Here is a 288358-nt window from a genome sequence, read left to right as displayed (position 1 = left end):
GATTTCAAAAGGAAAGTTTTCTCCATTTCACAGTTAAGATTAATATTCGCTGTAGAATTTTTGTGGATTCTCATTATCATATTAAGAAAATTCCCTTTTAGTTTTCTAAGAGTTTTTAAATGAATGGATGTTAAGTTTTATTAAGTGCTTTTATTTTTGTGAGTCTTTTGAGATGATTGCATGATTTTCTCCTTTAATCCATCAATGTGGCTATTTATATTATTGATCTTCTAGTGTAAATCAACCTTCAGTTTTTGGAATAAATCAACTTGGTTATTCGTTATTATCCTTTTCATATATTACTGAATGAGATTTGTTAATATTTTATTTTTAAGATTTTTCCACCTATAGTTCTTGAGTAGGATTAGGCTGCAATTTTTCTTTTAAAAAAAGTCCTCATGGGATTTTCAGCCTTCTTTCCTTTTTTTTTTTTTTTTTTAAATTTTTTTTTTTCAACGTTTATTTATTTTTGGGACAGAGAGAGACAGAGCATGAACGGGGGAGGGGCAGAGAGAGAGGGAGACACAGAATCGGAAACAGGCTCCAGGCTCCGAGCCATCAGCCCAGAGCCCGACGCGGGGCTCGGAACTCACAGACCGCGAGATCGTGACCTGGCTGAAGTCGGACGCTTAACCGACTGCGCCACCCAGGCGCCCCGCCTTCTTTCCTTTTAATATATGCATTTAAGGCTACAAATTTATCTCTGAATATTGTTTTAGGCACATTTCTCAGGCTTTGAAATGTAATATTTTTGTATCCTTGAGCTCAAAATATATTCTTATTTCCATTCTGATTTGTTCTTTGACTCATGGGTTATCCAAAATGTGTTTCTTTCTCTAAAGAAGGTCTCTCTGTCCCTTTGCCAAGCCCTGGGAGCACTTCTCAGAAATTCAGGACTTAACAAATTTTCGGCTTGAGGCTCAACCCAGGAATGCATGACCAGGCTGCAAATTTCTCACAAAACTGAGCCTGCTGGCACATTACTCAAAGATAGGCAATTTTAACATTATTGTCTCTGTGCTCTTGCTCAGTGCCGAGGCAACCTTCTCCAAGGTCTCACCGGAGTAGTTATGGGGAGCTGGATTTACTTCTCATTTACTGTCAGCATCAGGGTATTGCACTTTGGAGGGTGCCAGCTTAATGGAGGAAGGTCTAGTAGACCCCTCAGCTTGGGCAGACCCCAAGCATGCCTACTGTCATCCTCACCATGAAATCACAGTCTATGCTCTTTTGTGTCTGGCTTTTTTCACTCAACACGATGCTTGTGAAAGTCTTGTATGTTGTTGCATATATCAGTAGTTCATTCTGTTCTATTACAAGGTAGTATTGCACTGTGGGAATTGACCACAGTTTGTTTACCCCTTCACCTACTGATTTACATTGTTTCTAGGTGTTTTTTGTTTTAGTTTGGTTTCGAGTTTTTGCTGTGAAGAATAAAGATTCTATAAACGTTCTTCTACAAGTTTTCTTGTGGACAGGTTTTCATCTGTTTTCAGTAAATACCTAGGAGTACAAGTGCTAGGTCACAGGATGAGTGTATGTTTAATTTTATAAGAAACCAAGAAGTTTTTCAAAGTGCTTGTACCATTTATGCTTCTACCAGCAACGTACTACCAACGTGTGAGAGTTCCAGTTGCTCTACATCCTCACTAACATTTGATATTATCAGTCATTTGAATTTTAGTCATTCTCATGGTCATGAAATAGGATTTCACCATATTTTTAAAAATCAACATTGTTGAGATAAAATTTACATAAATAGACTGCACTCATTTTAAGGGTACAGTTTTATGGGGCGCCTGGGTGGCTCAGTCCGTTGTGTCCAATTCTTGATTTTGGGTCAGGTCATGATCCCAGGGTCATGGGATTGAGCCCTGCATCAGGAACCCGCTTAAAATTCTCTCCCCACTCTCCCCTGCGTGCTCTCTCTCAAAACAAAAAAACAAAACAGGACAGTTTGATGTTTTTATAAATATATACACCTGTGTAATCATCTCCTCAATCAATATATACACCATGTTGCTATTGATATCCCCCCAAATCCCTAATATTCTGTCACCATTAGTAATCCCCACCTCTCTGCCCCAGATAGCCACTGATATAATTTCTATCACTAAAGATTCGTTTTGCCTGGTTTAGAATTTCACATAATTGGAATCATACAGTATATACTCTTTTGTGTCTGGCTTCTCTTTTATTCAGCATATGTTCCTGAGACTTATTTATCTTGTTGTATATATTGGCAGTTTATTTTTTTACTGAGTAGAATTGCATTGTGTGACTAAACCAAATTTTGTTTTTCCATTCATCTCTTGATGGGCATTTGGGGTATTTCCAGTTTAGGGCTATTATGAATAAATCTGCTATAACCATTTGCACACAAGTCATTTTGTGGACGTGTTGTAGACATTTTTTCATTTCTCTTGGGTAAATTTCTTAGGAATGGCATCAATGGGTCATGGGGCAAGGGTATGTTTCACTTTTTAAGAAAATTGCCAAATGATTTTCCAAAATGTTTGTACCATTTCATACTCTTATAAGCAATACATGAGAGTACCAATTGTTCCTTGTCTTCTAACGCTTAGTATTGTCAGTCTTTTTTTTTTATTTTCAGTCATTCTATCAGGAATGTAGTGGTATTTCACTGCCATTTTATTTTGCATGTCCCTGTGCATGTATCATGTGTTTTTTTGACTATTCACGTATGTATTTTTGTGAAGTATTCTTTTATACCTTTTCCCCATTTAAAAACTGGGGTGTTTTGTCTTAGTATTGAATTGTAATAATTCTTCATATATTCTGTATATAAGTCCAGTTCAGATATTTATGTATTGAAATATTTTCTCTCAGTCTGTGGCTTGTGTTTTTACTTTCCTAAAGGTATCTTTTGACAAGCAGATGTTTTAAAATTTTGATGAAGTCCAATTTATATATACATATATTTTTAAATAACTAGTGTTGTTTGTGTTCTCCCAAAAAATCTTTGCCCCAAAGTCATGAAGGTATTCTTCTATGTTTTCTTGTTAAAGTTTTATTCTTTATTCTATTCTTTTATTCTTTCTTATTAAAGTTTTAGCTTTTACATCAAGGTCTGTGATCCACCTTGAATTAATTTTTGCCTGTGGTGTAAGGTAGAAGCCAAAGTTCATTTTTTCTCTTTTGTTTAATCACATTTTGACAGGATCATTTGTGACCTTCACATTAATCTTTAATGCCTTTTTTTAAAGGTCTCTGAGATTCTTCTTTGCAATGCCTCACTCTACCAACCAGTCACTCACTAAGCAGCTCCCAATGTATCCCTTACTTATTTCTGAAAATTCCTCAAAGAGTTCCTTAAATGGGCTACAATCTGTTCTGTCTGCTGCAGTCATCACGTTGTGCCTGCAGGGCTCTACTATCCTCGCATAGTGAAGGCCAATCAAAGCTCAGGAGCCTCCTTAAAGAAGTCTGACTGCTGGCACTGCTCATGGTATCCATGGTGCAAACATCAAAGTCTGTGCTGTGAGTGCTGTCCACAGTTCTCCTTAAGGTGTTCCTTAAGCTGCCCATCCACAGGGGCCAGAGCAGAGCTGGGGAATATGGCCTCCTCTCCAACTCAGTGATGCTGGGTCTTCTAGCTCCCAAAGAAGCACCATTTATGCCCAGAACATTCAGTTTCTCACAGTTTGCTCATCTTCTGGTCTTCACCCTCCTCACCATAAGGTTTCAAATGCAGTTTGATTGGCAAGAAAGAAACAGATGTCATGGTATATCCTCCACGTTCTCTTCTGTCTTCCATTAACAATCCATGTCTCCTGGGGTGCCTGGGTTGCTCAGTCGGTTGAGCTTCCAACTTCGGCTCAGGTCATGATCTCACAGTCCATGAGTTCGAGCCCCACGTCAGGCTCTGTGCTGACCACTCAGAGCCTGGAGCCTGTTTCAGATTCTGTGTCTCCCTCTCTCTCTGAACCACCTCCATTCATGCTCTCTCTCTGTCTCAAAAATCAATAAAGGTTAAAAAAATTAAAAAAAAAAAAACAATCCATGTCTCCCAAAAGCAAGTTAGTCTTACTTCCCAGTGGCAATTCTCCACTGTTCTAGGTGATCATCTTATTTTCAACCTGAGAAAAAGAAGTATCTTTTTTCTTTATGGAAGTTTGTCTAAATACCTTCCTATCAGCAGAAAGTCTTCACCAAGACTTTCCATACCTAAAGACCTACCCAGGTGATTTTTTTTAATGTTTATTTATTTTGAGAGAAAGAGCACAAGCAGAGGAGGGGCAGAGAAAGAGAATCCTAAGCAGGCTCTGCACTGTCAGCACAGAATTCGATGCAGGGCTTGATCCCATGAACTACGAGATCATGACTTAAGCCAAAATCAAGAGTCGAACACTTAACCAACTGAGCCACCCAGGCACCCCTAGTCAGACCCCTAGTCTTTTTACAAAAGAACCAGAATGCTCCAAATGTGAACCTTAGGAGAAAAGAGTTAAGTCTGTACTTTAAGCCTGCCTGATTGGTTTTATTCATGGATTCCATTCAAGTACATTCCTAGTGTCTACTACATGTCAGGCATGGGGCCTGGCCCTGAGTGTGCAAGGTGAAAAACTCTATCTTATAATGGAAGCACAAACAGGATGCAAAGAGACATGTAAATGGGCAATTATAATGCTATGAGGTATCCATTATAATAGATAGACAAGGTGTCAAAGGGCACCAAAGCATATGGCAAAGAGCATCAAAGCAATCTGGAGGGTCAAGGCAGGTTAACAGGACTTATTTAAACTGAAGAGTAAATAGTAACCCAGATATAGCAAAAGGCTAGAAGGAAACCCTAAGGTGAGGAAGATACATAGGTGTGAAAACATGATGAATATCTTTAGTGTTTTTACCATTAAACATAACAATGGTTGCTAGTTTGTGGCAAAAAAAAAAATCTTTTTAAGGAGGCATATTTCTCTATTTTATTGGAAGTTTTTTTAATCAGGTATTAAATTAGAATTTTGCCTATGTTACTTCAAATTTCACTTTAGAAGATTAAGAGACCTGCTTTCTCCATTAATTTAATAATAGCTAGTACTGGCTAATGCAGTTCAAAAAGAAAACAAAATAATAGATAAACATATTGAAAAGAGACAAGAGTATTGTTCTGACATTAATTCTCTGACACCAACTGGGTGTCCTGTAATTCTTTTTACTTTATTTTATTTTATTTTAAATGTTTATTTACTTTTGAGAGAGACAGAGCATGAGTTGGGGAGGGGCAGACAGAGAGGGAGAAAATCAGATGCAGGCTCCAGGCTCTGAACTGTCAGCACAGAGCCTGATGCGGGGTTCGAACCCACAGACTGTAAGATCATGACCTGAGACATCGGATGCTTAACAAACTGAGCCACCCAGGCACGCCAGGTGTTCTGTAATTCAATTCAATTCTGACAACCATTAACCAGGTTAGTATCAGACACCACAGGCTAAGGGAAAGTTCTCCACAAGACTGCCCTCACTTCAGACACCACCATCAATCTGAGGAGCTGCACTCCTGACCAACTGAATACAAATCTGAGGGTTCCCATGATCCCCTCAGTTTTGGTAAATCACTAGAACAAATCACAGAACTCAGCAAAAGCACTCTACATGATTACAGTTTGTTGGTAAAGGATATACATAATGCAACGTCTGGAGGGCACCAGATGCAGAGCTTCCATGCCCTCTCCTACAGGGACAGGGCTCATCACACTCCCTGCCCATCAGTATGTTCACCAACCAAGAAATTCAACTGGGCCTTTGTGTCCAAAGTTTTTACTGGAGTTTCATTATGTAGGCATTATTGACTGAATCCCTAGACACGTGATTGAAAATCTCCAATGTCCTCCTTCGCAGGTCAGTCTGAAGGTCTAATTATGTGTTTGGCCTTTCTGGTGACCAGCCACATTCCTGAAGCTATGTAGGAACCCATCAGAGGCAACTTCAATGGCACAATAAAGACTCCCCTGTCATTCAGGAGATTCCAAGCATTTTTGAAGCTCTCTATCAGGAACTAGGGACAAAGTTCAGATATATCATTTTTACATTATATCCATAGAAAAATCACTTAAAACTAATAAAAGGGATTCAAAAAAGGCCAAATATGAAATGAATTAATAAAACTCAATGCATTTCTTTTATACCAATAAGACCAGTCAGAAAATAGAACAATCCAAAGGCCTTATTACAATATCAGGAAAATGTATACAATTTATCAGAATAAATTTAATAAAAGATGCGGCATACATTCCAGAGGATATGGGGGAATGTCAAGAAAAGAAAGGAGCATGAGGTTGGGTTAAGGGAGAGGAATCACAAAGCAGGAAGAACAGATAACCATAAGGCTCACTTCTAGGATGGTGAGTAAAGGTGTCAGGGATGTTTCACGGTGGGATTAACGGGATTCGGAATGTCCAATGTACCTTGGGTATGAATATGAGGAGGCAAGATGAGGAAGTTCAATAATACTTGTGGCTGCTGAATAGAGGGCTTATTTGATGGGAATACATCATTCCCATACTGACTCTGGAGAAGGGGGACAGGGAAGATGGTTACACTGCTCAAAGTAGACTGACAAGGCCAGTTGAAAACAATAAAGTTAAGCAGTGGGTTATTAAAAGAGAAAATTTAAGCCTGGCTTTTATTGCTTTACAATGTTCTCATTTCCTGCAACCTTATAATACAGTTCAAATTTATCTGTATCTATGCTGATTTTAAAAGAAAGTTTAAATTTGGTTAGAAAAGTTGGTATGGTAGATTCATTTTATTTTTCTACCATCACCATCTAGTGGAGAAAACTTTGAACTTCAGACAGAATGAGCTAGGGTTCAGGAAAAGAAAGAATAGAGGCATTGTGTGTCAGGTACTACACTACACACTTTATATTTATAAAGTCATCTAATTCTCAACTGCAGGTCATGTAGTGCGTCATGGAGGTAGGCATTGTTCCTCTTTTAGATTTGGAAACTCAGTCTGAGAAGTTGAGTACCTTGCCCAAGGTCACACTGTGGCCAGCTCAAACCCACATTCCTGAAGTCCAAGTCAAGTGCCATTTTCACCTCACAGTACATCCAAATAGCTCAGTTTTATTCATGGAAGTAAAATATACAAACACATATGGAGAATTTTGTCTTTTCTTTATGTTTTTCCCTCTTTCTTATTATTTCTTATATACATATGTCAATATATAATATATATGAGCAAAGTATATATGTTAAAAGAAAATAAAATTATACTATAGAGTTTTGTAGCTTCTAATTTTTACTCCATATTACATATTTTCCCATTACAATAAATACTTTAGATTTACTCATATATACATACTAGGTAACAATAAAGACAGACCATATGTAATCATATGTAATGTAAATATACAGTGTAATCTTGAAATGCATTTCAAAAGACTGGTAGAAGCTGCTAAAATAGTAATAAATCTGATCTATGAGTAGATATTTCTATAATATGTATTATTTCTAAAAACAAAAACAAAAAGAAACATTTTAAGCCTTACAGTTACCAAAAGGAAAGAGAGTCAAGAAAGAAATTTCACAGTTGTCTAGTTTATTGTCATTATTTAAAAATAATTTGCCTGTGTTAGGGGTGACCATATATGCCTATCTTTCTATAATTGTTTAAAATTAAGATACCATATTACATTTCCATCTTTAGTAATACTTTTCTCACAATCTGTTTTGAAAGCAGCCCTACAACCTGAAGGGTAGCAGGATTTGCCACACAAAAATATACCACTTTGGCAGAAGGATTACAGCTGACCCTTGAACAACAAGGGCCTGGACGGGGTGAGTTCATTTACATACGACTGGTATGTGGAATTTAAGAAACAAAACAAACAAGGGGGGGAGAGAAGCAAACCAAGAAACAGACCCTTAACTCTAGAGAACAACTGATAGTTATCAGAGGGGAGGTGGGTGGAAGATGGGTTAAATAGGTGATGGGGATTAACAAGGGTACTTATGACAAGCACAGGGTGTTGTATGGAAGTGTTGAAATCACAATACTGTACTATACTGTAAATGGATTTTCTCTTCCTTATGATTTTCTCAATATCATTTTTTCTCTAGCTTACTTTATTGCAAGAATACAGTATATAATAAATACAACATATAAAATGTGTGCTAATCCATTGTTTGTGTTACTGATAAGGCTTCCCATCAACAGTAGGCTATTAGTAGTTAAGTTCTGGAGGAGTCAAATGTTATGCATGGATTTTTGACTGGAGTGGGAGTGGGGGGGCTCCACTGCCCCTAACAGTGCAATTGTTCGAGGGTCAACTAAGTGTATTTTGAGGTGAAGGCAACTAAGAAGCAGCAGATACAAGAAAACTCTCTACTCTCCCTGCTATTTGCCTAAAAGCAGAACAAAAATTTGTAAAGGTGCTCCCCGCTTCCCCCTTTACCAGAAAGGACACACAGTATATTAGTTACCATAGATAACTCTAGACCCTTATCAGCCCACAGATGGCATGAGAGGATCTACATAACAAACTTTACTTACTGGTCCTTATCTTCAATTAGTTTCCCATATATTGACCTCCCCACAATTTGCCACTCTTGAAACAGTCCTTTTCCTTTGTCTTGTCACTCGTCTACAAATTTATTATTCTTTTAAGATGCTATATAAGCCCAAGTTCATCACTAAGTTCTTCATGTGTATGAGTGCTGTACATGTTAATACATTTGTTTTTCTCTTTCTTTTTTAAACTGGAATATGAATGTATTTCTTTATTAGGATGCTCACAAGAATGGCACACTAGCACTGTCCTTCTGATGTGATAAAGAATACATACATCTGACCCATATTGTGGCAGGGAAGGGTAAAGGCTCTCAGAACTGGTACCAACTATCCACTGAAGACATCTCCATTCACCAGAGAGGATGCTTCTTGAATCCGAACATATCTGCTGTAGCTTCCACTCAGGTCTCCATGACTTGCCCAGACTGCATTCCAGCATCAGTTGACTCTCTTTACTCTTGCCACTTTGGAATCCTTCAAGACCTAGGTCAACTTCCCCATGTCTAACTGGCCCAGGTGCAGCCTCTGGAATTCTGCAGCACATCTTTGGTAGGCTGCTGCCCTGGCACCCTCAGGGGCATGTTTAGGAGTTGGAAGGAGAGGTGGAGGAAACACATTACCGAAGCAAATGGGGCAGATTAGCAAATGACACTTGGACATACACCTAACAATCTCACAGGATACATGCTTTGTCCCCAAATGATACATAATCCCCATAGAGAGCAAACGTGTATGGAATGATTTTGCACACCAGGCACAGAGGATAGAAGTGAATGGTGTTTACATCCATCATGTCCTACACACAAAAGGAAGTTAGTGCCTGAAAACTGGAACCAGATCTCTATCCTGGCTCTTTCCTGCCTTTGAATGGTGTCACCACTATGTTTCTGCCTGTGCTCAGCATTAGTTCATTTTTCAAAGGAAGGATAAGATGGCACACAGAGTAGAATGGAGATTGGGCTGGGGTTAATACATGCATAACAACCTATAAAACAAAAATAATACAAAAAAGCAAAAACCATCTTTAGTACTATAATGCAACAAGAGAAGGTAGCTGGAGATACTACATGCTAACATAGACACTATGACACATGTCCCCAAGGGAAGAACTCAGTGTGGAAGGAGCAGAGGCCACCGTTTTAGACTGAGTCTTTCAATGGACAGCTGAACGGACTGGATTTGCTGCTTCAGCTGTGACCCTTCTTTGATGGTAACAGAAGAGGTGATGATAGTCCTGGAGAGCCCACAGGCCCACCCCAGGGCCCGCTTGGAGCGCACAAACATGTAGGGCACGTTCTTATCCTCATATAGCAGTGGAAGGTGCAGGATCATCTCCAGCGGCTCAGCATCTGCAGCCATTACGATGAACTCAGAGTTGCCTCTGCTGAGGGTTCTGGTGGCTTCATTAGCTCCTTTCCAAAGCTGTTTGTAGTTACATGACTGCTGAACAAGGTCCAGTAGTTTTCTTGGTGAGGTGGGTGTCTGTGAGGGAGTAGGCCTTTGGATTTATCTCAGCCTCAGTCACTGCAACTCCCAGGTCCTGCCACCCATCTGGGAGAGCAGACACATCAGAGCAGCAGCATGTGCCTAGGCGCTGTTTTTCTCTTTTTAATCTGCCTTTTTTAAATTTAATTTACAGGGGCCAATAAACGTAAGATGGATAGAGGGAAAAGACGTTTTCTCTCCTTCAGAACCTTCTTTTCTAAGTACTTGGCTTCTGTGATGTTCCTGTGATGGTTGCTCTGGGGATAGGTAAATTTCAGATTATGATCACCAAAGAATAAAGATTCTTAACTCATTTTAGCATACCTTTTCTATTAATCTTATTTTTCCTTTGGGACTAATCTAGTTTGAAAAACCATGAAAAATCAGATCTCACACCTTTGCACAATTACCAGGAAGTTGGGCCACTACACACTTTACAGCCAGAATCAACTGAAACAATGCTTCCTTTACTCTCTCTTTTGATTACCACCTTTTATCTAATTCTGGTTCTTTGTGAGTCATTCCTCTTTTTGTAAAATCATCTTATATAAAAGACTTATAAAATCCTTAGGTGTTTGCTTTGGGACAAGTTTCATGGAGATGTTCTTGTGCAGATTAAATAAAAATCCCATACTTGTCAACTTTTAGAAAAGTGCATCCTTTCCTACAATTCATTATTTTTTCATTCATTCCCCCTCAACTTATTCTCTTCCAAATTATAAAAAAAAAAAAGAAAAATGCATGCTTCTGATACATTTTTGAAGGAGAGCTTTACAGAAAATAGAAAATCACAAAAAATGGTAACCCTATCATTCGAAGATACACAATACCACACTTGGATGTTTTAATCTCATTTTTTTCCATTTATGGTGGGCATTTTCTATCACTGCCTATAATGTAACTTTAACTGGCAATAAAATAACATTTTATTGCTATGGGGGTAAATATGCCTAACTTGACTAACTCACCCCATTTAGAACTAAGCTAATTTTTAACTATTAAATATAGAAGACAGGAGACAAGCATCTAAGTTTGTGCTTCAGGTAAAAGGCTCGTGGATAAAAAGGTCAAAAATCTAAAAGAGGGTGAGGTGGAGGATGTTCTCCTTATTTGCATTTCTCTGAGGTAAACATTTTTTTTTTCATACGTGTAGTTGTTGCATTGTTTTCTTTTGTTCCGGTCCTTTGTCCAGTTTTCTTCTGGAGCGGTTTGGTATTTCCCAATTTCCCTTTAATTACCAACAACCTGAGGGGCCTCCTCTCCCCGCCCGGCCGGCCCCACACGCCCGCTGGGTGTGAAAAGCCGCTTTCCCAAGAGCAATCTCGGCGCGTTTTCACCGACTCCTTTCCGGTGTCACCGGCCTCGAAGGGCGCGGAGGGAAGCCGTTATCGCCACCGCGCACTTCTGCGCACGCGCAACCCGCCACCCTCACGGCCCCTCACAAAGGTGGCTCTGGCGGCCGGCCGGAAGTGGACGCTCAGCGGTCAGGGCGGGGTACTGTGTACTACACTTCCCGAAAGGCTGCGGCAATACGATGCCAGCGGCGGCTTGGTTGAACTGCCGCGGACTACACTTCCCGACGCGCCGCGCGAGACGTTTCCAGCGGCGGCTGAGGTAAACGGCTGCGGACTACTCTTCCCGACGCGCCGCGCGAGATACCGCCGGCGGCCGGCCGAGGGCGGGCCGACGCGGGAAGCTCCGGACGTGAGGCATGAGCGGCGCCCTCCCTCGGCCCGCGCGCGTTCTGCTACCTCCCCGAGCGAGGGTCGCGCGGCGCGGGGCCTAGCGGCGGGCATCTCAAGCCCTCGGCGTGAGCAGGGGCTGCTGCGACCGCGCCGGGAGCCGGCGAGGGCGGCGGCCACCATGGAGGTGAGCGGGCCGGAAGACGACCCCTTCCTGTCGCAGCTGCACCAGGTGCAGTGTCCCGTGTGCCAGCAGATGATGCCCGCCGCGCACATCAACTCGCACCTGGACCGCTGTCTGCTGCTCAACCCCGCCGGGCACGCGGAGCCCACGGCCGGGCCACACCGCGCCGGGGAGCGGGCCAAGGGGCTCTCGCCGCCCAGCGCCAAGAGGCGGCGGCTCTCCGAGAGCTCGGCTCTGAAGCAGCCGGCCACCCCGACGGCGGCCGAGAGCAGCGAGGGCGAGGGCGAGGAGGGCGACGACGGAGGCGAGACCGAGAGCCGGGAGAGCTACGACGCGCCGCCCACGCCCAGCGGCGCCCGCCTCATCCCCGACTTCCCGGTGGCCCGCTCCAGCAGTCCCGGGAGGAAGGGCTCGGGAAAGAGGCCGGCGGCAGCGGCCGCCGCGGCGGGCAGCGCATCTCCGCGGAGCTGGGACGAGGCGGAGGCGCAGGAGGAGGAAGAGGCGGTGGGCGATGGCGACGGGGACGCCGATGCGGACGGCGAGGACGACCCGGGCCACTGGGATGCCGACGCCTCCGACGCCGCTGCCTTCGGGGCCAGCGGTGGGGGCCGCCCGCACGCCCGGTCGCTGGCGGCCGAGGAGATTCGGCAGATGCTGGAGGGCAAGCCGCTGGCCGACAAGATGCGTCCCGACACGCTGCAGGACTACATCGGGCAGAGCAGAGCCGTGGGGCAGGAGACCCTGCTCCGGTCCCTCCTGGAGACAAACGAAATCCCCTCTCTTATCCTGTGGGGACCGCCGGGCTGCGGCAAGGTGAGTGCCGCCTTGACTGAAGGGTTCCGAGTATTGATCTCTACGGGGTCGGGCGTGCATCTAACGGTCAGAGAGCCCTGGCAGAGGCCGTCCCCGAAGAATCCGCCCGTCCACCCTGGATATTGAGATTGAGGCCTGAGTGCAGGGCCTCAGGTACCATCTGAGCCCGGGCAGTGCCTGGCCCACAGGTGGAATCAGTGATGGGTGTAGAAAAGACACACCCCGCCAGATTTGTAAGACACGTTTTCTGGTCATTTTCAAAATGAAGATGTCTGAATTCATAGGTTTACAAAAATATTTGGACTCTTAGATTTGATCTTTGTGTTCCAACGTGCGCCCCCACCCTCCCATTAATGACCCAGTTCTCAAGGAAAGGACATGTTATAAATTGCAGAACATTTGTATATTCTATTTGTAGGTATATGGGTTCAGCTTTGGGGTGGGGGTGGGGAATCAAAATTTGTTTTTGTTTGTTTCAGTTGTGTTTCCTTCCCCTCCCTGTAGCTGTTGGTTTATTTTAACTGATTTTTTTTTATCTTTGAGAATCTATTTATTTAACAAGACTAATAGAAAACTCTTTTCCTTTTGCAAATTGTTTTGACCTAGCATTTCCATAACTCTCCTCATAATGCCTTCTACTTTAGAGAAGAAACATCAATGCATTTGATGTCCATCTTGTTAGGAACTAGCACATGTCCAGAGGAAGGCAGTTAGGATACTGGGGTCTGTAAGACATGTCATTAGAAGAATACTTAAGAAACAGTGGCAGAGTTAAGCAAGGTAGAGAAGGCTAAGAGGTGTTTAAATACTTTTTTCTATCCACAGAAAGAGAGAGGAGGATGAGCACCAGTGAGTGAAAGGCAAAATTCAGGATCAGAGTGTAAAGAGGCTCTCAATAGCTTTGTGACTCAGACTCCTTAGTTAGTATACAAGGGCTTTAATGATTTTTTTCCCAGTTTTTCTTTCCAGCTTCATCTGCATCTTAATCACACCTTCCTTTGCTCCAGTTCCTAGAATGCATCTTGCTCATTTTGTGTTTTCTTCACACTGATACTTTCCCTTTGGCCAGGAATAAATCAGGTCTATCCCAGATAATATTTTACCATGGTGGTAGATTTAGTAGTTACCCCATTTAGGAGACTGAGCAGGAGTATTATTAGTAGTTGTTCATGAACTCTGCATAAGATCATGAGCATGGCTAATCAGCTGTTGGTGAACCAGATGGCAAGAAAAACTCCCTAGGAAAATGAGTAGGGTGAACTAATAGAAGATGCCAGGCAAGAGATGTAATGGGCTGCTCAGTGTAGTGATTGGTGATCAAGCACAAGCCTAGGCTTATGTGGTATGGGAGCCTATAGGCTGGGGTTTGATGAAGAAGCAGCCACAGTATCTAATGGTACCATACAAATTTTAGAAAATAAAGTGCCACCTTTCCATTCATTCAGGACCAAATTTGTTCTTCTCTTTAAACATAGTTTTTCTTTATTCCTATTCTTACTATTATACTTTACTGCTAACAATAATAATGATGTTAATAACAGCGTGTGCACATAAGCACATTTATGGGGCACCTGGTTAAGTGACAGTCACTGATCTCGCCATCATTTTCTCATGACTGCTAACATGATCCGAGTGCTATTGTTTCATCTACTTCCAAAGTAGACATTCAGAGGTGGCAACTTGCAGTGCTCTTAAATGCTAGGGGATTGTCATTGGTCTTACAGTGCAAAGGCACATTCCTTTTCTAGGCTTCACTGATAAGTTTCCAGTTGTAGAATTGATTGATTCTGTGGTTCTGACTCACATTTCTACACCTAGTCCTTCAGCAATAATGCTTTCTTGGCTGGAAGAGGTCACAGCTGTCACTCAGGCTCTGCTAAATCAAGACAGCCACCCTTTATGGGGATTCCAAAGATCTTAGAGTCCCCAAAAATGGAATCAAACAGGGTTAGGTGTAAAGGAGAAAAGGTCAGGATTAGCCTAAGTTTTAGCTACTTTCCTGGGTTTTTTTTAACATTTTTTTTTAATTTTTAAAATTGTGGTATGGTATTTTGGATTGTATCTTTGCTGCTGAGCATTCTTAAGAGTTCAAGTTGCTTGGTAAATAGTGCTGATGCTGCTTGTGTTAGTACCCATGGGTGTCTGATCAGCTTTCCAAACTCTGTCATATTTTCTAGACCACTCTGGCTCACATCATAGCCAACAACAGCAAGAAACATAGCATAAGATTTGTGACATTGTCTGCAACAAATGCCAAGACAAATGATGTGCGAGATGTCATAAAACAAGCTCAAAATGAAAAGAGCTTTTTCAAAAGGAAAACCATCCTTTTTATTGATGAGATTCATCGGTTCAATAAATCTCAGCAGGTATATTAACTTCTTTCTACGTTTTGGTCATTATGAACATAAACTATGTGAGGTCACTTTGAAAAGCGTAAAAAACGCAAATGATAAGGACTGTTGTTATTGTTAATTTTCTGTCTATAGAGAGGTTTAGACTATCAGTCCATCTCCTTTGAGCCTGTTTCCCCACTTCGTCTTATTGGGTTTTTTGTGTTTTTTTTGATGACAAGAAAATGCTTTCTCTATATGATAAATGAAAGTATTAGTATGGCCCTGAGCTATACATATCAGAAAAGCAGCTTGGGAATCAAGTTTATCGTTTTTACAGATTTTGAATCTAAATATTAGGAGTCATAGTAAGCAGTTTACCTTGATTGTAAGATCATTATTTCAACATTTTTAAACTTCTCTCCTACACAGTGTTACTTTTTCATTTTCAAAATTAAAGAGTGTTTTCTGTGACCTCAGGTTCTCAGCAGGGTAAATGTTACAAGATCTAATCATTACTATTATTTAAATGGCTTTCTGAAATAAAAGTACAAGGACAATTTATTTTTATAAACAAAGCCAAGCCATTTTTGCATTCTTTCTAAATAAGCATTAACTTTTTTTCAAGTATACTTCTTTCTTTGATTTATTGCAGCTTTTTAATCAGAGAAAGAAATATTTTACAAAACCCTACTAAGCTTTTGTTCCTGATCTGAATCTCTTTTTAAGTGGACCCTTCAGAGTTCTGACAGGATGTTATTGCTCTAGGTTTCATTAGACCATTGACTCATCTTAGTATTTCTTCCCTGTAAGGCAACATCCAGTGTTTATATAGTCACCAATATGTATTTACCAGCTTTGTTAGGAAGAATAACTATTATGATTGAGTACTCACAAAGGAAGAAAGTTTTAGAAATCCTAATGTTTTTGTGTTTTATTAGACTTCTACAAATAAATAGCTGCTATATTTAAGCTATCTGGCAGGATAGAAGATACTTTTCTAAGTAAAAAAAATCATTTACGTCGAAACTACATTAGAATTCTACTTTGGGCTGTTAGTGTACCAGCAAATGGCCAGGCTTAGACATTCATATTCTAAAAGATGTGTTTTCAGCTTAAAAAGCCTGAGTTGCACTCTCCCAACAGTGCATCCATATCCAATGAATATAAAGCTGTTCCAGAATTCAAAATTAGAAGGAAAGAATAACCAACTTACATAGGATTCTGCAGGTTGTTGACTGGAATCAATTTCTTCTGTTTTCCTCCCATGATTAGGACACTTTCCTTCCTCACGTGGAATGTGGGACGATCACTCTGATTGGGGCAACCACGGAAAACCCTTCCTTCCAGGTCAATGCTGCTCTCCTAAGTCGCTGTCGGGTTATTGTTCTTGAGAAGCTTCCTGTAGAGGCAATGGTGACTATTCTAATGCGAGCAATCAACTCCCTGGGAATCCACGTCCTAGACTCCAGTCGTCCTACTGACCCTCTGAGCCACAGCAGCAATAGCAGTTCAGAGTAAGTTGACTGTGGGCAGTATCTTGGGGGCATACACCTCCCAGAGAATCCCCTGGCAGAGGGCCAGAAACGGCTGGATGGCAGTAAGGAGAGGGTGGGGACAAAGAAGAAATGTTGATCTAGTAATGAAAACAGAAGTAGAGGGAAGTGGTCAATTATACCAACAAGTGTATCTTTGCAAGCACTTCTTTTAAGATGGATTTTATAGCCCTATACAGGGTGCATCTAATTTTTCAAGCTTTAACATCATTTTGCCTGTTGTTTTAGTTTTTGGGTATTTGCTTTTGTGCTTAAGGATTTTGTTCTTTTCTAACACTTTTTTTAAAAAGGCTTGGAAGACTATGAGAAGGCTTATTAATTATTTTCTTTCATGAAATAGACCTACAGATCTTTCGAGATTTGTATTCAGATTCCAATTTCTTTTTTCCTGCACTTCTCTTTTAGAAATACTAAGTAAAAATTAATGTGTTATCAAACATTTTTAAAATTTTTTTAGAATTATTTTTGCACACTTTAAAAGTCAAACTCAATTCTATGAAAGTAAAGAAATTTTAACTGAAAATAATACATTAAAAGCTCTCTCTTCCTTTTGGCAATCTATTCCTGTATCATGAGTGCCACATGAGTTCATTAATACATAGAGTATATATGGTGTATAATCAATTAGATTACTTGGGTCAGAGGTTTTCTTTATACTCAAATATATTCTTCAGATGTCATTTATTCATGTGTCAACTGAAATAACACAGTGGAACATAATCTGGTCTGATGAGAGACTAATGCCTGCCTCTTCATGCTCTGGACCCCACAGCTGCTGGTGCCTGCCCTGAGGCCAAGTTCTGGAGCCACTCTTCTGTGAGGATTAAAGTACAAGACATAGTTTTAGATTCAGGGTTTAGGTTTCAAAAGTCTCTCCCGGTGTGTTTGGCCTCTCCCATTTGCCTCTGTCTCTTGGAGGAGGAATTATGCTGTGCCTCATGAAAGCCTTGAAATATGGCCAAGGCCCCCAGGCACAAAAAGTCACATCATTTTAGGGTGGAATTGTGATGGCATAGCCATCAAAATTATGGCTAAAAAGACATATGGAACCTGCTAGTGTCAGTTAATGTACTCACATCTAGTATAGCTTTCCTTTAAACAACATTTTTACTATAAAAATACATATAACCAAGTGATAAACATGATAAGAAAGGGGGGGAAATATCCCAACATATTTCTGTGTATTTTTTTTCTGTGTACTGATTATCGTAATATATCTACAACTTTATATCCTGCATTTTTATTAACTTAGGGTAATTTTATTGATTTCGTTCAGGTCATGATTTCATGGAATTGTTGTTCAGATACCCTCAGGCTTTTTTCTCCAATCACTGCCATGCCATAATTAGGTGAAATGAGAAGGACAGTGGAAGAACCATGGAGCTCATTTTAAAAAGGGTTTTTGCATCTTAACAGGATCTCTGAGTCATTTGCATGCACATTAAAATTTGAGAGGATCAAGTGAAAGAATTAAGATTTCTCTTATTGAAACTGGGAGCCTGATACAAAAGTGAGCCAGTGATCCTTAATCTGCTAAAATTGAATTTCAGTCAGAGAAAACCTACCATGTCTAATAGGTTGTTTACTTTTTCTACTATCCCTCATTTGAAATTGATGCTAATTATTACTTATTTTCATTCACTTGTTTATTTTGTTATTCCCATCCCTCCCCTTCCTGGGGAGGGCTAAGAAGATAAGAATTTGTCCTTCTTATTCAGATTCCCAGCACAGTGTCTAGTGTATATGTGTTTAATAAATGCTTTGTCAATGAGTAAATTCTGACTTTCGATATGAGAGAAGTAGTTTAATTTTGATTTTGGAGTGTGTAGCATAAGGGTTGATTGCTCCATTGCTCAGGTATCAAGAACCTTTTTCTTTAATATTATTGTCTAAGCAAACAGTGAAATCAAAGTTTATTAAACTTGAATAATTGGTCTACTTGTTAGCAATTCTGACAGGAAAGTTAAGTTGGGAAATGGCATAGGCCACAGAGAGAACTCTTGTAAATGACTTCCTAACAGAAGCACCTGACCACCCCAGTTGCTGTGGAGAATTAAAAATGGATTTTATTTTCTTTCAATTTTAGGTAAAATTAAACTTTCACATCTATTGACTGGTTTCAAATATATATACATTCTTGTGGGTGTAAGTTAAATTTGGTTACACTAATCCAGCTGGAAGGATAGGAAAGACTTTTAACCCCAATTACTTTCTCTGGGAAGCCATGAGTGCATTTGTAGTCTTATATTTTGGTGTCCTAGTTTACAGAGAAGTCTAGACTGTTTCAGGTTGTAGATGAGATGAGCTGAGCAGGTACTGGTCTGAAAATGAATCAAGCTGATGCTTACCACCATTCTTGATTTTTCTTGAGGAATTGTGAATTCTTATGTAGTATATACATTTGTACATGACATATTCCCATTAGAGTGAGATAAAGGGTTCTTTTTAAGCTTTTCCCTCTGTGTTTATTTATTTAACATAAATTGAAGGCCCTGCATATGCTAGGCCTTGGCTGAGTATTGAAAAGCGCATTCCTGTGCCTTTAAAAAGCTTAGTGTGTGATAAGGAAATAGAAGAGTAAATTGGCTTCCCGGGGACATATGATTGCAATATGACCAAGGAGCAGTGGGGGATAGAGAAGACGCATCTAGAATATGTGAAATCAAATATTTCACCTGCTGGATGAGGGAGATGCTGAGTTAAAATTCGGAGGGTAAGCAGAACTTAACTAGATGAAATGGAAAGCTCATTTTGGCAAGGGGATACAGCATGTGAAAGGCAAGGTGGTAATAAATAGTATGATCCATTCATTATGGCTGAGTAGAAGAGTAGATGTGAGGAAGTGATGGTCAGTGAAGCCAGAGAGGGAGGCAGAGCCAGATTATGAAAGACTTGTGCTCTAAAAGTAAGGTGAGTGATGTGGAGAGCTATGGGAAACCAAAGAAAGTTTTTGAGCAAGAGAGTAAGTGACATGCTCAGCTCTGTATTTTAGGAAGAGGAGTATAGCATTGGAGAGGATGGGATGAATGGAGTCAAGTCCCATCTTCCCCACCCCTCACCAGGCAGCAGGAAAACCAGTTAGGAAGCTATTGTAGTGATGCCGAAGACAAATGACAAATGCAGGTGACTTGAACAACAAAGCCAGGATCTGCTCTGAAAAATTGCAAAATCAGGTCTGTAGGCTTGGGTGTGAGGAGGGAGGAAAAAGGAGTGTCCAAGATGACTTTGATACCCAGTGACTGGGCAAGTAGCTGTATGCTTGAAAAGAAAGATACAAGGAGATGTGGAGTTCAGTTTAGGACTTGTTCAGTTTGTGGGGCCTCTGGATGATTCATATGGAAAGGTTTTCTAGGCAGTTAGATAAAGAAGTCAGGAGAGCAGTAGAGATGTTTGAGCCCAGAGATTTGGGAGCCACCGGCATTTCAGGGATCGTATATCCCATGTGTTTGAATAGGAGAGCTAAAGAGGGCCAGGAAATAAGGGCAGTGAGTTGAGGACTTACCAGCATTTATTTTGTAAGAGAGGAGACAAAGTCCAGAAAGATAGAAAAACCATAAGGATGCTTCAGCAAGGAGGGAGTACTCAACATTATGGAACCACTTAGGATTAGGTTGGGTTGCATATAACAGGGAAAAGAATCAAATTAACTGGCATAACCAAGATAGAACTTTCCTTTTCATCTAAGAGTCTGAAGATAGACAAGTGTAAAAAATGCAGTTGCTAGTCAGCCTCATGGCATCCTCAGGGACCTGGGCCCTTATCTTTCTGCTCTACCACCTTTAGCACATGACTTCAACCTCATGCCCCAAGGAGCTCTAGCTATCATACCTGCATTCCAGGCAACGAGATGGAAGAAAGGCATCTTCCCTATACTCTCCCATGTTTACCACCTCACAGCTTTAGTGAAACATCTGCAAAATAGTACTCTATTCAATTGTGAGTTGATTGTGAAGAGAAAGATAGAGATAAGTTGGTAAGTTATGTTGAATTATCTGTACCATGACTCTTTTGGTTTGTATGGGTAATCAGTAGTGTTCATGTATTTTGCTAAGCATTTTGGTCACATGGTACAAACAGTGAAGCATGTTATCTGTGCACTGGGTTAATTTTGGAGACCAGGAGAAAAAAAAAAAATCCATGGTCTATTATCCATTGAGCTTGTAATGCTGGAAATGAGGAAGTGAACTAGTGTTTAGTCACTCCAAGAACTTGCAGCTTTGAAGGATTATAGATTCCACATAATAGGACACATGCATATCCAAAAACCCCCTAAAGAATCCGTTGTTTGTGGGCCAGATAACATGCATTCATTTCTGGATATGAAGAGAGAGAAGTGAGGAGCCATGATTGCCTTGTCACTAACTAGGCAGAGTTCCAACAGTTGGTTGGAAGAGTTAACATGGCTCTGTCCTTCTGACGTGAGGGTGCTGTGGCTTAACTCAGACTGGGGCTTTTCTCTGATCACAAAGAGGAGGACCAAGACAAAACAGCTGTAGGATCATTTGGTTTGTTTTTATTAATATTATTATTAATATTATTACCTGCCTTTCAAAAATAACCTTTTCTAACACTGAATGGAAAGAAAGGTAGTGGAACACTAGAATAGGAAGTACCAATCAGGAGTTACAGGTTTAGTTAGAGTGGATTTTAACAACTCTCCTTAAAAATAATTTGATACAAAGAAAGAAAGGTACATTAGCATACATTATAAAAATTACAACAAAAATAATGGCAACCAGAAACATCAATCAGTTAACAGACCTTGTATCTGTTTCCTGTTCCTGCCATCACAAATTTTGGATATCCCCTGCCTTTTGAAAGTTCACATTACACCACTTCACATTCACAAAAGACCTACATTAATACCTATTGTCATTAAAGGAAGAAATTTGAAGAGGATCTTCACTCTTCCCCCAAAAAAAGGCAAAAAGCAAAAACAGCATTCAACACTTGTTTTACAGTGAGTCATAGAGACAATGCCCACCTAGCAGGGAGAGTGGCGCCACCAGGCCCCTTCCCCGGCAGCTACACTCAGCATCTCGGCATCCTGCCACTATAGTTTTGGATTATGTCTGTGAGCATGTGCTTTATCTCAGTCTGTTTTGTACATCTGTTGGTAAGATGTTTCCTAAGATACCAGAAAAGCTTACGAGAGGTCACTTTTTGGGTTTGAGAACACTAAAAAATTTTCATTATAAATTAATGGTAATTGCCTCTTCAATGCCATTTTGCCTTGTGAAAGGTTTCAAGGGTGAAACCTTTTGGGTGGGGGGAAAACCTGTACCACAAACTGGGTGGCCTACAACAATATTTTTATTGTTTTATTCTCTCACAGTTATAAAGACTCTGAAATCCAGCTGTTGGCAGGCCACATTCCCTCTGAAGGCTCTAGGATAGTCTTTCCTTCTAGCTTCTGGTGGTTCCTGGCATTCCTTGGCTTGTGGCAGGATCAATCCAGTATCTGCCTCCATCTTCACATGGCAGTCTTTGTCCCTCTGCCTTCTCTTTTATTGTCTCCTGTGAGGACATTTGCGATTTAGGGCCCATACTAAATCCAGGATGATCTCATCTTGAAATCCTTAATATAGTTAAATTCACAGGTTCAGGGATTAGGATTTAGGCACATCTTTGGAGGCCACTATTCACCTCACTATTCCCTAGCAGGTGTAAGGTATAATGTAATAAGGAAAAATGTGTGCCTCCATGGGATTAAACACAAAGGGGATTTATGTCTGTGAAGTTTAGGTTCTCTCTTTTTGAAGAAAGTAGTTTTGTTTTGTCTTATTTTTAGTCTTGTTATCCTGGAAGCAGCAGAGTTGACTCTGCCTTGAAGATTTGCAATTCTAGAGAGAATGCTACTGACTAGGCTAGTTAAAATGATTCTTACAAGAAAAATGGCTGTTTATTGAATGTTCATGATGTTAGGCACTGCCCTAAGATTTTATGTCTTATTTAATTCTCTTTGATGTAGGTATTGTTATCTCCTTTTATTAGGTGAGGAAACTGAGGCACATTGCTTGAATGCAATGGAGCCAGCTTCTGAAGGCATGTTTCTAACTACAGTCATCCTTCAAGACATAATTTGAGTTTGGTTCCAGAGCACTGCAGTTAAGCTAGTGAGATGAATTTTTGGCTCTCCATTGAATACAAAAGTTATGTTTATACTACTCTAGAGTGAGTTAAATGTGTAACAGCATTATGTCTAAAAAAACAACATACCTACCTTAATTTAAAAATTATTGCTGAAAAATGTTGTCCATCATTTGAACTTTCAGCAAGTCTTAATCTTTTTGCTGGTGGAAGGTTTTCCTTGATGTTGATGGCTGATAACTGATCAGGGTGGTGGTTGCTTAAGGTGGGGTTACTGTGGCAATTTAGTAAAATAAAACAACAATGAAGTTTGTTTCATTTGCATCAATTGACTCTTCCTTTCACAAACAGTTTCTCTGTAGCTTGTGATGTGTTTGATAGCATTTTACCCACAGTAGAACTTCTGAAATTGGAGTCCATCCTCTCAAACTTGTCACTGCTTTACCAACAAAATTATCTAATATTCTAAATCTGTCATTTCAACAGTCTTCGCAGCATCATCAGCAGGAGTAGGTGCCATCTCAGGAAACTATTTTCTTTGCTCATCTGTAGGAAGCAGTTCCTCAACCATTCAAGTTTTGTCATCAGATGGCAGCAATTCAGTCACATCTTCAGGTTCTACTTCTAGTTCTAGTTCTCTGGCTGTTTCTACACCATCTGCAATTCCTTCCCCCTCTGTAGTCCTGAACCCCTCAAAGTCATCTGTGAGAACTGGAATCAGCTTTTTCCAAACTCCTGCTCATGTTGATATTTTGACCCATTCCCATGAATCACAAATGTTCTTAAGGACATGTGGAATGGTGAATCCTTTCCCGAAAGTTTTCAGTTGACTCTGCCTGATCCATCGGACGAATCACTATGGCAGTTCTAGCCTTACAAAATATTTTCTGAATAATAAGACTTAAAAAGTTGAAATGACTCCTTGATCCATTAGTCACAGAGTGGGTGTCGTGTTAGTGGGCATGAAAACAACATTCTTCTCCTTGTACATCTCCATTAGAGCTTTAGGATGACTAGGTACAGTGTCAACGAGCAAGAATATTTTGAAAGGAACCCATTTTTTCTGAGCAGTATGTCTCCACAGTGAGCTTAAAATATTCAGTAAGCCATGTTGTCAGTAGATGTGCTGTCATCTAGGCTTTGTTGTTCCGTGTATAAAGCACAAGCAGACTAGATTTAGTATAATTCTTAAGGGCCTAGGATTTTCAGAATAATAAATGAACATTGGCTTCAACTTCAAGTCAGCAGCAGCATTAGCCCCTACCAGGAGAGTCATACTGTCCTTTTAGGCTTTGAAGGCAGGCTTTGGCTTCTCCTCTCTAGCTATGAAAGTCCCTAGATAGCATCTTCTAATAGAAGACTGTTTTGTCTACATTGAAAATCTGTTATTTAGTGCAGCCACCTTCATTAGTTAGGTCTTTTGGATAACTTGCTACAGTTTTTACATCAGCACTTGTTACTTCACCCTGAACTTATGAAGATGGCTTCTTGCCTTAAACCTCATGAATCAACCTCCACTAGCTTCAGACTTTTCTCCTGCAACTTCCTTACCTCTCTTAGCTGTCACAGAACTGAAGAGAGGGTCTGGCTCTATTAATTTCCTTCAAGAACTTCTCCTTTGAGTTGATAATTTGGCTAACTCTTTAGGGTAAGAGGCCTAGCTTTTGGCCTGTCTTGGCTTTCAACATGTCTTCCTCACTAAGCTCAATCATTTCTAGTTTTTAAAGTGAGAGACATGCAACTCTTCCTTTCAGCTGAACACTGAAAGGCTACTATAGGGTTATTAATTGGCCTGATTTCAGTATTGTTGTGTCTCAGGGAATAGGGCATCCTGAGGACGAGAGATACAGGAATGGCTGGTAGGTGGAGCAGTCAGAACTCAAATATTTATCAGCCAATAAATTCTCTGTCTTATGTGGGTGTGGTTTGTGGCACCCCAAAACAATTATAGAGTAGTAACATCAGAGATCACTAATCATATAGATAACAAATAATAATGAAAAAGTTTTAATATTGCAAGGATTATCAAAATCTGACCTAGAGACATGAAGTGAGCAATTGCTGTTGGAAAATGACACCAATAGATTTACTCCATGTAGGCTGGCCACAGACCTTCCAATTTGTTAAAAAAAAAAAAAAGTGTAGAGTCTGTGAAGTGCAGTCAGAAGCACTGTAAGGGAAATGTGCCTGTACTCAGTTTAGAAGGGATCTAGGAGCAAGTGAAGCGAGTTACTTTCACTTAGTACCAGGTTAAAATGCTACTGGTGAGGGGCACCTGGGTGACTCAGTCAGTTAAGCATTTGACTTCGGCTCAGGTATGATCCCTTGGTTCGTGAGTTCGAGCCCCGCATCAGTCTCTGTGCTGACAGCTCAGAGCCTGGAGCCTGCTTCAGATTCTCTCTCTCTCTCTCTCTCTCTCTCTCTCTCTCAGTCTCTCTGCCCCTCCTCTGCTCATGCTCTCTCACTCTCAAGAATAAACATTAAGAACAATTTTTTTAATGCTACTGGTGAGTATTAACATTCTAATCTTTCTCTGTGTTCCTTTGTATGAGAACAACACTTTTAATTTGTAAAGGATTAGGAAAAAAAGATTCTCATCTAAAACTTAGCAGTAGTGCCCTTTTTTTAAAAAATTTTTTCTTGTTTGTTTATTTTTGAGAGGAAGAGAGCACAGGCTGAGCTGTCAGCACAGACCCTGACGTGGGGCTTAAACTCACGAGCCATGACATTATGACCTGAACCAAAGTCGGATGTTTACCGGACTGAGCCACCCAGGCACCCCAGCAGTAGTGCCTTTTAACCAGATCTATACACTGCATTTATCAGGAATACATTTTGAAAATATAATTGACCCCTGAACAACATGAGTTGGAACTACGTGGGTCCACTTATACACAGATTTCTTACAGTAGAGTACTGTAAGTGGATTTTCTAAATAACCTTTCTCTAGCTTTATTGTAACAATACAGTATGTAATAAGGATGACATAAAATATGTGTTAATTGACTTTTTGTTATTGGTAAGGCTTCTGTCAACAGTAAACTATAGGTAGTTATGTTTTGGGAGAGTCCAAAGTTTTATGCAAATGTTTTTTGTGTTGGGGGTCATTGCCCCCTAACCCCCACATTGTTGAAGGATCAGCTGTTCCTGTGCCCCAGGGATGGGGGGGGGGGTCTGTCCCTGGAGATTTTAGAATCACTAAATCTGTGGTTAGATACATACATCTGTATTTTAGGATAGTTCTCTGTAATCTGATGGACATCCCTGGTTGAGGACCACTGTTAGGCAATTGTTACCCTGACCATGGAATGTTCCCTTTTCTTTAGTGAAAGATTCACAGAGTATTGTTTTATAACTTAGGGAGAGAGTTTAACTGAACCATACATATTTTTTTTTGTTCTGCCATGAAATAACAGGTACATTTTCACTTATTTCACTCCTCCTCCAACTTAAACATCCCACCATCTAAAAAGAATTCTCCAAATCTCAGTATCAACCACCAGGGAAACAGTGTACAGAAAGATTCAGGCCCTTGGAGAAAAAAGGAAAGGAGGAAGTTGTCTTTGCAGCTTGCTTCCCATTCCTGCTAAGACCAAAGTATTTTTCTTCATTTAGAGAAATGAGGCTAAATCTTTTATTTCTACATCTGTAAACTGGAAATATCTTTTCCAATGCACTTATTTTAACCATTTTTTAAATTATGGAACAGTGTTTTACAATATAATTTATTATCTATTTCTTAGGAGGATACTGTGAAAGTTCAGACACTCTATCCCCAAAGTAGATTTTGCCTTATTTAATTCCGTTCTAACTTGGAAAGTTACTTCCAAATGGAAAACATTTTATAGGTTTATGCTTAAATTTTAAAATAACATCTTTGGACTAGGAGCATTCTTTCAAGATAATTTGTACAATAGTTACTATCTGCTAAGGAGTTTTGCAAATCTCAGTATAAATATTCCTTATTTCATTGTTCTTGGCATGAGCACTCTCATGTGTTCCCTCTTCTAAGATCACAAGATATTTTAACACATTTTATTACTCTTCAGAACCAAGGTAGTGTAAATTGGGGTTCAAGATATATTGGAGGATAGATAGAACTTTTTGAACATCTGTACAGTGTTCTTAATGGCAAATTTCCATTAGGTAATTTGCTTGTGTGACCATTGTGAGTGCCTTCAGCAGTCGCCTTTTATTACTTGAACAGAGTTGCTGACAGATTCATTTGTGTTTAAAAATACTCATCATTTTGGACAGGGGTGAAATTTGGAATGTGGAACATACCAAGGGGGAGAAAGAATGGAGCAGTGGGAGCCTGGGTGAAAGCTCTCAGCTCTGGTTTTACTGTAGTAGCTCTCTCACTCCCTGTGATGCCAAACGTAATTTAAAAGGATACCAATAGAATAACTCGGACTTTAAATAAGAGTTTAAAAATTAAAGGAAGGATCCTATTTTCTAACCACATAAAATACCCATTTAAAGGCCCATTTACATTATGCTGTTTATATATCTATGGAGCAGTTTGCTAGTTGGCTTCTTTCATAATTAATAAGGCCTGCTTGCTGACTGTATGAGGACCAATGGAAATGGGGCAGGATAGTCAATGCTGGGGTATATAAGGACACCCATCTTTTTTCTGTCCCCAAAGCACTTCATGCCACTAAATATATGTAGTGGACAAATTCATAGCAAGAGGATATGTACCAAAATACTAATATTAAGGTAGGTAGGTAGGCAGTAGGTAACTTTCATTCCTTTCTCTCTTTTTCAAGTTTTATGTACTATACATTTTGTAAAAAAAAAAAATATTCAGAGTTCTGAATAGCTTGTTTTTCAAAATATTATATAATTGTTAAAGATGCAAACTATAGTATGATCTCAGTTTTGTTTTAAAATTTAGATACAAAGTTGATGGTTGCATGGGTAGATGGATCATAAAGGAAATTCAGCATAATACCTAGTAGCTATTATCTCTAGGTGGCGCAGAAAAGGGTTTTGTTGTTGTTTTAATGTTTTTTCATATGTTACAATTTTTAAAAAATAAACATTTCACTTTGAGATTGTGGGAAGAAATTGAAATTAGTCCATTCATTGTGCAGATATTGAATGTCTATTCTCCATCAAGCACTAGGGATGTAAGAAAAGAATAAAACATAATTCCTGTCCTTGAGGCCTCAACATTTAGTGGAGATAGATGACAAATGTGATCAACAAATGGCCCAACTCCATTGGACTGATGGCTCAGTCAGTTAGGATTGATTAGGGCTCCTGCTTTACTCTTTTTCCTTCCTGTAAATGATCTTGTGGGCTCTTTGTTGCTAGGAAGCTTTCCAAAGAGGTAGAAGGCTTTGCTTTTGTTAGTTCTGAGGCTGAAATTAGATGTTCAGGCAATTTTGTTGCCTCTACCCCCTCCCCCCAATACACACACATGTGTGCACACACACAAAGACAATGTGCTGTAACCAGGCCCCAGGAGTGCCCTTCCCTCTACCACACTCACTCTGTTAGTCCCTCCTAACACATTTTCTTTAGTATGTGTTGTCTGTCGTTTTCTTCCAGACCATCTAGAATCTGCTAAACAGTGTATGTTTGAGAAATGCTTCCTTGGCTTTACAAAGTGCCAGTGATGTGGGCCTTGTGTATGTTTTGAGTATCTGTCTGGTGAGGAAAGGAGGAGGTTGGATTTCTAAACTGTAACCATGACTCTGGGGCCCAGGCAGCTAGCTGTCAGGAGTCTGATGAGAGAGTCATTTCATTATCAAGCTAAGACAAAACAGGTGCCTTATGTGTGGTGAGAGATGAGAAAGTGGAAGTCTTGGCTTTGATAAAGATGGGGTGAGATGAGGCAGTCTTTAAGATGTTAGAAACATCTTTTAGTGAATGAAATGCAACTTGGTGTTATTCAAGCTATTCAACTACTTGGTGTTATTCAAGTAGTAGGTGATGGGTGTATGATAAGGAATTATGCATGGGCCTTCATAGACAAGCTGGGTCCCCTTTCATGGACTGAACCCCCCTCCCCACCATCCCTCCTTGACCCAGCCCAGTAGGTGCCTGTGCACGGTTTTCCAAGTAGCTGATTTGGACAGTCCTAATCAGCTTATTAATTACTAGAGACATTTTCAGCTGAAAGTTGGCAGTGACATGGGGGAGCTGTAACTTTGAAAAATTATTTTTTGTTTTGCAAATGTGCAGCTAACAGCTATCCAAGAATTAGGACCCTTCTAGGTAACTAAATATGTGAGATATTTTGTCTAACTAGAAATAGAAAAGTTTACTGAATTAGACTTGACAATAAATCCTAATTAGACCTGTATGCAGGTCCACATTTAGAAATGTGATGGTAGGTGCCTGACCTAAGGTCTTACAGCCAAGTTCTGTCAGAGTCTTCTGTTAGATACCCAGGCTAGTGACCTCTCTGCTACTCTGTGTAGGCTTTATGTAATTAATACCTAACCTCTTGGAAGCACGCCCCAGGCCAGAATCCCAGAGGCCTGCTTCTAGTGCCTGTGTCCAAAGTAGCTGGGAACCTGATGTGTTTGTAAAATGAGGGAATTGAACTGCATGATTTGATGCTGGCCCTGCCCTGTTTGGAAAGTGATCTGAGCACACCTGTCTCGTCAGGTTGGGGACTGTGTTTGAAGTATGTTTTCTGTACACTATAGTGAAGTCCTAGTGTTCCTGTGTTTTTCACTTTTCTGTAGGATAGAACCAGAGAGACCACATATCTTTCCATGTCTCTGTCATACATGGCTTATATGTGTGTGCTTACACAGTAAAATAATCATGACTCAAGGTCAGTTCTCCGTCTAGGTATGCTTAACATTGTTGACAACATGAGTTAGGGAGAGAGGGCAGAAGCCTTGAACCTAACGAAGGTAGCTTTTTAGTGGCCTTGCTAAGACACAGCAGTTCTGTAAGAAGTACTACAGAATAAGTGCAGAACATGAAAGTGGTAGTAACTAACCATGCTTGTGTTGCAGGCCATCCGTGTTCATAGAGGATAAAGCAGTAGACACTCTGGCTTATCTTAGCGATGGGGATGCCCGAGCTGGATTGAACGGACTGCAGCTGGCAGTGCTGGCCAGGTTAAGCTCTAGGAAGATGTTTTGTAAGAAGAGTGGGCAAACCTATTCTCCTAGTAGAGTTCTGATCACTGAAAATGATGTGAAGGAAGGCCTCCAACAATCTCATATTTTATATGACCGAGCAGGTAAGTAACCGAAATGTGAAAAGAGGGAAACTTTAATGAAATAAGTTGTGTCCATATACTCACATCCCAGGCTTCTGACTTTCAGCTGAGTTCAAAACATGAACTTGATTCTCAGTTGGATCTCCATATTGGTAATTGAATTAAACCTCCAACTCAGAGCCTGATTTCAAAGACCTAGCTTCCTGACCTTTCTTGTGAGAGGCACAGAACAGAAGCTGTCCTGATAAGAATTGAGAGCTTTCATGTTTGAAATTGCAGGCTTCAAACTTTCCTTATAAGGTAGGTTGGTATTTTTCCATTACTCTCTGATATAGTGCCTTTTAGAATACCAAGTATTTTTGAAAGCCCCTACATTCACAGTTGATAGTAATTTTTGTGATCATTTATAATGGCAGTAAATAACAAGAGGACTTTTGCAATAAGTGACTTATTTCTATTAGTTTAATGAGAATTAAAATGGTTAATTTCTAGAGTCTCAACTAAAAATGAAGTTAAATGGATCTTGATGTGATGCTTTTAGTTTAATAGCTTTTTTAAAATACTAATTTTGCTGTGTACACTTTTCTGTTTTTATAGCACTGCATTTACAGTTACCAGATTTGAAAAAAGTATTAAATGTCATAAGCACAGCACAGTCATATCTTTTGGTAAAAGAAATGGATGGTGAAGATAGCATACAGTAGATTAGGCTGGACTCTGGGGCTTGTGTATTTGTGTGATTCTGGATAGAATCATATTGTAATAACTGGAATAATTTCCATACCTTTAAAAGCTATGCCAGAAAAAGAAGCTGAGAATTGAACATTCTAGATATCATGTAGGCAGTAGTACCTTGTCTAAAATATTTCCAAATGCTTTTTGATGATGGAGAATACTTCTTACTGGTTAGAGAAGGGAGGTGGAAGAGCTTAAATGACTTTTGGTTCCAGGCACTGCCTCCTGTTGAGTTGAACAGAAAACTGTGTGACTTTGGGGAAATGACAGAAGCTCTTCAGACTTAGTGTGCCTCAAGTGATTGGGGGTGGGGATGGGGGGTGCTAATAAGCACTATGGACATATTAGTAAGGACTCCTTAGAGGCATTTCACAAATAACCCTGTCTACTTTCTGATGTGAACGTGCCTCTTGGCAGGACCTCTCCTAGCAGAGCTCAGAGATCCCAGGTGGCCAGCTATCTGTGCTCCTGAATGTCATATGAATGCTTTCTAGTCTTGGAACTTTGCTTTACTTTTGACCAAATACAAGAATTGGGGACACGAACAAAAGTTTAAATTTTAAGAGGCAAAAATATTCTCACGTACTGGACTCTCCATTGTTGGTGTTCCAACAACAGGAGTTCTCTCCCTGCTTGTACATGTCCTAAAGGAGATTCTTCATTTTGACTGGATGGATTGGAACTATTTTTTCACATTTTATCAGACTGTCATTTAAAAACCAAAAAGCTACCATTAAACATAACATTAACTAGCATTGAATATTTAAGTATCTTGTACACATTGTCTTTTTTTTTTAATTCTCACAGTTACCATAGGAGGTAGTTATTATATTCCCCATTTTACAGATAACAAAGCTTGCCTTAGTTCACAAAACAAGCGGTAAAACTCATTCTTAACTCCAGGTGCCAGACTGGTTCCTAGGACTGTGTCCTTCCCCACTCCAGCCCCACCCTGAGGTCACCAGTTTCCCACTAGAGTACACTCACACAGTAACACACACTCACGTGAGTACACTCACACTCATACACACACAGTGGATGTCAGACATGTCATAGGGTTTCTACTTCTTAGGGCTCATATTCCATTCAAGGGAGCCATGCACAATGGGGACCACTTTCTCTGTGGCTCTTGTGCTGCCCCAGGAAGGACTGGGGACAGTAGGAGGCTGCCTGGGGTCGGGCCTTGAGAAACCACACATTCTACAAGTCAATCCTTAATGTGACCATCCCTCCCCTCCCCCCCACCTCCAGCATACTCCACTGTAGCGTAACATCACAACCATGGATCTGTAGACGCTCATACAGTTCATATCCTAGAGAATTGTTCTCTTCCAAGCTGTGTTCCATAAATAGGGATGATCGAAGCATTGCCCTGGAAACCTGCTAGCTTATACTCTTGGCCCTTTTTATAACTCTGGTGAGACAAAAATCCCCACCCCCACGATTTTAATTATTTCTTTTAATGTCATCTAGTGTATAGCTAGCTACTCACATGTAGGATCCAGTAACTAGCTCAGATATTTCTGCATCAGAGTAAAGAAACTTCCAAATGAGAACAAATTCTCTGCCTTGCATTAAGGTCAGGATTCTACATAAATAACTTGAAATTTTAGGTTAAAAAGTGGTATATGATAAAAGCAAAAATGAAAGCTAGCCTAGAGCGGTATCTAATGCTTACATGTTTCTGGAGTGCTTACTGCATACTAGGCATACATTAAGACTCAATCCTATGAACCACGTAATCTTCTAATCCCCACATTACAACTGAGAAGCCTGAGGTGTAGAGAGGATCAGTAACTTGCCCGTGGTCATGGCTAGTAAGTATGGCACTCAAACCCAGGCTGCCTGACTTTAGAGCTCATGCTCTTAACCGTATTTACCTTTCAGCGTTGACCTGCAGTAAAGGCATGAGAAAGTAATGTTTGTGTCAGGGAGATTCATTGCCGTCTTCTCATTTACATTTGACAGAAAGTGAAGCAGAAGTGGCTTCTTTCATCTCCCATATATCCATGAAACCGTCAGGTCTATGAATGAGGGGTGTGCCAGAACCTTTTGGAGTTCACCCAGAACATTCTCACAGCCAGTCTCCGTGACATTGTGACTTAGCTGAGGAAGCCGTGAGCTAGAGGACAACTCTGCTTGTCCACAGAAATCTGGTGGCTGAGCTGAAACCATTGATCTGCCTTCTTCCTGAACAGGAGGTGCTCAGGTCCCTGCAGTTAGCCTCTTGGGTCTTTCCTCCTTGACAGGCCAGCATCTTGTCCCATGAAAGCCATAAAGGCCAAGTATTGTCTTACCAGCATGGTCAGATGCTGGGACTTGTTCCCGGGGCTCAAATGCTATGCAGAGCAGGTCATGATCTCACTGTCCACATTGGTGCTTGCTTGGAAGGGCTAATACTAATAAGAATAACCCCCCTGCTCTCTCTCAGGAAGAGGCTGCCCTCTCCTCGAACATAAGAGATGATGGTCAGAAAATCGTGAAATGTGTGCAAATACAAATATTTAGATAAAATTTTCTCTTCTTAAATATGTTTTTTAAAACCACATTTCACTGATTTGTTTACGTGTGAATCCTGGGTGAAAAGTGGGAGGAGACCAAGTGATGAGGGCAAGGGACTACAGTGCTTTCCCGGTGAAAGCTGTCATTCCATGTGTCTGCCCTTCTGGGATCCTACCACATGGGTGTCCCAAACCAGATTTAAATGACCACAGCCTTCAGATACCAGAAAGGCAGCTGAAAAGGACACTGAGGGACAAAAGGGCTGTAACAGCTGTCCTTGCCACTTGACTCTCCATCCTAATGGCTACAACCAGACCCAGGGTCAGTTTTCCTCAAAATGACAGGGGGGCACATGGTAGAACTGGAACATCAGAATCCCTCTCCTTCCTCGCTTGGCTGTGGCAGTCCAGTGGGGCCCCGGAGAACCACCTCTCCTCGCCTGGTCTGTACTCCCTCGCCGCATGGACAGCACAGGTTCTGCGGCAGCCTCCTTCTCTGAGTGGACCAGGTTACCAGACAGCCCCACGGGCCATACGGGAACTGCATGGGTCTGCTCCATCCCCATGGCATTGCACCCTCCCGCCAAGCAGCTTGAGGATGGCTGTCAGATCTCACTCTCCCCAGGCTTTCCTGGGTCCCTCCTTATCCAGGCTTCCTTAAAATCAACCCAGTGAAGGGGCGCCTGGGTGGCTTGGTCGGTTAAGCGTCCGACTTCGGCTCAGGTCATGATCTTGCGGTCCGTGAGTTCGAGCCCCGCGTCGGGCTCTGTGCTGACAGCCCAGAGCCTGGAACCTGCTTCAGATTCTGTGTCTCCCTCTCTCTCTGCCCCTCCCCCATTCATGCTCTGTCTCTCTCTGTCTCAAAAATAAATAAACGTTAAAAAAATTAAAAAAAAAAAAATCAACCCAGTGAAGCAAACCTATGGCTCAGATGACCCTCCTGTGAGCTTTGTGTGTTCCCACTTCTGGCCCACAGTTGAGCAAGTACTTTTTGTGGTGTCTAGGAGAAGAGCATTACAACTGCATCTCTGCACTTCATAAGTCAATGAGGGGCTCAGACCAGAGTGCCTCCCTCTACTGGCTCGCACGCATGCTTGAAGGAGGAGAGGATCCGCTGTATGTGGCAAGGAGGCTTGTGAGGTTTGCCAGTGAGGACATAGGTGAGTGTTCTGGGAAGGACCCGGACCCTGGTGTTCACAAAGGATGGGGTTGCATGGTGTTGGGGGCAGGAATGCTGCTGCTTTTTGGCCTAAGAATTTCTTGGTATGATGTGGACAGGTAAGGAGAAGATAGAAGACAAGTGTGGACTCACTGGTTTATTTCTTGGCATTGAGTGTGTACTTTTGAGTATCTATGTTCCTAAAGTCATCAGTTTCCTCTTCAGTAGTGATTTTCCTAACATGAGTATTGAAATAAAATATTTTAAATGCTGTGCAGTCACGTGTTCAGGTTTTCAGTGGACACCTCCTGAAACAGAAATGGAAGGTTCTAGACACTAAAGAAAAAGATTAGAAAAGCTTTACTTTTCTTTGATGTTAGTAGATGTTTTGGTTTTCATGTGTCTGTCCTTGTGACTGTGTCTGCATGGCCTTTGCTCCTCATGTTTGTTGTATATACTTCCTTTTCCTACTAGATGTAGTTTTTATCCATGAGGAAACACTTTACCACTCAGTAAATATTTCTCGAATAAGCTAATGAGATCAGAGAAAAGTCTGTCCATTTTGCTAAATGGGATTTTTTGGTCAACAAAGTCCACAGGCAGTGGTGGTCTCTAGTCGCAGCAGCTCGCTGACTGGCCTGGGTGGGAGTGTGCACTGTGACTTAAACTTTCCTCTGTCTTTCTGTGTGTGTGACAGGTCTGGCAGACCCATCTGCGTTAACACAAGCAGTTGCTGCCTACCAAGGCTGTCATTTTATAGGCATGCCCGAATGTGAGGTAAAGTCATCAGCCAGTTCTTTGTAAATCAGTTCCTTTCTCTTGTGCTGTGTCCCTTTGTGGATTTGAACATCCATTCTACCGTCACCTTTAATGTGTGAGCCCACTGAGGAAGCTGCTTGGCTTTTTAACTCTCATTTTAGAAGCTTAGACACTAGAGAGAGAGGAGACCTTAGGTGTCAACAGCAGAAACTTTTTAGTAGTCCTGGTTTTGGAGGAAGTGCTCAGGCTTTCCTGGGGGCAGAAGTGTTGAAACAGCTGAACAGGAAGTTTCTGTAAGTTCACCCACAAACAGAGCAGCTTCATATTTATCTGTTTTCTACATTGGGGTTTTAACAACAAAAAAATCATTTAGTAGAAAGTTCTGTTTAACAAAAAAAAAGGATATCATTGGTCTAGTTCACCTCGCGCCTCCTGTAGGAATTTCTTCCCATCACAGGTGGTTATCTGGGCTGTAGGCAAAAAAGGGGGTAATAAAAGCATGGTGGGAATCTTTTCAGAGTTAACTAGAGATGTCATAAAATATCCCACAAGACAAACTTTCTGGCACCTTCATAATAAATGTTTCCTTCTTGCCGTAGGTGCTTCTGGCCCAGTGTGTAGTCTATTTTGCCAGAGCCCCAAAGTCCATTGAGGTGTACAGCGCGTACAACAACGTCAAAGCCTGCCTGCGAAACCACCAGGGGCCTCTGCCCCCCGTCCCACTGCACCTGAGGAACGCGCCCACCAGGCTGATGAAGGATTTGGGCTACGGCAAGGGCTACAAGTACAACCCCATGTACAGTGAGCCTGTGGATCAAGAGTACCTGCCAGAAGAATTGAGAGGAGTTGATTTCTTTAAGCAGAGGCGATGCTGACTCTTGTAGGCTTTGATGGCAGAAGGATGTGTCTGTTTTTTAGGGAGAGAAAGAGTAACTGGATTGTGAAGTTGGTTGCCTGGTGGAAGTTCAGAGAGACCAACATTTTGTGCCAGAAATGTCAGAGTTCTTAGGTGGAGGCACATGTACTTCAACTAAATGTGTAACATTGAAATTGTGTTCATTTGCACTCTGTGCAATGGTTATGCTTATGAAAATATCTGGCAGCTTTGTGCAATGAATTAATGTTATAAGGAATTATCTATTTTGTCATAGTATTTAAGTCATAATGTCATTTCAGAATTCAGTTCTGTAGGATTTTTTTCCTTTAAAAGATGTATATTCAGGGTAGTTTGAATTGGTAAAAAAAAAAAATGTAATTGTGATTTAATACTGCATAGTGTTTTGGGTATTTTTTTTATATGCAAAGGTCTTATGAGCCAATAAAACTATTTCAAAGTACTCTTCAATTCTTTCATGTCTTTGCCACCTGGGATCCTAGCTACCAACATCGGTTACCATCACATTTTGGTAGGTAAATACTGTGAAAGAAAAATTCCCAGAGGTGAGAAGTTTGAAAAGCTTAGTGAGAAATCAGTGTATCTTTTTGAAAATCAATTTTAATTTTTAAAGGAATACATAGAATTTTAAATGGCTTATAAAAGAATCCAGTAGTCTGTTCATGCCTCCAGTTTCTTCTTGCAGCTCCATGTTTATAAATGATACATTCCTGTTTTACTTTTGTGTTTCCTAAACTTAAATTTACCACACACACACACAGCTTAGTTGCTTTTGTACCTACTGCTAATTCTTTCCAAACTACTTCATAGCCATCCACAAGGATGAGCCCATCAATCAGTTTGTCAGTTCTGTTTACCGCCTTGGTGTGATCCCTCCAGGGCAATGCTACTGCTCTCTGGAATGCTGCATAGCTCATGTCCTCGGACTTCCTCTGCCTTTCTCCTAAATGAGAATTCCTGTTTTCTCCATGGTATTCCCTACCTTCTTGGTTTGTTCCATCATTTCTGCACAACACATCCTTTGCTAGTTTTACCAGGCTACAGAGATCGTGAGATTGCATTGTGTGAAATCCCTCAGACTGGACTGGTTGTGCTTTAGTGCACAGTTGTCATCCCAGAATCTCCCTTTCTTGTGACCCTGAACATCTTTGTGCATGCCTCACATGTTCTGGTTTGCAGGATTCTATGCTTTCCTTTTTCTGCTTAGGTGATCCACATGCTTTAGTCGCTTTATGGAGCAAGGATGCATAGGAGGCAAATTATCCTTAGATCTTAAGAGTCTGAAAATGCTCTTATTCCACCTTCAGACTTGTCTAACAGGTGGGGAATAAATTTTAGGCTGGGAATTGTCCATTGTCTTGCTCTTTACCATGTTACTATCGAGAAATTTGAAATTCTGATTTATGTCCTCAGCAAGTGGACAGAATCTTTTCTCTTTATTCCTAGTGCTTGGAAAGTTTGCAGTGGTTTTACTGGGTGTTTGGTGGACACTTTCAATCTGGAAACTCATTTTGAGTTCAGTTCTGGGAAAGTTTATTTAATAAATATTGAGTGCCCCATGCTAAGCACTCTTTTTGGGAACACATTAGTGAAGAAAGTCAAAATTCCATGTTCATCAAAAAGTATGAAAAATGGCATTGTAAAATGTCACAATGATAAGGGCTATGGAGAAAATAGGGAATAGGTGGGGATAGGTGCTCATGGTTTTATTTGGAGTAGCCAAGGTAGACCTCATCAAGAAGGAAATGTTTGAGTCAAAAATGAGAGGAAGTGAGGGGCATCTGGGTGGCTCAGGTAAGTGTCTGACTTTAGCTCAGGTCGTGATCTCATGGGTTCAGGAGTTTGAGCCCCGCGTCGGGCTCTGTGCTGACAGCTCCAGAGCCTGGAGCCTGCTTTGAATTCTGTGTCTCCCTCTCTCTGCCTGTCCCCCTGCTCCCTCTCTCTCTCTCTCTCTCTCTCTCTCTCTCTGTCTCTGTCTCTCTCAAAGTAAAAAATAAAGAAGGAGAGGAAGTGATTATGCCATTCATGTATGTGGGAGATCATTCCAGGCAAAGGGAACAGCAAGTACAAAGGCCCTGAGGAAGAAAGATGTCTAGGAGGCTCAGTGCCAGTAAGAAGGTCAGTCTGATTAGAGGAGAGGAAAGGAAGTAGTTGAAGTTGAGAAAAGAAAGACAATGTGGGTTTGGACAGGTGGAACCTTTTTGGTCATGGGAAAGACTGGCTTTTACTCAAGGTTTCTAGCAAAGGAGTGTTACAATGGGACTTAAATTTTGTAAGGATCACCTCTGCTGCATTGATGAGGAAAGGCAGGGCAAAGCGAGGAGAGTGGAAATCAGAATTTGCAGTAATCTAGTGGAGATGATGGTGGATGATTGCTGGTGGTGAACATGGTAAGTGGTTTGATAAGGAATATATGTGAAGGGAGAGTCTGCATTTTTCTCACCTCCATTTTCTCTGGTGTGTCGGGAACTTCACCCTCTTGAACTGGTCCCTGTCTCTGTCTTCCCTCATTCCCCATCCTTTTGTCTTTTTGCTCTACCTTCTGGGAAATTCCTCTATTTTCATCCCTTCATTTTTACCATCATCATGTTTTAAATTTCCAAGAGCTCACTTTTAATGTTCCCTTTTTGTTTGGAGTAGCCTGTGTTTACTTGCTGACTCATTTGTTTGATGACTGCTTTCTCTCTAAAGGATATTAAATTTGTTTTTAATTTTCTCCCTATGTATTCTCTCCTTCCATATATTTTTTTTTCTGCTTGTTTTGTCTCGATATTTCAGACTGGAAGCTCTGAGCCTGTGGTGGGAGTGGACTCTGATCCCTGCTGAGCCATGGAAATTCTGAAAGTCTGTGTACTTAAGCTCTTCTTGGACTGTTTAGCGCCCCCGAGAAACTCTTCTTTTTTCCTGCTGAGTAGGTAAAGGTCTGGCTCCCCGTGTTCTCAGTGCCGTGTAGGCAGTCCTTGCACAGCAATCTGTGTGCCTATGTCCCCTTGATCTCTGAATATGAAACGGTAGCCAGGGCTCCAACTCAATCCGGGTCTAGTTCAGAATTCTCCAGTCGCCTGGAATAGGAGAGCATACCCACCACTGCCCAAGCCTTTGAGACACCTGCCACATAGATCAGGTGGGTTTTTGGCTTTCCCTACTGAGATCTGCCAAGTCAGTTACCACTTGCCTGCCATCTTCCCAACCTCTAATGTTATGGCGCCATTATCACTTGTTCTCTCCATATCAAGGGTTGATGGCTTTTAAAGATTCCTTTCCATGGTTCTTTGTGGGGTGAGGGTGCTTGAGAGAAAAAAATTAGGTGTGGGTTCAGTCCATCATCTTTATGGATATTTAGGATATTTAATTTAAAATTAATGAAAATATTTACAGCTCCCAGCCACAGGAAACAATTCCAACTCAAGACCTGAGGAGGCAAGGGGAGGGAGCTGAGAGGAAACCCTGAGACTGCCTTCTGATGAGGATTGTGACTGTAAATAGAAGTGGAAGAGCTCAGGAGCTACTGTACCTCTTGGCAGATACAGGGGAGCAAAGGGTCGCCTGGGTAGTTCAGTCAGTTAAGCATCCAACTTAACTTCAGGCCATGATCTCACAGTTTGCAGATTTGAGCCCAGCATCAAGCTCTGTGCTGACAGCTCGGAGCCTGGAACCTGCTTCAGATTTTGTGTCTCCCTCTTTCTCTGTCCCTCCCCTGCTCACACACACACACTCTCTCTCTCTCTCTCAAAAATAAATAAACATTAAAAAAAATTTAAGGGGCGCCTGGGTGGCTCCGTGAAATGTCCGACTTTGGCTCAGGTCATGATCTCATGGTTCATGGTTTCAAGCCCCGCATCCGGCTCTGTGCTGACGGCTCAGAGCCTGGAGCCTCCTTTGGATTCTGTGTCTCCCTCTCTCTGCCCCTTCCCTGTTCATGCTCTGTCTCTCTCTCAAAAATAAAACATTTTTTAAAGAATTTTTTTAAAAAATGAAATAGGGGAGCAAAATTTCGGGAAAGGAAATGAATAGCCTGACCTGTCCCTGCCGTCTGATCTCTTGCTGTTGCCTCCCATTGACAGAACCTACCCAAAGCTTCCCTGATTGAAAAGGAGCATAAGAAGGGTGGAAAGTGGATTTAAAGGAACAAGTGGTGAATACCTAGAATAGACAGGTCTCTGAGGCAGAGGTACAACTACTGTATTTTAGAAGAAAATTCTGCATTACTGTATACATTGAGAACCAGAGAGAATAGTCTGAAAAACTAATAGTCCAAGAAAATGGTTGGATGTTAATACATGAAAATTAATAGGTTCAGGACTACTAATTATGGACAGAAAATATACCAAGAAAAATATCCCATTCTCAGTAACAGCCGGGGAATAGACCATAGTCTCTGAGGAGCAGGACCAGCGTGAAGAAACTGCCATACTATCGCGACATAAAACTCCAACTAAAGGAAAGGCAAGTCATATTCCTTAACATAATTTTATTATAAACATAACTTGTAAACATTACTTAAACTTGTTTTTATATTCCCATCGTGCTTCATGTTTAGAATGTGATCAGTACATACTTGTTGAATAATAAAATGAGTGAATAAGTAAACTTCAACAAGCTATTTACATAGATGTCTTCAAACAGAAGTCTGTCTTTGATACTTCTGTCCACCAGGAGTCAGGCTTCAGCCATGACCGATGAGGCAATGCTTAAGTATCTCATCAGAGCGCCCACCTGACACAGGTGGCCACACTCAGCCAAGACTGGGTTCACTATTTGAGATTAGCCTCATACAAGAATAAACAGTTTTTAAAAGAATTTACTTGATTACAAAAGCATGTGATCATTGCCAAAAAACTTACAGGAGAGGGTACAGCAAACAAACATGCACACACAGAAAAATAATAAAAATCAACTTTGATATTTCTTCTCAATGATGTCTACTGTTAACATTTTAGTATATGTCCTTCGGGTATTTTTCCAATGGGTGTGCGCACACGAGCGTGTGTGTGTGTGTGTGTGTGTGTATGTGTGAAAATTGGAAGCATATGTCATCTGCTTTATAGCTTGCTTTTTCTCACCTCACCACATGATTTTTCACATCCTGAAATTAGTCTGTTAGCCATATGACATTTAATGGCTGCATACAGAGCCACCAGGGGGCCACACATTTTGTGTGTTGCACGACACCAGCTGGGCCATCCACACAAGGTATGACACGGTGGGCACTGAAGAACTGGATTTGGTAACCATCAGAGAAACAGAGAAGAAATATTCTATGGGTCTTGAGCCACTTCCTTCTCCTTTGCCTGCCGTCTGGACTTGCTGCCCTCTTTTCTTTCCTGACCTTGGCACACTCCTTCCCCCCACCCTCCAGTCTGCACAGTACAGCCGGGGAAGAAGGAGACCTGTCTGATCTCCTACCATCAGCCCTTTCTACCTGCTGCTTAAAATCCTTACACGGTGTTTCTCTGCTCTCGGTATAAAAACAAGCCCACGATCTGACTCCTACCACCTCCCCAGCCTCACTTCACCCCACACTCCTGCCCTCTAGCACCCCAGCCCCTGGGTCTTTCAGCTCCTCCACCAATTTATGTAGAGTGAAGAGCATGGGCCCAGGGATCTGTCTGCTTGGGTTCAAATTCTATCTGTGCCACATCTGTACTATGTGACCTTGGTCAAGGTTATCACCTTTTTCACTTTCTTCATCTGTAGGATAGGGATCAAAATAGTGTCTAATCAGAATGGGGATTACCTGATTTAAAATACATATCGATGAAAGTAATGCCGGGCACATAGTAAGTGTTCATCAAGAGTTAGGTATGACTGTCACTCATTCTGACCTCAGCTGAAACATCACTTTCTTAGGAAAGCCTTCTCAGACCCATCAGGCCAACGGTGCTTTTGCTCGCAGCTCTGTGAGCACCTGTGGTTTTCCAGGGCCGCAGCGTGTTGGCTGGATATTGCTCTGTTCCTCTAGACTGTGCAATATGAGAGGCTAGTGCCTGACCACATCCTCTTTCATTTCCTTCCCTGAGTGGCCACACTGAACCGGGGAGGCCAGCCGGGGGAGGCGGAGGGTTGCAGTCTTCCCAGGGACACTTGACACTTAATTTTGGCTGGTGTCAATAGTTGCAAACATGTGTACTGACTGCTACGTGTTGGGCACTATTCAAAGTGTTTTACATTTCTGATCTCAATTTCCAAAACAACTATCTGAGCTAGTATTGTTATTACGTCTATTTTAAATATAGAAGAGGGCTTTGGGTCTTAGGGAGGTTTAAGTGACTGTCCCAGGATGACAGAACCAGGCTTGAAACCCATGTGGTCTGGCCTGCTCGGCCATTTTCCCAGGGATTCTCAACTGTCATGTGCCTCAGAAGCACCTGAAGTTCTTGTATAAACCCCAGAATTTCTGTCAGTCTGTGATGGGCCCTAAGAATTTGTGTTTCTAGTAAGTTCCCAGGTGATGCTGTTACTGCTGGTCCATGCGGATCACACTTTGAGAATCACTGCACTATGCTATGCTACCCGACATCAGTGCTCTAGAAAGAGGTTTCTCAGTGGCAAACAGACTCTTTTCAGACCAAGGGTAAAAATGCTAACCCGTATACTCATTTATCTTTTCTTTATTGCTATAGTCAGGGACTTATGAAGCCATGAGGAGGCCTGTCCAAAGTCTTCATGCCAAGTGGGCCTGTCTCCCTTCTCTCCCCACTTTTCCCTCAGCTCCTTCAAATAGTTGCTGCTAGTTTTACCCAAGTGCAACTGGTTTAAGCCATCCGCACTTGAAATTGGTACGTGAGTGGGGACACAGAACTGCCAAGCATGTACCAGCCAGGTGGGCCCAGGGGCAGGCCAGCTGAAACCCAGAGGAAAGGGCCTCTGTTTCCCATTCTCATGGAGGCACCGCATGGGCTGGTGGGCCCTGAGGGAAGATAGTTTTGGGGGCAAGATGATGTCTGTGTGTCTTGACTATCCTGATGAACTTTTAGCTTCTACTGAACACACAGCTTTTCCCTGACTTGGCTCCTTACTGAGGAATGAGATATATGGACATTATCTTGCAGCCAGTGAATTCTCTGTCTGACTGGTCACCTCCTCACTATTACAATGAGAAGAAACAGGTATCATGATCACAGAGAGTCTCTCTCAGTGGGCCGAGAGCATGGATATGGGACCTGACCATGGATATGGGAAGCTTGAATCACAAGTGCACACACAAGGAAGGTTCCTTGTTCCTCAGGAGGAGCTGTGCCCCGGTTAAAACCAGCTTTGAGGAAGCCAGAGTCCACACAGCGATCTCCTTGGGCAATCTGCAGAATTATAGGTCTGGTATTTCTTTACCATGAGTGGGAGTTACATAACCGTCAGCCTTATGACACACACATATTTTCTGAAGCAGAAAGTATTTCTTCCATTATCAATTTTTTGAAATCTTGCCTCAAAATCCAACAAAAATGTGAAGTCTTCCCTAAACCAACCAGTTGGAATTAATTGATTCCTTCCTCTGCTTACATCACACTGAGCAGCCAGCATTGAATACAATTGTGTCTTTTGGGATACGGATGATACCAATAATCCGAAGGCAGTGATAGCAATAATCATATTAACTTCACAAGTCCTGTCTCTTACTAGGTTTTCAGCAAGCATGTGTTTAGTTGACATTAGTTGCTAGAGAAGATAGTGATATTCAAGAGTAGATATCTTCCTTATCTCAGTTGGTGCAAGTGTGAGACTTCCCTGACTCAGGTCAATGGGCCAGTCACATCCTGAGCTGGTTTTCCCTGTCTGGCTTGCTGGACTCATGTAGAATGACTGAGAATAATAGTGTGGTTTAGAATAAGGCCATGAATTTTCTACTTCTGCACTAAAATAAATAAATAAATAATCAATCAATCACAGGATCCACCTCCTTTTTGCGATATATATATTTAAGAAATAACCTGATTGTAATGTCAGTGTTTCTTTACCTTTCCATGCTGTTTTAATGGAGTACAATAAAAACTATATAATTAACATGATTAAGGTGGTAAGTCATAAAACAGATTCAGACAACTTCTGGGATCACAGAATACTAATTAGTCTCCTCTAAACCTCCGCCTCCTTATCTCTTAAAGGAGGGTAGATTATAATCATCCCTAAAAACTCATGCAGTTTGAAGATGCATGCTTGTTATTCACATCATAAAACCTCTTAAAGGAAAGTCCCCCTTTCGATGATGAGTCATTCAATTAAAGTGCACATTGTAGATCCTTCTAGCATTCTTCAGTGTTGGGAAAATAAGATTTTGAGACAAAGCCATTATCCAATCTCTGGAAAGTCACATAAATTCCTTGGGCCTCAGTCCTCTCAGCTTTACAGCAAGGATAACAGTGGCTGCTGGGCTCACTTTCACTTTGGAAGTTTCTTATGAAAGTCTAAGGTAACACAGGTAGCAGGTACTTTATCAACTGTCAGCATAATCTAAAAATAAGGGACTGTTAAATTTTTTTTGGCCCTTTATAGGTGAGGGTGTTAAGAAATATTAGCAAGTATCAGAGTTCTAACACCATGGAAGTCAGATTTTTCTCATCAGCCTGCTTGATGGTCACACAGGGATGGAAGGCACTCCAGAACACTGATAAATACGGCCTCCACTCCTGTCTCCCTGTCTCTGCATCACCCTGCGGTCTTAACCACTTCCTCCACTAATGGCCATGAGCAGCTACAGACTGGAATGAATTTCTGCTCTTTGCCCTCCTTGGTGCTGTTAGCCGAAACTTTCATTGCCTATTTGCCTCCACCTTACCATTCTCAGAATAGGAACTTGGTGATGGTGTGGAAATCATGAAAGATCAAAGGAGAGGAGACCTCAGGCCAGTTCACATCAGGAACTTCTTTTCTAGTTTCTATTGTCATATGGGTGTCACAGCGGCACAGAGGACAGAACGGGGAAGACACCAGAGAAGATGTTACAACACTGAGGTTTAGGAAGTCTTTGCAAATGTTTTCCCAAGTCATGCTTGAACTGGGAGTGTCATTTGACTCCAGTGTGGACAATAAATCTTGTGGGATTCTGCAGCACAGCCAGCTCTGTCTTCTCGGTCAACATTACTCAAAGTGGGGCTGCCTGCCCAGCAGTAGCCTTGAAGCCTGTGAGGAACGCAGGGTGTGAGGCTAAGGGCTAGGGTCCAGGAGTCTGTTTTAACGAAGTCTCAAGTGATTTCTGTGCCTGCTAAATTTTAAGAAACAATGTTCTAAGTTCTTCTAGGACATAGTGGTCCCATAATACTAGGGAAAGGAATTGTGGCTCCGTAACAGTCACATAATATCAAATAGCCAATCAGGTTCTCCAGATTCTTCTTGATCGTCTCAGGAGTCTCACTGGGACTTCCCTTTCCATCTACCTAGAATGCAGAGATCTTGCTCATCTTCCCACAGTCCCAGGAAGTTTGCAGGGAAGCTCTGGAGGTCCTAAAGTACAGGGAGGAGGAGAGAACAGACGGCTCCATCACCCACCCAATCACCCAACTCCAATCACCAGCTAGAAACCTGGTGCCCATCTCCTCTCTTCTTTTCCTCAACTCCAAATCTCCTCCTAGAAAGAAATGTCCAGGTCACACCAAGGCTGGATGTCCCTCAGTAGTGAAAACTCTTACTCAGATGTTGGTATGTCCACAGCCCACGCTATTACTTACTATAATAAACCATTCCTTCTGGATTTGGGGGAAAGATACTAGGGGGCCCTGGGAATGGGAGGAACTATGCGGGACAGCCCCCATGCTGGGCCCCACAGCACTGACATGGAGCTGGTTGTGTCTGTAGGACCCAGCACACAGGGCGGAGTCTGAGCCATTAGTGGTATTTGCAAGTTGGCAAAGCAGACCCTCAGAAGAAAATAAAGGAGATGAAAGGAAGTGAGCCAAGTTGGACTCTGAGGCTCTAAGGCCTAGAAGCCCAAAGTTAAACCCATTCCTGCAGCTCTGCAGAATTCACCCTGGTTTCACCCTGGCCCCCTCATCCATGAGTTCAGACTCTAGGTGACAGAAGCCTCTGAGACTCTCCATGCTGATTAGGGTGGGAGAGAGGGAATGGCCCCCAGTGACAGGAATGAACCAAAACGTGTCCCTGCAAGCTTATGCTAGGTCCAAAATGGAATGTGTCCTCGGTTCTTCCCTTCCATCCTCTGCACTCTGCCCACCCCACCCCAAGCAGCCCACAGGCCAGGGCAGAGCAGGGTTCCCAGGAGCAACCCCTCTGCCCTCAGTCCCCAGTGTGCATGGGAGGTCTCCAGGGGACAATACACCTGCTGGAGGGAGCAGGGGTGGATTCACTCAGATTTATACAAAGAAGCCATCAACCTGAAGGCAGGGCACATGTTTCAGTCATCACCTGGATTCATCAAAGGTGGGATGTTGTCTTCTAGTCCTTCCCCAAGTTGCTTTAGGCGATTCTGGGAGCAGATGGAGAGGGAGCCATTTTCCACTTTAAAATCAGATTCCACTGTGACTGCAAGCTTGTGAGTTCCACTTTCTTTAAATGCTTCCCTCCTCTGCACCCGAATTTGTTTAAAGGCCACAGTCAACTTCCTTCAGCATCAAAATACTTTTAAGTAAAATATTTATTAAGATTTAAAGATACATTTATGAGACAGTGAATAAGTAAATATTATTTTCAACATAAAATTCATGTAAAATCCTCTGTTGGATTTTAATCCTTGAGTATAACGTGTCACAATATGGATAGCTACTGGCTGAATTTCCATGTGTCCCCCTCCCTGGCAGTGGCCCAGAACGCACTTACAGAGATTTTCTTGGGCAGTGATGGTGGACACCTAGAATTTTGTGAACACAGGCCAACCATTCCTCTCTTCAAGGACATTATGCTCCTCTGCTCTGAGCATGTAATTTGAAGGGAAATTGTGCCTTCTGTATGCCCAGCAAGCCCCGGCCCCAGCCCAGGGAGCCAAGTTCCATGCACTGGGCTTTGCTGGGCGCCTGATCTTCAGGCCCTGATCCCTTGGCCCCAGTTCTTCCCAGATCAGAGAGGCAAGCCCCAGATCTTCCTTGGTCATGATACTTAGATGCGAAAATGGGTTTCCTGCTTTATGAAGAAAGCTCATATGAGGAAATAAGGCTGACCCAGGGAAAGACATAAGCAGAGAGAAGCCTGGGAGCATTGGAGGCCTCAGTGAAGATACTCTGAGGGCAGGCACACCCCTGCCATTTCTGTGGTAGCTTTAAGTTTCCAGTAATCTCCCCCTTTGTTTTTAATCCAGTTCATCATATTGGGCTTCTGTAACCTGTTGACTAATGAACAGCATGAGCTCAAGAGCTGGGATGGGGAGGATGTAGCAAGAAGTGGAGGCCATTACTCAGCTGTGACTCAGGCACTGTCAGAATGCAGTGGATAACCGACAGGTTGAGGGCGGCTCTCAAAACCTCACACCCAGTTTTATTGGTAACTTGGTATTTCAAATTTCCTATTTAAAAAGCTCCAATTTTGTTTTGAAATGGGGACAAAAGAGAAGGTCTTTGTCTCCGAGAACTACAAAAGTCTAGTAGAAGCATCTTTCTCCCCTATAATTTTTTGAGTTCAAAAGCAGCCAGGGTCGTCTGTTGCTCCTCTCTCCCTCTTACACCTGTCCCTCTTCTCTCCAGGCCTATCCATCTGTCCCTAGCACATTCCCTGATACCACAGTTGCTCGCCAAGAGGTGCAGAGGAGTGGTGAGGAGAGCATGGGGTTTGGAGTCAAATGTGGATCAATTCATGGCTCATTAGAGCTACACTCTGGACCTCGGTCTCTTCACTGGTGTAATTGAGTTAATGACACCTACTTACAGGGACAGAGAGAAGTGGAAATAATGACTATAAAATGCTTAGCATATAGAAGGTGTTCTGTTATCAATCTTGAAAGACCCCTATGTAATAACCTTTTCTGAAAGTAAAGATTTGTTTTCTGATTCTGGGTATTTTCAAAAATGGGCAATATTGTTTCCGTGTGCTGGGACTGTCCAGATATGATTTTCCCTTCAACTTGTGAAGCCAGGTGTGCTAGACATTCCTTCTGTGATTTACTTCTGAGGATCCTTTCCCTTGTGTTGTTAAAACAAACAGAGCTGGCTGGTGGTTTTTGTTTTAGCCTTAAGAATAAATTCCTTATAGATAATCAATGCTGCCTCAAATAGCATCATAGGACTGTAAAGGAACTTCTGAGTCATTTAATCCAGGCCCTACAGTATCACCCACTGCCCATGTGACAGACATTTGACTATGGTAGTAAAAGAAAAGATCAAAATCACAGTTACTTTGACAGATCATTTGTTCAGTCATAACTTTTCCATTAGTAGACCTAGTGAACACCATTCCATAGTTAATCATCTTGATAACAGTCGTGCCTGCAAAGAAAATATAGCACATTAAAAAAAATAATAAGAGTAGGCTTTTACTAGAGACCTTTTACTTGAGAGGGTTTTACTTGAGACCTGATTCCTCTCAGTGAGTATGTGATTAACAAGCAAAGTTAACTCCCCTACTGGCTCTGTGCACTTAAACAAATGCCCATGACTTAATGTAGTTCATTCAGTGGCTGGGGATATTCCAGGTGTGCTGGAGAATGGTCTAGAAAGGTTTCCTTTAAAATGAATGTAAAAGCAAGAAGTAGGAGATCAGCATGCCATTTCAGAATCATCTCCACCTGACATGACAGCACAGCATCTCAATTTATTTTATTTTGTTTTTTGAGAGAGAGACGGAGCATGTGCATGTGAGCTGGGGAGAGGGACAGAGGTGGGGAGCGAGAGAGAAAGAGAGAGAGAGAGAGAGAGAGAGAGAGAGAGAGAGAGAGAATTCCAAGCAGGCTCTATGCTCATGCTCAATGCGGAGCCCAATGCTGGACTTGATCCCATGACCCTGGGATTACAACCTGAGTTGAAATCAAGTGTCAGACACTCAACCTACTGAGCCACCCAGGTGCCCCTCAATTTAAATCCCTATCTGGTCATTGGACATGGTTACCCAATTGTATTCATGCATTCATTCATTCATTCACTCATTCATTTCCTTCCTTGCTCCTTTGATGAAGATTCCATGTTGGGAATATAAAAATCAGCAAGAGAACTTCCAAGGTAAGATGGCAGAATAAATATACACACAACTAAATTACTTTCAAATATCATTGTAAAACAGTTGGTACTTTGTGTCAGATAATAAATTTGCTAGTAACAGGAAGGTTTGGTTTGATGCCATCTCCTGAAAGCCTCTCAATCAGAATTCATCTTTCTCTTCTTTACACTCGAACAAGACTGGTACAGCATCTTTGATACAATAATACTTTCCATGGTCTGTTTCCTCTTTTAAATTACTATGATATGAAGAAGGTATAAAAAATAAATAAGATGTGGGTCTTTGCTCTCAAGGAGTTTACAGTCTATTAGCAGCATTAAGACAGGCACCAGTGATCATTTAAAGAAGTATTTGGTAAGTGTTAAAGGAGGTCACACAAAGAGCAACAGAAGGCCAAGGATGCAAGCAAGAATACTGCCACACCAGGAAGAGATTCAGGTGGAAGAGGTGGAGGTGACAGGGGTCTTGAAGGTTAAGCAGTATTTTGACAGTTACAGAGGGTAGAAATCAGCATCCCACAAAGAGGAAAGGGCACACCCAGTTCTGCTTTAGTGTAGAAAAGGATTTCTCAACCACACTGCTATTGACATTTGGGATCAGATAACTCTTCATTGTGGGGAGTGTCCTGGGCATTATGGGATGTTTAGCAGCCTCCCTGGCCTCCACCTACTAGATGCCAGAAGCACCTCCCCCCAGTCACCACAACCAAGAATGTGTCCAGATATTACCACACATCCCTGGGATTGGGGGGCAAAATTGCCTCAGTTGAGAACCCTGGTATAGAATATATACACACACACAAATGCATACATACATACATACAGTTTTTGTCCTGTGCTGCTGTTTGAACTAGGTCATGTCCTTCAACTTGTCTGAAAGTGGGAATGAAGGTAATAATGCTTAAAAGATTATAGTAGACATTAAATAATGTATGTAAAGTCTTTGGCACATAGAGTTATTATTGTTCCTTTGGTTGGTGGATCTTGGGACTTCTTGAAGATTTTGGAGCAGGGATTGGTGTGTTCTTAGCTGGATTCTTTTTAATCTTTTGGCATCAAAGAATGGGTTGATTGGGGACTATTAAGCAGGGAAAACTCTAAAGGTGTAAAGGTGTAACTGTAGAGCAGACAACATATAAAAAGGGCCTGAACATAGATGGTGTCAGTGGGGATGGAAAAGAAGGAATGGCTGTGGGAGAGGGATTTTAAGCAGCTTTATTGAACTATATTGACATACAATAAACTGCACATGTTTAAAGCATATAATTTGCTGAGTTTGACATACATATAAACCCGGAAATCCCTATCACCATCCAGATAGTGAATGTATTCACTAGCCCCCCAAATTTCCTCATTCTCTTTTGCAATCTCTCTCTCCCTACCCCCAGTCCCATCCTTGTGTCCCCACACAACCACTGATCTGCTTTCTGTCACCTTAGATCAGTTTACAATTACTAGAATGCTATATAAATGGAATCATGCAGTATGTACTTTTATTTTGGTCTGGCTACTTTAATTCAATGTAATCATTTTGAGACTCATCCATGTTTTGAGTATATCAATAATTTGGTATTTTTTTGCTGAGTAATATTCCACCATACGCCACAACTTGTTTATTCCTTCACCTATTGATTTACATTTGGGCTGTTTTCAGTTATTACAAACAAAACTGTTATGAACTTTTGCATATAAGTCTTTGTGGGGACATGTGCTCTCTTTTCTGGTAAATACCTAGAAGTGGAGTGGCTGGGTCTTATGTTAGGTGCGCATTTAGCCATAAAAGAAATTGTTTTCCAAAATGGTGTTGTAGTTTACATAACCCTTCTAGTGAGCAAGCATCTCACTGTGGCTTTAATTTGCATTTCCCTAATGACCAATGATGTTGAGCATCTTTTCAGGTGCTTATTTACCATCCACAGATCTTCTTGGCACAGTAACTATATAAATCTTTTGCTTATTTTTAAAAATTCAGTTTTTTGTCTTGTTATTATATCTTAAGTATTCTTTTTTTTAATGTTTATTTAGTTATTTTTGAGAGAGAGAGAGAGCACGAGGGAGGGGCAGAGAGAGAGGGAGAGAGAGAGTCCAAACAGGCTCTGCCCTGTCAGTGCAGAGCCCAACATTGGGCTTGCTATCAAAAACTGTGACGTCATGACCTGGACTGAAACCAGAGTTAGACGCTCAGCTGACTGAGCCACCCAGGTGCCCTGTAAGTATTCTTTATATATTCTATATAATGCCTTTTGTCAAGCATGTGTCTTACAAATATTTTCTCCTGATCTATGGTTTGCTTTTAAAAGGCAAAGTTTCCTGTTTTGTTTTGATTAGATCCAATATACAGTGTTTTTTTTTTTATAGTTTGATCTTTTTACGTTTTTTTTTTTTTAAGGTACCTTTACCAAACCCAATGTCACTAAGATTTTCTTTTATGTTTTATTCTAAATGTTATGTTATTTTAAGTTCTTACATTTGGATCTGTGTTTTTGTAGTTAATTTTTGCATATTAAAATTATATATGAGAAGAATGACATCAGCATCATGGCAGCATAGGCCAACCCTCATTTTGTCCCACTCTCAACAACAAAAAAGTCAGCATTTATACACAAATAAAAGTGGCTTTGGAATCCAGGGCCACACTCAAGGGACCCAGGAACAGTCCCACCCACCTGTTAGTTAAGTAACAGGCAGCAAGACCTTGGTCTCTATTGTGGACCCTGAAGTGGCCCATGAACCAGCTCCAGCCCCTCTTGGCCATGGTCCAGGAGCCCCTGGAAAACACTATCTTAGACAATCACCCACAGATGAGACCAGATGTTTTCACTGGTGAATTCTACCAAATATTTAAAAAATTAATGTCTATCCATCTCAAACTCTTCCAAAAAATTGAAGAGGAGGGAAACACTCCCAAACTGATTTTATGAAGCAAGTATTACCTTAATACCAAAGCCCAATAAGAACACTATAAAAAAAACTACAGACCAATATCTCTGGTGAACATAGATGTGAATATTCCCAACAAAATATTTAATAGCATATTTAAAGGATTTTACACTATGATCAAGAGGGTTTTATCTCTGGGATAAAAGGAGGGATCAATATATGCAAATCAACAAATATGATACACCACATTAATAGAATTAAAGGTAAAAGTCATATAATTATCTCAATAGATGCAGAAAAGCATTTGACAAACTACAACATCCTTTCAAGATAAGGACACTCAATAAATTGGGTATAGAAGAAACATACTTCAGCATAATAAAGACCACATATGACAAGCCCACAGCTAACATCACACTCAATGGTGAAAGGTGGAAATATCTTCCTCTAAGATCAGTAACAAGACAAGGGTGCCCACTCTCAGTATTCCTATTCAACATATTACTGGAAGTCCTAGACAGAGCAATCAGACAAGAAAAGAAAAGTCATCCATATCAGAAAGGAAAAAGTAAAATTGCAAACAAAATGACTTTGTTTTCAAGTGATATGATCTTACACAAAAACTATTAGAACTAATCAATGAATTCAGTAAAGTTACAGGATAAAAAAATCAACATACAGAAACCAGTTATGTTTCTGTACACTAACAACAAAATATTGAAAAAGAAATAAAGAAAATAAAGTGATTCAATGAAACATAATAAATTAATGTAATAAGAAATAAAGAAATAAACATAATAAGAAATAAAGAAAATAAAGAAATAAATGTAATAAGAAATATAGAAAACAATCCCATTCACAATAGCATCAAGAACAATAAAATACTTAGGAATAAATTTAACCAAGTAGGTGAAAGATCTATACACTGAAAACTACAGGACTTTGATGCAAAAAAACTGAAGAAGACAAAACCAAATGGAAAGATATCCATGTTCATGGGTAAGAAGAATTTATATTGGCAAATGGTCACATTAACCAACGCCATTGATAGATCAATCAAAATTCAAAATTCCAACGGCATATTTCACAAAAATTGAAAAAACAAAAATTTGTATGGAACCACAAAAGACTCTGAATAGCAAAAGCAATCCTGGCAAATAAGAACAAAGCTGGAGACATCACACTTCCTGAGTTGAAAATATACTACAAAGCTGTAATAATCAAAACAGTGTGGTATTGGCATAAAAATAGAAACATAGACCAAGCAGAATCAAGGGCCCAGAAACAAACTGTCACATATACAGTAAACTAAATTTGATAAGAATACTCAATAGGGAAAAGATCATCTCTTCAATAAAGGATGTTGAGAAAACTGGATAACCACATGCAGAAGAATGGAACTGGACCATTATCTTAACACCACTCACAAAAATTAACTCAAAATGGATTAAACACTTAAACATAAAACCTGAAACCATAAAACCCCTAGAAGAAAACATAGGAGGAAACCTCCTTGACATTGGACTTTGCAGAAATTTCCTGAGTATAGTATCAAAAGCACAAGTAACAAAAGGAAAAATAAAAGTGGGACTACACTCAAGTAGAAAGCTTCTGCCCAGCAGAAGAAACAATAAATGAAAAGACAATCTAGAGAATGGGAGAAAATGTTTGAAAAATCATATATATCTGATAAGCAGTTAATACCCAAAAATATAGAGTAGATCCAACATGCCGGAGAAGTAGGGGGACCTGAAGTTCCCTCATCCCTCAAACACAGCAGTGTTGAGGCCAAAGGACTTTGAATTCCAAGAGTCCAGGCTGCAGAGTGACAAAGACATCTCCAGGGACCCACGGGGACAACCTGGCAAGCCATGGGTGCATGACTGCAAACTGGGAGAGATAAAATGGGCCATGTAGGCATGGAAGGGAGGGATCCCCTTCTGTGGAGAGACAAAGGGAAGAGAAAGAGAGGCTTGGAAAGCATAGGACTGTATCTGGAGGAAAGAAAAACCACGGACTGGGATGGACAAAGATCCGATCTCTAACTGTGGGGCTTTCTCCAGACTGGAGCCGGCTGCCAGGATCGCTCACCTGGCGAGGAGGGGAGCCAGCCCCAGGCTCGGTAACTACTTCAGAGGCACAGTCTGCAGTGGGAGAAAGCAATCCCCTCCCTGGAGTACTGTGGGAAGAAGGTATATAGCCATTCAAAGGACAAAGACTGCCTATGCCTGCTAGCCAGAGGCCATATATCTGTGGCACAGAGTGGCACTTCCCCGGGCACTCGGGCGCACAGAATGCACCTGTTAAGATATTGGGGTTTAAGTGCCAGCCAAGCACCAGGGAGGCTCGGGAGTCAGCAGAGCGGGACAAACCACCTTGTTCACACCTGCGGCACTGTGAGGACGGCCTGAACAGAGTGGTTTGGGACACCAAGTCCAGAGAGTAGAGACTGGGGTATCGCCATTTTTCTCCCCATCACCAACAAGGTGGGGATTCGTGGAACAGACAGCGGGGCCCACAGTGGAGGTGGGACCCGCCCACACCAAGCCACACCCTCTGTGCCTGGTAACTGCATTATCTACTGGAGCGGGATTGATGCTGCTGAACCTGAGGGCCCGTCCTCAAGACCAGCGTTGTTGCATTGCCTGGTTTAATTACTGGACAATTCTTATGATATGGATATATTCTTCCTTCCTTCTTTCCTTCTTATCTCTTCCTTCCTCTATTCTGGTTACTCTGGCTGTTGGTTTGTTTAAGCAGACATATTTAATCTATTCTCTTGATACATGTTCTATATCTCCTTCTTTATTCCCCTCCCCCCCCCCCATCTCTGGATTAAGCCATGGAGTTTCTCGGCCTGGTCAATTTTCTTTTCTTTTCTTTTTACCCTGCCCTTGTCATATATCACCTTGTATGGGATAAGGCCTCTTCCATCAACAATGCCACCACCTCATTGTTTTGCTGTAGCTGGCATTTTTTTTCTGTTTTGTTTGTTTGTTTGTTTGCTTGCTTGCTTTCCCAGGACTACTTCAGTGAACAAATCAAAGCACACCTGGTGGAGGATCCAAAACATCACTACAGGTAAGGAGATAAAGCAACCAGGGTCACAATAACAGAGAACAAGTAACACAACCCAAAAAAAACTCCTAAAGGGCCAGGCCCTGGACAGTGTATGACCCTCTTTAATAGTGCTCACAGGTACAGGACACATAACAACCTTTAAAACACATAAGGGACAGAAAACTAGCCAAAATGATGAAACAGAAGAATTCTCCTCAAAAGGAATTCCAGGAAGAAATTATAGCTAAAGAATAGCTCAAAACAGATGTAAACAATATAACTGAACAAGAATTTACGATAATAAACATAATATTAATCACTAGGTTTGAAAAAAGCATAGAAGACAGCAGAGAATCAATTGCTGCAGAGATCAAGGAACTAAAAAATAGTCATGATGAATTTAAAAATTCCGTAAATGAGGTGAAAAATAAACTAGAGGCAATGACAGCCAGGATTGAAGAGGCAGAAGGGAGAATAGGTGAAAAAGAAGATGAAATTATGAAGCAGAGAAAAAGAAAAATAAAAAAATCTGGACCACAAAGGGAGAATTAGAGAACTAAGTGATTCAATGAAATGTAAATAATATCCATACCATAGGAGTTCCAGAAGAAGAGAGAAAGGTACAGAAAGGTACTTGAACAAATCATAGCTGAGAACTTCTCCAACCTGGGGAAGGAAACAGACATTGAAATCCAGGAGACACAGAGAGCTCCCTTCAGATGTAACAGGAATCGATCTTCTGCATGACATAGCACAATGAAACTGGCAAAATACAAGGGTAAAGAGAGAATTCTGAAAGCAGCTAGGAATAAACGGGCCTTAACATACAAGGGTAGATACATAAGGATAGTAGCAGACCTATCGACTGAAACTTGGCAGGCCAGAAAGGAGTGTCAGGAAATTTTCAATGTGCGGAATAGGAAAAATATGCAGCCAGGAATCCTTTATCCAGCACGGCTGTCATTCAGAATAGAAGGAGAGATAAAGGTTTCTCCAGACAAGCAGAAACTGAAGGAGTTCATCACCATTAAACCAGATCTGCAAGAGATCCTAAGGGAGACTCTATGAGTGGAATGTTGCAAAGACCACAAAGGACCAAAGACATCACTATAAGTATGATACCTACAAAGAACACAATGACACTAAATCCATATCTTTCAATAATAACACTGAATGTAAATGGACTAAATGCTCCAATCAAAAGACATAGGGTATCAGAATGGATAAAAAGAAAAAAGAAAAACAAGACCCATCAAATTGCTGTCTACAAGAGACCCATTTAGAGGACACCTTCAGATTGAAAGTAGGGGATGGAGAACCATCTATCATGCCACTAGGAGTCAAAAGAAAGCTGGAGCAGCCATACTTATATACGACAAACTAGATTTTAAACTAAAGGTTGTAACAAGAGATGAAGAAGAGCATTATATCATAATTATGGGGTCTATCTATCAAGAAGAGCTAATAATTATAAATGTTTATGCACCAAATTCAGAGGAACTCAACTATATAAAACAATTAATCACAAACATAAGCAATCTTATTGGTAAGAATGTGGTAATTGCAGGGGGCTTTAACACTCCACTTACAACAATGGACAGATCATCCAGACAGAAAATCAATAAAGAAACAATGGCCCTGAATATGATACACTGGACCAGATGGACTTGACAGATATATTCAGATCTTTTCATCCTAAAGCAGCAGAATACACATTCTTTTTGAATGCACATGGAACATTCTCCAAGATAGACATACTGGGTCACAAAACAGCCCTCAATAAATATAAAAGAATTGAGATCATTCCATGCACACTTTCAGATCACAATGCTATGAAACTTGAAATTATGGGAAAAATTCTACCAGACATTTAAAACAGAGTTAATACCTATCATTCTCAAGGTGTTCCAAAAGACAGAAATGGAAGGAAAGCTTCTGGACTCATTCTATGAAGCCAGCATTACCTTGATTCAGACAGAGATCTCACAAAAAAGGAGAATTACAGATAAATATCCCTGATATTGATCCCTTGATCATGGATGCAAAAATTCTCAACAAGATACTAAAAAGAATTATTCACCATGATCAAATGGGATTCTTTCCTGAGCTGCAGGGCTGGTTCAATATTCACAAATCAATGTGATACATCACATTAATAAAAGAAAAGATAAGAACCATATGATCCTGTCAAAAGATGCAGAAAAAGCATTTGACAAAATACAGCATCCTTTCTTTTTTTTTTTTTTTTTTTTTAACATTTTTTTTTTTCAACGTTTATTTATTTTTGGGACAGAGAGAGACAGAGCATGAACGGGGGAGGGGCAGAGAGAGAGGGAGACACAGAATCGGAAACAGGCTCCAGGCTCCGAGCCATCAGCCCAGAGCCTGACGCGGGGCTCGAACTCACGGACCGCGAGATCATGACCTGGCTGAAGTCGGACGCTTAACCGACTGCGCCACCCAGGCGCCCCTAGCATCCTTTCTTAATAAAAACCCTCAAGAAAGTCAGGATAGAAGAAGTATACCTAAACATCATAAGCCAAATATGAAAAGACCACAGCTAATATCATTCTCAATGGGGAAAAACTGAGACCTTTCCCCCTGAGATCAGGAACACGACAGGGATGTCCACTCTCACCACTGTTGTTTAACATAGGGCTGGAAGTCCTAGCCTCAGCAATCAGACAACAAAATTAAATAAAATACATCCAAATTGGCAAAGAAGAAGTCAAACTTTCACTGTTTGCAGACAACATGACACTCTACATGGAAGCTTGAAAGACTCCACCAAAAGGCTGCTAGAACTGATACATGAATTCAGCAAGGTCACAGGGTACAGAATCAATGTACATAAATTGGTTGCATTTCTATACACCAATAATGAAGCAACAGAAAGAAAAATCAAGAAACTTATCCCATTTACAATTGCACTGAGAACCATAAAATACCTAGCAATAAACCTAACCAAAGATATAAAAGATCTATATGTTAAAAAAAATATATAGAAAACTTATGAAGGAAATTGAAGAAGACACAAAGAAATGGAAAAACATTCCATGCTCATGGATTGGAAGAACAAATATTGTTAAAATGTCAATATTATCCAAAGCAATCTACACATTCAGTGCAATCCCAATCAAAATTGCACCAGCATTCTTTTCAAAGCTAGAACAAACAATCCTAAAATTTGTATGGAACCACAAAAGACCCTGAATAGCCAAAGTAATATTGAAAAAGAAAGCCAAAGCTGGAGGCATCACAATCCAAGACTTTAGCCTCTACTACAAAGCTGTAATCATCAAGACAGCATGGTTGGCACAAAAACAGACACATAGACAATGGAATATAATAAAGAACCCAGAATTGGACCCATAAATGTATGGCCAACTAATCTTTGACAAAGCAGGAGAGTATCCAATGGAAAAAAGACAGTCTCTTTAGCAAATGGTGCTGGGATAGTGGGACAGCAACATGCAGAAGAATGAAAATAGACCACTTTTTTACATCATATACATAAATAAATTCAAAATGGATAAAAGACCTAAATGTGAGACAGGAAACCATCAAAATCCTAGAGGAGAAAGCAGTCAACAACCTCTTTGACCTCAGCCACAGAAATTTCTTGCTCGACACATTTCCAAAAGCAAGGGAATTAAAAGCAAAAATGAACTATTGGGACCTCATCAAGATAAAAAGCTTCTGTACTGCAAAAGAAACAATCAACAAAACTAAAAGGCAACCACGAACGTGAAAAGATATTTGCAAATGACATATTAGATAAAGGGTTAGTATCCAAAATCTATAAAGAACTTAACAAACTCAACACCTGAAAAACAAATAATCCAGTGAAGAAATGGACAGAAGACATCAATACACACTTTTCCAAAGAAGACATCCAGAAGGCTAACAGACACATGAAAAGATGGTCAACATCACTCATCATCAGGGAAATACAAATCAAAACCACACTGAGATATCACCTCACACTGGTCAGAATGGCTAAAATTAACAACTCGGGAAACAAGAGATGCTGGCAAGGATGTGGCGAAATGGGAACCCTCTTGCACTGTTGATGGGAATACAAATTGGTGCAGCCACTCTGGAAAGCAGTGTGGCGGTTCCTCAAAAAATTAAAAATAGATCTACCTTATGACCCAGCAATATCACTACTAGGAAGTTATCAAAGGATACAGGAGTGCTGATTCATAGGAGCACATGTACCCCAATGTTTATAGCAGCACTTTCAACAATAGCCAAATTATGGAAAGAGCCTAAATGTCCATCAACTGATGAATGGATAAAGAAGATGCAGTTTATATATAAATGGAATACTACTTGGCAATTAGAAAGAATATAATCATGCCATTTGCGGCAACATGGATGGAACTGGAAAGTATTATGCTGCATGAAATAAGTCAGTCAGAGAAAGACAGATATCGTATGTTTTCAGTCATATGTGGATCTTGAGAGACTTAACAGAAGACCATGGGGGAAGGGAAGGGGGAAAAAGAGTTACAAACAGAGAGGGAGGGAGGCAAGCCATAAGAGACTCTTAAATACAGAGAACAATCTGAGGGTTGATGGGTGGGGGAAGAGGAGAATATGGGTGATGGGCATTGAGGACAGCACTTATTGGGATGAGCACTGGGTGTTGTATGTAAGCGATGAACTACAGGAATCTACCCTCAAAACCAAGAGCACACTTTACACACTGTATGTTAGCCAACTTGACAATAAATTATCTTTTTTAAAAAATAAAAAAATAAAGAGATGATGACCCCATTTAAGATCATTCTAACAAAAAAAAATCCAAAAATTAAAAAAAAATTCAATAGCAAAAAACAATCTGATTTAAAAATGGGCAGAGGAACTAAATAGACATTTTTACAAAGAAGACATATAAATGGCCAATAGATACATGAAAAGATACTCTACATCTCTTAATCATCAGAGAAACGCAAATCAAAACCACAATGAGATAATCACCTCACACCTGTTAGAGTGGCTGTCATCAAAAAGACAAAAGATAACAAGTGTTGGCAAGGAGGTGGAGAAAAAGGAACCCTTGTGCATAGTTAGTGGGAAAGTAAACTGGTGCCACTATGAAAAACAGAATGGAGTTTCCTTTAAAAAGTTAAAAATAGAACTGCCTTACAATCCAGCAATCCCACTTCTGGTTATATATCCAAAGGAAGTGAAAGCAGGATCTCAAAGAGATATCTGCACTCCAATGTTTTTTTAGATTATTCATAAAAGCTAAGATAAGGAAACAACCTAAGTGTCAGTCAAAAGATGAGTGGATAAAGAAAATGTGATGTGTGTGTGTGTGTGTGTGTGCGCATGCACACGCGTGTATACACACACATACAATGGGATATTACTCAGCCATGAGAAAGAAGGACATCCTGCCATTTGAGACAACATGGTTTGAACTTGAAGGCATTAGGCTAAGTGAAATAAGTCAAACAGACAAATACTGTATATCACTTGTATGTAGAATCTAAAAAAGCTCAACTCATAGAAACAGAGAGTAGAGTGGTTGTTACCAGGGCCTGGGAGAGGGGGGCAGGATGGAAGATGTTGGTTAAAGGGTACACACTTCTAGTTATAAATAATTTCTGGGGATCAAATGAACAGCATGGTGAATAAGTTAAAATACCGTATGAGATACTTGAAAATCGCTAAGACAGTAGAGCTTAAATGTTTTCACCTCAAAAAAGAAATGTAAATTATGTGATGTGATGGAGATGGTAACTAACCCTCCTATGGTAATCATTTTACAATATGATCATCTCAATAGATCCTAAGTGTATCAGATCAACACACTGTATACTTTAAACTTACAAAATGTTATGTTCAATTACATCTTAATAAAGCTGAAAGAGTATATATAAGAAATAAGTGTTGAAATTAATATTTTTGAATATGGCTCTCAAATTGTTCCAGCACAATTTGTTGAAGAGATTGTACTTTTCCCATGGCCTGTCTTGGCACATCCATTGAAAATCAATTGATCATATATGTATGTGTGTCTATTTTTGGACTCTATTCTATTTCATATTTTCCTATGATATAGAGATATGATATAGCATATATCATCAGATATTTATTTAGATGTATTAGATATATACATACATACATGAATGCATGATATATGTGATGTATCATATATATATATATATATATATATATATATATATTTTTTTTTTTTTTTTCCTCCTTGACCTTAATACCACACTCTCTGGAACTTATAACATGCCTTAAAATAAGGTAGTTTAAATTCTCCAACTTTGTACTTCCTTTTCAAAGTTGTTTTGGCTATTTTAGGTCCTTTGAATCTCAACATAAATTTTTGCTAGCCTTTCAATTTCTACAAAGTAACCTGCTGGGTTGTGTTGAATCAATAGATCAATATGGGGAGATTGACATGTTAACAACATTGAATCTTCAATCTATAAGTGTGGTAGGTCTCCCCATTTATTTTGGTTTTCTTTAATTTCTTTGAACCATGTTTTATAGTTTTCATGGCTTACACATATTTTGTCCAATTTACCCATAAGTAATTTATATTGGTTATTATAAGTGGTATCTAAAAATATTTTCAACTTCTGATTGTTTAGTGTGAGTATATAGAAATACAATTGGGGTGTCTGGGTGGCTCAGTCAGTTGAGCATCCTACTCTTGATTTTCACTCAGGTCATGATCCCAGGGAGTCTACGCTTAGCATGGAGCCTGCTTAAGGTTCTTTCTCTCTCCCTCTGCCCCTCTCCACCACTCACACTCTCTCTCTCTAAAAGAAAAAAAAAAGATATAGCATTGATTTTTCCATATTGCCCTGTACCCTAAAACTTTGCTAAGTATTAGTTCCAAGTAGCTTTTGCATACTCCTTTGGATTTTCTATATAGATGGTTATATTGTCTATAAAGACAATTTTAATCCTTTATGCCCAATTTGGATGACTTTATTTCTTTTTCTTGTTTTATCAAATAGGATAAAACCTTCAGTAAAATGTTGAATAGAAGTGATTAAAATTAGGCATCCTTGTCTTATTCCCAACGTTAGAGTGAAAGAATTCAGTTTTTCACCATTAAGTATATTAGATGTACAGTTTTGTTTTTATCAGATTGAAATTTTCTTCTACGTCTAGGTTTCTGAGAGTTGCAGGTTATTAAGAATAAATGCTTCATTATTTAATGCTTTTTCTGTATATATTGAGATGATCATATGGAGATGATCATGAACATAACATTTTGTTTTTAATCTGATAATATGGTGAATTACATTGACTTTTTTTATTGTGCATTGATCAATTTTTGAATGTTAAACCAACCTTACATTTTTGGGACAAACACTATTTGATTATGATGTATTATCTTTTTTTTTAATGGTCATTTATTTATTTTGAGAGAGTGTGCATGCAACAAGGGAGAGTCAGAGAGAGAAAGTGAGAGAGAAAATCCCATACAAGCTCCACGCTGCCAGTACAGAACCAGACGCAGAGTTTGAAGTCATGAACCATGACACCATGATCTGAGTCAAAACCAAGAGTCAGACATACAACCAACTGAGCCACCCAGGTGCCCTATGATGTATTATCTTTTTAATATATTGCTAGATTTGGTTTGCTAAAATTTGATGAATAATTTTGCATCTATTCCATGAGGGATCTTTTTATCTAGTTTTCTTTTCTTGCAATGTTTTTTTCTAGTTTTGGTATCAGGGTAATTCTAGTCCCATATAATTAGTGGGAAATGTTTTATTCTTTTTAATTTTCTGAGAGAGTTTGTATAGAATTAGTATTATTTATTCTATAAATGTTTGATGGAATTCAACAATGAAAGCCATCTGGGGCTAGAGATTTCTTAGTGACAAGGTATTTAACTACAAATTCCTTTCATCAGCAAAGTGTAGTCAAGTTGTCAGTTTTTGGTGAGCTTTGATAGTTTTAAAATGAATTCTTCATCTCCTCAAATTTTTTGAACCTTTTAATATAATATTTTTCGAATTTATTTATTGCTTGTAGAGTTTGAGATGTCTTCTGCTTATTATTGTTATTTATAATTTGCATCTTTTCTCTTTTTTTCTAATCAGCCTGGCTAAAGGTTTGCCAATTTTATTTATATTCTCAGAGAATTAGTTTTTGGCTGTATAGATTTTCTCTATTTTTATTTCGATTTTCTATTTGATTGATTTCAGGTCTTAGATTTCTTTTCTTCTACTTACTTTGGGCTTATTTTGTTTTTCCTTTCCTTGTTTCTTAGGATAAAAGCTTAGGTCATCAATTTGATATCTTTCTTTTCTAATATAGGCATTTGATGTTATTAATTTCCCTCTAAGCACCACGTTAGTTGCATATTGTAAATTTTAAAAATCGTTTTTTCATTTTCAAAATGAAACTCAGTTCAACATACTTTTTGATTTCTCTTTTAATTTCTGCTCTAACCCATGGATTATTTTCAAGTGCATTGTTTAGTTTCTAAATATTTAGATATTTTTCCACATATCTTTTTGTTATTGATTTCTAATTTAATTCTATTGTGGTCAGGAAAAAAAACTTTGTAAAATTTATATCATCTTAAACATACTGAGCCTTGCTTCATGGTCCCAAATATAGCCTGTCTTGATCAATGTTTCCTGTGTCTTAAAAAGAATGTATATTCTGCTGTTGCTGAATTGAGTGTTCTATAAATGTCAACTAGGTCAATCTGGTTCATAGTGCTATTCAAGTCTTCTATATCTTTACTGATTCTCTGTGTACTTGTTCTATCATTTATGGAACAATATATGTTACAACCTCTATAATAGTTTGCTATTGCTCAATGTATTTTGATACTCTGTTATGTGCACAAACAGAAATGGGTTTTGAGGGGAAATCTATAATTCTTTACAACTCTGTGGCTATTCAGGATAGGAATGCTGCTGAGTAGAAGGAAGAATCCAAATAAGCCAGTATACTTGTCTGGTATCTGTACATACAGGTGTTTATGTATGTTGCTGGACAAGGGCACGCTAGTCAGGACCAACCCCAGGCCAATGTTTTTTGACTGTAATCCAGGCCTATTACCTTTTCATTTTACTCAGAGCCCAGTTTTCCCATGATCTCTCTCCAACTCCTATCTTGTTTTCAGTTCCTCAGTCCAACAAAGATGTAAATGACTGATCTTCACTAAGATGTAAATGGTAGCTAAAGACTATTATTCCTGTAGTAAGCATTTTTATTTTAAAGAGGGCTTAAATTTTCAAGGCAGCAGGATGTAGCTTAGCCGTGGAATTTCAGGCATAAATCAGAGGATAAGCAAAATCTCTGGAGGCAGAGCAGCTGGAAGCCTCGAGGAACAGCTGTAGACTATTGCATTTCTACTTGGCTTACACCAGCCTGTTTCAGGTACAGCAAGTGCTTAGTGTTTTCCAAGTTTGAATTATAGCTCTTCCACCATTCTTACCACTAAAAAAAGGAAACATGCCTTGTTGCTTTGTGTTCGAAGTATCACACTTTTCCTGCTCTCTAGGAAAATCCAGTTCTGACCAAATTCTGTACAGCATATGAACCTGAATCTGAAGTTTTTCACCTTTGCTTTCTCCCAATGTAACTGTATGGTCTGCCACAGGCCTCACAGTTTGTATTTTTAAAATTCAACAGGAATTTGTCCCATAAAGCTTAAAATGTAAACCAAAGTTGAGATGCAATGATAGCAATGAAACATCCAGCCTCTTATAATAAACCCTGATGGATCTATCACTCTGTTTTTGCTGTCTGGTAATTCAGGAACATAAAGAGACTTTATTCTGTGTTGGAGGGAACAAAATAGGGATAGATTTGCTGAAGTTATAGAAACAATGATAAGAGGGGGGAAAAAAGGAAACAATGATAAGAGGATAAGAAATCAACAAGGAAATTGTTGCCAGGCAACATGTTTGGTTGTCAAAGAGATAGAGCATTCTTCAATAATAACCCATGAGCAATCTTCTGTAATAGCTCATAAATCTCTGAGCTAGAAAATGTCTGTGTCGTAAGTGGGTGAAGACAAATCCTTTTCCAAAGAACCAAAGCATCAAGCTATCCCGTTCCATTCCATAGTATGAAGCGTGCTGTAAATACAAGGCCCTGGGGTTCTGCCCATTTGAGGAGTATAGTGTACTTGCTAGTGGAGCTTTTTGTGGCTTTTTCCTATGGTTGTATTCACAGCTGCATATAATGTTTTTACTTAGCACATTTAACCGAGGTCACAGGATGCACCCAAACTGTGCCCAATATCTTGTTTTGCAAGCCTGGCAAAGTCTTTGCTGGTTTGATCACCAACATGTGGCCACTGAGTCCCACTGATTAAAAAGACCATGCATGACCACGCATGAGGACTGCAGGATGTTAGGGTTTAAAGGAAACTTATAAGACATTGGGCCCACACTCTTCATTTTTCCCAGATGAGGAATGCGGCTTCTAAGACTAATATACTGATGCCCATCTCCTTTTGCTTTTTGAGTCTACCATTCCAAATAGAACCTGCTCTTTATGTTTGGAGTCCTCTGTAGCTGAGCTTATCCTGTCATTCTCCTCCATTAAAGGACTCCATGACAGAGGACTCTGCTATACTCTTTCCTGGTCACTGGCACTGGCGTTGCACATTAGCACACCATTTCACAGGAGTATTAATACATCAACCTGAACAATGATCTTCAAGACAAGGAGTTAATCATTGTCAGCCAGAGGGCTTCTTGAACACATGCCCATCCCTATATTCTACTGAATGCAATACTGTGGCTAACAGCACAGACTCTGGAGCTAGTCTGTCTAGGTTGAACCTCGGCTCTTTGTGACCCTTGACAACTTGCCTAGTATCTCTGTGTCTCAGTTTGGCCATCTGTTAGACAAGGTATTGGTTATACCTAAACTCATCAGATTGTTGAGAGGATTAAACAAGCTATAGTAAGCTTAGAAAAGTTCCTGTCACATAAGCATTATGTAGTATAAGATATTATCTTCCTTTTAGAGTTGCATTTATGTCAATATCATCATTGACCATTGCAAAGCAAATTTTCCCAGGGTGATGGATTGGAACTCAGAAGGGCTGTGCTCAAAACGATTGCCAATGGGCAGGGTGCAGGGCTGAGAGAGGTGGTGGTGGGAAGGCAAACACCTTTTCTTTTCTTTGGGGTTTTTAGTTTTTCACATGAGCCATTTGATTGCTGGGTTGGTGATTCTTAGCAATACACGTTGAGCAATCATCTGGCTTTTTCTTGCTGGATTTTCCATGTCAGTACTGATTTTGATTTACTTTTATTTCTTCTAAACAATAACCAGCAAAGATGTTTACTAAGACTTTTATTCATTGTTGCAACAGAACTGGTTGAACTGCTCTAAAAGAGAAAGATTTCCTACTTCACTGGTGACAAGATTGCTCATGCTTAGAAGGCTTTCTTAACATCTAGGAGAAAAGAGCAGACTAGAGAAAGAAAACCCAAATAGGTTGAGAATTCTTTATCACATAGACACATAAAGCCAAACGCAGGGCTTTGGTCCTAAGGGATGTTTTTTTCTTCCCAAGATTAGTTGGTCATTCAAAATAGATTTATCCACACATACGTACATGCAAACTATAACATTAATAAAGTTCAGACAATATATATATAAAACTCCTCTAAGAAAACAGAGGACAGGTTACCTGGAAGGGGTATTGGGGGTACTATATAAAATACTAGTTAGTTCTTAGCAAATGTCATTTATCAAAATATAGACTTTTCAAAGAGTTTTATAAGTTTTATAAAGTCAAATAAAGGTGATCCCTAGGTAGGAAATTTGATGGTTGCAATGATTACACATACAGAAAAATGTTATCAAAAAGAGAACTGAATGGTAATGTATGCATAAGTCACCCAGTTCCAGGATTAACTGGCCTCCCCTCACCCTCTCACCACTGCCCTGGGGCAAAATGAGTCGCTTCTTTCTTTGAAAATGCCATGCCCCTCCCTCTCTCTCCTGCACCTCTCATGCTTTATTGTGGTAATTGGGTTCTGGTACTTGTCCTCTGAAATAGACAGTCACCTTCCAAAAGAAGCATTTTGTCTTACTTATCTTTTTATCTTACATATCTAATAAAAGGCACATACTTGGTGCTCATTTTTCACCTGCTGAATGGTCATGAGGACAGAGGACTTTCCATTTGAGTCCTGGTCAGGGAGCTTTCTAGTCCCTATAGAATCATAAGACAACAGGGCCAATGGTACCTGACAGGTCATCCACCCAGCCTCTGTCCCTGATGCCCGGACACAGTAACTACCTCTCATGGTACACATCTTAGAGATATTATGCCTATGTTGCAAATATTTTCTACAGGAAGAAAAAAAATTATGAAATCAAATTTGTAAATTCCTATTTTATGGCTTCTGGATCTTTTGTCTTAAGAAGTCTTTTCTCACTCAAGGATTTTAAATATGTTCTCTCATGTTTTATTCCAGCACTTCTATAACTTTGTCTTCTTATTTTATAGCTTTATTTTTTAATTTTAGCCCTTAAATCTATCTTAAATTCATTCAGCATATGAAGTGGAGATGTATTTTTTCCCAAAGGTCAGCCAATTGCCCCAACACCCATTTAGTTCATCCTTTCTCTTGATTCTCTGTTCTCTGTTAATCATAGAACAAACTCCCACATATTCTCACAGATTTATTATTAGACACTGTTTCATTCTGTTGGTTTATTTGTCTATTTCTGAGCCAGAGCCTCACTGTTTTCATTACTGTAGGTCTGGTTTTTTTCTTGCTTTTCCCTCTTTTCAAAAATATTTTTCTTGTTTTACTCATTTACTCCTCCAGATAACACTTAAAATTAGTTCACCAAATTGGGGTTTTGATTGGAATTACCTAAGAATTATGGATTAATTGGGGGGAATTAGTGCATTTCCCATATTGATTCTGTCTCATAATATAGTTGCTATAAGTCATCATTTTCCCATCTTTCACTCAAGTTTCCTTTCTACTCTTGCACCTCTATGAATTTCTAGATATTTTGTAATTTTGTTGATATGGTAAATAAGATTTTTATTACAATTTCTAACGTGCTATTGTGGTTAAAAAGAAATGTATTAATTTTTGTAAATTTACCCAGAATCTTGCTACCCTGTCAACCTCATTATAACTAATAAGTTACAATGGTTTGCTATTGAGTCTCTAGTTTTCTAGATATTTTTTCTCTTTTTCTAATATTCATATTTTAGTTCTCCTTCTTGACCCATTGCACCATCTGGAATATTTAGGAAATGGGTGATAACGTTGGTAATGATAGGTATCCTTGCTTTGGTCTTGAATTTAATGGAACTCCTTATAATATTTTACCACTAAGCATGACGTTGAAGGTTTCTGGTATAAATTTCTTATCAAGTTAGGATGTTAAATGTTACTAAATGCTTTTTTGCTATTTACAAAATAAGTATATATTTTTTCTTCTTGGGATTCCTGTAGGTTTTCTCATATTGTTTATTCTTATTTTCATTTCATTTTTCATTATATTGTTTTTCTTCTTGTGATAAATAGTTGAGTCATTATGACATGTATTACTGGGTTATCTGATGCTGAATTGTTCTTGCTTTCAGGGCATAGATGCAACTTAATTATGTCCATTAAGAAAAAATGGATGGCAATTAAATTGTGGTATATCTATACAATGAAATACTGGTTGGCATTAAAAGGGAATGAAGTGATACATGTAACAACATGGCTAAATCCCAAAAGCATGCCAGGTGGAAAGTCAAACACACAAAACACCTCCTGTATGATTCCATTTATATTAAATTCTAGAACAGACAAAAGTAATCTATAGTGACATAAAAAAAAATCAGTGGATGCCTGGGGTGACAGAGTGTTCTATCTATTCATAGGGATGGTGGTTTCATGTGTATATACAGTTGTCAAAATTCCTTGAATCTTATGCTTTAATGGGTAATTGTATATAAATTATCCTTCAGTAAGATTGATTAACAAGAAAAAAATCTATGTTGTAGCCACAGTCTTGCAGCCAAAATTGTGCTGCTTGGTCCTTGACCTACTTCCATTTGACTTCCATTGTCACCACTGTGTAAGGTCATCCCATGCTAAGGTCCCCGGTGACTTCCATGTTGCTAATCAAAAGGGCAGTTGAGTCCTTACCTCACCTGACCTACCCTGAATTTGATGCCGTTTGCCCACTTCCCCCTCCTTGAAACTCTCCCATCCTGTGGGTCTGCTGACCACTCCCTCTCCTGTTCTTTCCAATCTCATAAGCTCCTTCTCTTAAGGCATCCTTTGTTAGTCTTCACTTGCTGGCTGGACCTGAACGTCAGTATCTCTGGATTTTCCCCCCTGGACCCTCTCCTCTCCATTCACTTCACACCAGGCAGCCTCATCTATGGCAAATGTGGATTGGACATCCATGACTAGTCTCCCAGCTTTCTCACCAGACCTCCTCTTCCTCTGTCTTCCCACCTCTGTTCGTTCACCCAGTTGCTAGAAAGCTGGGAGAAAACTTTAATAATTCATTTTCTTTCACCCTCCACAATTTGCCTCTGGCTAAGTGCTGCTTCCAATTTGTTTCCTCAAATCCATCTCTTGATATCCATCCTCACTGGCCCCTAGTTGAAGCCACTCTCATCCCTCACTACTGGAAGAGACCCTAAGTAACTCTCAGACTCCCACTCCTGGCTACCTCCCAATGTGTCCTCAACATGCCAGACAGAGTAAATGTTTTTCATGGCCTATCTGCTTTAAAATACCTCAGTGACAAGGATGCCTGGGTGGCTCAGTTGGTTAAGCATCCAACTCTTGGTTTCAGCTCAGGTCATGATCTCACAGCTTTGTGGGTTCAAGCCCCACACTAGGGTCTGCACTTCAGTGCCTAAAACAGGGTATGTGACATAGTAGGGAGAATGGAGTAAGTGTCCTTAAGATAAAAATCCCCAGGGGGCACCTGGGTAACTTAGTCGGTTAAGCATCCAACTTCAGTTCAGGTCATGATCTCATGGTTCGCTTGGTGAGTTCAAGCCCTGCATCAGGCTCTGTGCTGACAGCTCAGAGCCTGGAGCCTGCTTCAGATTCTGTGTCTCCCTCTTTCTCTGTCCCTCCCCCATTTGTGTTCTGTCTCTGTCTCTCTCTCTCAAAAAAAAATAAACATTTTTTAATAAAACGAAAGACAAAAATCCCCAGGTCCCCTTGCCTTCAGTGCTTTGCATGACCCAGGTCCTCCACTCTCTAGCCACAACCTCCCTGCTCTTCCTTTTATTGATTAATCTCCAATCACACCATCCTTATTTTGCTTTCTTACCCTTATGCCTTTGTTCATATTCTTCCCTTTGCAAGGGAAACACCTAATCCTGCTTCTGGATTAGCTGTGCCTTAGGGACTCCCAACTCAACAGTACACCCAGGGGTGAGTATATCCAGAAGGGGGAGTAGGTACCAGAATACACACACTGATAACAAGATAAGCACAGGCCAGCTAATTGACAGTTTACTAAATAATGTAGAAGAAAAAGCTTCCCAGAATGTTGGCACTCGATACTGAAGACAACCCCTTGCGTTACAATAAAAGGGAAGATATGAACAAAAGCACAGGATTAAGGTGCCAGCAACCAATTTGGTACCATTGCTATCCAATGGGTCAGTTAACCAAATTAGTTACTGGAGAACGATTTTATGAACTAGACACAAACTACCTTAGGGCAGGGATCACTGTCCATTGTTGCAATCTTAGAGCCGAGTCCAGAGCTTAGCACATAATATAGGGAGAAAGAAACTTAATTAGAAAAATAAGTGAATTTGAAATTGAATAAAGAGAATTGATTTGAACACTCTTAAGAGATATTTCATGCTATTGTCATGGTTCAGTGGAAGATTGTGAGCCTTGAATATGAAGAACCTTACCTGTTCTAGACTAACAATTTTTCTAGAATTAATATATTTTTACTTTAAAAAAACCACAATGATCAAAAAACATTAATTTTTTTCAAAGCAGTTCAGCAAGTAATGTAGGACATGACTTACAGCAAGAAATTAATGAGTTTTAAAAACACATAAGTCCTTACCATAATATATTATGCCATGTGAAAGCAATTGAAAATTTTAAATATCTCTTATTTTGCCTTGATAGAAAACATCTGGGATGGGGTACCTGGGTGGCTCAGTCGATTGAGCCTCCAACTCTTGATTTGGGCTCAAGTCATGATCCCAGGGTCATGGGATTGAGCCCTGTGTCAGGCTCTGCACTGAGTGTGGAGCTTAAGATTCTCTCTCTCTCTCTCTCTCTCTCTCTCTCTCTCTCTCTCTCTCTCCCACCTCTTAAAAGGAAAAGAAAGGAAAGGAAAGGAAAGGAAAGGAAAGGAAAGGAAAGGAAAGGAAAGGAAAGGAAAGGAAAAGGTTTCTGGATTAACCAGAAAACCAGGTGAAAAATCTTATCAATTTCCTAAATATTTCAGCTAATGTACCAAATTTTGCATAGAATCTATGCAGTGCATGTTCAGTCTTTGAAACTGACGTTTTAAAATATTTTACAATGCTAACAATTTAAATTGTTAATTTACAGGGAAACCTTACTTATCTGCAGGAAGCAAAATGTCTTATTATCAAGATTTGTTACAACATAGTTACAAAATGAAGGAAGAACTGGTGCAAGAACTCTTTGAAAACCTCTTTCAGTAACATCCTCTCGTTCTTGCTAGGCATTGCTTTTTTTTTTTTTTTTTTTTTTTTTTTAATTGTCCCTCCAGTGTACGAGAAAATCACCTTTGTTCCGGGGCACACGTGTGCTTTCGCACTACAAATTATTCTTCGGCTGTATAATTTTGAACTGATTCATTCATTCCACACCACTCTACTCACACTCTATGGATGGGGCCCCTGTCACAGCAGCCACTGAGCATCTGGTGTCGAATTCTCTATATGTAATTAGAAGCCTGAGCATTTGGATGAAGGAATGCTTTTATACTTTATCATCTGTGCATGTTTCTGAACCATCCACCTCTCCAAGGTTGAAATGTAACAGATCCTTCTTTAGTCCTCTCAAATTCTTCCTCCAGTGTATTTCTTATCCCCAAACTGATGTATCATTTTCTGCAGCGACCTCAGCTCTTGGCGGTGACATTGGAGGGGAACAGGGAGCTGAATTTGCGCAACTCTTCAGGAAAAATGGCAACTCTTCAGGACCTACTGAAATGCTCTTTACCTCCTATTTCCAAGCAATTCTGGGTTATATTCTGCCTTTTCCAGGGCAAGTTTATGTGAGATTGTAAAATTATTGAAGATTTCATTTTCAGTGGCTGAGATTGGCAGCTGAGAGTGGAAGTGTAACATTAATATTGAAGGGCAGAGTCTCTAAGACTCACTTACAATGCATTTGTCATTCCTCTGGATGGGACTCAATGGTAACGCTCAGGGACTTTTCAGCTCATGATGAATCAGGGTGATCTCTGCACTGCAGAGCTTTGAGCCATGATAACTATTCCTCTTCTTTTCTGTAGAATAAAGACAGTAACATCCTCCTCACGAGGTTGGTGTTAGTACAAATGTCATGTATGAAGCACCAGGGTGTCCCGGTGTCATTCCTCATGAACTTTGAGTGAGTCTCTCCTTGATCTAAACTGGAAGAATAGTTATGGTCAGAGAATTCTAGGTAACAATCTTATGATTTATTTCTGAGTGAGCAAGTATTTAGCATGGCAAGAACATGGCAGTATTCTTTTTAAAGAAACAGACCAATGCAGAAATAACATAAGCGATTTGACTTTTGATGACGTTAAAACCCCTCTTGATTTTGTAATGCCCAACAGATTCCCCTTCTTTTTCTCTTTGGGATGGGCTGCCACTTTCTTTGGATAATCTCAGACAGGGTTTCTGATACATAAAAGCTCTGAAGAGGGGTGCCTGAGTGGCTCAGTAGGTTAAGCATCCGAATTCGCCTCAGGTCATGATCTCATAGCTCTTGAGTTCCAGCCACACGTTGGCTTCTGTGTTGACAGCTTGGAGCCTGGACCCTGCTTTGGATTCTGTGCCTCCCTCTCTCTGTGCCCCTCCCCTGCTCACTCTCTCTCTCTCTTTCTCTCTCTCAAAAATAAACAACAAAAATTAAAAAAAAAAAACTCTGAAGATATTTGGGAGCCAGTTCTCCAAAGCTGTACCTTCACAGAGTCTGGCTGCCTTAATCATATATATTTTTTTTAGTTCTAGCCTGGGAGATAAGGAGGGAAAGCCTTCAGACTTGGAAACCCTGCCTTTGGGGACATTCTCTCAGACCAATACTCAGATGTTACCCTCCTAGGGCACTGGCCTATATTGACTATCCCGAGGCTTACCTTCTCTTTCTCTTAATGGTGTGTGTTACAGAACTGAAGTTCTTAATTTTCACTTGGCTCAATTTATCATAAAAAAAAAAAGTCCAAATGCCTAGAAATAAATTTAACAAAAAAGTGTGTGTGTCCTATAAAGAAATCACAAGTTCATGAAAATATATTTGTATATTACCTTCTAAAAAGCTTTATTGTTGGGGTGCCTGGGTGGCTCAGTCAGTTGAGCGTCCGACTTCAGCTCAAGTCATGATCTCACAGTTTGTGGGTTTAAGCCCCACATCGGGCTCTGTGCTGTTAGCTCAGAGCCTGGAGCCTGCTTTGGATTCTGTGTCTCCCTCTCTCTCTTCCCATCACCTGCTTGCACTCTCTCTCTCTCAAAAATAAATAAGACATTTTTAAAAATTAAAAGCTTTATTATTTTGCTTTCATAGTGAAGTCCCGCTGGTGTTAATTTTTGAATCAATTTGAATTGTTTTCCATTTTTTCCTACTATTCCGGAACAATTTTTTGAAAATTTTCTCCCTTCACTCCCAACTTTGAGGTGCTACATTTGTCATAAATATAATGACCATATGACTTAGTATCCAAATTGATTAAATTTTGAGAATAAAAGAGGGAATTGATAGTGATTAGAATAAGTCTTGATTCAATTAAGTATATCCTCTCTCCTGGTTTTCAAGAATGTGTTGGATATTCTTGGCCTCTTACATTGTCAGGTAAATATGAGAACCACTCGCCATATTTCACCAAAAATATTTATAGCTATATCTACTTCTATGGTATTTGTACCGTATATATCTTTTCCATTCATTTTATTTCAAACTCAATTTTTTTGAGAGAGAGAGCATGATGGGGGTGGGGAGAGAAAGAAAGAGAGAGAGAGAGAGAGAGAGAGAGAGAGAATCTTCAGCAGGCTCCATGCCCAGCACAGGGCTTGATACCATGACTGTGACATCATGACCTGAGATAAAATCAAGAGTCAGATGCTTAAACGACTGAGCCATCCAGGTGCCCCAAACTCTATTTTTATGTTATAAACATATTTTCTGTAAACACCATATGGTATTTTTCCAGTCTAGCCTGACCACCTTTGTCTAGTAACTGGAACATTTTTAGCCAATTTTGCATTTTAAGTCATTACTTAAATACTTGGGAGTTTAATATACCATCTTGGTATCATGCGTGCTTTGCATGCCTTTCTCTCTTCTTTCTTTCCTCTTTTTTGGATTGATCATTTTTTGTTATTCCCTTTTTCTCTTTGGTTTATTTTTAAAGTTATAAACCCTTTTACTATTCTTCCAGTGGTCACTTCAGACTGTACAACATGCATCCTAAACTCATTAAAATAGACTGTAGCTGTAACTGTACGTTTATCCTCTTCCCAGACAATGCACAGACTTTAGAGTTTTTACCTTATTTCCTTCTGTAAGAAGAAATGAAGGAGGGAAAGCTTGCTGGCAACAGATTTGCTAAGATGTTGTTTTTATCCTGTGTTCTCACTTCTTGCCATCACGGACATCAGTACTGTCAGGCCAAGAATTCTGTTTTATTCTTGGCTTGTCTAAGATCAGAGTGAACAAGCGAACTGAGATCAGTCTGGCTTGCAGAATCTTAGGAAAGTTTGTTAACCAGCCCACTGGTTTTGCGGGAGCAAGAAAATGTATCATTTCAAGCCTTATCCCAAGGAGTACATGTATATTGATCAGACCCTCTCCAAACTCCACACCACAGCATTGCATAAAGCCACCCCATTGCCATAAAAACATGTATCACATGATGGAAACTAAGAACTTTTATCAGAAAACATGCAAGAACATGGTTAACAAGTGAGATCTTTGTACCCCCTCTTTGCTTAACAGTCTGTGCCACTACATTATTCTTTTTTGTCATTTCTTGGAATCTTTTATGATAAGACACCCACTCCTTGACTCCATGTGATCCCACACAAACACCATATTAGGGAGGAGAAAGGGCAACAAAAAAAGGGAAGGCAGGCTATCACCAGTGACTCTTTAATAGTTTGAAAGAATAAGAACAATTAAAAGATACTAATCTTATAGAACAAGGTATTAGAAATATTGGCCAAGGCAAGTTTGTCTTTACAACCCAGACTCTTAATTGAGGTGCCCTCCTATATTTCAATTGAATATCCGTTTTTAGCCTCCCTTCTACAATCAATGTCTATTTCGGCTTCCAAAATTCTGTCTGTAAACTAAATTATAGTATTATCATGTTTCCTTTGGCCATCAGGAGAGCATAGCAAGTTCATAGACTACTATGTTGTCAAGAATCTACACATTTCATGGGTGTATGTAAACAGCCAACAGAGCTGAACTTACAAAGGAAATTAAAGATCTTTTTTCAGATGGTAGTTTTATTGGCAAAGATATATGAAAATTGTCACCATTGAAAGTGCAGGTAATAAAGCTCTAAGCATGACCTTGTATTTCCAGTTTCTAAGGGGAAGACAATCTGCCCAAGAACAGGATGTTAGCAGAGGGATTATGCTTAATAAAGAAAATGAATGGATGGTCGGCAACAAATTCCTCCTCGGGCATCAGCATGGTAAAGGTGGCAACGCCTGCTGTGGCAGCCGCCGCCTCTGTGCCCTCCTCATTGACTTCCACAAAGGACTTATGGACAATTTTTGATATGAAAAGATCTCTAGCTCCTGACATGCCGGACAGATCAGCCTTGCTGCTACTAAAAAGATCCTTTACACCCAGGCGGGATAGGTGGGAGTTAAGGTCGTAGCTCTCTTCCAGCTTGAACCTGGGCAAGTAGACTTTGACTTCAATGCGATCCAGATTCTCAGCTTTGGTCCACCCACGCAGTTTTTCCAAAGTCAATTGTTCCTCAATCTGGAATGAGAACAGTAAAAAGAAGAGGTGAAAACAGTTTTAGATAAGTAAACTAATAAAGCATTATTAAAATGAATGGACCCATTTTATCAGTTGCTCATCAGTCTCCTCCATGTCTTGTGCTGAAACAGATTCCATTTGAAAGATTTCATTTCTTTCAGTGGTTAGTGATAATATAACAGAGCCGTGTTCCAGGCCATCAAGCACCCAAGTACAGGAACTATGGACATTGGGTCCATCAAGTATCCGTCTATCTACCTAACCATACACTCACCTTCCCACCCATCCATCCACCCAGGAATTACTAAGCTCCTACCACACCAGCTTACTGTTATAGGCCATGATGGCTGTGTTACCCTAATCAGTCAAGTGGTATAAGGGAAGATTTTAAAGCTTTCTTCTACTTATTGTGAATCCCATTGATCACAGAGGTTATCTGTGAACCTCACAGAGTTGAAGTAATCTCTAATAGATTTCTTTCCTAAGTAAAAATAGAAAAAAACCTAGTTCCTCATTTAAAAAGGAGTAACAATAGTACCTACCTACAGCATTGTGTGAGTATTAAATTAGTTAATATACATAAAGTGCTTGGCACATAGTATAAAAGACAGCTATTTTCATTACTGTTATAATTACTACTATTGGGCTAGAACAGAACCATTACCCACTTGTTCTAATGATGCTGATTATTTCTTTCATGAGGCTAGAGACTCTTTTTTATATAATCAGAGAAAGAGACGAATACGGAGATACAACTGAAAAAAAGAACATGTTGATTCTAATACATACTCTGTACTTGGAAATGGCTAATATTACATCTCTTCCTGAAAGCAAGTTTGATCAGGGACAGGGTAGAGAAAAACCACACAGCAGCCTAGAGACGCTGAAGAAAACCATACTCTTAACAGTTTTGCCTATTCTGAGTCCTGACATAAGATGGCATAGCCTTTAAATGACACAGAATAGGAATCACATACAAAGCTCATATTAGAACACAGGCTTAGCACTCAAGCCAACATGTCACATGAGTTTTTTTCTGCTGTGTAGCTATTGGAAATTTAATTCACAATCTATATGAATTGCAGCAAGAATGAGCAGTGTAATAGAGTTTTATAGCACATGATGAAACTATGTAGTATAATGTTTTGGGGTTTTCAAATTAAAAAAAAATTTAACATTTATTTATTTTTTGAGAGACAGAGACAGAGCATGAGCAGGGGAGGGGAAGAAAGAGAGAGGGAGTCACAGAATCCTAAGCTGACTCCAGGCTCTGAGCTGTCAGCACAGAGCCAGCCCATCGCAGGGCTCAAACTCAGGAACTGCGAGATCATGACCTGAGCCGAAGTCAGATACTTACCCAACTAAGCTGCCCCAGGCACCCCTGGGGTTTTTAATTTTCAAAAATTTGTTTCAAAAAACAACTTTCATTACATTGCCCTTTCCCCTAAAGTTCTTTTAGGAGAGTTGCCATGAGCTGCCACTGGCCCATGTTACATTTAATATAAATCTTTAGATGTTCTCCACCACACCTGTTCACTGACAGTAGCTGAAAATTGAAACTTAGGGCTCGAGGAGTAACGTCCATAAGCTACTTTACAAAGGAATGACAGAGCATTGGAAAGAAAAGTCACATCAGTAAACACATAACAAGCACCTACTGCCAGCGTGAGCACCCACGACCACACAAGGCAGAATCGATACATCAGGACACGTGAAGCATGAAGCTGGGAATGGTTACCTTCTTGAGACCTGTGGACTCATCCTCAATGTCATCTGGCAGTAGGATAATCATGCTGAGTTCCTTGCCTCGGTAAGGCAGTTCTAGCACGCGGCACTTAAGGTCCTCGATGTAGCCATATGGGAATCTCTTCTTTTGATACATCATTTTCACCATTTTTGTCTCTTTCTGGACAGTTGAAAAAAAAAATCACTCACTTTTTATCTGCATATCCTTAGAGCAAAGAGGAATTTGAGCCAGTTACATCACCTTACCTTATTCAAGCGGAAGGGCTTATCGTCAGTGGCTTCCTTAATGAACTCCTCTTCCCAATTCCCTTTGAAATAGATGGCATTCACTAGCACAAGCTTAGTCATGCTGTCAACCACACCTGGAACCAATAGTTCCAGGATTTTCCCTAAAATGATAAAGTTAACTTTTAAAAAAGATCCACACATCCGAATTCCAAATTGGAACTGACATTTGGTTCTCCCTGAAATGCAATTCAAAAGCATATTCTGTACTTAATTTTCCTTTAACATGGTATTAAGTTAGGAAAACCCTACTAGCATGTTTGCACTTTAAATATGCCAAATAAAAGGGTAAAGGGCCAAAACAAGAAAATTCTCATTTTCTGGAGTTTGTGGTAAACAATGAGGCTGATTTTGTGAATGGCCATTCTTTTTCAGGAAAAAAAAAATCCTTGATGAAAATATTTTGAGTCACTAGTAAATCACTTTTTCAAATCCTCTAAGCAGAAGCCTACTCTCTCTCTCTCTCTCTCTCTCTCTCTCTCACACACACACACACACACAAAACAAAACAAAAGATTTTAATAAATATCCAAAAGGTAGGACAGCTACTCCACTGAAACACAGGATCCACCTTGACCACAGCGTGGCCATGAACAGTTCTTCATATGGAAGACAAGTGTTCGGTGCCCTGACTCCTTCCGTGACTAGACTAGAGAGAGTTGTACCAGACAGTCCCAGCTACCATCCCTGATTTCTTAGACAAGAAGTTCACAATTATTTATGACCACAGCAGCTTGTAAATATTCATTCACAAGTATTAGGATATTTCTTTCCATATGTATATTAACTAATTGGGGCCAGGCTGGATTTTCCTCAAATTTTTTTATTCCTTTTATTCTACAATGTGAGTTTTAATTTTAAAATGTAGCTTTGGGAACATATGGGGGGAAATGTATTTAGCTATTTCAGTTAAATCATGTTGAAGTTTCCTCTTGGAAGAATTTCTACACCCAAACGCTGTCCAACTGGGCAGTGCAGAGCTCATTCCCAGGATGAACTCCTAGATTCCCAGAGTCAGGATGAGGGAACAGGAAAAAAGAAGGGGGAATCAGATGCAGGTGGGGAAGCTGGCAGGAGGAGAATGATTAGGTTCTGCCTGGTCTCTCACCTTCTGTCTGCCCTTTGACCCACTCATTAATCACCTTCCTTGCTTCTTCAGAGGCTTGCTGAAAATCTACACTGGCCAATTCAGCACCATACATTTTCTGAGTCGAAGCTAAGAATTCCTGTTTAAAAAAACAAAAACAGGAAATGTTTGTTTCCTAAAATAGTTCAAAGCAGAAATGGTCCCAAAAGGTATAAATTTCATTGTAACAAAAAAATTCTAACTTTATATTTTTTCATTATGGTAAAAAAACACATAACATTAAGTTTACCATCTTAACTATTTTTAAGTACCATAGTTTTTAAGTACTGTAGTACTGCTGTTCAGTAGTTTCGGTATTGTATAAAATTTACCAATTCTTTTCCAACCTTGGCTAACATTTTCATAAATAAGAACATACTGATTGTACTTGGAAATTAATTGTGGAATTCATGGTTTAGTAAAACAGCCAGGATCAATCTTTTCACTGTGAAGACTATAAAATGAAACCACATGGATTAATAAGAATTCTGACTGTCATGTATTTTCATTCTGTACCATTTTTCTGGATTTTTATAACAATTAAAACTGATTTCTATGAACTTGGTTATGCTAGAAAAAAATCTGCATTGTCTAGTGAGTGTTTTATTGTTTTTTTGTTTTGTTTTTTTAATTTTAGAGGGGGGGGCACCTAGGTGGCTCAGTCAGTTAAGCGTCCAACTTCAACTTAGGTCCTGATCTCACGGCTTGTGAGTTCCACCCCCACAATGGGCTCTGTGCTGACAGCTCAGCGCCTGGAGCCTGCTTTGGACTCTGTGTCTCCCTTTCTCTGCCCCTCCCCTGCTCGAGCTGTCTCTCTCTCTCTCTCTCTCTCTAAACATTAAAAAAAAATTTTTTTTTAATCTTAGAGAGAGAGAGAGCATGCATGAGCAGGGGAGAGTGGGGGAGAAGGGCAGAGATAGAGGTGGGGGCAGGGGGGAATCTTAAGCAGGTTCCAAGCTCAGCACAGAGCTGGACATGGGGCTTGATCCCACAACCCTGGGATCATGACCTGAGCTGAAATCAAGAGTTGGACACTCAACCAACTGAGCCACCCAGGTGCCCCTGTCTAGTAAGCTTTTGAACATGAAGTGCAAAGTACTCACAGGGAGGAAATTATAGTTCTTGTCTCCATACAACCTATTAGCAAGTTTCAGAATATAGGAGGCTCCGCGTTTGTTGATATCGGCATTCAGACTCTGAAATCTTGAATGAATCTCCTCAACTGTATCAAAATGAAGAGCCTAAAATAAAGAAAACATTCTTTCTATAACCATTTGGTTTGAAATTATAAAGTGATTCCTTGGCATTTGCTTCCATCATATTAAATTAATGGGTTTTTATTACTGATTATTCATGATCCCCAGCCCAATATTTTATTAATTTCTCATTGGAGAACAAATAATAGAGAATCCAAAATGTATAGCTTTGTGAGACACAATAATTACAACACTAGAAACTGCTTTTACATCACTTTTTGTTAAAATTATAGCTCGCAATATGAGGGGTTAATAACCTAAATATTTATACAAGTCTGCTTTTTTATCCAAAGAAAATTCTAAATGGTATGTTTATGTCTTATTCTGAATTTAATATAATTTCACTGAAATTTCTCAGAAATAAACAGTAAAAATAAGAATCATTACCTATGCAGGAACACAAAGATATTACAGATAGAGGGATTTTTTTTTCTTATACCATTAGCATCAGTAACTCACTTATTTAAAAATAACTTCTTTAAACTTAACATTTGGCAAAAGTTTAATCCCCCATGTATCAGTTACAGATCAAAAGTCCCTTTATGGTTTTATGAGGCCTGGGCTGGCTCCTTGCTCTTAAGACACAAAGAACAAACCTATACAGTGTACGAAGTCCATTCAATCACCAAGATATGGAATGTTTGCATAGTTGCTATGCTCAATCTGCTTGAAATGGGGGGGTGGCGCTTAAAACTATTATTTACTGAAGTCATAAAGTCCCTGGAAAGCCTCAAAATGAAGCTGATATTACCCTGCGAGAGCAACTAACAATTAGTACCAGGGGAGTAAAAAAAAAAAAAAAAAAAGTGGATTTTTGAAAATTTTTAAATGCTGTCATATCTGCACTGATAAAGATGACTGGTTCTCCATAAAGTACAGCAGTAGAAGCTTTGTAGCTGGAACAGGTCCGTCAGCTTGAATCCAGGGCTGGACTGTCCCTAGCTGCAGGTGCTGTGCACTTTGTGACTGGTATGTTAGACCACTTTCAGCACTCCTTTTCCCTAGATTCCGAGCAAAGCCAGAGTTCCCCTCTCAGAATTAAAGACTATCTAGTACAGAAGTGCCCTCCCCACCCACTAAGGACAGGAGGAGGGTGAGGCACTGCAGCTGCTTCTCCTGCTGTGCTAGTGACCTGCCCTTAACAGCTGCTACGCTTCACTTGTCTCTCCCTGCAGGCCCCTCCCACTCACACAGCCACGTCACAGCCCAGTGAGCCACACTTGGTGCCAGGCACAGAGCTAGGCAGAGGGAATACAGAATCACACAGTTGCCTTGTCCCCTTAAAAGATGACCACTGCCAACTTCACTATGTGTGTTTCCCATGTGTCATTATGCTGGAAAGTAATGTTACATAATAGACATTACTTATGAGGAGCAGGGCATCACATGCGAGGCAGAAACTGGTAAATCCTAGTTCAGGAAGAGATGCGATGGCTTACAGGAAAGCCCACTGGACTACAAGGGGCACACTGCAGGGGCTTTGTCGGCTTTCTTCGCTGCTGTTCCCTCAGCCAAACAAAAACCGGTGGCTGGCACATAGCAGGTGCTCTGTAAGGACCCGATTGTGAATGAAAGCCTGCATACAAATGGATTGTTCTTGGGGATTCTTCTGATATTCTGACCTCACAATGTATAGTTGTGGAACACAGAAGTACAGTTTTAAAAACACACTGTAAGAACTCAAAGGCACTTTTCAGTAGAGACTAGCCATCAGCAGGGAGATGGAAGGAAAAGCAGGTTGTCTTTGGGTGTTTCTGCTGACCTTGGACACCTGTACTGCAGTAGCACCTTGAGTCCCCAGAAAGATCATGGCCAATGCTGATGAAATGCTTAAGGGAGAGAAGAATATATTCCCAGTAGGACTGTCCTCATTCATAGCGTGGAACATGTCCACCGCGAACTGGGTATTTGCTGTGCTCAGCTGCTCCATGGTGAAGACTGCAACACAAAACAGAGGCCCCAAGTTGCCCACTGCCCACACCAGCAAATTAGGCAACCGCATTTCCCCATGTCCTCCTCAGGTTGTGCCAACCGCTATGAAACTTGCACTTTCTCTATCTCTCTCTCTATTTTCAGGAGAGCATGTGCACAAATGCAGGACTAGGGATGACTAGCCAGGGACTCAGCAGGGACAGAGGATCGGGACCCAGGCTACCCTAAAAGGCTCTGAGCTTGCAGACTGGTGAGCCTGAGGAGGGGCCCACTCTGGGCCTTTCCTAAGTTTAGGAGCACACACATTTCCATGCTCCTTTGGTTCAAGCCTCTCATTCCTTTGGGCAATGAATCCACCGCCCATATTTACCTGAAATAAGAATGTTTCTAATTAGAAAATCATAACTACCTACCTATGCACTATAGCAAATTCCACTGAAGGAGATATAATTGTCCTCATTATTGAGATTCAGTCTAACGTTTCCAGAGGTTAAGAATCCCAAGTCTCATAGCTAGCGTAGGATGTGGGAGTTGAAAACCCCAACGCAGGTCCAAGTTAGGCAAGGCAGCCCGACAGGGACAAGGTGACAGGCTACTCCTGCGAGGCAGCGCACAAGTAGGTGCACCTGACCTCTGGGACCAGCCACCCACTTAACCATCGTGACTTCTATCAGAGCCTCAATGTCCCCGCATGTAGGCAGGGAAGACTACTAGCTGTGCCGGCTGCTTAGCGTGTAAGTCATTAACTACATTTTTGTTGTTGATAAAGAATCTCTAGGATCGCACTGGTCTCCTTTCCCCTCCTCCATCCGCAGAAAGGAGAAGCCAGAAACCAGCACCAGCCCGGGCCGCCTGGAAACTGTCACAAACAGATCAGGGAAAAAGAGAGAACAGGAAGGAAAACATTCTGATCTCAGGCTACGGTTCTGCCGACAAGCCCGACCTCAGTCTCCAGCTGGCCCGCCTGGCCTGGAAGCCCAGCCGCGGTGGAGGGTGATCGGGGGCGCCCGGGGGCGGGGCGCACGGCTGGGGGCGGTGGCGTCCGGGGCGCAGGAATGCCGCGCCAGCAGCGGTCGGCGCGGACGGGCGGAGCCTGCGGAGATCACCAGCCATCCAGAGCTCCGGGCCCTTCAGAGCCCCGGGCTGGCCCGTCCCGCCCGGCCCACCTCCCCATTGCGCGTGCCCCTGGCCCTGGTCTTACCGGCTCCGCACTGGACGGGCTCCGGGAAGTGGGGCGCGAGGTGTAGGAAGAAGCGCCTCGGCCAAAGGCCTTTATAGTTGCGGAAGGGGAGTGCCGCCGGGGTGGGCAGGGCGTTGGCTCTTACCCCGGATGACGTCCTAGGAGTCTGTGTGCTTCCATAGAGGCTGAGGTGAGTGTGGGCTCCGCGCCAGGAGCACTGTCCTCCCCAGGGAATCAGCATCTCTCTGAGTTCTAGGCAATCTCAGATCCCTGGCAAGGATCTGATGGGCCATTTCTTACTAAAATATGAATGACTGAGATGATTATAATGTGTCACCTCTTAGAGGGCAAATTTTTGAGTCCCATCTATGTACTCTGAGGTTATTTGTTTGTATTTATTTTTTGGTGTGGAGAACAAATTTGGGACCTCTTGCCTAAGGGAAAAGGGGGGCCTCCGGGATAAGAGAAAACAGAAACAGCTCCAAACAGCATCCTTGATGTCACTGTCTGTCTTTCTAGTACCAAAGTGAAAACTCAGCCCCAATACTTCCTCACAAGTGATGACTACACCAACTGAGTCAGCTCACATATCACACATAATGACAACTCACATCTGTTTGAATGAAGTATTTCTTAGCCACTATGCTAAAGTGTAGACTCATCAATTTTTCTTCCTGGACTGTTAAAACAGAATGGATGACTATGGTTGAATAGTAAAGGCAATAACTATTTCTGTGGGGCTTTTGTTTCTCCCTTTAAAGATCTGGGTATGTAGTTTCACCAAAATTTATAGTATTGAGGGTATGAAATAATTCTGCATCATGGAACTTCTCCCCTGTTTTTTTTTTTTTTGTTTGTTTTTTGTTTGTTTGTTTGTTTTTTGTGGGTTTTTTTTTGACAAATCTCAACATGAAAAGGGGGCAGAGGAAAAATCCTATTGTTTTATTTAGTATGGATAATATAGTGTGAATGGATTTGTAGATTTTTTTCAACTGTGAGAACTTATTTATAATGAAAAGGAACAAAGAAATCACTGTATTACAGTAATGAGTAATAAAAATACTCTCCCTATTAATAAAAAAGCAGCGAGAATTTAATAACTAAGATTGTAGAGTGCTTTATAGTTTATTAGAATAAAGAAACCAACGTTTATTGAAACCAGTCACAATTAAGTTGAAATGATTTGATCACATCTGGTAACCTGTCCATCATTTCATACAGATTTAAAGAACCACTTATTAGCTTCTGCTAAGAGGTCAATGTGAGATAGTCAAGAGTGCAAAACTTCACTGAAAATGTGTTAAATGACAATCAGAGACACATAAACAAACAAAAAAAAGTGTTCTGAATTTTTTTTTTCTCCTGGTATTTTGCATTTGTGCTTACCTGGAGTTAGTAATCTGGGTCAAATATAAAAGGAAACCATTCCTAAATCAATACATTTACTATCTAAGGTCAAGACAAAGTAACTATTCTGTTGAATAACACTGGAGTGTTCTACCTGTGGCTTTAAACTGTATGGCCACTACCAAAGTTCATGCAGAGATACTCTCATACACTCTGATGGTATAGCCAGTTTGGACAATATTTGCCATTTCTACTGAACCTCAAACACGTTTACCCTAACTGTGATCCAGCAATTTCACCCCCAGGAATACCCAGTGAAAATGTGCTGTGAGCACGTGCACCCGGAAATATGTACAAGAATGTTTATAGCAACATTATTTATGTTAGACCCAAACTGGAAACCACCTAAATGCCCATCAACAGAAGAAGAGGTAATTTTTTTAAGTTTATTTATTTCTTTTTGAGAGAAAGCACGAGTGGGGAAGGGGCAGAAAGAGAGAGAGAGAGAGAGAGAGAGAGAGAATCCCAAGCAAGCTCTGCATTGTCAGCACAGAGCCTGATGTGGGGCTCGATGCGGGACTCAAACTCATGAACCCTTGAGATCATGACCTGAGCCAAAGTTGACCTGCAACCAACTGAGCCACCCAGGTGCCCCAGAAAACTAGATGAATTAACACGACAGAATAATACACTACATGTATACACTACATGTGGAAATGAATACACTACAGCAATACACAACAACATGACTGAATCTCCTCCATACACTGTTGAACAAAGGAGTATAAGCTATATGGTTCCAGTTATGAAAAATTCAAAAACAGGCAGAACTAACTCATGGTGTTTGAAGTCAGGAAAGATGCTCTCTCTGGGGAGGAAGGAGTATTATATTGACTATATTTTTCTTATTTTCTGTATTCTTGGTGCTCTGGCATTTGAGGCCCTGATCCTGGAAAGACTGCCCCCACCAAGGCTAGCTGATTTCTAGAGATTGTGAATGATTACCCTGAGAGTGAAACTTTGGCATACAAACCAACCAGTTGGGTGACCATACTCTCATCTATCTTTTTTATCAAACTCCCACACCCCAAGCCAGGGCTCCCCCTGCCCTAAATCACCCCAGGGCCAGGTACCAGATAGCTAGAAACCACCTAAATAGCCCAGAGCCCAGCAAAATGATTTAAATTACCCAATCCTTAAGTTTACTTAGAGTACCTACCTTGCCTTGCCCGTTCCTTCCCGTGAGAACCCCAATAAAGGCTCTGGGCCGTGCTCTGCCCTCTCGCCTTCTGCCTCCTGGCCCAGGTCCTACATGGTCTGGCGTGGTGTAGCCTGGTTTGCCTTTTATTTCTAGGGATCTGTGAGTATAAATTTCCTTCATGATTATCATTTCCATACCAGTGGTGTTACCATAACTGACAAAAACAAATCGCAGTTTCATGTTTAACACAAGGGTGGTGAGTGGGAGCAGCACACGGTGGGGAGGGTTCTGGGGTGCTGATAATGTGTCATTTCTTGACATGGGTAGTGGTTATACAGATGTATTCATTTTGTGATAATACATTGAGTTGTACACATAATTTTTGTGCTTTTCTGCATGTATGTTATACTTGAATAAAAATTAAAAAGTAGCAATGAAAAATGTTGGATGTTAGTGATTATCTTATTTCCCGTCTCCCCTTTCTCCCCTGCCACAGGGTCAATCAGCTTGAAGCTGGCTGGCATGTCATCCAGCGTGTCCACCCCCTAACTGTGATCAGTGGCTTGTGCCCAAGGGATGAGCTGTAAGCTGCATACCCTTCCTGTTCTCCCACGTCCAGCAACCACACAACTCTCCAAATCCAGGTAAAAAGCCCTTCCCGTCTATGCTGTCATGTGGGAACACATCAACCACTGGTTCAAGGTGCACAATAAACGAGATGCAGTATAAATTTTTCAAAGATCCACAGCCACGTTCATAAAACCCATGAGAAGATCTCAAAGCAGCACCAGTAGATGTTTGAGAACTAATTGTCTATGTTATTGACTCCTAGTTAATTGTAGTGTGATTAAAGAACATGATCTCTGTATTATTTTAATCTTCAGAAGTGTTTTGAGACTTGCTTCATAGTCCAGGATATGGCCAATTTTTGTAAATATTCCTGTGGATTATAAGAAAAGATGTCCTAAATCCTTTAGGGGCAGTGTTTTATATATGGCCATTCTGATAAGTGCAGTAATCATTTTATTCAGCTCTATACTTAGATTTACCAAGCATATTTAGCAAGACAATGACTAAAATATCAGTATTTCTATTGACTAGCAACAGACAGGAAATGAAACTAAAAGAAAAATACCACTTAAAGCACCATCAAAAAATCAAGCAAAGGGGTGCCTGGGTGGCTCAGTTGGTTAAGCGTCCAACTTCAGCTCAGGTCATGATCTCACAGTTTGTGAGTTCAAGCCTCACGTTGGGCTCTGTGCTGACAGCTCAGAGCCTGAAGCCTGCTTCAGATTCTGTGTCTCCCTCTCTCTCTCATCCTCCCTCACTCATTCTCTTTCTCTCTCTGTCTCAAAAATAAATAAAACATTAAAAAAATATTTTTAAATCAAGCAAAGACTGTTGTCTGTGTGTGTGTGTGCATGTGTATAACTTATACAGATCACAATAAAAACTTTTAAAAAGGCAAATAATTTGAATAAACCCTTTCAAAGAGAAAAATTCAAATGGTTTATAATGCATAAAAAGGTGTTAAATACAAATTTTAGTGAAATACCTTATATTGACAAAAATTTTTAATTCTAACAATTCCAAGTATGGGCAAGTATATAGAGCCACTGGAATCCTCTCACTCCTTGGGGGATTATGAACTGATAAAAGTACTTTGGAAAATAGTTCAATGTTATTTAAGAATGTTGACCTGGCAATTCTTCCTTCTCCTAGGGAAATTTGTTCACATTTACATCAAAGACATGTACAGGAGTGTTCAAGGTAGCTTTACTGGTGAGCTACAAAGATCAATAGTACAAGAATAGATACAAGAACTGATATGTCCATCCAGTGGGATGTGAAATTATTACTGGGTTCACAACAGGGATAAAATTCCAAAACATAAGTTGAGCAAAAGAAGATCAATTCAAAAAGACTACATTTCAAGGGGCACCTGGGTGACTCAGTCAGTTAATCATCCAACTTCGATTCAGGTCACAATCTTATGGTTTGTGAGTTTGAGCCCCAAGCCAGGCTCTGTGCTGACAGCTCAGAGCCTGGAGCCTGCTTCAGATTCTGTGTCTCCCTCTCTCTCTCTCTGCCTCTTCCCTGCTTGAGCTCTGTCTCTCTCTCTCTGCCTTAAAAACATATAAACATTAAAAAATGTTTCAAAAGATTACATTTCAACATTATTTCACTTATATAAATCTCAAAATCAAGCTTAAAGCAAATTGTACTGCTTTAGAGAAAAGCAAGGAAAATGATTTCAAAAGTCAGAAGAGTTGTTACCTATTAGGGGAAGTGGGGGCTGTTATCTGGAGGGGCCACTTGGAGGGAAGAGTATTTGATTTTTTGACCTGGGTTACTTGGGTACATGCCTTATAATTAACTTTTCAATTATCCTTATGATCTGTGCATTATATTTTACTATAGACAAAATAATGTCAAGTGATCTAACAGACTAATGTACCTCCAAATGCCTGACAAGTCGCTGTATTCATAATTACAGAGTTATATTGAGAAAGGAGTAGAACGTATGAGCAAAAGATAAAGGAGTCCTGGGCAGGGACAGGGGCAGGTGAGCTAGTTTTCATACCGACTCTTCTCCCATGAGATTTGTCCCTTGTGCTGTGTGACAAGTGGTCCCGTGCTGGAGCACTCTCTGATAGACACAGCCCCAGCAACGACTGTAAGGAGTCAGTCCCCAGCGGGCTGGAGGAGACATTGAGGCTAGTCCTGTAGGGGCTTTGCCAGGCTGTGGTGGGGTTGCCTGAAGACGAGGCCAGCCCCTGTGCTCTGAGCTGTCTGCCCAAGTTGGCAGTACCATGCAGTAGTAGCTGAAATTTTTACAGTCTTTTTCATTTTGTGCAGAAGTTTCCGGTCAGATAAAAGCCGGGCTTGAGTGGGGAAACACGTGCTGCATTCATTGGAATAAGTATAAACGAATCCACAAATTTGGCATTCTTATGAAAGAGTATGAAGACTCACCTGTAAAGACCACCAGACTTGAGTAAAGTCATCTGAAATGCCAAGTCACTGTATGAAAAGCTCAGTGCTCCCAAATCTATGCTCCAAAGCAAAGTAGACTTTCTAGAAAAGGAACTGAAAAAAGTGAAAATCAGATGCTCAAAACAAGATGGACTGATAGAAGGCATTATAAGAAGGACACTGTTATTGAAAGTCAATCAAAGTCCATCAGACTACAAGTGCCCTCTCCACGTAGAATGCAAGGGACTCCTTCCTCGGTTTGGGTTTGAAAGGAGAGCTTCCCCGAGTGTTCACACAGATTTCTCCAATGCTGTGTGCACGCTTCTTTCTCCCAATCTGAGGTCTCAATGCTGGTGGGCGAAAGGGAGCTCTTCCTAACAAGAAGACGTCTTCATGCCTCTCATCTTGGGTGCTGCCAGCATTACTTCCCACCGAGTCTTCCTGCCCCAGCTTGACCTACAACAGTAAGGAGCATCAGTCCTCCATGAGGTTTTCCTCATGACCCTTCACCTGCACTTGAATTATTCCTCCTGCCCCACATCCTGAAAGTAGAAGGGAGTTACTCTTACACTTGACCTTCAAACAAGCTGATCATTGATCATCCAGCACACCCACAAAAATCTTGATTTTCCCCCCTCCCTCTTTTCAAAAAGCTAATTTTGAATTAGCTTGCTTGGCCATTCAATTTAAAAAACTGTGGGGTGACTGGGTGACTCAGTTGGTTAAGCATCCGACTCTTGATTTCCACTCAGGTCATGATCTCGCAGTTGGTGAGACTGAGCCCCATGTAGGGCTCTTTGCTAACAGTGAGGAGCCTGCTTGGGGTTCTCTCCCTCTCTCTCTCTCTCTCTCTCTCTCTCTCTGCTCCCTTTGCCCCTTCCCCAAGTGTGTGCTCTCTCTGTCTCTCAAAAATAAATAAACATTACAAAAAATAAAAAGAAACTGTAATTAAAGCAAACTGTTATACTTTTAATCAACATGGAGCTTGATGCAGTTATAAGTCTCACAACAGTGTTTTGTGAATATGTTAAATGTGGTTCTTACAAGTAAATTATTTCCATGTTATTGTGCTCTCTGGATATTTTGTTTTAGATAATCAACCTTTAAAGACATCAGCAAAATTTACAGTATTCCATGAGCATTGAAACATTTTAAACTTAAAAAGTTAATTTTTGCATACCAAGGGCTGTATTTATTTTAAAAGAGAAATGTGACAATTACTATCTACCTAAGGAATTATTAAACTTATTTCAATAACTTATTTTTAACTTGTTAAAACAAGCAAAATGACTCAAAACCACTCTGCAAATAATGTTTTCCTATAAATGGTGTGACAGCTTTAGGTGAGACACAGCAATTTCATGACAATGAATAATTTTGGCCCTTGGGCTGTGGCTGCACGTGTCTAGATGCTCCTGAGAAATTCTGCATTAGCTACATTTTCATCTCTTGGGCAGCTTAATGATTGAGATTAGAGACACAGATAAAATAACCTATGAAAATTTCTTCTAGTCCTTTTATTTTCTGACAAATAATGGCACAAACCTAGTGTTAAAATGTCAGCTGTGTAACATAACTTTATCCACTAGAGGGCCAAATGTCATCATTATTTTAAAAACCAGTCATCTGCTAAGATGTTTAATGCCAGGAACACTCCAGTAGTTCTCCTTCCTCATGTAAGTTCAGTTCCCCTTACCAGGATAGCAGAAATATTCATAAAATTAATTTTCTCTTAGAAGTATACCTGTCAGGGTGCCTGGGTGGCTCAGTTGGTTGAACATCCAATTCTTGATTTCTGCTCAGGTCATGATCCTGGGGTCCTGGGATCAATCCCTGTGTCAAGCTCTGTGCTGAGTGTGGAGCCTGCTTAAGATTCTCTTTCTCTGGGGTGCCTGGGTGGCTCAGTCGGTTAAGCGCCCAACTTTGACTCAGGTCATGATCTCTCAGTTCGTGGGTTCAAGCACTTGTGCCAGGCTCTGTGCTGACAGCTCAGAGCCTAGAGCCTGCTTTGGATTCTCTGTCTCCCTTTCTCTCTGCCTTTCCCCCATTAATGTTCTGTCTCTCTCTGTCTCTCAAAGGTATGAATAAATGTTAAAAAAAAATTTTATTTTTTTTTTTATTTTTTTTATCTTTATTTTTGAGAGACAGAGTGCAAGCGGGGAAGGAACAGAGAGAGAGGGAGGCTCAGAATCTGAAGCAGGCTCCAGTCTCCAAGCCATCAGCACAGAGCCCAACATGGGGCTCGAACTCTCAAACCATGAGATCATGACCTGAGCAAAAGTTGGACACTTAACCAACTCAGCCACCCAGGTGCCCCCCCAAAAAAAATTTTTTTAAAAAAGATTATCTCTCCGTCCCTCTGCCCTTCCCCCTGCTTGCGCCTGCTCTCTCTCTCTTAATTAATTAATTAATTAATTAATTTTGAAAAACAGATATACCTGTCAGTCAGTGTTTTTTTGACCTCACCCCCCCCCCTCCATTTCCTGGATCTGTTTTCAGTATCTCAAAGATATTGAAAGATGTCCCACTTTCTTCCATATCTTTGTTGCTGCTACTACCTCTTCCTGGAATGGCTGACTTCTTGTAAGTCTGGTCTTTGCTCAGTGCCACCTCTTTGCTGGGACCTAACCTGGCCCCTAGGCCTCTGCCCTTGTTCCAAGTTACTTTCTGTTTGCTTTCCAGCCCCCGTTGCCATCACAAGTCATCATGTTTATGAATGCATTGTGTCTTTTTCACAAATTGTCACGTGGAAACAAGGCTTTGACCCTGTTTTTCACTGCCCTATCCCCAGTATACAGAAAAACACAAAACATATAGTAGATGTTTAACGAATATGGTAGAAAAAAGCCTGGATAGATGACTGAAGTTTATAGTCCAGAATAAATCAAGCTGTGTGGACAGATGACATGATATTCAGTAAAGTTTCTTGATGAAAGGTGAGTGGAAAAAAGCCTTTTCAAAGCAAAAGTTAGGCTAACTCTAATTTAAATGGAAATGGAGCCCAAACAAGAGGGGTATAAGTCCCAGGACAATCAACTGGAGCACAGAGACGAAACGATATACATGGCAGAAGATGGTGTAAAGAAATTGGCCCTGGGAACTTAGTACTGAGAAAGAGGCATTTACCAAAGCCTGTGATTGTCATGTACAGCAAAGGAGTGTTAGATGTTTATGGAAATGACCTAAAAGCTGGCTCACTTGAGGACTGAGGTCTCTGGAGGTGTGCTGCAGGGCTCTGCCTTTGGTATGGTCCTGTCTTGCTCCCTCATAAACAACTTCGGTAGTCATAAAGGAGCCAAAGAATACATTGACAAAAAGCACAAATCTAATGTTTATTCAAAGGAACTCCCATGACTGAAATGTCGTCCCAAACCAATATGAAAAAGTGTAACAAAGAAAATACAGATGTTTTACATTTAGATTTTAAGAAATCAATTTTTCACAAATACCAGAGATAGGAGGCCTGTTGTAGTAGCAGTTCACATGAAAAAAAAAATCTGAAATTGTAACTGACTGCAAACTCAGTGTTCGCCAGTGAAGGTCCCAGTAGACGCATAGTCCTCATTCAGTGACAGAGAGTCCCACTGTCCCATGCTCTGACCTGATCTATTTAGAGAATGGCTTTAGATGTGCATGCCACAGATATCCAGAGGAAGATGAGGGTAACACTCCGCTAAGAATTTTGGAAGGAATTGTGGCATAAGAACAGACACACAGATCAATGGAACAGAATAGAGAACCCAGAAATGGACCCACAAATGTATGGCCAACTAATCTTTGACAAAGCAGGAAAGAATATCCAAAGGAATAAAGATAGTCTTTTCAGCAAGTGGTGCTGGGAAAACTGGACAGTGACATGCAGAAGAATGAACATGGACCATTTTCTTACACCATACACAAAAATAAACTCAAAATGGATGAAAGACCTAAATGTAAGACAGGAAGCCCTCAAAATCCTCAAGGAGAAAGCAGGCAAAAACCTCTTTGATCTTGGCCGCAGCAACTTCTTACTCAATACATCTCTGATGGCAAGGGAAACAAAAACAAAAATGAACTATTGGGACCTCATCAAAATAAAAAGTTTCTGCACAGAGAAAGAAACAATCAGCAAAACTAAAAGGCAACCGACAGAATGGGAGAAGATATTTGTAAACGACATATCAGATAAAGGGTTAGTATCCAAAATCTATAAAGAACTTATCAAACTCAACACCCAAAAAACAATAATCCAGTGAAGAAATGGGCAAAAGACATGAATAGACACTTCTCCAAAGAAGACATCCAGATGGCCAACTGACACATGAAAAAATGCTCAACATCACTCATCATCAGGAAAATACAAATCAAAACCACATGAGATACCACCTCACACCTGTCAGAATGGCTAAAATTAACAACTCAGGCAACAACAGATGTTGGCAATGATGTGGAGAAAGATCTCTTTTGCATTGATGGTGGCAATGCAAACTGGTGCGGCCACTCTGGAAAACAGTATGGAGGTTCCTCAAAAAATGAAAAATAGAACTACCCTACGACCCAGCAATTGCACTACTAGGTATTTATCCAAGGGATACAGGTGTGCTGTTTCGAAGGGGCACATGCACTCCAATGTTTATAGCAACACTATCAACAATAGCCAAAGTATGGAAAGAACCCAAATGTCCATCAGTGGATGAATGGATAAAGAAGAGGTGGGATATATATACAATGGAGTATTACTTGGCAATCAAAAAGAATGAAATCTTGCCATTTGCAACTACGTGGATGGAACTAGAGGATATTATGCTAAGCACAATTAGTCAGAGAAAGACAAATATCATATGACCTTACTCATATGAGGACTTTAAGATACAGAACAGATGAACATAAGGGAAGGGAAACAAAAATAATATAAAAACAGGGAGGGGGACAAAACGTAAGAGACTCTTAAATATGGAGAACAAACAGAGGGTTACTGGAGGGGTTGTGGGAGGGGGGATGGGCTAAATGGGTAAGGGGCATTAAGGAATCTACTCCTGAAATCATTGTTGCACTAAATGCTAACTAATTTGGATGTAAATTAAAAAATAAAATTAAAAAAAAAAAGACAAAAAAAAAGAATTTTGGAAGGAATTGGATTGTTCAATTCAAAGAGAAAATGGGCAAGAAGGAAACTTGAGGGTGATATAGGCAGTTCAATATGACATCTTTGAAAGAAGCCTGGTGGTAAGAGGACCAGTGCTGCCTCTTCCTGGCTGAGTCCTTGAGGCAAACATCTCATACCTTCAGGGGCCCCAGCTACATTATCTGTAAAAGAAGAATCATAATTGCAACCTCCTAGGGTTTTTGCGTGGATTTATTGAAATGTCTCTAAATGTTAGAATAGATTCAGATAAGGCACAGAAGGTGGCCACAGCAGGGCCACCTGTATGCACACAATAACTGGATATTACAGTTAAGAATTAGGACATCTAAGGGGGAACCTGGGTGGCTCAGTTGGTTAGACGTCTGACTCTTGGCTCAGGTCATGGTCTCATGGTTCGTGAGTTTGAGCCCCACGTAGGGCTAGGTGCTGCTGGTGTGGAGCCTGCTTGGGATTCTCTATCTCTCCATCTCTCTCTGCCTCTACCCTGCTCTCTCTCTCTCTTTCTCTCTCTCTCTCTCTCTCAAAATAAATAAGCTTAAAAAAAATTTTTTTTACAGTTAGGACATCTAAGGCTGCGCAGGTGTGTTTAGGGTATGGTGACAGGAAGCTTAACACAGATGAGAGCCTGTCCCAGGAACCACAACCTCTAATTTCACCCATAATGACATTAGTACAATTAATGACAGACATTCACCAGTCAGACCAATGAGCCTCTGGGATCCTGGGTGAGGAAGACTGGAAGTGCTCACTCCAGCTCTGCCAGGTGGGAGTGTGGGGATGGGGACACCCAGCCAGCCTTCCACAGTGTGAGTGCTGTTCCAGCAAGCACGATCTCAGGGAAGACAGGCTCGTTCTCAGCTCTGGAAACTAGTGGATTGGGTGTTACAGAAAAGTAACTGTCAGTGCAACATCAGGGACTTTCTCCTCCACAGATGTAAAGCCCTCATGGAAAAGTGATGCACATTTTGTCACTGCAGCCAATGTGGTCATCTACTCAGGGATAGTGAAGAGGAAATTTCTACTTTGAACAGAGTTTGATGAGTTAACATCAGAGTTCTGATTTTTGTTCTGAGTCTAAGTGTCTGAGAAATCAGCAATTCGGGCTGCACTTTTTGTCAAGAACCCAGGGACTACTCACCACTCTGGGTTCTGACAGAAGTAGAGGTAAGGAGCAAAGTAGAGATGGAAGCGTCTGCTTCTCAGAGCGGACAGGGGCCCAGTAGTGACCGCATGGGGTGCTGTGTAAGAGCTGCCTTGGAGGGGTGGCTTCCCCCTGAGCTCAACACCAGAGCTCCCGCCAGGTGACACCCTTGGCACCCTTCCCCCACCTCTTCTGACATTCCCTTCACAGGAAAAGTAGCACAAAGTATGTAACTTCTTTCATTTTCCTCAGCACTCTCTTCTTAGCATATTTCTATATTGCCAACCATGGCTCAGAAAGATGACATTTTAAAGATGTTTGCACCGCACAGTCATCTACACAGAGGGAGCTTCCGCCAGCTTTACTTTCCAATGCAGCAATTCTGCAACACCAGCTGGTGTCCTGCCACTCAGCCCCTTCTGACACTAACTACCCGGACTTAGTGCAGATGCCTCAGTCCCACAAGACTGCCCCCACCAGTCACAAGTTCCAAGTGGCCACCTATATTTCTGACCAACCATCTATATATTCAGGAGTTCCCACAGCCATGTCTTCAGGTTCAATCATGGGCTAAAACGACTCACAGAATCCAGGAAAGCACTTAGCTTACTATTACAACCCAGGACCAGCTAAATGGAAGAGCAGTAGGATGGGGTCTGGGGGTGGTGGTGAAGCATGGAGTCTCCATGCCCTCTCTGGGCACACTACCCTCCCAGAACCTCAGTGTGTTCACCAGACTCTCCAAATTTCATTGTTTAGGGTTTTTATCAAGGTATGACTGACTAAATCATTGGTCACATGGTTTGAACTCAATCTCTAGTCCTTCTCCCCTCCCTAAAGGCCCATTATGAGTCACTTCATTAGTGAAGTGCTTCATAACTTCAAGCAAGTTTGAAAGACACTATGAATCACCAAAGACATTCCTTAATAATCAGGAAATCCACAGGTTTTTGAAACTCTTTGCCAGGAGCAGGACATAGGCCAAATATGTTTTGTTATATCACGCCTAAACCCACAGAAAACTCAGCTCTTACAGGCATTGACCTTCTGGGTCAGACTGGATCTGTTGGGGAAGGGGCTGAGAACCCAGGAAAGTATAGACTTGCAGATCCATGGTAGAATTACAGATGTCCATACCCAGCGTGCAGTTTAGCTCATTTTGAGACACCTGGTACACACAGAAGCTCAGAGACTCTTGCCCAAAGTTGCCCTGTTGGTTAACAACAAAGCATAATAACATCACATACAAGCTTTCTCTGCAGTAGGTCATAGTTTCACAGCTCTGCCATCACGGAAGAGATTGTTCTCACACAATCTGGTACCCATCCTTTCTAATGAAGCTGGTATGTTTAATCTCCAAGCAAAACCTCCTTGACGACACCATTCCCAGGAACCTACCTTAGCTGAGAGTGCACTCTGCGTCATTGACAGTTAAATAACCTGGGAGGTAGGTAAGACACCTCGTTGAGTTGCTTGGGATGGGAGGTGGGAATGGGTGAAATCCCCAAAGGGCAATGTCAAGAAACAGAGGGGGATGCTTTCAGAAGAGGCAGATCCTATCAGGAAAGGATTTTGTTGCTGTTGAGGTGAGCATGCCTTGTGTGGACGTCATATGTGAGAAGGGCTGACTTGTCTTGCCGTCAGAGCAGCAGGGAATTCAGAGCTAGAAGGGCAGCTGGAGAATACAGAAGAGAGAAGAGGAGATAAGAGGCTGGCTCCTGACCAGGTGGGGGAGGGAAAAAAAACCCAAAACACTTCTGTGGGTGTGGCTAAGGTGGGGTTTAAAAGTCAGGGGTAGGGGCACCTGGGTGGCTCGTGGCTCAGTCGGTTAAGCTTCCGACTCTTGATTTATTTTTATTTATTTATTTATTTATTTATTTATTTATTTTATATATATGAAATTTATTGACAAATTGGTTTCCATACAACACCCAGTGCTCATCCCAAAAGGTGCCCTCCTCAATACCCATCACCCACCCTCCCCTCCCTCCCACCCCCCATCAACCCTCAGTTTGTTCTCAGTTTTTAACAGTCTCTTATGCTTTGGCTCTCTCCCACTCTAACCTCTTTTTTTTTTTTTTCCTTCCCCTCCCCCATGGGTTCCTGTTAAGTTTCTCAGGATCCACATAAGAGTGAAACCATATGGTATCTGTCTTTCTCTGTATGGCTTATTTCACTTAGCATAACACTCTCCAGTTCCATCCACGTTGCTACAAAAGGCCATATTTCATTTTTTCTCATTGCCACCTAGTATTCCATTGTGTATATAAACCACAATTTCTTTATCCATTCATCAGTTGATGGACATTTAGGCTAAGAGCTCACCAAACTCCACACCCGAAAAACAAATAACCCAGTGAAGAAATGGGCAGAAAACATGAATAGACACTTCTCTAAAGAAGACATCCAGATGGCCAACAGGCACTTGAAAAGATGTTCAGCATCGCTCCTTATCAGGGAAATACAAATCAAAACCACACTCAGGTATCACCTCACGCCAGTCAGAGTGGCCAAAATGAACAAATCAGGAGACTATAGATGCTGGAGAGGATGTGGAGAAACAGGAACCCTCTTGCACTGTTGGTGGGAATGCAAATTGGTGCAGCCGCTCTGGAAAGCAGTGTGGAGGTTCCTCAGAAAATTAAAAATAGACCTACCCTATGACCCAGCAATAGCACTGCTAGGAATTTATCCAAGGGATACAGGAGTACTGATGCATAGGGGCACTTGTACCCCAATGTTCATAGCAGCACTGTCAACAATAGCCAGATTATGGAAAGAGCCGACTCTTGATTTAGATTCAGGTCATGATCTCATGGTTCCTGAGATCCAGCCCTGCGTTAGGCTCTGTGCTGTCAGCACTGACAACATGGAGCCTGCGTGGGATATTTTCTCCCGTCCTCTCTCTTCTCCTCTCTCCTTACCCCTCCCTCTCTCTCCCTCAAAAATAAATAAAAATAAACTTAAAGAATATGAAAAATAAAAGTAAGGGGTACAGCTCTACCCTCCTCCCTGTAGCTCCTTTCCCACTTTCTTAACTCTCTCCCTCAGTCCCATCCTCTCCCCTCCCCCACCTTCCGCCACAGCCCCTCCCTGTTCCCCTGACCCCCTCTTGCATTTTCTCTTAAACCTCTGCTGCTAACTGATCTTTTGTGCGAGTGGGGGTTTTTTGTTTTAATTCCCAAGAGCAGAAGTGTCTCTCTGACTCCTAGACACTGTTTTCCAGGGCTGAGCTGATTTGATTAGTCGTGGTGAAAAGACTCTCCCAGCTGGACTAATTCAACATAAAGTTATTAAGGCTCTTACTAATGTGTTTCAAATATCCCTTTTCCTTTGCCATTTAAAATAGCATAATCTGGGGCGCCTGGGTGGCATAGTCGGTTAAGCGTCCGACTTCAGCCAGGTCACGATCTCGCGGTCCGTGGGTTCGAGCCCCGCATCGGGCTCTGGGCTGATGGCTCAGAGCCTGGAGCCTGTTTCCGATTCTGTGTCTCCCTCTCTCTCTGCCCCTCCCCCGTTCATGCTCTGTCTCTCTCTGTCCCAAAAATAAATAAACGTTGAAAAAAAAATTTTTTTAATAAATAAATAAATAAATAAATAAATAAATAAAATAGCATAATCATGGGTGTCCCAGTCCTCATGGTTGCTGGTCCCACCATCATTCAAGGGGATGGGATTTCATCGGGTCTGGAAATGTTGGGGGCCATCTTAGACTTCTGTCCCCCCCCATCAGCTGAAGTATCACTTGCCATTTTCAATCCCTCTATGTCTTCTCAAAGTACCAAGAATCCTTAACATCTGTAATCCTTGTTTTTTTTTTTTTGAATATGTAATGACCCTGTTCCTTTCTTGCTGTACTTTCCCTGTGTCCTGTTGCATTGGTCACTATTCTTGATTCTCAAGTTCTTAATCTACCTGAAGATAATGTAAGAAAAGTCCTTGTGTGCCACAAAGGGGATACTGTCAATTCCTTGTAATTACAGGATGTTTAAGGGTGTTGTCTCCAATAAAAAGCCTGTCATAGCTTCACTAAATGAATGCTTGTAACATCACTGTTCATAATGGACCCCAACGGAAATGATGTAAATATCTATCAACAGTAGAATGGACAAATCCATGTGGTATAGACATACAATGGCATTATATGTTGCAATGAGAATAAACTATAACTGAACTAAAAATTATAGAGGAATTTCTTGCCTAACATATTTAGGGGAAAAGCCACACACAAATTTGTGAAAACAGTAGGATTACATTTAAATAAAGTTCAAAAACAGGCTAAGCTAACTAACAATGTTCAAAATCAGCATAACCCTGGAGGGAAGTGTAACAATGATTGGAAGGGAAGTTCTCTGGTGTGTATAGTTAATGTCCTATTACTTGGTCTGAGTATTTTTTATATGAGTTAGTTTAATGAGTGAAAATTCATTGGACTCTATGAATTGTATTATTTTCTGCATGTAATTTATATTTCAATAAAAAGTCCAAGGATATACAAAGTAAGTGATAACCACAAGAAAATGCATGGATGTAAAATATCCTCAAATAAGTTACAAACAAAAGATTAATAAGACTGTCATTCACCTAAAAAATATGTTTGTGATAATGTTCTCTGCATGTGCGATGCTATTGACTTTGAAATTATTTTACAAATGAAGTCAGGTTACAAAGAATTTAGAATTACCTATCAACTTGTACATATTGGAACATAAGCACATTTTCCAGAATAAAACTATCCCTTTTGTCTCCCACAGATCAGGCAAAAGTTCTGTCCTGAGGCTTTTGTGCTGTCACATTCACTTTTTTTTTTTTTTTTTTGGAGCCCAACATGGGGCTTAAGCTCATGACCCTGTGATCAAGTCAGACACTTAACAAATTAAGCCAACCGAGTGCCCTGGTCACATACGCTTTAACACAGAGGTTTGTGTTAATTATGGTGGAATTGCTATATGTCCTATAGCATCTGAGCATATTTCAGTGGGCTTGGCATAGCTTTTTGTTTGTACATATTATTATTAAGGTGCAAAAAGTAAGTATTTAAAATATATAACCTCATAGTTTATTTCCAAACATTTGATTTATACAGAACAAAACAAATTGCAGCATACCACATTTAACATAAGAGTAATCTTCCCTAGGGGCGCCTGGGTGGCTCAGTCAGCTAAGCGTCCGACTTCAGCTCAGGTCACGATCTCACGGTCCGTGAGTTTGAGCCCCGCGTCGGGCTCTGTGCTGACCGCTCAGAGCCTGGAGCCTGCTTCAGATTCTGTGTCTCCCTCTCTCTCTGACCCTCCCCCGTTCATGCGCTGTCTCTCTCTGTCTCAAAAATAAATAAACGTTAAAAAAATTTAAAAAAAAAAAAGTAATCTTCCCTAAAGATGTGTGTGAATGACATTATGTTAAGTGAGTAGATATCATGAGCACAGATACATGAATATTAATTGTAATATATCTTAGAATGGCATTGATTTTATTGATTTTGGCTTGAAATCTACATTTCACATTTAATTCGGGGAACTCTTTGTTGACATAATACTTTCTTTTATCTTGTGTATGTATCAATTACTGGTGATAGATTTCATCATATCTGTGGTAGTTTTGTGTTGAGATGGATTAAATATAGGGTAGTTTAAACCAATGATATTAGAGGTCCTCAATAGTTAATATATTTACATTTTGTCCTTCCTGGTTCTGTCCTAGATTTTGTATCTTCTCATTTTATATATCCTCCCTAGGTGATCCATTGCTGTGCTCTAAAAAATCTACATCTACACTCCTGACATTTTTTTTTTTATTTTAGGGCACCGCATATATGTAGACAAATTATGTACAAAATTCACAAGTTTTCTATCTCTGCAGATGTCAGTAACCTTGGAATATTTGTCAAAGACTTAATTACTGCATTGCCCTTATTCAAAACATTTCATACGTTATTGTGTCATATTGATTTTTTCTTCATAAAAACTCTCCAATCCATCCTTTTTTCATGATTCTGGTGACCATTTCTCTATCTCAAGCCATTTTCTCACTCCTGAAATAAAGCCATATCCGACTTATTCTCCTGGATGTCAATTTTGACATTTTTTAATATCTGATCAAAATATTTCAAAGATACTCTGTAAAACAATATTTTTTCTATTTGATTCTCCCCCCACACACACACACACTTAACAACACTTTAGTGTCTCTCTTACAATAAGACGGAAACTTCTTAACAAGGCACATGGATATCTCCCTCCATTTAGCTGCTGACTAGCAACAAGCCTCATTTCTTTCCTCCTTCCTTCCTCTCTTTCTTTCTCTCTCTCTTCTTTCTTTCTGTTTCTTCCCTTCCTTCCTTCCCTCTCTCTCCCCCTCCTTCTTCCTTCCTTCCTTCCTTCCTTCCTTCCTCCCTTCCTCTCTCTCTTTCTTTCTTTCTTTCTTTCTTTCTCTTTCTTTCTTTCTGGTATAATTGACATATAATATCATATTATTTCCAAGTGTGCAACATAGTGATTCAATATTTGTACAGTTACTAAAGCTTTTTGTGTGATGATTTTTCTTAAGATTTTATTTTTAAGCAATCTCTACACCCAACATGGGGCTCAAACCCACAACCCTGAGATCCAAGAATCACATGCTGCACTGACTGAGCCAGCAAGGTGCCCATGATGAGAACTTTTAAGACCTGCTCTCTTAGCAACTTTCAAAAATACAATACAGTATTATTAACTATAGTCACAATGTTGTATGTTACATCCCATGGCTTATTTATTTTATGACTGGAAGTTTGTACCTTTTGACCTCCTTCACTATTTATACCCATATACCTTCACCCCTGCCTCTGGCAATCACCAGTCCGTTCTCTGTATCTATGACTTGGGGTTTTCCTGGTTGTTTTTTGTTTGCTTGTTTTTTGTTTGTGTATTTTTTGTGTTGTTGTTGTTGTTTTTAGACTCCACATATAAGTGAGATGCGATATTTGTCTTTCTCTGACTTACTTCACTTAACATAGAGTGCCCTCTAGGTCCATCCATGTTATTCCAAATAGCAAGATTTCATTCTTTTTGTGGTTGAATAATAATTCATCATATATATACACCACATTTCTTTACCAGTGCACCCATTGATGGACACTCAGGCTGCTTCCACATATTGGCTATTGTAAATAATGCTGCAGTGAACATGGGGGCACGTGTATCTTTTCAAGGTGGTATGTTCATTTTCTTCACATAAATACCCAGAAGTGGAATTACTGGATTGTATGCTATTTTTAATTTTTGGAGGAACCACCATGGTTATTCAATTTACATTCCCACCAACAGTGCACAGGATTCCCTTTTCTCGACATCCTTGCCAACACCTGTTATTTCATGTCTTTTCATTCTAAGAGGTGTGAGGTGATATCTCATGGTTTGGATTTGCATATCCCTGATGATGAGTGATGTTGAGTTTCATGTACCTGTTGTCTGTCCATCTGTATGTCTTCTTTGGAGAAATGTCTATTCAAATCCTCTGCCCATTTTAAACTAGATTTTTTGTGTTTTTTTTTATAGAGCCATATGAGTTCTTTATACATTTTGGATATTAACCCCTTATCAGACATATTTGCAAATGTCTTCTCCCATTCAGTAAGTAATTTTTTAAAATTTTGTTGATGATTTCCTCTGCTGTGCAGAAGGTTTTCAATTTGATGTAGACCTATTTTTGCTTTTGTTACCTTTGCTTTTGGTGTTGAATCCAAAAAAATCATTGCTATGACCAATGTCAAGCAATTTATCACCTGTTTTCTTCTAGGAGTTTCATGGTTTGGGGTCTCCCATTCAAGTCTTTAACCCACTTTGAGTTAACTTTTATGTATGGTATAAGATAGTTGTTCACTTTCATTCTTTTGCATGTGGCTGTCCAGTTTTCATAGTACTATTTACTGCAGACTGTCCTTTCCCTATTGTATATCCTTGGCTACTTGGTCATAAATTAACTGAGCATATATGTGTGGGTTTACTTCTAGGTTCTCTATTCTGTTTCATTGATCTATATGTCTATTTTTGTGCCAGTCCTTGACTGTTATGGCTTTGTAATAGAGTTTGGAATCAAGAAGTGTGATGCCTCCAGCTTTGTTGTTTCTCAAGATTGCTTCAGCTATTCAAGATCTTTTGTGATTCCATAAAAATTTTTGGATTGTTTATTCTATTTTTGTAAAAAATACCATTGGAATTTTGATGGGGACTGCATTGAATCTGTAGATTGCTTTGGGTAATACATACCTTTTAACAACATTAATACTACTGTTAATACTAACATTAATCTACTGAGCCACTCAGGTGCCCCAAGTTGTCTTTTAGTTTTTTTGTTTCTTTCATTGTGCAAAAGCTTTTTATTTTGATGACATCCCAATAGTTTATTTTTGCTTTTGTTTCCCTTGCCTCAAGAGACATATCTAGATTGAAGTTGCTGTGTCCAGTGTCAGAGGAATTAGTGCCTGTGCTCTCTTATTGGAATTTTATAATGTCAGGTCTCATATTTAGGTCCTTAATCCATTTTGAACTTATCTTTGTGTATGGTATAATCCAGTGGTTCAATTTCATTCTTTTGCATGTAGCCATCAGTTTTCCCAGCACCAGTTTCATACCATGTTTTTGAAAAGCCTTTTATTTGAAATGATTACAGATTTATAGGAAGTTATAAAAAAATGTACAGAAATATCCTGTACACCCTTCACCAGTCTTCTTCCTGGTACTGTGGTACCATCTTGCATAACTGAGTACAATAGCAAAGCCAGGAAATTGACATTGGTACGATCCTCAGGATTTATTCATATTTCACACATTTTATACACATGTGCTCATGCACGTGCCTATGCGTTTGTTGTTATTATTGTTGTGAGGGTAGATGCAAATAAAATCAAAAGATTAATTTTGCATGATACAAAAAAGAAAAGAGACTCTTCCCTCACCCCCTTCTCTTTCAGAGCACTTTTTTAGAAAAATTGTCATTATACATTCTTTCACTATTCCTTTGAGACATTTGTAAACCTATTTAAAATCTGAATGAATTTCTCACCAGCTTTATAACCCAGGACTTTCTCTCAAGGACTTAGGAACCATATCTTTGAAATGCAATCATCAAAAAAGACAGCATTTCTGTCTTCTAGTTCCTATGGGAGAGCAGCAGCCTACCTTCAGTGGGCATCTCCTTCCACGTTGCAAACCTACCTCTAGTTCTTTTTCCCTTTTAGTCATTACAGATGTCCACTCCACCTATCAGGTGAATTTAGAATGAACTATGTGTAATAAATGGTACTTTTAGGTCCTTTTATTCAAAGAACCTGTGTGTAATGGATTGTACCTGCCAGGTTATGACTTTTACATATAAAAGGCTAAGCTATCTTTCTATCTTTGCAGTCTTTTAGTGGATTACCTGGGATGCATATCACATTCTGGTTCAGTAATAAATTGTTTTCTTTCTCTTCTACCTTTGTAACGATGTTTTCTACATTGGCAGGAGATTTTATTTTTAATTATATTTCCTCAATAATGTATGGTTTTGTGCAATTTTATTTATTTAATTACCATACATACATAAAGGAATTGTGCCAACAATTCCTTTACCACAAAGCTCTCTCTTGCTGTCCTTTTATAGCTACCCAGAACACCCTGTCCCCTTCTCCCAACCCTTGGCAACCACCAATATATTCTCCGTATCTATAATTTCATAATTTCAAGGAAATTATATAAATAGAATTAAACAGTATATAACACTTAGAGATTGGCTTTTTTTTTTCACTCAGCATACTTTTCTTGAGATCCATCCAAGTTGTTGCCTGTATCAATAATTCATTCCTTTTTATTGCTAAGAAGTGTTCCAGGGTATATGGCCTTTTAAACAATTCATCTATTGAGATTTTAGGTGATTTCTAGTTTGGGGCAATTAGAATACAGTCACTATAAACATTTGTGTTCAGGTTTATTTACAAACAAAAGTTTTCTTTTCTTTGGAATAAATGTCCAAGCTACAGTTGTTGGGTCATATACTAAGTATGGGTTTAATTTTTGAAGTTTGCATCCCTACCAGCAATGATGTCTGAGTGATCCAGTTTCTCCAAATCCTTGCCAGCATTTGGTGTTACAACTATTTGTTATTTTAGTCATTCTGATAGGTGTGGAGTGATATCACATTGTGGTTTTAGTTTGCATTTCCCTAATGGCTAATGATACTAAACATCTTTTCATGTGTTTATCTGCCATCTGTAAATCCTCTCTATTCTAATGCTGATCGTGACTTTTGCCCATTTTCTTATTTAAAAAAATTTTTTTAATGTTTATTTATTTTTGAGAGAGAGAGAGAGAGTGCCAGTAGGAAAGGGGCAGAGAGAGAGGGAGACACAGAATCTGAAGTAGGCTCCAGGCTCTGAGCTGTCAGCACAGAGCCTGACACCGGGTCAAACTCATGAACCATGAGATCATGACCTGAGCTGTAGTTGGATGCTTAACCGACCAAGCCACCCAGGCACCCTGACTTTTGTCCATTTTCTAATTGGATTTTTTGTCTTGTTGTGAAATTTTGAGACTCTTTATACATTCTAAATACAAGTCATTTGTCAGACATATAGTTTGCAAATATTTTCTCCCAGTTTGTAGCTTGTCTTTTCATTCTCTTCACAGTCTTTGGCAGAGAAGAAAATTTTAACTTTGGTGAGGTCCAATTTATCAATTTTTCCTTTTATGGATTATGCTTTTAGTGTCAAGTCTAAGAACTCTTCATCTAACCCTAGGTCTTGGAGATTTTTCCTCTTTTTTCTAAAAGTTTTATAGTTTTACATTTTATACATAAGTCTATAATCCATTTTGAGTTTATTTTTGTATTAGATGTGAGAGTTAAGTCTAAGTTCCTTTTTATTTTTATTTTTTGCCTATGGATGCCCAGTGTTCCAGCATCATTTGTCAAAAAAGTTATCCTTCCTCCATTAAATTGCTTTTTCACATTTGTCAGAAACCAGCTGAGTGTGTTTGCATGCATCTACTTCTGGGTTCTTTATTCTGTGCCATTGATTCATGTATTTAACCCTCCACTGATACCACACTATCTTGATTACTGTAGCTAGATAATAAGCCTTAACACTGGGTAAAATAATTCCTCCCATGTTAATCTTCTTTTTAAAAAGCTGTTTTAGCTATTCCATGTCCTTTGCCTTTCCATACAAATTTTAAAATAAGCTTTCTATGTCTACAAAAAACCTTGCTGGGATTCTAATAGGAAGTCTCCAAAACCTATAGATCATAGAGGAGAATTGACTCTTTACTAAGTTGAGTCTTCCAATTAATGAACATGGTATGTCTATCTATTTATTTAGACTTTTGATTTCTTTCATCAGCATTTTGTAATTTTCAACATACAAATCTTACACATGTGTTACTACACTTCAACCTAACTATTTAATTTTCTTTGGAGTGATTATAACTGACTTCAACGTGACTGAATTCATTTACTAGTTCAGGGAGGGCTTTCTTTCTTAGATTCCTTTATAGTTATTACACAGTCATATCATCTGTGAAAAAAACAGTTCTATTTTTCACTTCTAATATATATGTCTTTTATTTTTTCTTGCCTTATTACACTAGCTAGGACTACTATCACTATTTTTAGTTGACATGTCTCCTAAGTCTCTCTTTTAAAAAAACAAAACAAAACTTTTTTTTAGAATAGTTTTAGATTTACAAAAACTACTATAGAAAGAAACTACAGAGGTGATTTTACCCAGGGAAGGGAGCAGTTTGATTTCTGTAGCATTGTAAAGATCTGAAAAGTTGTAAAGATAGTACAGTTTCTCTTATTCACATCTTACATTAATGTGGTACATTTCTCACAACTAATGAATCAATACTGATTCATCATTAAAGTCAATAATTGATTCATATTTTCTTAGTTTTTACCTAATTCTCTTTTCCTATTCCAGGATCCCAGACAGGACACAACATTATATTTAGTCCTCACATTTAGTCCTCAGGCTCATCTTGGCTTTGACAGATTTGCAGACTTTCTTTGTTTTGATGATCTTACCAGTTTGGAAGAGTGCTGATCAGGTATTTTGTAGAATGCCTCCTCAATTGGGATCTGTCTGACATTCTTCATATGGTTAGATAGGAGTTATGGGCTTTGAGGAGGAAGATCACAGAAGTAAATATGTAAAGTGCTATTCTTATCAAATCATATCAAGGACACATGTCATCAACATGACTTATCCCTGTTGATGTTGACCCTGGTCACCTGACCAAGGTAGTGTTTATCAGGTTTCTCCACTGTATCTCTCCCACTCCAACAATGAGAAACCTGTTCCCACCATCCACCATCTATGTACTTGTTTATTAGTAATATTACTTTTAATCGAGAGAAGCATGCAGAGAGTCCCTCAGATTCCTTGATACTGAAACCAGGCAAGAAATGTCTAGGCACAATTCCTCAAGTGAAACCCCCTTGGTTTTCCCATAGTTTCATTTCTTTATCTTCAATCTACCTAATATCTGAGGCTGCTTAGTAACCTCGGCAGTGAGAATACATACAGCTAATGTTCAAACTGGAAAGTTTGTGTGGATGTCAATGTTCAAATTTTTTGACATTTCCAAAAAATTCACACAATTTCCTGTTCAGTTATAAGGATCAATCTGAACTTACACTACAGAACTTACACTACAGAAATCAAACTTCTTCCCTTCATGGGTAAAATCACCTTTTGTAGTTTCTTCTTATAACTTACAGTCTATTGTGCTTATGTAGATGTGCAAACAGTCTAAAATTCTGTTGTTTCTTATTCTATGTAAAGCTGTGTTTGAAGATCCTGTGCCTTACAGAGAACCAGAACAGATAACCAATGCCAAATAGAAATCTTGGCCAGTGGCTTCCCTCTTGAGAATTTACTACAGTATGACCACATTGCAGGCCAGGCTGGTAAATAAGGACATAACCACGGGACAAATTATAATTACTCCTGAAAGAAGAATCAAAGTCCAGCCAAGTGAACCAATGGGTCAGGAAGTTCTGTTAGGTTTTACAGTTCCCTTAGGTAAGAACCTTCTCAAAAACAAGTAGATCAGCCCTTTTATCTTTCCATATATCAGAAGGAGAGATGTTTCAAGTGCATTTTCAAGCTGTTTAAAAGGGTCAAACAACAGGGACACCTGGGTGGCTCAGTCAGTTAAGTGTCCAACTCTTGATCTCAGCTCAGGTCTTGATCTCAGTGTTGTGAGTTCAAGCCCCACTTAAAAAACAGGGAGGTGTGGGGGAGGTCAAACAACAGAGGTATCTTTATCTGTGATCTTTATCCTGAAAGCAGAGGACATAAAGTGACACTACTGAGATGAAACAGTAGGTAGTTTGAAGCTTTGGAAGGCCTTGGAAGAGTCAAGGTTGAATGCCAACAGTTAGGCATTGGAGATCTACCCTTTGTAGAGAAAACTGTGAATAGTCATTTGCTCCTCCAAACTGAGAATAGGCATTTTCTTTCTGAACCCAAATTAACATTCTGCTCTAATAATGCTCTAATTTCCAGTGTACCCTCAGAACATCCTAAAGTTGTTGAAAATCACAGCATAAAGTGTAAGTGCACATATCGTTAAGTTCTGAGCTCAGAATTTCAGTTTTTTTAATGTTTATTTGTTTTGAGAGAAAGAGAGAGACAAAGCGTGATCTGGGGAGGGGAGAGAGTGAGAGGGAGACACAGAATCTGAAGCAGTCTCCAGGCTCTGAGCTGTCAGCACAGAGCCCGATGCAGGACTTGAACCCATGAATTGTGAGATCATGACCTGAGCTGAAGTCAGACACTTAACCTTAACCAACTGTGAGCTCAGAATTTCAAATGAGCTTCTTTATTAAGGTGTTCTCCCTCCTGTGGGGCTGTCAACACAGGTATATTGTAAAGGGAAAGAAAAGGATAACAGAACAGCAGCCAGAGGGACTTGGCTTATGGAGAGGAGAAACTTCCACAGAAGAGAATCCTCTTTGTTCTGTGATGCTAGACAGAGAAAAAGGAACAGGTGATCTGTATTCAGACTTTGGGGTTTGTGCATTTTGCCACCTTGACCACAGAAGCCACTTCTGTGCCTTCCTGATTGACCTCCACAAAAGACCTGTGCACAGACTTGGACCCAGACCGTTCTGTCTTGGACAACATGCCAGAAAAGTCAGGCATGCTATTGTCAAAAGCATTAATTCCCTAACCGCCAAGAACAGATCCTATACCACAGTTTTCTTTGTTGTCCATTGCTCTTGACTTTGTCCACTTGCTGAGCTTTTCATGTGTAAGCTCATTTTCCACCTGGAAAATAAGAGGAGACAGCCCAAAGGGTCCATTTGGTAGGTCTGCACTGCCACCCACCCCCGTCCCGTGTAATTACTCAGGACCATGGCATCATATATTCCTCTGTCCATGAGGTAAGGCCTCATAGAGGTTTAGACAATGCCCAGGCCAATATCACTTTTTGAGTCTCCTGGTTTAATAAAAAGAATTTTTTTAATTAAGAAATACCAAGCATTATGGTATGTTTTTAAATTTTATATTTAACAAATGGATGCTTTTAAAAATGCAATGTAAAATTGTTGTGCTATCCCCAAGTTAATTATAGGATTCATAAAACATTTTTATGGAGCACCTGGCTCAGTCAGTTAAGCGTCCAACTTCCGCTCAGGTTATGATCTCACAGTCTGTGATTTCGAGCCCCGCATCAGGCTCGGTGCTGTCAGCTCAAAGCCTGGAGCCTGCTTTGGATTCTGTGTCTCCCTCTCTCTCTCTGCCCCCTGCCCCCGCTCATGCTCTGTCTCTGTCTCAAAAATAAATAAAAACATTTAAAAAAACATCGTTATATGGTTTATTTTATGGGACATGAGCTTAAATTTTATGATTAAAGTATTCTCCATCTATCTTTTCAGTGTATCTCTGTGATTCTACATATAATGACATTAGAAAATAATTTTAACAGTTCAACTTTGAGGTAAGTGGCCCCCCATCCCAGGCTCTGCTCCTGGCATCCCAAGGCCTGGAAACTGAACCAGGTCCCCAAGTACTCTGATGTTAGCTCCCACCCATCACATGGGCCCTGTAAGGAGGTGTTTACTTATAAGCGACAGGTCAAAATGGAGTTAAAATTCAAGAATATTTGAATTTCCCATCCCCGACAGCTGGTTTAAGATGATGGTCAAGTTGATTTCAAATTACTGTATTTTGCTTGTATTTGCTTACATTTTTATATTCTATTGGCTACTCTGAATCTATTCATGAATTGCTGTAGAACTGACAGTCAAGAATTTCTCATCCCATTGCAAAGAGTTTAGCCTACATCTTTGTGCATGTCTGGAGTTTTTTGGTTTTTTGGTTGTTGTTTTTTTTTTAAATTCCAGGGTAGTTAACATACAGTGTTATAGTAGTTTCAGGTGTACAACATAGTGATTCAACAATTCCATGTATTACTCAGTGTTCATCATGATAAGTGTACTCTTAGTCCTCTTCACCTATTTTACCCATCCTCCCACCCTTCCCCTCTGGTAACCATCTGTTCTCTAGAGTTAAGAGTCTGATGGGGTATCCGGGCGGCTCAGTCGGTTAAGCATCTGACTTCGGCTCAGGTCATGATCTTGTGGTTCATGAGTTTGAGCCGCATGTCAGGCTCTGTGCTGACAGCTCAGAGCCTGGACCCTGCTTTGGATTCTGTGTCTAACTCTCTGCCCCACTCACACTCTCTCTCTCAAAAAAAAAATTTTTTTTAGTCTGTTTTTTGGGGGCACCTGGGTGGCTCAGTGTGTTAAGCATCCAACTTCAGCTCAGGTCATGATCTAGCAGTTCATGAGTTTGAGCCCCACGTTGGGCTCTGTGCTAACAGTTCAGAGCCTGTAGCCTGCTTCAAATTCTGTGTCTCCCTCTCTTTCTGCCCTTCCCCTGCTTGCTGTCTCCCTTTCTCTCAAAAATAAATAAACATTAAAAAATTTTTTTAAAAAGAGTCTGTTTTTTGGTTTGTCTTTTTTCCCCCTTTGTTCATTCGTTTTATTTCCTAAATTCCATATGTGAATAAAATCCTACGGTATCAGTCTTTCTCTGGCTTATTTCACTCAGCATTATATTCTGTAACTTCAAAAGATTTCATTGTTTTTATGGATGAGTAATGCATCATTGTATATGCTTACATACTGCATCTTTTTTGTCCATTCATCTATGGTTGGACACGGGTTGCTTCCATAGTCAGACTATTGTAAATAATGCTACAATAAACATAAGGGTGCATATATTCCTTTGAACCTTTATGCAGTTTTGCATCTGACATTTGAGTAATTTTGAAGTGCTAGGATGTTTTGCTCTTAGTATATTTTCTTTCATTCAAATGAAAATGAAACTTGATCCAGAAAGTTTGTGCTATGATAAAATAGTCAAATAATGTACACAAGGAGGGAGTTAACTGTGTACCATTAGATTTTCAGAAAAAGAACAACTAGCTTTTATGAGTTAAACCCATAAGGCACTTCCATGGAAGGTAGGGGTAAGAAGCCTTATTTTCACTTGACTTACCTGAAGAGTCTTCATAAGGAGGTCAGCTGTTGTGTTCTTGAACAGTCTGTGACAAGAAATCCCCTTGAGGTACAGAGATACCTCAAGGAACTCTGACACTGGGGCCAGAGGAAGACAGGCCAGCGGCAGACAGCAGGTCCCAGGATGTCATTGAAAAGGGCACTGGTTGTGCTGTCTCGATGTTTTGGCCAGGGCACAGGAGGTAAAGGCTCTGGGGTAAGTTTGGAGAGGGAGCAGAGAGAAACCGCCTTGGTGGAAGCAGAGAATGGGAGGTGGTGTGGAGAGTGGGTCTGCTAACAGACAGCCTGAACCAGGCTGGAATGATGCCTGATCCCTGGAAAACTGAGCAAAGGAGAAGCCCAAATACCTTTTTTTCAAACAGGGTTCCTGAGTGAGGATGTGGAGAAACTGGAATCCTGTGCTCTATGGGTGGGAACGTAAACTGGTGCAGCCACTGTGGGAAAGAATACGGAGGTTCCTCAAAAAATTAAATATAGAATTACCACATGACCCAGGGATTCCACTTCCACGTATACACCCAAAGAATTGAAAGCAGAGACTTGAAGAGATACTTGCACACCCGCGTTCACAGCAGCATTATTCACAACAGCCAAAGACTGGAAGCAACCCACGTGTCCTTCAGAGGATGACTGGACAAAATGTGGTGTGTGTTTATACCATGGAATATTATAGAGCCTTAACCAGGAAGGAAGTTCTGACACAGACTACAATGTGGATAAACCCTGAGGACATTGTGCTAAGTGAACAGAGAGAGTCACAAAAGGACAAATACTGTATGATCCCACTTACATGAAGTCCCCAGAGTCATCAAAGTGGAAGGGTGGGTGCTGGTCCTGGCGGGGGGGGGGGGGGGGACAGTGATTAATGGGGGCAGAGCTTCAGTTGGGGAAGATGACAAAGTTCTGTGTGTGGACAGTGATGATGGATGCACAACAGCATGGATATATTCGACCCTGAACTGTACACTTAAAATGGTTAAGATGGTAAATTTTACGTTGGGTGTGTTTTACCACAATAAAAAAAAAAAAAGGAAAAAAAAAAGATTAATAAAAGAGTTCCCAAGATGTGGCCTCAGCAGTATCAGCTAAAGCATACCTTTCTTGCTTTTCCTAAAAAATGTTATTTAACACATAGGTGGGCAAGCTGGCCTCACTTTGTGTGTTTGCTTCTAACTGTTCTCACCTGGGTCCTCTGTGAAGGGCAAGGCTGGATGGGGGACAAGTCAAAGTGTTTGATGTGGCTGTGGGGCCACTCAAACCATGCTCCCCATGCCCCACTCACTAAGGGCTGTCCCTTCCACCACATTTAGTGGCAGGAAATTTTGTGGCCCAGGTGTTCATGGATAGGAAAGCACCTTTCCTTACATAAATATAGAAAATGGAAACTGTAAGTGCCTAAGGCATCATTTTAGGTAAGAGGGGAAGTGTTAATTCACTAAGTATTGATAAAAACCTTTTGTGTTAAGCTCCACTTTGGTGTTGGATAAGATGGTCTCTGAACCCTCACAGAGCAAGTGGGTGGGAATTTAAAACTGTGGGTAGAACAGAGCCATTTGAGAATTGAGGAGGAGGGCCAGGGGTTATGGGAACACACGGTGGGGTCCCAGTCCAGCCAGGGTGTGCCTTCCTGAGAAAAGGGGAGTTGAGACTTGGAACAGCAAATCAAAACAAGTGGCTATCAACTAGTTTCTTATCTGCATGAGGGGTGACCTGAAAATAGTCTGGAATTAAATTCCTGAAGTAGGAGGGGAAATTCCTACTGTGGAGGGGGGAAATGGACAGGAAAACTTCACCTTAGTGGGGCTCAGCTGTTTATAGTCAAAAAGGCCAGGATGATAGAGAACAGGCCTTAAGAATTTTACCTGCCTTCCCTCCTTCTACCTTCCTACAAAATGGAAGGTTCTACAAAATGGAAGGTTTTTCAAGAAAGAGGGTGGGGCAAGAAAGTTGCTGGCCAAAGGTAAAGATTGTTCTGGGCAAGGGCCCTTTTCCTTAAAGGGAAAACTAAGGAGTCTTATGCATATGACCTCATCTTCCTTTGGGGATGGAGAAGGCCCCTGTGATGGAAAATTTTCTGACTGGCCAGTTAAGACAGTATTTCTGGGGAAAAATGAAACTGCAATTAAGTCAGGTATTGGGACACCTTGGTGGCTCAGTTAGGCACCTGACTTCAGCTCATGTGATGATCTCATGGTTTTGTGAGTTCAAGCCCCTCATTGGGTTCATTACCATCAGCACAGAGCCCACCTTAGATCCTCTGTTCCCCCCTCTCTCTGTCCCTCCCCCACTCATGCTCTCTCTGTCTCTCTCAAAAATAAACAAACATTAAAAAATATATTATTAAGCCCCAGTTTGGGGACTCGGCCCGAGTAATGCCATTTGGGGCTTGTGGTTTTCTTTTTAACAAGGTCCATCCTCCTCTCTTGTTTGTCTCTTTGATTACACCTACATTTTATTTATTTATTTTTAAATGTTTATTTATTTATTTTGAGAAAGAGACCATGCAGCGGGGGGGGGGGGGGGAGATTGAGAGAGAGAGAGAGAGAGAGAGAGAGAATCCCAAGCAGGCTCCACACCGCAAGTGGAGCCCGACATGGGACTCAATCCCATGACCCTGGGATCATGACCTGAGCTGAAATCAAGAGTCGGGAGCTTAACACTGAGCCACCCAGGTGCCCCACACCTACGTTTTACTCCCAGTGCTACCACTCACTGTCTATGCCATCTTAGACAAATTTCTAAACCTTTTTGTCCTAAGTTCCTCATTTGTAAAATGAAGATAATGGTTCCGGCTTTGCCTGCAGCCTAGAGCTGTTATAAAAACCAAACACCCAAATGGATTAAAAGTGTTTTCTAAATTGCAAAATTATTCCATGCACATATTCCATTATCACATTCTCCCTTGTATTAAACATAAACTTGTTTTTCTTTCATCCATGGTTAACTCCTTGCAGAACAGGACCATGTCTGAACTGTCTTCATGTTTCTTACAGTCCCTCACACATTTCAGCAATGCCTCAGGTCTCAGCCAGAGGGCCAGGGCCACAGGGTTCCCAGGTCTGGGGAGGGCACGGCTGGCACATTCAATGTGGATGGCTTGCTCTGGAGTTTTGCAGACAAACAAGGCCCTCTCCTCCCCCAGGAGAGGAGCCTAATGTTTCAGAAAATGAGTTGTCCTTGCTCTGCCACAACCTAAGTTGCATTTAATTTTTAAACCATCTCTTTCTCCCAAGAACTGGTGCTCGGGCAACACTGAGCACGCAACAATGAGCAATGACTCACAGCGTTTTGATCTCCATTGACGTGAGGGAGCGGAATAGTTAGTTGGAAGTCTCACCTGAGGGGAGGACACTCTGTCCAGGACCCTCAGTCAGGACTGTTCACTGTGGGGCTTCCTCAGCCAGAAGGTTGGATGTTGTGAGTACCCGATTTGATAAGCTTTCTTTATTCTCTACACTTCTTTCCCTCTTTATGTTTACTTTAGTTGTTTGATTCCTTATTTCCTTTTCCCTTATGATTAAAGTTTTCCTCTATGAAACCGAAAGAGTGGCTATCATGAATTATTCAGAAACCCCACCACAGGATGCTAAGAGTAATGGAGCTTCTCAGAGCTGCCTGCTGGAAGGCAGGCTTGAGCTGACAAATGTAGGAGGACTTTCCACTTGTAATGTCAGTCAAAGACCACAGCCAAGGTGAAGTTTGGGTGTTTGTTGTTATGTTTTTTGTTTTGTTTTGTTTTGTTTTTTTGTATCCTCATCTTCTGGGCCAAAGTCAACAACATTCTTGTTTTCCTTAAACTGAGCTGAACCAAAGGAAGCTGCCTCAAATACCTCAGATATTTTGGCTGTCACGAGCACATTACTGAGCTATGAGACACACTGCTGCTCATTAAATGGGAAATGCAGAGATAACTAAAAGATAAATTATTTTCTGATGACTATTGCCATAAAGCTTGTTTTTATAAGTCTCCTGGAATAATAAATTCTCATGAGACGAAAAGAGCTATAAAAGATATTTTCAAGACCATAGGGAAAGTTGAATAGGGATTGGACGTGAGGAAATAACTGTTCATTTGGTAAGTGTGAATGTGGTATTATAATTATGTAGGAGAATATCTTTTTAAGAAATAAATACATACTGAAGTAGGGGTAAAAGTCGTAATATATTCATTGATATTTTTTGTGGAAATGTCTAATCCACTGTTAAGACCATCTACCAAGTTTTTTTATTTCAGGCTTTTCAATTCTAGAATGTTCTTTGTGTGTGTGTGTGTGTGTGTGTGTGTGTATTTAGTTTCTGTTTCTCTATTGGGTTTTCACATCTGTTCATTCATTATGCCATGTATTCCTCAAATTTTTTAACATATTTATAACAGTTATACTCTTTGACTGTTAATTTCAACATTTGTATCATTTTTGTGTCTGTTCTGTTGACTGCTTCCCTCCCCCCTCGTAGTTATAAGTCATATTTACTTACACTTTCATATAATTAGTAATTTTTTACTCATTCTAGACATTTTTTATTACGTTGCCTTCTTTCAAATACAGTTGAGTTTTGTTCTTTTTCATTTTTTTAATATTTAAAAAAATTTTTTTAATGTTTATTTTTGAGACAGAGAGTGAGTGGAGGAGGAGCAGAGAGAGAGGGAGACACAGAATCCAAAGCAGGCTCCAGGCTCTGAGATGTTGGCACAGAGCCCAGCATGGGGCTTGAACTCACAAACCACGAAATCATAACCTGAGCCAAAGTCAAACGCTTTACCGACTGAGCCACCAGACACCCCAATTGAGTTTTGTTCTTATTTGGTGGCTCAGCTTGATGTTGCAGAGGTTAGGTTTCTAAGGAAGGGTCTACATTAACCCTTGTTCTTGGGCTACGTTAGCCACAGTACTAAGGCCTGGGCTTCCTGGACTCTGAACTAGATGCCCAAGTTGTTTCGCAGGGGTTTCTTAACTCTGTAAGGTCAGAAATCTAACAATGCAATCTAATTGCATTGCAGCACCATGCAATCTGGAATCTTGGTTCATCCCTCATGACCCAGTCTGGCTCTGCCAAATCTCACAGAATCTTGTGCTTGCAGCTTAGTATTCATAGACTCAAGGAAACTCCTGTGTATGCTTTAGGAGAGACTTTGTGTTTCTTCCCCTTCCGTGGCACCATGTTCTGCAAATGCAACTTGCACCAGCAACCATGGACTCTGATCTTTGTCCCGCCCAGAGGAGTTTGGGCTCCTCTTCCTGTGCTACAGTTTGGAAAGTACACTCAGGCAGAATATAGATCTCATATTAAATGCCCTTCTTTCAAAGATCACAGCCTTGCAGCATCTACCCAATACCTGAAAGCAGCTAGTTCATATATATTGTCCAGTTTTATGGTTAACCATAGTAGGAGGGGCAGATCCAATACTTGTTACTTCATCTTGCCTTAGAACCAGAAGTGACGTCAACTTGCCTATTAACCTCTGAGCTTCAGGTTCATCCAAACCTGTGGCATGAGGAGTTGGGCTAGATCAACGATTCTCAAACTTTAGTATGCATCAGAACCACCTGGAGGGTCTTATCCTCAGAATTGATGAGGTCTGGGGTGGGGATGCATAAGAATTTGCATTTCTAACAAATTCCCAGGTGATTGCGATGTTGCTTATACAGAGACCACACTCCAGGGAACCACTGGGCTAGATCTATGTGTTTCAACCCTGGTAGTACATAGAGGTTTTTTTAAATACCATGAGGTACCAACCTAAAAGAATTAAATGAAAATTCCCAGCGGAAGCTAGGCATGGGATGTTTTTGTGTTTTGTTTTTTTGTTTGTTTTTTGTGTTTTTTTTATTTGTTTTTTTGTTTGTTTTAATAGTAGACCTGTCTTTAACCTGTCCCATCCATCCTCACTCCTTATCCAGGAAGCCAAGGAGAACTAATTTTATGTACAAACTTCAATGTGCACATCATTATTATCTTTTTACTGATTTAATTATGTTTATTGTTAAAACTACATTTATGATAAAAAGTCAAACACTACAAAGGAGTACTCTGAAAAAAAGGAAAATATCCAGGCCTAGATAACAATAGCTCCCCAGGAGATTTTCCTATGCAGCCAACATAGAGAACCCCTAGTCTAGATGTTTCCAGTGGCCATTCCAGCTCTGACTTTCTGGAATTCCATGACATACAGACGGGAACTTGAAGAGCAGAGGGAGGAACAAGGAAGTTATTCACCTAGGGGAGATAACACAAGATGGTGAAACAAAGAAGTCTTGCCAAGTAGAATCCCCAACTCCAAAAGAGGAGACACATGAGCACCTGAGCAGAGATGACATCCAAGAGAGGACTCTCAAAATGGAACCAATGTGAATGAGGCAGAAGGTCCTCACACTCTTAAAGCTGTACATCTGGTGTATAATTCTGTCCATCTTCAGAACTATTTCTCAGGCCAGCCAACACTTTCTCCACCTACAATATGGGTTTCCAGTGTAAAAATTGGATTTGTTCTCTTGAAAAACCTCTTCTGCAGTCACAGAAACTTTTTGAACTAGAAAAATCTTCAGAAAAATTAAAAAAAAAAAAAAAAAAAAAAAAAAAAAAAAAAAAAAAATTCAAAAAGCAAAAAAAAAAAGAAAAAAAAAAGAAAAAAAAAAAGAAAAATCTTCAGGGATTATACAATCAACATTTGTATGGCTAATATAAACATTATTAAACAGTTTATAAAGCACTTTCACATACATATTTTACTAGATTACAAATGTCTCATGAGGCAGTAAGCCACACTGCTGTTATCTATCTCTTATAAGGTTCTGAAAAGTTATGTGTCTCAGGAAAGTTCTTTAGTGGATCAGAGGCAGAGCCTAGACTTAAGAGCTGATTGACTTACTCCAAGCCTGGGGCCTTCCCATGAAACAACACCCCTGAGTTTATGTGAAAAGTGAGCCATGGAGGAAATTATCTTCAAGGTCCTACCACATTTTTCAGTTCCTTTCTCATTCCAACAGTACTGGAAGAAGTCCTCGTGAGCAGCTCTATGAAGGTATGAAAAAAACTAATGTGTGATTGTATCAGTCAGGATAGGCTTGGTTACACTGTGGTAACAAATCCCCCAAATCTTGGTGGCTTAAAATAAAAAAGAGTCTTCAGACTGTATTTCCATTATGGATAGGTTGGTGGTAAACTGGGGAACCCAGGCCAGTAGAGTAGCTGTCATCACAAATGTTGCCCATACCATGTTGGACAAAAAGAATTCTAGAGGACCTCAAACTGTTGGTTAATATTCCTGTGTGTGTCCCTTCTACACATAACCCAGAGGCCGGAACTGGCCATTTGGCCCCACAAGGGAGCCAGAAGAAAACAATCCTGCCATGTGCTAGAACGGAGGAAACCCAGACACTTTTGGTAAATGATTCTAATGACAACACACAATTCCTCCTCCATCTGCAATTTGGGCAGTGGTATTTCCTTTTGCCCCCAGGAAGATCATGGCCAAAGCAGAGGAGACATTCAGGGAAGGAAAAAAACACACGGTGTGAGAGGTTTTCTTCCCATAGTTTCTTTAAAAGATGGATAGCAAAGGTGCCATTTGCTTCAGAGAGGGTACCTGTGGTGGGGGGTTCTGCAACCAGAGCACAGAGAGAAATGTGTTTTGTGTGTTCAACAGTTGGTTATCCTCAAGGGCAGGTGGCTCCTAAATAGAGTCAGCAGAGTGTTTAAAGGTGTTGGAGGGGAGGAGAAGCTTGGCTGCTGTACCGCCCAGGGAAGTGGGGGAGGAGGGGGGTCTTGAGTAGCTGCCTCTTCCCTTTTCTACTCACTCTCACTCAGAAGACTCTGCAAAGCAGGGTGATGGCCAGGGAAGGTTGGGTGGCAATGGAGCAGGCAGTTATGCCTGCCAAGGGAGGGAGCTGCCACTGGCATCACTCAGATGTCAGAGGCCATCTGACAAGAAGGAGGGAACGTCTGTCTGACCTAAATCACCGCTCCTTTTCAGCCCCTTCGTTTGCAATCATCCTTCTCCCCTGCCCTACCCAGCACTCATGACCTTCCCTTACACTGCCTCTGGTTGTCCAAAGATGGCCCCATAGGGAGCCCCAGGTCCTTCCCTGGACGTACTTCCCTGGATCTTACATTAATTCATCAATAAAGGCCCATCTCTTCCTCCTTCCATTTCTTTCCTTCACCATCTGCCCATAAAAGGTTTCATTCCCCATTTATAGTGGCCTTCACTATGCATTAAGAGAACAATCTGATTAACTTGAAAACAGTAACAGAAGCTAATATTTACTGAGCTCTTACTGCCAGTCACATATTGTCCCAAGTATATCACAACGCTAATTTGTAAAATACCCTTTGAGATAGGTATCCTTCCAGATGAGGAAATCCATCATGGAGAGCGGCAGTCACTTACTTAAGATGTTCCAAACAGTAAGTGGCACAGTAAGAGTCACACCCAGGCTGTCTGGATACAAAACTCAGGCACCTAACCACTATGCTGCCGTTGGGCTCTGCTACTATGTAAGACTGATCAAAACAGTCTCAGAGGATCTTAATTTTGGAATTTCAGGCTACTCGGGGGCAGATTTATGCTCGGCCCCCAGCCAGAGCACTCCTAGACCAGGGTCTTCTTGTGGACCCCACTGGATCCTCCTGCTATGCCAAGGCCCCTCCTCTCCTTGCCCTGGGTAAGTCCAGAACCCTGTCCCAATTCTTGTCCCTACAGGACTTGAGTCCCTCCCAGACCTTGCCAAGAGAACCAGGATGGACTTGAATGCCTGTGAGCTCTGCTTCCTCAGGCTCTGGACTGAGAGGAGCACAGAGCTCTCTCCTTGGAACCCAAACCTGGACTGGGTTGCCATATTCAGCTTACCTCTGGGAAGCCCCACTGACCAAGGAGAGGGTGCTTCCTAGGAAGTGGGGGGAGGGGGTCACAGAGCTGACCTTACAGAAGGCAGGTGCCAGGCAGTGGTGAGAGTATCCTGGGCAGTGGCCAGTCCGAATAAATGCTGGCCAAACACAACCAATGAGACCACACTGGTGCATATTTGTTAAATATTAGTCTCATCAGGCTTCTCTCCCCAAATCAGTGACTAATTCCTCACTATCTAAAATCAGTGCTCATATAAGGACATAACGTCCTGGCTCTCAGAGCCTGCCCTGCTGACCCTCCCAACTTCTACTCTGAAGTTCTCCCTGAATAGGAATCAAGAGCCCTGGCCTTCTCAAGAAAGTGGACAGTGAGGTCTTGTCCCTGCTAGTGCACCTGCAGTTACTAAACAACGCAGCCCGCTGTTTTCTATCCAAGCACACACCAGATGCTTAGATTCTGGTGTTCCTTCTTTGTCCCTTCCCAAAGCCAAAATGACTCCCCTCGGGCCCCAGGTTCTCAGGGAGACAGGAGCCAGCTGGCGGCTGAAAAGCGAAACCAGACGCCCAACTTTGCCTTTCTCCTAAAGCTTCCAGCAGCTCCTTCCGCTCCTCTTCAGTCCAGTCCCAAGGGCGGAAGAGGGGGGCGGGGGGTGGGGCTGCCGGTACGTTGAGGGGGCGGGGCGAGGGCGGGGCCGAGACAGAGACTGCCCCGACGCGGCGGGTGGGGGCTAGGAGCTGGGGGCGGGGTCGCGCTGGACACCCCAGAAAGCTCGTCCACGTCACAAAGCTGTTGTCCCCTCTCCCCCATCACAGCACCCGAGGTCCGGACCAACTTGGCCTCACTCCAGGGATTTTGCTAGACCGTATACCGCTTCATGCTATCCATCCAGGGGCTCCCAGAATGGTGGCACGGGGCCTGGGGCACCAATGAGCCATCCTTCCTTGGAGAGATCTGGTTTGGGATCCCAGCTACTCTCGCCCTCCAGCCCGCCTCGCTTAGGCAATAGAGACTCCTTTGACGTTTAAAGAAAACAAGGACAAAACACTGGCAGCACAACGTTTCCACTGTGGAACAGCTAAGCTGCTGGGATGGCGTCTGGGCAAGGCAGGGTGAGCAGTGAGCCTGTGCATCTTGGAGTAGAGGGCGTGTGTTTCACAGAGGCTCTCCCCCTCTGGCCTCTGGCTTTGGGGTCTGAAAGCTCTGGCTTCATTTCCTCTGCCAGTCTCCTACTAGCTGAATGAATTTGAACGAGTTGCCTAACTTCTCTGAACCTCAGTTTCCTTATCAATCTTCCCAGGTTGATAGGAGGATCAAGTAAAATAATGTATCGTGCAGTGCCTAGCAGTCTCTGGCACATAGGATTTAACAGATGCTATTTCCCCCTTCCCCAAAACGAGGAAGGGATTACTAGATCTTTTCTCTACCTCAGTTTTTCAATGGAGCCTGCCTCTCTTTGGAGTAGGTGGCTTAGGCTGTGCTGATGCCATCTTTGCCTGGTTGTCAAAAAGAGATCCAGAAATATAGGCTTCTGGAATGTTGGAGCTGGAAGTCTTGTCCAACTGAACTTACTTATTTAACAACCCTGGAAGGTGAGTACCCAGCTCCCACAGCAGAGAGTGGGGAGGGAAGTATTAGGAGTCAGCTTTCAGGGTTAACATCATGGGTCTGGGACTGGAAACTTCACCTTGTCCTGTCTACATTGTGCAAACAACCTTAGGTCCTGGGAAGTCAGAGAAGCAGTCCAAACCCCCGATAACAAAGAAGAAAGGCTGTTGGTCCCAGCAGTCAGCACTCCCTTTTAGAAGCTTGGCAATATTTCCAAGTGCTTTTGCCCTTCACTGTTAAGTGGCCCAGCTCTGTGAAACTTCTGCACCCTCAGGTCACAAACTGTTCTTTTTACAGGCCAGAAGCTGAGCCCAGAGTGGCCAGGAAACTCTAGTTTGGCCCATTTTGGTTTATTGGGATCAATATTTGCATTTCCTGGACATTTCTCCTGAGCAGTATCCAAATGCCTGGTATATCCAGGGGACGTGAGTAAGCTCACTTACAGAGTCTCTATCTCTATCTCTGTCCATCTCTGTCCCTCTCTGTGTCTTGCTCTCTTGATGTCTCTGTATGAGCCAAGCTCACTTAACAGACTCTGTCTCCCCCTGCTTCCCCCCTGCACAGGGGTTGGGGGAGTGGGTACTAGCACTACCACAGCTGTCTTAGGAAAATTTTCTCCCAAATACCCTTTTAGAAGCTTCTCGCTAATCCCTCTTATCTGGGAGAGGTCTAGAGATCTGGGTGATTTCCCTGGGGGAGAGACATCAGTCACACATTCCACATGAAAGAAATTTCCCCCTTTCTGCAGCTTGCCTGTACCTCCTCTTATAATTCATCACAGCTCATCACAGTGCCCTGACCAGTGAGGCTGATAAGGGTCCTTGAAATCTTAAGTGACCGTCTCTGAACTCTAGGGAGAAGAGAATGGGGAGGAACTGCTGAGTGGGCACAAGGTTTTCCTTTAGGGCGATGACAATTTTTTGGAACTAGATAAAAGTGATGATTGCACATGTTGCACTGCATTGTTCACTTTAAAATGGTTAATTTTATGATATGTGAATTTCACTTTAATAAAAAAATTTCTTTGAAAAAAAAACAATAATGTGGCACCTGGGTGGCTCAGTAGGTAAAGCAACCAACTCTTGATTTCAGCTCAGGTCATGATCTCAATGATTTGTGAGTTCAAGCCCCACATCAGGCTATGTTCTGACAGTGTGGAGCCTGCTTGAGATTCTCCCTCTCTCCCTCTCTCTCTGCCCCTTCCCCACTCTCTCTTTCTCTCTCTCTCAAAATAAACTTTAGTAAAAAAAACAAAAAAATAATATCACTGACATCTAATCACTTTTTTAAAAATTACAGAGTTCATGTGTGATCAAATTACTTCTAACTGCATTGTATGTGGCACACACACATGTAAAATACATTCCCAACCCCGGAGGAATTTAAGACCTAGCTGGAGAACAGAGATGACTAATACATCAAACAACTTCCATAAGAGCAATGCCCTTCCTCTGTGTGCAATTGAGAGTTAGAAGACGCACCTCTGCTAATGCAGAAAAGGAAAAATTTCTTGGAGATGACATTGGAAATGAGCTTTAAGAGTTGAATGAAATTTTTACTGTTAGAGTTGGAGGTGGAGAAATATAATTAACAGGAAGAATGTCTGATCCCTACAAGAGGGATACATTTAAGGACATTACCTAGTCCAATCTGGCTGTCATAAAAGCTACATCATTCCAGCATGAGCATTAAAGACCAGATGTCAAAAGACCATGACTCTGCCCCTTTGTCTCCAATGCCTGATGCCCTGTTTTCCACATACTTGGTGATGCATGAATGTCAAAGATAAAATAAAAATATGCATTAAAGAAACTCTAAGAAGCACATGTACCAGGAAAACTATAAAACAGTTGTCTTAGCTAGAAGCATGGACTACTACTGAAATAGGCTAAGACAAGTATGCAACAAGTTTTGAGGTACAAGGCAGAACATGGTGTAACTAAAATGAGTTACATGTGGAATGAGTGGGGAAGAAGTCTGGAGCCATCTAGGAAAATTTTGTATGCCATCCTATGGGATTTGGACTACATTTTAAATACAACAGGGAATCATTAAGTTCTATTGTCCCATGATCTCGACTAAGTAGGGCAAATGAGTGGTCAGTATGGAGAGAGCTGAGTGTGGACAAGCATGAGATTCAGATGGATGAGGAATCTGCCCTCATCACCTAGGCACTTGGCTTTAAAGACCCATGTTCACAGGGCTGTGGTGCAAGACAGGAGGACACAGGAAACGCTCACCCTTAGGGAGCAGAAAACCTGCCACAGAACAGAATGCTGTTGGCTGCATTGTGCCTAATGAAGAAAAGGAAGGGATGGTCAGCACAGAACCTTGGTCCAGATACCATGCAACACTCCACGACCACTACGGCTGAGGCAGCCGCGGCCTCTGTGCCTTCCTCATTCACCTCCACGACACTCTTGTGCACAAACTTGGACAGACACAGATCTCTCTCAGCTGACATTGCTGAAAAGTCAGCCTTGTCCCCCTGGAAGGCATCAACCATTCCCAAACGCTGAAGCACAGATTCCATGTCATAATCCTCTTCCAGTTTAAATCTCGGAAGGAAAACTTCCACTTCGGTACTCTTCATACAGTCTGGCTTGGTCCAGGCTCTAAATTTCTCATAAGTGAGATGTTTTTCCACCTGAAAGACCAGAATCCGATTTTGAAATTCATACTTTAGTACATATTTACATACACACCCACATACTCTTCCTCCTCGCATAGATGGGTATTGATTGTCACGCAAGACCAGCAGGCACCGTTATCTGCCAGGAAATCTGTGAGATCTCATACTTGTGCTATTAAATACATGGGTGGCTTCCTTGCCAAGCAGGGAAGACTTCAAACAGCCCAGAGGCACAAAGACAGTGGCTGTTCCTCTTGTTGCCCAACAACATCTAGGAGACATCTTTTATCCTGACAATCATCAGTGCCCAGCTGACTGTGATTTTCTTTTTTTTTTTTTTTTTTTTTTTATAAACTGTGCTTATTTTTTGAAGATGAGGCATTGCTGGTAAGAAAAATGATTGGGAGGGGCCCCTGGATGGCTCAGTCGGTTAAGCATCCAACTCTTGGTTTCAGCTCAGGTCAAGATCTCATGGTTTGTGAGATTGAGCCCTGCCTTGGGCTCCATGTGCTGACAGAATGGAGCCTGCTTGGGATTCTCTCTCTCTCCCTCTCTCTGCCCCTTCCCAGCTCGTGTGCGCGTGCACACACTCTCTCTTTCTCAAAATAAACAAAATTAAAAAAAAAAAAACCTTAAAAAAAAAAGAAAAATGGGAAAAGGCTCCTGGTGGAGTCCACCCAGAAGAACAATTTGCCAGAGGCGCAATCCTGCAATCCTGCACACATTCTGAAGAAGAGACACGGTGGGGGGGGGGGGGGGACGGGGATGGACAGAGACACAGCCAATGGCTGCAGCTCTGCTCACACAGGCCCCTTAGGTCATGGGAGCACCATGTGCCACTTAGTGCCTGTCCCTAGGAGCTCCTGGGCTGTGGCTGACTCTCATACTAGGTAGGGATCCATGCTGAAAGGAAGCAGAGTGAGTAGGGAGTGGCATTTCCAGCTGTTTCTGGCTCTGCCCTCCTGAGTTTCAGGTTCTTAGTATTTAAAATATAATGCTAACAACAATGATTATGATAATAATAATGAATCACATTTATTCAGGGCTGATGATGCACCAGACAATGTGCTAAGCTTGTTCCCTGAACTATGCCCATTTTATCCTAATAATAACTCTATCAGGAGATATTATCACCATCCCCATCTTAGAAAACAGAGTAATTTGGCAAGGTCACATAGGTAATAACGGGAGAAGTACGTCCTGAATAACAGTTTGGTTCCAAAGCCCGAGTACCTGAATACTGTGCTCTGCTGCCTGGTTGCCCATATCATCAACTTAAAAGGTAACACAAATGTTGGAAATGGTGCTTGAGTTCTATCCTATCAGGAAGGATGTGAAGTTTGTCACTGGATTCATCTCACCGAACTTAGATCCACGTTGTCATCCGGGAGCAGAATGAGCATGCTCAGCTCCTCACCCACATAGGGCACCTCCAGGACCTGGGCCTGCACCTCTTCAATATAGGCAAGCTTAAATGTAGCTTCCTGAAACATCATCTGCACTGGCCTCTGCTCCTTCTGATGGGAATAAACAGAGGAGCATGGAATTAAAAACAGATTATTGAAAGAGGCGATAAAAGTTTCCAAAAGACGTAGAGTTGACTCCAGGAGTGTTTTCAGCACCCGTGATGGGAACGATATTCATATACTAATTCCGACTCTTTCCTGTCACCATTACAAGGCATCTCTTGTAAACAGGTATCCTAAGAAAGATGTTCTACTCAGCAAAATAAATGTGATACTCTGCATTTTCCGGAAGAGGAAATCAGATTGTCCTCATTTATTATTTTTTTTAATTTTTTATTTTTTTAAAATTTTTTTTTTTCCAACGTTTATTTATTTTTGGGACAGAGAGAGACAGAGCATAAACGGGGGAGGGGCAGAGAGAGAGGGAAACACAGAATCGGAAACAGGCTCCAGGCTCTGAGCCATCAGCCCAGAGCCCGACGCGGGGCTCGAACTCACGGACCGCGAGATCGTGACCTGGCTGAAGTCTGACGCTTAACCGACTGCGCCACCCAGGCGCCCCCAGATTGTCCTCATTTAAACTATATCTAAGGAGGGGTGTCTGGGTGGCTCAGTCAGTTAAGCATCTGACTCTTGATTTCAGCTCAGGTCATGATCTCACGGTTAGTGAATTCGAGACCTGTGCCTGGCTCTGCACTGACAGTATGGAGCCTACTTGGGATTCTCTCTCTCCCTCTTTTTCTGCCCCAACCCTGCTCGCACTGTGTGCACTGTGTGCACTCACTCTCTCTCAAAATAAATAAACTTTAAAAATATATGTATACAGGGGCGCCTGGGTGGCGCAGTCGGTTAAGCGTCCGACTTCAGCCAGGTCACGATCTCGCGGTCCGTGAGTTCGAGCCCCGCGTCGGGCTCTGGGCTGATGGCTCGGAGCCTGGAGCCTGTTTCCGATTCTGTGTCTCCCTCTCTCTCTCTGCCCCTCCCCCGTTCATGCTCTGTCTCTCTCTGTCCCAAAAACAAATAAACGTTGAAAAAAAAATAAATAAATAAAAATATATGTATACAAAAATAAAATATATCTAAGGAAATGATACAGTCACATAAAATTAAATAGAAAATTATTTCATTTTAACTAGAGAAAGGTTTTGTGATAAGGTGGGAAGAAATTTAAGAGTTTCACAGGAATGTGACAGGTAGTGTATGGACACACCCTCTCAGAAAGCAATCTTGCCCGAAAGTAGAAAGAACTAATATCTCTTCATGTATTTAAATCCAGTTGTTCTGATTCTGATACTCTAATCCAAGGAAATAACTTTTTAAAAATGTAGAAGCGGTGGGGCACCTAGGTGGCTCAGTCAGTTAAGTGTCAGGTTCTTGATTTTGGCTCACGTCAGGATCTCATGGTCACAGGATCGAGCCCCACGTCAGGCTTGGCACTGAGCGTGGATGGAACTGCTTAAGATTTTCTCTTGCCCTCTGCCCCTCCCCCACTCTCTCTCTCAAATAAAATACAGAAGAGGTATATGCATGCAGAAGTTAGAGTATTATACTTATTTTTCTTTTTTTATACTTATTTTTCAAATTGATACAGATCAGCTATTATACAAATTAGAAAAGTTTCTAAATCAATGCTAGAAAAGTTCTCCCCCTCCCACCTTTGTACCTCAAGAACTGATGATGTAAAGTACACCTTAAGCCCCCCAAAACACCTATACAGTGTGTTTCCAGATTACATTAAAATGGTACTTTTGCGGGGGGGTGGGTGGTTTGCTGGGGATTTGGCAAGCTATTTTAATACCTGGCTGAAGTTACACCTCAATATCAAGACTAAGATTTTTGTCAGTTTTAATATTAGAAACTTATAAATACTAAATTAATAATGATTAATTAATATTAATTCAAGTCAATACTCATTTTAATTTTTAAATATCTGATTAAAGAAATATTCACTCCCAGGGTTGATGGGGGGTGGGAGGGAGGGGAGGGTGGGTGATGGGTATTGAGGAGGGCACCTTTTGGGATGAGCACTGGGTGTTGTATGGAAACCAATTTGGCAATAAATTTCATATATTGAAAAAAAAAATAAATCATTAAGCACTTTCTCTCTTTAAAAAAAAAAATATTCACCTTCTCTACCCACTCCCCCAACACACACACATATCACACTTTCTTTCCTTAACACTTGTTTTTTGCTTTCTGTTTAGCAACTTGGGAATAGAAGAAAGTCTTCTTTTTTTTTTTTTTTTTTAATTTTTTTTTTCAACGGTTTTTATTTATTTTTGGGACAGAGAGAGACAGAGCATGAACGGGGGAGGGGCCGAGAGAGAGAGAGAGACACAGAATCGGAAACAGGCCCCAGGCTCTGAGCCATCAGCCCAGAGCCTGACGCGGGGCTCGAACCCACGGACCGCGAGATCGTGACCTGGCTGAAGTCGGACGCTTAACCGACTGCGCCACCCAGGCGCCCCTAGAAGAAAGTCTTCTATGAGAGTTTCCAGAACTAGGTGGCAGCAATGAAGATAGGAGAGATTATCAGAGGCAGAAGGAGCAGTAATAAAATGCAAAAAATTATAGACAGCAAATAATTTTTATTCCTCTGTTCTTTTCTACTGAGTTTAAAATTCCATTTATAAATATGTTGTTTCAAATTTTTTTTAATTTATGTTTATTCTTTTTTTGAGAGAAAGAGAAACAGAGCAGAGTGGAGGAGGGGAAGAGAGAGAGGGAGGCACAGAATCTGAAGCAGGCTCCAGGCACTGAACTATCAGCCCAGAGCCTATCGCAAGGCTTGAAACCATGAATCGTGAGATCATGACCTGAGCTGGAGTCAGATGCTTAACTGACTTAGCCACCTAGGTGCCCTTCAAAATTACTTTTAACCAATCATTTATGCTTTTACAAACTTAGTTTTTTCCATTCAATTTCTTCTTGAAACACTAGCAGGATTTCTGAAAGCTTCTCTCACCTGGTTTATTTTAAAAGGCATTTCACTTGTGTACATTTTGTTGAACTGTTCATTCCACCTTCCTTTGAAGTAGATGGCATTGACAAGAACCAGCCTGGTCTGTGCATCAATCGAGCTATCCGGCAACAGGTCTTGAATTTTACCTTCCAGGAAAAGTAGAGAACACATTCAGGTGATTTTTACAGAACATGGGATGAATAAATCATGATAAGGTTTATTGTCAGATCCTTGGTTACTAGTCAAGAACCAAACATTCTTTCACTTTTCATATTTGCTCAGTTTGGATTGTTATGTACAGAAATCAAACACAACACATACAAGTGGTGTTCATGGTCAGGTCACTAAGGCCTTTCCAGAAAGTTGAAGACGGCAAATGATTTCTAAATCACTCAAAGAAAAACACTACACGCAGTCAGACAACGAGGCAAGCAGGTCTGGAGGGACCTGGGTTATCTCAAGAGGTGAAATGGGATTGTTTGGTTTAGTGCAGCAAAGTTGTAACCAGTGCTAACATTCCACAACTACATCCACATGTCAGAGGCAGCCAGAATGAACGGCTCAATGGGGAAAGAGCTGATAATGGGCAGTCTGGGTGCACCAAAGAGCTCCTGGAAGCAAGTAGAAGAGATTTTACTATTTTGATCCTCTAAACAAAACAGCAGACATTCCTGGAAAAGGTAAGGTGGGCAAGTGAAAGATACTCCCTTCTTCCCCTGGATATCAAACTGCCTTTCTGATGAACTAAGAGCATCCCTGTTAATTCGCTGCCTCCAGATAGCATAAGTGGCAAATATTCCAAGAAATGGTGGCAATAACTGCTAACTCTTTAAAGAAAGACAATGTCTGTTCTCGATTGTCTGATTTATTGACAGAAATAGGACTGCTCCTAGTGGTACTAAGTAGAAATGGTACAGAGGGTCCTGAATGGTTCAAACATCATACATCATTGATCATGGCAGCCAAGATCAGAACGTGGCACTCCATAAAACAAAAGAATAAGGCTCAATGCCAAACAAAGGATGATTTCGGTCTGCAGGATTGATCAGCCCTGAGAGACAGTCTGCAGTTGACCTATCAAATCTAAGCTTACCAAATCTAATTAAGGGAGTGGAAGTGGAAAACATGAAAGAAGCAGAATAAGTAAGCTTAATGTGTAGGATAAAGCTGGTGGTAGGTCCACATAGAATTTAGAAAGAGGAAGCCCAAGTGTATGACTCAGGGGAGATCTGACCAGTAGTCTCCTTCCTATGGAGGTGATGAACCCACCCAACATGTGAACATCACAGGCCACATGAAAGTACGCTTCAGTGTAAGTTACTAAACTGGAAATCTGGTCTATGAATTTCTTTTGACATTTGTATCAGTCATTCTGGTCCCCGGAGAATGGAAAAAATTAAGTCTCCGTTGTTGAAAACCTGAGCTTCTGATCAGAACCACTGTGAGTCCATTAAGGTCCAAATATGCCATGAGGCCCAGCCTGTCAGCATGACTCTGACCATCTGAAACACTAGTAAAATCAGAACAGCAGGAAAAGCAAGGGGAGGAAGAGGGAAGGGAGGAAAAGGAGGGGAAGTAGGGGAAGGTAGAGGGAGCAGGAAACAGAGAAGGGGGAGAAGGCAAAAAAAAAACCAAAACCAGTAACATGTAATTCTGACCTTCAGTCTTTTTTGAGACCCAAGTGTTGATGTGTTTCCTGGACTGCTCTGCAGCTTTGGCAAAGGAAAGCTGCTCGAGTTCAGCATGGTAGAACTGAAGACAGGATTCCTTAAAGGTCTTTGGAGAGAAAAGTGTTCAATGTGGCTATATTCCTAAATAAAGTTTAGTTTCCAAAAATTTGAATATTATATACTTTTTATTAAAATAAGTATACATCTCTTAAAAGTGATATCTTAGCCTAATAGGTACTAAAATATCAGAGTTTATAAATAAGTCCTAAGCCATAACCAACCAGAAATGGAAAAATGAATTTTATAAGTAGTCAAATTTTAAATAATTCAAGGCACAGTCGTAGAATTATGAGTTTTAAAAGTGTCCACCATTAATTTTGGTTCTCCAGGATCTTTCTTTCAGACTCTATATTTTAAATACAACTTTTATTGTTCTGCTGACTCAACTCACTGAGAGGAATTCACACGTCTTTTCTCCAAAGAGCCTGTTGGCTGTTCTGAGCAAGTACTGGGTGCCAGGTTTGTTCACTTCAGTAAGAAGTAACTGGAAACTCTGATGAATATCTTTCTCTGTGTTTAAAGAAAGCACCTGTTGAGAAAAATAATTTTAAAAATTATCAAAATGGGGTGCCTGGGTGGCTCAGTCGGTTAAATGTCTGACTTCGGTTCAGGTCATGACCCCACAGTTCATGAGTTCAAGCCCCACATTGGGTGCCACACTCACAGCATGGAGCTTTCTTGGGATTCTCTCTCTCTTTTCCCCTCTCCCTCTGCTCTCCCCAACTCACACTTTCTCTCTCTCTCAAAATAAATAAACTTTAAAACAAAAATCAAGATTGTTCTTTGATCTCAAAAACTCTTTATAGAGTTTTATAGAGAAAATTCTTTCTCAAATACTCTACAAAATTTTCCTTTAAAAGAACACTGTTCTCATTTAAATTGCAGATTTAATACATACTAGAGCAATACTATGTGGAGGTGGGGAGAAGATACAGAGAGAAAGAGAGAGAGAGAGAGAGGACAGAAAACAGAGGAGTAAGAGTTGGCTTTTCTGCCTAAATAGATCTGTCTTGTTTAAAAGTAAGTAATAGGGGGGCACCTGGATGGCTCAGCCGGTTAAGCATCCAACTTCAGCTCAGGTCATGATCTCACAGTCTGTGAGTTTGAGCCCCGCGTCGGGCTCTGTGCTGACAGCTCAGAGCCTGGAGCCTGCTTTGGATTCTGTGCCTCCCTCTCTCTCTCTCTGCCCTTCCCCTGCTCATGCTCTGTCTCTCTCTGTCTCACAAATAAATAAAAACATTAAAAAAATAAGTAATAGGAAGAATGACAAGGAGAAGAAGGATTCAGAAAAGGGGCTATTATAAAATCTTGCATCCCAAGAAAAACATAAGTATGAAATATGCCTAATAGAGGAAAATTTGCTTCTAAGATTTAAAAAAAACAACACAGTTAAAAGCATGATAAGTTCAAGAAGAAATGGGCATAAATACAATCAGTGGGCAAGGCAATCTTTGTCAGTTTATACAGAATCCAAACACTAGTTCTTTAAAAGAACTTCCCTTAATGCTGTAAGTAGCAATGCATATTCAGTATATTGAGTGCCATTACTGTCTAGTTGAGCACAGAAGGATAAGGAACTTTTGATGTCTCTGAATACAAGGTAACTGAACAATCTTGAGGCTCTCAAAAAAACCCAAAAGAACAAAAAAACAAAAAAAAACAAAAAAAACCTCCCAGAAGGATTCATCAGCTAGCTTAAAACACAGAAAAGTTCGGTAAGCCCAAAGAAGCCCCTCTCTACACATAAACCTTCACTTCTCAGGTCACAAGCTGAAAAATGATTCAGATAAGCAATTACCCCAGAAAGGGTTGTCAAGAGAAAAGAAAGTGGTATTGAAACAAAGAGCCACACCAACCCTCCTGTAGTGAAGGTGTGCGCAGGGAGCATGAGATAAGCTTGTAGGTTTTATCTTAGGCACATGTCCTCTGCCTGCTCTATAAAACCCCCTCAGGACAGAGATTGATTCTTAATCATTTTCAGATGTTTGCTGAATGTTTGTTAAACTAGTCCACACACAGTCTGTATATGTAATAAAGACATGCCTTTTCATCCACATTTGCCTATTTTTGTCCATCCCCTTACCAGGAAGGCATGTTGGTGTATTAATCACTTGAAAGAGATATTAACCTACCCTTTGTTACCAAAGAATAATTACAGTTATGAAGTCTTTACTTCAAAAATGAGAGACCTTAACTGCTTAGATTTCAAATAACTTCAGTATCATTTTCTAAACAAAGATAAGATGCTAGGACAAGATTTTAATAGTCTTAACCAAATTATTAGAGGACTTTTCCCAAAAAAAGTCTCAGCAAAAGAGACTCCCAGCCCTGCCCTTTGCGTCTTGTTCCCCAGGCAGCCCCACCTGCCTGATATAAGCATGTACGTGTGTATGCACGAGGACCCCTCCCCATCCTGCTTCGTGGCAATTCTGGAGTATGAGGTATGAAGCTGAGTGATGGAACATCACAACTGAAAGGGCAATCCCTTCTCCTGAGTGACAGATAGGTTTACCTGGGCCATCTGGGCAGCAGTGTTTCCTTTTGCCCCCAGGAAGACCATGGCCAGGGCAGAAGAGATGCTCACAGGAGAATAAAACACGTTGCGTGAAGGGCTGTCCTGACACAGCATCTTTAAAAGGTGAAAGGCAAAGGTGCCATTTGCTTCAGAAAGGGCATCCATGATACAGGCTCTGGAACCAGAGAATAAAGAGAAAGGCTGCCTTAATACACCTCTGAAGGCTATTGATCAAATATCTGGCAATCTTGGAATTGTACTTGTTTTAAAATAATAAAGCTCATAAACATTTTAAGTTGGAGGAAAACCCATTTATTGTTGCTCCCCATCTGAAAAGTGAGTCCCCATTTTAAGGTAAATAGAGAAGTATGGTACTGGCAGAGATCAAACCAGCTTGAGAGCCTCAGGAATTAACAGCACTAATTCACTGGCACAAACACACAGCACTCAGTCTCCCAGGAGCAGTGAAGTCCAATCCTTTCCCATAAGGACCAGCTCTTCCCACCTGACGAGAAGGACATCAGGGAGAAGGAGGATGGTGTCAGGGAAGCAGGGGAGGGGGAGGAGGGGGAAACTCCTACTGAAAAAAATTCTAGTTTCTCTAGCCTGTTCTCTAGCCTGGTCTCCATAATACTGTTTCTCCTTCTTCTGCTTGTTTTTGTTTTTTTTTTTTTTAATGTTTATTCATTTTTGAGAGAGAGTGCATGAGCAGGGGAGGGGCAGAGAGAGACAAAGACAGAGGATCTGAAGCAGGCTCCGTGTGCTGTCAGCAACCAGCTGGATGCAGGGGCTTGAACTTAAAAACCCTGAGATCATGACCTGAGCCAAAGCTGGAGGCTCACATGACTGAGTCACCCAGGTGCCCCAATACTGTTTCTTCTTTCATACATTTATGAAGAGCACTTTTGAGAGTTTCAGCTATGCAAAAGGCCACAGTCTCCCTATCTGTCAGCTGATACTTGAGAAATGTTTGAGATTCTGGTAAGAGATGACAGACAGGCTGCAGGTGGGTTTAAATTGACTGTGAGGCAAGGCCTTTTATCTACAGTGACTGGTCATCAACCAGCTAGGGAGAGCCAGTGTGCTCTCCAGCTGAGCAGCCCTACCCCCCTAGATGGCCAATTAACTCCCGATAGCCCATAACCCAACTCAGAGTGCCCAATGATCCCTAGCCTCTAGACATCACGTGACCTTCAAACACTGGAAAAGAGGCTGAGAAAACTTTGCTTTTGTTTTGTTTTATAATATTTTGCTAACTTAGCAAGATTTGAGAGTTTTACTCCCAAGATTTGGGAGTTTTACTCGATAGAGCAAAAGCCACTAATGGAGACTGTGCACCAGAGGACGAAGACCAGCCCCTGCGGAACACCAGACTAGAGAGGCAAGGAGGAACGGAGAAGGGTACAAGAAAGAGCAAAACTACCAAGAACAGGGAGGCCAGGATCTATGAAGCCACGGAGGTCAGAAGTGTAAATGTTAGTGGGCAGGTTTGCTGACCACACAGCTGAACCTGAACACATGGCCGCCACCATCCCCCAGCCCACCAGGCAATTAGGTAAGGGTGGAAATGAGACCCTCACTCACCCAACTGCCATCTCCCTGACTCCTTCCTGCGGCTCCTCATCCCCTCACACCCATCACCAAGTCCTGCCTTCTGCTGCCCAAATGGCTCCGGAACCCGTATACTTGTGAGCCTGCACCTAGTCTAGACCACCTGCTCCCTCTCCCTGCTGCCTCCTCGGAACAGAACGATCCCCCCCCCCCCACCCAGTTCACTCCATTTGGACAGCCCTCCTCCTAAATTTCCCATGGCTCAGGGTGCCTGGGTGGCTCAGTGGATTGGCTTCAGCTCAGGTTATGATCTCACGGTGAGATCCAGCCCCACTCCAGCTCTGCGCTGACAGCAGGAGCCTGCTTGGGATTCTCTGTCTCTCTATCTGCCTTCCTCCCCTGCTCGCTCTTTCTCTCTCTCAAAATAAAGAAATAAACTTAAAAAAAAAAAATTCCCCTGGCCCTTAGGATAAGCTCAAAGCTCACTTCATTTAAAGGGCTTATCCTCCACCTGACCCCCTCGCCTTGCTCCAGCATCAGCCTCTAGCCATCCTGACCGTCTTTCACTCCCTCCAAGGCACCCCTGGGCCAAGGAAAACACCGTTTATCCACCACCCCGACACCTGCACTGGCTAATGGCACTCAGCTTCCCTCTCCACCCAAACACCCCGGTCTCAGAAGGCTTCCCTTCACGAGCTCCACCCACCCTGGCGGCTGGCTCACTCTTCTCTGCAACTCCGTCTCTCATTGCTTGTGGTCCCACTAGGCTGCAAGCTCCCGCGGCAGGGGCGGTGTGGCACCGCGGGTCCTGCGGGCCTGGAAGAGCGCTCAGGGAAAAGGAAGGGCTCCAGAAGTTTGTGTGGAATGACTGGAAGAATTAGGATGGGTAAGTAGTGCTCGGATTTACAGCTGCAGAATGGTGATTTCAGCAGGAAAGAGGAGAGGCAGGGAGAGGTCAGTGCGCGGATCCCTAGGAGAGAGATGGGGTGAAGAAGTAGGGCGGCGGGGTGGGGGGGTGGAGGGAGGCGGCTGGAGAGGAAGAGACCTGGGAAGCGCAGAGACAAGACAGTGGAGGAGGGAATCAGGTGGCCTGGGCTCTGGGACCGGCCGCAGCTGCACCACTGTGCGGCTGCGATCCAAAGAGGCTCTGTTTCTGTGAACAGGGCGAGGCACCACCTGATCCGGTTCGCTTCTACAGAGATGGCCCTCGCGTCCAGTGTCTGAGCGCTAGCGCTGGGGGCTCACGTCCTCCGCCGTCCCCGCCCTGCCCCGGGGCGCCCCCACTTGCCACCTTCGGCACCGCCGCGCTCCTCCCGTGGCTGTCGTCCGGGCCTATGCCGACCTCTCCGGGAAGAGCCGCTCCCCGGGTCCAGCTTGCGTCGGGAGGAAGCGGCCGCAGAATTTTATGCTCGCCCCGGCGACCTCCACGCTTCCTGCCCTCCGCTGGGGGCGGTGCGTGAGCTGCGCCCCCGCGTAACCGCCGGCTGGGCGCGGCCAGGGTCTAGTCCCATGCCGGCTTTGCGGCCGCCCCCCACCCCCACCCTCCGCGGCCCCGCCTCGCGTGTGAGGCCCTGCGGGGGTCACTGGAAGGGCTGACTGCCTCCCAAACCGATTGTGAAAGGAAAAGCACTTTCAAACGGATAGGTGAGTCAGGCTGGTACCGCCGCGCTGGCTCCCAAGTGGAGAACACCCCGGGGACGCGAGCGAGAGGCGACAGAACTTAGCCTGGGCTTGTCTACTTCCAGAAGCAAAGGTGGAGGGACAGGCCTGTGGGTCTTATTCCACACCGCTCATCCTACACAGATGAAAGAGTCAGCTAGAATAAAGTATCTGCTCAAGATCCCACACTAATTAGCTGTTCTGAACCCAGACACAGAAGCCAGGCGGACTACCTTCTAGGACCTGAGCCCTTTTCCCCTGCTGGTGTTTGGGCTCTGGTGCTGCTGTGTATGCAATCGCTACCATTTATCTCCAAAGTGATGGGAACAGACAGACTGAGCCGACTGCCTCAGCACATGGGGGTGCTGACGCAGGGCGGGCTTGCGGATGGTTGATTCGGTTGTTGGAAAGGTCATCAGATACCCACACTCTTCCCGTCCCTCGTGGCCAGTGACCAGAGACCCCAGCAACTAGAAGCCTTTCTTGTCGATGTGATGATGTCCAGAGGAAGAGAACAGATTAAATGACTTTCTGAAGCAGATTTCTCTTCCTATTTCAAATTCAAACCTGAATTAGTGCATTCTCCTAAGGGTCTGAATTAGGGAGAGAGGCAAGCCAGGTAACTAAATGTAAAGAGGCACACACTCTTAGGGGTTAACCCCTGTACTTAATGTGACCCTGACAGTGAGTGCCTCCTTAAATTTCACACCCTGGGTGCCTCCCTTTTCAAAAACTAACAGCATTATTGAGACCTGTTAACAGACCATAATATTCACTCTTTAAAAGCATACAATTCAGTGGTTCTTAGTCTGTTCACAAAGTTGTACAACTATAACCACTAACTCCAGAACATTGTATCACCTCAAAAAGAAACACCATGCCCATTCATGATTTTCTCCATTCCCTCTTCCCACAGCCCCTGGCAACCACTAATCCATTTTGCCTAGATTTGTCTATTGTGGGATATTATAGATAGAATCATATATAATATAGTCTTTTGTGACTGCCTTCTTTCACTTAGCACAGTGTTCTCAGGTTGATCTTTGCTGGTTCAAGGTAACAGTGATCTATATTTCATTTCTTTTAATGACTGATGACATAATATTGTGTGTGTGTGTGTCCATTTTATTTATTCATTCATCAATTGGTAGACATTTGGGTTTTTTCTCTCTTTTGTTTGTTATGAATAATGCTACTATGAACATTCACATATAAGATTTTGTTTAGATGTATGTTTTCATTTCTGTTGGGTCTATACCTGGACTGGAATTGTTAGGTCATACAGTAACTCTGTATTTAACTTTATGAAAAACTGCCAAACTATTTTTCAAAGCAGCTACAAAATTTTATTACCATCTGTGTACATGGGTTTCAGTTTCTCAAAATCTATGGTCTCTTTTTTTTTTTTTTTTAACTTTAGAGGGTGTGAAAATGGCATTGCATGATGTTTTAGAGTTGTATTTCCTTGATGACTAATGATGTTGAGCATCTTTTACCTCCCCATGTGGTTACTGGCTCTTTGTAAATCTCCTTCAGGGAAAAATCCATTCAAATCTTTGCTCACTTTCAAATTAGATTATTTGTCTTTTTATTGTTGAGTTTTAACACTGTAGGTTTTTATTCACTTCATCATCATACTGCATGATCAAACTGCTTAAAAGACAAAAAGAAAATCTTAAAAGCGATCCAAGAAAAAAGATACAGAAAAACAGAGATGAAAATGATATCCGGGTTTTCTTGGGGAAAAAATGCAAGCAAGAATATAGTGCAGAAACATTTTTAAAATACTGGGAGAAAAAAGAGAAACCATCAATCTAGAACTCTGTATGTTTCAAAAATACCTTTTGAAAATGAAGGTGATATAAAGACTTTTTCAGACATATGAAACCTGAAAGTTTTCACCACCAGCCAACCTTGCATGTCAAGATGTGTGAAAGTAATTCCTTCAGGCAGGCAGAATAAAAATAGTAAAGGAACAAGGATGTACCCAAAGGAAGAAGAGCACTGTTAATAAGTATCAGATAAATACATAAGGCTATCTTTCTTATTTCTTAAATGTCTTTAAAAGATAATATTTTAAATACTATTTTTTTTTTTTACATTTATTTGAGAGACAGAGAGAGACAGAGCATGAGCAGGGGAGGGGCAGAGAGAGAGGGAGACACAGAATCAGAAGCAGGCTCCAGGCTCCGAGCTGTCAGCACACAGCCCGACACGGTGCTCAAACCCATGAAGCGTGAGATCATGACATGAGCCGAAGTCAGACGCTTAACTGACTGAGCCACCCAGGCTCCCCTAAATAGTATTTTAAGTGTCTTTAAAATAATAACATTGTATTGTGGGGTTCATAACACATATGAAAACAACAGCCCAAAGGTCAGCAGAGTCTAATTCTCAAATTTATAGGAAAAAGCAAAGTACCCAACATAGCCAAAACAATTTTGAAAAATGGGAATAAAATTGGAGGGGTGCCTGGGTGGCTCAGTCTGTTAAGCAACTGACTTCGGCTCAGGTCAGGTCATGATCTCACGGTTTCTGAGTTTAAGACCCATATTGGGCTCTCTGGTGTCAGCACAGAGCCCACTTTGGATCCTCTGTCTCCCTCTCTCTCTGCCCCTCCCCTGCTCATGCACACACGCGCGCTCTCTCTCTCTCTCTCTCTCTCTCTCAAAAATAAATAAACATTAAAAAATGTTTTAAAAAGAATAAAATCGGAGGACTTACATTACCTCAAAACTTACTATTAAGCTACAATAATCAAGTATTGTGGTATTGGCACCAAGATACACATTAGATCAACAAAATCAAATATAGTCCAGAAATAGAGCCATGTATATATGATCAGTTGATTTTTGAAAAAGGTGCAAATGCAGTTCAGTGGAGGAAGAATGCTCTTTTCAACATATGCAAAATGAGCTCAAAATGGATCATAGGCCAAAACATAAAATGTTATAGTATAAACTTAAGAGACATTCTCTCTGACTTTGACTTAGGCAAAGAGTTCTTAGATAAAGCACAATACATAAACAAAAAAGTTTAATAAATTGGACTTCGTTAAACTTAAGAACTCCTCTTTGAAAGATGCTGTTATTAAAATGAAAACTCAAGTCACAAGATTTGTGAAAGTATTTGCAAGTCGTGTGTCTGATAGAGAACTTGGTATTTGTAATAATGCTCAAAATTCAATAAACAAACCTCTCCCCAACAAAATAATAAAATATGGGTGAGAGATTTAAAAAGGTATCTCACCAGAGAACATATATGGATTACAAATAGACACATGAAAAAATGCTGAACATTAGAGAACTAGAGAATGCAAACTAAAACCTCAATGAGATAACATTATACACCGATTAGAATGGTTAAAATTACCAACACTGATCATACCAAGTGTGGGTGAGGATACAGAGCATCTGGAACTCTCATTTGATCTACTGGGTACAACTATCTTGGAAAACAATTTTGCATTTTCTTAAAAATTTAAACCTGCCATATGACTCAGCTATTCACACTCCTATGTATTCACACAGGGAAATGAACACATACATTCATACAAAGAAATGAACGATCATTGCAATTTTATTTGTAATAGTTAAAATCTTTGCAACAACCCAAATATCCAGCAGCAGATGAATGGAAGCAAACTGTAATGTATCCATACAATGGGATATAACTTAGTAATTAAAAAATGAACTATTGATGCACACTGTATGGATGAATCTCAAAATAATTGTACTGAGTGAAAGGAGCCATACCCAGAAAGTACATGCTGTATGATTCCATTTACATAATACTCTATAAAATGCAAATTAACCTATAGTGGCAGAAAGCAGAGTAGTGGGTGCCTGAGACTGAGGGTATGTGGGTAAGATGGGGCAAGGAGGGATGGGAGAGAAGGACTGAAAGGTATAAGAAGAGCCTTTAGGGTGTGATGGATATGCTAATTATCTTGATCATGGTGATGGTTTGACCAGTGCCTACAATATCACAACTTATCCAATTGTACATGTCAACTATGTGAAGTCCATTATATTCATTATACCTTAATAAAATTTTAAAGTAATTTTTTAGAGGACAAAAAAAAAATTAAAATTTGTAGATGCCTGTTTTCCAGTCCTGTGGATTAATTTTTTCCCCAAATCCAGTTTAGAAAGTACGGTCCCTGAAATGGATGTGGTCTAACCAGGCACATAGTCTACCTTGGTAGATTTTAATAAGAGCTGTAATGTAAATGGCTCAGGTAACAGACCAATGAGCCGTGAATCCAAAGTAGAAGCAGGAGCAACCATGATTCAGTCCAAGTCTTAAAAAATAAGCCAGGCAGCAGTCAGTGATGGTGTAAGTGGGGAGTGTAAATCAGTTATTTTTTGGAGACCAATTTGGAAGAAGCCTTAAAATATGCCCAACTTTTATCTCAACAGTATTATGTTTAGGAAGGCTTCCTTTAAAACAGTAAGGAATGAGCAATAGTACAGTACATAATATAACAGTGCAGCATGTAATATAAATAATTTAAATTACCCAAATTGTCAACAAGTAAATAGATCACAAGAAATATGGAAAATCATACAAGTCAATTAAGGTTCATAGTAAGTAGGTGCTATAGAAGTCTATGATTAACTTGTGTGAAAGTTTAACTTGTGTTTATAAGTTTTTATTTCCATACATATTGTTGGTTGGAAACCCTCCTAGGAACTTCCTTGGAAGAATATGAAACCAGCTCCATGCTCGGAGGGCAGGGAGAGACTGAAGAAAGAGGCAGGACACTCCAGGTTGGTAGACAGGTGGCAGTTTTATTAAGCTTGGCTTGTATTGGGTGGCAACAAGATGAATGGATCCCAGCACCCACCCACCAAATCTTAAAAAGTTTCTAAAGAGACCTTAACTGAGTTCAGTCACATACACCATGCAGGTATTTTCCACGCCACATCAGTCTCAAAACCGTGTCCTTGGAGCAGTCTCTGCAAGTGGGAAAGGTTAAGTGAAACCCACATACCCAGGACAGGGGAGAGAGTGTGTGGAGCCTCTGAGGGCCTGGGTCCAGCTCACAGGTCAACTGGCAGTCATGCCTTTTCAATGACCTTCCCCAAGGAAGGGGATATATAAAAATATACACATCTCACCATCAACAGTAGTGATTGCTGGGTGTGGATTTGTGTGGAGTTATTTCTAGAGAATGTATTATATGTCCTGGAGGGTGAATGGGGATAGCTGAACTGTCAGCAAGGTTCTGGTCTAAAGGCTGTTGAAGGCAATAGCATTATGAGATACAGAGCCTCATGATCCCCCAGGGGACAGTTAAGATACAAAACCTGCTATAACTCCCTGACACTCCTTGAAACTAGATGTGCTCCCTGCCTGCCTTCATGTAGCCACCAGGTGCATGTCTGGTTAATGTCTAAAGATCCTCTGTGCCCTCTTTCCATGCTGTGATCTTCTTTGATACTTCTATAGAATGAGATAGGAAATAAAGGCTGTGTGCAGGCTGCTGTGGCTGCTGCTGTCTCCCAGAGTCAGCCCTGCATGTCCGCTCACATCTGTCTGAGAACTTCAGTGCGTGGCCACAGATCTGTGGACAACTTAAATTTTATTCATATTTTCTATAGTCCAAATTTCTGCCACGACACATATTCTTTTGTAATCAAAATATACATTAATGTAGGGAGATCTTTTCTTTAGCAAGAGATACGCCTGAGCCACATCAGAGCATGTGTGATAAACATGGGCCATTGTTCCCAGGAGCTGGTGAGTATGTGAGGGTTTCCTTGGGGGCTTCAGGAGAACTAGGCAGAGTTTGGTGTGTGCTTCCAGGGACAGAGATGGAGAGGGCTGCAGGCTTCTGCTTCAGAGTACCACCTCCTAGCCCAGTCCCAAAGCTCATTGCTAAGGCCTGGACGTGTACCTGAGTTATTTCTACAAGGGACTCTCTGAGATATGGAACATGTAGGGCTGTGTGTGGCACTAAAGAAGACACTGAAGGATACTGCCTCAATTGTTGAAGAGACAGACCCTGGGTGGCTGCAGGGTTAACATGACAAGATCTCTGGCTTTGTGAGCCACAGGGCCTGGGCACTGGCATTTCCTGAGGAGGTTGGCAGGAGTGAGCAGCAGAGCTCTGATGTGATCCCAGGACAGAAGAGCAGAGGACTGGTCCATGGATCCCTGAGATGCTCCAAAAACACCCACAAATAGTAAGCACAGTCTGAGAGGGGAGCCATCCCAGATTATAGAGGGAGGGCAGAACCACTCAAGGACACCTCAAATATTGCAAAACAAGCATCAGCCCCAAACATCACACATCCAAAGCCTCAGTTATTCAAGCAGCTGTGGAATGTTCCCAACGAACATTCACAAACCACCCAAGTGCACACATTTTATTTTGCCATGCAAATTGCTACACTGATTTGGTCACTCAAGATTTAAATCAAGGCAAGGTAGGCAGAAGGGGAAGGGAGGACACGGCCAGCAACTGTGCCTTTTTATGGAGAAGAGAACCCACTACAGAACAAAATGCTGCCAGTTTTGTGGTGCCGGAGGAAGAGAAGAAAAGGACCGTCCGTGAAGTCTGGGTTCTGTTCTGTGGCCCAGGCAGTCCTGAGCACAGACACTGCCTCTGTGCCTTCTTCACTAGTCCCCTTGCAAGGTTTCTGTGCATGACCTTGGACACACACTTCTCATTAACATTCCAGGAAAGTTGGCCTTGGCTTCCTTAAACACACCAGTCCTAAACTTCAAAAAAAAAAGACTCCAAGCTGTAAGTCTCCTCCAGCTTTAATCTGTGGAGGAGAAATTGAACTTTCTTTAGTCAGCTTTTTTGGATTTATCCAGGATCTGAACTTCTCAGATGTTAGTGTTTTTTCAACCTGGAAAAACAGAGTTAAATCCTAGAATCCAGACAACATAATGTGCCCACGCACACATGTATTATCCCCCACCTGTCTCCCAGCACCCACACCCCCGGTGTAACTACGTGGGAAGTTCTGGTCCAAGACAATGCACAGATTTTTTCTTCTTATAAACACACCAAAACTCTTCCCAAATTCTCATGTTTTCCCTGTCCTAGGGACACAAGAGTAAAACAGCTACAAAACAACTAAGGCCAGCAGAGTTTTTCAAAAAGAACTGTTTTTCCCTAAACTCATTTAAAATATTTAATCTGAAATACCTAATTTCAAAATTCTTATAATCAATTGTTACATTTACTCACATTACTGTGAGTCAGAGGGCACTCTGACAAAGGAGAGACAAAGATCGTAGCTCAGCTCTCTCTAACTATGGAAGAGGAGAAAATCAAAGATTATCTGTGCAGGAAGGGTGGGCTCTTCCTGAAGGGTGGGCTCTTCCTGAGAGCTGAGAGCGGAAATGGGAATTACAGAAGCGTAACTTCCGGCCTCTCCCATTTGCCCTCACTTGCAAGCTAGCTGCCTGCCCTGGAGTCAGCCTGGCCCCTAGGAGCTGTCACTCATTCTGAGTGTCCACAGGGAAGGAGGAAAGGAGATACAGGGGCTTCGACTTGTATCTGCTCCTCCCCTTACCCAGAGCTCCAGTGAGCGCTCCTCTTCAATGACAACTCATGGGACATCAGCTCTAGTTCCAGTCTCTACTAATTTTCTTCAAGTAGCCATGACAGATCTCACCTGTGTCCCCACAAGAGAAGCACATTCTGGTCCCATGAGAGAAGGCAGGGAAATCAGGCAGGCCCCTCGCAGCATCCAGGACAGACGTGAGCTGGAGCTGGCCCTACCTATGGCAAGAGGCCATTGTCAAACTTCCAGGAACTTTGCAAGCCAGTTGTTAAAATCTTGGTAATTATAAATTTTTTTTTTCAACGTTTATTTATTTTTGGGACAGAGAGAGACAGAGCATGAATGGGGGAGGGGCAGAGAGAGAGGGAGACACAGAATCGGAAACAGGCTCCAGGCTCTGAGCCATCAGCCCAGAACCTGACGCAGGGCTCGAACTCACGGACCGCGAGATCGTGACCTGGCTGAAGTCGGACGCTTAACCGACTGCGCCACCCAGGCGCCCCAAAATCTTGGTAATTAAAGTCAGCCACGGAGAGAGTATTTATACCACAGGAACCAGCAAACATCATTATTCAGGGCCTCTCCCTCCCCCACCCAACACATACGCATCCTTTTTGGATCCGCTGAGCCAGTTTGCCACTGATCCTCTACCTCCCACATACAAGTTTACTCTTCCGTCCTGAACTCTCTTCCTTTCCTGTTAGAGAGAAAGGTCTCTCCTCCTAAGAGAAGTTCCTCACTTGTAGTTTAGATCCTTGCTACCACAGTGTGGTCCATGGGCCAGCAGCATCTGTATTATGTGCAATCTTGTTAGAAATAAAAACCTTGAGTCCACACCCACACCTACTGAACAGAGTCTGCATTTAAACAAGATTGCGAGGATAGCCATAACAAGGTAGCACAGACTGAGTGGCTTGAACAACAGAAATTTTATTTTCTTGTAATTCTGGAGGTTAGAAATCTAAGATCAAGGTGTCAACAAAGTTGGTTTCTTCTGAGGCCTCTCTCCTTGGCCTGTAGATGGCCATCTTCCCTCTGGGTCTTCACATGGTTCTTCCTCTGTGTCTATGTCCAAATCTCCTCTTCTTATAAGGACATCAACCGTGTGGGGTTAAGGCCCACCCTAAATACCTCCTTTTCACTTAACCACTTCTTTAAAGACCCCATCTCCAAATAACAGTCACATTCTGAGTACAGGAGGGTAAGGACTTCAACATATGAACTTCGGAGAACACAACTCAACCTATAACAATTTTTAGACACATTAGTATTTGAGAAACACTGCCTAGATCAATCCCTACCCTCTTTTCTAATACTCTTGTTCAATGATTACTGAGTCTTCAACAAGCCCCTCCCTTCAGAATAAAGAATAATGTCCTTATATTTTTGGCACACTCTCTTCTTAGCTTCATCAAAACATGTCCTTACCAGCAATTCGATACCCAGTAGAAATGCATATACATGTTCACAAAAAGACATGCAGTGGTATTCATCGAGCACTATTTGTAATAACCCAAAGTTGGAAAGTCCCCGAATGCTGGCTTGTGGATGGAATTAGAGAAACGAGCTCAGGCTGGAATCCACAGACACTCAGACTCACTGCTTAGGGCTTACCATGGCCAGATGGGTATTGCCGTCAGCAGGCAGAATGATACTGTGTCTTCCTATGCATAGGGCAGCCCCAGGTCTGGTGTTTGGATCTGTCTATAAACCCTGTTTTAAAATTTTTTTTTTTAATGTTGATTTCTGAGAGGCAGGGGAGGGAGACGAAGTGCAAGCAGGGGAGGGGAAGAGAGACAGGAAGACACAGAATCTTAAGCAGACTCCAGCCTCTGAGCTGTCAAAACAGAGCCCAACGCAGGGCTCAAACCCACAAATTGTGAGATCATGACCTGAGCTAAAGCTGGATGCTTAACCAACTGAGCCACCCAGAAGCCCCTATATACCCTGTTTTTAATTTATCTGGCTTAAATATCATATATACTGTTTCTTTTTCCTAACAAAAACAGGAAACCAAAATTAGATTACTGAAAAATGAGCATAGTTTACCCCCCAAAATAACACATCTAACTGGAAGAACCCCTCAGGGATAGATAAGAGAGTTTTTACCTCTGTGTTTTTATGCTGATAAATGTAAAATATTCATCAGTACATCTTAGTGTTGAGTACAAAGTGCTATTGTTCCCACAGATCAAATAGAGAGAATAGAGTGGCAAATATAGAGAGACATAAACTTTCTATATTAGTTTTGGAAGGAATTGTGTTTTTTTCTCTTTTGAGAACCTGCATAAAGAAATACCCCCATGGATCTTCCAATTTAAAAGTATTTCTCAGGGTACCTGGCTGGCTCAGTTGTATAAGCGTCCAGCTTCAGGTCAGGTCATGATCTCATGGCTCGTGAGTTCGAGGCCTGTATCATGTTCCTTGCTGACAATGCATCTGCTTGAGATTCTCTCTCTCTCTCTCTCTCTCTCTCTCTCTCTCTGTCAAGGTGCATAAATAAACTTAACATTTTTTTTTCTCCAAGGGGCACCTGGGTGGCTCAGTTGGTTAAGCATGGGACCCTTGATTTCAGCTCAGGTCATGATCTCATGACTCTTGAAATCCAGCCCCCCCCCCATGGGGTTCCGTGCTGACAGTGCATGGAGCTTGCTTGGGATTCTCTCTCTCCCTGTCTCTCTGCCCCTTTCTTGCTCATGAACTCGCTTGCTCTCTCTCAAAACAAATAAAATAAACTTAAAAAAAAGTATTTCTCTGGGGCGCCTGGGTGGCGCAGTCGGTTAAGCGTCCAACTTCAGCCAGGTCACGATCTCACGGTCTGTGAGTTTGAGCCCCGCGTCAGGCTCTGGGCTGATGGCTCGGAGCCTGGAGCCTGTTTCCGATTCTGTGTCTCCCTCTCTCTCTGCCCCTCCCCCGTTCGTGCTCTGTCTCTCTCTGTCCCAAAAATAAATAAAAACGTTGAAAAAAAAATTAAAAAAAAAAAAAAAAGTATTTCTCCAAGTTAAGAGGATCATCAACTAATATTCCAGCCTTTGGGGAAAAGGTTCTGGTGAGAAAAGGTATTGTTGGCCAAAGGGAGTTATCCTTCCATCCTGAAGTTATATCATATAAATATAACTATATAACTATAAAGCTTAAAAATGTATTCAAATATATTTTATACTTTTATATATTTGAGTAATATGTATATTAAGTTGATGGAGGCCAAATCCAAGCTATTGATCCCATCCATCATCACATTCAAAAGGGAGTGTAGGAAAGGGTTTAATGTTAGCCTTAACAGTCTTAAGAATGGTAACACTTTTTTCCTGAGCTCAGAATTGTAGAGTCCTCAATCTTAAGACAACAAATATGCATCACTGGGACTCAGGGCCAAGATGGTGGAGCAGCATGGAAGTTTTTTTTGCCTCTCTCATCCCTGAAATGCAGCTAGATCAACACCAAACCATCTTGCACACCTAAAAAACTGATCTGAGGATTAACACAACAATCTGCACAACTGGAACCACAGAACTCAGCAGGTATAGGGTGCAGAGAGGAGAACTGGGAGAGAGAGAAGCTGCGAGGGTAGTTGCTTGCAGAGAGAGGATGAAGACAGGTGGAGAGTACAGAAAAAGCACTCTCCACCCCCCACCCCCCACCCCCCGCAGAAAGCAGCTGGAGAGAAAGATAAAGAGTGGAAACAGCCATAAGAGACTTAATAAGAAAGGGAGAAGGGAGAAAGGAGAAAGGAGAGGGTTTAAATTTCATTAAGTCTCTATAAACAGCAGAGCGCAGAATCTGAAACTCTGCAGATACCTGGAGGGGCTCTGGTGGGAAGGGTGAATCCCCAGGAGCAGACAGCCAAGTCTAAGGGGGCCTCAGGCCACACGGGGAGAGGCAGTTCCTCTGCTGAGAGGACATTTGGTAGAGGCTGTGCGGCCTCCCCACAGGAAGAGGTCCCAGCAAACCCCAGAGAACAGCCACGTTTGCTGGTGTTGGAAGAAGGCCATTAAGGGTGAAGCTGGGCACCAGATATGTGTTGTGATTTACCATAATCTTTGCAATGCTGCTGCTACATGATCCCGTGAACTTTTTCTGGGGCTAGATGGCACCTGGCCACAGTCTCTGGGCATGTGCAGCAGCACAGTCGTGCAAACATTTCTGGGGACTGGCTGGTACCCAGCCATTGATCAGCAAGACCCTCCCCCAAAGAATCAGAGCAAGTCAAAGCAACAGGGTCCTCAGAAGTGAAGGGTTTAGAAACACAGCTCCATCTGAGATAATAGGAGGGAAGTGCCACCTGACAGGCTAATGGTCTGGTAATGGACAGAAGCAGAAACAAAAAGGGGTGGTTGATTACCTGTGGGGGGGAGCACAGAGTTCTGATACTAGAGACTGGCTAGCTGGGTAACGCCATTTTCACCCCTCCCACGCATGTGCATACACGCCTACACATGCCACACATTCCACTCCAGTAAACTAAGCAGCACCATCTAGTGGAGAATGGAGCATGAACCATGCTCTAGAGGAACACCAGAAGTCTCTCCGCCTGTGTAGTTTACAGACTATAAAGTGCATCATAGTTTGACTTCTAGGGGAAACTGGATGTAATTTCAATCATATTTCATTCTGTTCACTGGTCCATCTATTCAATTTTTTTCTTTTTTTTTCTTATTCTTGAATACAGAAAGAGAAAAAAATGTTTTTATTTTCCGTTTTTATAAAAAAGATTTTAAATTTTTTTCCTAATATATTTTTTTACGTTTTTGGAAATTTTTTTAAAATTCTATTTTACTTTCATTTCATTTTATTCTATTTTACTGTATTCATTTTTTTAAATTTTCAAACGTTTTCCTTTTCTTTTTTTTCCCTTTTCTTCCCCTTTTTTCTCTATTCTATCAAGCTTTTTTCAACAACCAGACCAAAACACACCTAAGATCTAGCATCCTTTATTTGATTTTTTTGTGTTGTTGTTAATTTTTAAATTTTATTTATTTATTTTCATTTATTTTTTATTTCATTAATTCTTTTTCTTCCTTGAAAATGACAAAACAAAGGAATTCACCTCAAAAGAAAGAACAGGAAGAAATGACAGCCAGTGACTTAACACAGATACAAGCAATATGTCTGAACCAGAATTTAGAATCACAATAATAATAATAATACTAAGCTGGGGTTGAAAAAAGCATAGAATTCCCCTCTGCAGAGATAAGAAAAGTACAATCTAGTGAGGACAAAATTAAAAATGCTATAACTGAGATGTAATCTCAAATTGATGCCATGGCATCAAGGATGGATGAAGCAGAGCAGCGAATCAGCGATATAGAGGACAAACTTATGGAGAATAATGAAGCAGAAACAAAGAGGGAAACTAAGGCAAATGAGCACAATATAAGAATTAGAGAACTACAATGAGTTCTGATGCATTAAAAAGGAATAACATCCAAATCAAAGGAGTCCCAGATGATGAAGACAGAGAAAAAGGGGTAGAAGGTTTATGTGAGCAAATCACAATGGAAAACTTTCCTAGCCTGGGGAAAGACACAGACATCAAAATCCATGAAACACAGAGAACTACCATTAGATTCAACAAAAATTGACTATCAACAAGGCATATCATAGTCAAATTCACAAAATACTCAGACAAGGAAAGAATTATGAAAGCATCAAGGGAAAAAAAAGTCCTTAACCTATAAGAGAAGACAGATCAGGTTCATAGCAGATCTATCCACAGAAACTTGGCAGGCCAGAAAGGAGTGGCAAGGCATATTTAATGTGCTGAATTGGAAAAACATGCAGCCAAGAATTCTTTATCCAGCAAGACTGTCATTCAAAATAGAAGGAGAGATAAAAAGTTTCCCAGACAAACAAAAATTAAAGGAGTTTGTGACCACTAAACCAGCCCTGTAAGAAATTTTAAGGGCCACTCTCTGAGGGGAGAAAAGATGAAAATATAAATACATACATACATACATACATACATACCAAAAGCAACAAAGATTAGAAAGGACCAGAGAACACCAACAGAAGCTCCAACTCTACAAGCAACATAATGGCAATAAATTCATATCTTTCAGTATTCACTCTAAACGTCAATGGACTCAATGCTCCAGTCAAAAAATGGAAAAGAAATCAAGATCTATCTATATGCTGTTTACAAGAGACACATTTTAGACCAAAAGACACCTTCAGATTGAAAGTAAGTGGATGGAGAACCATCTATCATGCTAATGGTCACCAAAAGAAAGCCTGAGTAGCCATACTTATATCAGACAATCTAGATTTTATTTTTATTTTTTTTTTAATTTTTTTTTCAACGTTTATTTATTTTTGGGACAGAGAGAGACAGAGCATGAACGGGGGAGGGGCAGAGAGAGAGGGAGACACAGAATCGGAAACAGGCTCCAGGCTCCGAGCCATCAGCCCAGAGCCCGACGCGGGGCTCGAACTCACGGACCGCGAGATCGTGACCTGGCCGAAGTCGGACGCTTAACCGACTGCGCCACCCAGGCGCCCCGGACAATCTAGATTTTAAAATAAAGACTGTACCAAGAGATGAAGAAAAGGGCATTATATCATAATTAAGGGGTCTATCCACCAAGAAGATATAACAATTGCAAACATTTATGCTCCAAAGATGGAGGCACCCAGATGTATAAATCAATCACAAACATACAGAAACTCATTGATAACAATACGATAATAGTAGGGGACTTCAACACCCCACTTACAACGATGGACAGATCATCTAAAAAGAAAATCAGCAAGGAAACAATGGCTTTGAATGACACACTGGACCAGATTGACTTAACAGACATATTCAGAACATTTCATCCTAAAGCAGCAGAATACACATTCTTCTCCACTGCACATGGAACATTCTCCAGAAGAGATCACATAATGGGACACAAATTAGCCCTCAACAAGTACACAAGATGGAGATCATGCCATACATATTTTCAGATCACAACGCTATGAAACTCAAAATGAACCACAAGAAAAAATTTGGAAAGACAACAAATACTTGGAGACCAAAGAACATCCTACTAAAGAATGAATGAGCTAACCAGAAAGTTAGAGAGGAACTTAAAAAGTACATGGAAGCCAATGAAAATGATAATACCACAGTCCAAAATCTCGGAGACCCAGCAGAGGTGGTCATAAGAGGAAAGTCTGTAGCAATCCAGGCCTTCCTAAAGAAGGAAGAAAGATCTCAGATACACAACCTAACTTTACACCTTAAAGAACTGGAAAAAGAACAGTAAATAAAACCCCAAAACAGCAGAAGACAGGAAATAATAAAGACTAGAGCAGAATTCATTACTATAGAAACCAAACAACAGTATGACAGATCAATGAAACCAGGAGCTGGTTCTTGGAAAGAATTAACAAAAATGAAAAACTCCTAGCCAGTTTGATCAAAAAGAAAAAGGAAAGGACCCAAATAAATAAAATCAAGACTAAAATAGAAGTGATCACAACTAACACTGCAGAAATACAAACAACAATAAGAGAATATTATGAGCAATTATACACCAATAAATTGGGCAATCTGGAAGAAATGGACAAATTCCTAGAAACATAAAACTACCAAAACTAAAACAAGAAGAAATAGAAAATTTGAACAGACTCATAACCAGTAAATAAATAGAATTAGTAATCAAAAATCTTCCAATAAAACAAGAGCCCAGGGCCAGATGGCTTTCCAGGGGAATTCTACCTAACATTTAAAGGAGAGTTAATACCTATTCTTTTGAAGCTGTTCCAAAAAACAGAAATGGAAGGAAAACTTCCAAACTCATTCTATGAAGTCAGCATTGCCTTGATTCCAAAAACCAGACAAAGACCCCACTAAAAAGGATAACTACAGACCAATTTCCCTGATGAACATGGATGCAAAAATCCTCACCAAGATACTAGCCAACCAGTTCCAACAGTACATTAAAACAATTATTCACCATGACCAAGTGGGATTTATACCTGGGATGCAGAGCTGGTTCAATATCCACAATCATTGGTATAAATCACACCAATAAAAGAAAGGACAACAACCACATGATCCTCTCAACAGATGTAGAGAAAGCATTTGACAAAATATAGCATCCTTTCTTGATAAAAACCCTCAAGAAAGTAGGGATAAAAGGATCATAACTCAAGATCATAAAAGCCATATATGAAAGACCCACTGCGATTATCATCCTCAATGGGGAAAACCAGAGCTTTCCCCCTATGGTCAGGAACACAACAAGGATGTCCACTCTTGCGACTGTTATTCAACATAGTATTGGAAGTCCTAGCCTCAGCAATCAGGCAACACAAATAATAAAAGGCATCTAAATTAGCAAGGAGGAAGTCAAACTTTCACTCTACGCAGATGACATGATACTCTACAGAAAACCCAAATGATTCCACCAAAAAACTGATAAAACTGATCAATGAATTCAGCAAAGTCACAGGGTATAAAATCAACCCACAGAAATCATTTGCATTTCTATACACCAATAATAAAGCAACAGAAAGAGAAATAAAGGAATTGATCCCATTTACAATTGCACCAAAAACCATAAAATATCTAGGAATAAACCTAACCAAAGACGTGAAAACTCTATACACTGAAAACTATAGAAAGCTTATGAAAGAAATTGAAGAAGACACAAAAAATTGAACAATATTCCATGCTCATGGATTGAAAGGACAAACATTGTTAAAATGTCAATACTACCCAAAGCAATCTACATATTCAATGCAATCCCTATCAAAATAACACCAGCATTTTTCACAGAGCTAGAACAAATAATCCTAAAATTTGTATGGAACCAGAAAAGACCCCGAATAGCCAAAGCAATCCTGAAAAATAAAACCAAAGCTGGAGGCATCACAATGCCAGACTTCAAGATGTATTACAAAACTGTAATCATCAAGACAGTCTGGTACTGGCACAAAAATAGACCCTCAGATCAATGGAACAGAATAGAGAACCCAGAAATGGACCACAAATGTATGGTCAACTAATGTTTGACAAAGCAGGAAAGAATATCCAATGGAATAAAGACAGTCTCTTCAGCAAATGGTGGTGAAAAAACTGGACAGCAACATACAGAAAAATGAAACTGTACCACTTCTTACACTATACACAAAAATCAATGCAAAATGGATGAAAGACCTAAACATAAGACAGGAAGCCATCAAAATCCTTGAGGAGAAAGCAGGCAAAAACCTCTTTGACCTGGGCCACAGCAACTTCTTAATCAAAACATCTCTGGAGGCAACGGAAACAAAAGCAAAAATTAACTATTGGGACCTCATCAAAATAAAAAGCTTCTGCACAGCAAAGGAAACAATCAGCAAAACTAAAAGGCAACCAATGGAAAGGGAGAAGATATTTGCAAATGACATATCAGATAAAGGGTTAGTATCCAAAATCTATAAAGCACTTATCAAACTCAACACCCAAAAAACAAATAATGCAGTGAAGAAATGGGCAAAAGACAGGAATAGACACTTTTCCAAAGAAGACATACAGGTGGGACACCTGAGTGGCTCAGTTGGTTAAGCGTCTGACTTTGGCTCAGATCATGATCTCACTGCTTGTGGGTTCGAGCCCCACATGAGGTTCTGTGCTGACAGCTCAGAGCCTGGAGGTTGCTTCAGATTCTGTGTCTCCCTATCTCTCTGCCCCTCCCCTGCTCATGCTCTATCCATCTCTCTCTCTCTCAAAAATAAATAAGCATTAAAAAAAAAAAGACATCCAGATGACTAACAGACACATGAAAAATGCTCAACATGACTCATCATAAGGCAAATACAAATCAAAACCACAATGAGATACCACTTCACACTGATCAGAATGGCTAAAATTAACAACTCAAGCAACAACAGATGTTGATGAGGATGCAGAGAAAGAGGATCTCTTGCACTGCTGGTGGAAATGCAAACTAGTGGTACAGCCACTCTGGAAAACTGGAATTCAAACTGGTACAGCCACTCTGGAAAACAGTGTGGAGGTTTCTCAAAAAATTAAAAATAGAACTACCCTATGACCCAGAAATTGCACTACTAGGTATTTATCCAAGGGATATAGGTATGCTGTTTCAAAGGGGCACATGCACCCCAATGTTTATAGCACCACTATAGACAATGGCCAAAGTAAGGAAAGAGCCCAAATGTCCATTGACAGATGAATGGATAAAGAAGATGTAAGATATGTATGTACGTATATATGAGATATATATGAGATATGTATGTACACACACACACACACACACACACACACACACAATGGAGTATTACTCGGCAATCAAAAAGAATGAAATCTTGCCACTTGCAACTATGTGGATGGAACTAGAGGGTATTATGGTAAGCGAAATTAGTTAGAGAAAGACAAATATCATATGACTTCACTCATATTTAAGATACAAAACAGATGAACTTAAGGGCAGAGAAGCAAAAGTAATATAAAAACAAGGAGGGGGACAAAACATAAGAGATTCTTAAATACAAAGAACAAACTGAGGGATGCTGGAGGAGTTGTGGGTGGGGGTATGCACTAAATGGGTAAGGGGCATTAAGGAAGCCACTTGTTGGGTTGAGCACTGGGTGTTATACATAGGGAATGAACTACTGGAATCTACTCTTGAAATCATTATTGCACTATATGCTAACCAACTTGGATGTAAATTTATAAATAAATAAATAAATAAATAAATAAATAAATAAATAAACAAACAAACAAAATAAAATAAAAATAAAGATATCCATCACAGGGATTCACACACTGATAAAAATTAGAAAGTACCAATCATTTATCCATACTGAATTAAATAAAGATGGTACATTTATAGGTGGAGAAAAAAAGGCAAATAGGCATCATTGTCACCTACATTGCAAGAAAGTGAGTAAATGTAGAGCATGATAGCATGATACACACATGCTGTCTGTCTCCGTGCTCCAGGGCTGAGAGGAAACTTACCTCCAATCCAAACCACACTGCCAAGGACAGAAGATGGATTTGACTAAGGATGAAAAAACAGAACTTTGAATATGAAAATGATTTTAGGTTTTTTTCTCTCTTCCCCCCAGTAAAAGATACACAGGGGACATGAAATCCATTCAGCAAAAGATTAAGAATTGAGATGTTTTGAAATTAATTATTTTTGTCCATCAAAATCTTTCCCATCTTATTACTTTAAGAAAGTTGCAGTATCTGAAAAATATTTCCATATCTGGTTGACCTTTAAGAGTCCTCCCAGATAAAAGATAAACAGGGTCCCAAAAAGGAAGCACTTTTCAGGGATTTCCCAGCGCTGTCCAGAAGGGAGGAGGTTTAAGTATTTTTTGAAAATCACTATTTCATGACCTTACAGACCCAAGACAAATAACAGAATTGTGTTGCTGGCCTGGGGATCCAGCAAGCACACACAAACAGCCCTCTGATAACCGAGTCACAGGGCTAAACCCGAAAATACTATGCCCCAGCCAGGCATAGTCCCTCTTTCCTTCCTGACTCAGAGACCCCCCAAGCTAGCATCTCACACCATCACTGTGTGACCTAGCTACTTGTCTTTTCTGTGACTCTTCTGTATCCTTAGCACAGGACAGCCTCTCTAGATCTGCCTCAGGGAGCTCTGAGAGGATTCCTTACAAGGAGCACAAATACTGAGTGGGGCTCTATTCTGTAAAAGTTTCCACAACTTTGAAAACACTTTTTTCCCCTCTTACCATGTTTATACCATAAATAATTGCATAGGTTATGCTGCATTTCAAGATTCATTAACTCAATTAACAAAAAAGTATAGCCATCTACTATCTGTCTGTCACCGTGCTAGGTGCTTGGCATCAAGTTTAAGACACAGTATCTGACTTGAGGTGACTCAGAGCCTGATGACAGAGGCCGAAAGTACAGAGAGGTATGTTCAGGGTGTTATGAGAAAATGGATGGTGGCAGCTATGATCCCCCAATGCCAAGAATTTCCCTGTCCCACACTTATACTCCATATGGACTCCATTAACTTCTGTCCCCCACACCAGACTGTAGGCCTTATGATGGCCTCACTTTCCTACACTCATTTTCTGTCAACAGCATCAACCACCACAGTGTCTGAAATATATTTGTGGAATGACTCAAAGGCTTCATAGTGGGATGTGATCATTTAAAAATATAGGTCTCCAACTGGACAAAAAGGGAAAAAGCATTTTAAATCTGGATCGTCATGGTAACTTAAGAGAACAGAGAGTAAGAAAGGTCTTCTGGGAATGGACTGGAATAGGTCTGGATGTGTGTGTGTGTGTGTGTGTGTGTGTGTGTGTGTGTGTGTTTTCAGGATAGGGGTTAGGGAGAATGCAATGGCAGGGAATGATAATTGAAAATTAATTCTGAGGCCAAATGAGGAAAGACCTATAAAATCTACAGAGAACTCCCCATAATTATTTGTTTTCAGATATAAAGAGCTTGGCAATTGGCTCCCATCTTCCCACTCATCACGTGTTTTCAAATATTTCAGCTTTTATAGAAGAAAGAGGAAGTACGGTGAAAGAGAAGCCAAGCAATCAAGAAAAGTGGCAGGTAATTCCCTGTGCCCCTAATATTCTCCAATATTGAACGATCAGGCTGATGTTCAAAAATGAACATTAACCAGACATTTCCTGGAATCACCACAGCTAATCCTGGAAGACCCAGCCAGCCAAAGGACACAGGATTATCGCCAAGGAGACTTAACCCCAGAGCAGGCAACCTCCATGGCATGGCACCACCAGGGCAAGGATGTATTTGTGACTTACAGAACAACTCTGGGTACTACCAACCAGTCAGGTGGCCAGGATCATTCCATCAATTCATTAATCTCATAATCACATCACCCTGTATATTATATGGTAGTTTTATTTTTTTGTTTTTTTGCTTCACTTACTGCATTAAAGAAGGGTTTTTATGGACTAAGAAATTTTATAGAAGCCAGCCCGATTCATGGGGCGCCTGGGTGGCACAGTCGGTTAAGCGTCCTACTTCAGCCAGGTCACCATCTCGCGGTCCGGGAGTTCGAGCCCCGCGTCGGACTCTGGGCTGATGGCTCAGAGCCTGGAGCCTATTTCTAATTCTGTGTCTCCCTCTCTCTCTGCCCCTCCCCCGTTCATGCTCTGTCTCTCTCTGTCCCAAAAATAAATAAGCGTTGAAAAAAAAAATTAAAAAAAAAAAGAAGCCAGCCCGATTCAAAGGTCTCAGTTTCACAATAAGATTTTTGTTTAGAAAGACTATTTTTGCCAGTAGTGCAGATTTGTGAGACAGAGGAAAGGACCAGGCTGTGCTTGGAGGACCAGTCAAGTAGCAATTAAAATAATAGTGTAGAAGATACAGTGAGACTCTGAACTCAGGCAGCAGCAGTGTGACTCAGGAGAGGGGGCAAATTAAAGAGATCTTGCAGGGGAAACAGTTCACCCACCAGAGGTTAAGACCAGGGAGGACTCCGGATGGCTGAGCTTCTGACTTCTACAGCAGGGTGGGGGATCGGGAGGAAAGGGGGAGAAGCAGGTATGGGTGCAGGAGGATGGACATACTGAGAGTGACACCAGAGGGAGATGTGTCAGAAAACAATAAAAAAGAAAGACAAAATTCAGAAATAGTATTAAAATTCAAAATTATAAAAGTGTATTTCTAAGCACAATTTTAAGGCAGTGGAGTTATACAGACAGCCCCCAACTTACGACGGGTTGGCTTATGATTTTATTTTACGTTGGCGCAGAAGTGACACGCATTCAGTAGAAACCATATTGGGAATTTTGAACTTCTCCCAGGCTAGCAATATGCGGGACTATCCTCTCTCATGACACTGGGCAGCAGCCGCAGCTCCCAGGCAGCCACACGGTCACCAGGGTCAACAACCAGTATGCTTACAACTACTCTGTGCCCACACAACCATTCTGGTTTTCACTTCTAGTACAGTATTTAATAAATTTCATGAGATCATTAACACTAAAATAGGCTTTGTGTTAGAGGATTTGCACAATTGTGGACTAAGCACAGCGTATTTGGAGCACCTTTAAGGTAGGCTAGACTAAGATATAACACTTGATAGGTTAGGTATATTAAATGCACTTTCACTTTGGGATATTTTCACTTTATGATGGGTTTATTGGGACATAACTCCACTGCAAGTCAAGGAATATCTGTTCATCATTCTCTGCTCTTCTGTAGTTTCTCTGTTATTTTCCTTTACACACTTTTTCTCCAAAGGCTGTCGGTAGTTCTGAGAAAACACTGTGTGCCATGTTCATTAGCTTCATTGAGAAGTGAGTGGAAACCTTGGTGAATATGTCCATCTTTGTTTAAACAAAAGTGTCTGTTAACAGAAAACACCACCAACTGCTTTGAACACTGCATTCTAATTCCCCAAAGAGTGACCTCCAAACAAATCTCTGTACCAAAGATCAAGTGGGTTCCTTTTTGAAAAGGAATTTAATTGTCTAGCACAGGCTTTCTCAACTACAGCATTACTGACATTTGGGGTCATATGATTGGTCCTTCATTGTGGGGGCTCTCTGTGTGTTTTAGGATGTGCAGCAATATCCATGACCTCTATCCACTAGATGCCAGTAGCAGTTTCTCAATTATGACAATCCAAAGTGTCTCCAGGTATTGTCACATATCTCCCAAGGGGACACAGTTTCCTCCCACTGAAAACCAGTGGAGTGGAATTATTCATATCCAAAAGGCATGATAACAGGACGCAGAAAAAAAAGAAAAAAAGTCTTTGGGATTGAATCTAACATGGCCTCAGGGAACAAGAGAAAAAGCAGAAATAAAAATGAAAATGTTTCACTACAAATTTTACAGACCAGATTGGAATTTAAATGTCAAGTCAGAATGAGAATATAGGTTTTTCCCATGTCTCCTACCCCCAACCCAAAGCCTCCATCCTTCAGTAAACTGGAGAACAGAACCTCAGGGAAACTACAACTGGGCTCCACAGTTGCGCTGCAGGGGTGGTGTTCAAATACTCCTGATATTATGTGTAAAGGGTTATGCAAATGGAAATGCTCTGGGACACATTCATGAGATCATCAAAGAAACCTAAAACACAAAGAGGCTAAGAACTATTCCCCTAAAGCATGACCCATTACCTCATTTGTACAGAAGATCACACATAACCCTCTTTGGAGCAGATTCTATATCCCCTCTAAATAACTCCAGAAGATGGAAGTTCAACTTTGGGTGGCATTCTTCCACTACACATAACCACATACTAACAATACCCACTTACGAGTTCATTTAGATAACTGCATTCTCCAATTTTAAATAGGTTTTTCACAAAAGTTTAAAATAAAATTGAAATCCTTTGCCTTTTTGTGAAAGAATTATAGTTTTATTTTACTTATCAAAGATGCAATTTTGCTCTAATATACCGATGCTTTTGTCTGCTTTTGTTACTGAGATGTTCATGTGGGCCCAGCTGCTACGTCTCATGGCAGCTGTATGACACACACTCCCACAGAAGGAGTAGCAGGATTCATCCATCATGCACATGGAAAGTATGAAAAGGTGCCCTCCAAGAGAAGGGCCTGGTGCCTCAGTCGGTTAAAAGTGTCCAACTTCAGTTCAGGTCATGATCTCACAGTTCACGAGTGAGTCCCCCACTGGGATCTCTGCTGTCAGCACAGAGCCCACTTAAGATGCTCTGCGTCTCTCTCTCTCTCTCTCTCTCTCTCTCTCTCTCTCTCTCTGCCCCTCCCCCATTCTCTCTTTCTCCCTTTCAAAATAAATAAACTTAAAAAAAGTTATTACAGTTTACTATTCGTTAAAAGAAGTTTAGCAAATTATTATAAGGTCTCAACAAACCTTATTTAACAAGAAGTGTTGATTTTTTTTTTTAATTTTTTTTTCAACGTTTATTTATTTTTGGGACAGCGAGAGACAGAGCATGAACGGGGGAGGGGCAGAGAGAGAGGGAGACACAGAATCGGAAACAGGCTCCAGGCTCTGAGCCATCAGCCCAGAGCCTGACGCGGGGCTCGAACTCACGGACCGCGAGATCATGACCTGGCTGAAGTCAGACGCTTAACCGACTGCGCCACCCAGGCGCCCCAAGAAGTGTTGATTTTTAACTGGACTACTATTCAATATAATATTGAAGCTCATCCATGCCTCCCTGAGTTGCTTTGCCATTATAATTGAAAACATTTTGGGGAATAAAGGGACAAATCATCTACAGTACCACAGCTCTGCAATCTGCTTTTCTCTATTATTTTATTTGTTTTTTACAGGCATGTATATTTTTACCTGAAAAGCTTTATTTCATTTTATTTCATTTTGAAGGCAGAGTTGGAATTTTATTTATTTATGTTTATTTTTTTATTTAAATTCAAGTTAGTTAACATACTGTATATCACCCAGTGCTCATCCCAAAAAGTACCCTCCTCAATGCCCATCACCCATTTATTACCCCTTCCCCCTCCACCACCCCTCCAGCAACCCTCAGTTTGTTCTCTGTATTTAAGAGTCTCTTATGGTTTGCCTCCTTCTCTGTTTTTATCTTATTTTTCCTTCCCTTCCCCTATGTTCATCTGTTGTGTTTCTCAAATTCCACATATGAGTGAAATCATATCTGTCTTTCTCTGACTTATTTTGCTTAGCATAATACCCTCTATTTCCATCCACATTGTTGCAAATGGCAAGATTTCATTCTTTTTCATTGCCAAGGTATATAAATACCACAACTTCTTTATCCATTCATCAGTCAATGGAAATTTGGGCTCTTCCCATACTTGGCTATTGTTGATACCACTGCTGTAAACAACAGGGTGCATATGCCCCCTTTGAAACAGAACTCCTGTATCCTTTGGATAAATTCCTACTAGTGCTATTGCTTGGTCATAGGGTAGTTCTATTTTTAATTTTTTGAGAAACCTCCACACTGTTTTCCAGAGTGGCTGTACCAGTTTGAATTCCCACCAACAGTGCAAGAGGGTTCTCCTTTCTCCACATCCTCACCAACATCTGTTGTTAATTTTAGCCATTTGACAGGTGTGAGGTGGTATCTCATTATGGTTTTGATTTGTATTTCCCTGTGGATGAGTGATGTTGAGCATCTTTTCATGTCTGTTAGCCATCTGGATGTCTTCTTTGGAAAAGTGTCTATTTAGGTTTTCTGCCCATTTCTCACCAGAGTATTTGTTTTTTGAATATGAGTTTGGTAAGTTCTTTATAGATTTTGGATCCTAAGCCTTTATCTGATATGTCATTTGCAAATACCTTCTCCCATTCTGTTGGTTGCCTTTTAGTTTTGTTGATTGTTTCCTTTACTGTACAGCTTTTTTATCTTGATGAGGTCCCAATAGTTCATTTTTGCTTTTATTTCCCTTGCTTCTGGAGATATGCCAATTAGAAGCTGCTGTGGCTGAGGTCAAAGAGGTTGCTGCCTATTTTCTCCTGTAGGATTTTGATGGTTTCCTGCCTCAAATTTAGGTCTTTATGTTTTAAATTTATTTTTGTGTATGGTGTAAGAAAATAGTCCAGTTTCATTCTTCTGCATGTCGCTGTCCAGTTCTCCCAGCATTATTTGCCAAAGAGACTGTCTTTTTTCCACTGAATACTCTTTCCTGCTTTGTCAAAGATTAGTTGGCCATATATTTGTGGGTCCATTTCTGGGTTCTCTATTTTATTCCATTGATTTATGTGTCTGTTTTTGTGCCAATACCATATGGTCTTGATGATTACAGCCTTGTAATACAGCTTAAAGTCCGGAATTCTGATGCCTCCAGCTTTGGTTTTCTTTTTCAACATTTCTTTGGCTACTTGGGGTCTTTTCTGGTTCCATATAAATATTAGGACTGTTGGTTCTTAGCTCAAAAAATTTTAAAGCCACATAAGAAAGACAGTGTCCAGGGGTGCCTGGGTGGCTCAGTCGGTTAAGCATCCAACTTCAGCTCAGGTCATGATCTCACTCTTCGTGGGTTCAAGCCCCGCATCAGGCTCTGTGCTGACAGCTCAGAGCCTGGAGCCCGCTTTGGATTCTGTGTCATGCTCTCTCTGTGCCCCTCCTCTTCTCATGCACACCCTCTCTCTCTCTTTCTGTCTCTCAAAAATAAACATATATATATATATATATATATGAAAGATAGTGTCTACTTTAAGAAATTCAAAACTAAGCAAAACAAGGTTACTGAAAACTCTATCCAGATATAAGGTTCATCATGCACAGATTTGAGGTTTTTAATTCTTTTTTAATTATGGTAAAATACACATAACAAAACTTACTGCCGTAACCATTTTTAAATGTTCAGTTTAAGGCACTGTCACATTAAGTACATTCACACTGTTGTGCTACCATCCGTCCATAGAGCTCTTTTCATTTTGCAAAACTGAAACTGAAAACCCGTTAAAAATTAACTTCCCATTCCCACCCTTGCCCCTGACAGCCACCATTCTACTTTCTGTCTCTGAATTTGACTATTCTAGATAACTCACAAAAGGAGAATCATATATTTGTCCTTTTGTGACTGGCTTATTTCACTGAGCATAATGTCCTCAAGGTTCATCCATATTTCAGCATGTGTCAGAATTTCCTTCTTTTTTAGAGACTGAATAATATCCCCTTGTATGTATACAGCACCTTTGGTTTATCCATTCAACCATCTGTGAACACTTGGGTTGTGTCCACCTTTTGGCTATTATGAATAGTGCTGCTATGAACAATGATATATAAATATCTGCTTCCTGCTATTAATTCTCCTGGGTAAACACCCAGAAGTGAAATTGCTGGATCATATGGTACCTCTATGATTAATTTTTGGGGAACCACCATACTGTTACAGACTCATTTTCACAGATGGGTCATCATCTGATCTTTCATCTTCCTGTTTCCCAGGGGGGGCTACAAAGTGATGCAGTTTTGAAACTGTGCTCCATTAAGCCTTAAGAACAGTCCTTTGAGTTTATTAGGGCACAGTGGGAGGAAAGCAGAGCTGGGTGGATGAGAGAGACTAAGGGATCTCTGTTTCAATATGAGCATCTCTACAGTTGGATGTTTTGTGGTAAGCTTCCTCCAAAAATAGTTTAAGAGGGAGTGTCTAACATTAAAAAAAAAAATGTGCAAAGGCCATTCTCTAAATAAAGAACAGCCAAAACCAATATAAGTTGTTTTAAGTCTCAAAGGATGTGTGAAAATGTCAACCAAGAAAGCATAATAGTGACATAGATCATGTTAAATGTTAAAGTTCCTCAACTGTCCTCAAATCACAAAGCCCCTCGGGATCCTTCAGCTGCACTGATTATACTTGAAGGCTGTAGTTTCTAGAAGGCTGGTGTGTTGGCCATGGGCAAGCCCTCGGCGGAGCAGAGGCCAGCCTCTTCCAGGCCTCTTCCAGTCCACGCGACCTCACCTCACACCTAAAGACATTTCAGGAAATAAAGAAAGAGCTGAGAGCCAGAAAGAGCTATTCAAACTTCAAAGCACTGGGTCCACCAACTAGAGAGGACCAAAGAAGGAGAGAACTAGGTGAAGCAAAGAGCAGAGACACAAATAAAATTTGAATTTGACCTTATTTGAGCTTGAGAGTTTTGCTATCTAGATGAGGCAGGCATAAACCTAGGCTGGTGAGCGTGTGTCTGTGTGTGTGTTTCACTGTCCTGTCCGAATTGGTGAAAATGAACTCAAATATCCCATCAACCTCACTTTTAGATGTTAACTACTTTTAATGCCTTGTTTTTGCCTACTTCTAGTTTCTCCTGTCTTTTCTCTTCTTTCATCTCCATTCCTCATTTCCAATCCTTTTCAGCATCCAGGCGCTGGTCAGTGTCATGATATCTCCCATCATTATCTATTCCATAGCCGTGATACACAGGCATGCACACACATTCACACACAGTGTGCCTCTGGGGTGTGTCTCAGCTCACACCAGTGTCAGTAGGGTGGGAGGGAGGTAACAAAATAACTCCTTCTCCCACTTCTTCTTGGTGGTCCAGTCCACTCTCACAGTAAAGTTTTTGAGAGGGCTGGAACTTCAAACAATGTGGACCTCCCCCCAAAAGTCTAAATAGGAATTCAGTTCAATATGACTAACACAAATAATACCTATAAATGCCAGGGCCACAGTGCTACAGTGTCATAAATACTGAACTGTGGAAAGGTTTGACTTCTAGCCATTAAAATGAATTAGCATCAAACTAGTTTTCCTTTTACAGATGAACAAATAAGACCTGTGACAATGAAATTACTGTCCTCAGGTCTCACAGAAAGAATGCCACATCTCAAAAGCAAGGCTTCTTCTCTCCAGTATGTAGGAGCTTCCTGGGACCCTTGTATGCCTGTGAATTCCCCGCTTCTCTACAAACTGCCGTAAGTGAGTTTATTCAAACAGCAAATATGCAGACCTTTCCTTACATGTTTTGGGGGATGAAAAATGCAAACTAGGTGCTCGAAGTCCTCACCTGGATTTCGGGCCCCAGGGGAGAGGAGATACATGAATGCACTGCTGGCCAGTTAGCCATGAGCTCTGTAACAACAGCGGGAAGACCAAGTCCACGCAGGGCCTATGTGAGTGGCTCTGCAGGGTGCCCTGTCAGAGATGTGGGTGGAGACACAGGGGGAGGCCCCTCGTGGCAGGTTGTGGAGTCTAAACTTGATCTATGGTTTAGAAAGTCATGCATAGTTTTAAACAAATGTTGTACAGGAGTAGTTTGGAATTTTAGCAAAATAATGTGGCCCATCATCCACTGGCGAAAGCCCCTGGGGAGCCTGTGGGTAGGCCACTACAACAGACTAGCAATGGCTGGAATGCAGAGGAAAGAATTTTGGTGGAGAAGTAGGAGAGAAAAGTGCCAGGCCAGGTGACTGGCCACATAGGCTTAGGGAGGAGGAGGAGAAGTCAAGGACTATTCTAGTTTGTAGCTAAATTTATACTTAGGGTCTGCCAAGGGCCGCAGGGCCAGTTTCACAAGGAAGCCGCCTCAGAACAGGGAAGATGATACGTTCCTTCTGAGGTTAGTGGGACCTCCCAAATGAATGTGTCACCAAGGACACCAAGGATGTCGTGAAAACAGGCAGGAGCCTCAGAATTAGCAGTTAATTCTAGAGTGAGACATAAGGAGCCATAAGCATCCCTATTCCAGGCAGTTCCATGTGAATGGATCAAATTACTAAGGATGTAAAGTGAAGACACAAGGAAAGAAATTCAACTAGTTCTGGGTACTTTCCAATATTTGAAGGTACTAAGAAGAAGGAAGAGGAGGTACCTGTGACGCCTCTGTGGGAAATGGTTGATCTGGGAGGTTTGTATGAGGAGGCAGGGAGGGCATGAGGCAGGAGAGGTGGCTGGGGGGCAGGTGTTTCTGGAGTGGGTGGGCCCAGCGGTGGGGGCCGAGGAGTATCTGGGGTGAGGAAGTGGGTTAAGGGAGCTCCTGCGACATACCACAAAGGGCAGCCAAGTGAAGAAGCATTTTTTCCAAGTTGAGGGGAAGTGGTGGATGAAGGCGAGAAGCTCAAATTGTTTACTTCTGTTTAATCAGAGAAAAAGCAGAACATGAGGTTGCCAGTAAGTCCCTAGCAGAGGGACCAGGCAGATGGGTGGCAGGGACTGACCCCAGGGAGGCCATGGCAACTCCAGGCCACCAAATCCAAAGCAATGTCACCACTGGCCCCCCACCGCCCACGAGCCTGAGGAAAGACACCCCTGCTCCCACTTCTGAACCACCGGCCCACAGGACTTCTGTTCCAAGGCTAAGAAACTGCAACTCTAGCGCCTGGCCTTGGGGGCCCCATGTGATGCCCCCATCCCCACAAGGCAGCAGGGCGTGCGTGATGACCCCCAGCACACCCCCACGACACAGTGGGCACGCATGAGGAGCCCTGGCCTCCGCACCCGTCCCACTCTCCTCTTTCCCTATGTCCTGTTGTCACCCTCCTATCTCTTCCTCGGGTTGCCTGCGTGGGTTCTCCCTCCCCCACCTCTCCCCCTGCTCACCTGGCGCTCCGGGGGAGGGTTTTAGCCAGGGGCTCCTGACTGAATGAGGTCCCAGCACCTGGCCTGGTGACAGGTGCCTCTTTATTCCAGCTCTTGGAGGAGTGGCCAACTCTCCTTATCTGACCTACCATGTCTCTACCCCTTCTGTTTCAAGGAAAGCAGACCCCCTCCTCGTTCCCCAGGACATGGTTCCATTAATTGCCTTCTCTCCTCTATCTTTAATCTCTTGTAGTCCTTTGGAGTCATGTTATTCACATCTCATAAATATGCCCAGTCCCTCCTATGTTAAAAACCAATTAACCACACTTCTCTTACTTCTCATGCCTGTAGCTACCATTCTATTTCTCATTCTTCCACTGACAGTTAAGTTTCTTTAAAAAGTATACATTGCAGCTGTACCAGTTTGCATTCCCACCAACAGTGCAAGAAGGTCCCCATTTCCCCACATCCTCACCAACATCTGTTGTTTCCTGAGTTGTTCATTTTAGCCATTCTGACTGGTGTGAGGTGGTATCTCAATGTGGTTTTAATTTGTATTTCCCTGATGATGAGTGATGTTGAGCATCTTTTCATGTGTCTGTTGGCCATCTGGATGTCTTCTTTGGAAAAGTATCTATTCATGTCTTCTGCCCATTTCTTCACTGGATTATTTGTTTTTCAGGTGTAGAGTTTGGTAAGGTCTTTATAGATTTTGGATACTAACCTTTATCTGATGTCATTTGCAAATAGCTTCTCCCATTCCGCAGGTTCTTAGTTTTGTTGATTGTTTCCTTTGCAGTGCAGAAGCTTTTTATTTTGATGAGGTCCCAATAGTTCATTTTTGCTTTTATTTCCCTTGCCTTAAGAGGCGTGTCAAGGAAGAAATTGCTGTGGCTGAGGTCAAAGAGGTTGTTGCCTGTTTTCTTCTCTAGGGTTTTGATGGTTTCCTGTCTCACATTAGGTCTTTCATCCATTTTGAGTTATTTTTTGTGTATGGTTTAAGAAAGTGGTCCAGTTACATTCTTCTGCATGCTGCTGTCCAGTTCTCCCAGCACCATTTGCTAAAGAGATTGTTTTTCCATTGAATACTCTTTCCTGCTTTGTCAAAGATTAGCTGGAGGTTCCTCAAAAAATGACCCAGCAATAGCACTACTAGAAATTTACCCAAAGGATACAGGAGTGCTGATTCATAAAGACACATGTACCCCAATGTTTACAGCAGCACTTTCAACAATAGCCAAATTATATAAACAGCCCAAATGTCCATCAACTGATAAATGGATAAAGAAGATGTGGTTAATATATACAATGTAATACTATTTGGCAATGAGAAAGAATGAAATCCTGCCATTTGCAACAAGTGGATGGAACTGGAGGGTATTATGCTAAGTGAAACAAGTCAGTCAGAGAAAGAAAACATATCATATGTTTTCACTCATACGTGGAACTTGAGAAACTTAACAGAAGACCATGGGGAAAGGGAGGGGGAAAAATAGTTCAAACAGAGAGGGAGGTAAACCGTAATCGACTCTTAAATACAGAGAACAAACTGAGGGTTGATGCAGAGGGTGGGAGGGGGAAAAAAGGTGATGAGCACCTGTTGCATGAGCACTGGGTGTTGTATGTAAGTGATGAATCATGGGAATCTACCCCAAAAACCAAGAGCACACTGTATACACCGTATGTTAGCTAACCTAACAATAAATTATGTTTTTAAACAATAATAAATAAATAAAAAGGTTTTAAAGTTTACATTAACTGTTGCCTTTTTCTGATCTTCTGATTTATTCCTCACCCACTGAAGTTTGACTTTCACCCCAAAATTCCCCAAAACTGCCCCCATAGGTCACCAATGACCTTCTAATTGTCACAACCAAAAAAAAAAAAAAAAAAAAAAAAACCATACCCTGGCTCTTATTTCATTTTATGTTGGCAATGTTCTGCTCTTTTGCTGTTGCTGCCTTGCTGGGATCTCCAGAGGACTCTCCTAGTCCCTTTCCTTTCTCTCCAGATTCCTTCACTTCAACCTGAAATGTTCCATTATTCCATTCTAAGCTCTCTTCCTTTCATTCTGTAATATGCTCTTCTTGGATGACTTCAGCTATATGTACAGGTTCAAGTTTTGACTCTTACTGATTATGTCCAAATCTCTAGCCTATATCTTGAGCTGTATGCAGGCTTTTCCAGTCTCTGTACTACTAGACATCTCTCAGAAACCTGGAGGGAGCCCTCTGCCTCACCCCACAGCTAAATGATCAAAGGCCCTGTCACTTCTATCATCCTAGCATCCCTCCCATCCACCCTCTCCTCGTCACCTCCACTGCTTGGATGAGGCTCTCCTCCTTTCTCTCCTTCACCTGATCCATGCCAACCTGCTCTCCACACTGGATCCCAAATAATCATTCCAAATCTGATCATCCTTCATAACACCCTCTTATCTCAAAGATCAAGTCCAAATTGTCAATCAAAGAGCATAAGCCTCTTAAGATCTTGACTCTGTCTTCTTTCCTTTCCAGCTGTGGTAAACTTTTTGTCATCCCTCCATATCCTACATGCATATTCCTCTACATGTACACACAGGGTGCCTGGCACCCTAGTTGCTCTGTCACAATTCAGTTCAAACACTGCCTCCTCCAGGAAGCTTTCCCAGATACCTCCAAGTAGCATTTGCCTCTCCTATTTCAAAAAACTCCTGTGGCCATTCTGAACCCCAAATCAATTAAGGGAGGATCACTTGAGTGGAAATCCAGGCAGTGGGATGGATTCTAGAGTGGGGCAAAGGTTGAGGACCATGGACCATTGAGGGAGAGTTCTCTCAATCTTTCCCCATGCAATTATGGAGGCTGGCAGTTCCAAAATCTCTAGGGCAGGGAAGAGTTGATGCTGCAGCTCAAGTTGGAAGGCAGAATTCCCTCTTCCTCAGGTAACCTCAGTCATTTTCTCTCAAGGGAAACTGACTGGATAAGGCCCACCCATATTACTGTAATCTACCTTACTCAAAGTCTGCTGATTTAAATGTTAATTTCATATTTAAAAATACCTTCACAGCAATACTCAGACTGGTATTGACCAAATATTTCAGTACTATGGCACAGCCATAGGTGACACATAAACTTAATCATCACACTGACTTTCCTCTTTGTCTCATGGGTTATAGGGAATCACGAAAGGATCTTAAGTGGGGAGACGTGTAGCCATTTCTAGCTACACTTTAGAATAATTCCTCTGGCTGCATTATGAAGAGTATATTGTGGGAGGCCACCACCACGAGCAGTGAGGCATGATGTTAGGCAAGCACAGTGAAGGTGAGAGATGAGGAAGTGTGTCACGGGGTTGAGGCAGGGGATACAGAGGCCTTCCCCATCAGTGTGGCCAAAAGCGCCTGATGAGAAGTTTCCAGTCATGATTCAGAGACACTATTCTCAGTCTCACATTCTGCCCTTCTTAACCCATACCTCATTTTTCACACCTCTTCAACTAATATTTGTATTATGTGTGGTTCCCAAGCCCCAACTCCTTGATGTGGTTTTTCTGATTGCCTTGGCTCAGAACTTTGGAGACCCCAGGAAAGATATACCCCAAGCTCACTTTCTGGCTGAACTCCAGGCCCTCCATCTCAGACTTCTGCTTGTCCAGGAGGGCTGGGGAGTCCAGGCACAGCCAGAGTTCCTACAGGTTGAGATCCTGTAGTCCGTATCGTTAGATGTGGTAATATTTCACATTGAAAAGTTTGCTGGGGGGGCGCCTGGGTGGCGCAGTCGGTTAAGCGTCCGACTTCAGCCAGGTCACGATCTCGCGGTCCGTGGGTTCGAGCCCCGCGTCAGGCTCTGAGCTGATAGCTCAGAGCCTGGAGCCTGCTTCCGATTCTGTGTCTCCCTCTCTCTCTGCCCCTGCCCCGTTCATGCTCTGTCTCTCTCTGTCCCAAAAATAAATAAACGTTGAAAAAAAAAATTAAAAAAAAAAAAAAGAAAAGTTTGCTGGGAACTAATTGTGAGGAGGCCTTCTTAGCCTTCACTGGGAGTTGGAATGTCCACATTCAATGATCAGCCATAGACTTCAGCAACAACCACCTGCACTTCCCCTGAGTCCCCTCCCACTCTCCCGGCAACATTCCCAACAGGTTTTCATGGTTTCAAGAAGATGTGGAGTGAAAACAATGCATTTACTTCTGTTAATTCATCCCAGGAGAACAGAGATAGCATCATGAACTGTCAGAGCTAGAAAGCACATAGACTGCTGACTCTACTCCTCATGTTTTCCAGCGGAGGAGAGGGAAAGAGATGTCATTTGTGTGGCTCACTGTGGGTCCCACAGACAGTTCATGCAAGAAATAAGGCTGTGGTCCATAGGCCTCTTTTCCTTAGCAAGCTCTTTCTGCCATACCCTGTAGTAACAATATTGTCACAAGACAATATTAAAGAGCGCCGGGGTGCCTGGGTGGCTCAGTCAGTTGAGTGTCCAACTCTTGATTCAGCTCAGGTCACCATCCCAGCGTCACAGGGTCATGCTCCATGCTGAGTGTGGAGCCTGCTTGAGATTCTCTCTCTCTCCACTGCCCCTCTCCTCAGCTTGCTCTCAGGCTCTCTCTAAAATAATAACAAAAAAGAGTGTCCCACCCATCAGTGAGGGAGGAGGAGTTTAATTATGGTGAACGAGTGTCACTAAGGATTAGGGTGTGGTTGTGTGAATGCTTAGGGCACGGAGTTTTCACTTCCTGAGAACAGACTGAAGGGTTCTATGCAGTCATCTTCTCATTACCTGTGACACTGCTTTGCTGAAACAAAACTTCCATTTCAACTTGAAAACGATACTGTGTTTTGCCCTTTCTGTTGAGTTCAGTGTACCCATCTACACCAATGCATGGGTTTGACTTGCCGAAGTCTCTTCTCCCCAGTGTCCCCACCACTGCTCTCCATTCAAACTGACCTAAAACTGGCTATTTGGCCAGTCCACAGAGTTCATGAATCACTATATAAGATCTATTTCTGTCCTATTTCACTACCCTGCCACAATGCGACCTGTACTGCTTCATATCAGCATGATCCTAAATCCAGAATACTCCACTCTCAAATGATCATGCAGATAATCGAAAGCATGCTCATATTCAAATGTTTAGAGGACTACCAAAATGAAAGCATGCTATTAGAAAGAAATGTTATGGACACATATGGACCTAGGAATGTGCAGAAACAACCCGGTACCTCAATTTCAAAAGCATCACATTAATTAGTTTGCCAGGTTTTGTATTTCAATCAACTTGTGAAAGAAACAAGCATTTGTGATATAATAGCAACTGCTAACTGACAGTAGTGCCTGGTTAGGGCACTGTCATTCCCTCCCTTAATTTTAAGGGTGTCCAATCAAGCTCTGAAGAGCACGGGATTAGGGGCACCCCCCCAACCACACAGCCAAAAATCTGTGTATAACTTTTGACTCCCCCAAAACTTAACTACTAATAGCCTACTGTTGACTGGAAGACTTATTGATGACATAAATAGTCAATTAACACAAATTTTGTATGTTATTTTGTATTATATACTGTATTCTTACAATAAACTAAGCTAGAGAAAAGAAAATGGTATGAAGAAAATCATAAGGAAAGTATATTTATAGTTCTGTACAGAAGTTACTGAAAAAGATCTGCATATAAATGGACCCATGCTGTTCAAACCCATGCTGTTCAAAGGTCGACTGTATTATCCAGAAAGTGAAGCCAGAGAAGAAGAAAGTGTTAAAAATGTGAGAACATTTTTAAAAATGTTTTCCCAGAAATTAAGGACCTGCCTTCTAGACTTAAAGGGTTTACCAAGTCCCCTTGCACACACTCATCCCTACACATCATCATAAGAATACAGAACAACAGATAAAGCAAAGATTGTACATCTCAAGAGGAAAACAAACTCCCATACACAGGTGCACAGGACCGAATATCAGAATGTCTTTAGACTTCTTAACAGCAACATTAGAAGAGAGAATTCTAGAGCGCAACATCTTTAAGAATTTGAGGAAAAAAAGTTTCCAAACCAAAATTATACTCCCATTCAAAATAGTAGCCAAAATAATGGCAAAATCAAGACCTTTTTATACAAAGAAGTCTCTGCTTCAAATTCTGTGTCTCCCTCTCTCTCTGCTCCTCCCCCGCTCATGCTCTGTCTCTCTCTCCTTCAAAAAAAAAAAAAAAATTATACAAAGAGGTCTCCAAAAACATACCTCCCATGAGACAATTTTGCAGAAAGCTCCCACAGGATATGCTCTAGCAAAGCAATGATGCACACAGTAAAAGTGGAATTGAGGGCCCAGGAGATGATATGCACACACACACACACACACACACACACACACACACAAAGTTAAAGACTCAGAATGACTCCTGTGTACCAAGCAGTTAGTCTTGATTGCATAAGGATGAATCAAACCAAATTTTGAGTACTGTCATTACCAAGAGACCTACTACTACCATTGTTAGAAAGATCCTGAGCTCATTTTGTCTGGAAAAAAAAAAAAAGGTCGACTTTATTAAATGAGAAGGAGTTGTGTGACAAATAATTAGAGCAGTCTGTTTGTCTCCTAAATATGTTCATTCCTTTTCGGGGGGCTTTGACTAGCACTGCAGGTAGTAAGTTAAATAGAAACATAACCCTCATATCCTCTAGGAACGTGGTATAGTATAATTCATACACTTTGGTTTGCCTGGGACAGTCCCATTAATACCTATTGTCCTGACTTCAGACCATCTGTTCAGCATCTGTCCTAGCTTTTTCATTTTTAATGGATTTCTGCTAATAGTTACATTAAACTAAACCAGGAGAGGCTTGGTAGACCTTTGTTTAGTATGTAAAGATTCTGCCATGGTCTTGGCTGACAGTGTGTGACTCTCATGTGCAGTATCAGTCAAGGCCCACTTAGGAGACATAGCTACCTCCATTATTTGAACAGGGGAATCAGTATACAGAATTGCTCATTAAGCAAAGGAGTGAAATGGGATCCAGGAGAGCAGAAGCAGGCAGTGCAAAGGGCCAGCTGCTACCTCGGGCTGAGAAGAGTGGACAATGGAACACAACGAAAGGACCAACGATCTGGGAGAACCCTACTGAGCTCCAGAGCTCTTTGAAGAGGGGGTGACTGCCACAGGAACACAAAGCCAGCCACCGGCCAGAGGGCATGGGTCAGAGCTGGTCCAGAGACGCTGTTGGCTGTTGCTGGTGGGAGAAGCTGGTCTGTAGAAGCAAAATGCCAGGATGGGATACAGTTGCCTGGGTTGCAGGTTTAATGACTGCAGAATGGGGTTGTGGGCTTTGTGACTGCAGAAAGGCCACTGCACAGAGAAAGCATGGGAATGCAGGTAGAAACGGTCACTGTGGGTTGCTGGCCCCTGCACTGAATAACCATAGGAGGACCAGCACCTGGGAGGGAAATCAGGGCCTCTCCACTGCTGTCTCCTCGAACTGTCTCTCCAGCGCTCCCTACTGACAAATCCAACATTGTACCTGCTGGTGAAGTAGTAATACTGATTCAGTGAACAGTGGAGATAGAGCAGAGAGACAGTAAATCGGTAACTGACGCAGCAATTCATAGAGTTCGCACTACTCACTATAACCTGAGGTTAAATCTAAAAGGCAACTAGTGAATTTCTTTTTTCTTGACCCTTTCCAGACCCTCCCTTTTCTCAAGCACATCATTCAGGCAGACCTCATTTTACTGTGCTTCGTTTTATCACACTGTGCTTTATTGAGCTTTGCAGATACTGTTTTTGTTTTAAACAGATTGAAGGCCTGTGGCAACCCTGCATCAAGCAAGTCTATTGATACCATTTTTCCAACAGAATTTGCTTACTTTGTGTCTGTGTCTCACATTTTGGTAATCCTTGCAATATTTCAAACTTTGTCATTACATTGGTAATGATGATCTATGACCAGTGATCTTTTTTTAAAACTTTTTTTGATGTTTATTTAGTTTTGAGAGGGAGAGAGACAGAGTGTGAGCAGGGGAGGGGCAGAGAGAAAGGGAGACACAGAATCCAAAGCAGGCTCCAGGCTCCGAGCTGTCAGCACAGAGCCCGACATGGGACTCGAACTCCCGAACTGTGAGATCATGACCTGAGCCAAAGTTGGACACTTAACCGACTGAGCCACACAGGCGCCCCTAGGACCAATGATCTTTGATGTTATATTGTAATTGTTGGGGGTGCCACCAGCCATGCCCATATAAGATGGAGAGCTTAACTGATAAATATTGTTGTGCTCTGACTGCTTCACTGACTGGCCATTCCTCCATGTCTCTCCCTTCTCGGGACTTCCTACTCCTTGAGACACAACAATACTGAAAATATTGAAATTAATCACTGTTCAACGGAAAGGAAGAGTTACACATGTCTGACTTTATTTTTTTTTTTTTAATTTTTTTTTTTCAACGTTTATTTATTTTTGGGACAGAGAGAGACAGAGCATGAACGGGGGAGGGGCAGAGAGAGAGGGAGACACAGAATTGGAAACAGGCTCCAGGCTCCGAGCCATCAGCCCAGAGCCCGACGCGGGGCTCGAACTCACAGACCGCGAGATCGTGACCTGGCTGAAGTCGGACGCTTAACCGACTGCGCCACCCAGGCGCCCCTACACATGTCTGACTTTAAATCAAATCTAGAAATGATTACAAGAACGAGCAAAGCATGTCAAAAACCACGACAGGCCTCTTGTGGCAAACAGCCAAGCTGTACACACAAAGGGAAAACTCTTGAAGGAAATTAAAAGTGCCAAAGCAGGGAGCACATGAATGATAAAAAAGTGAAACTCCCCTACTGCTGATATGGGGAAAGTTTCAGTGGTCTGGATAGAAAATGAAACCATCCACAACCTTCCCTGAAGCCAAAGCCTAATCCGGAGCAAGGCCCTGACTCTCTTCAGTTCTATGAAGGTTGAGAGAGGTGAGGAAGCTGCAGAAGAAAAGTCTGAAGCTAGAAGAGGCTGGTTCATGAGGTTTTCGGCAAGAAGCCATCTCCATAACATCAAAGTGCAAGGCAAAGCAGCAAGTGCTGCAAACTATCCAGAAGATCTAGCTAAGGTCATTAAGGAAGGCAGCTGCACAACGTATTTGCAATGTAAACAAAACAGACTTCTATTGGAAGAAGATGCCATCTAAAACTTGCATAGCTAGAGAAGAAAAGTTAATGCCAGCCCTCAAAGCTTCAAAGGTCAGCTAACATTCTTGTTAGGGGCTTTGCAGTTTGTGACTTGAAGTTGAAGCCAATATTCATTCGCCATCCAGAAATCCTAGGGCCCTTAAGAATTATGTTAAGTCTACTCTGCCTGTGCCCTAGAACAACAAAGCCTGGATGACAGCATATCTGTTGATAATGTGTTTTACTGAATATTTAAAGGCCACTGTTGAGACCCACTGCTCAAAAGAAAGGATTCAAAATATTCCTGCTCGTTGACAATGCACCTGGTCAACCAAGAGCTCCAACAGAAATGTACAAGATGAATATTGTTTTCACACTGGCTAATACAACATCTATTCTGAAGCCTATGGATCAAGGTGTCATTTCAACTTTCAAGTCTTATTATCTAAGAAACACATTTTGTAAGGCTAGAGGTGCCATAGAGCATGACTGCTCTGATGGATCTGGGCAAAGTCAACTGAAAAACTTCTGGAATGGATTCACCAAACGGCATTCAAAACATTCCCGATTTATGGGAAAAGGTCAAAACATCAACATGAGCAGGAGTTTGGAAGAAGTTGATTCCCACCCTCATGGATGACTTCGAGGGGATCAGGACTTCAGTGGAGGACGTAACTGCAGGGGGGGGCAGAAACTGCGAGAGAACTAGAAGTGGAGCCTGAGGATGTGACTGCACTGCTGCCATCTCATGATCAAACTTGAACGGATGAGAAGCTGCTTCTTACAGAGAAGCAAAGAAAGTGGTTTCCTGAGATGGAAGCTTCTCCTGGTGACGATGCTGTGAAGATTGTTGACGTGACAGCACAAGATTTAGAATATTACATAACTTAGGTGATAAAGCAGCGGCAGAATTTGAGAAGATGGTCTCCAATTCTGAAAGTTCTTCTATGAGTAAAATGCTATCAAAGAGCGTTGTATGCTACAAAGAAATTGCTCAGGACAAGAAGAGTCAATCAATGCAGCAAACTTTATTGTTAAGCTATAGCCACAGCACCCCAACCTTCAGCAACCACCACCCTGATCCATCAACTGTCATGAACAAGGAGGCGAGACCCTCCATCAGCAAAAAGATTACTCACTAGGGGCACCTGGGTGGCTCAGACAGTTAAGCATCCGATTTTGGCTCGGGTCATGATCTCATGGTTTCTGAGTTCAAGCCCCGCATCTGGCTCTGTGTTGACGGCTCAGAGCCTGGAGCCTCTTTCGGGTTGTCTCCCTCTCTCTCTGCCCCTCCCCCACTCATGTTGTCTCTATCTCTCATAAATAAATAAACTTAAAAAATTTAAAAAAAAAGATTACTCACTAAAAGCTCAGATGATGGTTAGCATTTTTAGCAACAAAGTATTTTTAAATTATGTACGTTTTTTAGATATAATGCTATTACTACACACTTAATAGACTATAGTATAAACATATCTTTTATATGCACTGGGAAATTAAAAATTCATTTGACTTGCTTTATTGCAATATTTGCTTTAGTGTGGTGGTCTGGAACCCAAACCTCAAGATCTCCGAGGTATGCCTATATAAGGAACTACCGTACTGATAAAACCACAGCATATCTGTTGGCAAGGTGGTATGCTTGGTCATAGCAGCTAGGTACAGGTAAGTCCTTCTGGTCTCCAGCGTCGGTGGGAGAAGTATTTGGTACTTCTTTCCTCATCTGCCACTTGGTTGTGCCATGGTTCATACAAGGCATATGAGAGGCCACCATATGGCAAGTCAGTTGGGAACATGGAAAATTATAGTGTAGACATATGTAAAATATGTACAGGGAAATAGAGGCTGACCAATCCAGTTATGATGTATTATAGAAAATCTGGTTATAGAGATTATAGAAAAAAAAGTCTAAGCTCTCTGGCAACAGTGACTTTATCATTCATTATTGAGTGAAAACCTACAGACATTTTTTGTGTGGTTGTACTTCTTTTTTTTTTAATTTTTTAAAATATTTATTTATTTTTGAGAGAGAGTGACACAGAGTGCAAGTGGGGGAGGGGCAGAGAGAGAGGGAGGCACAGAATCTGAAACCGGCTCCAGGCGCTAAGATGTCAGCACAGAGCCCAACACAGGGCTCGAACCCATAAATGGTGAGATCACACCTGAAACGAAGTCGGACACTTAACCGACTGAGCCACCCAGGCGCCCCATACTTCTTTATTTTCCAATAAATCATTTCAGCAAGTGGTGGGCTCAAAAATTAAGTACTGTGTTTTCTTATCTCAAGAAACAGAGTGTGTAATGTGCACAGATTGGTGTTTACCACCCACCATAGTGGGTAGCACAGCGAGATCTCCAACCATGTGAAGACCAAGATACTATCCAAAAGAAAATACCAGCGCTGGGTGGCTCAGCTGGTTAAGCATCCAACTCTTGGTTTTAGCTCAGGTCATCATCTTACAGTTCATAAGTTGAAGCCCCACATCAGGCTCCACACGCCTGCTCGGGATTCTCTGTTCCTTTCTCTCTCCCCCTCCCCCACCTGTGCGCATGTTCTCTCTTGCGCGCGCACTCTCTCTCTCACTCAAAGAAAATACCAGCATTTCCTTCAAAAGGCAGTAGTTAATTTAAGAAAATTCTACCCACAGATGACAATCTAATAAGTGGAGCTCTGGGGGGGGGGGGTGATTGTACATATGACTTTGTTAAGCAGACTTTTCATTTGATCAAATGACTGTTATTCTAAATTAGTTTCTGCCATTTTCAAAAGGTAAACCAATATGTGAAAGTGTTAGCTCCAGTACCAGAAGACAAATTACATATTTTGAAAGCCAGTTTCATCAAGGCTTCAAATAAAAAAGCAGTTTAAGTTTTTCATTTCATTCATCGATAGAATCAAAGTTAAGCTTTTGGGAGTTGTGTCTCCCAGAGGTGAAATATGTAATACTTTGTGAATAAATGCTGTTATTAACTTAGTTAAAATGTGTATCAGTGAAGATTTTTGTAATGGCAATATGAATCAAATTTTGATGGAACATACCCTGTGCAAAAACAATATTCTTACTAAATTAAAAACCTGTGGAGAAGAAATGACTTGGAGCTGGTTATAATATACACACCGATCAGACTGCGATAACAAGTTGCAATATTCTTCCAAGAAACATAGTATGTAGTTGTGCAAACTTAAAAATATTTTTTATATCATCACAACCACAAACTATTTGTGATGAAGCTGCTGATGAAGACAATACACATGTCAATGTGGAAGTACATGCTTTTCCTCTTTGGCGTCTATCAGCAGATGGAATATAGTTACATGTGCTTTATGGAAGAATCATCTTAAATTAGCCTAAATGTCCAATGATGATATTAACCTTTGAAGTGAGTCTCCTAAATGTCACGTGCATTTTGTTCAAAATCAATTAGAAATGTTTAATCAAAGTATTCAGAGTGGAGTCTCTAAAATAAAATTTTGATGATTTGGAAATCGTCAAACACAAAATTCAAAGTTGTACCTACAAGAACATGGAGTAAGTGACAAAATAACCTGAGCTCAACTGTACACAGGACTGAATTCTGAAAGTCTATAACTGAATTTTGGAATATCCTGGCTGCAGGGGGGAGGGAAGAATCTTTAGATAGAGTTTCTATTTTTAATTGGATAAATGTATACTCTATATAAGAATCCAATGAAACTGGGTCCAAAAGTTTGTAGCATATAAATTTGGTGAAAACTTGAAAAGAATTATATAGACAAATCATTTGATAAGTTTTGTCCTATAAAAATATTCGGAAAAGAAATGCATGTTGTGTGGAGGCAAAACGACCGTACATATGGAAATATTCCCACTGAAATATGTACACATTTACACATTTTGTCAACGCAAAATGAACAAATCTTTTAGAATTTCTAAAAAAAGAAAAGGATGAGAGCTTTATTTCAGCTCAAGGGAGGACGACTATTGGGGATACTCGATCTTCACGAAGAGAGTGCTGCAGGGAGGCCATGTGCAATACAGAGTTATGTATGTTTTTTGTTGCATCAAGAGTTACAAATCATCATAACAGAAGACATTACAGAAAATAACAAACTTTCTCTTATGCTTTTAGCATGTGCAAGGTTCAGGCTTCCAGGTATAGATGGGAATTTAGGGAGACTTTTGCTCTTACCTTTAGTTTGAAATGTTTCTTCTAGGTTATTTGCTAAGGAAGCAGATGTACAATGTGTGCGGGGGCAGAAAGAGAGCTCATGTTCTGGTTTGGTGAAGTCATTCTGACCTTGGTAAAAGTTCAAGTAGAGCTTCCCTGGGAGCCCAGGAGCAGGGCCCACAAACTTATTAAAGGTTGAAAATTTGCTTTATCAATTTTAATATGAAAAAAATAGAACTGTGAAGATCCTTATTTTTCACAATTTGCTCTAAACTTACCTAGGTCCCTCAGCACCTGAAAAAAGAGTGTTTTCTCAGTTAAAAAAAAAAAATGCTGTAATCTACAGCAGTTCTGGTTACATAATTTGCAGGATCCAGTGCAAAATGAAAATGAAGGACGCTCTGATCAAAACTTGGAGATTCAAGATGGTAGTAAGAAAGCATTAAACCAAGTGTGGCCCTTCTGACAAGGGCTCAGAGTGGCTGTAAAGGCCACGTGCCTATGAAGCCAAGAGGCCGTCAACAGACCAGATTGACGATGACAGTAATTTCAAATTTGCTAATAATACAATGGATGAAAAATTGTCAAAAATTTCTAATAAGATCATATTGAAAAATAAATGTTTGAGAAATATACCAGTGACATTTCAGCAGATTCGGCTAAGAAGCAAAATATAGGTAGCAAGAATACTCTATTTATTTTTTAAACATTTAGATAATCAGTATATTTTTAAAATTTTGCTTTATGTTTTTTAATTTATGCTACTTAATTTATAATCTTTTGAAAAAAATATATTTCTATTTTTTAATGTTTATTTTATTTTTGACAGAGAGAGAGAAAGAAACAGAACATGAGCTGGGGAGGGCAGAGAGAGAGGGGCACACAAATCCAAAGCAGAGAGAGAGGGAGACACAAAATCTGTCTGTCAGCACAGAGCCTGATGTGGGGCTCGAACTCAAGAACTATGAGATCATGACCAGAGCTGAAGTTGTACACTTAACTGACGAGTCACCCAGGCCCCCCCTTAAAAAATGTATTTCTGAAGACCACTTTGACAAGAACTATTTTTAGGTCCACTTTTTAAAAAACCAAATTGGCAGTCAGTAAATAAATTTCTAAAAATAAGACAATCAATTCTTTCCTTTTTTTCCTTCTTTCATTCATTCTTTCTTTTTTTTTTTTTTTTTTTAGAGAGAGGGAGAGATGCACAAGTGAGCAAGAGGCAAGAGGGGGTGGAGGGGGAGAGAGAGAGAGAGAGAGAGAGAGAGAAGTGGGGCTCACCCGATGCGGGACTTGAACTCATGAACCCTAAGATCATGACCTGAGCAGAAACCAAGAGTCGCATGCTCAACTGACTAAGCCACCCAGGCGCCCATGATTTCACACTTTAATATTTCACGTTATACAGATGTGTATATGTGTTACATAGGCTTTAGATACTAAAAGAATAATTCTAGGTTTTCAGAAAAATATGTGAATGGTTCTCTAATTTGATTTCAGCTGTGTGTTGATCTATTTCTTCTAAGAATAGGGGAGGAAAAGGAAATGTTACTTCTAAAAAAGAATATTTTTAAGTTAGCTACAAGCTCACAGAGAAGTTCTGACACCTACTTTCAGCATTCATTTCCCTTTGCAGCCCACTACTTTTTAGGAGAGTTACATGTATGCCTGTGAATTTCAAGAAAACTGTAATATAATTGCCCTTGGCATTCTAAGAAAGTATCTAAATGACTGTAAAAAGAAAGGGTTTTTAATGAGATTTGGAACACTTTTCTAACCTTGAGAAGAAAACTTATCTAAAGTTTTATCTACATATTAAAATAATAACAGCAATATATAAGTGGCATTTATCTCAAAAGAGAGCAATGGAAATTAAGTTGGTGTATGTAAAGGGCTCTGCATTTGCTCTAGCTTGTCAAAAAACAACTATCAATAAATGGGTCTATTATTGTGTCAATTAGCCACTGTCTTCCACTGTCTTCTCCCGTAAGGGTAGATAGCTATTTCTGCATCTGCTATTATTAAAATTTTTCTCCTTTGTTCTAAGAATGAGACAGATGATGTTAATTTTATCACGTTGCATTGACTGGATTCCTGGGATAAATTCAACTTTTCCATACTATCCTTATATTATCAAGGCTGTGCTAGCCATGTGCAATGAGTCATTTTTTCGTTTTATTCTATTTTGTTTTGTTTCATTCTCAGCATATTTTGGCTAAGATTGATTTGTGTCTTGATTGCTACATATAGTTTCACAGGTTCCATCTGACTGCAAGGCTTGCCCTGTTTACCAAGATCCAAACTGTCGCAGCAAGGGAGTGAATAAAAACATGGCCTCAGTACATTCACAAAATAGTTGGGCCTTAACTGATGATTCCATTCTCCTTTCCTCAGACCATGTATGAAAGCTTCAGAAAGATTAATATGAAGTCAAAGTATTTTATTGAAATAAAGATACTGAAATGCATCCAAGGACAGGCATCTCTCCTGGCTCTGGCCACCATCTGCATGGCCACTGTAGGCCAACTGGCCAAATTCAGACAGGACTATTCCAACCACAACTGTGCCTGCACTGATACTTTAACACTGAGTAGTTTGAAAGAATGAACTGATATAAGAACTTGAGGAGGAAAGAGAATAAGATAGGAGAAATGTGAGAGAACATCCTTGCAGGTATTTATGACGACTTCAAAGGAAAGAACATCCCCAACAAAATATTAGCAGAATGAATTCAACAATACATTAAAAGGATCATACACCACAATCATGCAGGGTTTATTCCAGGAATGCAACATCCAGAAATCAATCAACGTGATACATCACATTAACAAAATGAAGGATAAAAATCATATACTCAACCCAATAGATGCAGAAAAAGCATTTGACAAAATTCAACACCCATTCATGACAAGTGTTCCTCAACAAAGCAGGTGTGATGGGAACACATCTCAACATAATAAAGGCCATATATGACAAGCCCACAGCTAAAATCATACTCATTGGTGACAAACTGAAAGATTTTTCTCTAACATCAGATGTCAACTGTCAGCACTTGTATTCAACATAGTACTGGAAGTTCCAGCCAAAGCAACTAGGCAGGTAAAATTGTCTCTATTTACAGATGATATGATATCATATATATATATATATATATATATATATATATATATATACACATACTCACACGCATACATATATAACCCTGAGGATTCTACACACACACACAAAAAGAACTGTTACAAATGGCAAACAAATTCAGCAAAGTTGCAGGATGTAAAATCAATATACAAAAATCAGTTCTGTTTCTATACACTAATAACAAATGATCAGAAAGAGAAATTAAGAAAACAATCCTACTACAATTGCACCAAAAAGAATAAGATACCTAGGTATAAATTTAGCCAAGGAGATGAAAGACCTGTACACTGAAATCTATAAGCCATTGATGAAATAAATTGAAGACACATAAATAAAATGACATTCTGTGCTCATGGGTTGGAAGAATTAATACTGTTAAAATAGCCATGCTACTCAAAGCAATATACAGATTCAATGTAACCCCTATCAAAATCCTGGGGAAATGTTTTGGAGAAATAGAACAAACAATCCTATGATGTGTGTGGAACCACAGAAGACCCCAAAGAGTCGAAGCTATTTTGAGAAAGAATGGAGCTGGAGGCATCACACTTCCTAATTTCAAACTATATTACAAAGTTATAGTAATCAAACTGTATGGTATTGGGTCTGAAAACAAAACCAGACACAGATTAAAGATAGATTAACAGAAGATTAACATGGATATTAACAGAAACAAACCCACATATGTATGGTCAATTAATTCACAACAAAGAATCCCAGACTACACAACAGGGAAAGAACAGTCTCTTCAATAGTGTTGGGAAAACACAGCCATATGCAATGAATGATTCTGGACCGCTATCTTACACTATACACAAAAATTAACTCAAAATAAGTTAAAGATTTAAACGTAAGATCTGAAACCATAAAACTCCTAAAAGAAAACATGGGGGGGGGGTGAGCTCCTTGACATTGGTCTTGGCAATGATTTTTTTGTAAATGACATCAAAAGCAAAGACAACAAAAAGCAGAAACAAATGGTACTACTTCAAACTAAAAAGTTTCCATACCATGATGGTAAAGGAAACCATCACCAAAAATGGTCTCCTATGGAATGGTATGAAAAGGTACGACAAGGTAACCTATAAAATGGGAGAAAATATTTGCAAATCATACATCTAAGAAGAACTCATATCTATATATCTATCTACCTCTATCTACCTATCTATCTATATAAAACATATAGATATGTTTTATATAGATAGATAGGTAGATAGGTAGATAGATATAGGTATATATATGACTCATACAACTCAACAGCAAAACAAACAACCCAGTTCAAAACTGGGGAGAGTAACTGAATAGACATTTTGCCAAAGAAGACATCCAGATGGCCAACAGACAACTGAAAAGATGCTCAGCATCACTCATCATCAGGGAAATGCAAATCAGAACCACAATGAGATAATCAACTCATAACTATTAGAAAGATTATATCAAAAAGATGAGAAATCCCAAGTGTTGGCAAGTATGTACAGAAAAGGGAACCCCTCTGCACTGTTAGTGAATTGTAAATTGGTGAAACCATATGCTTCAGCAATTACACTTCTGGATACATACCCAAAGGAAATGAATCACTATCTCAAAGAGATATCTGCACCCCCATGTCCACTGCGGCATTATATAAAATAGCCAAGACATGGAAACAACCTAAGTGCCCAATGATGGATAAATGGATAAAGAAAATGTGGTAAACACACACACACACACACACACACACACGAATATTATTCAGCCATAAAAAAAGGAGGAAATCCTGCCATTTGTGACAACATGGATGGACCTTTAGGGCATTATGCTAATGAAATAAGAGAAAGACAAATACTATATGATCTCATTTACATAGAGAATCTAAAACAAGGGGTAAAACCCCCAAATTCATAGATACAGAGAACAGATTGGTGGTTGCCAGAGGTGAGGGCTGGGGCAAAGGTGAGTGAAATGGGTAAAGATGGTCAGACTTCCAGGCATAAACTTCCAGGTATACGAAATAAATCTTGGGCATAGAATGCACAGCATGGTGACTATATTCTTTTTAAAAGGAAAGAACAGACCCCGCACACCCTACAAACTCAATTCCACAATATTTAAATGTAACAAAGCATTTCTTTCCTGTACACAGTTTTTAAATAATTTTTCCTAATTATGTAAGAATACACATTCGTTGTAGAAAAAATTTAAATATATATGTATATATACATATATATGTATATAAACACATATTTTGTTTATTATTTTTTGGATATATATCTATATCTATAGATAGATAGATGATAGATAGATATAGATATAGATATCTATAGATATAGATATATAGATATAGATATAGATCTACAATCCTGGAACCTATTTTAAACATGTTAGCGTGTAAATTTCTTGCAGTTCTACTCACCTGAAGCCAACGGGATTTTGGATCTGCTCAAGATGATCCTAACAGCCAGATTCTGGGTCATGCCCACTATGGAACAGATCTTAAGAAACGGCAGTGAAATCCCAGCATGGAAGGGAGCTCAGTAGCGCGCGACCCCACGACTTGGAGGCATTCCTAGGTGCACCCAATCCCTGCTCCAATGGCCGCCCCTCCTGGGATTCTTCATCCCCCGTGCCCTGGTCCCCGCCTCCACCTGCCAGGAACGCCCGGCTCCGTGCTGCCCACCAGCGGGCATGTACGATCAGGATCAGCTGGTGCGCGAGATCCGCAGTCCATCCATTTCCACCCAGGCTGTGCGGCCCGGCCGCCGCCTCCCTGCGGTCAACGCGCAGAGGGGGCCGCTAGCCGCCACTACCCCGTGCGCAGGGCCTCCAAGCTTCCGACGCCTACAAGCTCAGTGAGGCCACGGCCCTGAGGCCCCTCCTCTGAGAACTGAGGCTGAATCGAAGGAGGCGGGGCCTCGCAGCACCTTCCCTCCAGCCGTCCTGGAGGGGTGTGCGCCCTAGCGGGTTGCCTGGAGCCCGGCTCTAGTTTCACACTCAGGGCCCTTGTTCAGGATCCAGTTTCATGTGTTTTCGGAGCTAGAATTGTCCCAGCCCCGCTTTTCCGGATGGTAAAACAGAAGCCAAGAGGCGAGACTTCCCGTTGGAGGCTGGAACATTTCCTGCTCTCTGGCGCAGCTTTGCTGATTGTCTGTCCTGGCGGGAGCTTCGGTCTCCACTCAGCCCACCAGAAGAAGTTTGGAGTTCTGTCCCTTTGCTGGTTGCAAGAAATTGTTCACGCTACTTAACTTGCTGGGCCTCAGATTCCTCCTGGGTTTATTCATTGCTGAGGATCAAATAAAATAATCTATGTAAAACACCTAATGCAAATCAGGTGCTTGGTAAACCTTTGTGAATGGGTGGGACCAACTTCTTCCTAGAATTAAATTCTGGGAGGATTTTATGTTGTAGATCCTTACAGGAAACTGCAGAACATAATGGAAATGTCTTCTGGTGCAGTTTCATAAAAGATGTGGAAACATTATTCAGGTGACTGTGCCTCTTACTAAAATTAGATATTGAGTGACCATTCAAAGGCAATTTGATAGCTACAGTTTTAGAGACAATTCTGTGGGAGCTCTTAGAGCAGCATGCATGTTGTTTATTCTGTGTGCGTTGTGACTTTTCACATGGTTAAGGTTTTACTGTATTATAGGTCTATAGGTCTAGTGGTCTGACGGCCAATGTTCACGTTTGTAACTTACTACTGACACAGCCTGACAGTTCTCCAGAGAGCAGCAAACACACACAGTGCTGGGGCACGGCAGGTGGGGGGGTGGGGATAGGGGTATGACAGTGACCCAACCAGCAACCCCACATAGCCCCTCTTTTGCCTTCTCAAACCACTCATAACATTGTTTCGTTCAGACCCAGCTGATGAAATTATGAAGCGTGGTTTGTGAGCAAATGGTTAAGAATTCTTGAGACGTTTTTGGTGCAAAAAGGTGATTTTTATTATAGCATATAGAGAGGACCAGTGGGCAGAAAGAGCTGCCCTGAGATTGTGAGGAGTGACTGATTATATACTTCTAAGTTTGTAGGGGGAGGGGATAGAGATAAGTTTTTAAGGAATTTTGAAGCAAGGCTTTTAGGACCTTGAGGGGCTAGCTGCTAAGATAAGGTTGCTTTTCACTTTAATAAAACATAAACATTAAGGCACTAAGGCAGCATGAATTTCTTTAGGAAGGTCACACTCTGTATGTTTCAGGTGTTTACCAGCCGGCTGCAAGCTGCAAGATTTAATTTTAAGCTACATTTCTCTTGCCTTTGTTTCCCTTATCACCAGCCTCTCCCCACGGCTAAGCTGTTGGCTTGGGTACAATGGAGAAAGCGGACCAGCAACAGAAGGGAAATACGAATCGCATCAGTGAAGTTCTGATTGCATCAGGATAGGTCCTGGACGAAGTCCTTGAGGGTGTCCCCAAAACACAGCACAGCCCTCCCACTTGAACCTGAACCTCACCTGTCGATAGGTTCCAGTGTCACTGAGCACGGTGATCATGTTTCTAGCAAGTAACACAAGTGGCCACAGAAACCTTAGCCACCTTGTCTCTAATACTTGCAGTAAAACAAAATTGTCTGGTATTTACAACTCAGGATGTGGACTTAGACTGCACCACTGTGAACAGAACCTGTCTAATCATCTCCGGCCCCTGGTGGCAATTTAAAATGTTCAGGGAGAGGGGCGCCTGGGTGGCGCAGTCGGTTGAGCATCCGACTTCAGCCAGGTCACGATCTCGCGGTCCGTGAGTTCGAGACCCGCGTCGGGCTCTGTGCTGACAGCCCGGAGCCTGGAGCCTGTTTCAGATTCTGTGTCTCCCTCTCTCTCTGTCCCTCCCCCGTTCATGCTCTCTCTCTCTCTCTGTCTCAAAAATAAATAAACGTTAAAAAAAAAAAATTTTTAAATGTTCAGGGAGAGGTGCCTGGGTGGCTCAGTTGGTTGAGTGTCTGACTTCGGCTCAGGTCATGATCTCATGGTTCATGGGTTCCAGCCCCACATTGGGCTCTGTGCTGAGGGCTGGGAACCTGGAGTCTGCTTTGGATTCTGCATCTCCTTCTCTCACTACCCCTCCCCCTCTCACACTCTGTAACTCTCCCTCAAAATAAATAATAAAAACAATTTAAAACTTAAAAAAAAAGTTCAGGGAAACTGGCTGTTAGCCATCTGAACAGGTGTGCGACCACAGATCTCTAGGATTGCAAGCTACAATCACAGAAAAAAAGCAGAAACACAGGTGGCCAATGGGACTGCTTTCTCTCCTAAGTTAACTGCTCTCCCTGCTTCTCTGCAGACTTCTGGGACACTCGCTTGCAACAAGTTTTGGGTCTCCAAGGCCTGCAGCTCCTCACAGGGTGCGTCACTAACAGTGCCACTGAATAGAGAAGAGAGAGGCACTAGGTACCCTCTTGTGCCTGGAAAAGAGCCACACTCTGCCCAAGTGAAGACCTGAGGGCCTCGCGGCTACGAGCATGGATGGGACCTCTCAGAGCAGGGGGATTTGCTAAGCAGCTAGTGCTGGCCCGGCCGACATGAGCACAGACCTTCCTGAATGGCAGTTTCGGATCCTAGAGAACATCAAACACGTGAACACACGAACATACACGAGTCCAGAACATGGGATTTCAAAACGGGGCCTTTTATTTTTGGATTGTCACCAAAGGTCACTTTGCATTGTAGGCACATTGTGAAGTGTCAGAGGAAAAGTGGGTCAGCAGGAGAGAGGAGAAGGACCACGAACAGTGCCAACCATCTCCTTATGGGGAGGAGAATCGGCCACAGAACAGGATACTGTTGGTTTTGCTGTGCTGGATGAAGAAAAGGAAGGGGTGGTCGGCACAGAACCTGGGCATGATTCTTGCACATCGCAACATCATGATGGCCGCAGTGGCGGCCGCGGCCTCCGTGCCTTCCTCATTGACCTCCACAAAGGACTTGTGCACCACCCTGGACAGATACAGGTCTTTCCTGGACGACATTCCAGAAAAGTCTGCCTTGGCCTGCTCGAAGGCATCGGTCATGCCCAGCGTGCAAAGGACGTTCTCCATGTTGTAATTCTCCTCTAGTTTGAATCTAGGGAGGAACACTTCCACCTCTTCTTCATCCAGCATGTCTGGCCTCGTCCATTCTGTGAATTTCTCATAAGTGATTTCTTTCTCCACCTAGAAGAGAGTTGAAGATTTTTAGATCCAGACCCGTGCTGCCCAACAGAACTATCTGCTGGGATGTGAATGCTCTGGGCTTTGCGGGGCGAGACAACAGTAACAGGAAGTGACAATAGCTTTAGAAACTGTTCACACGATCCCCTTGCCATCATAGCATGATTATTGCTCAGCATTTGTTACCGTTTTCAAATCGATGTTTTCATCTGGAAGCATGATGATCATATTCAGCTCTTTACCCACATAGGGAAGCACCAGAATTTGGGTGAATATTTCTCCAATATAGGTTATTTTAAAGGTGGATTTTTTAAACATCATTTGCACAGGTTTCTCCTCATTCTAAAATGGAAACAGATAAATGTTAAGTTGAAATAAGACCCAGTGGACACATTGGACAAATCGACAGAACTGGCCAGCCTGGGTTCTACAAACACTTACTTCCTTGGTTTCCAGAATACCACCTCAGCCCCCTCTTTTGCCAGCCCATCTTCATTGCCTCAGCCTCCAAACCCTGGGGTACTCAGGGCTCAGTCCTTACACTGCTTGTCTCCTGGTGACCTCAATCCTGTGACTTTATAATTTTTTTTAACGTTTTTTATTTATTTTTGAGACAGAGAGAGACAGAGCATGAACGGGGGAGGGGCAGAGAGAGAGGGAGACACAGAATCGGAAGCAGGCTCCAGGCTCTGAGCCATCAGCCCAGAGCCCAATGCGGAGCTCGAACTCACGGACCGCAAGATCGTGACCTGAGCCAAAGTCGGCCGCTTAACTGACTGAGCCACCCAGGCGCCCCAATCCTGTGACTTTAAACAGAATCCCCCAACTTAGATTTCTAGCTGGGACTTCTCCCATGTACTCCACATATATTACACTCCCAAACATCTTACTGCTTACTTGGGACCTGCATTTGTACATTAAAGAAACCTCCAATGTCATATGTCACACTGGGCTCTTCATATTCCCTTCCAGGTCTGCTCTACCTACAATTTTCTTCATCTCAAGTGATGGCAATGCCACTCATCCCATTGTCAAAAACTAAGGAGTACCCCTGACTCCTGTCTTCCACCGCACAATGGACTCATTAACAAATCATATTGGCTCTGCTTTTAAAATATTAACATAAATGAGATCACACCTTTCTGCAGCTCCCCCTCTACTCCCAGGGAGTAAAAAAGCTCAAGTCCTTAAAAAGACCTGTAATTCTGACAAGAGCTTGTCCCACATGCCCTGTGCTCCCATCTCCCTTTGCCCCTTGATGGTTCCATGGTCAATCCCAACAAGTTCGACCCCAAAACCTGGAGAGCCCACCTGAAACCGTACCCCCATCCACAACCTGTGTCCCTCCTCTGTGTCTGTCTCTGGATCACTACCACTATCTCATACACTCTTCTTTTCTTATTTATGCTGTCTCACCCCCAGAAAGACCTAATCTTCATGGGAGGGATGAGTCGCTGGTTTTGTACACACTGTGATAGTACCTTGCACGAAGCCTGGTCTCAAACCAACATCTGCTGAATAAATGGATAAACAACTAAAGGACAGGAAAACTGAAAGGACCAGGCAAAATGAACACATCTTACTAGGAAAAAAATGCATTTGCCACCAGTGCATCCCCAGCCAGGCAGTAAGAAAGACCCAAGGACAGCAACCACATCTCAGCCAACAGCCCTCCTCCGCTCCTGATTCATGTGCAGTGTAAGACCTACAGCTGCTGTGAATCTGTCTGGCCCCAAGCTGCAGTCCCCAGTTCTCTGGGGCAGCACATTATTCTGTATTAGATGGAAGAAACTTCTGTTACCGCCTTCCATTGGTGCCTCTCAAAGGCTCGCCTGAACTGGCCTCAGCCACACCTGCCCCCTCGTTCCTCGTTCCTCATTCAGTCCTCGGCCAGTTATCAGCACACTTGTTCTATAACAGGCCAGGTAGTAAATATTTTCAGCTTTATGGACCATACAGTTTCTGTCCCAACTGCTCAACTCTACAGTTGTAGCATGAAATACCTAAACAAATAGATGTGCCTGTGTTCCATTAAAACTTTATTAAAAAAAAAAAAAAAAAAGTGGTGGGCTGGCTTTGACCTCAGGGTGCATGCGGTTTGCCAAGCCTTGCCTGAGGCAATTTCTCCTTCTACCCATCCAGGGCTCAAAGCCCCTAGTCTTAGAATATAAAAGGATCCAATCTCAGAAAGGGAATGATTCATTAAATACACAACTGTGTATATAAATTTAATCTTATTTAGAAATAAAGGCATTTTAAAAATCCAGATGAACTAAAATCTGTTCACTTTCAGGCACAACGACCTCCACCCCCCTAAAGGCCTGTGCACTCAACACCTACTACCCTCCTTCTGTCTTTCTCCACTGGGGAGATGAGGAAGCAAGACAGAAGTCTTCACCTCCCCCCAGCTATGGCAGAAGCCACACCTGACAGAAGACCTAACTCTGGCCCATGAGATACAGAAGACAGGTTTGACTTTCTGAATGTCAGAACCCTGAAGGAGGCTTTGCTCTGCCTTTTGTCCTTTCCCTTCCTCCTGCCTGGATGACAGATACCATGACGGTGACCCTGAAAAAGGGCCACGTGCTAAGCATAGCAGAGCAGGAAGAGAGACAGTTGGTTCCCTGGGAGCGCCTGCCACCCCGGTACCCCAGCAGCCCTACTCCCTGCCCACCTGCAGGTCTCTGCTAGGGGACATGAACTTTCCATGAATCAAGTCCTAATATACATCTTATTAAAGATTAATTTCGGGGCACCTGGGTGGCGCAGTCGGTTAAGCGTCCGACTTCAGCCAGGTCACAATCTCGCGGTCCGTGAGTTCGAGCCCCACGTCGGGCTCTGGGCTGATGGCTCAGAGCCTGGAGCCTATTTCCGATTCTGTGTCTCCCTCTCTCTCTACCCCTCCCCCGTTCATGCTCTGTCTCTGTCCCAAAAATAAATAAACATTGAAAAAAAAAAAAAAGATTAATTTCAAGGAAAGAAATAATTTCCCCAGGTGAAAACAGGGCAACTCATTTCAGAATAAAGCTCAAAGGGGGGCAGCTGGGTGACTCAGTCAGTTAAGCATCTGACTTCAGCTCAGATCCTGATGTCACAGCTCATGGGTTCGAGCCCTGTGTCGGGCTCTGTGCTGACAGCTTGGCGCCTGGAACCTGGAGCCTGCTTGGGATTCTGTGTCTCCTTCTCTCTCTGTCCCTCCCCCACTCGTATTCTGCCTCCCTCCTTCAAAAGTAAACATTAAAAAAATTAAAAAAAAAAAAAAAAAGAATAGGAGTACCTGCATGGCTCAGTCGGTTGAGCATCCAACTTTGGCTCAGGTCATGATCTCATGGTTCATGGGTTCAAGCCCCAAATCAGGCTCTGTGCTAAGAGCTCGCTCAGAGCTTGGAGCCTGCTTCGGATTCTGTGTTTCCTTCTCTCTCTGCCCCTCCCCTGATTGTGCTCTCTTTGTCTCTCAAAAATAAATGTAAAAAAAAGTTTTTTTCTTTAAAGAATAAAGCTCAAAGGAAAATACATTTCTTGAGAAACTGAAAGTTCAGGCTCATGTCTGCTTAGAAGATCTAACTCATGGTCAGTGATCCAGAACAGGCTGTAATTGATTTCTTCTGTCTACTTAAGGTGTATGTGCAAAAATCTCTACAGTTAAAGATAATTTAAAAAGAAAGAATATACTAGATTCGGTGACAGAAAAGATATAAGGCCACCACAAAAAACCTCTTCAAATGTGGGGATAGCTCAACCTGATGTCTATCCTATATACATGTCCTTTTGTTTGCTTGTTTTTAAACAAAAATTAGTGTTTGTTATCCTTATCATCCAAACAAGACTGCAGATGGGACATCTGTTCAGTATTTATTGAGTACCAACTACATGCCCGGCACTTGTGAGACAGCCATCTATCTGCCCTCCTCAGGTGGTGCTGGGTATCCAACCTCTGCAGTGCTACCCTGAGGACCCACAGGGGGCACTGTGGCCACTGAGAGGAGTGGGACAGAAATCCCCGCGGGGAAGGAGGACTGTTAGGGAAGGTTTCCAGATGCTCCTGGAAAGGAAGGAATATATAGGTACTCATGGCAATTAAGACAGAGAAATGGAGATAAATGGGTAGGATCCAGGTCTGCAAAGAACCTTATATACATATTTTGGTCCAAACTTTATCTCAAAAGTTCTAGAAAGCCAAAAAGACCTTAAGACTGACAACTGACGTCAGATTTGTGACTGTAAACAGAACACCTGGCAACAGTATGGCAGGTGACATGGGGAGCCAGACCGGAAGCCTCTGAGTTCAGAGCTACTTTTGATGACACAGCAAAGGAGAAAGGGAAGGCGTGATGGGGAGCCCTTATGCTGGACTGCTGAAGGCCATATAGGCCACAAGCTACTTGAGATGAGCTTTCTTGCATGTTTTAAAAACCAGGGTGAACACAGGGACTGTTTCCAAGAATCTCCTTTGTTAATGTGAAATATTTACCTTGCTGACTTTAAACGGTCTTTCTGTGGTCTGGCTTTTGTTAAACTGACTATCCCAGTTTCCTTTGAAATAGATGGCATTCACGAGAATCAGGTTCGTCACTGGGTCAACTGAACCTGGAGATAACAACTGTGTAATTTTACCTGAAAAGAAGAATTAAAGAATCAATGAATTTCCTGATGGTCAGAGAAAGACAAATACCATGTGATCTCACTGATATGTGGAATCCAAGAAACAAAAGAAAGGAACAAAGGGGAAAAAAGAGAGGGAGAGACAAACCAAAACAACATACTCTTAACTATACAGAACTGATGGTTACCAGTGGGATGTGGGCAGGGGACAAGTTGAAACAGGTAAACGGGATTAAAAGAACACTTATCTCGATGAGCACTGAGAAATGCACAGAAGTGTCGAATCAGTATACTGTACACCTGAAACTAATATTACGCTGTATGTTAACTAACTCAAATTTAAATTAAAAAAAAAAAAGAGTTTCCTGATGCATCCATCAGGGATAATATTTAGATTGGGCAATCCCCTTGTGAGGTACACAGATAAAGGAGTTCACAGTCCCCCAAATATAACCACATAAGGGGATTCTGGTCCTTATAACAACAGTAGCAACAAAAACTTAAAAAGCCCTGGTAAGAAAAATACCATGCCTTGAAGAAAACATAAGATGAACAAAGAAGTATGTGCAGGCTGAATTCACAAGTTGGACAGAAGGGAATGCTTGCTCCCTTGAAGAAAGAGATTTAATGGTCAGAAAGGTGAGAGGCTAGGAGTACACAGAAGAGTTTAAGAGCTGCAGGTGAATAAGGGCCTAACCAAGGATCCTGCAATAACGCACGGTAACTATACAGGATGAGACCTGTATCTGGCTTTTTCTTTACTGTACATTAACATTAACAACAACAATGGCAACAAAGTGGATCATTCTGGAACAGCTGTACCGAGTACTGAGAGACATCACAGACACATTGACAAAAACAGGGAAGAGCTAGAGAAAATCAGCATACACTGACAGTATTTCAGAAGCAGATTTTAAAAATTTACGTTATTTAGAGAAAAGCATCATTCCTCTTTACATTTTGATGGTCTTGTGAAAGAGGACAGTGAGACCAACTAAGCTACTATTAAGATAGAGCAACGGTGTATTTTCACCTTCCGTCTTTTCGGCTACCCAGGTGTTGATGTGTTCCCTGGACTCTTCTGTAGCGTTGATAAAGTCGAGCTCTTCCATCTCTGCCTGGTAGAATTTACGGCAGGAGTCTTTGAAAGACTAGGAGAAACAGAGCAACATCATCACATGGCTGCAGAAATAATCAACACTTACAGCTTACTTCTTCACTGCACCAAATCAGAATGTAGGTAATTTTGATTTACATACGTAACGTACAAATAAATATGAGGAATTAACTGAAAATCCAATTTCTCGTTTTTCAGCTACGTTTAAACTTAGCTTCTAAACCAAGTAAAACAGTTGTCTGAACATCAAATATCAATAACTACCAGATTCTTTGAGGGATTAACTGCACATCAGTGAGGTAAGTACAAAGACACGGAGACGCAGCTACTACAGAGTGTCGTTCCTGACAAGCCGCTGCGTTTGCTCTGTGAGTCCTGCCCACAGCAAGAGCCACAGCTGCCTGTGCATTTCAGAACAATGGACTGGAAACAAGGGCCTGCTGTTCCATACAATGGTGGAAAGTGTATGATTCTACACCACCCCTCCCACTACAACGTTCTGTGATGAGGGCAATGTTCCAAATCTGCACTGCCCAAAACAGTGCCACGTGCTGCTATTGAATGCTTGGAATATTGGCAGTGCCACTGAGGAACTGAATACTGAACTGTAATTTTAATTATTTACACTGAAATTTAAATAGCTACATGTGTCTAGTGGCTACCATTTTGGATGGCTCAGTTTTAGAGAATGAGCAGCTCTCAAAAAAAAGTATAAACTGTATCATGTTAACAAAGTCTATTAAATGATGATGACATTAGTGAACAAATACTTTATGCCATATAAAAGCAGAAAATCTGATAGAGAGTAAATGGAGTGAAATAACTAATGTGTGGAAAGCATGCTATGGAATGGTTTCCCAATCCTTCTTTTGACCAGCTTACAGCTAAATATTTAATTTCCCTTTTCAGGACTGTTTTTCTATTACAGGATTTCACATTGCTCCTTTGATATAGTGTCAGAGAGGTCACGTGGCACAGTAATGTAGCTACAAACACAAGTCCTGCAACTTATTAGCTGCGTGGCCTTTAAAAAGTCACTTTGTTTCTCTAAGCTTCCTTGCCTTTCCCTGTAAATGAGGATTCGGCATCCATCCGAGGACCAGATGAATTCTTATCATCAATGCTGTTTTACGAAATCTCAGCATGTCGCAGACACTGCACTAAGTGATCTAGGTATATCGTTTTACTTAGTCCTCAGATACTTTGTGCTCCCCCCACTTTGCTGCTCTGCTATTGCTCAATGCCTTTGAAAATGTTTTCAGTCTCTCAATCTAAGAAAATAGTCTGGAGGCAAACTGGGCACTCGTGTATTGATCCTTGGGTGATTTCTACAACTTTTTATTTATTTAAATCCAAGTTAGTTAACATATGGCGTAATCATGATTTCAGGAATAGAATTGAGAGATTCATCACTTATATATAACATCCAGTGCCCCTCCCAACAAGTGCTCTCCTTAATGCCCATCACCCATTTAGCCCATCCCCCTCCCACACCCCTCCAGCAATCCTCAGTTTGTTCTCTGTATTTAAGAGTCTGTTATGGTTTGTCTCCCTCTATGTTTGTATCTTATTTTTCCTTCCTTTCCCCTGTGTTCATATGTTTGTTTCAATTTCTATAACTTTTAAACAAACTTGAAAATAATTGTTTGCTATTTAAATTACTATTTTATAAGCAATGACTAGTCAAACTGAGGGAATATCTAATTATTAGTTGTGATTGGTATTGGATTCTTGGAACACTAAATTGATAAGAAATTATTGAGGAACACTCCTAAACCCTCTATCTTATATTTCAATATCAAAATAAGATTTGAAACATCAATGATTTCTTAAAAATATCCATCAGAAAAGAAAGTAAATTAAAGAAAATCAGCCAATTCTTTGTGTTTATTGGAAGTTTTGTTTCTTCTTTATACCAAAGGCTTATAAAAAGATGAGGCAACAGCCTAGGAAGTAGCTAAGACTGAAAAAAATAAGTAAAACAGGCTGTAAAAAATTCACACCATAGTGAACAAATCTTAGCATTATTTGACCTCGTGCTTGACTACATTTACTTTACTCCAAATATTTTAAAACAGTGAGTCTGAAGCAAGTTTAAAAACTGAAAAAAAATCATGTAATAGAATAAGATTGATATCCCAAACATAGAAAAAGAATAAATCAGTAAGAAAAAGCCCAATAAAAAGTATGTCAAGAAAATTCTCAGAAAAGATACAAATTTCCAATAAACATAAGGAAAGATGATCAATCTCTTAATAATAAAAATTTAAGAGGTTAACAACATGCAGTGTTGATGATGAAGAGTTGAAATGAGCACTCCGCTGGTACCCCTAGAGAGAATGTAAATGGCTACAGTACTCTGGACAATTTCAATATTTGCTATAGCTTCAAAGCTTCACTCCCTTCCTCCCTGCTACAAATCCATCTTAGAGTAACACATGTACATAGGGCACAGGAGTCATGTACACTAACATTCACTGTCTGAATGCCCATCAGTGGGGGAATGGCGTACTAAGTATGTTTCAGTACATCCATACTTAAGAATAGCAGATAACAGTTAAACAGAGTGAGGTAGATCCTCATATATGCAAAGAATTTAAGACACAGTGTTGGGTGAAAAGAAACAAGTACAAAATAATACTTTGGTATAATGACATGACGTAGAGAAAAACCCACACAACAGATTTGTATATGTACGGGGGATACACATCAGATCTATGAAAGCTTACACCGGGGAGGGGAATGATGAGGTGTGGAAGTGGGTGTGAGGACTCTTGCTTTGAGTGCTTTATTTGCATTTTTATGTAACAAGAATATAGTCATCATGCAACAAACATATACTCACATACTCACATATTACTTGAGTAGTTTTTGAAAAATGATAAAAAGCATTAAAGCACTATAAATAAACAGAACCAGTATAATTAGACAAGTAACTTTACAAAAATTCTGCACTGGAAAAAACAATAGAAATATTTACATGTGTAAAAAGTTGAACAAGTATCATAATGCATAAAAAATTATTGATATATAGAAAACAATGATTAGAAATACTCATTTTGATCACTTCTTTGTTTCAGCCAATTCACTTTGAATTGTGTTTGTTCCATGTTAGTTCTTTTGTAATTGTCTCATCGAAGCCTCACAAAAATCTGGACATTATTTGTTATAAGGCTCATTTTACAGAAGATTAAAACTGAAACAGGGTTCAAGGGAATGCATGAAGTTAGTAAGTGGAGACCTGAGTTCATGTGCACCTGTATGAATTCATAACCCACAGGCTTTCTGCTATACTGCGTGACCCCTCCTCCCCACTACCCCGGTGTCTTTACTTTCTTAGTCAAAAACAGCAAGTATGACTTACTGAGAGGAAATCATAAGACTTCTCTCCAAAGAGCCTGTTGGCAGTTCTAAGCAAGTACCGTGCATCAGTCCTGTTGATTTCAGTAAGAAGCGACTGGAACCCCTGGTGGACATCACCTCCTCCGCTGCTCTTACTTAAAGAAAGTGTCTGAAATGAAAAACAGAATACAAATACCTAACTTAAGTGTGCCTTGACTGCAGGAAATGGATACAACACCAAACTCCACCTAAGAACTGTACAGATCCTAACTAGAGCTTAAAAGAAGATGGATCCAGTTGAAGACAAAAAGCAGCTCGAAAGCCACCCAGTTTGCCATCCTCCAGCACTTTCTGCAAGGAGTCAGGGCACTGCCCGCACTGGCATCAGTGGCAGTGCCCCTTCACACACCGTATTCTATGTGCTCTATAGGGCTGCAAATAAGGCTGCCAACAGGCCTCCCATCTCTGCAAACACAGGCCGCTCCTCATACTGAAAGGTCTGGCCTCTCCCATCCATCCTTGGGTCTGGCTGGTGCTGTGATGGGGTCTGGCCACTAGAATGCAGAAGGGACACTATTCCAGGCCGGGGCCTTACAAGGTCTGGCAGCTCCATATTTAATCTCTCATACCCCAGCCACCATGATGTGAGGAAGCCCGGGGTATCCCGCTAGAGGCCACATGGAAAGTCCTGGAGAGCTGACACCACATGGGGGAACTACCTATAGGAGAATGGAGGCCCCAGACACATGATAGAGGCCTTCCTAGATCATGCGTGATCCCAGCTGACACCATGTGGGTCAGACCACAGAATCTGAGAAATAATCAGCCTTTGCTATTTCCAACCACTAAGTCTTGGACAATTTGTTTTGTAGCCATAGAAGTTCATGCAGCAATCCAGACATGGACTTCTGCCCTGACAACATCCAAAACATGGCAGCAGCTTTGGGCCCAGGCAGCTGGCAAAGGCCGGGAGGAAGGAGAGTGAGGAGATGGTAAGCAGAGGCTAGAAAGCCACTGAAGAAATCACTAGCAGTGGCTGGAGAAAAGGGGCTCCTGGCATGTCCCAGCAGAAGAGATTGTAACGTGCAGTGGCGAGGAAGGTTGGGCGTTTCCCCAACAAACCAGGTATCTGGCTAAGTAGATGTCCAGAAGGAATGGGGCTTGTAGCTGCCTAGGATAGAGTACAGGAAGGGAAAGAAGAAGTAAAGAAGGAATTGTTTCATTTTCTTTTTTTTTTTTTATTTTTTTAATGTTTATTTTATTTTTGAGAGGGAGAGAGAGACAGAGAGTGTGCAGCGGAGGGGCAGAGAGAAAAGGAGACACAGAATCCGAAGCAGACTCCAGGCTCTGAGCTGTTAGCACAGAGCCCGACACGGGGCTCAAACTCCCAAAATGCAAGATCATGACCTGAGCTGAAGTCAGAGGCTTAACCGACTGAGCCACCTAGGCTCCCCTAGGAATTATTTCATTTTCAAGCAGAATTTAAAGGAAAATTTTCCAACCTAAGACTTGGTGAGTAGAAAATTAAAAGGTTTCTTATTCCCAGCCTCTCCAGCTGGCAAATGATTCTAAATGTGAGAAATGGCCTCAGAACAAAGATCAAGTCCAAGGTATGGGCTTCAAGGCAGGATCAAGTTCTACTTTATTAAAACCTGAGAAAGATGAAGGCAGACTAAGTGCCTCACAGACCCACTCAGCTAGACAAAGGGGCTTCTGAGCATCTTAAGGACATTGTCAGCCAGTACTCTCATCCCAGGCCAACACAGAGTCCTGCCTCAAACAGGTTTGTGCATATTATCATTTATATCACTATGTCAATTATAAATTGACACATAGAAACCCCACAACTGTTTAGAGGAAAAACTCTGCCAACATCTCGATCTCACACTTCCAGGCTCCAGAACGGCGAGGAAATACACTTCTGTTCTTTAGGCCCCTCAATCTGTGGTACCTTGTTATAGCACCACTAGCAGACTCAGACATCCCCCTGCCATTTTTGAAGAGAATGTCACAAAACTCTGCACCCAGGAACCATACTAAACAACCTCATAGCCCTGCTCCTCCTGGACTTCAAGCCCAAGACTGGACCCTCTGGGGTCTTGGGAAGGGGGTAAGTGTACCTTACCTGTGGAGGACTGGGAATCACTAGGGGCCAAAGGGCAGACCACGGCAGTCATCAGTAACCCAATGAGTTAATGCCTTCAGTATTCACATCGTTATACAGCCCCTCTTTGGCTGACTTTGGACTTGGCCACCTGACTGGTGTCAGCCAACAGCACGTTAGCAAACATGACGTACCAGAGGCTTGATAAGCATTTGTACATTTAAGCTGTTCCTCTTGGAAGCTGGGTACTGTCCTGTAAGGATGCTCAGGCTACCCTGTCAAGGAGACACCACGTAGAAGCCGAAGGGAGGAGACAGCACATGGAGGAAGAAGCCACATGGAAGAGGCCCAAGACCCCACACCAGTGACCCAGCTGGGACCGAGTGGAGCGGAGGCATCACCCAACACATTCAGAATCCTATAACAGTAATTATCATCTTAAGCCACTAAGTTTTACGGTGCTGTTACTCAATAAGAAACAACTGAAATACTACTGAAAACATTTTTGGCTGACAAGTGCCACTCTAAGAAGGTTTTACACTTAAATGAGAAAATTAAAACAAAAATTTCTAATAATTGGGGTGCCTGGGTGGCTTAGTCGGTTAAGTGTCCGACTTCGGCTAAGGTCATGATCTCACAGTTTGTAGGTTCCAGTCCTGCATCAGGCTCTGTGCTGGAAGCTCAGAGCCTGGAGCCTGCTTTGGATTCTGTGTCTCCCTCTCTCTCTGCCCCTCCCCCACTCACACTTTGTCTCTCTCTCTCTCTCTCTCAAAAATAAATAAACATTAAAATTTTTTTTTTAATTTCTAATAATTGAAAAGCAAGTGACAATATCCAAAATATATCACAGAACTCAACTTGAACCTTGTGACTTTACCCCTACTCAAAAACTCAAACTCATGTATAAACTATCATCAGGGGTAGTGAGATCACTCATTCTTCTAAATGGAGCACACCACTTCCTCCCCAACAGATCTGAGACACCCATTCCGGGGTGCCCACTCGCGCAGGGCTAACTCTCTGTCCCCATCCTGCAACACCAGCAGAGGGATCTGTCAAGAGCAAAGCCTGGATGTGAAAGTGGAGGACCAGCCCAACTGACAAATTAATGGCATTTATGGTTGCCCAGAAGTAGCTTCAGGTACATACCTGGGCCATCTGGGCTGCAGTGTTTCCCTTGGCGCCCATGAAGACCATGGACAGGGCAGAAGAGATGCTCATGGGCGAGAAAAACACATTTTTCGAGTTGTCTTCACCCAGCTTTTTCAGCAGACTTAAGGCAAAGGTGCCGTTTGCTTCTGAAAGAGTATCCATGATGGTGAGCCTGAAACAACAGATTTAAAATCAGTATCACATAAGTACAGGCTTACATGCTGACTGTATTTCACTCTGTTATTAATAGTTACCATTTTGGTTCAGTGGGCAAATGGGTACCTACACAAAACTCTATTTCTTTTGGGGGCCCTCAAAATTATTTTGCATGTTTCTAATATTACATGAAAAAAAAAAACAAACAAACAATGATATTAATAATACAATCCTGTTTTGTGGGGGGGGGGAGCAGGGGACTGCTACGTGCACTTATCTGTGAGCACAGAGAAAGCGTGGAAGGTTGCACACTTGACAGCTTACCTGAGTTACTTCCTGGGGGTGGGACCAAGAAAGGACTTAATTGGCTTTTGCTTCTATTTCTGTATTGTTTGGCATGATGTGGGGCTTATATGTGTTGTTTTATAATTTAAAAACCATTCAAATGATAAATCCAACCACAAGGTTACACACACAAAAAAAATATGGTTGAATGCTTTTATCATGTGGGAAAGAGGAACCCAATTTTAGGGTAGCCTGTGGCCTGAAGATAAGAGATAAATCAAACCACATATGAAGTCATACAAATGCCTTAAAAACAAGGACTTTTGACCTTCAATTCTCCTTCTATGAAACCTGTGCTTGTGTCAAAGTCCAAACCCAGGGCCACGTTCCCCAGATCTGTTACTGCCCACAGGCCCAGGCCTTCTTGCCCTTTGTTCTGGACAAGGGCACTGGATAGCAGGTGCCTGCCCATGGCCGCCTCTGGTTACAGGCTTCAGAGGTCAGGGGTCAGACAGCACATATTGGGCATGTAGGGCATGTGGCCACATCCCTGGTGGCCTAGGCAGGGTCCAGAGGAGGAATAGTTCTGGGCAGTCAGGGATAGGGTGGATGTGAGAGTCTTCAAGCAGGTTAAAGCACAGTAGGTCTTTAGAAAGACCTATTATTGACTCCCCCTTTGCCATGGGGGATCTGAAGTTCACAGAAGTGAAGTGATGTTTCCAGGCTAAGGAACTGAATAGCTAAGGCTGAACTCAGGGCCAGCAAATTGTCTTTCCACTGCTCCTCTAGATATCCCCACTTCAGGAAGAGCCTGAAGTACAGCACAGAGGGGTCAAGAGAGAAGGCAAGAGGCAGCAAGGGGTCCGAGCAGTCAGTCAGCTGTAGATGCAGCAGAACAGGCTGGTGGGGAGCAGATTCTGGGGAAAGCAGCACCTGCCTGCTCTGATACCACTTACAGAAGTTTACAAACTACGTTTCCCCAGATTGAGGAAATGACTCATTTGAGCTATGGGGGGGAATCTACAGAACAAGGAAAGGGAGAGGCAAGAGGGGACATCTTCATGGTGTAGAAGGGAAAGGGAAAGAGGCATCTAACAGAAAGACCCCGTGAAGAGAATGAGGAGTTAACCATTCTTCCCCAAGGATGGCTTTATGATTATAACTACAGTGGTTGGCTGCATATGGGCAGCAAAGATATGCCCATACTAACCCTTGGAACATGAGAATGTTCCCTTACACAGCAAAAGAGACTTTGTAGATGTGATTATAGAAAGGATTTTTTTTTCATGTTTATTTTGAGAGAGAGAGAGAGAGACAAAGCACTAGCAGGGGAGGGACAGACAGAGAGAGAGAGGGAGAGAGAGAATCCCAAGCAGGCTCCTCACTGTCAGCACAGAGCCTGATGCAGGGCTCAGTCTCAGGAACCATGAGAACATGACCTGAGCCAAAATCAAGAGCCTGACACTTAACTGACTGAGCCACCCAGGCACCCCTAAATGAAAGATCTTGACGTGGGGAGATCATCGTGAATTATTCAAGTGGTCCCTAAATTGAATCACACGTATCCTTATGAGAGGCAGGCAGAGAGGAATTTGATGAAGAAAGCAATGTGGGGACTGAAGCAAAATGCTACCATGCTGGCTTGAAAACTGGAGGAAGTGGGGACAAACAAGGAATGCAAAAACTGCATCTCTAGAAGCTGGAAAAGGGGTGGTGACAGACTCCCCGCTACAGCCTCTGGGGAGAGCACGACCCTGTCAAAACCCCGGTGTTGTTCAGTGAAGCCTGTCAGCCTTGAGGCCTCCGGAAGCATGAGAGAACAAATGCGCTGAGCTTGCGGGAATCTGCTACAAGAGCCACAGGAAACTAGTATTGCAACTTACATACCTGATAAATTTTATTTACTATCCTTGTTTTAAACATTTTGTTTGCAAACTCTATTTATTCACTATAGAGAATAGCTGGGGTGCTGAGCACTCCTGGTTTGCTCAGACTTTCCATACATATCTGAAATTACTAATTTCTAAGAGAAGTACATAGAACATACACCTTATTAAAATTCTTCTGAAATAATGGATTCTTTGTTGATACAGAAATAACTTCAAGATTTTGCAGACCCTTGGGAACATCAATAGAAACAAAAGTAGCTATTCGATGGAACTGATGCAAAAATTATATTGTTTATTTGGATTTTACATCAGCAAGTGCTGCCTGCTTCTCAATTTTAAGAGAAACAACTGTGAAAACAGGTTTAAGAATGAAGAATTAGGTACGAGGACGTACCACAGGGCAAGAGGCACAGTCCCAAGCATTCCTAACACAATCCAATGTCAAGACTCAGGCAGGTGTCTGTGGGTCCCCCACCACACAAATCTTCCTCTTAGCTGGGGACAGGGACACCTCTGGCTTGGCCCCCAAGATGGCTCAGCCCCCACTGATGCTGGCTACCCAGCCCCTCAGCAAATTGAGAAAGCTCAAAGAGCAGTAGTTCCTCAACATAAAGCAGCTTCAGTCTTCTGGCTTTAAACACTGACCCTGGAAAAACCAAGCCAGGACATTCAGAGGAAAAGGCACAAATCAGGAGGGAGATGAGGTTTTCAGTTCCGGCTCTGGGACTCTGAATGTGTTACTTGGTTCCTGCTCCCTGCATGAGGAAGAGGGGGCCAGGTAATCTGTGTGCCCTGCCGTCTTCGATGTCTATTGTTAACATGAATGCAGAAAGAAGAGCCAGAGAGGAGTTTACTCTTCAAAGCCCAAGGTGAAGTCTAACAGCATTCCATTTCTCAGCTGACAACGACGGATAGCTGTTAAAAATGAAATTATGTTCACACTCAGGGCACCTGGGTGGCTCAGTTGGTTGCGGCAGACTTCAGCTCAGGTCGTGATCTCACCATTCGTGGGTTCAAGCCCCACATCGGGCTCTGTGCTGACAGCTCGGAGCCTGGAGCCTGCTTCAGATTCTGTGTCTCCCTCTCTCTCTGCCCTTCCCCTGCTCATGCTCGCTTGTGCTCTCTCTCTCTCAAAAATAAATAAAACATTTAAAAAAGTTATATCCACGTCCTATGAAAATTGTTAAATAAGAAAGAAACATGAAATCAATGATGGTTGTAGGCTTATTCCAGATATGCAGGATAATCTTATAGCAGAAAATACGTTAATCATGAAATAACTGAATTGCCCACTCATAATAAATGTCCTTAAAACAAAAAGAAAATGGTACTTCCTATACTTCCTTAATGTGACAAGGAGTATCAGCCATCATCGATGATAAAATGTTAGAAACAGTTCCCTTGTGCCTCAAACAGGAACAATAACTAGTGATTACATTAAAAAGTTTTAACTTCAGGGGCGCCTGGGTGGCGCAGTCGGTTAAGCGTCCGACTTCAGCCAGGTCACGATCTCGCGGTCCGTGAGTTCGAGCCCCGCGTCGGGCTCTGGGCTGATGGCTCCGAGCCTGGAGCCTGTTTCCAATTCTGTGTCTCCCTCTCTCTCTGCCCCTCCCCCGTTCATACTCTGTCTCTCTCAGTCCCAAAAATAAATAAACGTTGAAAAAAAAAATTATTAAAAAAAAAAAGTTTTAACTTCAGAAAAAATAAATACCCATTTTTGAGTATATACTACACACTGGGACCTATATTAGTACTTTTCCTAAATGACTCTTATAACCTTGTAAAGCTGGTTGAGAATATCAGCATTTGATAAGCAAAGAAATGGAGCCATTGCTCTTTTATCACAAGGCTGTACAAATGGTAGAGTGAAGGCTAGAAACCAGGTCTGCATGGCACTGGAGTTCAATCACTAAGGCATATAGACTTCCAAAAAAAAAAAAAAAAAAGGAGAGGTGGAGAGCAAATTCAACATATCTTTTTAAAACACAATTTTTGAAAGTTAAAAAACCATTAATTTCCAACAATGACTAAGATAGGTATTCCTTCCTATACTGTGTAAATGATCCTATAAATTGCTATGCCAATATTTCCAGAGCATAATTTGCAATTAAAAAAATAAAAATAAAGGACAGGGCGGCAGCACATGGAGAGGTCGCCTCAGCGTCTCTCACTCTACAGAGACTGCAGTGGAATCTGCGTGGCTCAACCACTGGGAATCCATGATGGAGAAGAGGGGAGGGGCTTGCGACAACCAGCACATGGATCTTGGCAGACCAAGTTCATGCCCGCAGTGTCCACATAGTAATCCCACCCGGAGGCTTTCCTCATCCATAGAACTAAGTCAGGGATGCACTCTGACCAGGGACCACACCAGAGTGGAGATCTGCCTGATTCAGATCATCAAACGAGGAGTTCTGCCAGCCCTAGAGCCCAGTCTGCCCATGCCTGGGCAAGATGCTGAGTCATAGCCCCACCCATGGCTGCTGAGAGTGCCTTCCAGCCCCATCTGACCAGAAGGCCTGGTGACAACTCCTGGAAGCTGTGCTGCCCAGTGGTGCTCAAGCTGAGAAGTGGGCAGGCAGAGCTGACTGCCCCCAGAGCAAAGCCAGTACCAGGTACGGAGGCAGTGGGATTAATTCACAGAGGATTGAGGGTAACTCCAGGACTCTCCCAACCAGACAGCCTGTTTGGGAAACTGAAGGTTAACTTGGAGCAGCCTTCCCTCTCCCACCCAGGCAAGGTAGCTGAATCACAGCCCCACCTGCCTGTGGAGAGTGTCTTCTGGCCCCACCTGAATAAAAGGGCTGGAGACAACTCCTGGGAGCTGTGCAGCCCAGGGGTGCTGAGCCAAGAGAAGGGCAGATAGAGCTGAGAATCTACAGAGTAAAGCCAGTGGCCCTGTTTAGCAGGGAAATTAGGGTGTGGATCAGCTTGAGTTAAGACAACAAAGAGTTTTGGGCCCCTGGGTGGCTCAGCTGATTAAGTGTCTGACTCCTGATTTCATCTTGGGTCATGATCTCAGAGTCATGAGATCCTGCCCTGCCTTGTGTCAGGCTCCACACTGGGTGTGGAGCCTGCTTAAGATTCTCTCTCTCTCCTCCCTCTCTCCCTCCTTCTCCCTCTCTCCTTTGTTCCTTCTCTATCTCTTTAAAAAAAAAAAAACAAAGAGTTTTACCAACTCTAGACCTGCTTCTCCCACTGCCTTGGAACAGGGATTTTTATTCATAGCCCCACTTGTTGAATATAGCCTTCAGCCTCTCCAACCAGGGAACCTAACCAGAGCACATGAAAAACATCCCTACACACAGAGGCACTTGAACAGAGAGCACTGCCTGTGCCTTCTACCATCTGCAGAGTGAAACCAGTGGCCTCACCTGAGCAGGGAACTCAGTGCATGCTCTGGCCTGATTCAGCCCCCAAACAATGAGTTGTATAGTCCCTGGGTTCTGGCTGGCTGTCCTGCCAAGGCAGGTAGTTATTAATTCACAGCCCCAACTACTACTGAATATAGTACCCAGTCCTGACCATCTACAAAGCCAGACCAGAAAATGCAAGCAACTGCTGAGCCTATAGCCTCACTTAGGTAGGGAACCAAGCCAGTAGTCCTATCCAACTGTTCTTAGCCAGTGGTACCCCACCATTTCCATCTTCAGAGCTCAAACAGTTGCCTCACCCCAAAAGAGACCATAATAATAAGCCCTACATGCCCCAAAACATTAGCAGCAGATGTAGCCAGAAACCCAGCTGGGCTTACTGGTGGAGAGCTGTGTCTCCCAGAACAAATCTATAAAGTCTAGAAGAGGAACCCCATCATCAAGTGCACAAATACCAACATAAGGAATCAAGATCATGATTAATCAGGTAAATATGAGACCATGAAAGGAAACTAATAAAGCTCCAGTAACTGACCTAAAATAAATGGAGATCTATAAACTGTCATAAAAAGAAATCAGAAAAATCCTTTTAAGGAAGCTTAGTGAACAAAAAGAAAATGGTGACACACAACTAAACAAAATTAGGGAAACAATGCATGAACAAAATGAGAAGTCTGAAAGGAAATAACAACCACCATAAAACCCCAGAAAACTGAAATCCTAGAGTTGAAAGTACAACAACTGAACTGAAGAATTCAGGAATTTCAAAGGTAGACTTGACCTGAGGCACCTGGGTGGCTCAGTCAGTGTCTGACTCTTGGATTTCAGCTCAGATCACAATCCTGGGGTCATGGGACTGAGCCCTGCATTGGGCTCCGTGCTGAGTGTGGAGCCTGCTTGAGATTCTCTCTCTCTCCCCGCCTCTGCCCCTCTCCCAAAACTTGTGCACTCTCTCTCGAATAATAAATAAATAAGTAAGTAAGTAAGTAAGTAAGTAAGTGGGTAGACTTGTTCATGCAGACAAAACAATCAGTGATCTGGAGGACTAGACATTGAAAGTTAGGAGAAACAAAAATTTTCTGTGAAGCAAGTCCATAGGAACTATAGGACACAACAAAAAGAAACAATATTTGCATTATGAGAATTCCAGAGGGAGAAGAGAAATAAAGCGACAGGGAGTTTATTTAAAGCAATAATGGGGGCGCCTGGGTGGCGCAGTCGGTTAAGCGTCCGATGTCAGCCAGGTCACGATCTCGCGGTCCAGGAGTTCGAGCCCCATGTCAGGCTCTGGGCTGATGGCTCAGAGCCTGGAGCCTGTTTCCGATTCTGTGTCTCCCTCTCTCTCTGCCCCTCCCCCGTTCATGCTCTGTCTCTCTCTGTCCCAAAAAAAATAAATAAACGTTGAAAAAAAAATTTTTAAATAAAAAAAAAAATAAAGCAATAATGGCTGAAAACTTTCCAAACTTGGGGAGAGAAATGGATGTCTACATCCATGAGACCCAAAGGACCCCAAATAGCTTGAACCTGAATAAGGGCTACACCAACAACCATAATTGAATAGTCAACAAAGAAAGAATTTTTAAGAGCAGCAAGAGAAAATAGAGAAGTTACATCCTTAAGGGAACCCTTGTAAGACTATGAACAGATTTCTCAACAGAAACTTTTCAGGCCAGGAGAAAATGGAATGACATTCAAAATATTGAAAAACAAAGAAACAAACAAAACCTGTCAACAATTCTATGGCCAATGAAGCTCTCCTTCAGAAACAAAGAAGCTATAAAGATTTTCTCACACAAATAAAAGCTGAGACATTTCATTACCACCAGATCTGACTTACAAGAAATGCTAAAGCGCTAAACGCTAAATGCATCAGGCTCTGAGCTAAAAGCTCAGAGCCTGGAGCCTGTCTTTGGATTCTGTGCCTCCCTCTCTCTGTGTCCCTCCCCTGCTCATGCTATCTCTCTCTCTCTCAAAAATAAATTTAAAAATTTTTTTTAAAAATTTAAAAAGGAGGGGCGCCTGGGTGGCACAGTCGGTTAAGCGTCCGACTTCAGCCAGGTCACGATCTCGCGGTCCGTGAGTTCGAGCTCCGCGTCGGGCTCTGGGCTGATGGCTCAGAGCCTGGAGCCTGTTTCTGATTCTGTGTCTCCCTCTCTCTCTCTGCTCCTCCCCCGTTCATGCTCTGTCTCTCTCTGTCCCAAAAATAAATAAACGTTGAAAAAAAAAAAATTAAAAAAAAAAAATTTTAAAAAGGAAATTCAAAGGATCATAAGAGGTTACTATGAATAACTATATACCAATAAACTGGACAACCTAGCAGAAATGGAAAAATTCTTAGAAACATAAAACTTACAAAACCTGAATCAGGAAGAAATAGAAAAACCTGAATAGACCAATTACTTGAATTAGTAATCAAAAATCTCTCAACAAAGAAAAGGCCAGAACCATAAGGCTTCACTGGCGAATTTTACCAAACATTTAAAGAATTAATACCAATCCTTCTCAAACTCAGAAGAGAACACTCCCAAATTCATTTAATAAGGCCAGCATTATCCTGATACCGAAACCAGAAAAGGCTTTCCCTACTATTAGGGAAGACAACTATAGGCCAACATCTTTGACAAATGTAGATGCAAAAATTAATAAAATACTAGCAAACTGATTTCAGCAGCATATTAAAATGATCATTCAGCAATCCCTATCAAAATAACACCAGCATTCTTCACAGAGCTAGAACAAACAATCCTACAATTTTTATGGAACCAGAAAAGACCCAGAATAGCCAAAGCAATCTTGAAAAAGAAAACCAAAGCTGAACGCATCAAAATCCCAGACTTCAAGCTATATTACAAAACTGTAGTCATCAAGTCAGTATGGCACTGGCACAAAAACTGACACTCACATCAATGAAACAGAATAGAAAACCCAGAAACGGACCCACAAATGAATGGCCAACTAATCTCTGACAAAGCAGGAAAGAATATCCAATGGAATAAAGACAGTCTCTTCAGCAAATGGTGCTGGGAAAACTGGACAGCGACATGCAGAAAAATGAACCTGGACCACTTTCTTACACCATACACAAAAATAAATTCAAAATGGATAAAAGACCTAAATGTAAGACAGGAAGCCATCAAAATCCTAGAGGAGAAAGCAGGCAAAAATCTCTTTGACCTCAGCCGCAGCAACTTCTTACTCAAAACATATCCAGAGGCAAGGGAAACAAAAACAAAAATGAACTATTGGGACCTCATCAAGATAAAAAGCTTCTGCACAGCGAAGGAAACAATCAGTAAAACTAAACAGCAACCAATGGAAGGGGAGAAGATATCTGCAAATGACATATCAGATAAAGGGTTAGAATCCAAAATCTATAAAGAACTTACCAAACTCAACACCCAAAAAACAAATAATCCAATGAAGAAATGGGCAAAAGACATGAATAGACACTTCTCCAAAGAAGACATCCAGATGGCCAACCAACACATGAGAAAATGCTCAACATCACTCATCATCAGGGAAATACAAATCAAAACCACAATGACATACCACCTCACACCTGTCAGAGTGGCTAAATTAACAACTCAGGCAACAACACGTGTTGGCAAGGATGCGGAGAAAGAGGATCTCTTTTGCATTGATGGTGGGAATGCAAACTGGTGCAGCCACTCTGGAAAACAGTGTGGAGGTTCCTCAAGAAATTAAAAATAGAACTACCCTACGACCCAGAAATTTCATTACTAGGTATTTATCCAAGGGATACAGGTGTGCTGTTTCAAAGGGGCACATGCACTCCAATATTTACAGCAGTGCTATCGACAATAGCCAAAGTAAGGAAAGAGCCCAAATGTCCATTGACAGATGAATGGATAAAGAAGATGCAGTATGTATATATACACACACACACACACACACACACACACACACACACATATACATACAATGGAGAATTACTTGGCAATCAAAAAGAACTAAATCTTGCCATTTGCAACTATGTGAATGGAAATAGAGGGTATTATGCTAAGTGAAATTAGTCAGAGAAAGACAAATGTCATATGACTTCTCTCATATGAGAAATTTAAGATACAAAACAGATAAACATAAGGAAAGGGAAGCAAAAATAATATAAAAACAGAGGGGGGGGCGCCTGGGTGGCGCAGTCCGTTAAGCATCCAACTTCAGCCAGGTCACGATCTCGCGGTCCGGGAGTTCGAGCCCCGCGTCAGGCTCTGGGCTGATGGCTCAGAGCCTGGAGCCTGTTTCCGATTCTGTGTCTCCCTCTCTCTCTGCCCCTCGCCCGTTCATGCTCTGTCTCTCTCTGTCCCAAAAATAAATAAATGTTGAAAAAAAAAATTAAAAAAAAAAAAAAAAAAACAGAGAGGGGGACAAAACACAAGAAACTCTTAAATACAGAGAACAGAAGGTTGCTGGAGGAGTTGTGATGGGGGAATGGGCTAAATGAGTAAGGGGCATTAAGGAATCTACTCCTGAAATCGTTGTACTATATGCTAACTTGGATGTAAATTAAAAATAAATAAATTTTTAAAAATAATAAATAAATAAATAAATAAATAAATAAATAAATAAATAAAATGATCATTCACCATGATCCCTTGGGTTTATCCTTGGGATGCAAGGATGGTTCAACATACACAAATCAATCAATGTGATACAACACATTGACAGAATGAAAGAAAAGAACCATAAGATCATCTTTTATGGTAAAAGCTCTTAACAAATTAGGCATAGAAGTAACATATCACAACATAACAAAGGTCATATATGACAAGCCCACAGCTAACATCATACTAAACAGTGGAAGGATGAAAGCTCTTCCCTAAAATCAGTAACAAGACAAGGCTGCCCACTCTCACCACTCCTATTTAGTATAGTACTGGAAGTCCTAACTAGAGCAATCAGTCAAGAAAAAGAAATAAAAGGTTATCAGAATTTAAAAGGAAAAAGTAAAACTGTCTCTATTTGCAAGCATGATTCTACATATAGAAAATGTTATAGACTCAACCAAAAACTGTTACGTCTAATCAATGAATTCTATAAAGTTGCAGAACACAAAATTAACATGCACAAATCAATAGCATTTCTATACACTAACAACAAAATTGTTGGAAAAAAACAAATAGGTATCATTTATAATAGCATTAGAAGTAATAAAATACTTAGGAATAAATTTAACTAAGGAGATGAAAGATATCTGGGCTGAAAATCATTAAGATGTTGATGAAAAAAATTGACAAAGACACAAATTAATGGAAAGCTATCCCATGTTCACGGATTGGAAGAATTAATATTGTTAAAATGTCAATGCTACTAAACGCCATCTGTAGATTCAAGGCAATCCCTATCAAGATCCTGAGAGTATTTTTTATAGAGGTAGAAAAAACACTCCTAAATTTATATGGAACCACAGAAGATCCTGAATAGACAAAGAGATCCTTAGGAAGAACAAAGCAGGAGGTATCACACTTCCTGCTTTCAAGCTATACTATAAAGCTATAGTCAGCGAAATAGTATGGTACTGGCATAAAAACTGGCAATAGACCAATGGAACAGAATCAAGAGCCCAGAAATAAACCCAAGCATATACAGTCACCTAAGAGTTGACAAGGGAGCCAAGAATACTCAGTGGAGAAAAGACAGTCTTTTCAATAAATAGTGCTGGGATAATTGGATATTCACATATTAAAAAAAAAAAAGGAAATTGGACTCATATCTTATACCACTCACAAAAATTAATGCAAAATGGATAAAAAAAACTTAAATGTAGGACCAGAAACCATGAAACTCATAGAAGAAAACATAGAAACAAAGCTCCTTGACATGAGTCTTGGTAATGAGTTTTTGGATATAACACCTAAAACACAGGCAACATAATCAAAAATAAACAAGTGGGAATACATCAAACTAAAAGCTTCTGCACAGCAGAAGAAACCATCAACAATGTGAAAAGACAACCTAGGAAGTGGGAAAAATATTTGCAAATTGTATTATCTGATAAGGGGTTAATAGCCAAACATATAAAGAACTTATTCAACTCAACAGCAAAAAAAAAAAGCAATTAAAAAATGGCCAACAGACCTGAAAATAGACATTTCCCCAAAGAAGATATAGGAAGGATTAACAAGTACATGAAAAGATGCTCAACATCACTAATCATCAGGGAAATACAATTTAAAATCACAATAAGATATCACCTCATGCCTGTTAGAATGGCCATCATCAAAAAAGACAAAAGATGACAAATTCTAGTATGCATGTGGAGAAAAACGGGACTCTTGTGCACTGCTATTGAGATTGGTATAGCCACTATGGAAAACAGTATGGAGGACCCTCAGAAAATTAAAAATAGATCTACCATATGATCCAACAAATCCACTTCTGGGACTACATTCAAAGGAAACAAAAATACTAACTGGAAAAGATAATCTGAACTCCCATGTCCACTGCAGCATTATTTGAAATAACCAAGACATGGAAACAACCTAAGTGTCCATCTGTGGATCAATAGATAAAGAAGTTGTGATATATATATATATATATATATATATATATACACACACACACACACACAGTACAGTTATGCAATGGAATAATATTCAGCCATTAAAAAAAAAACAAGGAAATCCCACCATTTGCAACAACATGGATGGAACTTGAAGGCATTATGCTATGTGAAATAACTCAGACAGAGGAAAAACAAATACTGTATGATGTCACTGATATGTGGAATAACACAAAACAAACTCATAAGAAAGAGTTTAGACTTGCTACCAGAGGTGGGAGTTGAAGGGAGAGGAAACTGGAGGAAGGTGGTCAAAAGGTAGAAACTTCCAAATACAGGATACATAAGTATCACGGATGTAATGTACAACATGATGCTTGTAAACTAATATTGCCATTAGCTATGTCAGAAGGTAGTTAAAAGATAGTTAAAGGGGTAAGTCTTAAGAGTTACCACCACAAGGAGAATTTTTTTCCCTTTACTCTTTTTTTCTTATCACATCTGTATGAGAAGATGAATGTTAGCTGAACCCATTGTGGTAATAATTCCACAAAATATGTATATCAAACCATCATGCTGTATACCTTAAACTTACACAGTGATATATGTCAATGATTTCTCAATAAAACCGTAAAAAATATTATGGACATTGGATGGAACTGGAGAGTATTATGCTAAGTGAAATAAGGCAGAGAAAGACAGATACCATATGTTTTCACTCATATGTGGATCCTGAGAAACTTAACAGAAGACCATGGGGGAGGGGAAGAGAGGAATAAAAACAGTTACAGAGAGGGAGGGAGGCAAACCATAAGAGACTCTTAAATACTGAGAACAAACTGAGGATTGATGGGGGGTGGGGAAGAGGGGAAAGTGGGTGATGGGCATTGAGGAGGGCACCTGTTGGAATGAGCACTGGGTGTTGTATGGAAACCAATTTGACAATAAATTTAATATAAAAAAATATTACGGACAAAAGCAACTACTAACTACTTCATATGCTATAGAAAAGTTTTAAATGCCCAACAACAGAGAACCACAAATTCTGTCACATTCATGATGGATAGTAAAGGAGGTATTAATTTTTTAAAATCATACTAATGTTCCAGGCTATACAAAATTAAGCTGAAAAAGAGGATATAACACTATAAATACAACTTTTAAATGTTCTCCATGTTAACTAGGAAGAAAAGTACATGTAAGCATACTTTAAAGACAGAATGGAAGGAAATATTGTGCACCCAATGTTTCTCAGCTACAGGTCATTTTTATGTTTTTTATATTTTTCTGCATTTTCACATTTTCTACAACATGCCTCTATTATTTTTAGGGGCCAGGATTTGGTTCATTTTTATTTTTGTGAAATTAATATTCACACACTTAGTTTAAATGTCAGACAGTGCTCAAAGAGATATCACAAATAACTACAGGTTCTCTTACACTGCTGCCCTTGTCCTTCCCCACCCATGGCTTGCTTTATTAGAGTTAGTAGTGATCAGTGCTAAACCAAGTAGTATCCTAGGGGCACAATTCCTATCACTTAACACTGCTTTTCCTTAGGTTAATATTGCCTTTCCCCCCACATTTCTTTAGTTTTCTATGTAGCTATGGCAACTTCCCCCAAATGTTCTACATGTCACTAGACCTTTCCACTAACTGTTTCATATGCTCAGATACACAGAGTCATCTACTGGTCCCCTTCTCCTCTCCCAGTCTTTCGCCCTGCTGGTGAGCACAGGGGCCTTCCTGCCCAAAAGGAATTTTCATAGACAGGGAACAACATTCCCTACTAAAATACTTTCATTAATTGTCAATTGTTTGGCAGTATACGGCTTACACTGCAAAGAAACTATTGTGCTTAAATATTTAAGCATCGGTTATTTATTTTAATATATCAGATTTTTTAATGCTTTTGACATCTTTCAAAGCAAACTTAATGGTCCCTGGGTGGGGTTAAGCATCTAACTTCTGCTAAGGTCATGATCTCATGGCTCATGAGTTCCAGACCCCTGTCAGACTAACTCTCTCTCCCTCTCTCTCTCTCACAAGAATAAACATTAAAAAAATGAAAAAAATAAATATTTAAAGCAAACTTAAAAATGTTTAAACCTTAGTAAACATTTAGACTTCTATAAACCTTATAAATCAAGACTTACAAATCCAATAAGCTAGGATAATCTAAGACTTTCAAACACGTTTAAAAATATACAAAACATGGGAATGCAAGCTGGTACAGTCACTCTGGAAAACAGTATGGAGGTTCCTCAAAAAACTAAAAACGGAACTACCCTACCACCCAGCAATTGCACTACTAGGCATTTATCCACAGGATATAGGTGTGCTGTTTCGAAGGGACACGTGCACCCCCATGTTTATAGCAGCACTATAAACAATAGCCAAAGTATGGAAAGAGCCCAAATGTCCCTCGATGGATGAATGGATAAAGAAGATGTGGTATATATATATACAATGGAGTATTACTCGGCAATCAAAAAGAATGAAGTCTTGCCATTTGCAACTACGGGGATGGAACTGGAGGATATTATGCTAAGTGAAATTAGTCAGAGAAAAGACAAAAATCATATTACTTCACTCATATGAGGACTTTAAGAGACAAAACAGATGAACATAAGGGAAGGGAAACAAAAATCATACAAAAACAGGGAGGGGGGAAAAAACAGAAGAGACTCATAAATATGGAGAACAAACTGAGGGTTGCTGGAGGGGTTGTGGGAGGAGGGATGGGCTAAATGGGTAAGGGGCACTAAGGAATCTACTCCTGAAATCATTGTTGCACCATATGCTAACTAATTTGGATGTAAATTTTAAAAAATGAAAAATAAAATTAAAAAAATAAATAAAAATAAAAATACACAAAATGGGCACCTGGGTGGCTCAGTTGGTTAAGCATCAGACTTCTGCTCAGGTCATGATCTCGCAGCTCGTGAGTTCGAGCCCGGCATCCGGCTCTGTGCTAACAGCTCAGAGCCTGGAGCCTGCTTCAGATTCTATGCCTCCCTGCTCTCTGCCCCTCCCCAGCTCATGCTCTGTCTCTCTCTCAAAAATAAACGAAAAAAAATTTTTTTTTAAGACACAAAACATTAGTTACAAACTCATTTCTACCCCTGTGCTCAAGTATTAACACCAAGGGTTTAAAATATTTTAACTTTGTTACATCTTCTTATATATTTCCTAAGGTGATATTAATGCTTCAGGACCATCTCCCCCCCACACACAAACACAGGGAGCCTGATTCTTGGTCACCATGCCATCCCAGCTGCTCCTTGGAACCCAGCACTCACTCTAGTGAGTAACCAGCACATTCCAGTAAGTGGGGGAGTTTTGAGCTTCACTTCTCCCTTTGCTGGGATTTTACAAGGCCTCATCCAAACACCAAATTTCAGTTCCTGGTAACCCAATATCTTTCTTTAAAATGAAGTGCTATGCGTTTTCCTCTACCTGCATTGTAGACTCTGTCTATAAGTACTTTAGTTGAATTTTTAGGCCTTTATGGTTGTAGAACTACTGTGCTTGTTAGCCTAGGAACCTGGAATAACAGAACTTTTTACATAACAATCACATATGGATCATCACACAGCATTTCCTGAAAAACATTATTCAAATTCTTCTGTGCCTTTTTAAAACTCATTTTGTCTGCCTCATCTGAACTTATTAATGGACTCAGGTATTTTGACAATGCATTTAAATTAGCTGATCTTGGTTTTCTTGTTGGCGTTCAAACTGTCATTAACTGTGCTAGTGGGGGGTCTCTTGAAATTGATTATCTTGACATGTTGATCTCAAACATCCCTGCTCTAGGGCAACAACCCTGATTCTTATCTATCTATCTATCTATCTATCTATCTATCTATCTATCTGCTTACCTATCTATTTTATTTCCAGTCCAAAGACATGAGGTATCAGCCCTTCTCCTGGTTTCTTTTAATGGAGAATTGTAAATACAAAATCTGAATCTTCAAGGAGTGTGAGTTTTGGTGTTATTGTTTGGGCCACACCCATGGACAAAGCTGGATAGAGGTTTCCTTGCAAGTCCTTAAGATGCTATGCTGTAAATGAGACTGCCACATAAAGTTTTTATACACCTAATTTTTCTAAAACATAATTGCACTTAGGGGCACCTGGGTGGCTCAGTCAGTTAAGCATCTGACTTTGGCTCAGGTCATGATCTCACAGCTTGTGGGTTCGAGCCCTGCATCAGGTTCTGTGCTGACAGCTCAGAGCCTGGAGCCTGCTTCAGATTCTGTGTCTCCCTCTGGCTCTCTGCCCCTCCCCCGCTCACACTCTGTCTCTCTCTCTCTCAAAACATAAATAAACATTAAAAAATTTTTTTTAAATACAAAAAATTAAAAATAAAATAAAATAAAACATAATTGCACTTAGAGGTGTTCATCTGGGCTGCAAGTGCATCACTTTTCTCTTTCACTATACCTACGTGTTGATTCAACTGTTTATCAGCCACATTTTGGACTGCTCTTCAGCCTGCCACACTGCTATCTTCTCTGAGGTATCTCTTTGCTAAAAATACCCTTTGTGTCAGACCCCAATGTCTTCCTGCTTCATTGTTTACCTCATTTTGATGAAGGAAATCGTCCAATAGTTTTCTAAAACAGAATGCATACATTTTGGGATCTTGCATGCCGAGAAGTCTTTACCATTCCATATGACTGACAGTTTCTCAGGGTCTGGAATGCACTACACATTATTTTACATCCAAATTTCTGACACATTGCTTTATTGCTTTCCAGCCTTCAGCTCTGCTGTTGGGAAGTCTGATGACATTCTGACCCCAGTTCCATTACCCCTTCCCCACATCCTCATTCTTAAAAAGCTCACAAATTCTTATCCTTATCCCTGATGTTCTGAGATGTCACAGTGTGTCCTTAAGAGGGGCCCCATTTACTTATTTTGCTGTGCACTTGGGGGACCCTTCCAATCTAGCAATTCAAATTTTCCTTCCTCTCTGGGAAAAAAATTAAGTCAGGAGTTCGTTCCCTCAGACTGACTCTGTTCTCTTTTTCTGTATCCTCTATTAGTCAGACACTAGAACTCGTGGACTGATCTACCAGATACTAAGCGCCTTCATCACGGCACACACTGAAAACAGTATTTGTAGGGTGCTGTGAGATGGGCAAGGCTGCTTGCTATAGAGGTGGAAAGCTCTGCTCTTTCTTCTCTTCTTCTCTTGCATTTTTCATCACAGTGCCATTTTTGTTCCATTTCCGGAAGGATGTCCATGACTTTATCTTCCAAGTTTTCTACTGATTTTTTTCTAATTTGAGCCATTATATTTTTAATTTCCAAGGATTTCTCCTTATTCTCTGCTGTTCCTTCTTTACAGCCCTCCATTCCAATTCCTTGGAGAACAACATTACAGTTTTATTGAGATGTCTTCTGCTCCCTACACTCACGGTCTCTCTCTGAGGCTTTTGTTGTTGCTGTTATTGTGGTTGGTGTTTGCTTTATCTAAGTCTATTTCATACACAGGCTTCCCACAAATGGGGGACAATCCTTGGGGAGCAGTCACATTTAAGAGGAAAACACAAAACAATGTTGCAAATTCTGTTTACATGGAGAGGAAGTCAGCTGGAGGCTTTCATGCAGTGTGATCACCTGATCCCCACATTTTTTTTGTTGTTGTTGTACAGCAAATGGGAGGAACCTTCTGATCTGGCTGCTGGTGGTGTTCTGGAAGCAAGCAGGGTAGGGCTGGGGAATTTCTCTCAGATCAGTAATCTCCTCAATTCAACCCAGTGCTTGGGGTCCCTGAGTTTGAGCATCAGATCCCATATGGCTGAAACCCGATTTTCCGGCAGGTGGCTACCCAGTTGCCAGGTTCAGGGATACCATGGGGTCAAATGGATCTGGCAACACGCTTTCTAACAGGGCCCCATTTTTCAGCCCTGCAATTCATTCCTGCCTTTGCAGGTACCGGAGCCTCCAACCTTGACCACTGTCATGGAACTCCTCCTCCATCACTTTCCTCCCAAATTCTGACATCACTTGGCCACTGTTTGTCCCCTCTCCTTTTCTTTGTCCTTTGTTTTTAATGCTTTCAAGGGCTCCTTGATGTCATTTTTAGTAGAGTTTTATGAGAGAAAGGAACTGAACACATATGATCACAAATTTACCAACTACTTTTGTGAGCAGAGTTAAACAATAATGTTTAAAAGCCATTTCTTTGGCTATTACCCAATTCCTCTTTTACTTGTGAAATAAATGCCCAAGCATTGAATGCTATTTATTAAAATCCATCTTGTCCTAAAATGTGAATTTGAAAATAGCCCACTAATTATAGGCCACTAGTACATAATCATAGAACAACCTTCATTATCACTTTGTAATAACATACAAATTCTTAAAAATCATAAAAGATCAAAGCGATCTTAGTTCTAGAAGAGAAACAAAAATAAACTCAAATTTAAATAGTTTACCACTCACTACAATATTTCAAATATCAAAGAAAATTATAAACAATCTAGTGAGATTTTTATAGTGTGGGATTTCTTTTTTTTTTTTAAGGAAGTGCAAGATTTCTCTTATCCATTCAATGAACACACCAGTAATAAGGATGCATATCTCACAGATCACATTGGATGATCTATCTATCATCCAATAGGAACACCTATCACTGGCTTTCCAAGTCCCTACTATTTTGGCTTCAGTAACACAGCCAAAAGTGTCCTTCATACACAACACACAGATGCACACATACACGTGCAAAATGCATTATATATTCCAAAGTTATTTATGGTTTTAATAACAGTGTACCTTTTAAAAATAAAAATACTTAATCACAAACATAAAAATTGGGTAGTAAGGTTTTCTATTTCACATATGAGTGTGTGTATAAAACAAGACTAACAAATCAAATCTATCCTAGCACTATTATTTTCCCCATAGCACTATCAGTATCTTTGAGCAATTATTGTTCACAATTGATTTGATTCAACTGATTGTTAACTTTTTAAGGTGTCACTATTTGTGCTTCTTGGATTAAAGATGCCTTAATTTCCTACAAAATCCAACCATTTAAAGATTGGCTTAATGGAGACGTGGGCTTCCGCTTCATCCCTACCTTTGTTTTCTGGTGTACTTGTGTGTATACTGTGTGTAAGCATGTGTATTTTACTTCTCTGAACAACAGTTCTCTAGCATGTAAACAGGGGATGGTTCCTTCTATTTTTTTAGTTTTTTTTCATGTTTATTTATTTTTGAGAGAGACAGAGCACAAGTGGGGGGGGGGGGGGAGGGGCGGGGCAGAGAGAGACAGACACAATCCGAAGCAGGCTCCAGGCTCTGAGCTGTCAGCACAGATTCCCATTCAGAGCTCAAACTCACCAACCATGAGATGGTGACCTGAGCCGAAGTCAGAAGCTTAACCACCTGAGCCACCCAGGTGTCCCTGGATGATTCCTTCTATTTGCAGGTTTACTGTGAGGATTAAATAAAGTAATGTCTGGCACACAGTGGGTATTCAACAAATGGGTAGGATTATACACTATTTCCTTTCTTCTGTCTAGGCCTGATCTCAGGTCAGCAAGCTTGGAAACATAAGGTGTGTGGTTCCTCCCCCACCCCCTCCCCAGGTCTTACAACACACACTTGGTGTGATAGAGGGTGCTCTTAGTATGAACAGAAAATAATGATGACTCCATTCATTCTAATTTCACTCTACTCTTACAGGTGGAGCTAACTATAAGATGCTAAAATGTAATAAAATGCCTTGAATTGGAATTGGCCTTGTATAATTTTAAATATTTAGTTTATGTGGCCAAGTATGACTAAAATTGCACCCTTTCTCTGTGATGGTATAAACCAAAGGATACAATCACTCAAAAGTAATTATGCAATACTGGAACACACCCTGTAATACTGATAACAGTTTCATTCGTGTCAACCAGAGTGCACATTTCTTAGCCCCAGAAATACAATGCAGCAATACAATGCTGAATCCAAGGTTATTTTTCTCATTTCATCCCATCTCACCACACCAGTCCTAAACCACACCCAGGAGGAAGCAGGTAGCCTCGGGTCATATTCCTGTCCCCAGGTACAGTTGTACAGGCCCAGGCAGCAAAAGTACCAACACTGACCCAGTTCCACCCTGGCATCTAGGTATTCCTGGCAGCATATGAATATTAATTTTCCATACTTCTCTTTTCTAAACTTGAGCTTTATGTGGGGAAGAGGGGGAAGAAAGTAATTCATGTGCCAATTTCATCTAGCACACAAACCCCAAGTATGATTAAAATTTTCCCCATTGTCCTCTTAGCCCTGAAGACACCACATCTTGTAATATTTTGTCTGCAGTAAGTTTAATAAACAAAACAAAACAAAACAAAACAAAACAGAGGTAACAATATCTGGCTTAACTGACTGAGCCACCCAGGCGCCCCAGAGGTAACAATATCTGGAATGATGCTCACGATTATCTTCGCAGGCCTGAGTAACCTGGAAGGTGCTGCGGAATTTGCGAAGCACCTGACCACAGGCCAGCAGGCCACACCGGGTGGGCAGGAAGATCACCAAGGAGCAGTTTCAGTGAATAGGCGTTGGGGAGCCCAAATTCGGCCGCCTTTGGCACCGACCCCTGGCCTTCTCTCAGGCCTCCAAGCCCCCCACCCTGGGTTCCCAACGCCCGGCGCCTCGCGGACAGAACAGGCGAGGTCACCTGTGGCCGGAGGCCTCGCGGGGTCACCTGTGGCTGCGGGGCCCCGCGCAGCAGCTCTGGACGCTCAGCGCAGCCCCCATGCCGGCTCCCGCTGCCTCCACTGCGGACGCGGGGCTGCGCGTCCGGGTCTGGGCGGCCAGACACTACTCACCAGATGGTGTCACTGTCCGCCAGACCACTGGACTTCTCAAGGGAACCCGAGCCCAAACGCTCATACCCCACCCCCTCCCCGTCAAGATTTCGAGGGTCACGGCCCCGCGTGACCACGCCCCTACCCACGCGCGCCCCGACCCCGGGAGGCCACGCCCTCCCCACGCGCGTCCCCGACCCCCGCGAGGCCACGCCCTCCCTACGTGCCCCCGGGCCCCGCATGGCCACGCCCCCATCCCCCGCAAACCCTGATCCCTGAGCTACCAAGCTCAGCCCCTCCACGCGCCCCTCGCGGCCCCACCCTGCCTCCGGCGCTTTCCTGGCCTTGGAGTGGAGGACAGGTCCCCGCGGGCCGGGGCAGGTCCCACACCACACGGTACCTCGGAGGGTTGGCGCGGCGGTCTGGAGAGAAGGGAGAAGCTCCGGGCCTCAAATACCGGCGGAGCCGGGGGGCGGGCGGAGTCAGGGGAAGCGAGCCAGCGCACCGCCCATCCCCAGATCCCAGGGCGGCTGTCCGTCAGCAGCCTGGGGCTCGCAGGAGGGCGGTGAAGGGAGGTGACCAGGTGTGCGCCAGGTACTCCACTGCACTTTGACCGCCACCCTGGGGCCGGCCTATGGGCCGCGCGTACTTTTCTAGTCTAGTTGCGTTGACCTCGCCCACTGGGCCACCAGGTAGGTGAATCAAACGAAAACCTCTGGAGTTTTCAGTCAGAGAGCGACAGTACGCGGACACACCAGCGCTTTACTGTGACTTGGTAAAGAGACTGTGACTTAATGTTGTCAGTGACCAGAAAAGTGCCAGTTCTTGGTACGTAGGCATAAGTTGCACAGTGCGGGACAGAAATTTTAAATAAAGCCTACGTGATCATCTTGTGTGTTCATAATGCAGTAGTCTTCTGGCCCATGTGAATTAAACTCCAGGGTACTAACAAATTACACAAATGTGTACAAAGTCCACGTTTGCCACCTTGGAGCAGTCATGGAGAACGGAAAGGTGAGAGGAGAAGGGGAAAACGCTAGCCACGTTTTAAAAATGAGTTTAATTTTGGAAACCTCAAATTGTTTTTGCGTTTCCTCCATCCTTACCCTAGGCCAGGGTTTCTCAACATGGACACTGTTAACACCTGAGCTGGATAATTCTTTGCTGTGCTGTGGCACTACAGAATGTTTAACAGCATCCCTGGCCCCTCTACCCACTGCATGCCTGTAGCATCCCTCTCCCAGTTGTGACGGTTTAAATTTTATTTTTGGAGTAGTGAAACATAAAGTAATGCCCAGAGATATCAACCCAGTTTTGTTTAGCTTCAGGCTTGTCTTTCCAGCTGACCTTTTTGCAAACATGTATGTGTGTATGCGTGTGCACGCTTATCAAAAGAGTGTCATTCTATTACCTATCCCTTTGTTATCTGTCGATAATTCTGCAACTTGCTTTTTTCACTTGACAATAAATTTTGGAAATCTCTGTATTTGCTACACAGCATCCTTATTCCTTTTCATGGCTGATCGTATTTCGTGTGTCACTGGTGGCCATTTGGGTTGTTTCCATTTGGGTCATTACAAATAATGCCACGAATAACCTAGTGCAGTGCTTCTCAAGCTTGAATGCACATGTAAATGATCTGGGGTATTGTTAAAATGCAGATTCTGATTCAGTAGGTCCTGAGACTCAGCATTTCTAACAAGCACCCAGGTAGCTGACAGGGCTGCTGTTCCGTAGACCATGCTTTCACTAGCAAGATATTAGTGTAAATACTCTTTTGTATTGATGGAGAAATATCCACCAATCCAGATTCCTAGATTCCTAGAAATGGGATTGTTAGGTAAAAGGACAAATACACATATATTTTTGTTAGCTATTGTCAAATTTCTCTCTATAGGGCTTGTATCATTTTGTCCTCTCCCCAGCTATATCTGAGTGCTTCTTCACAGCCTTACTAACAGTAATACATGGACATCTTTGGATTTTTACCAATCTGATAGGGGAGAGATGTTTTATCTCCTATAGTTTTAATTACCATATCCTGTATTATGAGTGAGGTTGAACATCTTTTCATATGTTTAAAAGCATTGCCTCTTTGTTGTTTTGTCCCCCCACCCCCACCCCGCCATGAACCGTTCATGACTTTTGTTCATTTTTTAAAATTGTTTGGTCTTTTTCTTCTTAGTTCTTACATGCTCTTTATATAGTAGCATTAGTCCTTTGCAGTATAAGTTGCAAATATTTTCTCCCAGCTTCTCATCTGTTTTCTGACATTGCTTTGGTGATTTTGGCATATTTTTTGTTTTTAATGTAGTCAAATTTAATGATTTTTCCTTTATTGCATCTAGATTTTTGACTCATAGTTAGAAACTCGTTCTCCAGATTATACAGTTCACCAATGTTTTCTTCCAGTATTTGTATAGTTTCAATTCAGTCCCAGCTGATGGCTGGAGGAAGAGAGGGCAGTAGAGTGGAAGGCAAGAATATCCCAGACCATTTGCCAAAGGCTAGTTGCTCAGTAGTATTCAGTGATTCATTGGTGTCTAATGTTTAGAAAACTCAGTTCAGATAAGGCAATGATGTCAACAAATAGATCTGGCTCCAGAGAATGTCTTTTTCATTCCAATCCCGGTTTAATTGCTCTCTGTTGTTAACCCTGCCTGAAACCATATAGCTCTGACTCTCAGCAACAGCATGGCCTTTCATCTCCCAGGACTTCCCTGGATGGGGGACTGGGACTTTGGTACTCCAGGTAAAATAAAAGTAAACAGAACCTTTTAGGTGTTTATAAAGCAGTCTGAATTTACAATCAGTAAATTGGAAATAAAGATTGACCAAGAATCTTGATTATGATACTAACACAGCTCATTTTACTTAGGAATCTGGGACTGTCACAGGTAAATATTTTGTTTGGTTGTGTTTTATTTTTGAAAATAATTCCCCTTTTAAATGTTGGAAATAATAGATTGACAAAAACCCATTCAAAAAGCATTCGGCAACCTGTATTCAGCTCATTGAACACAAGTTGGTTTTGACATTAGCGTACAGCACAGTAACTCACCCGTGACCAGAACAGTGACTAAAACATCACCCTGAATAAATTCATTCTATTCTGCTGGCGTTTCAACCCTAACACAAAAAGAAAGGATGCTCCCCTTTTAACTGGGAACATTTCACCGTGACATTTATGTATGTAATTCTTTTGTTCTTTATGTATATTCTCAGTGTTGTGTAGGCTAACTGGAACTAATTTCCATAAAACTGGAAGAGCATTTCTACCTTGATCTAAGCAGTAGAGATGGATTTGTATTGATTTAACTATACCTTTTAAAAATCAGATCACAGAAAATGAGCCAGATGTCTAAATAGACACCTGAAGCCTTAAGTGATTAAAAAAAAAAAAAAAAAAAAAAAAAAAAAAAACCCTAATGGATGGAACTATCCCGGATAAGGTCAATTGCTTAGCAAACTCAATTTAATTAAACGGATATTTACCACACATCTGCAATGCAAAATTCTGAGACTAGCCCAGAACTAGAACCTCTGCCCTTCCATTAAAGGCCATAAAATAAGTTCCCAGGCAACTATCTAACATCTATTTGGTTTTCGTTACAGATAGTAAGCATTGCAATGTTTCCTATGAACAACATAAAAGTTATTCAAATGACATGGCAATCCTGTTAGCAATATTACAGTACTTAATGGTTCTTCATATCTAATGTTCTTTCAAAGAAATTGTAGCCACCTCTCCCAGAGATTCACTGGACAAACAGGTTGGGTTCATGAGTCACTTCTGAAAGACAGACCAGGTAGGTAAGACACTGAAATTGGGGTGCCTGGGTGGCTCTGTCGGTTAAACATCTGACTCTTGATTTCAGCTCAGGTCATGATCTCACGATACATGAGATTGAGCCCCGAGAGTGCAAGCCTGCTTGGGATTCTCTGTCCCTCTCTTTCTGCCCCTCCCCCCCAAATAAATAGACTTAAAATAAAATAAGACACTGAAATCAAAACTACAACGAGACAACCTCACACCTGTCAAAATGGCTAAAATCAACAACACAAGAAACAACAGGTGTTGACGAGGATGTGGAGAAAAAGGAACCCTTGTGCACTGTTGGTGGGTATGAAAACTGGTGCAGCCACTCTGGAAACCAGTATGTTTGAGCAGGTTCCTCAAAAAGTTAGGAATAGAACTACCCTTTGATCTGGTAATTGCACTGCTGGGTACTTTTCCAAAGAATACAAAAACACTAATTCAAAGGGATATATGCACCCCTATGTTTACAGCAGCATTATTTATAATAGCCAAGACATGGAAGCAGCCCAAGTGTCCATTGATTGATGAATGGACGAAGAAGATGTGGTATATATATACAGTGGAATATTATTTGACCATAAAAAAAGAATGAAATCTTGCCATTTGCAATGACATGGATGAAGCTACAGTATAATACTAAGCAAAATAAGTCAGAGAAAGACAAATACCATATGATTTCCCTCAATTGTGGAATTTAAGAAACAAAACAAAGGAAAAAGAAGAGACAAACCAAGAAACAGACTCTTAACTATAGGGAACAGTCTGATGGTTACGGGGGGGGGGGGGGGGGAAGGGGGGAGGAGGTTGACTGGGGGATGGGTGAAATAGGTGATAGGAATTAAGGAGTGCACTTGTGATGAGCACTGAATGATGTATACAATTGTTGAATATATTGTACACCTGAAACTAATATAGCACTGTATGTTAATTAACTGGAATCAAAATAAAAACTTAAAAAAGATAAGACCCTGCTCAAAGTGGGCAAAATGTGAGAAGCAGAGATCCAATGAGTCTGCAGGTAGTGGGTGGACAAACGATGCATACTCCCTCCCTCTGGGAGGTGGTGACACTCCCAGGAGGAAGCCATTTGGAAAACTGAGGTCTTGATTTTTTCTACCCCATAAAATCTGGCACAATATCTAAAAGAAGCTGAAAGGCTTTTCTGGGTTTTCTGTTAAAGGAAAGTTTGGGGAGTATCCAAGACTCTGAACCTTGCACAATCCAGCTTGTGAGGGCTGGCCAGCAGTGCTCCCACCATTCTCCCTGTTCCTGCACTCACTGCAAAGACCTGGGCCTCCTACCAGTGCTTTCCAGGTACCTGGGACTGGGGCAAAGAACCTGTCTTAGAAAGGGGAAGGAAGGAATGAAGGAAGGAAGGAAAGAAGGAAGGAAGGAAGGGAGGGAACGAGAAAGAAAGAAAGAGAAAGGAAAGGAAGGAAGGAAAGAAAAAAGAAAAGAGAAAGAAAGAAAGAGAAAAAGAAAAAGAAAGGGAGGGAGGGAGGAAGGACCTACCTGCCTTCTTTTTTCAAATACCTTAGTGGAGGTTTGGGCGCCAACACTGGGACATGTTTCTGGGTGATCACCCCCAGATTTCCTTCCAGACTCATAGGGACCACGTGCTAGAGAAGATTCCTTATCACGCTGGCTTTCCTTCCCTAAAATGCGAGGTAAATCCATGGTCATTCAATATAGACCTAACACTGACTTTTCTTTGCCCTTACTGGAATTCTTGGGGAAATCCAGCATGGATTTTCCTCTTTTACTCTCACAATTAAAATAACTCATTTATGAGGGTAAGGCACCGAGAGATGCAACCTGGCAGGGCTCTCCTACTCTACTTTACACTTTTTATCTTACCATTTTTAAAAATGAGAAAGGTGACTTTTTTTTTTTTAACCACAAACCATTTTCACATTCAGATCCTTGGGTTTTGTAAATCTTCCCTGGCAAATTCACACCCTCAGAGCCACACTAGATAGAAGAGCTGGAAAGCCCCAAACTTCTTTTATTAAACATTTATTCTACTGAGTGTGGGACTGTGCACTAAAACTGCAATAAGTAACTGGTCACAGGAGGTTACAGCCTCCACTAACTGACCTCAATGAGAAATCAAAACAGGAAAGAACTGGAAAACCAGTCAAGCAGAGGCAGGCAAGCAACATTGTCAAACAATCAGATATAACAGAAATATAATGTATTTAGATGACCTAAGGGTCTTTCTCAGGTCTACATGTAAATCAGTAAACCTTACTTTTTACAACCATAGCAGATTATACCTTGTAATGTGCAAGTATTTGGAGTACTGATTGAAAGCAGGTCCCCCTTTCCTCTTGTAACAAGCTTTGGAGCAGCTCTTCAGAGCAATCAGAAGGACCACCTCCCAAACTATAGTCCTCAGGAAGACAATGAATAAAGCATTCACTAACCTACTTTGAGGTTGGTTTTCTTTCAGTGGACAGGATCAGGTCTCAAAGAAATGGAAAAATAAAACTGAATAAAACATGGCCCTTCCCTTTTTTTTTTTTAGCAGTTCAGATGGATGCAAAAGAGAGATTGTGTTTGCAATATTCAATCGTAGGGAGATCTGTTCCAAGATCCCCAGTGGATGCCTGAATCTGTCTAGTACCAAACCCTATGCATATTATGTCTTTTGCTGTACATACATGCGTATGATAAGGCATAATTTATAAATGAGGCACAGTAAGATATTAACTAATAATAAAATAGAACAATTATGGTAATATATGTAATAAAAGTTATGTGAATGTGATGTCTCTCTAACAGAATAAGTAGAGTTAAATGGGCAAGTTAGGGCTGGCCTGGAAAGAGTTCTTACGCCAATCTAAGGAGTTTGGGATTTATTAGTCAGGCAATGGGGAAGCATTGTAAGATTTTAACTAGAGGATTAACCTGATTCATTCATTCGCTCCTTTCCCTACTTTCCCTTCCTCTCTCTTCCTCCCTCCCTTCCTCCTTCCCTTTTTTTCTGACTTTAGCATCAGCCTTTAGGATGGTTTGGATGCAGAAGAAAGTGCCCAGGGGTTGGTTAGTTAGGAGTTGGCTTTAGGCCATTTGGGCCTAAGCCTAAGTAGTGGCAACAGTGAAGCAGGGAGCTAATCAGGAAGCAGAAACCATAGGATCTAATGTGCAAGTGGATTTAGGGGGAAGGGACAAGGAAAAGAACGGAGTTCAAGCAATGTTTCAGTATTCTAACTCAAATAATTAGACACAAGATGATATAATTAACTCAGAGAATATGAGAAGAGGATAGGTTCAGAGTCAAATAAAGAATTAGTTTGAGTCAAAAGCGCTTTATAGTGCTTGTAACACATTTAGGTGAAGATGTCCAGGACACAAGTAGAAACAAAGACAAAGCTATGGGATACAGGAGCTAGAAGCCAGAAGAGGGATGCACTCAGCCCAGTGGAGCTTCCTGATCAGGAAGGCATCCGTCTGATGACAGAAGCCCAGGCAATAGCAACCAACATTCTAAAAGGTTGCTAGGGAAAAAAGCACAAAAGCAGATGGAGAAGAGCAGAAGCTGGACAATGGAGAGCAGCTCGCGTTAGAGGAAGTGGAGAGTTAAAGCAGGGAGAGTCCATTTGACATTCCCACGTCAACACTTACCTTGGTGACAGTTAAGACAACCATCAAAGTGAGTGGGATTTAGGATGAAAAGAGACATGTGGAGGTGTCTAAGAAACTCTTTGAAGAATCTTCACTGTGATGAATAAGAAGGCTAGGTAGAACTGGAGGTCAGCTAGAAGGACTGTGTTTTAAGGCCTGAACAGAGTTGAGCATGCCATTTGCTTTCTGCATAGTCACAGTCAGAAGCAGCCAGGAAAATACTAGGAAATTGTCTGATTTAAAGGAAAATCTAATCTTTGTCAAGAATATGATGGTGAAGCAAAGCAATGCTGCTTCTGTCTATCTTAATGGTTAGTCTTTGTTATTTTAGGCCATCTGTAATCCAGGGGCTCAGGTGAAATTTGCACTTTCCGGCCCAGCAGGTTAACCTAGTACCTGAAAGCCAGGTGTCCATAGGAAGAGGCTTAGAGCTGGTTCTGTGTGAACACAGAAGGTGTTTTCCAGAATCTATGTTTGTTATTTTACTTCATGCATTTTTTTATTCACTATTTCTTTTGAAACCATGCTCTCTTATTTAAAATCTGAGTTCAATTAAGAGAATCTTATTACTCTGGAGATTTTTTTCATATTCATGATCATATGATTTTAAGAAATAGCTAAATCACTAAAGGTTCCTCTCTCGCTTTTTTTCTCTTTCTTTTCCCTCATCAAGAGAAGCTTGTCTTATTTGATCTGGAATCACGTGGGTGGTCCATTTCAGAATGCAAATAAAAAGAAACGTGAATGGAAACCCATCTTCCTGGGATAGGGTGCCGCCAACTCTGGGCCGTGTCACCCTGAGGTCCAGGGCACTGCTGAAGCAAGCTGGATGAATTTACATGAGAAGCCCAAGGAAACTGTTTCCCCAAATGCAAAGTTAGAGAGACTTAGTGTGCTTGACCAGATCCGTCCTGACCAGGGCCCTGTGGTAACGAAACTCCTAAAACTTAAAAAAGCAAGCAAACAAACAAAAACTGTTGAGAGAAGGGCTCAACCATCAGGAGGCTAATTTCAGTCCGTCCATGGCTTGTGCTGAGATGTAAAAAGTCCCTCCAGACCCTACCATTCTGTCTCTCAGAAGGTGCTAAGGGAGGCAAGGGGCTGAAGCTAGGACTCACAACACTGAGTGGTGACCTTGGAAACCCACAAGGGTGCCTTCTTGGCCAAGCTTAGTGCTCAAGGAGTGCAAAACCCTTGATGATGCACTAGATTTTGCACAAAGGGCATGAGGTTTAATTTCAAAATGCAGGCTTGGGTATCGTAGAGTGAAAGCAAACAGGGACACACGATGTGCATTTTCAATACTCCTACTTAGTGAAAGCTGGTGAGAACATTTTCATTCTTTTTAAACAAAGGCAAGCAGTTCAACTACTTTCTGGGTGTCCATCCACCTCAAGGTAGAGAGCCTCAGTCCCTCATGAGGGAGGGAACTATTCATTAAGCCCCGAAAACAGCAAGGGCTGAGGGCGGGGCTCTATCACCTGGCCACTACTATGCAACATATACACTTTCTCCCCGGGCCATCATGGATTCCAAAGGCAATATAAGATCCTCACAAAGACAGGGAGTTCTTATCTTGTGAGTTATTTAAGCAATATGATGAGCAAAGTCTTTCAGATCATTTGCAATGTTATTCTTGGATAACTTGATATTTGTTCATCAGCCTTAATAACTTTATTATATGAACTCCTGGCATTCATGAAATGGTACGTGACCTCCTAACTGGTGGTATGACCAATTATTTCATTCACGCCACGAACTTTTATTGAGCACCTACTACAGGCCAGGAGCTACACTAGGGTCTGGCAATATAATGATAGAAGACAGGTCCCTGACCTCAAGATACCAAATAGATATTAAGAGATAATAGAAAAAATATATATTGGTCTCTGCCCCGGCTCCTGACGCAAGGCTCCTGAAACCTTTGTAATTTCCTAAGTGATAAGAACACTAGGAACTTCCTTTGTTGTAATATTTGGTCGTTGACTTGAGCTACTGACATACAACTTCCGAAACCCTTGTATTTCCTCGGTTAATAATAGTGTCTTTTTTTCTCTGTGGGGTCCTGGATGGCTCCTGGATGGCTCCTGGATGAGAGCTGGTATTGGAAAGACCAAGCTGTGATTAGAAACTTGGAATTTTCAGCCCTTCCCCTCCCCCATTCTCTTGAGATGGAAGAAGGCTGAAAGTAGAATTAATGACTGATTATGCCTATATTATGAAGTCTCCACAAAATCCCAGGAAGATGGGATTCGGGGAGCTACTCCATTGGCGAACACATCCACCCTGGGAGGGTGGTGAACCTCCAACTCCAAAGGACAGAAACTCCTGCACTCAGGACCCTCCCAGACCTCGCCCTATGTATCTATTCATCTACATCCTTTATTTATATTTTAATAAACTGATAAATGTGTTTCCTTGAGTTCTGTGAGTCACTCTAACAAATTAATCAAACCGGGGTGGGGGGGCATAGGAATCTCCCATTAATAGCCAAATTGGACAGAAATTGTGGGTAACCTGGGAATCCTATTACTTGCAACTGGCATCTGAAGTTGAAGGTGGGTGGGGAGCAGCCTTGTGGGACTGAGCCCATAACCTGTGGGACCTGACATGATCTGTAGGTAGAATGTGCTAGAATTTAGTGGAATTATAGGACTTTAGCTGGTGCTGCGAAGACCTGCTTGATGTGAGAAGTCCCCCACATACATTTGGTGACGAGAAGGGTCAGAAGTAAAGTGTTTTGCATGAGAAGTAAAGGAGACACGCGGGAGAGAAACATAGGAGAAGGAAAGGACTGAGTTTTTCTCTATTCAAGAGAAATACTGAACTGTGGCTTTTCCTTATACAGATATGCAAACAAATGAAATAGTGATATGTGCTCTAATGGCCCTTAGTATAAGGGGTAAGAAAAAGTAGAAGCAGCAACAAGGAGTCTGGCTGGGGAAATCAAGAAAGGCATCACACACTCCATAACACTTGAGCAGAGATCTGAAGAATGATGCTGAACTAATCAGAGGACAGTATTCCAAACCAGGAGTCAGAGAACTTTGCAAAATATGCCTGTTGGAGGAAACAACAAATATTGCAATATCATAAAATATGAGGCAGTTTAGACATCTATAAAGGGCTTTATATGTCATACCAGTAAATTTTTATTCTATCTTATAGGCTGCAGAGACTCTCTGAAGAATTCTGGACTGTGGGTCACATAAGCAGTTATGTACTGGGAAGACTGCTCTGCAGGAATGCAGACAAGTGGGATGGGAAAAAACAGAAGTATCAGAGCTGCAATACTTGAAATGAAAGACCCCAAACAGGGCAGTGGCAGGAGGGGTAGAGGGGATGGAAGTATTAAAAAACAAAATTCAAGTGAGTAAACCTGAAGATCTAATTGGCTGTGTTAAATGATTCCTGAATCAGGCAGCATCCCATCTAGCAAACAGAGGGGCTCTCTGAGGAATTGTACAAAATGAAAACTCTCAAAAAGGAGTTGTTTTTATGGCAAGGAAGGTAGGGCCAGAAGGTTACAAGCAAAAGAAAGGGATCAATCTGGACAAGGTCACTCTCCCTTAGGGGGAAGCACAGGGAGTTTTATCAGATTTACCCAGAAGTGGAGGGGCGGGTCATGGAGAGGGCCATGTGACAGACTCACTGACACCCATCAGAAAATTCCAGATTGACCTGTTAAGACAACATTTCTGGGGGAGTTTGAAACTGCAACTGTATTAAGCTGTGTTTCGGTAACCTGGTCTGGCCTAAGTAACACCATTTTGGGCCTATGGTTTTCTTTTTAACAGAAAGAAAAGCTGTTCAGGAAGAAGGTAGGACAGGACCTGGAAATTGTTGGATGAGTGGACGAAGGAGGAATCTTTGCCGATTTTCAGATTACACTAGGAAGAGCTAGTGAATGGCAACATCAGTGAACAAGATTGGAAGTTTGGAAACAGGAAGGCAAATGACTTTGGAGAAGGGAATGAATTTTGCTTTAGTTAGGGTAGGTTGAGTTTCCATGGAAGGCTCAGATGAGAGGTCTAGGCGCCAGAGGTCAATGTAGGGGTCATCAGCAAATGGATGTCAGTGAAGTTACGGGCTGGAGAGGTTTGCCGGGGACAGCATCCAACCCTCAGGAATACCAATACATAAGAATGAACAGAGGAAAAGAAGAGCCAAAAAAAGACAAAGAGAAGCCAGAGGGATGAAATGAATCTGGAAAGAGAATTACTAACAACAAACAAAAGAGAAGAGAGTTTTAAAGAAGGAGGCTAACGGTCTGTGGTTGAGTGGCAATGTCATCGTTAGAACTGAGTAGGTGTACAGATGAACACAAGGGAAGGGAAGCAAAAATAATATAAAAACAGGGAGGAGGACAGAACATAAGAGACTCCTAAATATGGAGAACAAACAGACGGTTACTGGAGGGGTTGTGGGAGGGGGGATGGGCTAAATGGGTAAGGGGCATTAAGGAATCTACCCCTGAAATCATTGTTGCACTATATGCTAACTAACTTGGATGTAAATTAAAAAAAAAAAAAAAGAACAGAATAAGTATAGGGTCTGATGCAGACCCTAAAGTCTGCAGAAGTGTGAACTTGTGATCCCAGAGGGATGGGTCGTGAAGAAGGTGAGTCAAATGCTGAAATGCTCAGCCTGTGGGGATGTGGGGGCTGAAAGGAGGGGGTAGGTTGGTAACACTTGGTGGCTTGGGAGGGGCCCCATCCGTTCTTCCCCAGCCTGGGCTGGAAGGATCAGAACCTGCGGTGTCTGCAGGAAAGGCTGCAGGGAAGGCCAGGCGGGAGGGGGTTGGGACGCCTCGGTTATGGGTAACCGAGAAGGCGACAAGGGTGAGTTAGCGGGCGGAACTCGGGGTTGAGTCATCGAGGGCAGATCACGATGCTCCCGGAAAAAGAGGAGAGGCAGGCTGGGAAGGGCTCGAGTCGGCCTGGGAGCTGAGCTGGACTGGGCGATAACGGAGCACGGAGTTCCGAAAGCTGTCAGGCAACCGCCCAGCCCCCTTGGCGACCCTGGCCCGCTTCCTAACCCCCCCCAACCCTCCCCCCCCCCCGCCCCGCCCCGCCTCTCTCGCCCGAGAGCAGAGCGAGCGAGGCTGCGAGGTTGAGACGCCGGGATCACTTGCCTGCCGCCCACTCCCGACGCGCCCCTTCCTCCTCGCCACGCCCCTGGCACCCCCTGCACCGGCCTAGCCCTTCCGGCCGGCCCTCCCGGGTTCGCGCCCGGGAGAGCACATCCCGGGGTCTCCGCCGCCCTGCGCCCAGTTGCAAGCCGAGCTCCCAGAAGTCCCGCTCACCGCGCCTTGGAGGGGCCGCGGGATCCCAGGCGGAACCCGGCTAGGGCCGAGGGTTGGAGGGGAGGACCTGGGACCAGGGGGAGGCACTTCGGCGCCGCTGCAGCAGGGCCTGGAAGGAGGATCACATGGGGTGACTCACCTGGGGCCCAGGCCAAGTAGAGGAGGGTCAAGTGACACGTCATACATCCTGAGGAGGCCTGTTAGTCTCTACCACAGCTCCCTGTGTATTTCCTACACGGTACTAGCCACCGTCTGTAATTAGTTGTATTCGCTCGTTCTTGGTTTCTATTAGAAGGTAATTTCCAGGAGAGGCGGCCAGTTCTCCTCGAGTTCTCCGCGGCTGCAACCGCGCCAGAGGTGCCTCGGCCAGGGGGGAGGGGAGTGTGGTCAGGCCGGGGAAGCTGGAGTACCCGGAGAAGAGGAGGAGACTGGCGTTCAGAGTGAGCTGAGCTGGCACCTGCCCTGACCAAGGGCGGCATGGGGTGCTGGCATTGACTGTGTCCGCCGTCCAGCCTAAGGGGAAGACTTTCACACATTACGCCAGAGGACTCGCGGGTCGACCTTGATGCCTTTCAGACCTCTGCCAAGGTCACGTCCTGTGTGATTGCATAAAATTTCGTTCCTGGACAGGAACGACTGCGTTTTGAAGCTCTATTTCCTTTCTAACTAATGAATTCTTGAACTGTACCAGAAGCGGTGATTGTTTTACAAGCAGTTGCTCATAAAATCCAACAGAATAACTGGCATTCGGGCCATAAAACTGTTAACATGAACTTTATGAAGACATAAAAGTTAACTAACGCATACCAGGTATAGTTCTTTTGATAGCACCAATAAAATAATCGATTAGATAATAATCAAAATTAGCACCGAATTGGGAGGTTTGTCTTCTTTTTCTCTAAATCATAAAATGACCCCTTCTTTCTTTCTCATAAAAACCCCTTGCTTTCCCACAGGAGCAGGACACTTTTCTGATTACTCCAGAATCGGTTCTCCCCAAACTCCAATTCTGAGACCCTAAATAAAGACCTTGTTCTGTTTTAGTTTGACTTCTTTTCTAAGTTAACAGCCCATAAACCATCAGGTCCTCTCCCAAGTCTCAGGGTGACTGGGACTGAGTGTACAGTCTGTTCATGGAAGTCCTGAGGCCCAGCTTTATGTTGTCGCTCTAATTTCTAATTTGATATTTGAGATCTTAACTATACCTTAGACTGTTTTTATGGCACTTTCCAAAACAAAACAAGGTATAAATAATTTAACTTCAACGCAAAAGTTGAGTTTCCATTATCCTATGCAAATTCTTAAAATACTAGATGAATCTTGCTGATCACTTACCTTAGTGTACTATGCTCAAAGTAGCCCAAATAAGAATTGTAAAGTTTTGCTATTCACATGGGTGGGCGAACAGCACTGTTGTTCAAGAGCTGATCTTCCTGATTTCTCCTGCTGGGGTCCCTAAATCAGTCACCTGAAGTGAGTTACCTGAGATCCAGGGTACTGTACCTGTATCCCTGTCCCCACCTAGGGTACAGGGCAGGCCTGGGGCTTTCTTGGAGCTGTTCCTACCTTCTATAACCAGATGCTCCTGTGAATGTTTTGATCAGTGGCCTTTGCTAATCCCAGATTTCTTTTTTTTTTTTTAAGAGCTTTTTCTGATCCACCAAGGGTTCTCTTGTTTTCCAGTGGGACTAAGGATTTATTCGTTTTTGAAATATTTTTTTTCTATTTGTAGGGATGTGGATGTGAAGGCCTCAGCATGAGCTCAGTTTGCCCTCCCCCAACAGAATGTTTTCATCCTATTTTAATTCTGCAAATGTTAGCCTCTCCCCTTCCACTCCAAGTTCAGCCCAGATTGTTCTACATACACTTTACCTCTGTAAAGTTGCAAAAGCAACATGTCTCTATAACAAAATCAAGCAATCCAGGTAAATAGAAAGTAAAAAATGAAATATTCCTCTCCTTTCTCCCACAGACACCCTTAGGTATATTAAAATATGTATATGTGGAAACATCTACATTTATATAATATTTTTACAAAAATAGAACCATACTATCAGTAAAAGGTAATATGCAAAAAAAAACCCCAAAAAAACAAAAAAACAAAAAAAAAACCCCAGAAAACCAAAAAACCTTAACAGAAAGTGAGACCCTTTCTGACACTACTATGAAATTGTTTTATTTTTCCCTGGGAACAAATGAGGTTAGCAGATCATGAATATTATCTGTTCCTAAGGGCTGTGAAAAAGACAGACTATATATATTTGCACTTAGGGAAAACATGTAATATCAGCAAATAATTCCTTACTTAAAACCTCTTTTAAAATCCTGACATGAATTAAAAATACACGTACACACACATGCATACACACACACATTAATTTCTTTTGCAATCATTCTTTGTATTAGCTCCTGTTCCAATCCATTACCCCATTGGTTTGTACACTAGGGTACCAGGGAACCAGGGGATCAGTTGTCTGTTTTTGCTCAGAATTGAATCCCTCATGGTGACTGACACAGAAAAGGTGGATAGTAAACACTTTTTGAACGAATGAATGAATGAATGACTGTTACCAATCTGAAGCTTCTAGAGTCAACCTTTACTTTTATTGTTTTTTTTTAATATATTATGTTTAAGATCTAATTGTCAGCCTTTGAGATAGTGTTGTGCTCGTCCTCCTTTATTCTGCTTTGGTTTCTATGTTCTCAGTTCACTTGTTATCTACTTGTTTTTTGAGTTCACAACAATATACAATAGTTAAAGACTTTTAATTTACTAGAACACAAAAATAAAAGATTCCTTCCATTGATACTTAATGTGAGATATTATGATAGAGGCAAAGTGTTTCATAAAGATATGATAAAATGCCGTAATTTTCTACCTTTGGTAGTAAGGCATAACACCATTCTTTAATTCTGTATTACAGGACCAAGATATGATTCAGAAAACAGATTTTCTTGTACTAATTCATACACTGTTTGTGTCAGATTTGATCTTTCTTTTTATTAGATAAATATGGGAAAAAACCCAACCTAGAATAACAAACCAGTCTCTAAAATTAGAATAATGGCTGATAAGCAGCTGTGGAGTAGGGGTTTCAAAAGAAATTAGAAAAACACATTTTTTGGAGATCTTAGTATTACTAATAACATCTTCTTATAATTTGTTTCATATATTTATGAAATTTACTCTTCTAGCCCATAAGATTTTTTAAAAGCAGGGATGTTAGTATGTGTAAACTTTTACATATAAGAATTATTTTAAATACAAATTTTATTTTGATTCACAAAAAAGTTGCAAAGGTAATACAGAGAGGTTTCCATACACCCCCAACACAGTTTTCTCTAATCAGTCTTATATTACCATGGCACATTAGTCAAAATTAAGATACCAGCATTGGTACCTTACTATGAACTAAACTCCAGATATCATTTGGATTTCCCTAGTTTTTCCATTAGTGTCAGTATACATATTTTAAAAATAGGTAGCAGAGAAGGGGGATTTAATTTTATTTCCTTTTTTAAAATTTTTAAATGTTTATTCATTTTTGAGATGAAGAGAGAGATAGAACGCAAGTGGGGCAGGGGCAGAGAGAGAGAGAGGGAGACACAGAATCTGAAGCAGACTCCAGGCTCTGAGCTGTCAGCACAGAGCCCCACACAAGGCTCGAACTAACAAACTGTGAGATCATGAACTGAGCCAAAGTTAGTTGCCCAACTGACTAAGCCACCTAGGCTCCCCAAGAGAGACTTAATTTTAGAATGGTAATTTATAAACTATCAAATATATTCTTGAGAAACTTTAATAGCATACCTTTAGCTATATATTATATATTTTCTTTATGATAAAACCAGTATGTTTGGGTTTTTTTTAATGACACATTTGTATCAACATGAATCTACATGAATCTACAAATCCAAGAAGCTCAATGAACTTCAAGTATGGACTCAAAGAGACCCACACTAAGACACATTATAGTAAACTGATTATATGACAAAGAGAGACTCATAAAGACAGCAAGAGATGCAACTCTTCCCATACAAAGGAGTCTCAATAAGATTAACAACCAATTTCTCATCAAAATTATGAAGGCCCAAAGGCAGTGGGATAACATATTTGAAGTGCTGAAAGAAAAACTGTCACTCAATACCCAGAGGCTCCTGGGTAGCTCAGCCGGTTAAGCGTCAGACTTTGGCTCAGGTCATGATCTCACGGTTCATGAGTTCGAGCCCCGCGTGGGGCTCTGTGCTGACAGCTCAGAGCTTGGAGCCTACTTCAGATTCTGTGTCTCCCTCTCTTTCTGTCCCTCCCTGCTCACACTCTGTCTCTCTCTGTCCCAAAAATAAATACACATAAAAAGAAAAAAAAGAATTCTATATCCAGCAAAACTGTCCTTCAAAACTAAGGGAGAAATTAAGACATTCCCAAATAAACAAAACCTGAGGGAGTTTGTTACCACTAGACCTGCCATAAAAGAAACACTAAAGGGAGTCCAAGTTTAAATGAAATGACATCAGGCAGTAACTCAAAGCTGTATGAATAGAGATTCCAGTAAAGGTAAATACATGGACAAATATAAAATCAAGTATTGTATTTTTATTTTGTAATTACACTTTTTATTTCTACATGCTCAAAAGACAAATGTATAAAATATAACTCAATGTTATTAGGCCCAAAATGTATAAAGATATAACCTATGACAACAATAAAGGAAAGGACAGAGCTATATAGAAAAGAGTTTAACTATTGAAATTAAGTTGGTATCAACTCAAATTATATTGTTATAAGTTCAGATATTAAATGTAATTGCCACAATAACAACAAAATATCTAAAGAATATACACAAAAGGAAATGATATGGGAATCAAAATGGTTCAGACAAAAAAATCAACTAAATGCAAAGGAAGACAATTACAGAGGAAATGAGGGACAAAAACCTGTAAGACATACAGAAAACAAGTAGCCAAATGGCAGAAGCAATCTTTCCTTATCAGTAATCACTTTGCATGTTAATGGATTAAAGTCTCTAATAAAAGGCAGAGGTTGGCAGAATAGATTAAGATCTAACTATATTCTATCTACAAGAAATTCAACCTATATCCAAATACACAAATAGATTGAAAGTGAAAGGATACAGAAAGATATACCATGGAAAATATAATAACAGAGATCTGTGGTGGCTATACTAATATGAGAAACAATAGACTTTAAGTCAAGAACTGTAACAAGACAATGAAAGACATTATATATTGGTAAAAGTTTCAATACAGCAAGAAGATACAATCATTTAAAACATTTACACACCTAAGAACAGACCCTCAAAATATAAGAGGCAAAAACTGACAGAATTTAAAGGAGAAATTGATTATTGTATATTAAGAGTTAGAGACTTTAATACTCCACTTTCAGTAATAAATAAAACATCTAAACAGAATATCAACAAAGTAGTGGACATGGGGGCACCTGGGTGGCTCAGTTGGTTAAGTGACAGACTTCAGCTCAGGTCATGATCTCATGGTTCATGGGTTCAAGCCCCATTGGGCTCTGTGCTGACAGCTCAGAGCCTGGAGCCTGCTTCAGATTCTGTGTCTCCCACTTTCTCTGCCCCTCCTCCACTCACACTCTGTCTCTCTCTTTGTCAAAAATAAAATAAAAACAAAAAAAAGTAGTGGACATGAACAAAACTATAAACTGACAAGACCTAATAAACATACTGTACTCAACAACAGCAAAGTATATATTCTCTAGGATAAACCATATTTTAGGGTATAAAAACAAGTCTTAATAAATTTTAAAAGATTGAAAACACAAAGTATATTCTCTGACCACAATGGAATGAAGCTAGAAACCAATTTTCTTTAAAAAGGAAATTGAAAAACACAGTCTTAAATAGAAGAAATCACAAGGGAAATTAGAAAATACTTAAAGATGAATTAAAAAAAAAATACCAGGGCACCTGGGTGGCTCAAGTCAATTAAGTGCCTGACTCTTAGTTTCATCTCAGGTCATGATCTCATGGTTTGTGGTTTTAAGCCCCACATTGGGCTCTGTACTAACAGTGGGATTCTCTCTCTCTCTCTCTCCCTAAAAATAAATAAATAAACTTAAAAAAAAAAAAGATGAGAGATCTCAAATCAAAACCTTAGCTTTACACAAACGTTTTCTAGTTGAGGAACTAGAAAAGAAAATGAAATCAAACACAAAATTAGCAGAAGGTAGGACTTAATAAAGACTAGAGCAGAGATATATAAAATAAAAAATAGAAAAACAATAGAATCAATGAAACTAGAAGCTGGTTGTTTGAAAAGAACAACAAAATTGGCAAAACATTACCCAGACTGACAAAGAAAAAAAAAGAGAGAAGATATACATAACTAAAAGCAGAAGTGAAAATGGTAACATTACTACTGATTTTATAGAAATAAAAATAATGGCAAGAGTGTACTATAAACAATTGTATGCCAACCAATGCAATTACCTACACAGGACAAACTCCTAGAAGCTCAAAAATTACATAAACTGACTGAAATTAAAAATAGGAAATCTCAACAGATATATAACAAAGAGATTGGATCAGTAATTGAAAACCTCTCAACAGGATGCCTACTCTCACCACTTCTATTCAACATCATATTAGGACTCCTAGTCAGAGAAAATAGGAAAGAAAAAGAAATAAAAGACACCAAAATTAGGAAGGAAGAAGTAAAACTGTCACTATTTACAGATGGCATGATATTATATATAGAAATTTGTAAAGACTTCACCAAAAAACTGTTGGAATAAATAAATTCAGTAAGATTGCAGGATGCAAAATCAGTGTACAAAAATCTGTTGCATTTTTTTTTAATTTTTTTTTCAACGTTTATTTATTTTTGGGACAGAGAGAGACAGAGCATGAATGGGGGAGGGGCAGAGAGAGAGGGAGACACAGAATCGGAAACAGGCTCCAGGCTCTGAGCCATCAGCCCAGAGCCCGACGAGGGGCTCGAACTCACAGACCGCGAGATCGTGACCTGGCTGAAGTCGGACGCTTAACCGACTGCGCCACCCAGGCGCCCCCTGTTGCATTTTTAAACACTAATAATGAACTATCAGAAAGAGAAATTAAAAAAAACACTCCCATTTACATTTGCATCAAACACATATGTAGGAATAAATATAGCCAAGGAGGTAAAAGACCCGTACACCGAGAACTATAAAGACATTGATGAAAGAAATAGAAAAAGACAGGGGCGCCTGGGTGGCGCAGTCGGTTAAGCGGCCGACTTCAGCCAGGTCACAATCTCGCGGTCCGTGAGTTCGAGCCCCGCGTCAGGCTCTGGGCTGATGGCTCGGAGCCTGGAGCCTGTTTCCGATTCTGTGTCTCCCTCTCTCTCTGCCCCTCCCCCGTTCATGCTCTGTCTCTCTCTGTCCCAAAAATAAATAAAAACGTTGAAAAAAAAATTAAAAAAAAAAAGAAATAGAAAAAGACAAATAAATGTAAAGATAATCTATGCTCATGGATTGGAAGAATATTGTTAAAATGTACATACACCCCAAAGCAATCTATAGATTCAATGCAATCTCTATCAAAATTCCAATGGCATTTTTCACAGAAATAGAATAAACAAATCCTAACATATAGATGAAACTCTAAAAAGCCCTGAATAGCCAAAGTAATCTTGAGGAAAAAGAACAAAGCTGGAGGCATCATGCTCCCTAATTTCAAACTATATTACAAGGTATGGATATCAAACCAGTATGGTATTGGCATAAAAACAGACACATTGATCAATAGAACAGAATAGAGAGCCCAGAAATAAATCCACACATATATAGTTAATTAAGAATATACAATAGGGAAAGAACAGTCTCTTCAATAAATGGTGTTGGGAAAACTGGACAGCCACATGCAAAAGAATGAAATTAGACCACTATCTTACATATTACACAAAAACTAACTTAAAATGGATTAAATATTTGAATGTAAGACTAAAACCATAAAACTCCTAGAAAAAAAACATAAAACTCCTGGTAAGCTCCTTGACATAAGTCTTTGCAATAAGTTTTTGAATCAGACACTAAAAGCAAGAGCAACAAAAGCAAAAATAAACAAGTGGGACTACATGAAACTAAAAAGCTGTACAGAAAAGGAAAGCATCAACAAAATGAAAAGACAACATACTGAATGGGAGAAAATATTTGCAAATCATATGTCTGCTAAGAGGTTAATATCCAAAATATATAGGAGCTCATACAACCCAACAGCAAAACAAACAAATAATTAAATTTAAAAATGGGCAGAAGATCTTAATAGACATGTTTTCAAAAAAGACATAGAGATGGTCAACAGGTATGAAAATATGCTCAACATCACTCATCATCAGGGAAATGTAAATCAAAACCACAGTAAGATATATCACCTCACATCTGTTAGAATGGTTAGTATCAATAAGACAAGAATATAGTTCTTCTAACTGCAGTAGAAGCAGTTATTTTATTTTATTTTATTTTATTTTATTTTATTTTATTTTATTTCATTTATTTTTTAATAAAATTAACATTAATCATTTTTTAAGTTTATTTATTTATTTGGAGACAGAGAGAATGGGGAGGTGCAGAGAGAGGGAGAGAGGGAGAGAGAAAATCCCAAGTGAGCTCTAAGCTTTCAGCACAGAGCCCAAAGTGGGGCTTGATCCCACAACCCTGGGATCATGACCTGAGCCAATGATATCAAGAGTCTGAAGCTGGACCTACTGAGCCACCCAAGATGTCCAAAAGCAGTTTATTTTGGAGCTTGGGTAAGAAATAGCCAAAGCAAAGATTGAGTGGAAGGCTAAAAAAAATTTTTAAATCATTCTCTAAGCAATAGAAAGACATCCAAGCTTTTTGAGTATTGTGTGAAAAAGAAAAGCAATGATTTAGAAAACTGAATTATCCATGATATTTAGAATAGCCAGGAAATGGGAAAGTGTATCACAGAGAGGTAAAAATTAAGACTGTAACTTATGAGGTGGTGAGGACCTGATTCAGGTATACAAGTTTCTTACCCCTCTCTTGCCCCTTGACTACTCCCCACAAACCAAATATCCCAATTTAATGTTAACTTAAAAAAAAAAAGAAAGAAACAAAGAGAACCTCTCAACAAAGAAATGTGCAGAACCATATGGTCTCACTGGTGAATTCTATCAAACACTTAAAGAATTAACACCAATCCTTTTTAAACTCATCCAAAAAATTAAAGAGAGAACATGCCCAAACTCATACCTTGATACTAAAGCAAGATAAAGACATTGCAAGAAAATAAAATTATAGACTAATATTCTTATAAATATTGATACAAAAATCCTCAAGGAAATACTAGCAAACTGCATCCAACAGCATATTCAAAGGATTATATATCATGACCAATTGAGATTTAATCCAGAAATGCAACATGAAAAAATCTCTTAATGTAATACACACATTAATAGAATGAATACAAAATAAACCACATGATTATCTCAACTGACACAGAAAAGGCATCTGACAAAATTCAACACTCTTTCATAATAATTTTAAACACTCAGAAAACTAGGAGTAGAGGGAACTTCCTCAAAATGATAAAGGGAATTTATGAAAAAAAAATTTTAATCATTCTCTAAGCAATAGAAAGACATTCAAGCTTTTTGAATTTATGAAAAACCTATTTCTAGCCAGAGCAATTAGACAAGGGAAAGAAAACTCATCAAAATTGGCAAGGAAGAAGTAAAACTACTGCTACTCACAGATTACATGATCCTATATATAGAAATATATAGAATATATAAAATATCTAGAAAATCTCAAATATATAGAAAATTCCAAATACATAAAATATATAGAAAATCCATAAGAAAGCTACTAGATCCAATATACAAAATTTAGCAAAGTTGCAGGATACAAGATCAATGTGCAAAAATCAGTTGTGTTTCTATACATGTGTAATGAACAATATGAAAAAGAAACTAAGAAATATATTCTGTTTGTAATAGCATCTAAAATAATAAAATACCTAGAATAATAAATTTAACCAAGGAAGTTAAATGCTTGTGCATTTAACTGAAAACTACAAAATATTTCTAAATTTAAAAAGAGCTAAATAGAAAAACATCTTGTGTTAGTAGATAAGAAGACTTTATTGTCAAGATATCAGTACAACTCAAAGCAGCCTACAGATTCAATGCAATCCCTAACAAAATTCCAACAGCATTTTTAAGGTTTTTGCAGAAATATAAAAGCCAGTTCTCAAGTTCATATAGAATTAATTGCAAGGGGCTCTGAATAGCCAAAACAATCTTGAAAAGGAGAACAAAGTTGGAAGACTCCCACATCCTGATTTCAAAACTTACTACAAAGATACAGATATCAAAACAGTGTGGTCCTGGCACATGTACAGACATACACACTAATGGAATGGTATTGAGACTCCAGAAATAAACCCACACATCTATGGCAAATTGATTTTGATAAGGGTGCCCAGTCCATTCAATGGGGGAAAGAGTAGTTTCTTCCATAGATGATGCTGGGACAACTGGATTTTCTCATGCAAGGAAATCTCTTACTTCATACCATATATAAAAATAATCAAAGTCAATCAACAATCTAAATATAAGAGCCAAGACTACAAAACTGTTAGAAGAAAACCAGGAGTGTTTTTCATGAACGTGGATTTTGCAATAGGTTCTTAGCTATGACACCAAAAGTCCAAGGCCAAAACAACAAAATGAATAAAACAAGATAAATTAGATTTCATCAAAACTAAATTATTTTTGTGTATCAAAGGACATTATTTTAAAAAGTGAAAGACAATGGAAACCAAGCTTGAATGAAGAGCCAACCATGCAGACATGGATGTGCGATATACTTACACCACACAATTACTTTGAATCAGGTTAAAGGCTTCTGGGGCATAGAGGTTGATGAGCTCTTTTTATGGTTGCTGTTGCCCTACAAAGCTGAAAAGTTAGAAGATATAAAGAGTTGCACTTCTCTGGAAGTCTTCAATTCTCAACTCCTTTGGAAATAGACTCCATTTTTATAGGGTTTGTGGTTCTGATTTTTCTTTGCTTTAATCTTACGAAAAGTGAATAACATCCTACTTTCCCACAGCTTCCTTTTATCCCATTGGGTATACTTTAATTCATTATCATCATAAAAGATGGGCTCTGGATCCAGGCTGCTTTGCATCTTTACTAAACTCTTTGGACCTTAGTTTTGTCATCTGTAAAATGGAAATTATAATAGAAACTGCATTCTGGGTGCTGCTGTGAGGATGTAACACACAGTAAATAACCCTGCATACTGCCAGTACATGGTAAGCCCTCTGCAAATGCTAATGATTATTATCACACACTATTCTTATTTCTAATAATTACGCAGAATATTAAGTTGCTTTCTCAGCTTAACTTTAAATAGCAGGGAGCACTTACTGACTTCACATTCCCTCATCCAAGTTTCATTACTCTGAATCATGAAGAAAGTGGGAAAAAAGTCATAGAACAGAATTTTGGCCTAATTATATTTGCAATTCCAATGGTACAATCTTTAAAGTACCATTTATCTCCAATGTTTCATCAAAATTTTACCCATTATACATCAGTGTGTACTGTGAAAGCCTAATACCTCTATTCATACAATTGCCAAAATGTTCTGATTGATTTGGGGTAGTGATACAATGTTGAAGGTTTGGTTGGGTCCAAGTATATGCAAAAGTGATTTCTAAAGGCTTATTGAATTTGCTAGTATTTGGCTGTCAACTAAATCCTTAGTTAAAATAAGATGAAAGGTTTGTGTTCTCATATTTGAGTAGTCAATTATGCATGGTATGAGTGGCTACTTAACATCAAAAACCTATTTAATAACAAAATGTGAATCTAGTCTCTACCATTTTATCTAGAGCTATCCACTTGACACATTATTAATGCAAAAAGCTAATTCATACCATGTTGCCATTAGAATTCTACCCACAGCTTTTGAGGAGTCAAGACTGACCACTCTTGACAAATAGCAGACCTTTCCAAAGTACTATAGGGAGAGAACCTTCTCAGAAACCAGGGGTATTATAAGGAGATGGACGTAATGGCTCATTTCCCAATGAAACTGGCAGGGATCAATGACTTCCAGTTATGTTTGAGGAAAAAACCATTAGATTTCCTCATGACATTTCAGAGTTTGGATGATCTTCAATTAGAGGCAAAAAACACCCTGAAAACTGTAGCATCTGCTCACTCTGAAATGTCCCAAGAAACCCGAAAATATTCAAAACTACCAGTATGTTCATTGAACAAATGTTATACCTCCATCCTACCTGTAAGATCAATTTCCTGAGACCTCAGCAGCAAGGTAGAAATAACAATAAAAGGGAATTAAGAAAAAGAATATCTAGTTAATTGCTTTCAGAGGAATAGGACTCCCCCCATCAAAAAAAGTGAAAGACAATGTACAGAATGGGAGAAAACATTTGCAACTTCTTTACCTGCTAATATAGAGAATATATCAAGAGCTACAATTCAACAAAAAATAGACAATCCAATTAAATAATGGGCAAAGGACATGCACAGACATTTCCCCAAAGAAGATATATAAATGGCCAATAAGCACATGAAAAGATGCTCACCTTTGTTAATCATCAGGGAAATACAAATCAAAGCAAGGAGATACCACTTCACACCTATTAAGATGCGTGAAAATTAATAAAGGGGAATCTCACTAAGAGTCCTGAGGCTAGAAAGGGGAGCCATACTGAGGCACTATGGGGAAAATGAAAGGGACTTAATTCCTGCAAAGTCACTGGTGGAAGCAAGGGTGAAAAGTTCCCATCTGCTTGGAGATAAATACCTCCTCTGAAAGAGAACAAAAGAGAGAGAACAAGTCATCAGGGAGTAATGCTTGTTTGAGCAAAAACCAAAGAAACAGTTTGCACAGAAGTAACAATACTAAGCCTGCCTGAACAAGTATTTGTCTTTCAGGCACCCTAAAAATGTCTGCCAAGAAGAAAAGCATCCTGTGATTGTCTTGTGACCTCTAAAGAGAAATGACCACAAAATAATGATCCCATGACTGAAGGACATTGTCCCACTCCTAGCCCCTCACCCTTTGCAAAAGTGCCTTTTTAAGCTATGCACACCTGCCTCTTAGGGGAGAAACATTCTTCTTGTCAGGTCCCTGGTATACAAGCTTTCTCTAATAAACTCCACTTGCTTGCTTTCTCCTGAGTTCAATGTTCATTTCTATGACATTGAGACTCAGAACCTGGTCTTGGGGTCCCCTAACAATACCACTCAATGCCAATTACAGGCAGAATTATCAAATACAGAACCCAAAAGAATAATCATCAATTACAAGCTCCCAAAGGGGAAAGACATAGATTGCATCTCCTACAAGAAATTGACCACCCCTGCAAATTCAGCCAATGAGAAATCGTCATCACCCTGAACTCTTGTTCTTCTGCAGTGGCTTTCATTCAAAATAATCCCTCCCCCCCCAAAAAAAATAATAATAATCCCTCCCAATTTTCTCCTTCCTCTTCATAAAATAACATTCCCCTCCTTCATTTGCTGGACTTGCCTACGGTTTTGCCATCACTTCCATGTCCCAAATTACAATTCTCTGCTATTCCTAAATAAACCCATTTTTGCTGGTAAAATAACTGACTTTTATTTTTAAGGTTAGCAGATGATTATTATAATCATAATTTTTCAAAGGGACATAACAAATGCAGTGAGAATGTGGAAAAATCAGAACCCTTGTACATGGCTGGTGAGAATGTGAACCAGTACAGTCACTGTGGAAAACAGTTTACCAGTTCCTTACAAAGCTAAACAGAATTACCGTAAGAGCCAGCAATTTCACTCCTAGGTGTATATCCAAAAGAATTGAAAACAGGGACTCAGATACTTGTACACCAAAATTTTTAGCAAGATTATTCACAACAGCCAAACAACCCAAGTATCCAACAGATGGATAGGTAAACAAAATGTGTTACATATGCAAAATGCAATATTATGGGGCGCCTGGGTGGCTCAGTCGGTTAGGCGGCCGACTTCGGCTCAGGTCATGATCTCGCGGTCCGTGAGTTCTAGCCCCGCGTCGGGCTCTGTGCTGACAGCTCAGAGCCTGGAGCCTGCTTCATATTCTGTGTCTCCCTCTCTCTCTGACCTTCCCCTGTTCATGACCTTCCCCTGTCTCTCCCTGTCTCAAAAATAAATAAACGTTAAAAAAAATTTTCAAAATGCAATATTATTCAGTCATAAAAAGTAATGAAGTTCTGGCTGGAGCTGAGACCTTGCAGAGAGGGCATCGGGAGCCCACGCCTATCATGAAGCTTTGGCCTCAGCTGGCCTCTTGCTTGGTGACTCATCCTGTGACTCATTTCTGCCTCAAGTACTGCCTTAGTGCCTGCCAGTGTCCATGGATCACAGTTCATCAAGCCACATGCACGTTCCATCCACGTAGCACCCTTCAAATGCCCCTTCTCATCACAGTAGTCAAGGGCAGGAATATCATTAAAAAAAAAAAAAAGTAATGAAGTTCTGATATGTACTATGATATGGGTGAACCTTGAAGATAAGATAGGGAAAATGAGGGGACTCCAGTTTTAGAAAGGCTCCCTCTCTGCTGTTTTTCTGTTAGGCCCCACTTACTCATGTTCTATATTTTGCATCTAAGTGAACCAAAGAAGCTACGTTCCCAATCCAAGGGGGAAGCAAAAACAGTTAATCATTCTCTGAGTTTTGCCTAGGCCCCCAAATATCTGATAACATCTAAGAAGAACCATGTCCCAAACATGATTCAGGACATTAGATTCAAACAAATCCCAGCCATCAATAGTCCCTACCTTTGATGATTTTTGAAATAACACTTATTACTCACCTGTCATTCCTCTTTGATCAGACCGTACTCTGGACCCCTTTCTAGTATAAACCCCTAACTCCAAGCAACAACAAGACTCATTCTCTTTTCCTTTACCAGTTTCCCAGACATTCCTTCTGTCATAATCTATCACTATTAAATAAATTCTGCTTTTACTTTCTCTGACTCATATTTGGTTTCTATCCTGTGGAAAGCCAAGAACCTCTTGGCTGGTCCTGTGGGACCCTCCTCTGTGTCCTCAGACCCAGCTTGCCTGCATCAAAAGCACTATGCTAAATGCAATAAGCCAGACACAAATGGCCACATATTATATGACTCCACTTGTACAAAATATCTAGAACAGGCAAATTCATGGAGGCAGAAAGTAAGTAGGTTACCAGCACCTGGGCAGAGGGGAGAGTAGGGAGTTATTGCTTAGTGCTTATTGAGTTTCTGTTTGGGGTGATTAAAAACTTTTGGAAATATATAATGGTGGTGGTTACACAACATTGTGAATATAATTAATGCCCCTGAATTGTGTGTTTGCAATGGTTAAGATGGCAACTCTTACATTTCACTACAATAAAAAAAAAAAAAAACCTATTTATTAGGAAGAATTTGTTTCCCAAAGGAAAGGGGATGCTGTTAGCAGAAAGAAAAGTCATTAAATAAAACCAAAGGTAACTACTCCCCTAGGAGAGAGTTCAAGCTGCTTATATTAGCTTTAATGAAGCCCTCGATATTCATTTTCATCCGAATTGGGGACAAGAGGAAGCATATAACTGGCTTAGCTGCCTCTTTGCCTAGAATGCCTAATTCAATTCTTGCATTTCTTCATAGCAAGGGGTGAAATGAACATGGAAATCTGAGAACCCCTAGAGGTGATGTTTATTGTTTCTGTTAAGTGTATTTATCTGGTTTTAATAGCACCACCTCCTCATGAAACTCGGAATACAAATATGGTCACATCTTACTTGTTTGCTTATAAATGCTCAGTCCTCAATACCAGATTAGCAGGAAATTCTGTTATTTCCTCTTTGCAGATGGGCTCCTCCTGAACTGTCCTAGAATCCACCTTGGGTATTCACACTGCTCAAAAGAGCAAAGGGAGGCCCCTCCATTCTCTACGGAGTAGTTTGCTCAGTCCACATCTGTGATTGCTCCTCACTACCACAAGATGGTGCTGTCAGATCACACAGATGCCTAACCAACGCGCAGCTGCCAATCCTCCCCTCTACCTAATGTTTTCAGAGATGTGTCTTGGTCTCCCTTAGAGCGCAACTCTTTCAGTTCCTACACCAAGAACTAAGCCTGCTCCTAGACAAGTGCTTAGTCTGGCACTTGCTATTCCACAGTTCGCTGACCTTCCCACATACAACCCAGAAGTCTCAGAAGTCCTCATAGCACAAGACACCTGACAATAGTTATTTGCCCTCCTCCCAGGGAAGTATACCTTGAATTATTCTAGAGGGCCTGCCACCTACCTTTTTAGGATGACTCGTTTCTTTCTGTGACACAAAGATGATTGGAGGACATCCCTCCGGTGAGTCTCAACAGAAAGGGGGATAAAACAAAACAAATTCCACCTTTGGAGACATTCTAGTACATTTGAAAATGCCTCAAGCACTTTTTCCTCTGACAAAGGTCATTCTAAAATGAAAACTGCCTCCAGGATCTTCTGGGCTCACAAGACATGGTGGCTCTGTTTCCTGCTGGCATGAGAGCATCTCAGAGAGGCCATATTCTCACGTTTTTAAAAATTTATATTTATTTTTTGTTTTTTTAATGTTTATTTATTTTTGAGAGAGAGACAGAGAGACAGTGCGAGAGGGAGAGGAACAGAGAGAGATGGAAACACAGAATCCAAAGCAGGCTCCAGGCTCTGAGCTGTCAGCACAGAGCCCAACACAGGGCTCAAACCCACAAACCGGGAGAACATTTGAAGTCAAATGTTCAACCAACCCACTGAGCCACCCAGGCACCCACATATTCTCACTTCTGAATACATCAACAGCAGAAAACATCAATAGCAAGCCAACACATGGGTCTACAAGCAGCTGTGGTTGTTTTCATTATGAACATTGTGAACGCAGAGGAAACCTTCCTTCTGCTTTATACGGTCATCTGAGGACACCAGAAATCAAAGCAGAGTTTGGGGAGAGCCCTTGGGAAGGTCACAGTGGAAGGGAACAGGTCCCTGTTGCCCCTATAGCCATAGCACAGAAAGTGCTGGAAAAAAAGAAAAAGAGATAATTAGCCTAAACTGCTCTCCAGCACCTCTCTCTCTCTCTCTTTCTGTCTCTGATACACACACACACACAGGCTCTGGTTCATATACCTTTCTGACTTCTAAGGGCTATCCTAGGCCTTAAATCTTCTCAATCTCCTCCTTGTCCTTCCCCCTCTCCCCTTCCCACCCATCTCCCTCCTCCCCACCCCCACTTCTCCTTCTTCTTCTTCTTCTTCTTCTTTTTTTTTTTTTTTTTTTTGATTAAACTTTTTCTTTTGAGAAACATGCAGACTCACATGCGTTTAAGAAACAACACAGAGACATCCCTTGTGTCCTTTTTGAGGATCCTTCAATGAAAAAATCTGGTCAAACTACAGTACAATATCACCGGATGTTGGCAATGATACAGAGAACATTTCCATCACCACAAGGGTCCCTGTTGCCCCTATAGCCACTCCCTACCTAAGCCCTGGCCAGCACTAATCTGTTCTCCATTTCTATAATTTGTCATTTCAAGAATGTTACATAAATTAAATCATGCAGCATGGATGGAACTCTCTTGGGATTGGCTTTTTTCACTCGGCATAATTCTCTGGAGTCTCACAGGCTGTTGGGTGTTCATGGCTTTTTATTGCTATGCATGACGCCATGGACCTTCATGTTTTACTTGGATACTTGCCTAGAGATGGAGAAAGGAAGGGACACAGGGCAGGAGGGCTTTCCCGCCACCTACCTACGTCCAGTTCGGAAGCCAGAGGTCTTCCGAGGGTGGGGAAGGGCACCCGCCTGAGCCATCCACGCGGGGCCCGGACGGGGGCGGGGCCCAGCGTGGGACGCGCGGGGCGGGGCGCCGGGAGAGGGCTGGGATGAGGGAGTGGCGGGCTCAGGAGAACCGCGGGGCCCGCTCCAGTCCACGCGGTCCGGGCAGCACAGAGCGCAGCCGCGACTCTCCGCCGGGCGGGCGCGTGCGAGTGCGAGTGCGTGGCCCCGCGCAGCCGGAACCTGGGCGCGGAAGCCCAGAGCTTCGCTCCCGGAGGCGGAGGGCTGAGTCCTGCCGCTGCTTCTCCGAAGCCTGCGCTGCCCGAAGAGTGAGTTGCCTTCACTCGCCGGGGTGCGGGTGTTTGGGAGGGGCACTTTACAGGGCGCTGCTGTCGGCTTCGCAGGCTGTTCCTCGTTTCCACCCTGGGATCGTAGGAATCTCTTCCTGAGCCCTACTGCATGATAGGTCCGGTTATAAACGCTTAGCAGAATCGTTTTATATAATCTCTCCTCTACTCGAGGAGGTCCGTGGTGTGATTACCTACGGGTCCCGAATGAACAGGGCAGCCCAGGGTCAGTTTGGACGGGGGAGGGGGGAAGGTGCCATGATTTAGGCCAAAGGGGCGCCGCCTGGGGCTGTGCTGGCCGCAGGGAGCCCGCCTCTATTTTGGCTTGGCCCTTGCCAAGGGTTTCTTGGCAGTCTGTAGCAGAAACTATTAAAGTAATCTTTAACTTTTTGTTTTTCTGAGATTAGCCAAAGAAGTGCGTGAAGAAGAGTGTGTATGAAACAATACCTCGGCTAGCAGTGCTATTTATAGTTGGGGTGAGGGGAGGTAGGAGAAATTACTTAGGTGCCCAGGGAGAGAAATGATCACAAATGGGCATGCATACATATTGAAATGTTATGTAGCTGTTTAACAACCGGCTCTGGAGCCTATCTAAATGGAAAGATGCATGTAGGAAATATTAAGTTTAAAAAGAAACATGATAGTTATTTTACCAGCAAAATCGCCTTTGGAGGCACCTGGATGGCTCAGTTGGTTAAGCTCCCGACTCTGGCTCAGGTCATGATCTCCTGGTTGGTGAGTTCCAGGGCTGGTAGTTGAAGCTGCTTCTGTCTCCATCTCTCTCTCTCTTTCTCTCTCAAAAATAAATAAACATTAAAAAAAAAAGAATAGACTTTTTAAAAATGGGTTTATTTGGGAATTGCGGAGAATTGCTATCTGGGACAAGCAAGCTTAGGCAAAGTCATACACAAGTCCCCAGAAGAAAGGGGAGGAAGGCTGGGAAAGCGCAGGTTGGCAAGGCTGTTAGAAACAGAAAGTCCATTGGCAGAAAGTGGGAGGTCCAAGAATACTGGCTTCTCATTGGCTGGGCTGTTGCGGGGGCAGGAGGAAACCTTTCTTCCTCCTGCTAGGGCAGCAGATACCTATGTGCGAGGTTCATCGCTTCCTCTTAGGTCTGCAGTTGCCCCAGCCATAGGTGTGAGGGCTACTCCTGCTGGCTTCCAACTGCCTTCTAAATGACGTTTGCTTTTATTAAACATCTCAAAAATCAAGTGAAAACATTATGAAATAGCTTCTGGGTGCTGATTAAAGTGAAATAATATACACAAAAAATATCAGAGGTGGGTATACCTAGTTTTATAACGTGTTAGCCTAAAAAAGAGCTAGTTATTTTACCAGCAAAATGACTTTATTCGGGAATAGCAGAGGAATTGCAATTTGAGACAGGCAAGCTGTGGCAAACCATAGGTCAGTCTGGAGAACAAAGGAGAGGCATGCTACTTTACAAAGACAAAGGAGGAAGTTGGGACGGGCTGCTTTTCCTCTGTTGGAAGAAAGTGAAGAGTTCAGGATGGCGATGGTTTCTCATTGGCTGAATCGTAGCAGTTTCTCACTGGCTAGGCTGTTGCTCCCCAAAGAGAAAGAAAATCATTCTTCCTCCTGCTGGGTTGTAAAGAGAACTTCCTGTCCAGGAATGTGAGATAAGCTGTGAGGGAAAGTTTGTGGGTGAGAGGCCCCTCTATAGGGTGTCCTGATTCCATTTTAGATGAGGTTTCCCTTTATTAATTTTCACAGACCACAGGGTTCCTTTTTCCACTTGGGTAAGTGCATCATTCCTAACAAAGGAGAATACTGCTGTTGAGGGGGGTGTTAAGGGAGTTGAGTGAGCCGGGAGTAAAGAACACTGACTAGCTAGTAAAAAGTCTGGTTTTGAGTCTTTTCTGTAATTTGGGACAAGTTGCTTACTTCTTGGGCCTGTTTCTTAATCTGCACAAATAGGAGAATGGATGAGAGGAAAGTCACAAACAAGTTCCTCAAGCGGCTGGGCATGTGATGTAAATACATAAACTGAACCAAGCAAAACAGCAGGGAATGGTGAGGCCTGGGGATACAGAAGAAGGGATGCCTTGCCATGGGCATTGAAATTAAAAGCATTTTATCCAGACCAAAATGAGATCTCAGCATAAGGTGTTCCCTGAGCTTACAGTGACACAGATGACCTTGTAAAAGGTACTCAGTTCCAGTCATTCTCCTGCTTAAGATGCTCTGATGGCTTTCTGTTAGCCTTAGAGTACAATCCTTGCCCCTGGTCTACAGACCCTACCCCACCTCTCTGACCATGTCTCCCACCCTCCCACTCTTCCTTCCTTTTTTTTTTTTTTTTTTTTTTTTTTTTTAAACCACAGACGAACACTCCAGGCCATTTCCTACTTCAGGCCTTACACTTGCCATTTCCTCTGCCTGAACCTCTGATCTTTGCAAGACTGAGTCCATATCATCATCCCTGTTCAGAGGTACTTTCCTGGACCATCCTATCTAAAATAACAAATGTACCCCTGCCATTTTAACCACAAAAGTACTTTATTTTCTTATCGCTGTCACTTAGCATTATTATTAGTACTTATCACTATCTAGAATTTTATGGTTGCTTTCCTTGCCTGCTTTTTTTTTTTAATGTTTGTTTATTTTTTGAGAGAGAGAGAGAGACAGATCATGAATGGGGGCGGGGCTGGGGAGCAGAGAGAGAGGGAGACAGAATCTAAAGCAGGCTCCAGGCTCTGAGCTTCAGCACAGAGCCTGATGTGGGGGGTTCAAACTCACAAACCACGAGATCATGACCTGAGCTGAAGGTGGATGCCTAACTGACTGAGCCACCCAGGTGCCTCTCCTTGCCTGCTTCCTTTGTGTGCCCAGCCCCCCCCCCCCCATAAAGTTCCATTCTCCTCACCTACGTTGTTCACAGCTGTAGCCTCAGCACCTAGTGCAGTACCTGGCCAGAGGGTAGGTCCAAGCTGAATGAATGCATACGTTGGAATTGTGTCCCATTCACTGCTATTAATGGAGAGTCAACTCCAACGGCTTAAACAGGATTCAGAGTTTGATCTCCCATGTAAAGAAGTCTGAAAATTGGCAATTCAGAACCATCTCATGGCTCCAAGAAAGGATCTGGAATCCAGGTTCCTTTCCTGTTTTTCTGCTCTACCTTCCTTAGTCTATAGCTTCTACCCCCATGATACCAAGATGGCTAATTGAGCCCTAGCTGTCATTCCACAGTCTAGCTCAGATGAAGGCCAATGGCAGGGGCAGAAATGGTACCTCCACCCTCCCCACCCCTGAGGCAGCCCCTTCAAGGATATGTCCTAAGAGCCACCCCTAATGGCTTCTGCTTCACCTCTTTCGCCACCCCTAAGTGGAAGACTGGGAAATATAGTCATTAGCTGGGCACATTGACACATGACTAAATTCAGAGACTGTTCTTAAAAAAACAAGAGGGGATGTTGGGTAGCCAAAGAGGCAGATTTCTAACTGTTCAGTCAGCAGTCAATTTGAGAAATGGGCAAGGATTAAACTTACCATTGAGTTTATGATGGTGTTTGGAGTTCCCACCCTCTGTCTGATCAGAGCTGTTTGCCCACTCTCCAGTTTAAGTGCCCTGCCTGCCCTCAACTCACCTCCAGCCACAATTATTTAAACTTCCTTTCCTTTCTGTCCCCAGGACACCCAACCTGGGGCAGAGTTCATCCCCCTGCAACCCACTTCCACTTCTTCACAGTGTTCTGCATATCTCAGCCCTTTACCTGGGGCTCCTGGACAGCTGAAGGTATGGTATGCAAGGGCCAGGAAGAAGCTAATTCAGGCTCTGCTCCAGATTCCAGTTGTAGCCATGGATAAACCTGATTTCTGTCTCTCTGTTCTTTTTGTTATACTATAAAGATGCACTGAGGGGCACCTACGTGGTTCAGTTGGTTAAATCTCTGACTCTTGATTTTGGCTCAGGTCGTGATCTCCGGGTTTCGTGAGATTGAGTCCTACACCAGGCTCCGTGCTGACAGTGCAGAGCCTGTTTAAGATTTTCTGTCTCCGGCTCTCTCTGCTCCTCCCCCACTCACGCTGTTTCTGCCTCTCTCAAAATAAATAAATAAACTTTAAAAAAAAGATGCATTGATATGTTAAAATTGTCATGTGGATACAGCACGTATCATACAGCATCTCCACACTGACCTTGACTCACAGGCTGTGGATTGTTTGTTTGTTTGTTTGTTTTTTGGGGGCAGAGGGAGTAGGTTTGTTGGAGATACCTTGTCTCTCCCAGAGTGAAGCCAGTTATTTCAGAGTTGGCTAGCCAGGAGTAGGATTCAGGTCTCTCTTGTGCCTTTGAGGCTCTCTGGGGAGAACTGACATTTTTCCAGAGTCTTATTCTGTGCTGGCCACCATGTGTGTGTACTGTCTGTCTGTCACTTTGCAGACCACGTAGACATGGTAGCTGTGAATTTCTCACCTGTACTCCTGACCTTTGTCTGTTCAGCTGTGTTGATTATTTGTAGTAAGTGAAAATGTGGGAGAGGGGGAGGGAGGAAGGACACAGGGCCCAGCCTCCTGCTTCTTGTCATTCTCATTTTCTAGGACCTGTTCATTAAGGGCTGCCTTCACGGAAGGTTCTGGGTCCTCTCAAAAAAAAAAAAAAAAGTACTGGTGTTGACACCCTGCATGATTTGTCCTCTGAGGCTTAAATCTCCAGGTGGCCCCCTGCTGAGAAGGCTTTTTTTTTTTTTTTTTCAGACACATTTGCATGTCCTTTATGAGGCCTGGAGTTGGTACATGGACCTCGCCACTACCTCTCCGCATGTCCTTCAAGTGTTTGTTTTCTCTTCCAGATTGTCAGGGTCACTGAGAAGAGTGACTACAGCTGAAAGCCTGGGGCTTGCCACAGTGAATCCTTCTGTGCCCAGGATTAACAGCAGACCCTCCCTTTGGCAGTGGTCAGAGGGGAAGAATCCAACTTCTTAGAACATGGCAGGTGACTGTTAGCTATGGGGGAATTAAACATTTTTAAATACAAATTTTAATTAGAAATTGAATATGTATAAAAATCCAAACAAGACTGAAATGTATAAAACTTGTTTCATGTTTTAACATGAATCACTATTTGGAATTATCTTGTTTTGTATTTTCTTCCTCGTTTTACTGCCCATTTCAGCCCCACTAGAAGTGAGGGCCATGCTTATCTTGTTTACTCTGCTTCTAGCCTCTGGAATGATCCCCAGGCTGTAGTAGTGCTCAATAAATACTTTTTTAAAAATGTATTTATTTAATTTGAGAGGGGAAAAAGGGGTAGAGAGAGAATCCCAAGCAGGCTCCACACTGTCAGTGCAGAGCCTGACACGGGGCTTGAACTCATGATCTGTGAAATCATGACCTGAGCCAAAATCAAGAGTCAGACCCTTAACTTACTGAGCCATCTGGGACCCCTCAATAAATACTTCTTGAGTGAATGAACCCCAGGAGTAACTGTGGTTTAAAATGCAATATGACCAGGGGCACCTAGGTGGCTTAGTCGGTTAAGTGTCTGACTCTTGATCTCAGCTCAGGTCATGATCTCAAAGTCCATGGGATTAAGCCCCATGGGATTCTCCCTTTCTCTCTCTCTCTGCCCCTCCCCTCCTCACTCTCTCTCTCTCTCTCTCTCCCAAAATAAATAAATAAATAAATAAGCACTAAAAAAAGTAAAATAAAATTCAGTATGACTTAATTTTTACTTTTGTCCCTGCTCACCACATGCAGACACACACACACCATTCTGCAACTTTTTTTCTGTCAACAGTATGACATACAAACCTTTTCAGAACATAAAAATTTACCTTATTTTACGTCTTATGGCATAGATTAGGGTTTCTTAACCTCAATACTACTGACATTTTAGGCAAATAATCCTTTGGTGTGGTGCTTTCCTGTGCTTTGTAGGATATTTAGCAGCAGTTCCAGTGTCTCTCTACTACATGCCAGCAGCACCCTCTTCCCTTGCTGTGATGACACAGAATGTCTCCAGACATAGCCAACTGTCCCCTGGGAGCCAAACCTGCCCCTACTTGAGAACAGCTGATGGAGATTATTTCGTTTGGATCCATTAGTAGAATTCCTGTGTAACAATAATGTTAACCATTAACCTAACTCATGGAATTCAACCTTTACACCCAGTTAAATGCCCCCAAACTGTCTGCTTCAAATAACATTTGTATCTGCTCCTTAAGGGCCTAAACTGAAAAACTTAAATCAGGAGTTCAAACATTTTTGTCTTAGACATTACCAGGCCAAAGCTGTTTCCCAGAAGAAACCAGTACCTAATCTCACAGAATCTTCTGAATAAAGGAAATATTGCTTCAGAGGGTATTGGTATTAATGACACATCCAGGACCTTTAAGACCTGACTCTCCTTAGAACCTTTTTGTCATCAGTTTAGCCACCCAGAGCAGATTCCATATAGGCCTTGCCTCCCTCTGGGATTAGGGGTCCGATTTCCATACCTTGTTTACATGTCACATTTCAGTGGCCGTGGAGGAGAAGGAGGCAGAACTGTGTGTCAGTAGCTGATGCCAGCCCAGTAGGGTTAGCGTGAGAGGTTAGTTATGGTAGCTTTCTTCTTCTTTTTTTTTTAATTTTTTTAATGTTTATTTATTTATTTTGAGAGAGAGAGAGTGAGCAGGGAGAGAGGTAGAGAGAGAGACAGACAGACAGAGAATCCCAAGCAGGCTCCTCACTGTCAGCACAGAGCCTGACTCAGGGCTTGCTCTCACGGATCATGACATCAAAACCTGAGCTGAGATCAAGAGTCAGCACTCAACCCATTGAGCCACCCAGGTGCCCCCAGTTATGGTGGCTTTATTTTGATGTTGGAAAATAGGGCTAAAACCTCTTATAGAGGATAACCACAGTAGATTGGGCTTTTAAATTTGTGGTGTTGGGGCGCCTGGGTGGCTCAGCCGGTTAAGCGTCCGACTTCAGCTCAGGTCATGATCTCACGGTCCGTGAGTTCAAGCCCCGTGTGGTGCTCTGTGCTGACAGCTCAGAGCCTGTAGCCTGCTTCAGATTCTGTGTCTCCCTCTCTCTCTGACCCTCCCCCATTCATGCTCTGTCTCTCTCTGTCTCAAGAATAAACATTAAAAAAAAAAAAAATTTGTGGTGTTATTTTTGAGGAATCATGACCCATTTTATATCTATGTATTAGTAAGCTCAAGCAATGACGTTAAAACTGGATTTTTTTTTAAAAATGTTCATTATTTTAAAACTGTCATCCATTAAAAAAGGTTGGTATTTCTTAACTTCAGCCTGTATTGCACATATACATTTCATTTTTGTCTTAGTCTTCATGGAATTTTGACAAAGAGGAATTGTTCTTCAAGAGAAACCCTTCTCCAATTTAGGCAAGAAAGTTCTCATTGTCTATGCGCATCAAGAACCCAGGTCTTTCAATGGATCCTTGAAGAAAGTGGCTGTGGATGAACTTGGAGCTCAGGGCTGCACTGTCACCGTTTCTGACCTGTATGCCATGGACTTTGAGCCGAGGGCCACCAGGAAAGATATCACTGGTGAGTCAGGGGCTAAACGTTTTAACTTTCTTCTATTTTGTTAATTGAAAAAATGTTCTGAAAAAACTTACCATTGCCCATGATACCCAATTCTCAAGTCTAAAGAGTCCATGTGGCAGGTCTTCCCATCCCTGGCCCCGACCCACCTAGTTTCACTGCCCTCAAGGTCACCAGTGTACCCACTTTTCTCTGTATCCCTCCAGAGATGGTCTGTCCTGTATAAGGCAATTACGGGCATATTCTCCATTTTCTCATTGACTTGTCTATAAAATCTTTTGAATTAATTTTCCAGGTTCAAAAAGTAATCAGATGATATTTTCATTGAGATCCCAATCCAGTTACAGGTGAACTTTTATTTATCCAAGAGAATGGTGTGCCTTTTCATTTCCTCACATCTTCTTTTTCAACCCTACGGATCTCTATAAGTTTTCTTCATACAGACCTTGCACAGTTCTTGTTAGCTGGTTTTTGTTTCTCTGCATGAAGAAAGTGTGCCTCTCTGTGTGCCTCTGTGGTGTGTATCCAGCCACTACTAATTTTCTCGCTCTTTGTAGTAGATTTTATTCTCTGGAGCTTTCCCAATATACAGTCAAATCATGTGCAAATAATAATTTCACCTCTGTTTTTCTAGTAGTTAATATTAGAATATATTTGGCCTGTGCACATTTTGTCATCTCTGTTTACCGTTATCAGAACTGCCCCAGTGTCTGCTATAGGTTCCACATACTGTGGGTGGCCAAAACCCTACCCGGAACCTGCCTGAGAGAGCACAGTCTCTTCACTAATAGCAGTTACCATCCTTGGGTTTCTTGTCAATACAAAACCTTATACATAGGACACACCCAAAGTGTGCTTTTTAAATGAAAATCAAATACAAGTAGGTTAAAAGAGGAAACAAAGAACACTGAAATATTTCTGAATTACAAATCTGTTGGAGGACTGTGGGTTCAGTTTTCTTTCTGGTTCTTTTCCACACGGCCAGGGGTCTGTCTGCCGCTCTCCAGACTCCATGTGGTGGAGTGGTTCACACCTGGTCATCCTACCTCTGCTGGCTGCTAAGACCTCTGTAGTGTTGAACTAGTCGCTCAGCCTCTCTAAAGTCTCAGTTTCCTCTCTGGTAGACTGGGAATTACACTTAATGGTTATTATAAAGATAGAAAAGGTAATGTGTGTAGAGTACACCACTTGATAGGTAGGAAGTCCTCAGTAAATGGTAAGCTACTGTTAATTCTGATTCATGCCTCCGATGAATCTTTTTGGCTGCCAGATTTCAACTGAAGGTGTAGATCAGAATAACTCCTCCTTCATGTTAGCTGTCACGGGCAGTGCTGTAAGTTCTAGCCCAAGGCCCCTCCTCGTACTCACTGCTGCTGCCCGACTGCCTGCTGCCCACCACACTTGTTCTTGAATCACTGCTGCTACAGTGAGCTTTTCCAAACCGAATTTGGAGTATTTATTTATTTTCCCTGCTTAAATTGTATGGCCTCCCATGTGCAGGAAAAAGTCAAGCTCCTTAGACAGGCTTATGAGAGCTGACCTATCTCTCCATTCAGGTTACCTGCAGCCCTCCTGGCCTCTCACCCATTTCCCGAGAGGTGCTCCTGGTGGCCCTTTTCTGGGCTGGTGTGGTTTGTGGACACGCTGATTTCTCCCTGTCTTTTGCCCAGAGTGTCCTCTGTCTTCCCTCCAGTGCTCCAGACTGCCTGGTGAACTCCTACTCCATCTTCAAAGCCCTAAACTGGGCTCATTGACAATGCACCCAAGGAGAGCCAGCCACTGCTGTCCTGGGTTAGACCACGTGCATCTTGATTATAAGATGCGAGGCTTATCCGACCATAGCTTTAGGCTGAGCCAGCTAACTGTTGTTCTGTGTGTTGATCATTTGGTTATTTATCTACTCTTACTGGACTTTGAGTCCCCTGAAGGTAAGAACAGTAGCTTCCTCTCTTTTTATTTCCATAGCCTGGTCCCAGGGCCCAATGCCTATTGGAGCCTCCGTAAATGCCTGGTGACTTGCTTTGGGGAGTCCAGGTGGCAGTGATGCTGGTGGGATTGGCCAGGATGGGCTGTGGGTGCATACATGAGAGCAAGAACATATCACCTGTTCTTCTCCAGGTGCTGTCTCTAATCCTGAGTTCTTCAATTATGGGGTGGAAGCATACGAAGCCTGTAAAAAGGGGGCTCTGACCAGTGACATAATTGACGAGCAGAAAAAGGTTCAGGAAGCTGATCTAGTGATATTTCAGGTTTGTGTTTCGTCTAATTATTATAATGAATTAGAGTCCTTCTATGTACAACCTCTTTCCAGGTATGGAGTTTCACACTCCTAGAAATGGTATTAATGTTTTTAGCACATTCACACACTTATTTATGTCTAATTGGGTAAGGACATTCATGTAGCCACTATTGGTCACTCAAAATCTCGGCTCCCAAGTAAATAGTAATTTCCCGTTAGCCCAGTGGCCCAAGAAATGCCTGCATCATGCAGGTGGCGCTGCCTTCATTCCCTTCTGATGCCACCTTACACGTGCAGAGGCTGCGTGAAAACAAGATTTGTCTACATGAGTGTTTGTCAAGGTAGTTCAAGCCAAATGCAAGTCCTGCCTTAAACATCCTGATTATTAAGAGGAAAATCTTTTAGTTCCTTCCTGTCACTGGTTGCCTCACCCACCCACTTTCCATGTATTCACTCACAAACTGTCCCCAAGCCATGACTCACTGCAGACGGAGCCAGGACACTGCTTCTGTGGGCTCTCACTCGTCAAGGCTGCTGCCCGCCACAGCCTGACAGGCATGCACTCGTGGAGCTCACCAAGAGCCTAGCAGCAAAATAAACCTGTGCTTTCCTGGAGCTGTTGGGTTGACAGAAATCCAAGTCCACTAGAAAGAAGGAATTTATTCTAAGGGCCCTGGTCATTTGGGTCTCCTGGAACTCAGGGACAGGCAGGCCAGCTGGGCTTCAGGGGCGGTGAAACTGGGTGCTGGGACCCCTCTGGCCTTTCCCTCTGATTCTCATCTGCTGTTGTCTGCATGCCGCCTCTGTTCTCCTCTCTCACTACACATCGGAACTGAGGTCTCTGGATCCAGAATCTCCAAGATGGATCTGATTGGCCCAAATTGTCTCTGTTAACCCTGCTTGAGGGCAAGGAGCAGGCGGGAGAACAAGACCACCATGTGAGGGTGAGGGGCAGGGATGTGATCAGTTTGCAGGTGAAACAGCATGTCCTTTATAAAAATCACCCTGCACATATGGGAGGAGGGGATGCTTTACCTGTCCCCTTCCGCCCTGCCCAGGCTGCCTCCATCCACCCCTTCCTGGCACCGTCCCTTTACTGGGCAACCTGGAGCTGCTAATCTGGTCAAAGTGCAAGATGTTCTTCTATCCTAATTGCATATGGCTGGGTCCCAGTGCCATACACCTTGGTAGCCATGTGCTTTAGCTTCCAGAGTAATAGCCTTGCCAGGACAGGAGGGCTCTATCACAACTTGCTGAGCAGTCTGGGCACATGGACTAGGCGGAACCATACTTGGCTCTCGCTCTTCTCTTCCTATCTCCCTGGAATCGGGTAACCACGCAGAGCCCGTCTCCCCTCCCCCGTCTCCTCCTCCACTCCTGTAGCTGGATAGCTAAAGCAGGCCAGAGCTTGTTCTTTATGTGCTGGTCTTTCTTTTTCCCTACTGCATTTCACAGCTCTTTTCCCTCTGCTTTTCCTCTTTCCTGATAGTTTGCCCAGAGGGTCTGCATTGTCATTCAACACCGAAAAAATTTCATTCATCACTACTGCTTAGTCATGATCTCAACTCCCCTTCACTCAGCATTGACTCTGTTCAGAGCACTGTAATGAGTCATTGAATCCTTCCCACAATGCTGTGAGCTAGTAACTTGTACTAGCCCTATTTGCCGATCAGGAAAAGGAGGCACAGAGAGGTTAAGTAACATGTCAGCATCACACAGCAGTGGGCTATGGAGCTTAAATTTCAATGTCAACTCCTGTGTTAGACTTACAGCAAAAGTGCATGAAGCATGGGCTTCCTTCTGCCTTTGGTAACAGATTATTATCTGTGTTCATCTCCTTTCATTGATAATGATATTGGATATAGTGTTAGGGCTTCCATGAGGACCAGAGAGGACTTTAGGGACATCTTACCACTGGTGTGTAGAATCTAAGGATAAAGCTTTAATTTGTATCAAAATCCAAAGCTTCTCAGAACTTAACTCAGCGTGACTCCTAGATGGCAGCAATTCACCCCCAGCACATAAAGGGACAAACTCTTCTCCACACCCTTCCTCTTGTGCCCCCTGATTGGGTCGGTCACAGGACAGCTGCCACAGAGCCAGTGTCCATCAGCGCCCCAGTGCCTCCCCACCTGCCTAGGGACCAGCCCAAGGGTCTGTCCCTGGGGACGCAGAGCCACCTGTTAACAGCAACCAGGACCCTTGTCAGCTCTGGCCTGCTCCACCCCACCATCATCCTGTCCACACTGGGTGCGTCAGAGTGAAAGGGAAGAAACACCCTGCCTGTGCTGCCCTCTTACTACACTCGCCTGCCCAGCCATCTGGGAAGAGGAAGACAGTGGGGTTCCTTCTGAAGCACCAAATATGAAGCCTGAGACTGCCCGCAGCATTCGTTTCTCCCCGTGTTGTGTCCCCAGTTCCCACTGTACTGGTTCAGCATGCCGGCTATCCTGAAGGGCTGGATGGACAGGGTGCTGTGCCAGGGGTTTGCCTTCGACATCCCAGGATTCTATGATTCCGGTTTCCTCAAGGTATGTACTCCGGGATGAGGATCACTGTGTACTGCTGGGGGCGTGTCTCATCAGGTTCTATTTCTAGTTTGCTTTTTTGTAAATAAACACTGATTGAGCACCAAGTATGTGCAAAACCCTATGTCCTGTACCTGGGTAAGAAAAGCGAAGTTTGTGAAGTCACAGGGCTTCGTCTAGTGAGGGGTACATGTGTGGCCAAGAAGGGCCTGGAATTAGTGTGGCAGGAGGGCTGGAGGACTGCACGGTGGTCAGCTCTGGCTCAGGAGAGGGCGTCTTCTCTGTGCTGCAGAGGTGAGCCATGACCTCACACCAGTTCACCTCTCTGAGCTTCACATTCGTACCACAAAAAACAAGATGATGTAACACCCATGTTACAGGGTGAGGATTGCATGGAACCTGGTAGATGCACAGTGCACGGTAGCTATGAATTTCATACTAAATAATTTACTGAAATTAATGATGTTTTAAATTCTAAGAGCCTCAGAAGATGCTTTTATAAGTGTTTATAAAGAAAACATTGAGTCACAAAGATTCATCTTAGTTGGTGAAATAGTGCACCATTTAGTGAATGGTCCTGTAGGTCAGGGACCTCTATGTCAGGGTCCTGTGTGCCAGGATCCCTTGTGTCAGGGCCCCAAGTGTCAGGGTCCTGTGTGTCAGGGACCTCACTCGCCCTCACAGCAGCCCCTGATGTTGGCAGGTGGGCCTTACCCACCTCCCACACGGTGTCCCAGGCCTGCTCTCTACCAGAAGTCAGGTCATATCCAAGCCCTGTGTCCATATGGTCCATTCCATCCCTGTTTGGACATGGTTGCCACTTGTGGCTGGGCTTGGCAGATGAGAATGTTATCATTTGTCCATCCCTGCAGGGAACTTACCTCAGGCTTTCCCTCCCAGTGGTTATGAACCTTGGTGCTGGGGTCACATTTGTCTCCTCTGGAGGCCACACAAATGCATTTGCTTTCTCTTCCACAGAATAAGTTGGCCCTCCTTTCATTAACCACGGGGGGCACAGCCGAGATGTACATGAAAACCGGAGTCAGCGGAGATTATCGATACTTCCTATGGCCCCTCCAGGTACCTGCTGCACCCCCACTCCCCTCTGCTCCCCCTACAGCTCCCCCAGATGTAAAATAAGATGTGATGTAAGCCTGAAACCCGGACCATTTTATCTACCACCTGAATACAAGAAGTTACAACATTTTGCCCTTTTCAGTTTCTTACTTAGCACTGAAAAAGTTGGCTGTGGGGAAAACACATAATGATAGCCTTTGATACTGTTGGGTAGAAGCTAAGCCAGACCTGGTTAGCTCATGTCTGCTCTATGGTAAATAGAACCACCCCAAGGTGGCCCTGTGTGTGTGCGGAGCACCGGATGGTGGGGGGTGGGTAGCTGTCCACACTGACTGGCAGTGCATTGTGAAGGGGGCATCAACCTTGAACCCAGGCAAGAGGTGCCCCAGGGCCAGCATTCCAGACAGCCTCACACCCACCACAGGTGATGGGTCCATGAAGCCGGGGGCTGTGCCCTATCCCCAGAGCCACACCCTTCTCCAGGTTTCCAGGACTCTGGGCCTGCCCTCCCAGGTAGACATCATCCTGCCTCCGCACACCTCTGGGCGATCTGTGAAGGGGAAGGCAGGGGGCAAAGCATAAGCAGATGAGGCACAGAGCTCGGGTGAGGAGGAAGAGAGCAGGCTCTGGGTCAGGTGGCTACATCCTGGCTCTGAGCTCCCAGGAGACTGAGAAACCTAGATGCAAACCATTCTTCCAGGATGTTATGAAGGGACCTTTGTCCCTTTGTCCAGGGAGGAGGAGATCACATATTCAGCAGTTTGCAAGCTTACTTTAAAAATGTAGACAGGCGTGTAGGCCCCTCATCCCCTGACCTACCCCTGATAGGGCAAGTCTGGACAAAGGTAGGGTTTTAAGGGAAGGAATGCAGAGTGGGGAGAGTGATATTTCTAGAAAAAAGTTGTCTTCTTTGAAAGACAGGATAGTGATTCCATTTAGTGATGCTTTGCTGAAGAAAGAGAGAACTTAAGGCCTAAACTCTCTAATCCACAGGTCAACTGGTCTCTTAGAGGTTATTAGCCAAGCTTAAATTCTTCTTGTTTTTAAAAAATCTTTGTATATGTTTTCTCAGTTTTCAAAAGTACATATTATGAAAAAAAAGATGAGACTATAAAATATAAAACAGAACATACTCTTAATCCGCCTCTTAAAAATAATTTCTTTTAATAATTTGATGTATTTCTTTATGGCCCATGCATATTTTTATATGTATGCTTTTTATTATTAGGGTTATTATGCTTATGTCTTTTACATAAATGGTATACTACAAATACTGCTACAAATTTCTCATTTTTATTTAACATATCTCGAGCAACCATCCATGATTATACACTATAGCTAGAATAATGTCACATCATTCTAGAATAATCCATTGTATGACTGTACCGTAATTTGCCTAATCAATCAAAACCATAAAGTTTACTATCGGAGTCAGAAGCAAAGATTACAGATTAACCTCAATTAGGATTTGAAACTTCCAACTGTCCACCAAAGTTCTTCACATCACTTGTAAAGGCCCACGTTGTAAGGTTATAGGGCAGCTCAGTTGTTTTCGGCTACCTGATAGTATTAAGTTGTTCTAATATTTTTTGAAGGCTTGTTTCAGGCCATCAACCCCCGCCTCCCACCCCGCCTTTGATTATTTAACTGAATGATACGTAAAGGGTGTCTTCTAATCACTTCCTTGCTTTCTTTGTGGCTGTAGCATGGTGCCTTGCACTTCTGTGGATTTAAAGTCCTTGCCCCTCAGATCAGTTTTGCTCCCGAGATTGCATCAGAAGAAGAGAGAAAGGCGATGGTGGCTTCCTGGGCCCAGAGGCTGAAAACCATCTGGGAGGAAGAGCCCATCGACTGCACGCCTCCGTGGTACTTCGGGCAGTAATGCTTCGTGCCACGTCCACATCACAGGAGCAGCACACAGGGAGCTGCATATACACAGGGAGCAGGGTCCTGTAATAAAACAAGGTCACAACCAAGCGAACTGGATGTATTGAAAGACGGTCAGGACTGAGTGTCTTAGCCAGATCTAGCATTTCAGCCATCAGCAGGCTGTACTTGGGGATGCTCTCATGGATGACATTATTCACCCAGGCTTGCTTTTCTTTGCCAGTAGCTTTCCATCTCCCTGTTTTCAACCTTCATGGGTATTCTTGTGTTCAAACAGTTCTCCTGGAATGGCATAGTTTTTTTTTTTTTTTTAATGTCATAACTCAACTTGGAAATTTCTATTTTTTCATAGGAAAGTTTAATCTTTCATAGCTAGTGTTTTAGTGCTGCGTTTGGACTTATTTCTTCCTTTTTTTTTTTTTCTTTTTACTTGCATGCATGATGGCTGTGAAGTTTTCACTGAACAGCTATTTCACATGCATTTAAAATCATTGAGTGCAGGTTACAATGAAAATCTCCAAGGAGCGCTCCTGGGTGACTCAGTCAGTTAAGCGTCTGACTCTTGATTACGGCTCAGGTCATGATCTCATGGTTTGTGGGATCGAGCCCCAAGTTGGGCTCTGCACTGGCAGTGTGGGGCCTTCTTGGGATCCTCTCTCTCTCTCTGCCCCTCTCTTGTTCTCTCTCTCTCTTTCTGTCTAAATAAACTTAAAGGGAAAAAAAAAGAAAATCTCCAGGTGTCACTCTGAGCGCCCTACCCCTGTGCACGTGTTCATGTAACACTACTAGTGATTACCCTGAAGCGTAGGCACATGTAGCTGGAGGGGTCTCCCTAAAAGCAAGTTTAAGAGATTAAATCTCTTCCTCACTTCTGAGGACCGAGCTACTGCCTATGCACAGGGGCCCTCCTTCCTTAGCGTCCCCAGTCCCACCCACAGTCCCCACATCAGACTCCCCACACCACTCCTCACCCGACTCTCCTCATCACACTCCTTGTTGGCACCCTCATCTTTGAGCAGCCTGTCACCTGCTCCGCCTCTTTCTTCCTCAGTATCTTCAGATCCTTTTCCATCTGCATTTTCTTCTTGTTTCCGTCTGGTCCATCATCAACCAAATTCTCTGTGTGTGTCTCCTTTCCATCTGAATCTTCACACACAGCCTTCCCCACCAACCACTCAGAGCCGCCATCCCCAGATTCTCATTTCTCAGGATGGTTCCTTCCTAACTCCTTTTCAACACCATTTTCTGCTCGTTATTTCTTGGAGTCTTCCTCAAAGCCCTTTTCAGAGCAATCTTCAGATTCTCTTTCCAAGACGTCTTCCTCTTCAGTTTGCTTTTCAGGGTTGCCTGCAGACTTTTTTGTTTTTTTCTCTTCAGAGTCTTTTTTGAAGGTCTTCTTTCAAAACTGTTCTCTTCAGACTTCTGGAACTGCCTTCTGCAGACTTTTGGGGGGCCATGTTTTTTAGCATCTTTTTCAGAAGCATCTTCAAAATCTCTCCCATCTTCCCGTTTTTTGAATATCTTTCCATGGATAGATTCTTCAAATGCCATGTTAGTTGTGGCTTCTTGAGCATTCATCCTGGATGTGCTAGGGTGCTCTGGAAAAGCCTTACCTTAGAAGGCCTTGCTTTTTGAAGCAAAGGTAGTATTTGAACATTGAACACCTCTGTAGGCCTCAGGATATGGAAGGAAGACTTCCACAAAGCTGTTCTGCTCTTACACTTGGGGTCTTCTCAGCCTGGTCATCTATAGCCCCACCCCATGTCTGTATAGGAATCCCATGGGTCTTCTCAGCCTGGCCATCTGTAGCCCCATCCCATGTTTAGACAGGGGTCCTGTGACCATCACACCACCTTCCATCGAAGGTTTGAGTACAAAGATAGCTTCCTCAAAGACACCGAGGTTATGCCATCTGGTGTCTTTTAAAGAGAAGGAGATTCCTGATTGACCCAAGCTTTGAACACTCTCAAAGGTTTTCTCTGACCCTGATCAGCACCAATGGACCATCCTCAAAATCCATAGGATGAAACACTTTGGTGATGACCATTCCCTCATGGGGCACTAAGGATGTTCCAGCAGTCCAGGTGCTTTTATTCCAGAACCAGATCCTTCCTGTGGGGCTTGCACCTCTTCCTTTCTGATGCCTCATATTCCCCTCCAGTTGAAACTTAGCTACCTCAATATGTGATTTCTAGCTTCTAATTTCATCTTCATGCAAAAGCATTGCACAATCCAGATTCCCTCTTCAAATAACTGCAAAGCCCATCTGCTTTAAGATTTCCTTGTTATCTTTGTAAAACTTGACCATAAAGTCTCTCTGAAGATCTCAGAATCATGCCAAATCAGAAGTTGTATAAATGCCTCCACCATAATGTCTGTAGGCAAACCAGTTGCATTTATATTTGTAGCTCTGTCTTCTACATGAAGGCTTTCTTTTTTCTCTCCTTTTTGAGATTGGTGGATTGGGGGTGTTTCTCTGCAGAGGTTTTTTTAGCATTGGTGGCAGATTTGCCATCATTGAGAAACCATCATTAGCCTGATATGCAGGCATGAAGTCTCCAGTGATCTGAAACCAAGCCTTCTTGCCTGCAAGGATGTCAGCCAGCTGCTCCTCGAAAGGCTGGGTTTCTCCACTGGAATTCTTGGTGTCTCTGTATAGTTCTCGAATTTGCAATTGCTCATTTGCAGATTCCTCATCCAAGCACAGCTGACCCTTGAACAACACAGGTTTGAACTGCACAGTTCCTCTTACACGTGGATTTTGTTCAATAAATATACTGGAAAAATTTTTGGAGATTTACAACAATTTGAAAAAACTCACAGATGAACTGTGTAGCCTAGACCTACTAAAAAATTTTTTTGAAGTGATATCTTATTGTTTATTCTTTCTATTTTAAAATTTATATCCAAGTTAGTTAGCATATAGTGCAACAATGATTTCAGGAGTAGATTCCTTAATGCCCCTTACCCATTTAGCCAATTCCCCCCTCCCATAACCCTTCCAGCAACCCTCTGTTCTCTATATTTCAGTCTCTTATGTTGTTTTTAAATTTTGTGTTTATTTTTTTTTTAATTTTTTTTTTCAACGTTTATTTATTTTTGGGACAGAGAGAGACAGAGCATGAACGGGGAAGGGGCAGAGAGAGAGGGAGACACAGAATCGGAAACAGGCTCCAGGCTCTGAGCCATCAGCCCAGAGCCTGACGCGGGGCTCGAACTCACGGACCGCGAGATCGTGACCTGGCTGAAGTCGGACACTTAACCGACTGCGCCACCCAGGCGCCCCTAAATTTTGTGTTTAGTGTTATTTATTTTTGAGAGAGACAGAGACAGAGTGTGAGTGGGGGAGGGACAGAGAGAGAGGGAGACACAGAATCCGAAGCAGGCTCCAGGCTCTGAGCTGATAGCAGGGCTCGAACCCACAAACCATAAGATGGTGACCTGAACCGAAGTCAGATGCTTAACCAACTGAGCCACCCAGGTGCCCTTAGAGTCTCTTATGTTTTGTCCCCTTCCCTGTTTTTGTATTATTTTTGCTTCCCTTCCCTTATGTTCATCTGTTTTGTATCTTAAATTCCTCACAGGAGTAAAGTCATATGATATTTGTCTTTCTCTGACTGACTAATTTCGCTTAGCATAATACCCTCTGTTCCATTCACATAGTTGCAAATGGCAAGATTTCATTCTTTTGATTGCCGCATAATACTCCATTGTATATATATATACCACATCTTCTTTATCCATTCATCCGTTGATGGACTTTTGGGCTGTTTCCATACTTTGGCTATTAGACATACTGAAAATTTTAAGAAAAATGTATTATTGTAAGAATGTAGTAAATACAGACAGAAAATGTGTGTTAATAGACTGTATTTCTGGTCAACAGTAGCCCATTATAGTTAAGTTTGGGGGGTCAGGAGTTACATGCAGATTTTTGGCTCCCTGGGGGTGGTGGCTGGTGCCCTAACCCCTGCATTGTTCAGCTGTACTTGCTGCCCATGTGTCCTGCCTAGATTGGGAGCAGCTCCAGACGAGCAAGGAGGGGCTGGCTTACTCCGCCCGGACTCAGTGTCGCCAGTTAAGGTCCGAGGCCTGGCATCATTTTTGTATTTTCACTGTGCCTGGCTTTCTTTCGTGGTGCTATTTCCCAGTCAGACTCTGCCTCCAGAATCCCTCAAAAGTTTCTGATGCTTGGAGAATTCTACTTGATTTTCTTCCAGGCACCTCCGATTCAACAGTAATCAAGTCTCCTTCCCACACCCCGTCCACCACCTCTTTCTTCAGTAAGTGGCAGGAACATTCCTCTGATGCTTGGGGCCCAAACCTGGGCCTCATCTGGGCTCCCACTCAATCAAGCTTCATGTCTTGCTGACTCCAGCTTCTACCTATATTTCATTTGCCCAGTATTTCCATCCATGATTCTACCATGCTCATCCAGGATGCTGCTTTTTCTTGCCTGGATTATTGCAACAACCACCTAGATAATTTTCCCTTATTCATGTTTGTCCCTTAGAACCCATTTTCTGCAAATGCTTAGAACATTGTTTTAGTACACACACACACACACACACACACACACACACACACACACACACAGCTTGTGCCACTCTTGAGGCCTATTAATCCTTCAAGGGCTTCTCGTGGCTCTCAGAAAACATTCAGAATCCTTGAGCTAGTCTGTGAATACAGTATGTGACCCTGTCTCCTTTCCAGGCACTCTGGCTACTCTGTGTCTCCATCCCAGCCATACCCGACTTCTTACTCCCACCAAGAGCCCATCTCCATCTTAGGACACGGGCTGCTCCCTCTGGCAGGAATGCTCCCCCATCTTGTCACCCAGGCCACCTCCTGTGTCACTTGATTAAGGAAACCCACCAGAACCTCTTGCATGGAGTTGGATATCCTGTCTGATACCCTGTACTTCTGGCTTAAAAAAAAAAAAAATCTCTGTGGTGTTTTGTTTACTCGAGAAACACATGAGGATATTTTCACATACACGTCAAACACAGGGACCATCTGATTAACGTTTGTGTCCATCACTAGGCTGTTGGCTCCATGAAAGCATGGATGGGACCAGTCTTGTTTAAGCTGCGTCAGTATGGGGAGCCCCCATCCCAGGAGGTATTCCCTAAGTATCTGTCAGAGGAACAAGGTCTGCACTGCACCCGCTGGGGGCCCCAGGCTTGGTCACAAGCAGCAGTTTGGCTCTCTGCAAGGCTGTGGTTTCCCTGTGCTAAGAGTATATCCCTGTGCACACCAGGTGGACAGTAAGTGTGGACACGTGACTGGACCTTATTGCTCACTTCCTGGTTTCTCTCCTGGTCCCGTGCTTGCTGAAACTGGCCCCTGGCACTTGATGGGGGCTGTAGTTTGGGGACAAGAGGCAGCCCACGGAGAGACTCCCTGAACAGCTGTCTTCCTTCTTTTCACGGATCCCTCTGAGATCCATTTAGGCAGCATGAACTCTGCTCCTCCTCCCTCATGCCCAGCGGACTGCAGCTGCCACAAGTGTGACAGGTGGGCAGGAAGCGCAGCCGCCTTTGGAGCCTCATCCTGCAGTCCGTGTGGGGCTGCTGGGCCCCCTCAAGGCAGGAAGCAGGTGCCACACCACATGGTCTCTGAAGTCACCAACTCTTAAATGTCACAGGGGTGGAGTGTCTGACCAGCCAGGGGATGCTGCCTCTTCCCACAAGGGAGTTAGAGCACCGAAGTTCAAGGCGATGACTCCTCACTGTTTCCCGAGTTCCTGAAGCCCAACTTCCATGAGAAAACTTGGGTTTCCCGTATGCCAAAGATGTTAATTCTGCCTTCCAACCAAAATTGTTTGTACTTTAAGGGCTAGGACCTTATTATAGCTCACTGTAACTCCCATAGCACCAAGTAGCCTTGTACATTGCTGAGGTTTAAAATCTCATTGCCGAGGGGCTCCTGGGTGGCTCAGTCGGTTAGGCATCTGACTTCGGCTCAGGTCATGAACTTACAGTTCATGGGTCTGAGCCCTGCATTGGCCTCTGTTCTGACAGCTCAGAGCCCGGAGCCTGCTTCGGATTCTGTGTCTCCCTCTCTCTCTGCCCTTCTTGGCCCACCCCCCCCCCAAATAAACATTAAAAATAATTAAGATCTCATTGCTGAAAAACTTAAAATGAAAACAGCATTGGCAGGGCTGCAGGAGTTGCTGTCAACAGAAAAAATAATCATAATAACTGCAGTCACATGTAAGGCAATGACAACATTTTTCTTAGGAGCATGAAGCCTATTTTGGATTCAGAAAGTTCTCTTTGGTTATGTAGTTAGGTCCCGCACCTAGTTTGGGTGGAGGTTAGTAAAGACGAAAGAAACTTACGTTGCTCAATGTAAGAAAAGTCTCAGGATATTCAGGGTAGTTCCTGGCAGCTGGAAAGTGTAGGAGAGGGAAACAGGCACAGGTCTCAAGAGGGGGCATGGGCCCCAGGATACCGTGGCAAGATGGGGAGGTAGGAAAGAGATGGCTTATGAGCATTCAGTTTGGGGAAGACGCAGGAACCGTGGGTTAGCCCGGCCAATCCCAGTCAGCCCTCCAGCTATCTGATGTGTGCTCCAGATATTTTGTTTTGCCCTTAAAGGAAAGTGCTACTCCAGGCAAGACTAGAGGGCTTGAGATCACTAGGATTGCAACAGCACTAGGATTGTGACACTGTTGATTGGCTCTGTACTGCTGAGAGTGCCTGGAGGTAAATAACAGGAGCTAGAAACACAGCTGGAGCTTTGCCCAGGAAATTCCAACTAGGGGAGGAAGTATTCTAAGGAAGTGCCTGAGAGTGAATGCCATTTTCTAAATTAAATATTTGCTTTTTTAGTAATGCTAGTTATGATGATGAGTAATAATAGCTAACGTGCTGGATGTAACATATGCCAGGGACTGATATAAATTCATCACGTGTATTAGCTCCTTTAATCCTCCTAACACCCCGTGAACAAGTCCTATTACTGTCTCCACCTTACACATGAGGAAACTGAGGCAGAGTTACATTAAGACACTTGCCCAAGGGTCACAGCTATAGAGAAGCAGATGTGGAATTTGAACCCAGAGCATCTGGTTCCTCTCTGGGCAACCTAAGTGCCTGTGATGGGGGTAATGACAGAATACCATGGTCACTCACTGGGCTATTAGGATGGCAGGGGTTGTGAACAGCCACCTTTGCTGTCCCACATCTATTTCTGTTTCTTCTGATGGTAACACCCGGATTTTCCTTTGGGAATCATGCCCTTTCACCAAGCCATGTGGTTTTGATAGGTGTGACATGTCATTAGTACCCAGGAGTGGCACTTGACAGACCTGATCAATCAGTGTTCCATGCCCCGCACAAGCCCAGCCCAGCCCAGCAACTCAGGAATTCACTGATCTTCCAGGAAAGGAGACACTTGTCTGGATCTGGAGCTGTGACCATGTGACATGGCCAAGTGCCATGACAGAGAGAGCATTGGCCTGCAGGGAAAGCCAACACTGAGGAAAGTTCATCCACGCTATATAAAGAAACAGCTTTCCGATGACATCCTTTGAACATCTGGAACCATCCTTGCCTGATGGTTCCTTTCTTCAGTTCTTCGGCCATACAAGGCAACATATAACCCTTTTTTGCTTACATGGTTTTATATAACAGTTGCAATTAGAGCAATCCTAAATAATCCAACAAGCACAGTTAGTATCTCCATGGAAACACAAAATACTCCAGGGAAAACAAAACACAAATTCCTTTTGAAATCTGATTGTGATCACATAGGAACATACATAGAGGTATATAAGATTAGAATAAAATTTATACTAATATATTACATTATTTTTCTCACCAAATGGGTTAAGTATATAGTGTTCAATGAACAAAGGAGGAGAAGGTGGAAAATCTGACATTATGGAGATGCAAGAGAGGCAGCAGAGGTCAGTACAGAGACCTGAGTTCAGTCCCAATTCTGCCAGTAATTGAGTGATTTTTTTTTTTTTTTGGACTGAGTAACTTTGAACAAGCTGATCAACATGTTTGGGCCTCAGTTTCCCCATCTATTAAATAAGGGGAATCTGGCTTCCGTAGTTACCCCACCTGATGTGCAAGATTCCAATAGACCCTTAGTCTTGTCAAATTGTAATTTTTTTTCCTAAGGTCCCAGAAACAGTCTGAAATACTATCTGGGATCCCCAAGAGTCCTGGGGCTGATCCAGACTCAGAATGGTATGTCTGATTTCTATTCATCTCTTACTGTTTCGTTCTGTAAAGTGGGATGGATGCATTGAAGTATAAATTCATTAAAATGAATTAAGGACAAAGTTTATCAGGAATCTGATCACATGTCACTTGAATTCCTGTATCATTGATGAGAGAACTGCATTTTGTCTGATTCCCCCCAGCAAGAGCTGGCAGTATAGAAGATTTTCTTATTATATCCATTTTACAGATGGGTAAACTGAGACTTATAGAGTTGAAGTAACTTGGCCAGGGTCCCACCACTGCAAGGGCAGAACTGAGGCTCAAACCAAAGCAGCCTTTTTCAGACTTTATGATCGGAACCACTTAGGTTAGGGACCTCTGCCCCAGGGGGTGGGGGTGGGAAGGAAATCAGCTCTGAACAGAAGCCAATTTAAGGAAATAACCCTCAAGACCCTATAGAGGAGATCATAGTGGAAAAAGAAGTCTGAGCTGAGGCCCCTTGCTCAATAAGGGCCTAATGTTTTTTGGGTCAAGGATTCTTTTGCTAAGTTTGAGTTTGAAAACCCCACTGAGGCTTTCATTTCCTGCTGTGTGGCAGATAAGATGTCTGAAGAACCCTCCTGCAGCAAAAACTTCTAGAGGCCAGAAAAATCATGACAAACTTTTCAGTGCATTGCTGAGATCATAAGAAACTAAGGGAAATGTTCAAGTGTTTGTCCCCAACCCTTTCTCCCTGCCCCCACCAACTTTGCCCCACAGCAACAAAAGACCTAACTAGTTGCTAAAAGCAGAATGATAAGCAAAGGCAGAACCTTAGGCTGCCTCAGGGTCAAATGCTGCTATCAATACTCTGGCAAGAAGGAGCAAGAGACCAGAGTTGGGGCTGTGCAATGCAGGCAACTGAACTGAGACCTTACATAAACGGGGCCACTTGTGAGAAGATGGGAAGATTACATCTGCCCTTAAAGGAACACAGGAAACAAATCTGTCTATCTCCATCGCAGCTCTGGGTAGGAGAAAAAAAACAAAACAAACAAAAAACAAAAACAAAAAAACTCTCCTGTACTATAGAGTTTGGGAATGAAATTTACTCTACCCACATTTACAAAGTAGGGGAAATCCATATAAATAAGGTGGCCCCAAATGATGACAACCCTCAGTTCAGGAAGAAGTAAACATGAATTTGCTCTGTAGAAAAAAATCATCTCATGCCCATCAGGATTCTCCCTGATTAAAATCAGCCTAATACAAGCCCCCCAAGTTGCCAAACACATGAGGAAACAAAACATCATGACTGAGAACAAGCAGAAACACCAAGCAATAGATTTTACTGCCTGTGAGTTTTAAACGTTAGTATTATGAGATACATAATGCAAAATGACAATGTATAAAATCTTTAAAGAAATAAAAATGCAATCAAACACTGAACGATATATAAAAGGCATTCAGAAGTGACTAGATTGAAAAATAACTCATTGAAGAGGTTAAACAGTAGATTAGACCCAGATGAAGAGAGATTAGTGAACTGAAAGATAGATGTGGATGAATAAGGAATGAAATGGAAAGGATGAAAGATACATTAGAAGGCATAAAGAATACAAAGACCTGCTGTATTTTTACTCGGGTTTCTAGAATGGGAAGGTGGGAAAGTGCCACATTTCAAAATATACAATATCTGGGAGTGTCTCAGAATTTACGAAAGATATTAGTGCCACGGATTTAATAAGTACCACACATCTCAAACAAGATAAACAAAAGAAAACCTATACACAGAACAGCATCATGAAACTGCTTGGCACAAAAGAAAAATGGAAAGAATAGACAGATCACCTATAAAGGAACAATAATTTAAGTGACAATTGATTTCCCAATAGCAGCAACCGAAACCAGAAATCACTGACATTGTATCATCAACACATTGCAAAAAAGATAACTATAAATCTAAACCTTTATTTCACTTATTAGAGTAAAAGAAAGAGATTTTACAAAATCAAAAAATATAGTTTGCTGTGCGTAGACATTACTGGAGGAATTTCTGAAAGCTGCATTTCTTTCAGAAGGACAATGACTCCAAAAGGGAGGAAGACCTGAAATGCAATAGGAAATGGGAGCAAGGAAAATGTAAACATGGGGGAGTCTAGACAAACAATGACTATATAAAACAGTAACTATACATACAGTTAGTTCATAGAGTTAAAAAGCAGCTAGAACTAAAATTCTTGGCAAAAACAGCAAATAGAGACTATAATCTAAATTAAAACAGCCAACTTTAAATTTTTTTTTTTCAACGTTTATTTATTTTTGGGACAGAGAGAGACAGAGCATGAACGGGGGAGGGGCAGAGAGAGGGAGACACAGAATCAGAAACAGGCTCCAGGCTCTGAGCCATCAGCCCAGAGCCCGACGCGGGGCTCGAACTCCCGGACCGCGAGATCGTGACCTGGTTGAAGTCGGACGCTTAACCGACTGCGCCACCCAGGCGCCCCAAAACAGCCAACTTTAGAAAATTCACTGTGTGAAATAGAGCATTTACTCATTTTACTACCCATTAAAAAATTAATTACAGGTACCCACATCAAGGTGTATACATTTCATAATCATAAACTGAGTGGGGGAAAAAAACCAGGTCACACTATCACTTAAACTAAGTATAAAAACATGCCAAATAAATTATTTGGGGACACATACTAAAGTGGTAGAATTATAATGAAATATTCAGAATAGTAATGTAGTGGAAAGGGACACACAAGTCTTTAAAGGCATGTTAGTGTTTGTTAAATTACATGGTGAGTACTTGAGTATTCATTTAATACATATTTATTTAACATTTACTTTTACATATGTGAAGTTGTTTGTTTTTAAAAAGGAATAACACAGTAAATCTAGATGCCAACCACTCTCGCAGAATGTTCTGCTTTGGGGACAATGGCTGAGTGAATGAAAGCTGAAAGAGTTACCCCTCAGGAGCCCACTGTAGGGAATCTGAGGACCATGAATGCTCTGATCCATCTAGGGCATGACTATCCCAGTGAACAAATATCGGTGAGGGCTGCAGGCCGTATACTCTACAGTAACCCCCAAACGTCAGGGTCAGAGAAACACCAGTACTGGTAGAGCGGACTTTCCAAGTCTCTCACATCTCAAGGTTTGGAAGCAAAAACCCTGCGAAAGCCCCCAGGGTTCTTGTGCAATTTAAGGACAGTAGGGGGGAGCCCGACTAAAAAAGGTATTTAGGGACCCATGGATTAACAGGAAGAAAATGAAGGCTTTAAATGTGACAAGCCGGCGCCGCAGATGACTACTTAGGTGCGGGTGAGGTAGGGCTGACTCTATGGCGCCCTCGCGCGGGCACGGGCAGCAGCTGCAGCAGGGCCGCCCACAACCTCGGGACCTTTTGCGCCTCATTGCCCGGGAAGGGCCACGTCAGCATTGAGGGGTTAGGGCTGGCAGATAATCCGGAGCTATGACAGGATCCTTGTTCTTGCAATATCCAGATTGAAGCCATAAAATCTTCAGGAAAACATAAAAATAAAAAGGACACCTTTCCAAGACATGACAGGTAAGAAACACGGGTGTTAGGACAGGATTATAAACCCCAACAATAACATTGCTTGATTCTCAAATTCCTATTCTTGGGAAAATGACCTGAAACCGATAATTTTAGCATTATGTACATATTCTCTTTTTAGGGCTTGAACAAGTCATTCAAAGTCAAGAGTTTATAATTTTAATTGTCGTTGCCTGGCTCACACTTCAACATTTGGCTTTTGTTGAAACCCATCCTGCACAGAAGGGATCTGCCATTTTGCCTTCCAGAAGGGTGAAAAGTCTCACAGGGACTTCTAAAATGCTAGCACCCCATACCAAGGGTGGTGAGGTGCAGGACATAAGCAAAGCCTGTGAGTCATTACCAGTTTGGATTTCTCTCTGCAACCTGTATCACCATCCAAAGCATAGGCGATCTCAGGCTTGCCAGATCTTAAGTCAGTTCTTTCCACTGTGGGTTGAGTGTGGCTTGGAGAAGAAAACATAACTCCATTCTTACAGTCAGGTTGATATTTGTCAGGGTGTGGCCATGGCTGAAGGCCCCTGTCATTCAGCATACAGCATGAACTATTTTCATTTTCACAAGAACAGTGTTAAAACCTCTCACCTAAAATAACTGAAATATATGAGACTTTTTGATAAAGTTTGCTTGCTTCCTCCTGAGAAGACATGATTTATTCCACTCTATTTTCTAATTGTAAAATCCTATGAATGTGAACCTTGCAAATACCACTTAAAAGAGTGTAAACGGATCACTATTTTCAAAAATTATGCACTAAAAATCATATTTCTCTGCTTTGAATGTGGTGATGCACTTAAATACAGTATTTGCTAATGGTTTTCTTCTTCCTTGAATCATGCCCAAGAGGATTTTTTCCCCAGAAAGTTTTATTTTCTTCTTCAGATTTAGGTGAGAAAGTGCCCACCAGTGGAATTTATCATGGGGATGAAAGGTCCAGCATAGGGAACAGAGTCAATTGTATCATCATAGCGTTGGATGGTGACATGGTAGATACATTTGTGGTGAGCATAGCATGACATACAGGGTTGTTGAATCACTGTGTTGTACACCTGAAACTAACACTGTGCCAACTGTACATCAGAAAAAAATAGGAAAAAACAGACAGTGCTCACTATCTATGTGCATAAGAACCCGGGTCTTTCAAAGGATCCTTGTGGCAGGGGATGAACTCAGCAAGCAGGGCAAAGTCATCACTGTTTCTGATTCATATGCTGTGGATTTTGAGCTGAAGATTACAGGAAAGATATTACTGATGAGTTACTAGATCAGTGCTTTAATCCAGTATTTAAAGGTTTCCTTTTTTTTCTTCATAAGAAATCAACTATGACCATATATTGAATGGCAAAATAAGGTTAAGGAATGGGGTTTAGGGAAAGGAACTAGTGGTACCCCCTTAACATGTCAAAGTTATAAACAGACACCCACAGTCCAAGTGCAGACAAATGAGCCCTTTGAGCCACTGCCCAAGAGATGACCAGATGAGTTTATGAGCCTAAGAGTTTTCAACATTACTAGACTATAACAACCCCATTCGGCCCCAAAATTTGTATTGGTTTTGGCCTTTCTCAAAGATTCTCTCATTGTCTAGTAGAGATATCCAAATAGAATAAGTGCACAAAAATTTTTTTGATTGACTAATGCGACATTATCTGACATCATTAGCTAATAAGTCATAAGTTACCTAAAGCAATTACACTGATAGGTTTTCTCATAAATATGCTCTTATATACCATTGCTCTCTCCCTCTCCCTTTTCCACCCAAACAATAGTAGGTTAAGAGAGAGAGAGAGAGAGAGAGAGAGAGATGGCAAATAAAGTTCGAAAAAATTATGACACCAGGACATATTGCTAATTTTTCTTCCCTCAATACATCAGCATTTGAAAACTCCTCTTCTTTTTTTTACAGTTTATTTTTATTTATTTTGAGAGAGAGAGGGAGAGAGAGGAAAGCGAGAGCAAGCGGGGGAGGGGCAGAGAAAGAGAGAGAGAGAGACAGAACCCCAAGCAGGTTTCTCTCTGTCAGTGCCTAGCCCGCATCAGGGCTTGAACTCATGAACAGTGAGATCATGATCCGAGCTAAACTGAAGAATCAGACGCTTAACCGACTGAACCACCCAGGCGCCCCAATTTGAAAACTCTTAAATACACTGTAGCTTAATGGTTTTGATCTCTGACACTGTACAGTTTTGCATTTGAGTCCCAGTTCTGCCACTAATTCTGTGACATTAGGGAAGTCACCTATCATCTCAGTGCCTCAGTTTCTTCATCTGTAAGACATAGATAACAGTGACCTCACAGGGGTTATGTGTATGATTTAAAAAATGTTTTTGGGGCACCTGGCTGGCTCAGTTGGTAGAACATGTGCCTCTTGATGTCAGGGTTGTGAGTTCAAGCTTCACGTTGGGCGCATTTAGTTGGCCCAGAGGCATTATTGTAGTGTACTGCCTGGCATGTATTTATGCTGGGATTCACGGTGGGTAATTCTATTACTAACTTTGTGGCCACATATGTGGCTGTATGTGTTCAGGGAATATATCAGAGTAGTCCTTCTTTTAGTCATGACGACACTCCAGCTTTCTAGTCTACAGGGAGGCAGAACTGCAGAACCTTCTCTATAACATTGGTCCGAGCCATTCTTGCTTTCCTCTTCATTACCAGTGCCTGGGTTTAGGTCCTCATCACCTCTCACCTGGAATATCTTTCCTGGGATGGACACATAAATCATTTATTAATAAAATTTTTTTAATGTTTTTATTTATTTTTGAGACAGAGAGAGACAGAACACAAGCAGGGGAGGGGCAGAGAGAGAGGGAGACACAGCATCCGAAGCAGGCTCCAGGCTTTGAGCTGTCAGCACAGAGCCCAATGTGGGGCTCGAACTCATGGAGTGTGAGATCATGACCTGAGCTGAAGTCAGATCCTCAACTGACTGAGCCACCCAGGCACCCCCTCATTTGTATCTAAGTGTTCTCAGCCTCTTTCCCACAAAAGGATCTCATCTTTATCCTCAGAGCTTTACATCAGCCTCCAAGCAGAGCAGACTGTTAAGTGAGTTCCTAGGCTCATGAGGTGCAAAGAAAGGAAGCCAGAAGAAGGACACAGGAGTCAAAAGTGGGAAGAACTGGCTTTGGAGTGTGAGAAGCTCTGCAGCAGAGTCAAAAACTACCGACACAGTATCTGTGAGGCTCCAAATGCTATTCTAAAAACCATGGATGCAGAGAATAAAATGGATAGACTCCCTACTCTCCAGATGCTCACATTTAAGGAGTGTGAATTGCTAAAGCGGAAGAACTACCCAGATGTGTTGCTATGTGCTTTGAATTGTATTCCCTTTAGCAATTTTTTAAAGCATAAGGAAAGACTGGAATTGCTTTCTGTTGTTGTTCCTTAGACTATGAAACCCTGAGGTTTCACAAGGTTGGGCCATACAGTGCCCTGGAATTTTTCATTATTATATAATCATCTCTGGACTGGTTGCCAGACCTCCCGCCTTGCCCTTTTCTACATTGCTACCAAAGGATGTCTTTAAAACACAAATCTGATCATGCTCTAAGTTAACCTTGCAGCTTAAGCACCTTCCAGTGTTGCCTCTTGCCTCCAGAATAATGTGCAAGACATTATGTGATATAACCCTACTTCCCCCAAGTCTGCTTTCTTGCCAAGGCTCCCTACCCATCCCGTGGCTGCCACAACCTCAGGCATAGCCCATCCCTGGCACACATGGACCTCATGCTCCAGCAGAGATCTCTCAACACAATCAAATGCTTTGCCCACAATGACCTTGTTCTGGCAATCTCTCGGACTCTTCTCTCTGGAAAATCCTAGGCATCCTTCAAAATTCCATTCAAGAATGTCCTGTTTGAGAAGTCTTCCTGGCCCACCCCAAATGGGCCCTCCTACACTTGCTGTACCTGTTAAATACACATATTATTGCCTTGGATTTTGATTATTGATTGTGAATGATTCTGGCTGAGAACTCTGTTTTCCAGGGTTGATTGGGCAGATCTGTTCCCCCTAATACATTGTGCACATCACGAACATGGGAACCAGGATTGGAAACCCCACAGTGCCGAGCACATACTAGAACTCCAATGAATGAATGTATGTGGAATCAAAGAGACAGGATTATTCTAACCCCTGTCTGATGGGGATGATCTCTGATTTGCATGAGCTGTCCACTGAGCTTGGGAGTGAAAAGACCTGGGCAAGGCATAGTTCCCCCCAGGATCTCTCTGGAGCCCCAGACTCTTCAAGTATGAGTTGAAGCAGGTGGAGGCTATAAGAAGAGGTCTTTGGTCAGAGCTATAATTGAGAAGAAAGAGAAGATTCAGGAAGCCAATCTGGTGATATCTCAAGTTTGTTGTCCCTTCTGATTGCAGTGTAGTGTAAGACACATAGAAATGATACTCACACAACTGACTGCTGTAGTCAGAACCACAAAAGATCACAAATTTTAAATTGAGACTCCAGGTTAAATATGGGTAGAGGGTCTTTTGTCCCCTGTGGTTATCTTCATGTTATCCCTGCTCCTTCCATGACCACACTGCAAGCCAACTTGGACCTGGTGTTGCCAAGGCAAGATTATCAAGGGTCATTTGGGTTCACAGCAAGCAATCTACATGACGAGTCTGGAGAATGAAAGGAAAATCTTCACTGTCTTTGTGTACTCTGATGATTGTCACATGCTCCTTTTTTTGTTGTTGTGGCCTGAGTGAGTCAACACTTCCCCAAAGCATTGACTAATCACATGGCTTGGCCGGGTCTGAGCGGTGAAGCCACGCAATGTATACTGCAGGATCCTCGAGCACTATGTGTGTGTGCTTGCAGAAAGTGAACGGGGCCCCCAAGCCCTTCTCCATCTAAACCAACACCTGGTGAAGCTCCTAGAGCTGACAATTTGATGCTCCCAAGTACTGTGGTCTCCACTGGATCTGCGAAGACAGCAGGCTGTGCATTTGCTTCCCTCTGGTGGTAGGTCCTGGAGTGAGCCTGGGGACTCTGTGTCTTCCTCTAACACTGGATGAATGGGTGCCTTCCAGCTTCACTCCCAGAGGGTTCCCAGACACCTAGCCCAGAAGGTAAGCTCATTGTTTCATTGGCCACTGATCATAACAGTGTCTAACATTTGTAGAATGCTTACTCATTGCTCTACACTGTGCTACAGACTCTATAGAAGTGTGTCATTTGAGCCATACAACAGGGTTAGGAAGTAGGGACTGTTAGTAGTATTCTTGTAGACAGAAGAGGGGTGGGGCCATGCTAGAGAGAAAGAAAATAGCCCAATTAATGAATTTGGGAACTAGGATCACACCCTGGGTCTGCTGCCAAAGGGCCCAGGCTCTTAACCTCTGTGCTGTGCTGCCTCCCACACTGCAAGTGGAGTCTGAGATATGTTCATATCCACACACATGGCCCTCACCCACAGAATACCTTGCATGACCGACTCCCAGTATTGAAGCTGTAGGCTGGTCAGTGTGAATGCTTAGGTGGAGGCATCTGTGGGCGTACAGTAGGTCTCATACAAGTATATAAACCCAGTATAGGAACATAGCCTTTAACATAGCACTTTAGAACCTTATGCAGATCAAGCCCAGGATGGCCAGCCACCTATTATTCCAAGCATGGAAAAAGGAAAGACCATTTTGCACTCTATTGTGGTCCCTCCCTTGATGGGATCCTTGATTTGTCCCATGCTTGAGCAGAGGACAGCCCCCCCCCCCCGCCAGAGCCAGTGCCCAGCATAGCTACCGACAGCCTTCCCTGAACATCTGATAAAGAGGCTCTTGCTAGGGAATCCCATTACTATGACCACATTGGATGTGGCCCCTTTAGAACAGGGGGAGGGGAAATAGCCTAATTTCTGTCAAATCTGTCTGATCTGCTTGGTGAAAGAGGATGGCTGGACTGATTCTGAGTAATTATCAGTTCATCTTTAGATAAAGTAAAGATGAGCTCTGTGTACAGGGTTTCCACCAAACTCAAGTGTTCATGTCTTTTTGGCTAACTGGGTCTCTTTGGTGTTGCCATTGCCAGGGATTGTGGGCTTTCTTGCTCTCACTCTCTCTCAGAAATAAATAAATAAACATTAAAAAAAAAAAAAAGAGCTGATTCTGAATATAGAGATAAAACCAGATTTGGGAGATGATAGCCTGTCCTGCCCTAATTGTTCTCTTTCTGGCACCTGTGAAAAACCTTGATGCTCCCTGACAATGCCTTCTAATGAGGTCCCTGAGAGCTGACTCATTGAATCCTTTTGGATGGAGTGGAAGGCAAACCTTTTGCACTGTGTTTTCTGCTGTATGGCAACAGGATATACCCATGCTGAGGTTGCAACCCAGGCGATGGATACCAAGGAGAGTCTGGTCCCTCAGGGGATCTAAAGCAAAGTGCACTTATCCTACAATTGCTTTCAGGAAGGCTGGTCTTCACATACACAAGGTAGAAGACAGGCATTCTTTCTAGGAGGAGAGTATGCATGCTTAGAAAGGAGGTTGGTTAATGGTTTTAAGAACTGAAATACAGAGTGAAGGGCCTTAGGCTTCTCACCATAGGAGCAGTCTTCTCTCTTTACTAATACTTAGACCACAATTTGTCCCTGCCACAATCAGAAATCAAAGCCGTAGGTGTCTTAATTACAGGAAACATTGTATATCCAGTGCTTCTGACCTTACACTGAAGGGGAGTTTATTTTTAGCTAACAGGCATTTAACCTTTCTGGAAAGTCTTTGGGGTGTTTGTTTCTCAGAGGACATGTGAGGAGTGGCTTCTAACCAGTTATTTTCTGACTGACTTTAGCACCATGTGCTGCACTTGCATGGATTTGAAGTCCTCACCCCTCAGATGTTGCTCCTGAGGCCACATCAGACAAAGAAAGGCAAGTGATGGTGACACTGCGGGCCCAGAGACTGACAGGCGTTGGGAAGGAAGAGCCCGCCCACGGGACACCTCCCTGGTACTTTAGGTGATAACCTGCAATGCAGTCACCCCACCAAAGAGTGGTGGACGGGACTGGGGTTAAATAAAACTTACAGAAAAGTTGGTTGAATATACTTAATGTGTCAGTCATCAATTTATTGCCTCTTGGCCACAAATGCCATCTTTAACATCTGCAGCATGATGAACAGAATCCCTTTAAGCATTTCTCCTTTAAATTTTTTTTTTCAACGTTTATTTATTTTTGGGACAGAGAGAGACAGAGCATGAACGGGGGAGGGGCAGAGAGAGAGGGAGACACAGAATCGGAAACAGGCTCCAGGCTCCGAGCCATCAGCCCAGAGCCTGACACGGGGCTCGAACTCACGGACCGCGAGATCGTGACCTGGCTGAAGTCGGACGCTCAACCGACTGCGCCACCCAGGCGCCCCTAAGCATTTCTCCTTTAAAGCAAGCTTCCGGGGTAGAGGGCTCTGGGATGACAGGCCAGGACAGGGGAAGAGGCTCTTGGGTGGTTTATAGTGACGGCCAGCTCTATACTGGGCTGGCAGGAGCCCTGCCACAGGCCAAATAAGCTGCCATAGTTCTCTCTGCAGGGAAAGCAGAGCCCCCTTTTGCAGACGCTGCCCATTTGCCTGCATCCCCCGGGGGCCTACTACTCACCAGCAACTTCAGTCCAACACCAGCGTGAGCAAACCAGCAAATTTCTTTGCTGAGCCATCCTAAGTGTGGGCTGAGCCATACTTTCTCCAACAGGTTTGAACCAACCACTGTCTGTCCTTCTGTGGCACTCTCTCCCTCAGCCTGAAGGAACCTTAAAGAGTTGTCTTATATTTTGTGGTCACTCTTTTCTTGTAGTCAATAGTTCTTTATATTATACTCCTGTTTGCGCTACTGTGTGCTCTCTGTCTCCTGATTAGAATCAGACCGCTACATTTAATGATGTGAGTAAAGGTTTCATAATAAATAAGTAGCCCAAGGGCGCCTGGGTGGCTCAGTTGGTTAAGCGTCCATCTTCAGCTCAGGTCATAATCTTGATTTGTGAAGAAGATATTCATTACATTTAATACTTTAACTTCATTCTTGGGAATTTATCCTAAGAAATTATTTAAAAAATACTGTTATAGATTTTTTAATGAAAAGAATCATAAATATTCATTTGATTAAGCAAATTATGTTGTATCACTTTGATGTAACATTATAAACTTAACAGGAA

The 288358-nt window shown here is 41.7% G+C and overlaps 6 protein-coding genes, 3 long non-coding RNA genes and 1 pseudogene across 19 annotated transcripts; 5 read left to right on the top strand and 5 right to left on the bottom strand.

The window, feature by feature from the left end:
* Positions 1–9505: 9505 nt before the first annotated feature.
* On the bottom strand, positions 9506–10159 carry LOC115513292 (NHP2-like protein 1; the record flags this gene model as incomplete). The annotated part of the gene is given in 2 exon segments (XM_032593303.1): positions 9506–9999; positions 10001–10159. Coding segments are annotated over 2 exon segments (513 nt in total), but the record flags the coding sequence as incomplete, so codon positions are not given.
* A 1387-nt stretch (positions 10160–11546) lies between these two features.
* WRNIP1 (WRN helicase interacting protein 1) lies at positions 11547–36361 on the top strand. Of its 2 annotated transcripts, XM_030314959.1 has the most exons (7): positions 11556–12699; positions 14877–15068; positions 16308–16549; positions 29662–29891; positions 34111–34266; positions 34963–35042; positions 35624–36361. In XM_030314959.1, exons 1-7 carry the CDS (start codon positions 11884–11886, stop codon positions 35897–35899), a joined length of 1992 nt encoding a protein of 663 aa, XP_030170819.1. In that variant the 5' UTR covers positions 11556–11883; the 3' UTR covers positions 35900–36361. The 2 variants fall into 2 exon arrangements, with proteins under 2 accessions (XP_030170820.1, XP_030170819.1); XM_030314960.1 differs by lacking the exon at positions 34963–35042 and having other exon boundaries at positions 11547–12699; positions 35624–35772.
* A 38888-nt stretch (positions 36362–75249) lies between these two features.
* SERPINB1 (serpin family B member 1) lies at positions 75250–83743 on the bottom strand. Its single transcript, XM_030314958.1, has 7 exons — positions 83661–83743; positions 82290–82465; positions 80375–80512; positions 79254–79371; positions 78107–78249; positions 77853–78020; positions 75250–76114 (listed from the first exon to the last, which is right to left on the bottom strand). Exons 2-7 carry the CDS (start codon positions 82455–82457, stop codon positions 75710–75712), a joined length of 1140 nt encoding a protein of 379 aa, XP_030170818.1. The 5' UTR covers positions 82458–82465; positions 83661–83743; the 3' UTR covers positions 75250–75709.
* On the top strand, positions 83742–89909 carry LOC115513658. The gene is made up of 3 exons (XR_003968780.1): positions 83742–83829; positions 86684–86831; positions 89047–89909. It is a non-coding gene; the product is annotated as an uncharacterized LOC115513658 (long non-coding RNA).
* A 33787-nt stretch (positions 89910–123696) lies between these two features.
* On the bottom strand, positions 123697–185255 carry SERPINB9 (serpin family B member 9). Of its 2 annotated transcripts, XM_030314956.1 has the most exons (8): positions 185175–185255; positions 144583–144689; positions 133733–133910; positions 131612–131749; positions 131149–131266; positions 129494–129636; positions 126424–126579; positions 123713–125077 (listed from the first exon to the last, which is right to left on the bottom strand). In XM_030314956.1, the coding sequence occupies exons 3-8, from the start codon at positions 133898–133900 to the stop codon at positions 124673–124675; spliced, it is 1128 nt and encodes a 375-aa protein (XP_030170816.1). In that variant the 5' UTR covers positions 133901–133910; positions 144583–144689; positions 185175–185255; the 3' UTR covers positions 123713–124672. The 2 variants fall into 2 exon arrangements, with proteins under 2 accessions (XP_030170815.1, XP_030170816.1); XM_030314955.1 differs by lacking the exons at positions 144583–144689; positions 185175–185255 and adding an exon at positions 136578–136759 and having other exon boundaries at positions 123697–125077.
* LOC116738067 lies at positions 136025–186079 on the top strand. Of its 5 annotated transcripts, XR_004343605.1 has the most exons (6): positions 136025–136172; positions 156279–156359; positions 156954–157015; positions 164666–164777; positions 177035–177160; positions 185165–186079. It is a non-coding gene; the product is annotated as an uncharacterized LOC116738067 (long non-coding RNA). The 5 variants fall into 5 exon arrangements; XR_004343604.1 differs by lacking the exon at positions 177035–177160; XR_004343607.1 differs by lacking the exons at positions 164666–164777; positions 177035–177160; positions 185165–186079 and adding exons at positions 141638–141717; positions 157111–157478.
* A 2291-nt stretch (positions 186080–188370) lies between these two features.
* Positions 188371–235392, bottom strand: SERPINB6 (serpin family B member 6). Of its 4 annotated transcripts, none has more exons than XM_030314951.1 (7): positions 235166–235392; positions 201226–201400; positions 197995–198141; positions 194547–194664; positions 193383–193525; positions 189098–189253; positions 188371–188914 (listed from the first exon to the last, which is right to left on the bottom strand). In XM_030314951.1, the coding sequence occupies exons 1-7, from the start codon at positions 235210–235212 to the stop codon at positions 188510–188512; spliced, it is 1191 nt and encodes a 396-aa protein (XP_030170811.1). In that variant the 5' UTR covers positions 235213–235392; the 3' UTR covers positions 188371–188509. The 4 variants fall into 4 exon arrangements, with proteins under 4 accessions (XP_030170811.1, XP_030170813.1, XP_030170812.1 ...); XM_030314953.1 differs by lacking the exon at positions 235166–235392 and adding an exon at positions 222675–222761; XM_030314952.2 differs by lacking the exon at positions 235166–235392 and adding an exon at positions 222596–222650.
* Positions 235393–253066: 17674 nt separating this feature from the next.
* On the top strand, positions 253067–268550 carry NQO2 (N-ribosyldihydronicotinamide:quinone reductase 2). 2 transcript variants are annotated; one of them, XM_030314950.1, is made up of 8 exons: positions 253067–253192; positions 256866–256970; positions 258025–258167; positions 260569–260733; positions 262849–262979; positions 265387–265500; positions 266476–266577; positions 268280–268550. In XM_030314950.1, the coding sequence occupies exons 3-8, from the start codon at positions 258161–258163 to the stop codon at positions 268454–268456; spliced, it is 696 nt and encodes a 231-aa protein (XP_030170810.1). In that variant the 5' UTR covers positions 253067–253192; positions 256866–256970; positions 258025–258160; the 3' UTR covers positions 268457–268550. The 2 variants fall into 2 exon arrangements, with proteins under 2 accessions (XP_030170810.1, XP_030170809.1); XM_030314949.1 differs by lacking the exon at positions 256866–256970.
* A 1814-nt stretch (positions 268551–270364) lies between these two features.
* On the bottom strand, positions 270365–274013 carry LOC115514876 (annotated as a pseudogene).
* Positions 274014–284819: 10806 nt separating this feature from the next.
* Positions 284820–287258, top strand: LOC115513652. The gene is made up of 2 exons (XR_003968779.1): positions 284820–285287; positions 287005–287258. It is a non-coding gene; the product is annotated as an uncharacterized LOC115513652 (long non-coding RNA).
* Positions 287259–288358: the final 1100 nt, after the last annotated feature.

Source organism: Lynx canadensis, chromosome B2 (assembly GCF_007474595.2).
Source record: "Lynx canadensis isolate LIC74 chromosome B2, mLynCan4.pri.v2, whole genome shotgun sequence".
Classification (NCBI taxonomy): Eukaryota; Metazoa; Chordata; class Mammalia; order Carnivora; family Felidae; genus Lynx; species Lynx canadensis.
The sequence above is the reverse complement of the archived record's forward strand: the minus strand, read 5'-3'. Positions and strand labels throughout refer to the sequence as shown.

What these genes read in the sequence shown, in the direction of transcription:
- WRNIP1 (XM_030314959.1), top strand. Translation starts at nt 11,884, where the DNA reads ATGGAGGTGAGCGGGCCGGAAGACGACCCCTTCCTGTCGCAGCTGCAC. An exon ending in AGCAGCAATAGCAGTTCAGA is followed by an intron (nt 16,550 to 29,661) that starts GTAAGTTGACTG and finishes CTTGTGTTGCAG; the next exon opens with GCCATCCGTGTTCATAGAGG. An exon ending in GTTTGCCAGTGAGGACATAG is followed by an intron (nt 34,267 to 34,962) that starts GTGAGTGTTCTG and finishes TGTGTGTGACAG; the next exon opens with GTCTGGCAGACCCATCTGCG.
- SERPINB1 (XM_030314958.1), bottom strand. Translation starts at nt 82,457, where the DNA reads ATGGAGCAGCTGAGCACAGCAAATACCCAGTTCGCGGTGGACATGTTC. An exon ending in AGAACTATAATTTCCTCCCT is followed by an intron (nt 79,372 to 80,374) that starts GTGAGTACTTTG and finishes TTTTTTAAACAG; the next exon opens with GAATTCTTAGCTTCGACTCA. An exon ending in AGTCCACAGGTCTCAAGAAG is followed by an intron (nt 76,115 to 77,852) that starts GTAACCATTCCC and finishes TTCTCATTCCAG; the next exon opens with ATTGAGGAACAATTGACTTT.
- SERPINB9 (XM_030314956.1), bottom strand. Translation starts at nt 133,900, where the DNA reads ATGGATGCCCTTTCTGAAGCAAATGGCACCTTTGCCTTTCACCTTTTA. An exon ending in CTGCTGCCCAGATGGCCCAG is followed by an intron (nt 131,750 to 133,732) that starts GTAAACCTATCT and finishes TTTTCTCAACAG; the next exon opens with GTGCTTTCTTTAAACACAGA. An exon ending in AGACGTGTGAATTCCTCTCA is followed by an intron (nt 131,267 to 131,611) that starts GTGAGTTGAGTC and finishes TTCTCTCCAAAG; the next exon opens with ACCTTTAAGGAATCCTGTCT.
- SERPINB6 (XM_030314951.1), bottom strand. Translation starts at nt 235,212, where the DNA reads ATGTATGACGTGTCACTTGACCCTCCTCTACTTGGCCTGGGCCCCAG. An exon ending in CTACTTGGCCTGGGCCCCAG is followed by an intron (nt 201,401 to 235,165) that starts GTGAGTCACCCC and finishes CTGTTGTTTCAG; the next exon opens with GCTCACCATCATGGATACTC. An exon ending in AGTCTTATGATTTCCTCTCA is followed by an intron (nt 194,665 to 197,994) that starts GTAAGTCATACT and finishes TGTTTCTCCTAG; the next exon opens with TCTTTCAAAGACTCCTGCCG.
- NQO2 (XM_030314949.1), top strand. An exon ending in ATGATTCCGGTTTCCTCAAG is followed by an intron (nt 265,501 to 266,475) that starts GTATGTACTCCG and finishes TCTCTTCCACAG; the next exon opens with AATAAGTTGGCCCTCCTTTC. An exon ending in ACTTCCTATGGCCCCTCCAG is followed by an intron (nt 266,578 to 268,279) that starts GTACCTGCTGCA and finishes TTGTGGCTGTAG; the next exon opens with CATGGTGCCTTGCACTTCTG.